We start from the raw sequence: 236,621 nt of genomic DNA, 5'->3' as shown, positions 1-236,621 counted from the left end.
TGCCATCTTGTCTCATTTTCGTCTTTATGATGCTTTTTATTTCTGTTCAACTTACTTTTACAATCGTTACAACTAAAATGTGTACAGCAGCCTCCTTTGCAACTTTACCTGCTGTTTCATGTCCTCTTGAATACCAACATGAACTGGTATCCATTTAAAATAAGACAGTTAATCTCATATGTTTGATTCGAAACGCCGTTCATTATATTTCTATCAAAATGTCTGGTCTGCTTTCTGAATAACTATTTCTAATACTAATAATGATTAGCTGGAATCTGAATACACTATTCATCTTAATGGCTAATTATTTGCAGTCCACTGAATATATAATAGTATTGCTATTATTTCTCCTTAATATGCTGAAAGTGTTAATTATCCTCCTCCATACTTTCACACCAAATTCAGGAATAATGTACGCTGTACGACTCTGATCCAAATATTTTCTTTGATACATCTGTATATATTTTAATATATCCATAGTTTTTCTTTGATCTTCTTCCTATTTTTAATGGTGGTTGGCAAACAACATCTGTGTTTGTATCATTATTCTATAAACTCTAAACAAAAGATTTTAAAAAACCACACACACACACACACACACACACACAGTCACAAATCAATCTTTATTAAAAGTCTACGGTTAATATAAAACCCCTTGTTGCTTAAACTGCTGTGCAAGTTTGACAAATGTCAGTTTTGCTGAACTCATTTATAGCTTTCAAATCTAAAGGTACTCATGTAAAAGTGATCACTTAAATGAGTTTTCTTTTGAATTAAAACATTCTCACCTTTTCTGTTTCAACATCAGCAGGCAATTACTGAACGGCTTGTTATAGTAGACAACACTGCCTACTTGTTTTCTGAGAAATTAGTCAAATCACAATACTGGAAATGGAATATGTTTATGCTGAGAGTAACTGGCTGATAGAAAACTGTGCAAAATGCACAGTTTATTTTTCCATTAGTTAATTACTCTGACTAGAAAATGTCACATGGTCTGTCTTACGTTTGCACTTGTTTCGCATGGAAAGATCAGTGGTGCCGAGCTCATCTATAGTTTTGAAATGAAACTCTTGAGATGGTAGAAATCCCATTTGGTCTTGTCCCTTGCAAACTAACCATTAGCTTCTCAGTCCACCTTATTTGGATTCATAGTAAATGAAAAACCACGCTAGCTATTTACTGCAGGTCAGATATTGACCTACAATGTCAGACCTCACTTTGATAAAATTCAAACTATGTCAAATTGATGGTTTGAAATTTTAGGCCAGAAAGACCAATCTAAGTCCTCTTACGCAGTACATATTTCTTTTAACTCTAATTGCCTTCGCTGATATCTTTCATGAAACAAAGATCGCAGATTTTACAAACAAATTTAGGCGGCGACTGGAGACAAAAATCGATTTGATGACTAATTTTGTACAGCGGCGTGGACACAGGAAAGAAGCGATACTCACTCTTGTGAGAGGAAAGAGGCAGTGTTTATGTGTCCCGTCGCCAACAAGAGAAAGGGAAAATATTACATCACAGCACATTTCAAAGCAATCAGAGGCGCTCTGATGAAGCCAGCATGCTAAATTATTGTCTGTCTTTCTTTAAACAGATCTCTGCTGCAAAGATAACACGGCGGGACCAGCGGAGAGCCGAATGCGAAAAAGAGAAGCATGGAGATCTGAAAACACATCTGTCGTGTGCTTGTGACTTGTACGCCATTTGACAGTGCATGGAGATCAGACGCAGCTTCAAAAACGATATATTACTATTCAATTCTGCAAACCAGTAATCTCATGAGGTTACTTTCCACCTGATCTAGCAAATGATCTGGGTACAAAGACGGATTTCTAATGATTTTACCTCTAAACGACAACGCACGGCCTTTTGCAAGAGATAAATATGAGACAGGTTGTAAATAATAAAAAATAAATAAATAAAACAAAGGTTAAAAAAACGGTTAAAATCTTAATTTGTTTGCCCCACATCGGGAGAAGTTTCGATAAGGCTTTCATTTCTCTGCCGTAATTAAATTTGGCAATTTAAGAAATGAATTGGTAGCAAGCATCCAAAAGGCCTGCTGGTATCAGCGTGGCACACAGACAAATGGTGCGCTTCCTTTAAAAAAAAAGCCCAGCAGATCTAAAATGGTTTGACTAACAGGCAACATACAAACAACTCCCATTAGAGTGATGTAGAGACAAGGCTTTCTGAGCAAGATGAAGGCAGGATTCAGAGGTGAAGGTGTATAAATTCAGGCATCAGAAAGAATAAGAGTCAGAAAAAGACGGGGTGATAAAATGAGTCACTACAGAAAAGGCCCTCGCGCTTGCCTTGAGATTATCCTTGGTTCTTTTTGTGCTTGTTTCCTGATACGATCTGCTCTACAACTCCCTCTTGGGCAGCTTTTAGGTTCAGCAATAGCTTTAAAATGTTCATAAAGCAGTAGTGTTAGGAACTTGTGGGAAAGCAGACTTAAGCGTCTTCCCTATGCAATATAAATCAGTGCTGGTCTGTGTGAGCAAGTGCGGCTATATTTAGGGGGAAGAGTCTTCTCCCTCGATTAGAAAAAATGAGCACAGCAATTAACATTTTAAAGGTATGCCTGCAAAGAAAACTGGCTTGCTGTCCCCCTGCACAGCACAAATGGCACAGCATCCCACCCTGCAGTTGGATGCCAGCTTTGTTTACTGCATATCTGAGGAGTTTGACACAGTTTGGGTGGAACACATTCTTAAGGTTCAAGCGTAATTCCTCAGGGAGGAGGGGGGAAGGAGAAAAAGTAGTAAGATTATGAGAAAATGATGAAAAACTGAGCAACATGCTGCAGGAAGGCAGTATTTCGCCAGTGTTTCAGTGCAAGTAAGCAACAACAACAAAAAAGTTGCACATTTCTATCAAGAGTTGTCAAGAGTGTGGGTCCAGGAATGACAGAAACATGAAGGTTGAGGAAGTGATTTGATTCAGATTGTGTGCAATTGCACATAAACAGCTGAAGATATAGAAAGAAGTCCGAGAAGCTACAAGAAACCTGTCACAACTTTCTCCACGTTCTTGCAAACATCGGTATATTATAATGAGATCTATCACAGAGGAAGCCTAAACGTATATATGTTGTGCCGAATTAACATTTTAGACGGTTTTCAGTACCAATTAATGAAATCCAGCGTAAACAATTGTATTCAAAAATCAAATAATTTGTTTATAATAAAAAAGACAATGTGTAATATTTGGATTGGGCAGAATTACAATCAAAAACACTCTAGGAAGAGGCAAATTGCAACACATGTGGCCTTTTATAGAAGAATAACAAGAAGAAAAACACAACAGGTCACAATAAGATTATAATATATACAACTCGCCACAATATATAGGAGATACAGAGGGTAGTGAAGAAAGATGCACAATTACACTACAGTGACACTTTCCAAAACCTTGGACATATCTATTGTGATGCTGCTGGAATTGCTCTTTACCACCAGTGACACTGTTTGTGGTTACAGCTGATAGGTGGAGCAACATACAGAGTCATTCTGAAAGAAAAATGACTACAAGATCCAAAGCAATGAGACTGGGATATAAGTTCACATTCTGTCAAGACAAAAAAAAAACCTAAACATGCACCCAGTGCTTCAATGGAATGGTTGAGATTGAAGCACATTTATGTCTTAAAATGGCCTAGTCAGAGTCCAGATATAAATCCAAATGGAAACTTGTAGAAGGCATTGAAAACTTCTGTTTCAACTCTCTCCATTTTATGAAATTTGAGCAACCATGATAAGGAGATTTGGCAAACACTTCAGTCTTTGCACGTTTTAGGCTGGCAGAGACAAAACAGTATAAAGGTATCTGCAACCAAAATGGGTTTAAAGAGCAAGATACCAAAGTGCTCAAGGGTGGAGGACAGTTTTTGAAAAGTTCAATAAGGTATATTCTGCAGCATGCTATCACAGCACGACAGTCTCATAGAAACAGAGGCACACTGAAGAGGGAAGCCAAATGTACCATCACGCTCGTAAAAGTGAGACCAAAGGCAGGATCCATCTTTTGTTCTCTTACAGGCGGAAAGCCAGCATGCTCACATCCAGAGTCAGTTCTCATTTCTCAATTCTCATTTCTGCAGCCATCTCCAACTCCTCAGATGGTTGCAGTGAGTGCTTGTTCCTCCGGGACGTTGCTTACACTCACCTCCAAATTTGTTAAATGATAACACACAGAACTCTAAACATGTTCGAAGGTCAAAGCAAATCGAAGCTAAATAGGCTCTTCACTGAGCTTCTCTCTTTTTTTTTATGAAGATTTGTCGCTTCAACTTCAATTGACGCGTACAGAGCTTCAAGAGACATGAAATACCACACATGCCTCATGGGCGCTGTAAAGTAACACAAATGGCAGCGTGTGTTCACTCATGCTGCCATTTGTCAGAAACGCCTAGCAGAAAAATAACACTGTACAAAACACACGGCTGGGCTCGCAGTCAATCGTGCTCATGGCCTCGCTGGATGGCGTTCCGTGACAATGCCTTTCACACGGCCCAAGACGGCGGACAGAAGGCTTTCTTTTGTGGCCCTGCCAAAGGATGTCATTGTACCATCGGTATCAAATTAAAGCGCTCATGGTCTCTCCCCTTGTGGCTTATTGTTGCAGACACCGATACTTGAGCGCTTTTCCGTCGTCGTTTGCTGCCTAAAACAGTAAGACCAGAGTGACAGATGAAAGCCCACCAGCCACTGTGTTCCCTTTGTAAACTAAGTGCGCAACCAATGGCTAAAGTCTCACTTGTAGTCATCGTCTCTGTCAGATTAGTGGCAGAGATTTAAAGTGTGCTGTTTTTGTTCAGTTTTGACATAAACAGTAAATTCTTGTGCCGCACAAATTAAGAAAGTCGGAGTAGAGTGACATTTTGGGGTAGCGGATAATAATGGGTCAAACTGTGTCCTGCGCCTGAACATCGGATCTTCGCCAAGTTAGTTGCAGTCCCACGTGGGGAAACTGATTTCCAAACAAGGTGTTCCCCTTTCACTCACCGTAGACGTAACTGAAGGCCAGGGCGGAGTTGTTGATGGAGGTTCATCAGATTAGCTTGATACAAAGTAGCATTTCCTTAAAAATCAATCCAGTTACTGTGACTGATTCCAGGAGGTGTGCTATCTCTGCAACCAACGCCACACATGCACATTAAATGTTTAGTCTGAAAGATATGACTAAAACTTAAATGTAATCAAATCAAATAAAAATAAAAATAAAAATAAAAATAAACTGCCTTTGCCTTATTTCACCTGTCATTACAGAAAATTGTTCAAACTACATTTTAAGTCAGTGCAGACATATTTTCCTAGTTTGGGAGTAACAGGTCCAGGAGTTTAATCAAAGTAGCTGTGATTTTCACCTTTTGTCCAACATTTTTTTCATTTTCTGAATGATCTATTTTTTATGGCTACATTTAAAAAGAGTTGGGAAGTAGACAAACCAGTAAATTGTGTGTGCATATTTTACACATAATATATGCCTAGTGACTATTTTGGATATTGAGTACAAGGCTGACAAGAGACTTCAAACTTCAGGGTGTATTCTTGTATTTCCAACTAAATTTGAAATTCTGACCTCCTAGAACAAAAAGAACAGCCTTATATACCAGTTGAATAATGCTACTGCCTTCCAATATTTGACAGGTTTTTGAAAACTTAATCTCATTCAAAAGAAATGAATGATTGTGAAGAAGGTTATGTAAGAACTAGTTCTTGCGAATTGAGTATCTGTAGAATAAAACCAAGTGGGTGGCGATGATGGTGAAAACCCAGAAATCTTCACTATTCTGAGAAAAAAAAAGCTATCTTACAACTTAAAAGGCACGTTCCAATGTTTCAATGAAGCCTGAAGAGTATTAGTCTTTTCTAATTATTAATCCACACATGATGTTTTGATAGCATGACAAAGTGATCAAAACAAAACCCACATGTAGCGCAGTCTGCGGAGTAAAAATATATTTTTTAAAAAGAATAATGAGCAAACAAAATGAAACCCCAAGACAAAACAAAAATTCAGCCATTAGGGGCGGAAAGATCCTCGAGTCTTCCTGGGAAGCTCGCTGTACTGTAAATATGTCCCTCTTGGTGGGAATCAGTGTAAAAGGCAGCTAGCAGCTGGTGCTTAGCGGGGTCCTGCTGGCCCAAGCACACAACCGCCTCAGCTCACTGATGAAGACAGATGGATCGGGCCACAGCCCCGACGCAGGAAACACACCCCCGAGTCTGCAGATTAGAGCCGAGCATCAGATGGAGCGCCGATAGCCCGCTGAAGTAGAGACAGCAGCAGAGCGAGCAGAGAATCATGTTCCGTACCTCCTCACGTGAACTTTTGAACCAAGGAATGATATGGAATAAGGTCAGCTGAATGGTAATGTTCCAGAAGAGTGGTGCACTGAGGAAAGGCAAATGTTTTTGTGTGGTTCTTTTTTTTTTCGAAAAGAAATCTTAAAGATCACACAGGTTTTCATAGTTTAACTTGCCTCCGTTTTGTTTTTAATTTTGCTTTTGATTGCCCCTCTTATTCACACATTACAAAGCGTCTCTTCAAATAGTTTTGGATCCACGCTAACTGCTGCTGAGAATGGTTGGCTCTAAAAGCGGGATGGGCCGGGTTTGGCCTCAGGGGCAGGTTTTCTTCCCGGTATGCCTTGGAAACAAATGCTCCTGCTTTCCATTTTACAATATTGCACATTTGTTGGTCATCCCAATAAAATAGATTTTTAAAAATGTGGAAGAAGTCCAGTGTCAGTCAAATTTGCACGGCTCTGCGGCTGTTAGACAACAGGTAGTTGCTTTTGTATTTTCAGGCACAGAAAAAAAGAGCAGATGGAGGATTTCACTGTTTTCCCATCCCAATAGATTATTGGAACCTTGCTTACATATACAAAAGAGCAAATTACTACAAAATAAATCCCAAAATCCACAATCTTTGTGGAAAAAATACAACAACGTTCAAAGATTAGTCCTTGACTGCCTCACAACATTGATTGTAGTTTTAAGAAAAGTGATTCAGACCGCCATCATATTAACAATGGATGCCTTCGCTTGTGCTCCACTGCTTCATCAAGTTTCAGAAAATCTAATCAAAAAGTTACCATGACAGGCAGGTAAAAGAAGCTATACACACACACACACACACACACACACACACACACGCACACACACACCTCCACTATTATTTTTTTAACAGTGTACGCCTTAAAAGAAAAGTCTGCCGCAATCGTTTTCTTCTACAGCAAAGAATGGAAATCATTAAGTAAGGCACATATATAAGGAATTATAAATGAGCCAATTAGTGACAGGATGCTGCATGAAACATTGTTCCCTCTGGATTACTGCTTGGCTGAGGCTGGCTCAGGGATGGTGGAATCACTTCTGTCTGCAGGCCAGATCTCGGCTTTGACCTAGACTTTAACCTCTGAAATTGATTTGTGATAAAGGTTGTACTGCAGTAACTGACAGCACACAGAATCCATCGCCTTCATGTACAGTGTGGACACTTTTCATTACAGCTGGCTGGGCTGCTCCTGTTCCCTTTTGTTACCAGCTCTGCACAGTCAGGTCATGATGTTAGCAAGATATATATATATGCTTTTATATAACATATATATATGTGTTTTTATTTTTTTGGCAAATTAAAAGCCAGGGTGAAATAGGGATCACCAATTTTTCATGTCGAATTTGTTAAGATGGTCGGCTTAGAGGAAAAGATAAACAGAGAAAGAGACTGACAGATGGATGATTGGAAGATAATCTGAAAAGATAGAAACTGACAGATTCACAGATGAAAATAAAGATGGAATTAGTTGTAGGTGACAGATAAATTTGACAATAAGAAAAACAAAAAACAACATGTCTCCATCTTTAATCTGTACCATACTTAGCAGGGCCAGGAAAAATGGAAACTTCCTTCTTAAAGCTCACTTTAAGAAATCCTCAGAGGATGCTTTAACTTCTTTTAAAAATAATGGGACCTTAACACAAAAGTCTTGACAAACTGTGCAGGTTCAGCAGACTCCTTAAGGCGCTAATAGATAATTACGGTTCATTGATGCGTTGGGTCTTTATAAACCTTTGTTTACTGGATTGCTTACCGTTAAAAAAAGTACAATTTGACAGCCCAACTCAGAGAGAAAAAAGGTACTTTTTAAAAAAATTTTATACATAACCCTTTCTTGTAAAGCACCTCAAGCAAAACTAAGAAAATATTTCTAACCAGCATGTTGTTAAGAGTCTGAGCTAATGAGAGCAACAGTGGTCCAGGGAGGATAGTTTATCGATTGGTAAATCCTCCGCTGGATGTTTTACAGTTGGCTCATGCACTCTGAGTATCAATGTGCTGAGAGGATCATCCAGCCAGTGGATCAGTAACAAATAATTCAAAGAGAATTAAAGAGAAATTTGACGTGTAACAATGTGCATACATATTCAGTCAATCAGAATCAGCACGGTCTTTTTACACTGTCAATACAGCTGTGACTGATCTGATCCGATATCGGTACTGAATATAGAGCTGAGGACATGTGGTCCTGTGTTGCTGCAGGTAAAATATTAGCCATCTTTACCCTGGAAGCTTATCTGACAAGTCATGTTTAGACAGCAGTTTCATATGGCTGTAGATATATGTATCAGAATTGTATTGTATTTTGCAGATTTATAGCAGTGAGAGCTATGTTGAACAGAAGAGACAAAGATCTACAGTATTAATATGAAGGCTAGAATGGTTTCAGAGATTACAGAACGTATCCTTTTGGATTTCAGCCTCCATCTCCTGTAATATTCACCATCTAGAAAATTCACAAAATTTTCTGCTGCAATAGTTAGCCATGTGCTGCTAATCACCAACCGAGGTTGTTAAAAACATTTTTGAACTGTGACTTTCATGCACCAACATCAGTTATTTTGTATTTTTTCCACATTTTAAACATAGATATAAAGATGGCCTCAACCAATGAATAGTTATTCTCCTGCTGGATTTTGCAAATATGGCACTTGCAAAAGAAACCAACAGATGTAAGCTCAGCAAGTAAAAGATGTAAAAAGTAGTTATGCTATGTTGTAAAAGTCAATTGTGCAAACACTTCTTCACAGTAAAACAATCTGTAATTCAAATCGAGCAGCTTCAAAGCTTAATATCAACACTGGCATGATTGGATCCTTCATTATCAATTTTAAAAATCGAATATACAAATGAAGAGGTGGCCAAAAGCCATTGCTGAGAATGCATGTGTTTTTTTATTCAAAATGTTTAAAACCCACACGAAATATTAGGTAAAATCCAACTGGATTGAAAAATGTCAGTATCAACAGATTTTGATACTGGAAAAAAAAAATGCTTTGACACAAAAATATCTGCAATCCAAAGAAGAACTAGAACTAAAATAGGAGGCTTATCCAACTTCACAAAGGGCAAAATTATAAGAATTCATATGCAAAGACATTAAAGGCAAGATAAATCCCCAAAATAATCAAAATGCAAAAAAAAAACAAGTTTGAAATATTGTTGTTGTTCCAACGGGAAAATTTTTCTCAGTAAGAAAAAGTGAAAACTACTTCCAGTAGTTTTCACTGGTTTTCACTCCAGTAGGCTAACCTAATGAAACACAGTTCAGGTGGGTGAGTCAGAGGTCAAACCAGTGAAGCGGAGAGTTCAAGCTGGCATTACTGAGGTTGACCTGGCCAGGCAAAACATTTCTGCTGAGGGACCTGGAGGTCACCAGGTCCAACACATAACCCAAAGAGGAATTTGCTGTTAACTTGTATGGAAAGATCTAGAAACTAAAAACACAAAAACCTACGGATCGTAACAGAAGCACCATTTTGTTCAGTCCAAATGTAGGTGCAGTAAGTAGTAGTAGTCTGCAAAGTGATCTAATGCAGTGTTTCCCAACCCTGGTCCTCAAGGCACACTGCCCTGCATGTTTTAGGTATTTCCTTGCTTCAGTGCAGCTGATTTCAATTGATGACTGATTAACAGGTTGAATCAGGCACATTAAAGCAGGGAAACCTCTAAAACATGTAGGACAGTGTGCCTCTAGGACCAGGGTTGGGAAACACTGATCTAATGGACCAGTATTGATGAAAGAATCAAAGGAGGCTCAATCACTGTATTACAAATGATACAAAGGACTGATTTTCAGCTGATGCAAATAAGAATAATAATAAAATTAGGTTCTTAGCTCTGCTTCAATTAGTGAACTTCTGTATAGTATTTGTTAGTTATCAATCAATTCCTATAGAGCGCGAATAAAAACGCTTTGCTCCATCCTTTTTTTATTTTCGAACAGATCAATTGCCCAACAGTTTAGGATTCACGCAATAAGGAGACAGCTGAGATGTTTGATATTCCTCTCTTATGCACCTAGAATTACCAGCACCTAACAATGGGCACTAGTCATTTCATGCAGACGCCATTTCACACCTTTCAGCTATGAAACGGGGGCATCTACTGCTCGTTTCGTATTGATCGTGAAATAAATCACGCCTGCTTTAACAGTCGGTGATTCGAAGTAATTTTCAAGTGTGTACATGTAGCAATCTGTAAGAAAATGTGGTGTATGTCTCCAATGTATGAGCAGGAGGTATCTCAGCGTCATCAGTTTGATCAAGGAACCTTGATCTGTCAAATAGTATTAGATTCAAAGAGGCCCAAACCAAAACTAATTGGAATAGATTGAAATCCAAAGTTTCCAGATTGAATACAATCAAATTAAACTGTAGGTGAGATTTTAGCAACTTTATCCCTTTAAGAGTACGCGACAACAAAAAATAAACCGGTACACCATGGTTCAAGACCATGGCTACGAAATAAATGGCAAGGCATAAGAAAATGTGAATCAGTGAATTTTACAGTGGCTTACGTAATTACTCTTACTGATTGAACATAGCCCTATTTTTTCTATATTACAACCACTAGCAATAAATTTCAGCCTGATTAACTCGGTCATAAACTCCATAAGTCATAATAAATTTACAATATGAAATAGCTGTGAGTGGAAAGTCAGTACAACGTTTGCTTCCAAAGGATTTAAGAGAAAAAAATCAGCCAAGTGCAACTCATCAACATTTCTCTCTTAATCGATCATCCAATCATCTGTTCCTGTAATTCACTATAGTCAGATAAACTCTTGCAAAGGCCTAATCAAAGTACATATCCTAGCTTGAGTGAAATGCTGTGACGGGATTCTAACTTAGCTGAGCAAAAATATGGATTTGCGCAAACCTACATGGATGGAGACAACTGGGAGGAAGCGTGGAGCAAAATTCCTTCACACAGACTTGAGCAGCTGAAAAAGTGAAGACTGAAAATGTCTTTGGAATTATAAATAGCTCGTTGTACTTTATGGCGCTGCAGCCTTTTTGTGCAGAGAGCTAAGGGCAGAATTAAATATGAAAAAATATTGTAGTTTAGGACATGCTTTGTTGCCAGGATTCCACATTACAACCTGTTAGGAAAACAAGCACACGTTTTGACCTGCAGACCTCAATCATGGTGCCTCCCTCAGCATCGGTTGGCAGCCTCCAGCTTCTCTGCCTATTTTTACATGAACTAAAGGACACAACGGTACAATCGCATTCATAAAGATACGACTGTATCTTTACTGGTTAACTGGATATAAGTCAAGCAACACACTGATGTTGAATCAAAACAGCAGGGAGTTGAGATAGAAGTCACAGCTGATAGAAGTAAGAAAGCAACTTTACCCAAAAGCAGTGGAAATAAGCAGAACTTCACTCAAATAGAGATGCAATCAATATAAACTGACAATAAAATTCTCATGTTGTTATTTATTTTGGTACCTGATTTGTTTGTAAAAGTCTGTGACATGTTGTGAGCTGCACATTTGTAATTTTTAAACGTACAGCTCATTTTGGCCTCAACTAAAACATGTCGTCGTTTTAAAAGCTTTTATTTATGCTTTTATTACTTTTGGTAATCCAACACTACAGTACCATTACCAAAGCATATAGATTGTATTAAATGTGCTTTTTTTAGTGACGTCTGGGATATTTCCCCCCATTTGCAAAGGACTAAATAAGTACACTAAGATATATATAAAAAAATGCAGATTTCATACTGCAATAAAAAGCTCTGGAGTTTCCCATGGAGAAGAAAAATTCAAATTAAGCTAAACACGGCACCCACATTATCTCTACGAAGAGCCAATGTTAGTTTCTCCCCAAAATGTCAAATTCAAGATTTTACTCTGATTTCCAACCGTCATGCTTGTTTTGCAGACGCGCATCCTGGGTATCACGCAGTTAGTCAGTCAACAACAACAATTATTCAGGAACCCAAAACCATTAGAGCATTGTGAAGCTATTTCACAAAAAAAACCTACAGCAACACATTTGGTAAACATCAAAACAGGCAGACAGTCGTGTTTTGACATGAAACGTATCGACTAATATCTAAAAACAGCAGCTCTGCTGACGACAGAATGCATTAAGCAAAGGGTTCAGTGTTTAGGTCATAATCATTAAATTTCTTTAGCTCCCTAAAGTAGTTTGCATGGGTTAAAAAAAAATGGTTTGCTTTTATAGTTTAGTAAGATTAATTAACTTTGGCAAGCAGGAGCACTCTATTGTCTACTCCCAAATAATTAATAGCACCTATGGGGTGTCACCTTCTGAACTGATCTACAAGTACAGGTGCAGTTTACGTTGATCGTGACCAAACAGTCTTCCAAGAGCATCGCAAATTAGTGCGGAGAAGCAAACATGCTGACCTGTTAATAATGAGGTGCCTGTAATCTATCAATGACACCCACACCTTCGTTCTTGCTGATGCAACACAAGTCGCAGAAGCTTGAAGCTATTAAGATGGGCTCTTGGGCTCAGATGAATAAAAAACAAAACAAAAAAAACAAAAAAAATCAGATCAACTCTGATAAATATAGATACAATTTTCGAGGGGATTTCTTGAGAGTTGGTTTGGGTCAAATCCAGTATTAGCTTGTGTTGATCTAAGATTAGGAGGAGAATCATGAACTAAAAAGGAACAAAAACATGGTTTATGGTTTTACACAAAACGTTAAAACAAAAAACATGATCAAAGAACTTTTATTGTACTTTACTTCTGAGGAAAGAAGTAAATATTTCTGCTGTTACTTTATGATAGAATTTTTAAGGGGTTTTTGAAACTTCTAAGAATTTATAAAAAATAACAACAGTGTCCTTGTTTAAAAAAAAAAGTAAAACCAGGTTAAATTCATTGAGTGAAAATCTTGAATCCGACTTATCTCCATCTTTTAAAATAACAGTTTTCAAAAGAAACGAAACAGCATCAAATCAAATTAAATCAAAAATACATGCATAGTTCATAGTGGAATATTTTAAATACCACCTTACCATGACTTCAACCGAAGGGCCCAAGAGACATTCCTACTTAGGAGAGATGAGATTCAGATCAAGGCTTACTCCAAAATAAGACTTTCACAACATTACTGCAAACGCCCTTATGAATACTTACCTTTTTGCACAGGGAAATATCGTTTTGCATCAGCCTTGTGTCAGAAACCTCCTATGTTGCCGAACTCTTACAATAAAGTGCCAACATCAAATGCATTGTGTCTTTTGTTGGAAACAATTGGAACAAAAGAAGATACGGATTAGAAACCTAACCCTCCAAGTGACTAACACCAAAGTTCCCCGTATCGTGCTTACTTCAATTTTAAGCCCCCTCCCCACCGTCTACCTTTGTTTAGCTTCCCCCTGTCCATGTTGGATAAAAAGTTAAACAGGAGAGGAACCTTAGGGGAGCAGATGAGAAAACAGTAGTCACAATTCAAGCCACATACAATTTGATGACATGAGCAGAGAAATCAATAGGAATTCATTGTGAGAAACCCCCTCTGAGCTTCTCTGGCAGAACAAAAGAACAATTGCTTGCTGGCTTGCTGGCGAGCTGAAGCGGTAATAGCCTGGTGAAGTCATCCTCCTGGAGGAATTAAGCCGTGCGTGCTCGAGCGATGCAAAATCCTTCCCATGGCTTGCCTTGTTAACACCCCATCATCACCTAGACAGGCACAGAATTCTGGCTCTCTTGTATTTTAATGCAATATTAACAATGTGTGGGCAGCTGCCAACAGGACGGAAAAATAATTTAAAGATGTTTGCAGTAATTGAACTCTCTTCACAACTTTGTCCCCCATCTATCTGTTGGGTTCCTTTGACTTTGCGGTGATGTTTGTTGTCCAAGGTTCCCTCAAGAACCTCTGAGGCCTTTTCAGCAGGTATAATGTTTTTCAGGAAAACAACCAAGATGTTCCTGATCGCGCTACAAGAGCTGTAGAAAGCCACAACTCAAGAGGGAAAATCTCTTGACAGGATAACCATCATGCCTGTTTTCAGCGGCCATCGGACAAGACACCAAGTACACCAGTCTGTCACAGGACCGGCTTTATTATCAAGAGGTGATTTCCCATCACACCTTGAAATGGACCAAAGCAGTTTGGTGCAAAGACAATTGTTTCCAAGCAGCTTTTCTGCTATAATTCAAAACTTCAAGCTGGTTCTCAACTCAAACAGAGCCCCTCCACGGGGGACGGCGCTTCGAAATCTCGCCTGACCTCATGTTTATTCATGTGTGTAGGAGAAGCCGGAGAGAGGGTTCTTCTCGGCCGAATCAGCCAGGCAGAACTAAGGTGATCACCCGAGACGGGAGACGGCGAGAGCCTAACATTTAATTTAATACACACCCTTTCGGAGAAGGAGAACTAGTGACGGCAAGAGGCTGGATAAGGCCAGAAGAGTAGCTTTTAATATGGCTGGCCTGATCCATCTGCCCTCAGGTCCTGCTGGGTAGAGTGCTGAATCACAGAAGCTGAGGAGGAGAGGCGGATGGAAGACCTTTGGCAGGAACAAAACTCTGTAAACAGGACTGCCTTTCGCTGACCTTTGGAGGATGAATCAGTGGTGAAGACGAGAGATGAGAACATGTGTGGGCTATTTTCAAAATAGTATCTCTACTCTCGTTAGTTATATGACCACTTTAATGATAGTTTTATCACTTAGTACTATGCAAAAGTAGTTGTGCCCTTACAGATTTCTGCAATTTTTGCTCATCATCAAAGACATGCGCAGATCAAAGATACCTTGACTGATTTTCTGTTTGAGAGTAGAATTCGTGATTCCATCAAATCATCCAGGTCCAAAGCAGCAAAGCAGTCCCGGACCATCATACCGCTACCACCATGTTTGACTGTTGGTATATTTCCTTTCCTGAAAACGTTACACAGTTCAGTTCACAAATATTGTTCCAAACAATTGAGAATTATCAAGACACTTTTTTTGGGTGGGGGTGGTTATGATGTGCTTTGGCCATTTTTGAGGAGTTTTCTGGTCAGCAGTGGATGCCATGTGTTGCATTTGAGCTATAGTTCCTTTCCTTGTTATAAAAACCCGAACTCTGATTTTAACTGACTTACATGAAGCCAGCGGTGCTCTAGACATTCTGCGATCTTTCGTGACCTCTTGGACGAGTTATCAATGCACGTCTGGAGTAATTTCATAGGCCAGCCACTCCTGGTAAGGTTCATGGCTGTCCCATTTTTTATTGTTGTCCATTTGCAGAAAACGTCTCTCGCTGTGGCTTTCTGAAATCCAAAAGCCCTTGTAAACCTTCACTGATGGGTAGACATAAATTACTCTTTTTTTTTTATTAGATATTGACTTTTTCACAAGTTTTAGCCTTCATGTAAGTAAGTCCTTTATTTTATGGTGTGTCACATGAACACAAACCCATCTGGTTAATCACAGGTGGTCACAATTTACATTTTCACATTGGACCAGGTTGATTTCTGCCTTATGTAACTGCATTTTGTATTTCTCGTATGATAGCATTAATTTGATGAGTGGAGACATATTTAAGCGTTTAAATGTAATAAATGAGTGAAACAGGTAAAATCTGTAAGGAGTCAATAACAAAATGTTTGATGTTTTTCACATAAAGAGTCAATCACTCCACTTTAAATAAATTAAATAAGAGCTAACAACGTGGAAAAGAATGACAGCAGGGTTTGTCCGTTCTCAGGTTTACCTTATGCCAAATACCAAATGTAGGTCTTTAAATAAGAAGTTAATAACAGAATTGTGAACAATAAGAAGTTAGATGTTCTTTGCTGCATTTACACCTGGGATGTTGCTTTTGCATCTTTTTGCTGCATGATCATTTCAATCCAAACAAATGATTAAAATCCTCGAATCTTCCAACGTTCATGCCCATAATGACTGCATTTCAGTTTCATTGAAACTGTACACTACCGTCCCTTGGCGTCGAAACTTGTGTTTGTTTTTTGTTTCTACAATGAAAAATGTGTTACTACGCAGCTCAATGTGGAAATAAAATGGATGGAAAAAAAAAAAAAATCAAAACTAAATATTTTCATGGATATTTTTCAGGTTTAGTTTTTTTTTTTCCAGAAATTTGCTTTGAAACAAGTTCGGCACACCAGAAGTCGACTTCACTCTAGTTTTTCCAGTTTCTCCAAAATGCACTGCACAGTCTACTACGGATAAGATCCTGACTACTGACTACTCATGACCTGCTCCATCTTTTATAACAACTGAAAAAACCACAGAGCAAACTGTTTTTGTTGACTTATCTCAGCCACAAAATGTGCAACTGTAAATGTTTCATACAGTCATCTGCAGAAGAGGCTTCTCAGAGGGTGAACTTGGCATCGCACAGTTTTTATAGAGAGAAAAAATAAAAACCTTTGCATAAATATGCAAGAGTATTTACAGTATTCTTTCCCACTCTCTCATCTCTCTTTGTCTAGCACACTTTAGTATTCAAAGCGTTCGAAACCAGTGGTGAACTTCCCATTCAGCTGAGGCAACAGTCTCTCTATGAGGAAGGTGCGAATCAAAAAAAAAAAAAAAAAAGTTAAACTTCACTCATCTTTTACCATTAAAAACATTCTGAAATACTTGAAGCTTCCAGGTGAAAATCGTCCCCGCTCCCCTTCCCTACAACCTGGCAAACACAACAAAGCCGATATAGGAGTGGAGCGCAGAGATAAAACACGCCATCTATTCTTGTGAGCTTCTCTTTGAAACTCCCCTTCAGTGTTGCCTCGGAGATGGAGGCTCTTTGCTCCCTGCAGAGCAACTCCGGCTTCGCCTCTCCCTGGAGAGATTTGCAGAGCGAGACAAACACCTTGAGTTTCTCCGCGGCTGTGTGTTCTCCTAAATATGCTGCAGGCAACTTTAAATTGATACCGTGCACTACCTTTCCCTTGATAATTATACATCATCACCCATGAACGCTTTAAGCGGAAAACGGTTAATACTCGTAATAATAAACAGCTGCAAAGTACCACATGCTGGCTAACGAAGGTTGCATCCATTTAGGAGAAAAAGAAAAGAACTATGCCGAGTAGCTTCACGATTGCAGGGGGAGCTCATGTTTTTTTTACAAAGTATTCACAATACAGTACCACAAACGGGTTCACACATTGTCAGGTTACAATGAATTCAAAGTGTTTTAATGGTCATTTATGTGGCCGACCAACACGAAGTAGAGCATAATTTGAGATTGGAAGGAAATTGACAAGTGCGACATGAATTAAACAGTCAGTGACACTGAGAAAATACATCGTAGGTCAGCTTTTCACTGTAGTTATAGCTGGAGGTCTTTGTCTACAGGAGCTTTTTACGCAAAGATGTAATTTCTAGTCCATTGATCTTTGGAAAGCAGCTCCCAATCACATACATTCAAATACGAATGTCTGCAAACATCTAAACTACAACTAATTCTGAATTAGACGTAGTTATGGACTTTATACGCAAGTATGGTTTGGTCCCAACCATTCCATTAGAGACCTGGAAGTTGAAGTGCTTCACCAGTCTCTCTACAGATTTTCTTAATCAGAATTTATCTCCACTGAGCAGCTTTCCTCTTCCCGCTGAAGAAAAGTATACCCACACCATGAATCTGCCACTGCCACGTTTCACCATGGAGACGGGGTCTTGTGCCATTTCTCCACAATTTGCATTTTGCACGCGAGTCAAAAAAGTTTCCCCCTGTTTTCTGTGTCCCCTACATGGCCTTGTGACAAACTGAAAGTTTTGATTTCGTATGGTTCCGTTCGACAAAGATACTCTTACTGCAAAGACTTTCATAAAACCCAGATTTACTGCTTGCAATCGGTGTCCTGTCAGCAGATTCTCACACCTAAGCTGTGGATTCACAGAGGCCCCTGCACAGTTACCCTGGGTCTCGGCAGCAGAGCTACGAGAAACGTTCAAACCTTGAGAACGTTTCTCTGCCTAGAAAATTGCATGTCCACACAGGATGACAGCAAAACATGGGGTTCAGGTTGATGTACACTGTTAGGGTTTTTTTTTTTCTTTGCACTTGCATTTTAGATGTAAAATATTTCCTTTCGTTTCCTTTGACAGGTTTTTTTTTTTCTCTTACATGTTTGCTGTTTATCAGGAGACCCCAAACAAAAGACTGAGGGGCAATTTCCAAGAATGATTTGGCACAAGGCCACTGAGAAAAAAAAAAAAGAATCTTTGCAATTTCTGTGATTCTCCCAATCACACCATGAGATCAATTTTAGTCAGAAAAAAACCCCAAACTACTTAAGTTTGTTTTCTTGATAACTGGGGGGGAGCAGCAGAATGAAAGGGCCGGAGCAGTTATAAAATCCTCTTAAAAAACCTGTTTTTTTTTTCTAAAGCAATTATTTTCTTCTTGGCACTCAACCATAAAAAAAAAATAGACTTGTGGAGTTCAAAACTAACAGTCGTCACGTTAAAAAGATTTTGACTCCAGTTGCAGTTTAACCTGTTTTCTGTTTCTCTGGTTGAAGCTCTGGTTAGTTTAAGAGAAGCAGGAAAGATTTTTCAGTAATGGTGTTTTGAATCCGGGTGTTGTACTTGTAAAAAAAAAATAACAAAATAATAATTACACACCAGTCGACTATGCACTAATTAGGTGATTTAAGTTTCTTTTTCTTCTATTTTTTTGTACTGAAAACGACTAAAACTTTTCCACTTCACTATTTTGCTCTATTTTGTGTTGGCCCATCACATAAAATCCCCAAACAACACAGAGTTTGTTGTCGTAACAAGGTTTCCCCCAGAAAATGTGCTAAGCCCAGTGGTTGGGTGCCAGGGCAGTCATTCATTCAGCAGCCCGTAGTGTTTTTGTGTCGCCAAATGTTTCAAGTTGACAAGAAATTTGAGGATATCATTTGATAATTGTGTGTAGTTGGAGGATTAATGCGTGAATACTGACTATACAGTCTTAAAAAAAAATGCATACATTTGAAAAAAACTAAAATAAATAAGCAATGCTTAGCCTGGTGGTGGCCCAAGTAAAGCCCAGTGGCTCGCCAGGCTTATGATACACCGGGGGAAACCCTCCGTAACACAACTAAATGTATAGTAGCGCAAATGTTTTTGAAAACATTTGCAAGACACTGTCCAGTTTTTCATGTGAGGAAGCAGAAAGTCGACGTCCGCAATCAGCAGGTTCCCGTTGAACTTCCTTCTCCCCTGAAAAGCCCGTTTGCTTGCTGCCTCTTTCCTTGACGGCGGCAAAACCAGCCATTCTCTCCGGTCCGGCTCGATAGCCGGAGCATCGAGACTCCGTGCCCCCCGGACTCCGAGGAACTCGCCCCGCGCTGCTGGGAGACCCGGCGATTAGCAGGGAATTCATTCCTAACATAATAATTGCTGTCAAATTAGAGCCGACCGCCGGCAATTAAGATGAGTGCTGACAGGTGAAGTGTGCTCCATCTTTGCCGAACACACACCTACAACTGGTGTTTACAGTCAGGAGAGAAATGTGCAATTGCTCGAGGTCCCCCGGTCAAGCAGCACAGCTCCATCAAGACGCAATTGTGGCGCTGATTATACAGCAGGAGCCGGTGCAGCAGCTCTACGGGTGCTGGGATAATTAGATGCTTTGTGATAAACACGGAACTTGCTCCCTTGTGTAAACGTGTCTTCTGTTAGCACACACCACTAACTCCTTTACGGCCTTCTAAACCGCGCGAGGCGAAAGGAGATTTTTAACTGCTAGACTTAACAACGCAAGTTCTGTGCTATTGATTCGTGTTTATCGAACAGAACCAATTACACATCTGAATCTTAGAGGATTCTTTTTTCTTCTTTTTTTTTCTTTCTGAACACCGTGGTTCTTTGTAATGTTAAAAATGGCTCAGAGATCCATTCAGATGTGCAGGTGTTGTACTGTGTACTAAGACACCCTGTTTAACCTATACAAACAGCTTTTCTCATAAACAAAGGGCTTTGAGGCTTTCTTCATGTTTGTTTGTGAAATTGGTTTTCAGAGTCAGAGCCTGAAGCACAGGTTCCCAACCGGAGTCTGTGCCCTGAAAAGATCCTGGCGGGTGTGTGAGGTGGCACGGAAGTTTGTCTTGGTTAACATGTACTTGTCTGTAGAATTAGCCATATTTTCACAAAGTGCCTATTTTAAGAGGCTGCTCAAAAAGATGGATGTACGGTTTACATTCATTTATAACTAATAGGACCATCAGGGAATGTTTGTGGGGTCCTAAGAGGAAAGCAGGAGAATTTGTGGGATGGCACCGTATGGCAAGCGCATATATACTTCTATAATTATGGCCTATAACTAGTTTATTTTAGCTTGGACAGGCCTCAGGGTAAGACCCATCTGTTTAACAGAGTATGGTTGTATAGATGACATGTTTTGCCACTTACTGCCATTTTGACACCTGAAGGTTCCTTGTGCATCAGTGCTGTGTCATCTTAGCCAAAAACAAATCTTGAACAAACAAACTGGTGAATGATTTAGGAACCAAAAACTATTAACTTAAAGTCCGCAAATGTATATTTTTTTTACTTAACAGAAAAAAAGAGAGAGATTTACGTTCCTTTCCACCTTGCACTCCCTTCCTCTATTGTTGACTTAAATAACATTCAGGTTTTTAGCTTTGTCATCAATTTTGGGTTATTTAGCGTAATGCATTTGGTTGGGTCAACGAACCCGTTTAATCTCTAAATCAGTGAATTCCTTTTGAAAATTAAAAAAAAAAACCCAAAAAAACAGAAACAAAAGCCAGGAAAACATCCATTTGACACGGTTCTCACCCTGAAAAACTTGAGTTCCATTAAAATAAAAATTTTACCGCAATTAATCAAAAGCAAGTTTCAGTTCAAGCTAGCTAAGCAGAGTCTGTTTTGTAAAGGTGTGCGGCAGTCATTTACATACCATGTGGCCCAGCTCAGCTGCAGGTATGCTGTGACGGCTCCAACTCTCATTTCCCTTTCACTGCCTGGCATCTGCATGTTGTCTGATCCCTTTTGCATCCTTCATCTCATCCTCTCCCTCACAGCCCTGATCACCTCAAACCTCCATGCTGTCATTAAGACATTCCTGTTGCTCCTCTTCGTCTTCTCCCACCTCTTCATGTCTATGGGCTTCTGTGTTTTCTGCCTTGTTAGACCTCAGCAACTGAGCTCGTCTCTCACTCCAGACTTCAGTGAGAAAAAAAAAAAAGAAGAATAAATATGTCACCCCTCCTCTGTGTTTCTGTAAGCTTCGCAGCAACTTGACCATGTATTTTTAATGACGGCCATGGTCTGTACTCCTAATGATGTTCAACTTCACTCTGAATGCTGTTTGCATAACTGCACGGCTTCCTGCCCGCACAGCAGCAAATTTGCATTTAGCTTTTTCTAACGCATCCCGGATTTGTTTGCTTTATTGGTGAAATTATCATGAATGAACTCCCATAAACATAATTACTCTACAAAGGTAATAATCGTGGGATATAAGACATCTCCCAGTGACTCCATCTTTATTCCACAGGGCAGTTTATTGAACTTGTAAATGAGTTGGAGTCACTGTGCATGAGCTCCGCTTCTCTACACTCACAAAAAAACAATAAAAGTTGGAACATTTATAATAATTTGCTGCTTCAACATTACATTCAAAGCTGTAAATTGTTATAGCTACATCTTGTTAAAAACACAGTATTTACATTAATTGTAATACACAAATTTCATATTTGGCATACTTACATTGATCTCCTCATAATTTACATGTTCTCAAGTACTGATTAATGTGAATATTTAATCTCAAAAATTCACAACATATAATTAAAAAATAAAAAATAAAATTAAAATACAAACAATGCTAAAGCTACCCAGTCCCCACCCACATCCCAAAGTTACTTTGCTGAATATTTATGCCGAAGTTCCGTCTAATTCACTAAACAGTGTGAAACGTTCCCGTCACAGGACATCTATTCATCGCAGTCACAGCTGAACAGAGCAACTACTCGTCGTGCAGTCTACTCACGTCTGTGTTTTTAATTAAACAGAAAGCAAATCTCAACTGTACAAATATTTGACTTTGATTTGTTTGAAGATATTCCTCCCGCCCATCAATCCTCTTATTTATTTTTTAAGGTCACCGTTGATTGCAAAACTCCCAACTCCAACGTGCTCGAATACAGTTCATAAAAAAAAATTTAAAAAATTAAAAAAGGGAAAAAAAAAAAAAGTCTTTCTTGTGCTTGTCTAGATTCAAAACTCACCGGGGGGGGGGGGGAGTAGAGATTCATTTGGACTTTCAAAGGAAAGTTGTGTTAAACAATGCAATTTTCAAGCATGTCTGAGCGGTTTCACTTTGAGATTTGAGGTAAAAAATAAAATTATAGGACTCCCCCCCCCCAATTTCCTTTGGCACAACAACTACTTAACCGCTCCACACTCAAAGAGGTGTTACCATGTACAAGTCATGCAGAGAGAACAGGGTGTGTTCACATAGACGGAATTAAACCTGTGTCAGCAAACAGTTTGAGAGCATGCATTTGGTCCAGACGTAATGACTTCACTTCACTGAGTTTAAAGAAAGGACAGTGTGTTGGTTTGCAAAAAGGGCCTCAAAACCTGCTGTTACTGTGCCAAAGACGATTCCTGCCAACAAAAATGACCAAATATGGTCACAACTAGCCATGGGCCGACTATCATTATGAAGGTATTTGGAGTCCACTGCTATTGCTTTGCAATATTGTCCTTGCAGCTGATTGAACCAGGCTACAAGTTTTGTTTCTGTTCCGTCAGTTTTCGCTTTGTAAATGTGGCCAGGGCCTGAAATTGTATTTTCACTCACCGGCCCACGTCTCTCACCGGCCCACGTCTAGTCACGACTGTTGTACGAATTTTAACGCGAGGCACAAATGCACCCTCTAAATTGAAGTTGATTGAAGTTGTAAGCTCTTTATAAAACAATATTCCACACCCGCCCTTGAGAAGTTATAACAATGGGAACACACCCTTGTCTTCCACACTTCACCGAAATGCATACTCGAGGCCCTTAGCACCAGTTTTTTTTTTTTTTGCCAAACAGTATAGAAATATACTGAGTTGTGTAAAAAACAAAAACAAAACAAAAACAACAAATAATTAAAAAACGTGCAAGACTCACAGATAAAAGACTCCGTTTCCAATATTTAAGGCAAAAAAACTAATGTATACTAATATACATACATCTGAAGTTGTTTCTATCAAAATTTTGTTGTCTTTCTTTCTTAATTCTAGAACGTTTGGGTAAACATACGTTACGACTGGCCACGGTTTGTGGAGAAACCAGTGGGGAATGACCACGACAGAGTCAATGCCTCTGGTAAATGTGGAAGGGAACCGTTTCTGATCCGGTAGTTTTACCTGTTTTTGCTAGCTTCCGACCGCCTGTTAAACCACTGAGCCCGCCCCTTTTATTGGGAGCGTCGGGAACGCCGAGCTGAGAATCACATGAAACGTGAGTGCCGAGTAGAAAAGTGCAAAATACGCCAGTGTGTGTTTGTGTGTGTGTGTGTTTTTTTTAATTATTATTATTATTATTATTTCACCTAAACATACACCTATAGCTGGGACACCTTCCTGGGCAGGGGTCTCGGTCGTGGCACCCGAGGGTCGGCGTTCCCGTCCAGCTTCATGCTGCCCGTGCGGATCTGGTGAGGTTTGGGCGGCAGGGCCGGCGGATCCGTTTGCGGCGGGATGGAGAGGCTGTGCGGCAGCGGCACGGGCCGGCGCGGGTTGTTCCTCTCGTACACGCTGTAAGGAGGCGGGGTCTTGTTCTCCCGGCGGATGGGCTCGTCGGAGCTGCTGGAGATGGAGTTCGGCAGCGGGGCGGGCGGCGGCAGAGCGTGGGGCAGGTGGTCGCCGGCGGGCAGCTCGGTGCCCGAAGCTTCGGACACGCTGCAGCGGCTCAGAGACGAGATGCCGCTGCTGTAGCTGCCGGACAGGACGGGCGAGTTGGAGACCAGGCTGGTAGACTGGCACTCGGTGGGGGACGGGGTGAAAGGTGGCATGGCGGTCTGCGGAAGGACAAGGATGCACGGGATAGTAACTGTTGTGTGATGCATCAAATCTTACGCTGCACTGGTTCACAAACAATTTTCAGACATTAGAAACCAAAATGTGCCACACACACACACACACATCAAAATAGATCAATTTTTCATTTGGTTCTATTGCTTCTACTTTCTGCCAAAAGAGAAACGCGTGCATTTTCACTGGAAAACTGTATTACAGATTATAGTCATCTTTTGAACTCTGAGAAAAAAGAAAGGAATGTTTTCTTCTTTTCCACAAAAAACTTGCAGCTTTTATTTATCAGTATCAGAATTTGCTGCATCGACTGAAACTCGTATCCCATTGAAGGTTGCCCGTTTTGTTCACCAGGTATGGCAGATGGGCAGAGTAAGAGCTTTGTTAAAGTGGGTGACCTTCCATTGTAAGGTGAACCTTCCTGTTTATTTATTCATGAGTGTGCTCATTTGTTTCTTTCCTCTTTCAGCTGAGTTTTTCCTTTTCGAAATCTCATTTGTGAATCCTGATGCTCTGAACATTCCTGTTACTGATTCTATGATGGCTTCAAACTGTTCTTTTACTTTCTTTGAAGATTAGTTTTACTGAAATTCAACGCACTTTACAAACAGAGACAGTTTATGTACGGTATCTATAAGTCAATTCAATCCTGTCATATAGATACAATTCCGTTTGTTCCTAGTTATAGAACGATGCGAACGAAACCAGATTCCATCTCTGGAGTTAAATTTTAACAGTTAAATCTTGGCATCACCTGATCAGAGTACTTTTTCCAAACTGCAAACAGAAATTATTCTGATGTTGTCTCAACAATAATTTTTAAAAAATTTTTTTCCTGCAGTCTTCTGCAAAGTCAAAATTTCTAATCTGTGACTGACTTGACTGATGGCTGTTGCAGGTAATACGTCACCTGCTGATACCTACTCCACACAATCCCAACTTTAAAGAAATACTTTCGTTCTCATGTTCTAAGCATATTTATTTAAAATTCAATGAAACGTGCCTTGGGTTAATAGTGCATAAATCTAAAGGTTAAACAATATCACAGCCTCAACGCATAATTGTATGAACTTAGAATTTGTTAATGCTCCGTAAGTAATTAATTACTGCAGTTGCAGAACTGTTATACTGTTTGTAAGGTAGCAATAATAAATTGCCCAAACAGAATCCAGAAAAAAAAAAATAAATAAAAGAGCACCAAGCTTTTATTCTCCTTTAATGGATCTGGTGCACAGTGATAAAAAAAATAATAATACAATATGCTGGCCAATCCTAAAAAAACCCATAACAAAACAGAGAAGAAGAAAAGAAAAACCTTTAAAATGTTTTTATTTTTTTTCTACACAGTTATGCCATGCTGCTGCTGGTGTTGCTGCTGAAACCTAATTGGATCCAGTGGACTATGGAGTTTATCAGTACACTTCACACTACAAGGGGCATGCACAAAGAAAGGTAACCATTTGACATGCACAAGTGGAGAAACCCTATTTCATCTGGGTCAAGCTTGATAAAAATCTATAGACTTAATAAAGCGCTCATAAGTAATTTAAACTTGTTGCTTTTTTCATTTCTTTTTGCCCTGAAGAGAATCCTCTGACCAAAAATTGTTACTGCTCCTTTACGGGGGAATGAGTGCAGCGCTGTGGTAATGGGGCCCCGGCTGCAGCCTCATGATGCGTGTGCGCTCATGCGCCGGATAATGCGTCTCTGCTTGGGGTCTGGCTGAGGATTGGTCGCGGCGCCACGCGGCTCGGCGCTTCACTCCGGGCGTCTCCGTTTTGCCTCGGCAACGGGCGGCCGCAAACAAACTCGGCGGGCGTGGATGTGCTGCCGTCGCACACGAATCTGACTCAAAGGCGCCGAGCAGTCAGTCACAAAGTAATTGTGACGAGAGAGAAGACGGAGAGGTTAGCACTGTTTGTGTAAAAAAAAAATATAATAAATAAAAAATAAAAAAAAATCCCAGCTGAGACGAGTCGAGCCAGATGGAGCACAGTGTCGGTGCTGCTGCTTTTTACCCTCATTAGGAGGGTGCTTCCTTAACCTTTCCCAAACTTCTGTAGCTTCGACTGGCTGATATGAACTAATAAGAAGCTCATTAGTGAGAAATCTGAGCCTGGAGTCAAAGCAAGACTAATCAGTTTGTTCGCAGACAAATGTTGGTAAAAAACAAAAAATAAAACAGAGGTCGAAGATACTAAATTGTTGTTTCAACACCTCGGCTGATTGATGCTAAAGGGAGCATTTAGTGCGCCTAGCTAACAGGTTTTCTTGCTGCATTAAAAGCAAAGACTTTTTCATTTTATAAGCTTTAAGTGTTTATATTAGCCTATTATCAAAATGAGGAAGTATATACATAATTAGCATTCATAATTACATTTCATTTTCCCTGCAGTGACGCACCATGTGACTCTATTGTACAATGGTGCTGTAAGATTTCTGTGCAAATGCCAAGCATGTCAGTGCAACGGTAAAACATAGCAGCATCCTCAGACCTGAGCAACAAAACACAATAATATCGCCAAGTGTCATTCTAAATATATACTGAGAAAAATCATTAATCAATTTATAAAAACAACCACTTTGTTACTAAATATATGTGCCTATGGCAGGATTGTGTTCTTACGTGTTTAATGTGACTTCTGTTTACGGACATCACTGGACAGCTTCTCAACATCGGCCATGTAAGGTGCAACTTTAATCTTGACGTGGCAGCTAATGTGGAAACGTCTTTCCACATAACTGGATTTTTCAGACTATGAGTCGCTACTTTGTCCCCACGCTTCGAAGCAGGCGGCTTATGTATGTACGTTTCCAGTTATTTAAAAAAACAATTACAGGTGCGGCTAATAGTAAGGTGCGCTCTATAGTTCGAAAAGCACGCTACTCTTTTTGTTATTTGACAAACAACCAGGTAATCCTTCCACATTGGCAATGAATGCAAAGGATTCGGTCCAAGAATTGTAGAATCTCTCCTCGACCATTTTCCTCTTTTCCCCTTTGCTCTCCACAGCCCACCACCACACACCCGTCGGTTTGTTTAAAACAGCCACCTGCCTCGCGCCCCACCCAGCTGAAAGAAACGAGTCACAGGCTTTGACGCAAATCTTCATCGACAGAAATGTTGAAATTTAATATTCCGTCTACACATTTTTATACCATTGGAACACGTTAAGAATGACTGTGTCATGTTTGTCCTCCTACAGAAACCATATTAAAACAAAAAAATATATTTTTCCCCACATATATTTTTCACATTTCAAACATGTTTTTATAAAAAGCTCCAGAGAGCCTCTAGGGCGGCTTGCCGACCCCCTGGCCTAGTCAAAACATAAAGCAGCAACAGGTTGTGAAAATGCATGAAATTCTCTTTATCGAATCTGACAGAAAGACAGTCCAAAAAAATCCCTCTCACTAAAAATCCCATTGGAAAAAGTTGCATGAATGCTGCTTTTTTTTTGAAGGTGTTGAAAATTACACCAGCAGAGAAGTCTAATAATAAAACCATGTACGTTTTCAGATTTTTTCATTAAACAGGTGACATCCCTGCGAAACCTTGAGCGTATTTATCTAATACTCTCCAGCCAATCCCGTTTCAGGACCTCTTTGGGTCGGCTGACACATTAAGTCCTAAATCAGCAGCAGTGGAGCTGGTCACAGCTCCAGTGAGCAGTTAATACAACCCGACTCAGCCTCACGTTCGACACAGAGCGGGATAATGACCGTTTCCAGAAGAGTGAACAGAAGCGGGACCGACCTTCTGCGGTGATCTGGACATGGGACCCGGCGACTGCGACCTGGCGTTTTTAGCGGAGGAAGCTGCAGACATAAAAAAAAAAAAAAAAAAAAAAAAAAAAAACGGAGAGAGAGAGAGGAATAGAATTAGGGGAGAAGCGTTTTCTTTCACACAGTGGGATGACACAGCATGAAGTCATGCAAACAAGGACACACGAAGCAAAGAGAGCCTAGAGCTGAAAGAATTAGCGAAATCAAATAAACACTGTTGTTCTGCAGGTCCTCCAGACCGCCTTAAGCTCCCTCTACACCCAACAGCTGCTCTCGCACTCTGGAGAAGGAGGAAGCGAGTCCATCTGCCGATGACGCTGCTGGGTTAACTGTGCTACATCCTAAAACACTCGAGCCAAATCTCTTTCATCTGTAAATAATAAAAATAAAAAATAGATCTAAAATGACAGAAGAAGAAGAATTAAACTGCACTGAAACGCAAATTTAAAACAAGTATGATTAGAATCTGATGCTGCCATATAGCAGAAGGAGGAGAAGGAGGAGGAGTCAGATGGGAAATTGGAAAAAGAAGAGCCGTTCGAGAGCAGCAGGAGTCAAAAGCCAGATTGGAAAAATGTAGCGTCATTCTTCAGCAGAGGGTCGGCCATTTTACCTGGGTGCTGTGGCCTGGGAGGGATGGGAGGGCATATGGGTTTGGAGACATTGTCAGAGAAGGCCGGCGCCCGCTCTTTGACACTGTCTAGGCTCCAGCTACTGGGAGTGGGTCTCACTTTACAGCACACAGACACACCACACAAAATAAAGCAAATTTTAAAAAAAATCACATGATGGAATTTGCATGCAAAAACACAACATACAATAGAAACACTGAGATTTTCTATGAATAACATGCTGATGAATGAGGCTAGAGTTGTTGTAAATGCATCAGTCTTCACACTTTAAGGAAATGTATGAATTTTGATTCGACTGGAGATGTAAATTTGAAAATATTTTCTTCAATATACATTTCCTTGGCATGCTCTCTGATCTTTCTCAAGTTGGGAAAATGGACCTCTAAATGTCACATAACTGTATAGTTTCACCTCACCAAGAAGTCATGGAGTCATCCATATTAAAAATTTTATAATACTTCTGATTGACCTAAAAAAAATGCATTTCTTAGGTCTTTATGACCTAAGAATGTGCCTAGCTAGAAGACTTGTTTTACTATTGTATTCCAATGGAAAAGGAGATTTAATAATTTCCCCAACTCACAAATATTTAAACCTGCAATGGGTCTGTCCAATAATTAAACATATAAGAAAAAATAAAGGATTTTTTCATTTTGTTTAAGGAAATGATGCTCTAGAGCAGCGGTGTCAAACTCCAGCCCTGCAACTTTTAGTTGTGCCTCTGTTGCACCACCTAACTAGAATAATTATGTCATTAGCAAGGCTCTGGAGAACTGGTCTACACAAGGAGGAGGTAATCAAGTCATTTCATTCCAGTGTTTTGTAGCTGTGGCACATCTAAAAACTGCAGGATATCGACCCTCGAGGACTGGAGTTTGAGACCCCTGTTCTAGAGGAAAACGTTTTTACTTTAAGGCCTTTCCAAGGGGTGCCAATAGTTATGGAGGTCACGTATGTCAGCTACGTGTGTGGCAAACTGCTCAACCTCGATGTGACAGATTCAACATGAACCGTTTCAACAACTTGGCTTATTGTACACGACATTTTTCTGTCTTTTCTTTGAAGTAACAGAAGGTGAGTAGAAATGATGCAACGTCACCTTCCGCAAAACAAAAAAAACCAAACCAACACACACGCAGGCACACAAAGAACATTGGGTTGTTTGCTCACCGTCAATCAAAGTGGATCAAAACTATATTTTTTTTCCCCCAAGATATTTGTGCAGTTGATTATTTGGTTCCCTTTTTACAATTTAATAGATTTATCTCCGATTCCCACAGCCCTTCCTTCATGCGCACATTTGGGTATTTTCTGCCGAGAACTGAATAAAATGAGGATTATCTTTTTGAAATTTAAAGTTCATTACATTAGCTGCCATTCGGTCACAACTTTAGATGCAGATATATAATCAGGAAATCGGTGAAGTTGTTCCTTGTATGCCATGTTTTAGAGTGGGCGTTAAACTCTAACAATGCGATCCAAAGATATAATTAGAAGGTAAAAAAAAAAAATTACACTTCCTCAGTAACAGGTTCTGTGTAAATTCTTCCACCTTTTTTATTTATTTATTAATTTTTTTTTATCATTGTCATCAGTGCAGACGGCCTGCATCACCATATTGTGATACAAGCGCCCTTCTCCTGCTGTGTTAGTTACAGATCACACTCCACTCACGTGGAAGAGTTTAGTGTTTTCGTGCGAGTCACAAGGAAGCCATCACATCCACGCGCCTCGCTGTTTACTAAAACGTGCGTCTTCTGACACCATCTGTAATTATTCCTACGCCCAGGAAAGAAGTGTGGAGTGTTATTGGTTGTTCCGTTGCATCTTAAATCCAAGTCCAAAAGAAAATATGGAGGCGGGGAAAGTTTTTGAAGAAAATTGGAAGAATTTTGGCCGAGGTGTGAATCATTGTCTTTAAAACCATAAAACTGGCTCAGAGCTGGTGGAGGATGATCTCATAGCACCCTAAGCCTTCCAGAAGCTCTGAGAAAACAAGTTTAAACAGTAAAGGCTAAAAAAAAAAAAAAAATAAAAAACTGTTCTTTTAATGCTTTAAAGAATAATACTTTAGGGTCTGATGGGAAAAAAAAAATGCATAAAAGCATCAAATGGAACCAGTCGTTCTTTTTATGCTCAGCATTTGTTTGGAGCCCACTTCAAAAATACTAATGTCTGCTTCGTCTCTGTCTTCAAAGTGAAAGGCAGACATGTTGCATCAAGTTGAAGAGGGTTAAGAATAAAAAATAAAAAGAGACTCTTTAAATGTATGTGACAGGATTGCATGGTGTTTGTCTTATATCACAGTATTTTATTTTACAGAAGGTAATTGCAAAACACATAATATAGGTTTACTGCATATTTTAAACTGTGATACCATCTCCTATCTGAGCTATATATGCTGGGTTTGCACCGACTGCAGGGAGTGTTTTGAGAGTGGAACCGGACAATTTTTGGTTTCATATTGCCAAATCTGTTAATTGTTATTTTCAGAATCAAAGAATTATCCAGATAGTAGAAACAGCCAAATGAACCAGGCTGCATTATGCTACTAATAATGTTATTAAAATCATTTTCTGACTAGAAAGATAAACACACATCGGTCTCAGTTGAGTGGCACTTTATCTTGTCATTTTAATTCTGAAACTTTTTTAAAACTGATATTTAAATAGAAGAGTGTGAACGTAGATTGATGACATTTTGACTCTGGGTGCTTTCAGATTCTTTTCCCAAGTGTAACCGACAATTTAAGATGTAGTATGAAACCTCTGGACAGGGTTAAGGACTTTTAAAGGTCTAAAATTCAGATTAGACTTATTCAAACTATTATAAACATAACTCATATAAACACCTGATGCCAATTTAAGAGTTGGTGAAACACATTTGTATCATTAGGTAAAGACAAATTAACAAATTTATAGACATGACAAAAATCACCAAACTACTGTAAAACAACAGATTTTGAAGATTTATCTCCAGTTGTATTTCGATGTCGGGGTTAATTAGAAAAAGTACAACAAAAAACATTGTCAACAACGGCTCTTTGAGAAAAACTGAATTCAGTAAGAGTGGAAAATGTATGGTCAAGGCTTTGCAAAAATTGGTTCTTTGAAAAGGTCATAAAAAAAAACAATCAGAGCATTTTTGTTATATTTGTGTTTTCAAAAGAAGCTTCTACGGAGATATTCGCTGCAGCTGCCAGAAGAATGCTCGGTTACAGGGTGCAGCAAATACACACTGCATGTATGAGGAAGATGGCTGACACTCTGGACAGTACAGCACGCACAGACAAAAACCCAAGAAGCTGTTTGGTCTGCAGCTTCGCATCACAAAGCAGATGGCAGCCATTTCTCTTTGGGGATTAGGATAGATGGACACAAACAAGGAATTAGTGATAAAAACACTTTTTCTATAGACATAAAATAATAGATATTCCCTAGAAGAAGTTTTTTTTTTTTTTTTAGTGCTTCTGATTGCTGAGTGGACAGTTCCCAGTACAACTCAGGAATATAAATAGATGTGCAACGATAGCGAATGTGTACCTTTATCTGGTGCCGAGAGGTTGGGGTCACTCCTGGGTAGAGTGGTGTCGCCTATCTGGTGAGCAGGAGCTCTCTGCAGAATAAGGAAATCACACAAATTAATCTTAAAAACACACAACGAGTAAAGATATTTCAGCTGCGCTACATGACATAGATACTGTTTTTACAAAAATTGGACTAAAGCTCTCGTAAAAGGAGAGAATGTCGATGACACAAACAGCAGAGTGTTCGTAATTTTGCTATAATTTTTTAATTTAAGTTGGTTGTAATGACTGCCAAACAAGTCCAGGAGAAAAACATTTGATCTACAGAACTGACTAAGCAGAATTTGACTTGAGAAGTCCAGTTCCGAGTCATGTTGTTATTATGGTTACTCATTCATTTAGTCTGACGGCCTTCTCTGCAGTCCAGCATTTTCATGTGGACTCAGGAAATTGATTCGCTTGCGGTTGCACTGTGCAATGTGACTCCAGCACACACACAATAAACTGGCTTGATTAAATTAGCAGACTTTCTGCAATGATGTGTTTTCTCCTACCAAGAAAGGAGCGCTGACAATAAAAACAGAATACAAATAAGGGAAATGATTTTAAAAAAAGAAAAAGAACAGTAATTTGTCTGTACTTGTGTTTGTGATGTCACAACAGGAACAAGAAGAAAGTTAATGAGTTTGTATTGATTAGTTAGCATTGAGCTTTTATTGCTAAAAAAAAAAAAAAAAAAAAAAAAAAAGGTGAAATACACTAAAAATGTAAATAGACATACCTAAAATAGTGGATTGGTTTCCTGAACCCTTTTGTGATGTCACAATAGGGATGTGCACTTGGAAACTTTTATTTTGGCCAAGTATATTTTATCATGAAGAATTAACATTATATATCATTTTAGACCTAATTATCTGACAGGTCATTAATTTAAAACTGCAAAGAAATGTCAAGACATGTTGGTTTTGTCTCCGCCTGAGAAACATGACTTTGTGTTCGCCCTAAATTTGCAAAACTAAGAATGCAGCTAAGCAACTCGTCTTTCTAATAACCGACATTAATCACCCAATAAAAGCGTTTTGTAGTATATAGGTCATCGGCAATAATCTCCGCTGTAGAATTAAACATAAACGGGGTGAAAAAGAGGTGAACTCCACATTAAGCCGCGACCGCGAGCGATGACCGGCCAAGAAAAGCAAATAGATTAGGGTTGCTTTGTTTTTTTTGTTTTTTTTCTATTATCAGAGCTTTGTCGGTGGATTGATTGTGTGGTTCTGTTACATACTGTCCTTCAACCGGGAAAGCAATTACAATATCATGTTGCTCTCGTAACCTCTTGTTTTTATGTTATCAGTTTGGTGTACAAAACGGTTCTTTTGCCCCCCCCCTCCACATACACACACATAATGGAACAAAGCTGGGGTAATCTTTAGCAAAAACAGAAGTAACTACTGCTTGTGAAAAATCGCACCTCTCCGCGACAAAATGGCCTTAACACCATGAGCCCTCGCCAAGGAGACATTTTTGTCTCTTAGACAGAAGTCACCCATTGAGATGTATTGTACATTAAAAAGGTGACCTTGTTTTCTGCCACAGTGTGCACCTCATTGGGTGCTGCAGTTGTTACAAACTTCGAGTTTCCCCTCTAGGCAGAATGTAACACTGCGCTGGACAACTATAGATCTGCTTCCTAATTTGTCTCTGTCCCAATCACACAACCGAACTTTGACCAAAAACAAAACTCAACTGAGGCGCCAGTGAACCTCTTAGGCGAGCAGAAAGTAGATGAAGTGTCTGGATCTTTGAGGTTATTTTTTCCACTTGTGGCATTCAAATGCATTCTATATATCTAAATATTGCCCTGAATGAGTTGCTGTATGTTCCTTGACCTGGTTTTGATGTAATGTGATAGAGTCATAACAGGATTAACACTTTAAAGATCTTGATGATTGCAACAAAGGTAAAGACTGACTTAAAATAATGTATTCCTTACATTTTACCAGTGGTTGAATTGCCATGTATGCATGTTTTATGTTGGTTTAAAAGTGAGGAAGATTTTTTTGATCATCACTTTTGACGCACTCCCAGTGTGAAGAGTTTATGTATACTGGAGATCAGCAGGCTGGGATTCATTGTGTCCTGCTGCGTCATGACCAGGTCAGTTACTTTTGTGTGGCATCAAGATCTTGTTCTATTCTAATTTCCAAACTCCAAAACGTTCAGTGGTTTAAAAGGCTTTTAACGCCACTGAAAGGTGCCTGAGTCACCAGGATTGTTCTGTGGTTGTGCAAACACCGTTTCGTATGTAGCATAAGTACTAGGCACTGCATAGCCTGTTTCTGTGCACTGCTCATCAGCTGGTTGAAAGAAGGATCATGCAATTTAACCATCTTTTCAAATTTGGTGTCAAACACAATGGTGTGCAAAGAGAAGTAGTGTCACCTTATTATTATTACTACCCTAATTAAAACTGTATTTGGAAATTTAGTGTCACATTAGCATCAAGCTATTACTGAATACTGGCTAAAGACTATGGAATCTGAATGAATTTATATAACCGATGAAACCATGAACTTTGCAAGATAATAAACATTCCCATGGCAATGTATCAACTACTAATATAAATTAGAAAATTTATGAAGAGGAAAGATGCCAAAGCATATAAATGAATACGTTTATATTTGCCAACCTGTGCAGGATCAAGGGTATTGGAGAAGATGGCACTGACCGGTCTCTCCCGTGGAGACAGACAGGCATTTTCTCTGGAATGCTTGTGTTTTTCTGCCATTTGAGGCGAACCTGAAATGAACAGTGTTATATGTTAGAGCTGTGTCTCACACACACGCATGCAAGCATGCCCATTCGCAAACATGTTCAGGACCAAACAGGGAGCAAGGTGTTAGGCTATTACCCGCAAATACTGGCAATCAGGAAAGGCCAATCTCTCTTTCTCCCTCCAAGCCTCTCTCTCTTTGCCGTCCTTTCAGCCTCAATAGCTCCACAACATGATAAATGGCTTGCCCCCTCCTTCACACACACACGCCCATATCCTCCTCACTCCCTCTAACCTAACTCCCTTGCCTCCTCCGTTACACTGGACAATCACAACGGGGACGTGAGCCACAGCTCAACACGGTGTAGCTCGTGTCAATAGATAGGGGCAAAATCCAAGCGCGCAAATTCATCATTATTGCCGCCCTTCCCCTCAGCAGCTGCCGCATGAATCTTGAACCATTAGCCAACTTGACAGCACTTGGAAGACTATCATATGAATATAAGATAGCAATCGCTGGCTCTCCTTCAGGTAGCACCACAGAGGCAATAATTCTCCGCACGCTTTATGGGTAGACAGAGGGCACTTTTATAAGGGCGCCGCCCGCTGTCAGCGGCTTGCCAAAGGGGAGTGCATACGCTTCCATAAACGTCTTCATATATTCTCGCTTTTTTATGATCGGGATCAGGCAAAAACACACTTACACATTTGAACACATCGGGACGAGAGGGGCAGCAGGATGAGGCATTAACTATTCACTCTACCCAGCCGTGGACGCTCGGATAACCGAGTCTGGCCTGGACAGTGCTTGTTATTAGGGAATAGTCAGCTCACTTGTAGAAATTTCTTATTCTCTCTTACCACGTTGCGCGCTTTCGCCGCCGCAATGTTCCCTTCAACACCACTTCTTCTAACTCATTTATTTATCCGTCTTCATTTTGCATTCTCTCTGTTTCTCCTTTCCTCGGTTTGTTTTCCTTCAAGCTCACTTTTTCTACATTCTCTTTGAGGAACTTCCGCCGGGCTCCAACCTCGTCAGACGGGATTGCGGTTCCGTTTTGGGAGACGGCGTCGCCGAAAGGTTAAAAGTACAACGTTGCACGTACAGAACACTCGATTCAGACCGCTTGGGAATGAAATATCAGCTGGATGCTAGCACAGAGGGCTTATGTTTTTGATAGAAGCCACCTTACCTCTGGCACTGGAGGGGGCTGAGCTGGTGACGTTGGGCGAGGCAGAATGGTTGGAGCTGAGGCTCGAGGTAGATGGACTGGGCTGGAGGCGGGAAAGACGAAATTGTGAACATCTGTCTTAAATCACCAGAACATGAATATTAATGAACTTCAAGCCGAGATTTATTTATTTATATAGCCCATTTACAACAGCCTCAGCTGACCAAAGTGACCAAGTCCAACTTGGTTGGTTCAAACACACAGTGTGGCATCACCTCTGATTCTAGATAATACTGACAAAGGCTCATCTTTAGTCACAACTTACAGTAAATCAAACCTTTTTTTCTCCGATATATTAAGTTAGGCGCAGGTCTTTATTCTAAAGACAATATTCTATGATGGCAACACCTCAAGTGATTTGCACAATCAGTGCATTTACATCTGCTATTTCAGATGGATTTAGTTTAAAAATAATAGCTTGCAAAGCTAATATATATAGCAGCATTTCTAGCATAGTTAGCTATGTAAAAGTTAGCTAACTGTGATATAGCACTGGTTAGGAGAAAATACATACATTTGTTTATGACAAACAGTTAAATATGAACATGAACTAAAACCTTCTGTATAAATAATCCCAGCACTTTCAGAAGTAAATTTTAACTTTGAATATTGTCAATTTCCTCCATTGGAGTGGTTAGTAATGCTAACCACTCCAATGGAGGAAGTAAAACCATTTGTGTTTCAATCTCAACTCTGTAGTGCATAAACAAATATTTCCAGAGTACCTGTCATAATTCATTTAATAGGAATATAATCAGTGTCTGTAATACTGAGCAACATCTGTTGGTGGTTTACAAACCAAACAACACTCTTAATGTTACTCACTGGAATGTTGGAATCTTTGGAGAAATGGTAATGTTTTATTTAAAGCATTTTTAAGCAGTAAAAAAAAAAGGTTTCTCCGTTTTTCTAAGCTAATGACGGGGGGATGGAGTCTTGGAAAACAAAAAATAAGAGATTGAAAATTGAAGCTGCAAAACTCTAAATAATGCATCTCTAGGAAAAAATAAAAATAAAAACAGCACACTGTTTGCTCCTGGGGTTCACAAACACCAGCAGTGTGTTTATAGTTATTGTCGTGTCATTTGCACACTTAGGAATATTTTCTGTGGCCCTCAACAGCAATTTATGAAATTTGATCCACCAACCTGCAGCTAGTGGAGATCTAGCTACATTATAATCAGGTTGTTTTCCCCTTTCATTTTAATTTCCATCCAATTGAATGAAATTGGATGGTTGACTTTTATTTAGCAGCGGAGTTGGTTACACCCGTTCATTTAACTTGGCACGGTACACCGAGCATTTTCAAAGGCCTTATCTCGTTGCTGACAATAATAACATTTTGCTCTTTTATTGTTTGTATGAATGCCTCAGCTAGAGTTTTAACTAGAATCTGACAAGGAATCTGTGGAGGGAGCAAAATTATTCCAAAGACTTGAAGCCCACTGTCAAAATACTGGTAGAGCAGAAATATGTAAAAGCCAAATTGATTTTTAAAAAATATTATATTAAATGTTCAGTCGTCACTTGAGGGATGTCTGCCTCATTTCCAATGAAAAAAAAAAAAAAGCTTCTTCGCTTGATAGAAACAGTTTTCAATCCAAGTCTGCTATCAGTATGAATACTTTTGAACTTTCATTCTACTAATACCAATCAAATAACTGCAAGTAACACCTAAAAAAGGAAATCCAAATCTTCAATTGGATGTCACATTGTATCATTTTTCTCCCAGGTAAAGAAAAGCTTTAATATTCCAGTCTATTATCCTAATTGACTCAGTCAGATTCCTGACAGCAGCCTTTTTTCCCTCCCATGTTTCCCCTCTCTTATTATTACTCCGGTCCTGCCAGGTGCCGCGGACGGCTTGCCAGGAGTTGTCGGCAGCTCTTTGAATTGGCCAAATCCAGTTTAGATTAGACTTAGGCAGGCTCCCCGGACGGCCCGCACAAAGCACCGTGTCCTGAATTGATATAATCATGACAATTTGCTTGGCCGGACAGAGCCCTGGAAGAGAAAAGTCGAGATGATAGAGAGGAGAAAAGGGTCAGAGGAGAGAGAGAGAGAGAGAGAGAGAGAGAAAAGGGGGAAAGGGAAGGGAGTGCAGGCGGTATAAGGCGAGGGCGGATTCAGAAAAGGTTAAAAAAAAAAAAAAAGACGAAGTGATGCGAGTTGAGCTTGTGGGGAGCAGGAGGCCAAATGTTGGGATGTGGATTCAATCTACTACTTTAACAGCCTTTTCCGTGCAAGCAGCCTCTCGTAGTGCAAGAGGGGCTGCTTGCACGTGTGTTCTACCGGTGACGGATTACCTGCATGTTGAAGACTTCATCTGAGCTCTCCGACTGCCCGGTGATATTGCTGACTTCGTTGGAGGCTTGAGATGAAAGAGAGGACGAGGAGTACCGGTTCACTGCAGGGTAGCTGCAGGGGCTGACGAGACAGAAGGAGAGAGCTTGTTACGGTGGATCTTTGTAAAAGGAAATGAAGTTATTTTCTTATCAGTCCTGAACTCAAAAAAGTTGAATTTCCCACTGAACGTTTTTGTACTCTCTCACGTTATGAGCCATAAACTTCAGCGGAGTATTTAGGGGGGGATTTTTATCAAAGTAGCACATAACTGAAGTGCATTTCGTTTTTCAAACAATCTTATAAGTGTTGAGTACATTTGGACTATATATACTTAAGGTTTTATGGAAAGTGACACGCTGGCTAAAAGCAAACATGATATAAATCGTGAAACACGACGGAGGCGGCATCATGCAGCAAGAATGATTTTTCTAATTTGGAACAGTTAAGCTCGTTTCTTAGCAACCCAGAGTTTATTCCTCCTACAAAATAAACTTTATCCTGAGTAGCGAAACCAACACAACCCTTTGAGAACACACTACAGGCACTATAAGATTGTGCTTTTTTAAGTCAAAATTTATCTTTTAAGTGTTTTAAACTAAAAACATCAAACCTTTATTGATACAAAATTTTTAGGGTGTTTAAACAATTATTTAAAATAAATTGTTTTAAAAGACGAGCACAGCAATAATTGTTAATGACCAAACATTTTGAGCAAATAAATGAATTATAATAGTTTTTTTGTGATGTAACTGTCACTCTTTTTTGAAAATTCTTTGCAGACACTGAAGGAAATCATTCATTATCTTTCCTTAACAAAACATGCCAAACATTATTATTGTCCACAGTTATAAATAGCCTCTCTGGAGGGCCTTTATAGCCACATTTGGCTCCAGATCTGCAGGTTGCAGACATCTGGTCTGCCACATAAAACCACAGTAATTTTATTTTTTTTAATCCCTCCTCCCCCTAAAAGTTACTTTGGCAGGTAACTGTGTTTCACTTACCATAAATTCACCATGGAGTCCAACACAAAGTGCACACGGGGCAGAAAATAAAAAAAGAAGAGGGGTGTCAGTTTGGATGATAAACAACTGAACAACAACTTCAGCATTTCATTAAAACAAGATTAAAATCTGAAGAAAAGAAAAATTATATCCAACAGTTTTTGCATTCTTTTCCCCCCCTCTCCACAGAAATCAAAACTTTGCTCATGGGGTGAAGAAAAAAAAAAGGGTAAATGTCACAGTGAGATTGAAGTGACGCGTGCGTCCCCAAAGTTTCTGTGCCCTGTGGGATCAGACTGTGGAAGGAGAATGTCGCAGGTAGACAGGGTGGAAGGGTCACTGAACACATCAAAACACCTACACACACACACACACGCAGCCATCCACAGTCAGCCGAATAGACAGATCCCTGTAGGTTACCCTCCCCCACCAGTTTTTCCCTTATTATAAACCAAAACCTTAAACAGATGGAAGATGTGGACAGACGGCTTTTATGGCCATTTTGAAATCTTTAACAAAATAAAAAACAGTCCTCTTTGACATTTTTATTAAAGCCCGATCCAGAAATTGCACCTATATATATATATATATATATATATATATATATATAGAGGTGTGCAATTTACAAGTAAATGCATAAAAAGAAAACGGTCATCACCTCCGCCTTGCAACCCCCCTGCCTGCGTCGGGGCTGATGATGCTGGGCACAGAGTTCCTGTAGGTCCGCGGGCTTCCGTTGGTGAAGGGAACGGGGCTCGCGCGCACATAAGCCGGGAACTCCTGCGGTTTTACATGGAGGAAAGTGGGATGATTAAAACGCTACTTGGCGCCAGCGTGTGGTACGTAAACAAAATCTGTGGTATGTAGATAAGGGGAAGTTTGTTTAATGAGGGGTGGCTACCGCCTTCCCGCCCCTCCACCTCTGCCTTCGGTGGACAGCAGGGGTCATTTCGCTTGGAAGTTTGAGCACAGCAGATGCTTTCTACTGTCGAATTTGCTTCACGCTCCCGCAAAGACGTTCGTTAATAATTCAAAGGAAATGACAGAAGACGTGCAATGTTCGGAAAGTTCTGTGTGGTATGTTTGAAGTTGTGCCTGATTTACAACCTGGTGGCCTACCTGTATGCCCAGACTGGATTTCATCAGATGAAACTGGTCCACTAGCTTCTTATGGAGAGGTCTCATGTCTTGAGGAACGTACTTCTCGTGCACAGCGAGGCCGTATTCTAAGATGTGCGCCTGGAACGCAGAGACAGAAATAACAAATACTCCTCCAAGCGCCTCGTATTTGCCCGGAATGACGAGACGTATATTTCATTTGGAAGAGCGCACCAACTGTGAAGCATGGTGGTGGCAACATTACGCTGTATGGTTTATTGTCAGAACTAAATGTGGATTGCACAAAGTGGATGGAATAATGAAGGTGTACAGCTCCCTCCAAATCTTTGAACTTCACTTTATATATTCTGTTGGAGCAACAGCAGCCTATATTCAAGTTCTGGGACAAACGAAACCTTACTCTTACTAAAAATGTATGGACCATGTCTAGAAGGCATTAAAATAAAGTCTTCCTTTCCTGATAATCCAGCCAGAATTATGACAAAAGGTTGTCAACAGTGATAAAAAGTGTAAGAGTTCTCTGGAAATTGCTAAAGGATAATGGAATCAATGCTGCGTACAGAATATGTGTGGTGGGGAATGTATTAGTTTGGGTTTTTGTGTATAATGTTCACTAATTAAACATAATTTGTTGGGTTATCCCTCCAAAACAAAGCATGGTTCAAATGCAAACACTAAACTAACATTATGTTCATAGTGGTGATGAATGTAATACTTCAGGCAGATACTGTAGTTGCTATTATCTTTATGTGTAAAACATCAAACCCTGATAGAATCCATTACAATTAATAGTATAATAACCATAGAATTTTGTGAGCACATTCTTATAATCCAAAATTTACAGCATATCTCGGTTTGTTGCTTTTTTTTTTGTTAAAGATAATTATTTCTTTCATTTCAGACCTGTTCAAACATGAGCTCCCTCAGTCGGCCAATCTTGTCTCCGTCTTCAGGATGATTCATAATATAGTCCTTCACGAAAAAGGCCTGCAAGTAAACAAAATGCAGAACATCTGAAGGCGGCTCTGCTTTCTGTGAGACGATGTTACCTGAATCCCAGCAGGGCATCACTCAGTGAATGCGAATGCGTTTTATTTCTTTGTGTTTGTGCAGTCCTTCAATGCATTTAGGAAGGTTTGAGCAAACACACAAGGAAAGTGAAACAAACACAACATTACATCCATTGGATTTTAGAGGACTAGAAAGGAAGGATTTAAAGATCAAGGCTTGTAGAAGATTTCTCGTCAATACGATTTTTCAAGTTGCACAACCAAAGAAGCAGCAAAAAGTCCTCCTGCTGCTAAGCTAATTCTAAAATTCTAATTCAATTCATAATCTTACTTTTGTCATGTATATACTCTTACTTTTAGTTTAAGACATTGATTTAGTAATAAAAATATAATAGGCACTAGTGTAATTTAGCCATAGGTTGTGCCTACTACAAAACAAATACGCTAATATTAGCTAATTAATTAACCTGGCTGCCTGTAGCTGGTTAGAATAACTCTTTTTGATATTCATCTTCTCATTGGTAGCTACGTTTTGTGATGACCATATAGCAGAATGACTGTCTACTAGCTGACCACCAATGATATCTGGTGGTTAGTATCTACTCATGTTAGCATCTACTTTGGGGCTTCTTGGCGAAGCTAAACAAAAGGATCAACTTCCCTGGTTTCGATCAAAATCTTAAATAATCGGACAAGTTAAACCTGAACTTTGTGCCTATTCGCTGAACGGGAATTCTTTCAAAAACACTTTCAGATTAAGACTAGCATAAATAGGAAAATATAAGGACTAATCCAATGTTACCAAAGTCCAATCTTTCAGGCCTGCCAGTCTGCATCTCTTAGATGCAGTCATATGTTTCAGGCGTGTTGGTGGAGGAACTCAGTGGAAAGTAACAACAATAGCTCTAATCTGGACTGAATAATTCTAAATTGACTACAAATTTACTTAACTCCATGTATGACTTATGAAATATTAACCCTTTTTGTAGTTAAAAAATAAATAAATATATATATATAGTCATTTATATACGCTTGTTTTTATTTTAATACATTGATTTAATAATGAAAATATAATAGGCACTAGTGTAATTTAGCCACATATATATATATATATATATATATATATATATATATATATATATATATATATATATATATATATATATATATATATATATATATATATAGCAAAAATCTCCAATCGTCCCGATCTCGTAAACAGTGTCAGTCTTTAAATGCTGTTTGGGCAGCTATCCAGGGCGGCATTAGAAATGAGGGCAAAAGAGAACTTATCGTTTTCCCTTTCCTCTAGATGTGTCATCAATGAGGAATTGGCGCCCCCTGCTTGTTTACTTGCGAAACCATCCTACATGTTTTGTATGAGACTGCACCGTATCGCACCCCGCCCCACTATTCAGACGACTTCCTGCATTTGTGTTGTTCGGAGGACAGCAAAAAGGATCGGCCCGTCATGCAACAACCACAGCTGCCCTTGAACCAGACGTTGTGTAGTCTCGCCTTACGAGCTGGAAGCTCTGTTCCCCCTCATATTCCCTATACATAAACTGTCAAGTCCTTGCTGTTTACAGTGGCATCAACACTTGTCATACGTCCACAGATTACTGCAAATCTTTCCCAGTCTGTGTTAGACTCGGCTGAAAGCGGGGAGAGAGGATGAGACGATGAAAAGCCCAGCTCACAACCCGCTCTCAAATCTGCCCCAAAAGAAAATTCAGAAGAGGAAGAAAAAAAACAAAAAAAAAACTAGGAGAGGCACTAAAAGGTAAAAGGGGGGGGGAGTTGCAAAAAGCGCAGTACAGTTCCTCTCAAGGACACAGCTGTCTGTTTTGAAAGAGACAGACTGAGAGAAAAGATGCTCGAGGCTGCTTTAAACAGTCACAAACAAACACAGATCCCTATCAAACGGCTTTCACAGGCTGAATACTCAAGGTGTTTTAATATTCCAAACATCACCAGATGGCAATCTTTATCAAATTAGTATGCACCGCACAGGATACCATATCTTATTAAGCTCTGCAAAATGGTTAGATAACAAATTTTAAAACATTTGAGAGCATAAATATTGTCTGGGTTTTTTGTTTTTTTTCCTTTGGTTGCATTTCAGCTACAACCACAAATCATAAGCCTGGGGGGGGGGAAGAAAAAAAAGGCTGCAAAGCTGATCGATAATCTGCAGCGTGATGGAAATTTCTCGTCGGACTGCGACGAGTGGGACCCGGCTACCGAGAGACTTCAGTTAATCATTAGCAAAGTCCAATTAGAGAGGGAGCGCTGATGGGAGGGGAAAATAAATCACAACGCGTTTCTTCCCTCCCTCCTTCCCTTCAGAAAGGGGCTTCAACTCGGACTGGAGCGATAAATCTGAATATTAATAATGACAATTTCTCCCTCATTTGTAGCAGGGCCTCCACGGCTGCCAATCGGCATTAAGGAGGGAGAAGAAATTAATAGATTTCTTGGTGCGGTCCGTGAACGCTCGCGACAACGTGCGTGGCTCGAGGAAAATCGGGGGGGGGGGTCAGTGGCAGTGTGTTTGTGGCACGATATAAAGGAGCCATATTCGTCCAGTTTGAGAAAATATTCCAAATTTGTTTTTTTTTGTTTTATTAAAAGAAATTAAACGCAGCAGAGAAATATGGATAAAGCTTTCTGGACTGGGCCTGCAAACAGGCGTGCACAACGAGGAAATGCACCCCCCCCACCCAGCTTTCCAGCCTCCAGATCAACGCTCACAGCAGTTGCTAAGCGACAAGCAAAAGAGTCCACTCAGTTTGCTGAGGCCAAAAACTATTTTCTTGAGTAGATTTTAAGTTGTTTTGTCTTTTCTTTTTTTTGTTTGTTGAGGCTGTTGTGCTTTTCCTGGAAAATTGGAGCACGCCGCACGCTTATCCTCCAATCTCCCGCGCGCTGCTCTCGAGAAGCTGCAAGCAGATGCAAATGTTTGTCGGCGAGACGGAAGACGTCTCTCCTTTTTGTTTCTGCCTTTTACTATTCTATCCTGTAATGCGGCAGCTGCATAAATCCTCCTACCTCATTCAATAAGCTAATATTAGTCATCCATCTCTTTACACTCCTTCCCCCCAACCCAGCTATTTCTCTTTATGCGATTTTTTATGTGACGCCGCTTTCTCCCCTCATCTATCCTTCCATCCAGCCATCTATTCGCTGACTGAGAGCTCCATTCCATCCCCTCATTCCAGCATCAACCATCTATCTCATTTTTCTGCTTCCAGCCCTCCTCTTGCTCTCCACTCATCTATAAATTCGATCAAAGCCTCGCCGGGCCGCTCGTGCATCCATCCATCCATCCATCCAGCTGTTCATCTGCTGCTGCTTTTTTTCCCCACTCTCACCATACGGCCCCCTCCTCTTCATGCGTCCCACCTTCATACATCATTAGGCAATCTATATGTCAGTGCTTCCCGACGCTCGGTCTCTGAAGAACCGTCCGCCGGTTCGTACCTCTTGGTAGCGGGCCAGGCCTCCGTTGACGGCGGCGTCGATGACCCCGTTCAGGCACATGGTGAGGGGGTTGATGTTCTGCATCTGCCGGCTCTGGCACTGGGTGATCAGCGTGCGCAGCTGCAGGTTCTTGTTCTCGATCACCTCGATGGCGTTCTCCAGCGGGCTCACCTCCACCTGCGCGGTTAGGGAAACGTTCCGTTCAACGTTACAGCGACTCCACAGGTGCCTTTTGATTCATTTGAATTTAACTGAGTTGTTGGCTCCTTTCGATTTAATCCAAGGCGACAAAAGTCACATTGACTCACCACACTAATAGATTTCAAGCTGTTAAGTTTGAGAATTATGTCTCACGGCTAATAAAATCAATCAAAAACGCGGTTCTCATAAAAGTACCGTCTTGTGTCAGAAATGAAACTATTTTAAAATGGAGAAACATTTTTTTTAATCACAATATTATCAGAATATTACTAAAGAAGCTACAGCACAGGTAGATTAATGATAAAATAGAAAATAAAACAAAGCTTTGTAAAATTTGTGGAAAGTTAAGTGGGGGGGAAAAAAAATTTAAAAAAATCTAAACAATGTCAGTAAAAAAATTAATGTAAGGCTATAAGGCTCAACTTTGAAAAACTGAAATGAAGGTTGTTCCTAACATTCTGCCTTCTAAGTTTCAGTTCTGAAATATTCACACCATACTTCCACTTTTAATTCTCCTGGATTTCATGCTTTTAATGACCACTATTAGGCAGCTCCGTTTTATCTTTTGTTTATCCTGAAATAGTGGATAGTTTCTACATTTCTTTACTCAACTCTAATTGACAATTTTCATAGACCTTTTCTATATTTAATTGGTCAAATTAAGACAGTTCTGCTTAAGGGAAAATAAACACATTTTGTACATTTTTGTACTTGGGAAATAATACTTGGAATTTTCAGAGCCATTTTCTCCGGTAGTGAACAAAAACTAATAAATGTATCTCGCAAAAAGCAAAAAACAAACAATTAAAATGCTCTCCACATTTCAGAAGTGGGTGTTAAATATCTTAGCATCTCTTTTGCAATTGGAAGCAAGCAGCAATTACTCGGCTCCCGGTCACTTTTAAGCGCGCTTTTCTTTTCATCCTCCATTTTCGACTTTCATATTTTAGTCACTCATAAAGCCTAATCCTTTAGCCAATTTCATATTTCATATGCAGTTGTTCTGCTAAACCATCACAGGGTAATTCAGAATTTACATTCGGGCAATTTTGCAGCACATTCACCGGCTGGAACTAAAGAATATGAGCTTAGACCTCAAAAGAGAGAAGCTGCCTCGTGTTTCACATATTCAATGAACGCCATTTCAGTGTCAACCCACTTCTTTGGGCTCTGAATGATACAATTTTAGAGGGTTTTTGCAAACCTACATGCACAAAACTTGTGGAGATTTAAACATTTCCCAAAATCTGAGCCATTTCTTTGGGGAATTTAATGTCAATATGTCCGTCGCTGTCTAAATCTCCCTTATGTGTGACGGCCGTGTGTGATTTTATGTCTTCAAGGTAATTTTTTATTTATTTTTTTCATCAATAGTGTTCACACTCACCAGCTCTCTCTTCTCGACTTCAAACCAGCGGGAAATGCCTGGGAGACTCTGAACCAAAGTCAGGGTAGTCCTCTCCACCCACAGGCTCTGCAGAAGAAATAAATAAAGGAAGACCTTATTTTTACGAGATTCTGCTGATCACTAGAAAAAAAAACATATAAAAAAAACCATCCCTACTTATGCCTAATGCACAAATGCTCTCCGTTTGAAACACTTACGGCTACACATCCTGCAAAAAGGTTCACTTTTGGATGCAGGTCAGGTGTCACGTCTGATCTGTTATGTCATCATTCGCGTTCCGGCGCTTACACGGCGGGGCCGGCGCGCTCGTCAATACGCCCGCGTCTCGCAAGGTCACTCTGGCAGGATGTAAACTGTGGCAACTCGAATATTTACAGGAGGCTCTTAATACAACACATTCATCCTACAGCGCTGCACATGTGACAGCATGTGTGCCACACCGTAACCATGTCGACAAACCCGAGGAGTGGAAAGTTGTTCAGTATTTATTGTGCAGGTTTAACAGATGGCGGCTCCGACGTCTCCAGTGTTTCTGCCTACTGCGTTCTCAAAACCTCACGTTCTTTTGATTGGACTATACACTGCCTTGTGAAAGCATTAACGCCTCTGACTTTTTGCACATCTTGCTGATTTGCAACCACAAATTTGATTGTTTTTACAGAATTCAACCAGCTTGTTAAAACTGGTGCAGTTTCATGTAAGAATAAATGCAGCTGTAGCTGCAGGAGAAACATTACTTTCCAGGCTTCTGGAGGAGCAGCACAGATCCACAGCTCAGGTAGGGGGGAGATTTGTCAGCTGTGCACTTTAGTAATCTGGTCAGAGAGGCGGAAAAACTAATCCATTGCTGAAGGAAAGTCGTGAGAAAGTCTCAATTGCTTTTTGCTATAACATATGAGAAAAACTGATTGAGTGTTGGTGATAAGGATACACGAATGGGTGAACAAAAACCCATCTATACATTCCTTTCACACAGAAAAGCCAATTAAACATATTTATTCTAATTTTTTAAAGAAATTATATTTCTTTTTGCTGGGAAGACTTCAGACAGAAATATGGATAGATACAAAATGAGATCATTTCTTTGATTTAACTCCAGTTTTGGACGTAACGTTTTGCTCCAGGACCCTCCAAAAGAGCAGCTGAGAGCTGATGCGCAGCATCGATCCAGTGTCCTCGCGCTGAAGGAGGGTCTTCCGACTCACTACACAGCCCTGCCGCCCTCTATTGATTTTATGCTTTTAAAGGCCAAGAAACCCACCTGAACACAACTCGTGGGAGGCAAAAAAAGAAAAAAAAAAAGAAGTGCCTCCGAACAGGAAGTTGAGAGAAAAGTAAAAAACGTAGATACAAGGCTCTCTGCCTTTCAACTGAAATAATAAAAACTAATTTATTTTTTTTGTCGGTGTTCGATTGATGGCTTTTTTATTAACGGGGGATCATACAATAATCATACATTACCAGACCCGCTGCGCACTCTAGTAGCAACATTAATGTTTATTGCGCGCTATTCCTTCCTCAAGGCCGGAGACATCCAGCCTAAATGAAAATGCGATACCGTGATTAAATTTAGCCAAGTAACCTTGATGGAAGTGATGAGAAAACGGTATGAAGCCTGCGTGCAATAAAAGCTGAATATTTATGAGTGTAATATTGGGTTCTGTGTTGCTGGGCGTCTTAAAGTGTGTGCAGCTGCAGGACCCGCATCAGCCTGAAAAGACTTCATTTGCGCTCCATCCTCACACGGCTCCGACTACTGCCTGGGTTTTTGTGTATAATTACCGATGCTGCTTCCCTAATGAATAAAACATGCGCGCCGTACACAGACTAATACCTGAGCGCAAGTTATCACTACATACGCAACACATGATAGATGAGCGAGGCCAGGAAGGATGTCAATGAGCCCGTTTCAAGGGGTTCAGGTGAGAAGGCGCTAATTATTGGAGTCTTAAAATTTTCCCTACATGTGCTTCTTTCTCTACCTTAAACTCGTTCTCCTTGTCTTTGGTGCCCTTGTGGAAGGGTCGGTCGTATCGGAATTTCCAGATGTGATTGAACTTGTAGAAGCTTTTGATGTTGTCCGGCACGCCGTCTCGCTGCAGCACGTCCTGGCTCTCCGGGATGGGAGTTACGGCGTAGATCTGCAGGTCTGGAATCCCCCCCCAACAAGTCAAGGAAAGCGTGAGAGTGCAAGTATGGTTGACTCTTAAAGTATGGTTGACTGCCTTTTTTACATCCCCATGGAGGGAAGAGAATGTCGACAGGACATGGGGTGTGTTGGGCTCGTCAGAGCAAGCAGTGGATGGAGACAAAAGAAGCCATCTGGTTTATTTTTGCTTAGCTCAGCCTCACCTTTATTAGCCGAGTCTCTCGCACTGATGAGCAGATTTATGATAGGATGAACGGCTGATTAAAATGAATCATGAGTGTTGGTGATAAGGATACACGAATGGGTGAACAATATGACAGAGGTGCTATTGCTTGGTATAATACTAAAATAACACACCAGGTGTGGATGTAGACAATCGATATTGATGTGAAACTTACATGGGTATGTCCAAAAGATTCACATGTGGACGTGTAAAATGTAAATGTGCACAAACACTGCATGTCATTTTACCCGTATACACATATAAACTGCATGCATGTAGCAATTAATAAGTGTCTGTATACAGTTCACTTGTGCATACATATATTACAGGTGGATACACACAATTCACATATCCACTCAAACATTTCAGGTGCACATGTACAAATTTCATACAAACACAAAGCTACATGGATAAATTTCACATGTACACATGTAGATTTCATACATGCAAACAAATAATTTCCATTCAAATGTTCACATACACGCATACCCAGTTCCCATGGACCGTTTGTGTGCATCTATGTCTCTTTCAAATCATTTCACACGGATGCATCCCATCAACACGAGTCACATTCACCGAGACATAATACACACATTTATCCACATGCAACACATGACACGCAATCCACATCTACAAATGACACAAGTGCACACATCCCATTCGCACAACCTTTAAATGTACACATACGATTCACATGTTTGCACAAACAACATCCTTAGAATTAACCCGTATGCCGACGCTGCAAACATGCATGGCAACAACTCGCATGCACGTGTTCAGATTTCACTAAAAACATTTCGTTCTAATGTTCATATATGCAATTCAAATTTACATGTGAAGATTTACATGAGCACGCATCCCTACGCACATGCGCAGGTGTAAAATAATCCTGTCCACGTATATAGTGCGCTCATGTTTGATATAAACATGATCAGACTGACGTATACACACACACACATCCATTTCATACATACACACTCAGAAATCACATGACACACAAGTCACAAGAGGATTTATATGTAATCCAGAAGTAGATGTAGAACATTGAGACGCAGATAAAGTGTTTTTTTTTCCAGTCGTTGTGTCTGTGTGTTGCGTTTCGGTACTTCTATGTAGGCCAACACTTGTCCCATACGTTCGTGTGAATAATTAACAAGGCCAACATGTTGTATTTATTCATTCAAGCAATGCATGGAAGTGAAATGAGCTTTCCTTTTGCTATTCAGAGGACGTGCTACACGTACAGTGAGAGTGGTTTCAGAAAACAGAATAATGCCAAGTACAATAATTGTTCTGTGCAGCCCTGTGGAAGCTCAGGGAGCCAGAGATGCAATTCTTACAGCTGAACCAGTCAATATACGTTGGCCTATTTCTCAGTCTGATCCCCCGCCCCCGAGATCAAATTGAAATAATCCATTTTGTAATGTTTATGTTGACTGATTGGCAGATTTTAGTTTTCTATGAATCTTCAAAACCAAACAGTCTTATTCCCATTTGCTAGCAAAAAAAAAAAAAAAAGATGAGCCTCTTTGGGAAACCAGATCCTGGGTTTATTCCCCACCACAGTGCACCTGACTGCAGTTTGTTTGTTGTATGCACTATTCAGTACAGTCTACTTTTGTAAGTGGATGACCAAACGGCAAGGAATGACATGTTATAACAGTTATGGATACAGAGTAGTCATGTTTTCTGCTGTCAGTAGACAGTTGCACAAAAAAAGAAAAAGAAAAGATTCTGTCTTGTCAAGGATACACTGTGCATCGGCCTGGTATATGGTCTGGTCCGGCTGGTTGACGTGCTGCATAGCGATGGCGTGAGGAAACTCGTTGAGCATCCGCTGCTGGAAAGCCTCCAGCCTCTCGTAGTCATGGCCGCGGCACACAAACTCTTTATTCTGCAGCATAGAGCGAGGGGATTTTAAAGGCGAAGCAGCACGGGGTTAGCTTGACATCTAGTGGCTGGAGCACGCAACTGCAAACTCCAATAAGGACAGGGTCTGTTACATCATTAAATGGCGCAGAATAAAAGTTGCTGAATGTCACCTTACACTGGAGGAGTCTTGCATAAGAGAATGTTAATTCTCTCTGCAGCTTTTTCCCAACTTTGCAGGCAGGAAAATTATTACACAATCCAATATAGAAAATATGAAAATTGTGGGGGGGTTTTACCCGTAAGAAGAAAGGGAACTTCTTTCCATAGAAGCCAACTCTGAAGAATTCGGGCTCTAATCTTTGCTGGTCCATGATTTTGTCATACAGGGACGCTTCCATCATCTGACAAAGAAAATCAGTCGCTGTGTTTATATTTCCCTCTTTTCCCAAGCTAAACGGATTAATAGCAATCCTGTTTTCAAATCTTGACTGCAGCTCCTCTCACAGCTTACCCTCATTTTGCTCAAGTTCCTGTAGTCGTAGTAAGACTCGTATTGGTCGGCGAGCTCTCTGCAAAGGATGATGCCGTTCTCCCAACACTGAGGTTCAAAAAGGACAGAAAGAGAGAAAAAAAACGTCAGAACAAACCCTGAAGGAAAAATCAGATTTAACATGCAGGATCTTTATCAAGCCACTTGATGGCACTATTGAGCCAAAAAATAAATAAATAAATAAATCAAGAATCAATTGGACACTCTCCTTGCACAGGTATTGGTACAGAATCCAGCAGACTTGCTAATTAAACAGGAAGCTTTTCCTGCTGCCTCCTCGCCCCTACGAGGTCGCACCGGCAGATGGTGAAACCAGTGAACGTGAGGGAAAAGTGGAATATTTGTATCAAGAGGAGCAGGTTTAATGATTCCCTAAATTCATCTGGGATTGGGGAGCTTTTTGATCATTTGTCTCTGCAAGAAGTGCATCTCTGAAGAGCAGTAAACGTTTGACTAAACTATGAAAATGTTGGCGTACTCGACTAAAAAAAAAAAAAAAGAAGAAAATCGGAGGACACAGCATGCTTAAAATTGTAAGTATTATACTGAAATGCAGGATAAGAAAGCTCACGCTGTGTGCTGGCTCACCTTTCCCCTATCAAAGTTCTGGATGATGGTGAGATGCAAATACTCCTTCCTCTGCCACTCGCTCTGCATGGGGTAGTTAAGAAACTCTCTAAGCGGTCGATCTGACCATTCCAGTAGCTCGTCATACAGCAGCAGGGTGTATGAAGCTTCTGCAATAATCACAAAGAAAGAAGTTCAGATCAGACGAGGGGCGTTAAAATAACGACTGGAGAATAACAATACCATACAGGCGTTCAGAAGTACTCGTGAGTTTTGAATTTTTCCACTTTTTCTTAAGCTACCACCATATTTTTTTGTGTAATTTATGGGCTATATTGTCTTTTTGGAAGGTGAACTTCACCTTAGTCTCAAGTCTTAATTGCCTGTTCTCTGATTCATGTATTCCTTTTGCAACTGCTCTAGCAACTGCTGAAAAAAGCGACTACAGGCAAATTCCTCAACTTTCTCTGGTGTTGGTGACTTTTGGAGACCCCAATGACCATATAGCAGTTTTTCTTTTGAGTTTGTCCATCACACACGATCTCAATACAATAAGTTAGTGGCTAAAAGTGGAAAGGTTCAAGGAGTACGAGTACCAAGATGGTGAGAACAGCAAAAATATGAATGCGTATTAAAAAACAAACAAAAAAAACCCTATCCCCACAGACAGTACCTGTGTAGTTCTGCGCTTTGAGATGGAGATCGTACAGTTTGTGGATGTAGCGGATGTACATTTCCTCCTTGTTCAGCTCTGTTTTATAGAAATTCTGAAAGGAAAAAAACGGATCATTCAGTTGAAAGACAGAAAAAAAAGGGCAAACAGAAGGTAAGGAGGTGGCAACAATGTGAGAGTTTAAAGATGTAAACAGGTAAAATAAATAGATAGATAAATATTGATGCTTGGCAAAGGTGCAATAACATATCATCTGCAATGTAACAGAAACCTCTCATTTATTCGCCCACACACCCGGGCGAATGAATTAGTTACATAAGCAAAAACCCTGCAGGGCACGCTTACATTTTTCCCATCCATTAGATTTCGAGAATCAGTATTTCTTCGGAAAAAGTAGCAGCCGCATAAAATGAGCAGAACATATAAAACTCTTATGAATTTAATAAGCATTCAAATTTATCTGCATTTAACATCAAATCTAATTGGATTTTTTTTTTAAAAAAGGTATGCAAGAAAATTCTAAAAGTGATAGACCATGTCAGAGGTTCCTGTAGTTTTATCTAGCTATGAAAAGAACATCAATAACACATTAAAATGTTGGAAAAATTACTTGTTTTACCTGAGATACCAGTAAATCTAACGCAATGATGCTCATTTTGAACAATAGACTGTATTGTCTGCAGTACCATATTGTGTAAAATATCAAGTTTATGAAGCAGGACAGCTTTTTCTCTAAGTTTCATGAACTGTAGATAAAGTGGGATTGACTTAAGATGTATTACATGCTGAATTATCAACTAGTCACATTTAAACAGAGCAAATATGCTAAAGCTAATGGGAGTTTACTGAGAACTTTAGCTATATTTGTGAAGTTATCCGTTTTCTACAAGAAATGTTGGTGTTTTGTAGCACATTGCAGCAGCTTTCCTAACTGAGTCAACCCAGACAGGAGCTACACATCTAAGCTGTCCTGCACAAAATCAGACTGGGATAAAATACCAGTCACATTCAAGAGAAAGGCAGCTTTCTGACTGTCATACTAGAGTGAGCTACGTGGAACAATCAGTCTACTGACGTACTGCAATGCTGATGAAATGTACTGTTATGTCCCAGAATCTGTAACCTTACTGGGTTTTCAACCTTATATATGTTGATTGTGCTGAATTGCTTAATTAATCCGACTGAAACTAATTTTGATCAGTAAGGATTGAGGATGAATCGATGGTAATTTCAATTTTTTTGTTTTTGAGGTTTTACTTTATAAAAAAAAAACAAAAGAAGAAAAAAAAAATCAACCAATGCACTCTTTGGTTTACTCTGAATATGGATTAATGTCGACAGCTTCTATTAATTTTAACTTCAAAAATCGCATTAAATAATAATAAAAAACAAAAAAGATTTTATTTTTGCACCATATCCCCCAGCCCTGTGGGTGGCGCCGTCTTAATGAGGCCACATCCATATTTCATCAATTCTTAGTTTTTGATTGGATAGAGTCATGTCAATACATTTCAACAGATTTTGAGCCAATCAGTGTTAGCCTATTTTTTATTTGATAAATCAAATTATGCAAGTACGTTTTAATTTGATACAGATTGTCAATTAATTACTTTCTAATTTTCGCAACTGCCAATCGACTGGGATGGAAAAATTGCTGCACTGCACCTGTCACTAACTTTTCAGCAGGTTTTTGTGAATTAAATTTGAGACATTTTGTGCACAAAATGCTCTCACATTAACCCAATCCTTACATCAGATGAAGGAAATAAATAATCATTTTTAAGGGAAGAGCGAAAACTCACCAATAAGCTGACGGTGCATCCAATCTTTTTACCATCCACTTCCCCCAACTTCATACAATCCCTGTGGAATAAACGTGAGCATGTAACACCAGAGGATACAAGAGCCGAATCGGACAATCTAATGCATCACGGAGGACGTGTGTGTGTGTGTGTGTGTAAATGTGAGTGTGCTTGCTCTCCAACCTGTAGTCCAGCAGCCTTTCCATCAGACGAGTGACGGTCGCGATCAGAGAGATCCCGCTCTCCCTCCATGTCTCCCTCTCAATCTTCTTCAGCAAGCTGCGGGACAAATGAAGAGAGACGAGGACAAGACGGAGAGAACGTCAAGACTCGAAAGGGGGCCGAGTGAGATGGAGAGAGTAGGGGAACGGGAATAGCGATGGAAGAAATTACTGAAGAAAGAAAAGGGCTCAAAGCAAAGAGGAAATAAATCTCGGTCATGCAAAGTGTCACCTATGCTTGTTGGCTCGCCTGCTGGAGTTAAAGCATTAAGCTAAATTATATAGATTATATAGATTATAATAACTGCTTGGTTTGATGGAAAGTTAGGAGAACACACACACAATAGTTTTCATTTATTTGTATTTTTTTTTTGGGACCAATTGTTCCCCCAGTTTTCCCCTCACACAGACGACACAGAGACCAAAGACGGGAGCGTCTTACCTAGGATACGGACCAAACAGAGGAATTCTACTCCAGGCGGGAAGCATAGGCGGAATAAATTAATATTAACATGATTAAAAATTGGCACAAACTCACACGGCTCAGCTGAAGGGGTGGGAAAGGTAAGCAGGTTGTTGAAAAGCAAAAACAGAACTGAAATATGCTGAAATCATAGAAAATGTATTGCAATTTAATCAGAAAAAGCAAGAAGTTACACACTAGAATAAGCAAAAAATAATAATGATAAAAGAATCAGATTATGGAGGGAAAAAATACTTCTTTTTCATTATCACAATGCACTTTACAGATTACATATAAATAAACATTAGTTATTTAGTGATCTGCTATTTCTAATATGTAAAAAATGACGAGAAGGTGAATGATTTATGACAAACGGATCACGGTTTAAATCACACCTACAGCGTCTTGCAGAAGTTTTCACATCATTTGAACTGTTGCACATTTTGTCAGGTTAGAACCACAAACTATTATTGGGATTTTGTGTTTGGACGCCACCAGCTTCCCTGATCCTACCTCAGAAAATTATCCCCATAGCATAATGCTGTTGTCTTTTGTCCTTCTTGACTTTAAAAAAGGACAAAGAAAATGATAAAATGTTCTAAGTTTTTTCCAAGTAAAAATCCAAAAAGTATATTCTAATAATTACATTTAGTACACCAACTTGCTTTTTAGACTATTTCATAATTAGGAGACATCGTCAAATCATTCTGTGCGCATTTAATAGTAAAAATGCAGATTTCTATTATTTCTGAGTAGATGCTCCACATTCAGGTTCAGTGAACTTAAGTTTCTAGAATTTAAGTAAAAAAACTGTCCTCCTCTGCTGCAGTTGCGCATTACTTGTAGGTTGTAGGCCCCTCGCAATAATCAAATAAATTAATTGCGCGATAAATTAAAAGAAAATCTGTCATTTTCATTTGCTTGATTTATCGTTTTTCTCTTTTCTCCCTCTGTTTTTTGTTTTTTTTTTAACCAAAAACTGGATGATAAAAATCTTCAGTTTGGCGCTTTGGTCTCAACTGTTCCTTTTTTAAAAGACAATTTTATTCACAGAGACGTCATAATTCATTTTATTTGCTGTTTCTGTTTGATTTATTTCAAATTTTGTATTTAAAATGTCTTCCAGTTTCAGTGTTTAAATATCCATTAGAATTTAAGGTTCATTTGATCATTGAGAATGTGTTCTTGCAATATTACGCCATTATTACTATTATATTACTTGAAAATGGTCCCAAAACAACAATATTATCATTTATCGCAGAAGGTTCTGGGACAATTTATTGTCCGGCAACATTTGTTATTGTGACAGGCCTAACTATTCGTGTCTGTCACATAAAACCCCAAAGAAGTGCATCAAAGTCGCATCTGTAATGTGACAAAATGGGAATGAGTTCAAGCATTGCAAACACTTTCGTAAGCCCCTGTATGTGATGGCGAGGAGATGTTGCTTATGCAAATGAACTTGAATTACTACTCAACAGGAATGAGTTAACAGTAACGTCCACAATCAAGGACAAAATATGCGAAAACAATAAAAACAAATGATGAAAATATCACACACAAAGTCGGACGCATGCATGCAAACAAACGCCGAGCAGATGCAACAGAAATCTGGAAACAGACGGACAGAATGGAAAAAGCCCATCGACAGATGTGGTGAGAGTGAAGATCAAAGTGAAAGTGTTTACTACTAACCTCTTCATGTAACTACTCTACTTGATTTAAACTGCTCTGATGTAAAACTCCTCATTGCAGATTTCTTAATGCTAATGTTCAAAACCAACTAGAAATCAAAGACAAAACTTCACATTTTTTGTTGCGTCTCGCCAAAATGTTCTGTATTATTCTACATAATTTGTGTTTCCTTCACTTTTTTTTAAGCAACTCACATGCTGTTGAAGAGTTCCCTGTAGGTTTCGTCTCCTTTACCCTCAGACATCAGACTGTCCAGTTTATCAATCAGCTTGGCCTCAACCTGTGAGGAGGAAAAAAAACAAACAGAGAAAGAAGATATACAGCCAAGTCAGCAACACAGATAAAATGACTGGACAGAATCCAAACAAAGGTCTCACAAGTGATGTGGGTCACGTAAAAAACAACAACAGCAAAGAAACAGCTCTTTTCTTTGGCTTACTCAAATGAGTAATAAAAAAAAAGCCTAATAGCTTTTATTCAGATGTTTAAAGTGATGTTCAATTGAATTGTTAAAGAGAAAAAGCTAAAAAGGTAACAGAACATTCGTCTATTACAGGTTTTGAAGCTTTGTACCGCATCATGTAGCATGTTTAAAATGTTGGGGACATTTTCAGCTGAGGGAAGCATATCTTTTAAATAGAAAACACACACAGGCTGCAGATGCAGTTAGGAATGCTAATGACGCTAGCACCAATAAATTCTAATGAAACTTAGGATTGTCGGATTCTATACTCCGATAAAATCCGCCTCTGTTTTTATTAAAGAGCCATTCATCCTCCACGTTTTAAATCTGCCTTTGTACGGCTACGTCTGATCTCCTCGACGTATACAAATGAAGATTTTAGGCGGGCGATGAAAGTGTCCCACCTGCTTGAAATTGCCACTGCGCCTCTGCTCCCAGTCCATCATGTCATGGAAGATTGGGATCATGACATTCCTCAGGTCGGGTTGGGGCACCAGGGTCACCTCCAGGAACGGTCCAATCATGGCCGGGATGAAGTTCAACTTGTGTTCCCCTACGTTCAAGACAAAGTTCGAGATAAAATCTTCTTTTGATTGACTCGTGAACTTTTGGACCTGACATGACGCTGAGGGAAATTTCATTTTGCGAAGGTTTTTTTTTTTTTTATTCGAACTTATATGGCATATTTATGAACTAATATGAATGTATTTTAAAGACTTAACTTTAGCTATCTACTTCTGTTTACGTATCATCATAATCAGTAAAACTAAACATTTATTTCTGTATTTTTCGATGAGCACGGCTGAAAGCTAATGAAGCTTAAAAATAAGAAACGATTTTGTTTTTATTAACACTTTTTTCTTCCACCAGACTTTCCATGAATCTGCTTGGACACATTACTTTGAATATCAATGAAGATAAACCCTTTAATGTCTTTATCTTCACTGAGTGATCAGTGAAGCATGAGCAGCACTTGAGATGTATTTTAAGTTCTTCTCCAATTGTGAAAATATACAATTAAAAAGAAAAACGTTTAACTTTAAAAATGTAAATATATGACATATATGGGTTATTAGAGTAACGTGAAGACCAGTTAAACAAATAAAAAAATAAAGCCACATGTATGAAGTCCGTCCTTGGTGCATCCATCTCACACATATGTAATAATCTTCACCATTTGCATTCAGTTTACCTAAATTCTGCCACATGCTGAAGATCTCACAGCCCATCATCACTCTCATGTCTCCGTACCTGCATGAGAAAGAAAATAAATTGTTGACAGGAATGCATGCTGATGACATGCAAAGATTAAAAGGACTTGTACGGTTCATGCCGTTAAACCTAAATGCTGCTGAATGAACATGATTTTCAATAGTCTGCGTCCATTTGCAGCAGCTGACACTCACTTCTCCAGAATCTTCTTCCTCTTAGAGGGCGAGAAGGACTCCAGCTGAAGACAAGGCTGGTTGATGAATATTACAGACAGGTAGAAATACGAGTCCCAAACCTGGAAAATCGCACAGACCAAGCTTTCTTTTAAAAAGTTACATTTTATTTCATTTTGATTCTTCTTGTCTGATCTGCTTTAGTTTTTAACCCATCGTGTTTCTCGTGATTATCAAACAACTAGAGGCATAGGTCCCTCAACATCCTGGAGATGAGTTCAAAGATGGGATTCAAAGAAGCTATACCTTGTAATCAAACTTGTCGTTGAGAAAATTCTTCCTCAGGGCGTCAGAAAGGTAGAGGACGGTTGTGATGATAACGCTGAGAGAAAAGGGCAGACATTTTATTGACTATTGATATCTGGAAGGCACTTGTTGAAAACGGTAAAACAGAACCTCAAAATGTTAACAAAAGAGAACAGCAACAATAGACGATGAGAACTCTTGCAATCATCTCTTTATAATCTCGCGTTCTATTTTTCTGTGGTTGTGGTCTTACTTGTTCGTGACGAGTCGCATCACGGTCCAGTCTTTGGGAAACATTTCCGGTCTGATTAGGATTCTGAAGACTGTGAAGACGTGAAGCAGGAAGTCCTGCAAAAAGAACCCACAGATGTAGTCAGACGACACTGAGAGGCAGTTTGCGTATTCTTGTGTACAAGTTTTATAAAGTATTAACTTTCATCTGCTGCAGTCTTATAATAAAGGTGTTTCATTTATGCTTCCTGTTTAAAAAAAGCCCTTAAATTCAATAATTGCTTTTGCACAAGTCAGAAATACATCAGCAGTTTTGTATAAACAGGAAATGATAAAATATGGATCTGAGGGTGATTACGAATCACCTGCAGGCATTGCCTTTGTACACAATCAAATGATGCTATGCTCAATTTAGTTTGTTTTTCTAGTGAGATGAGTTGAAAATACTGAATATGAAAATTGATGCCAAGTGCTGAATGACTATTGATTTAGTCGGAAAGTATTTTCATATATTTATTATCTTGATTTTGCTATTTACCTTCATGAAAGATTTCTAACTAGATTAAACAAAATAAAAACCGCTTTGTCTTTGATTTGCTTTTTTGAACGTAGATTTAAAAAGGATAAGATAAAAAAAAAAACCCAAACAAAACAAGTGAAGAAAAAGTACAATATAACCCCCTCAAAACAAAAAAATTAATAAAAGAATTAAAACAAATTCGGATATGCATTTGCAGATCTTTTTTGCTAAAAGGTGATTTTGAGCAAAAACAAAAAATGACTTGACTTGGGCCATTGTTTTAGGAAGGTGACAATATTTGGTTTACTTTCAGAAAACCACGTGTACATATATATATATATTTTGTGTGTACATATATATGTACACACAAAAAAAAAACACACACACACACACACACACACACACACACACATATGGCCTTACCCTCAGGTCGTCTTTGCTACTGAATGCCTGCAGCAGCTTCTGGTAGTGTTTGTCACTCATGTGTCTCAAAAGTGTCAATAAACAAGCCACAAACTCACCCTGACAGAATAAATGCAGAAAATAAATACATTTTAGTTTAGGGAACACTGGTGGTGGATAAATTGCAGAGTCTAACTGTCCTGTTTCTTGTTTTTGTTGCCTTGTCTTCCTGTATTTGACATTTTCAGGACATGTTAGACGTCCAGGGAACAGCCTGCAAGAGCTAATCCAACATGATCACTGTCTCAATGGGAAAGTCCTCCCTCTATATTTAAGTTTCCATTATCACTTAGTAGAAATCATTACTATTAATTACCGCCTGTAATATTAATAATGTTGGTGGAGTGATAGTCGCAACTCAATTTAACATCCCTTAATTACACTTGGATATTTTGCACGTAGCCAAAGCTATTTAGCATGAGCACACACACCCAACACACACACATACAGTGACATCCTGAAACTGCAGTCTCATGGCAGGCCCAGCAGGTTGGGGCCGGTTGCTGATTTCCAGGATGGTCCTCAGCAGCACTTCCAGCAGGCTTTCCACTATTAGCTCCACTTCCTCTGACACAGCAGGCTCCTAAACAGCAGAGAGATCAAACATTTTTAACAGGAGACACTTACCAGCATCCACATTCAGCTAGCAAAATAGAAAGAACTTTTTGTTTACCATTAATTGAGTGAAGAAAAGGGGAAAAAAATGAGACTTAGTGACTCCATTGTGGCATTTTTTTGCTTTAAGAAGCTTTGGAGAGCATTTTTTTAACCTACCCATCCTTCGTACTGTACTTAGTGCCAAGATAAACTTAGCTCCTTGTCTAGTCTAGATTGTCACAGTGGCAGTTGTTTAAAAAAAATATGCTGAGACAGTAGATCTGATCAAGTTCAGCAGAGGTTCTGTTTCCTATTCTGAACTTTTACAAACTATAACGACAAAAGTTACTGGAACATGTACATTTGGTCTTCTTAGTAAACAGATGCAGCTGTTAGGGTCATATTAGTTCATTCAAATCACTTTTTCCAGAGCGTGTTCCTTGGGGCAGCGCTGGGCAGTTCACCTTCAGGACCAGGAACACTTTCAAAGATAAAAATGTGCACATTTTGGACGGGAGAGGACGGTCCAGGAAGAGTGGAAAAACCATCAAATCTAAGCATGAAAAACCAATCTAAACCATAAAAAGGTTCAATTGTTCTATGACATGAAGTCCAGACTTGATGTATTTTTTTTATCTCAATTTTAAATAAAACAAATAAATCCAGCCAATGTTCAGAACTAAGGAAGTCTTTTGTTTATGATACAAAATGTCATCAAGAAACAGGATAAGTAGTCCAGTTCCATTCTATTTTAGCTGTTAGGACTGATTATTTAATTAAAAAAAAATAGTTCTATGCATTAGATACCCTTTTAACAAGTGCATTAATGTACCCAGTTTAAAAATTTTAACATTGACTTTTTTGTACATGATATTAAGCTAATAAATTATTTAGATGCATCTTTATACACAGTTCTGGAGGCTTATATGTAAATGTACTTTATCTCAATTTTAAATACAAAAGAAAGGCTCACAAAAGTTATAAAAATTGAATATAACTACACAAAACAAAGCAGTTTACCTCCCTTCTTGTCTTCTCTCTCCACCTGACAAAACTTACAGGTTTTGGACTGATAATGAGAAGGAGCCTCACAGGCGCATTAGCTACCAACTCTGTCGCCTCCCTTTAGATATGGTGCCAATCTGAGCAGCGTGTCCTTCTAGGAGCTTTTGCCATTAACTGCCCTTCTGGCAAAAATCTGTGCAATCCAGACCCTTAACACACACATACACACCCCTACACACACGCTAATCGGACAGATGGAAAAGCTCAAAGTCACTTCAACAGCCCCACTGCTAAATTGACCAGCCTCATTAGTGAGCTGCACACCTGCCAATGTCCATGTTGCCTCCGCTAATTGACAGCGCGCAAACAAATAAAGCAGTCTGGTTTGTGGAACGTTTTGCCAGGGAGGCAGCTTCACGAATCAATCTGACAGCTGCACAACCGCCTACACTTGGCTTCAATTACTTCCGGAGACGGCGCTAACTTTGACCGACGCAACCAGCCGCAGCTCAAGACAGCCCAACGTGTCATTTAGGTCGCACGTTAACTATATGTACTCACCACGGTGCCGTTGTCCTGCTTCTTAATGAGGGACAGCATGCTGGTGAAGATGCGCGCACACATGACCAGATCTCTCTGCTCCTGCAGGCAGGTGTGCAGCACGCGCAGCACGACGGGCAGCAGGATGCATCGGGACTCTGGAAAACAGAACGGATGCCACGCATCAAAAAGTGCAAATAGTTACACTCATTTATTCTTGTTTAGTTATCTTTACATTTTCTGTTGAAAAGGTTATGAAATGAAAGCTAAGTGAGGCAAATTTGGAGTTAAATTTGCATCTTATTACCTTTTTCTAAGCAAAACTTTTAAGTATTTGACATAAGACTCTTTTTTTTCAGTGAAGCTTAAAAAAAAGTTACATTTGATATTGCATGTTATCATTTGTTACCGATTAATGTCTTGTGATAGCATTCTATTAGGTAAACTACAACAATATGTAACATCATTTTATGTTTTGAAATCTCTCTCTTACACAAAGTCCCCCAATTTTAATATAGTTATTTAATGCATAAAATATAGGCCAGGTTTTTCTTACACAAATAAATAAGCCATTGAGTGATAGGAATAGTAAATATTCAAAAATAAAATAAAAAATGTTCTCCCTACATTTGCTGGCATTTAGCAAATAGAAATAACCTAAAACAAACAAACAACTCATTAGTCTGATTAAACTTCAGAGTGAAAAGTCTTTGTTTTTTTTGTGTGTGAAAATACTTGGCTTTCACTTTCCAAAATAAGACTTTTAGTCAAACATTAGATTGCACTTCATTATAAAACTGTGCAGCTTGAATATCAAGCTAATTCAAGGAGTTTATTCAAAAATCAAGCACTGCACAAACCTTAAAATTGAAATTCAAGCATTTTTAAGGGTTTTAAGCACCTGTACACACTCTTAAAAATGTTTTTCATCCTACTACATATTCCATTTAAGTGTCATAAATATCCAGAACAGTGGATTTCTATCATTCTGGTTAATCTAGTCCATCCAGATTGGACAATACATGAGTAATGTTAAGGAAAACATTCCCACAGCACTTGATAGTTACAATAATATCACTCGTTGGTTTGCAATCTTACCCTTAACTACTCCAAACAAACCTCTTGTAGGTTGCATTTATACACCCTTCTTCCCACAACTGAACAAAACTGAGGAGCTTCACCTGGGTTAATGTAAAGCTGGCTTTCCACCGTCTTGGAGATGCACTGCAGCTTGACCGCCTCCAGGGGGCTGTCGGCCTGGACCACGGTGGGCAGGCTCGCCAGCGTCTCCCTGACGAACCCGGCCACGTCCCGCACGGTGAAGAACTTCAGCAGCTCGCCGTAGATCGCCGGGAACGTCCGCAGGAACACCGCCTGGGCAGAGGGAGACGAGGAACGCTCGGTTATAAACGAGCGACATCCATTACGACCATAATCACTCGGCCAAAAGACTTATGTGCCAACAATAGATTGAAAAGGGGCTTTGGCCGAAGCGCGCACACGGATTTTTCAAATAAGAAGTAATATTTTCGCCGTGCATTCAATGAATCTTTGCCTAAATCAGAGCTGCGCACTGCAAAACTAATTTGCAGGGAAAGCAAATGGGGGCACATTCAGGGGATTCATTACACCATGTTTTCAGCAAGAAAACACACCCAACCTTCACATTCACTACAGTGTGATACCAAAGCTTTTTTGTAATCGAAATCAAATTAAATATGCACTTGCGGGACAAAAACGACCACCAGGAGTGGATTTGGTTGCAACTCCAGCATGTTGGAACTAAGATCAACAGGAATTGCAGTCCACTAGTTTTTGGAAAATACTTAATTACTAATTCTTACTGAAAATTTGACTTTTAATCTAAAATATTCAAGAAAAATCTTTTTTTCTTTTTTTTTGTTGTTGCAAAAACTCAGGCCAGGTTGCCTTTGTGCTATTATTTGTTGGCCTGAGTGTGCAGCACATGTAACAGATTAGGTGGGATTAACATCAGCCTGACCCGCATCCTCCCAAAGCTATTGTTGTGTTGAAAATAAAGATTAAAGCGGATCAGAGGAAACAAATTGCATCTACAGAGAGATCTAATGCTGCACTCACAAAGTGCCTTGAAAAAACATCTGACTTTTCACATTTTGTTACATTACAATGGCAAACTTCAATGTGTTTTAAAGAGTTGCTGTGTTCAAGTCGCTGTTCAGTGTTAGTTTTTACTAAGTGCTCTCACCAGAGCCGCCTCTCGCAGGTGTTTGGTGCCTCAGCTGAACGGAGGTGTTCAGCGTTTTGATGGATTGATTTTGAAATTTAACTGACTTGTAAAGTCTTGCTTCAATGGATTTTATTTAGCAAGTATCAGATAAACACACAGATGTCACATCTTGCAGATTTTTAGATTTTTTTTTTTTTTATGGAAGGTGTCTGGATGCTTTTCCAAATTACCGTAACGGTGATTCCTGCAGCTGTAAAGCAGGAAGAAGCTGAAGAATTTTTTTTTTTTTTTTTCTGTCCACACACCTCTGACAGGATATGAAGTGCAGTAAACTGTTCTAATTGTTTAAACAGAATTAAAGAGCAGACAAAAGATCAAAACAGGGAACGCAACACAAACACCCAGAAATAATTTCCCCGACAACAGCGCTCAGCATTTGCTCCCACTGTGCAATTAGGATTATCTTCGGCATCTATAGCTTGCTTGTTTTGGTCTTGGTTGAAATGCGAGCAAGCAGCCGCCTCGCAGCGCGGACCTCCCACCGGAAAAAGAAAATTGTCACAGAAATTCCTAACTCTCGACTCCGGGCCCCTCTGGCAGCGTGTAATTAAATTACAGACAAATTCTCAACCCGTCATAACAGCATTAGCATCCTCTACGAAGAAAACGCGATTTGGTGCAGCAGGCGGAGAGAGGTACATCTCTGATGAGTTGTTTTTTTTTTTTTTAAACTTGCTGCATGTTTTAGCACACAAACACACCTGGGTCTGGGTGACTGGGCTGATGCCTTTGCTCTCCTGGGAGAGGAAGAAGCGGATGGACATGAAGAGCTCCAGGATGCAGGCTCTGAACTCCTCCTCGTTCTGGCCTCCGGTGGCCAAAGAGAAGAGCCGGCGAGACTGGATGATGTACTTGAAGATGTAGTCGCTGGCCTGGAGGACAGAGACACGCGAATCAGTTCCTGTTTGTTGGTTAAATAGAAGAGACTGAACAGGTTTTGCATGTAAAGCTTTCAAAGTAAATTCAAAAAGGAACTCTTTAGCAGAGATGTACTAATAGTCACGCGCACACACAAAAGTGCACTTTTGTTTAACTTTGTGTTTTGGTACACTTGATGTTAGATTTAGACTTTTAGGAACCTGCTAAAAGCAGAAAGTCATCATCTACTGAAATAACCCTCATTTCACAATGACTATTAGCGCCATCACAAAGTACAGCACCAGCTGATTACTCATGCGGTGTGGTGCTGCAGACTTGTCTGCGGTGTATATGCCCCATTTACTATTCATCGACAGAGACAGGTCTGCAGTACATTTCTGCACGCATCATTAAAATAAAATGATGAGGATCCCCAGCACCAGAGACTCTGGGTTTCTGCTGATTAAACCTTCTTGCAGCATGACTGACAGAGGGATAGAAGGGGATGCGGCGGGTGTGAAAGCGAAAGCTTGAGAGGGAAATCCGTTTTTGTCTTACAAACATTCTTAAAAAAAATAAAAAAACATGGAAAAGGGTCCAGGTTACCTTCATGTATGCCTCACCTTCAGGACCTGCTGTATGTGATCCTGGTGCTCTGCCTCGACAATGCGATCCACGTACCACTTCAGCACTTTGATCAGGTCCCTGGAGAAGATGGAGAAGCACACACACACACACACGCACGCATACACACGCACACACACACACACACAACAGTTTGATCCCCATTTACCTCTCTCTGCATCTCAGCCCAGCTGGCAACCCCCACCCCCCAAAAAAAACCCACAGTCGATGAGGCAATGCGGTGGTTTAACGTGTAACCCCGTTGCACCTGTTTCGTGAAGGTGGATGAAGCTGATGCTGCAGCCAAGAGTAATGATGGAAAAATAAATGAGGAATGCCATAAAATAAATATTGCGGCTTGGTACGGTAAAAAAATATCTACTCCAGGTAGTGGTTTGTTTTTAATGAGGGTATAGCTGCCACAACCTAAGTGGGCTTCTGTATTTTACTGCTCTTTTATGTGATAGGACAACACAATGGAGCAGATAAGTTAAAGAAAACTGACATGTTTTGTTTACTTTGATAGCCATAAGTGTCGAACTTAAGAAACTTGGCCATCCGCCTGAATTGACGCTCCAGTCAAGGGGAATATTAATCAGAGAAGTGGCAAATAGGTTCACGGTAACTGGTGGAACTGCAGAGGTCCAATTATTTCTCAAAAACTTTAAATATCTGGGCTTTATGGAAGAATGGTTTAATGCTGAGAAATCCTGGGAAATAAAAACCTGATAGAGGCTGCAGAGGGCGCAAAGTTTTACTTTAAAGCGGGACAACGACCCTTAACATCCAGCCAGCGATACAATGAAATGGTTTAGATCAAACCACATTCATGTGTTCTGAATAAAGTACATGAAAATTTGTGGTGGTAAATTTTAAGAAATAGAAAAATCCAATGAGAAAGTTTTTTTTGTCTGCAGAAGCAGCAGGTGCAAATGAAACAAAAACTGTGGGAGTTTATAGGCGGGTGCAGGATATGCACATGTGAATAAAAAAAATGTAAAAAGACATGGAACGCGTAAAGTAAAAGAGCAGATTGTGAGTTTATTTGTGCTCGGATGAGACGTCAGAGCCACAATTTGATAATTCTCTTTCCACCAGCCAGGTGGCACCATGAGCATTGCGTTCCTTCCTCAGCCCCGACTCAAAGCACCACGTTGTATAGAGCCGCTTCTTACCAGAGGCGTAGGCCGGCTGCTGTGATGTATTCGAATACAATAAGTGGGAAAGGCTGCAGTGCTCACACACTCGCTTACACGTGAACGAATCACAGAGGGAGGCTTTACTGACCTGTAGGACAACGCTCCGGCAAAGTGACTCTCAATGTAGGTGTCCATGACTGGCTTGAAGTGCTGGAATTTACTGTCCTGAAGGAGGTTGATGATATGAACCTGGAGTTTAGGAGAAAATGAACATTAAAAAGGAGGATCTCAGTCTGAAGTGCCTTGCAAGAGGTATTTAACGATCCCAAATGTTCAAATTTCTCAGACGATTTTATGTGAGAGCGCATAGTTGTAAAGAAAAAAAAAAAAGAGTTTTATAATTTCTTGACAAATAAGATATTGAGCCCCCTTTAACTGAATGCAACTCATTGCCGACAACAGTTTAAGAATTAAATAGTCCACTTTTATATAAATTTATCTTAACAGAAGATAAAAAAAGTTTTTTTTAACATTTTTTTCAGCAACAAAAAAATAAAAATCCAAAAAGTTTGTTGAACCACATTTTTTACTGTTACAGCTGCAAGTCACTGATACACAAGCTAAAAACTAGCCATTCTGTTTAGGGGTAGTGCGGTGATTTAACTTAAATAGAAATGGACACAAAGGTCCGATTTTTATTTGTAATGCATTTTTGAAAATTATTTAATCTCCACTTCACAATTATGCACAACCTTAACTTGGTCTGTCGCATCAAAGCTCAAGAAAATATAAGTATGCAAATAAGTGTTGCAGTTGTAAAGGGCAAGAATGAAAAACAGAACTTTATCCTGAAGCATTGTGTCTGAAAAAACAAAAGTAATCTGTCATATGAGGCATTTACTGGCCAAACCTGTCAATATTCTCAGAGATGATCTCAAAAGCACAGAAAAAAACAACAACTTGAGAATGACTTTTTCATCATTAGACAAGGTGCAGAGAGAGAGAAGCAGAGACCCAGAGATCGATCTCCCGCCTCTGTTCGGTAAAAGCACGAGCACGCTGGGATTGGTTTAGCGAACCGTGAAGCGTTACATCACTATATTTTTTCTTTTCTCCCCGCAGGTTTCTGTACTTGTCGTTATTGTAGATTGAGAAAGACCAAAAAAAAAAAAAAGAATGTACTCACGAGTGAATCAAACACCTTGAGGCTGTATCTCTGGGAGCTCTCGTCCAGAATGCCAAAGAGAGTGTCCAGGGTGTCCTGGAGAAACTGACAGAAGAAGAGGCGCAAAAGTCGTTCACACATCCAGCGTCCAGGCCGAACTCGACAGATTGATATCAAACGAGAAGCAGAGAAGACGGACATACTTTGACGATCTCCGAGCCGTCTATCTCTTTCAGTTTCGAGAGGCTGTCGAGAATTCTTTCGGGGTGGGCTCGCCACTTCAACAGGTCCAGCATGTCGCCTGTAAGAAAAGAAAAAAAATCCAGAGTCACAAGAAATAAAATCACAGCAAACATCTTGTTTATGAGTGAAGAAAAGCACCAAGCGGAGGCAAAACTCAACTCTGCTCTCATAGCCTCGTTCAATTACAGCCCCTAAACACCAGCGAATCCAAACAAACGGCAACACGCTCTGGTGCGGCGGGATGAAGGAGATAAAGAGTCATTTTCCCCCGAGTGAGGGTCCCCAGACGCTTGAATGAATAATACATAAGCGTTAAAAAGAAAGCCTTTCAATTGTCTCTTCGGTTTTCTAAGGCGTATCTTTTTGCCACTGTGTGGAAAATCACTACAAACGCTGCCACTTCTTGTCTAAAAACGTCCCCGATATTGTTTGTGTATTTCTTGTTTAGCCCGTCAGCAATATTTCTACAACCAGTCAGCTGGAAACAGCAATTTATTTCTGCAGCCACTCAAACATCGTCACGACTTTGTTTCGTAACGTAAAAAAGGGAATTCCACTGTGCTCGACAGGGGGAAACGTTTAGATTTGTGGGTTCATTGTACATAAAAGTTGCATGTAGGCCGCTTTCCCTGCAGCAGGCAGGATGCACATTATTGTGCAGGTTTATGTAGCTTAAGGGAAAGGCATCCATCTATTGTAAACACTGTGGTGGGTTTAATGTCGACTGTATCCGTTCACACCGAGCACAAAAGCCAGATGTTAGCCATTATTCTCTCACCTAATTACAGACGCAAGCACCCAGTTTCCTTCCTTAATATTTACACATGCATTTGTTGCATTTGAATGATCTTGATGGTGCCGTTTCCTTTCTTCCAAACCACTTATTTCAGAAAGTGAAACTCATTAAATAAATTACAAGTAGGATAAAATATATAAAGCCTTTCTTTTTTGGTCATTTTGATGGTTATGTCTTACAAGTGATAAAACCCCCCACAAATTCGGTCTCTCTGGAAATTAGAATATTGTGAAAATGTTAAATAATGAAAACTCGTGGTGTCACGCCCCAATCAGCCAATTAACTCAAAACACCTGCAAAGGTTTCCTGAGCCTGATTAGTCGGTTTGGCTCAGTCTGGGTAAGCAGACGGCCCAATGTTCAGTGCTGACTGAACAAACAGAGCCTCAACATGGAGTGCAAGAAGCTGGTTGTTCACAAAGTGCTGAATCCAAACATGTTTAAAGAAAGTTAGGAGTTTCCCAGCAACAAGCTTTCAACTAAAATCCATTCAAGAATAGGAGAGAGTTTCACCAGGAAGGAACCGAGGCAGCAGCAGGTGATTCAACCGCCACCAATCACAAGACGTGGACTGTCGCTCAAAGGTCCAAAGTTTTATTTTCAGATAAAAGAGTTTGATCAAAATTTGTGTTTTTAAAGTGATGATGCTTTCAGGCAGCTTATCTGAAAACATTTACAAGTGAGTAAAATTGGCACCAATGTTGCACAAAAAACAATATTAGCAAACATTTTGTATAAAAGTTACAACTCTAACTTTTAGAGCGATGGCTCATGGAAGCTTAAATTGCTGTTTTTCTCACGGCCTGTATCAGCTTGATGCGCTGCAGTCCTAGCGCCATCTTGCACGTAAAGCAGGAACAACAACTGAAGCAACCAACTTCCTGGCGGCAATATATGTGCTACTTTTCAGGTGGAAGCCTGGGAAATCGGGGCCAAAAATGTAAAAAAAAAAATAAAATACTACGTCAACAACCCGGACTCATTTACCGTTTTGCGTGAGCTTGGTGGAACAGAGGAAGCTGGTGATCCAGAACGACTCCTTGTTTCCTTTCAGCGTCAGACTGTTGGTCGGAAGGTTGGCTTTGGAGTACGGCAGCTTCAGGTAGCGCGAACAGTCCGCCAGGCTGGTGTTCTCCTCACACTGGAGACGCAGAATAGTAAAACCGATGAGTTACATGTAGCTGTGTGGCTAAACGTTAAGCTACGCAACCGTCCAAACAATGTTTCCGGACTTTACTTTCACTTTAGAAAAGCAATTCATGTTCAGTCCCCTGCAAGAGAAGTTAAGATGAATTGAAAATCATATCTGATAATCTAGGGATGAATATTCCACTTTTTTCAGCCTTGATGAGCTGTACAGCTGAGGCTGTTTGAGCTCCAAAGCTTCCACTCAGTGTTGGACTGATTCTTCAGAGTCTATTTCAGGTCTAAGGAGAAACTAGGCCATGCCAGTTTTATTGGGCTTCTCTGCAACCGTCCATCTGGCATTACAATGGGCCCTCACCCCCTTAACGGTGTGAACAAGCAGAATTAAGGAAGTTGGCCTCAGAAATCGGCAGGGCACCGAGTCATGAGTGTATAACACTGAATCTTAACACTAAAGATCAAGACAGTACAATAAACTCTGACTTTGCTTCTTGTAAGTCTGCTGAAATTCCATCCTGGCAGAAACACAGAAAGACACAGTTTCTCTGTTTTCTTCAGGACTGGAGGTTGCCGTACACACCCTTTGCCTGCGGCTGAGGAAACCCAAGAAGTCTGCAAATATTTGGAGTCACAACTCGACGCAGCGCGGCGATGGCTTTTTAAGAGAAGATACTTATATAATTTGCATTTACCCTTTGACATGTCAACTCCAAAACGCACGAAATGAAGAGTTGATGTGCAAAATAAACGGGCAGAAGGATCTTTTCCACATGTGTGAGCAAGCAGATGAACACTGGCTCTGACTCGAGGTTAAATTTGACCTTAAAGAGGGCATTACTCATCGGCCTGTTGGAGGCAACATGAGCCGCGTCTCCACCAGTGACACAAACAGAATGATAAAATAGAGAAGTGCATCGTGCCATCCAGAGGCGATGATTCATATAATATTAAACAGGGCGAGTAACCCCCTTTGAAGTACTCTTAGCAACGATGATGCCAAACAGCTTGAGATTTTATTTAGGAGACCTTAAGCTGCATTTTTACTAATCAGCAAAATACGACTAGAGGATAAAAAAAATCACTCCTAAATAAAACACTTAGCCAAGAACACAGATTGTTTGCTTCTACGCTGCTCAGGCAACGCTTTGGTACAGAGGGGAAGCAGTTCTTACCTTATGGATAATGAGCTCATGGGTGCCATCTGGCAGAGTCCTGCCATCTTCCTGCATCAGAGGAACAAAGGAGTAGCCAAACAGTTTCTTCTCTCCTTTGTCTTTAGCTGTCAAACAACAACAACACAGAGGCATGATTACGAGCCCAAAATAGACAACAGAGGCCTGCAAAGTCAAGAAACAGAAGGGGGGCTGGGGTGGGAGAGGGGGGGGGGGGAAGAATCAGCACAAACTTCCCATTGTTTCTGAAACAATCTGACAGACCAGCTTTGCGAAAACTTGGTGAGGTCAGATAAGTTAGTGATGCGCCACAAACGCCAGTCATTTCAGCACGCCACTACGGTAGCTTCATGGTGAAAATGCGACATGAGGAAATGCAACAATAATATATACGGTATTTATGTGCCACATGGCTCATAAAAGCAGTTTTTCAACTTTTCAAAATGCTAATGTTCTAACTTTCTGTGTCACCTAGCTGTGCTGCAGCCCTAATATCAGCTTGCATACAAACAGGAAGTAGTGTAGAATAGCACTGTTGCAATGATTGGAGTCCCAACTGTTGCTAATTTGGTTTCAGCTGACCTGTCCTCACTCACAACATGACCCCCTTAAAGAATGTCGCTTTGTTTTATTCACCACAAACTGTACATTTATTCAGTGGAAAGAAAATCCTACGCTTAAAAGTATTGTAACAAAATACCTAGTGACATACTTATTAGCACCCTAATGAATATGGCATGGCATTCTCCAAATGTTACTCTTCAAAATGGCAAAGACTAGGCAGCATGTCATTTATTTAATACAAAAGTGTAACTTTAAAACAAGTAGCTACATGCTAACACTTGTACATATTTGAAAGGGCTAAAAAGTTTCCCAAATTGCTCGCCAGTTTTAGGAAGCATGATGAAGGAACTGACATGAAAAAATAATAATAATAATAACAAATCAACAATTAAGAACCAACTACACAGAAACCCGTTGTTTTGGACGTGAACCAAACATGAACATGATTCAGAATTATCTTTACAAATGTAAACACCAGGAATTTGCTAAAGGCCACTTGAATGTTAATCGTGTGCTTTGGTCAGATAAGCACTACACTCAGGTCTGGTGAAAAAACAGAGGATGAAGATTTAGAAAAGTACCTCACTGCCTGGAGTAAAATATGGTGGAGCTGCTGAAATGCAGTGGGCTTGTTTTGTTTGTTAAAAAGGATAAAGAGAGAGAAGACGACATAAATGGTTGTAAGGGACTTTTTGTCAGTTGGTCAAATGTACTAAAATTATGTGTTGATCTTTCTTTATGCTTCATGTTATAGCATTAAAATGCCCATTTTATTTATGTCTATATTGCGCATCTTTGCCAAGCCTGCCCATATGTGTGGATGGTGCTGCATGCATCACCATTAAGCAGGCGTGAAGCCAGGAAGCAGCTGTAGATATTGTGAGCCAGCCTTGTTTGCTACAAAATGCTTTTAGGGTAACAAATCATTTTTAGCTGTTCACACAAACTCATTCGGCAGCCCTGGAATTTTATAATGTTTTACAGACTTCCTCCTGATCCATAAAGGAACATAGAACTGATTGAGCTGGTTATAATTTAAATCTAGAGACTTTGGGGGGGGGGTTTACAGTGAATTTAGAAAAAGTAGAACATCAAAGTTTTTCAAAGATTCATTCAGTAAGTGAAACTCGTATTACTAAAAAACTGCTCAAAAACCTGTTACTCAGAAAGATTGAATAACCTACTAGAAAGCTATTAATTCAGCACTCTTCCTCAAAAATGTCCATTTTTTAATTGAGTTAGTTAATAAAAATGTTGCAGTTTACTTAGATGTACCCGCATAGGTCAGACATCAGAAGATGTCTGCTAATCGCAGTCATTCGTCCAATTTTGCCCCAAGGTGGTTACTATTATTTGGCCTTCAAACTTTGGCGTCACCACAGATTTAAATTAGGATCCTTATAGGCAGCCTTCAGGCCCTGCCAGAATTAATAAAGCTATTATACATACTTTATGCGGCCACATGGCTGCCTGGCTTCAAAACAATAATATTGGCTTGCTATGAGAAAAAGAGACATTTCTATGTTATCCAAAGTGAGACGGAATAAATGGACTGTACATTTTTATCTCATTTGAAAGCCAGAAGTTGGGCACCCTAGCATCATAGTAAGTAGATATGAAAGTAAATGAGGAAGGAAATATTTCCTCACAATGAGCTAATGAGTGAAATGTGGAAGCACAAATACTGGAATCCTGGGGGGGGGAGCTGAAATCAAATTCCAGACTTATCCAGACTGTAGGAGAACAGCATGAAGAAATTTGTGTGGCCTTTGTAATGCTGCATGCAAGAAGAAAACTGTTTCCCCTGCAATACCTCCAGACAGGAAAGGAGCAAAACCGGCAAAGGAGCTGACATTCATTGCAACTGAAAACTCGGGGAGACGTGCTTGTTTGACAGTGTCACAGCTCGCTTACTGGAGCAATGGCGAAACTCGAAACGGACGTGAGACCCTCGAAACATGTCGACGGGGATGGGCAGCTTGATCTGCTCCGCCCAGCGGGGGCTGTTGTTGTGGTACAGCACCAGAGAGTGGTACTCATCCGCGCCCAGCTCACCGGAGCCAGCAGCCACATAACCCTGAAAGACAAACGACAAAGAGAGTTTAGGGGGCGAACGGGGCGGCGTTGTAAAGAAATGGAGTTACGTGGACAAGCTTTATGTGCACATTTATGTGCTTTCAAGGGTTGAGTGTAATGTGGTTGCAGTGGCAGGGTTTATATTTGACTCCGTTTTCTCTCCAAGGCCGCGGCAGTGGAGGAAACCGCAGGAGCAGAATGTCACACTGCAGAAGCGGGGCAGCATGTCTGACACACACACACACACACTCGGCTCCCATCTGGATGAGTCGTTTTTAATCCGACGGCTGAGAAACCATGTGCTGAAAACAACACAAAACAAAAGTAAAGGTGTTTTTTCACCTTTAGGATTTGTCCATCTGCATCCAGCACGTAAACCGTGATCTCCACGTTCCTGGCGACGCTCTTGCCGCCCTTCTCAAACTCCCCCTTCTCGAGCGTCATGTAAAGGTCGTTCCTCATCTCGCCTGCAGGAACAGGAGGGCACGAGAGGCCTCGACACGTTAAACAGGCACATAGTCTATACTAGCATTGTCAGTGAGCACTCAGATCTTTGTGTGATATCTGCATGCAGACTCTCACAAGCAGCAGGAGTGGAGAACATTTATGCTAGCTGTATTTAATGATGTACTGCATGCTGGCCATGGTGATGACATTTAGATCTATTAAATATTAGCTTCAGGTGGATTTAAAGAAAAAGAAGAAGCGTTTGCTTTAGAAAATGTTAAATAAAATTACTTCCAGAAGAGAGACTTTTTGTTTGGCTCAAGATTCCAAGATAGAAATATTTATTTTTAATGTTTTTTGTTGTTTTTTTGTTGTTTTTTTTTTTGCTTTATTGAAAATGTTGCTGTTTATTTAATCTTGTAATGGCTTGTTATCATTCCAATCTTTTTAGAAGGGTTTGTAACTACAGCTTCTAACTACAACATTTTTTATAGAAACACATACACAGAAGGTGCAACATTCCACACCAGGGCAATGCAAAATTTAGGTCAATGACTTTGTTGATTATTTAAGAAGTTCTTCAAAAACTATTGAAAAGAAAACAAAAATTGGAAAAAGCCTGTTTTGCCAATAAAGTACGGTGGAGAATCTGTGTTACTGTTTTGCCTCAAAAGGGCAAGAAAACTTGTCAAAGTAAATGTCACTCTTTCAAAATTAAAATCTTGTCTCATCTGACAAAAACATTAAAACGTTGTTCTTTCAAGAGGATAAAGATTTAACTCAACACAGAAATGGTTTGCCAGACACAAAATTAGGCTTCTTCTCCGAGCCACTGCTGCTCTTGTATCCTCAAATCTGCACAGCCTGCAGGTTAAGTGCCAGGAAATGCTTCCTTCCTCATCTGCAAAGTTTAGAGGCCGTCTATGAAACTTCTGACATATAAAACCTTATTAAATGTCCAAGTGCAATCGCCAGATCTGTACCACAGATGTCAACATTGATTTTCTGTCCCTAACAACAGAAACCATAGCAACATGAGGTAGTCTATATAAACCCATACTGTATCCTTACACATAGAGAGAAATGCACTTGGAGCAGGAAGGCTTTGAGACACGGTGAGATATGTTTTTATGTTCGCAACAATAGAAAAGCTGGAAGAAAGAAGGGAAATGGTGGAGGAGGCTGCCAAAGCAACAAGGCACTGTGGCTTGTGCAAAAGAATGAGGAGGAATATGCAGTCAGTCAGATACAAATCTAGACCAGCAGCACTAGAAAAAGGAGGAGACTGTTTCCTTTGCCCAAGGGCTGACTTAAACATATGAAACAAGTGAGAGCACTCAGCGTTAAGGGTCTGCAGCCAGACAAAGACAATGAAGGAGACAGTGAGGATAAATTTGTACTAGTGAGGCCCTGGGGTAACACAGTCTGTGGTTTGTTGACCTCTTATGAAAGAAAATCTTCATAAATGAAACTTCCCCTCTTGTTCTTTTAAAGCTCAAACTGACTAACAGCTACAATTGCGCAGAAAGATAATCTTTTGGGGTGCAGGTATGAGGCATAGTTCTGTCTGTCTCTTTATGCTAACAGGTTCGATGTTACAAATGATACATCTGAGAAACTGGCTCTGAGATCCACAAAGCACCAGATTTCCTGTTAAGCTAACAGCACAACAAAGTTGCTGGCCCTCCATCACAAGTTTTTTGGCGTCTCGTGGCAGCTGTACAGGAGGTTGTATTGTAGCGTTTCTAAATAACCATATACACTACTGACTGTAGATAGTTCTTGTGTTTTTAATGTCATATTTCTCCATCATGCTAGCAACCCTACATTGATCCGTTTATTTTTCCATCCCCATTTAAGGCTTCACTGTACGCCCAGTACAGACTGGTCCTACTTCTTCTAATGAAGTCGAGATTCTGACAATGATTTGTATTACGTGTTTTCTCTATGAATATCTCTTGACCTGGAACAGGCAGCACACAAACTTCATTGTCAATATGTCCGAGGTTAAGAGTCCTGAAACCCAACATGATCGGTGGTTTAGTGAATGAACGGACTGCAGCTGGTTTGAATTAGAAACTATACCATCAATGCTGATTACAAAACAGAGAAAAAAAACAGTTTAAAGCAAATGTAAGCGTAGAGATCTGTAGGCGTAAACCAGCAAATGTATATTTCTGTGATAAGTAAAAGACCATATCACGTTAATGGTGAAATGGTTAGCGGATTAATTGGCTGTTAAATTATCCGTGTCACAACATGAGCGTTGTGTTAAATGTACTATGAAATTATGTCTTTCTTTATGTGCGACTTTCTGTTGGACCAGGATCTTGAGGCATGATATAAATTGGTACGGAGTGGCATCTTAATTTTAGAATGTTTATACTTGATGAAATTGTCTCATTTATATTCAAATCAAACTTTATTTGTATAGCACATTTCAGCAGCAAGGCATTTCAAAGTGCTTTACATCAAATCAAACACAAAAACACAATGCAACATAGAATCAACAATCAAAACAACATCAAGTCAGATTCCGTCAATAAATTTGCAATTGATTATGTTTCAAATACAACCCTAAACAAGTGGGTTTTTGTTGAGATTTAAAGGAAGTCAGTGTTTCAGCTGTTTTACAGTTTTCTGGAAGTTTGTTCCAGATTTTTGGTGCATAGATGCTAAATGCCGCTTCTCCTCGTTTGGTTCTGGTTCTGGGGATGCAGAACAGACCAGAACCAGAAGACCTAAGAGGTCTGGAAGGTTGATACAACAGCAGCAAATCTTTAATGTATTGTGGTGCCAAACCATTCAGTGATTTATAAACTAGCAACAGTATTTTAAAGTCTATTCTTTGAGCGACAGGGAGCCAGTGGAGGGACTTTAAAACTGGTGTTATGTGCTCTATCTTCCTGGTTTTAGTGAGAACACGAGCAGCAGCATTCTGGATCAGCTGCCGCTGTTTGATTGATTTGTTGGGCAGACCTGTGAAGACGCCGTAACAATAATCAACAGTGCGTTAAATGTAGACGTTTTCACATTTAGCAGTTTCAGTTTTCCACTGTCAAAAAGACAAAAACTCTATATTACAAGAGTTCAGTCATTCAAGTCAGTTACTGTATTTAAGCGGTCCCCGACCTTTTGGAAACTGAGAGCTAATTCATAGGTATTGAGTATATGTAGGGCTACCAGTCTGATACACACCATAACTTAATGATTTATGTATTTTGGTTGACGACTTTATATTTAGCTTTTGAAATATAAAGGCTAAGTGAACCGAAAGGATATACTTCAAGGATATTGTTGTGCAAAGCAAACAAAAGCATCCTTGAAAAGAAGGCTAAAAAGGCTAGGAGGTTCTGGAAAGTCCTACCTGGCATGATGATGTCAGAGAAGCCCAGCTTCTTGGTGACGCAAACCCCGGGGGTGAAGAGGCCCATGTACTCCCGCTTTAGTTGGTCTATGTCTCCATGGAGAAGCTGGAGAGCCACCGCCAAACCTTAAAATATGAGATAATGACAACATTCTTACAAAGCCACTGCATTGCCTTGGTTAGAGCCTTTCTATCGCTTTACCAGAGGCACTCGATTTACTCAAAATAAAACACCGCCTTACCGTCAAGATAATAAAAGGTCACATATTGGCAGAAAAGTGAAATACAAAAAGGACGCATAAGTTTTATTAGATACATGACTGAATATATATGTGTCAGCTGCTGCGTTAACTGTATAGCGGGCAAGCAGACACCCACGTGTGGACATAAACAGAAACGTACAAGCAGCCAGTGAGTCATCTGCACCCTTTCATTAGGAGGAAATCTTGCATGAAGGTAGCAGCCTCAAATCAATATCCCTTAGAACAACTCTAACTGTTGGCAAAGGTATAATAAAACCCTAGCTCACATTCGCAAAGCTTAAAACTTCATCTTTCTGGTGTCCCTGTCAGTACGCTTTTCGGTCATCGCGGATCTGGTGAAGAGCAGGGGAGTCGTCTCAGAGAGAAGACGAGATAATGACGGGAGTAATCTCTGTTGAGGATGCAATTTGGAGGAAATTGTGAGGCAGTAGAAATCATTAAGCAGGAGTCAAAGAGAGAAAATGTTTGGGATAAGATTTCTAAGTTTTCCAACTGGCCCGTCAACTAAACGTTACACAGAAAGACTTTTTAAGTGTTCGTACTGTGCCTGTGAAGTATGCCGTAACGCTGCATCTTTAATGAATTTTAGCTCGACTTTTCTTCACTTTATTTACGCCGTTATAAAACGAAGGACAAATCTAGAGAAAGGAACATGAAATGTCAAACACTGCAGTTTTCAGAGGCCACTTGAGGCTTTCTCAATTCTACCATCCTCCCAGTATACCACATAAAAATATTTAAGAGGCCAGTGCGTACAAACAATGACAGAATATAAATTATTTTCAAAAGCCTAAGGAAGAAGATTTAGGTTCAAACCTCTTAAAGCTGAATTATTTTCATCATTTTTGGATGGTGTTGATTTAATACGTAAATAGCTCTTTGGAAATTAGAAATATGCTTATATATCAAATAAATACCTTTTTTTGTATATTTTACTTAAGTAATTAAATTAGGGAATTAAAATAAAATGTAAATTATATATATATATATATATATATATATATATATATATATATATATATATATATATATATATATATAATCTATTATTTTTACAATTTTTATTTTTATTTCTATATTATTAACTAATTTAAAATGCTACTGTATCTCAATTAATATAGCCCAGCATCTGATTGGCTAACCTGCACAACAACTCAGATGCAGACCAAACACCTTTCTGGGGGCCATGAAAAATATGTAATTCACATAAAATATTCATTTATTTATTTAAGATAAGAATGGATTTATTTATTTGACGCAAAAAGCTCCAGCTATATAATAAATCTCACATTTTAAAATAGCAATTTGGAGCCTTTGTGAAGTATTGAATTGTGGCACTTCTAGATTTCCACACAGTTTGGTGGCTTAATTATTGAAAGTCTATGATACTGTTTGTGTTTAGATTTGAGCTCCAAAGGTCATGAGATGAACTTTCCTTGAAGTGAGATCATTCTTTATAAAAAACTATTCCTGATTTAATATTGTTCCCATGTCTTGGGCCGCTATGTCAAATTATATCTTTGCAGATGAGGCTCGACAGCCACAAAAAACAGCTCACCTCCAGTCACAAAACCTCTGTGCACGGTGACATTTGACTTTTTCTGTTGCATAATCTGTTCTAGTCAGAACTTCCACTAGCAAAGACACACAAGGTGTCTGTGACAGAAATGGCTGAGTCCATTAGTGGCATTAGAGCAGAGGTCACGGAGTATGAGTGATGCCCAGCTGCAGGTGAAAGTGGATTGGAGAGTGAACCGAGGCAGTTTCCTCAGTCAACGTGACGGAGTGACTGCCTGAACCCAGAGCAGAGAGGAACAGATTGAGGCCAAGTATTTACCTCTCTCCACTGTAGCGGGCCGAGAGTTTTATGCGTTACTAGAATGCACTAATTAGAAATTGTGTAGGGGTGGTGCATGGGGAGTGTTCTTGACTAGTGCAACAAGAGCACGTAGGGAAAAAAGTTCACAAGTTTTGGTTTTACTTAAAAAGTTCTGGGCTTCACTTACATGCTGAGCCCGGGCCAAATGTTCTGTTTACATGTTTACTGGATGTTCCACATATAGCTTGACAAAAAGTGATCATAAAGGAGGTTTGCCTGAAAGTTGTCTCCATTATTTAAATTAGAATCTTTTTTACCAAAAGCCTTAATTTGCTTCATTGGCAACACCAGGAGCACTTTTAAATTCCTGGGTAGGGTGCCAGTCTGCCAATTCTCCAGCCTACTGTACTGGCTAACTAGAAAAAAAAAAAAATCAATTTGCATATTATCCATGTTGGCTCAGAACATCATCTAAGGAACTTCAGGAATCACTTCTCTCATTTGAGATCAGTGTTTGTTACACAACAACAGCAAAGGGAATAAAAATGGCCTCCATGGGAGAGTTCCAAGGTGAAATCCACAGACCGTGAAGAAAGTAAACCCACAAAAAGAAGCTTTTAGAAAGGTGTGCACCCGTTTCGTTTGGTGCAAAACTGTAAGCACAAACTATGATAACAGTTCTGATATAGTGGAATGATCTGGGCCCGCAGTGCTGGACAAATCTCTGTAATTAAGGGAGCCATAAATTCTCCTGTCCACCACAAAAAACTGAAGGAGAATCTCTGGTCATCAGGTTGTGACCTTAAGTTCAAGAGCTCTTGCATTATGCACAAAGATAAAGACCCAGATGGACACAAGTCCTGCTCTGAATGGCTAGAATAAATAAAAAATAGAGTTGCCTTAAACAGGTCATGTCACTGCAGAAATACATTTTCTGCAGAAATTAATTTAAAAACCTTGTTTTCCATTTCATACTGTGTCGATTAAAAAAAAGCAAAACTTTAAATGTTGCAAATAAGGGACAACGATATGTTAATATTACTTACAGTCTGTTTCTATTCACAAACTCTTAAAGCTATTGCAGGGAACTAGGATTGCTATTGAGCTCGGTAGCTGTAGCCGAGGCTGATAAAAACACCTTCAACCTTCGCTGTTCTCAGCCCACCCAAACTGCCTCTTCTCAGCTTTGAAAAAGAGAGAGAGAGAGAGACAGAAAAAAGAAGAAGAAAAGCAACACAAAACAAAACAAAAACAGAGTGAGTTGTCGCAGCCTCTTCTGTCGCTGCCTACACACGCGCATGCGGACGTGGGAGCTGAATTATCAGCCTGACTCACACGGAGCCAAATTCTTATGAAATCCCATTTATGGACCACAAAGTCCAAGTAAACAAAACCATCATCTCCACCGTATCGGCCCTTCTCTATAGTCCGTTGAGTTCAATTACCTGAAAAGGGAACACGCGGCCGTGAAATGCGCAGGTACAGAAACAGAAATCCTCATTAGGGCTCGTCATCCTAAGGAAAAAAGGAGCTTTTTTGTTTTTTACATAACTCCTTGAGCATTTTGCATTTTAGAGTAAAATTGTTTTCTCTTCCATGCTAATTGGTTGCTGATGTGAGAGTTTGGGTAAACAGCCAGTCCAGGTCAAAAAAGGGGAGAAACACAAACAAATATGTGCAAACATGCACAAATCTGCGACTGGGATTATCTCACGCTGCTGCACACTCACTTCCCTCCTAGCCGACATGAAGAGTGATAAATGGTGCTCCCTATAGCATGCACAGTGCACTCTTACCCCAGCATCTGTATCCTTGCAGGAAAAAAATGCAAATGAGGCATTCCTAAACAATGAAGATAAACGGCTATATTTCAGCTTTTATATGTCCACACTGACATGTTACTCTTTCTTTAGTTTTCGAGCGGTTGACACCTTCAGGTCAAATCTGTTATTGTTGTATAACTAGAACTCAGCTGCAATTATGTAATGCCCTCCAGAATTAGCACACCTCAAAAAGACATGTAAAATGGTTTAAAGCTAATCTTTTATCCCAGTTGTACAATCTCACACCTAAATTTTTAGAAATTAGGAAAATTTAAATTCATTATCCTGCTGAGAGTCTGAATGACGACCCTATAATGTATGACCTGGGTTATGCAGACATTGTGACTATCTATTTGATATATATATAGATAGTCTATTGACAAATAAAAGTTGTAGACACTATGATTAGAGTAAAATAAGTTATGTACTAATCATCCTTTAAATAAAAAAAAGACTGCATGACATGTACTGGTAATCGTCAGTAAAGATAAAAATGGTTAAACCAGGGGTGTCAAACTCATTTTTGTTTTTTGCCAAATCGGGGAAAAAAATGCCTTTAAAGGGCGGGTTGTTCCAGAATGTATTCATAAAACCTGATCACAAACTATTTAAATACTAAGGAATTCTTAAAATTAAATATTACTGAACATTTATTCAGTGCCTCCAGGATTTTGTGATTCTTTTTGTGATTTTCTGCAATAAAAATCAGTGTTTCAGATGCTAATTGGGAAACATTTGCGATATTTATTTATGACGGTAAATACGATTTTTTTATTACTCGCTGTATAGATCATGGATTATAATCTGACATCAATTAAGGCTGAGGCAGCTGTTTAGTACAAGTTAGAAAGTCTTTGACAATTTTGGAGAAAAATCGACAATAAACTCCCAACTGTTAGCAGTATTTGTTGCATTTCAATTTCCACAATAATTGTCAAGAAACCGGAGGGTCTCACTGATATTCGGCAGTAAGCAGACAAAAAATGCATTGATTTGATTGATAGCATAATATTGAACAATAATTAATGTTTAGTCTAGAATCTAGGCGGGCTACATAAAAAGGTATGGCGGGCCAGATTTGGCCCACGGGCCTTGAGTTTGACACATGCGGGCTAAACAATTCAATATTCTGTTGTCTTTGGTTGATGTTGACAGTTATTTTACATAAAGTATGAACATTTTCCACTTTTATCTGCAGGCATCAAGCAGAGTAAAGAAGAGAAGCGCACACACAATCATGGATTTAACAGTACGGACAGCGAACTGCGCAAGTTATCTCCTGATCATTTGATCCCATGGGAGAGGCTGTGATGTTAATAGGGCCAAGTCATGCATAAGTTACAGTGATGAGCAAATAAAGCCGAATTCTCAGAAGAAACTTGATTAAGATTTTGTTGGAAGTCGAGTAGGAGATAAGAAACCAGCAGGAGGAGGAAGCTGTGACGAATTAAGTAAACGGGTGCTTAGCTTTCCAATTATCAGATAGGGCTTCGGTTTTTGTTGTGCCTATAACTAAGAAATACAATAGGCTTGGCAGATTTTTTTTTTCTCTCCACAATATGAACACATTTGAATTATTTTAGGCTATTCATGTCTCACTTCGAAAGCACTGCTCAGACTCTGCACAACATGCTTAATGGCTCTTACTTATGAACATGCACACGCTTGAAGTGATAACAGTTTAACATCTCAGACTTGCAATAAGTTCCCTCAAGAAGTTATTGGTCTTCTGGGGGATTCTTGATATTCTGCTAACCACTTTTCCGCAATTCCCCTGCTTACTGCCAACACTCCTCAGTTACCACGCTGTTTTATTAGGTGAACAATGGTGTTTTCAGTCTCCATGCCAGCCATTAGATGCAGTATGCACACCAACCGGCTGTTTGGGAAACATGCAAAATCTATAAATCCGAAATGTAATTTCTCAGGTTAAGGTCATTGTTTGGAAATTTATTAGTAAGTGTATGTTTGCGTACCAAATTTTTAACTTTCATTGCCCTTTCTAATCTCATTTCGGTATTTTCAGTGCATTCTTCCTTTAGCTTTAAAGTTATTCTTCATCCTTTGCAAGTTTAAGTTACTCTAGCTGGTAGCTTCATTTTAGACAATGACAAATAGCGAACTAGTCAAAAATTGAATGAAAAACAATATACAAGGAGGATCTCCTCACTTCTTTTATGTCATTTTTATGACACCTTTTCACACCAACAGTTTTTCTTTGACATCCGAGGCACTGACTGTTCTCACTCCCCGCCAGCCTGTTGCTATGGGAAACTGCTGATGCTGATGTTCAGCGCGATGCAGACGCAGCTATCTATTTATATAAACCACCTGAATGCATGCGATATTGCAGGTTTTCTGCACACACAAGCCATCCTAACAGAGATTTTTAACATCACAGAAAAGCTGAGTCTGGCATTAGAGGTACAGCTAATACAGCATTAGCTGGGTCTGGCATTACTTTGCTCATTTTTACCAAAAATTATACAAGTTTTAAAATTTCTTTGCATTGAAAGAATGATAAAGCTTTTCCCCCCAGATGAAAAGAGATTCTTACCGGTGTTGGATCCAGACAAGTTGTACCTGGAATTGGCCTTTTTTATGATGTTCTCGTGAATTTGGTACCACTCAATCTCTGTGTTGCATCTTAATTGGAAACAAAAATAAAACCAATATATAAGTATTTTTTACAGAAGTGAATACTATATGTGGCTGTGCTTTTACTGACTTGTATAAATCACTCCATCTCAAATACATACATACACCCCCACTAACTTTAGTAAAACATTCCTTAGCAAGTCACTATGATAGACAGACTATAAAGTAACTATTAGCATAATTTTAAGAAGATTTTTCGACAGCTCTTCTTTGCGCTAGCTCATGTAAACTGGCTGTTTGCGACTTTTTATCAAACCCCACAAATCTTTAATGAGGTTGAGGTCAAGCCACTTTGTGTTGGGAGTGTTTTCCTGTTGAGACATACCAGAGCAAAACAGTTTTATGCTCCATGGCCTTATAAGTGTTATGTTTTTATTTGTTTCTTTTATGTGTTAATCATTTGTGTTTTCAATGGGTGTTTGCTTGTAAAACACTTTGTGGTTTTCTGACCTGTGGGAGGTGCAACCTAAATAAAACTTAATTACTTACTTACTAGAGAACTTTCATACCAAGTGTAAATCCAGAATTATTCTACTTAGACCCTCCCTAAGTTCTTTAGACTTTCTGATTGTTTTATTGATCAATACAATGATTTGTCAAACAAGTTGTATGCTGGTAAAAAAAAAAAAGTGTCTACTACCAATGATTCAACCTAATTGTTAACAAGAAGTCAACATATGTTTTTAAGTCCTTTATAAGTGCATGTACGCATGGTTTTGCCCATGACTGAATTGGAGAAGATACACAAAGCATTCAAACGTCTAAGTTGTATTGTTGTAGGAATACATCTACGTGAAGACAGCTGTAATTAAAACTGTTTTTTTTTTTTTCCAATTGGAATTTAATCACCTAACGTACGACAGAAACAAAATATTCTGCAGACCCAAAGTCCAAAAGCATTCAGCTGAAACTCTACAAAGACCCAACTAACAGACCCTGTTTACTATTGTCGCGCATTTAAAACAGGAGGCAGCATTTTTGAGCTAAATTTACATGTTCCATTTATAATTTAGGTCAAATTTCTGTGTCACCCGTAACTTATAACCTCAAGGGCGTCACAGGAGCAAACAATATTGGACCGGCGAATGCTTCTGCAAACAAAGCCCATCAGAAAACGAGTAGTTCTTTTGCTAAAAGTTACATTGTAATGGACAAAAAAATAAATAAAAAAATTGTTGGTTAGGAAGCGTTCAACTGATAAAAAAAAACAAACATAAAAAAACAGGAAGATTTTCTCCTCCGACTTACGCATAAACCTTCAGTAAGTGGTCATCCTTGGAGTCAGCAGTGAGGAGATCCGCAATGCTGACAACAGCGCAGCCGAACGGCCGCCTGTACTGCACACTGCACGTGTTCTTCTTCTCTCCTGCTCCCATCCTCCCTACACACACACATGCGTGCACACAATACAGAACCAAAGAGAATTATTAAAATGCACCATATCTGAGAGAACACAAATAAATCAAAGTAACACCAGAAAAGCTCATCGACTTCAGCAACTCGGATGTAAAAGTGAAATCCAAATATAAATGCATCCTAAATTCCACTTCTCAGAAAACTGAAATATACTACAAGACCAAATATTTTTTTACAAAGCATAACTTGATTGGTCTGAATAAGAAATGAACACTTCAATAAACAATGTGATAAAAATGTCACTTTTGCCTGGTCAATGATCAATTCTCCCCAAATTGTTGAATTTCTCCCCCCCCCTCCCCCCAGGGGGTCCTTTTTGTGGGCTCTAGTATCCCCTCCACCACAGTAGGCTGACAGGAAAGGGGGAAGCAGAGGGGGGAAGACATGCGGCAAATGTCGTCGGGTCCGGGAATCGAACCCGCGACGGCCGCGTCGAGGACCGACGGCCTCCAAACGTGGGGCGCGCTACCCTCTACGCCACCGGAGTACGCCCCGAATGGGCTTTTTTTTTAACAGTCATCTCATGGCTACACCTGTTGCTTGTGCACCATTTCCTACCACACTTTTTCCTTCCATTCAACTTTCTATTGATATACTTAACCAAGTAATGAGATTCACCCATCAGATGAACATAAAAAAATGAAGATTTAAGTTCCTCTTACCAATTCGTGTGATGTGTACGACAATGTAGACGTCTTTCCGTAGATCGCTGCTTCCCAAATCCTGAAAGAAGACAGGACTCACACATTCTGCTGCTTTTTACTTTACTGTATGAAACATTTGCACACAATCGCTCCCAGACGATGCTCACCACAAACAGCGTGCGTTGTCTTTCCGTCTTCTCAGGCCACTTGGGCAAGCCATTTTTATTCAGCCTGACAAAGAAGCGTTCGCTGTAGGAGAGGAGACAGACGGAGGGAGTGAACACACACACACACACACACACAGATTAAAGAGGTCAGGAGAATATGCTAACTGTCTTGCAGGAAATAAATAAATAAATAAATAAATAACCCCCCGAAAAACAACGAATGTGTCCAAGTTACTCTGCGAGCAGGAACAGAATAAAGATTAGAAACCGTGTCAGAAATGTCAAGTGCTGAGCAGCAGGCATCGGAGGAATCACTTCAAAGATCAAACTGCATGCCGTAGCGCTCTGAAATGGAATATGAGGCGGCAGAAAGACAAGCCAAGAGGAAAGATGGAGAGTGTGATCATCCAATTCCCAACACAGATTATCTGGAAAATGCCTGACGGGTGACAGAGTTTTCTTTGGGTTGGTAAAAGTCTGATTTGTAAATACTGACGCCTTTGGTAGTTTATATGCCGGCCGTTACAATAACAGAAGTAGAAAACAGGATGTAGGTGATCAGACAATCAAGATGAAAATGTTAAATTAATATTACCACAGCTGTTTTATCAATGGCACCTTTTTTTAGCCGTGTGGATTTAACCGAAAGTTAAAATGACCTGAATCTTTTGTCTACATGGACCATCGTCCAGTGTTTTAGCCAACTGCTGCAAACAGAAATATATAAGTTTAGTTAAGATTGATTAATAAAAAATAAAAAAAACATTTTCTTTTAAATCCCACATCCTAATGCTGCCATCATGGATGGGTTGGCCTTGTGCATGTTTTTCTTTTACTTACAAATGCTTGAATAAATTGCAATTCCATTCTTCCTTCTTGAAGCGTTTCATTTTTCATCTTAAAGGTTTCTGCTACAGAGACAAAACCAGCACAATTCGAAACGTCTCCAAAATTCCAGTCTGCACAACATCCCTGATGTGAACATCTGCACCGAATGGATAAAACAAGAAATATGTGAAAACGAAACAACTTTGACCTCAAATGCACCAGGCCGCCTTTGAAATTGAATGTCATGCACCCCCCAAAAAAGCATGAATCTTGGCAGTCTATTTTTTTCTCTCTGTACTTCATTCTCCCGGCTTTTATATTGTGCATTTTAAGCGAGGCAGCAGCCATGTCCTGCTGGGCGCCTCTCATCCTGGCTGACGAACTGAGGGCTAATCCAGTTAGGTGACTTTCACAGTCTACAGATAAGCAGAGAGAAAACCTTGTAATTCACCAGCGCTTTGACAATGGGTAAGGCCGCTAGCCCCGCTAGCTTCCACCAGCCACAGTAGGCGCATCTGAACAGATCCTATAGGTTTATCCAGCACAGATTAAGATGCAAAAATCAATTTTCCAAATTCTTATATTTATTTTTCCACTTTCTTTTGTTTTGGAATTAAACAAGTGCTCAGTTATTTTTAAGCTATTTTACACAATAAAGCAAAAATAAAATAATAATAAAATAAAAAATATGAAAGAAGGTAAAAGGGAAGAAAGGTAAACCTTTACACAATGGGGAAACATCTAGAAAAAAAAAAAGTTGCCGCTGATATAAATATGGGGTGAAGCTCAATGCGTTGTGTATGTAGGGCAGTGGGAGCTCATGCCTGAATTAATTATGCTCCTGATAATTAATTATACAAGCTCTTATGATTTTTCATACATGTATTCCTTCTGTAAAGTTTCCCTTTTTAAAAAATCAACAGTATTGGAGCGAGCTGGTCTGCCGGCAGTTTGATTTCGAGGCTGTTGTTCCTCATTAGCCGCTCTCTCTCTCCGCGGCTTTCCACGCCATTTCTCCCAAACATATGGAGACGGATGCCTTCACATCAGACGTGAGATTTCTGCGTGCGCTCCCTGAACCCTAATTAGCGGTCTCATTGTCAAAAAACCCCAACCACCAATTAACGACCGCTCCAGAGAACACAGAGGCACTGGCCGATCCTGCCGTGACGCGAGGCAAACCCTCCCTCGCTGGCAAATCTTCTGTCTCGCAGCTGCAGCGTGTTGATCGCTGGAACAGAGGGGAGCGACGTTCCGCCCCCGGTGGGACCTTATCTGCTGCTATCACCCCTCACATTAGCATAGCCTGAGTGGCCGTTTTCCCTCCCCTCTGGGGTTCTGAAGGCGCTTGCTGCGCCCCTCTGCTGATTGCATTAGGAGCAGGGAGCTCACCCGATAAGGGTCGGTGGTAGTGAGCAACTGACGTGAAAAAAGGGGGCTAAATTCACTCCCTCTGTGCCTTCCAATCAGAAAAGGAGATTTTAAATGCAACACTTGAGGCTAAATGGAAAACTGACAAGAGGATACCTAAAAAAGAAGAAGAAAAAGGAGAAAACACTTATAACTCAAATTTGAAGAAAAAGACAATACAAGACTAGATGGTGTAAAAAAAAAAAACTCCTCCACGTATCAATGGAGAAAGGATTTGACCTATTATGCTTCCCTGAACAGGTGAAAACATGTTTATTAGATTTTTTTTTTTTGCACAAAATCAATCTTAGATCATGAGATTTTAGTCAGATCAGTTCTGCTTATCTTTCAGAACAAGCTGTTTTAGGGCGTCTTGTCACTTTAAATCCAAATAAGCTCCTGCTGGTGGTCACGCTGCTCTGAACTCCACGTCTACACTTGCATGTGAAAATGGCTGCAAGCAGATGCGCAACTATATAACCATACATCTTTGACAAGCAGAAGTACAACTTCTGCACAACCAACAGGAATGCAGCATATGGTTGATTACTGGATAGTCAGAACACTTGTCTTTTCCAGCAGCCATTGTGCACCATAACTTGCTGGAGCTCCTTTGGGTTTGCTAGGATAATTTAGCAGGTTTTTGAGACGGCTCGTTTTTCAGACATCAAAAAACATTACCTGTTTTCCAAAAAAAAAAAAGGAAAAAGAAAAAAACAACTGGGTGCTTTTGTTTTTTTTTTTTCTTTTAAGATCCTGGGCTGTTTTTATAAGCATTTAAACCCAAACAGAAGTATATAAACATGCAGCATGGCAATTTTGAGTAATAGCTTCCCCTTAAGCTGGCTTTTGATTGTCACAAAAAACTTACACAGCAAAAATAAGAAACAGAAAACAAACAAAAAACAAGGACCGGCAGGAACGCAGCACAGCATGACAAGTGCAAGTGTGCACACACCCTGCCGAAGGGCTTGACAAGGAGTCCCTATTGGACCCAAAGAAGCTGCGATGGCTGCTTGAGTTGGCGCAGCATTGTGGCGACGGGTCAGAACCCCATCTGCTCGCACACATGATCGTCTGACAAACGCCAGTGACAACACAGTAGGAGCAGCAACAGTGTGGCGCTCTGCCAGCTGGATTACTTTAATGTGTGTGCGTGTGTGTGTGTGCATGCGTATTCACAGTCAACACTGATGAGTTACCACTGCGACTTTCTTCCAAAAAGGACAACTGTACTCAGATCTCAGGAAATGGGACTCTTAGGGGAATTTTTCTAAACTCCAAGTCTCTTTACTCCACAACTGCTGCTATTTTTAGCTTTGCTATGCAAATTAAAAGTAATAGAAAATGGTTGGAAAGAGTATTTGCCCCCTAGAGATATCTTGAACTTTTACTTTACTTATATTGCTACTTATAAATGCTTCAACCTAATTTTAATACCAGACAGAGAAACTTAAGTAAATACATTAGGCAGTTTTCTCCAATATATCCCCAATTAGGTGAAAAACCAATTCAGTAAAGCTATATATGGAAACATTAACTACTCCTTTGTTAAATCATGAATTAACTGTAATTAAACATAGTTTCTGTTACAGAGAATTACTCTGACTGGACAAAAACAAAACAAAGAATCACTGAAATAGAACCCATCTGACAACACGAAGTAGGTGAAAAGATTCAAAAAGCTTCAACCCCCCCCCACTGCGGAGAAAACATAAAACCGTCTCAAATTGACTAAAATTGACTAAATTAGGTATTGATGATCCCCAGCGCACTTGTAGGATAATCTGAAGGACACCAACAAACAACTTTTCTGGGGAGCCATAGTGAAAGTCTTTATATAAATCCAATTTAGATGCATTGCATGGCCTTACCAGGAGGATGGCACAGTGAGTTATTGGGTTTAGGCGTCATCATCTGAGCACTGCATTACATAATTACGCCAGTTATCACTGCCTAATCTTAATTACTGTTTAATCATCTGAAACAGCAAAAACAGAGGAAATCTGAAAGGAAGTGCATTCGTTTCTTTCGTCCTTTGCGCGAGTCTCGCAATAAAGTTGGACAAATGGTGTTTGTGGCGCGTCGCATAACGACACGATCAGCATGATTGCTGCGTTTGTTCTAAATCAAATGCGTCACAAAGCGGACGGCGTGCGATTACTTAAGCCTGGTTAATGTACTCAATAGCAGCTAGCAGCAGATAAAAAGAGGAAATAAAGGAGAGCTGCAGAGAGAAGGGAAATCAGAAAGAGAAGTGATCCAAGCAGTGGACAGTAATTATGCACTTGTAAAATAAGGAGCGAGGGGGGGAAAAAAAAACCCATTTTGAACGTGAGAGCTAAAATTTGATCAATGATTATGATTTAATGGTTTTTAATTGAAACTCTTTCAAATGTTCAAATCTTTCATAACCGTGGCTTTGGTTTGCACTCGCAGAGCTACACTGATCAATCTTGCTATCTCATGACCGTGTTGACAAAATCATTTCTGGTTTTAGAGAGCGTTGAAAGCCACTAAAATATTTTAGATACGCTGTTCTTGTGACTTAAACCACTGTTAATAAGACACCAGAGAGCATAGGGTTAGACTCTGCTTCTGCTCACTCTAGGTAAGATGAAAATGGAGTTGTCTGAAAACTTGAAAAGAAAAAAAAAAGGGGGGGGGGGGAGAAAAATTGTATAAAGTTGGATGAAAAGCTTGTGAAAAAAAATGGCACGGCCCACTTTCAGCTTTCTCTAAAATTTTACAAAGTTTATATTTTTAAACTGTAGCTGTTTTTCCTACAATTAAAAATTCATTTTAGAAGTCTCGAAAGCATCAGGACCTAATTAAGGTTTCAGAGTATGCACTGGTTAAAGAGCTGCAGTTCTCAAAAGCAACAATTTAAAAAAATTTAATTATAAGCCACAGACTGTAATAATTCCTCCGATACCACCAATAAGTATATGCAATGCTATTTTGGCTAAAGCAGTGATGGTACTGGCATTACCGTTTGCAATACAAGCCAAATGGTTTTTTTCTGCGTTTTTGCTCAGTTATCAAACGAGCCCATTCCTGTGAACGGTCAATTATTCACACAAGTGGTGAGAAAAAAATTCTTCTAACTTGAATTATGGTGAAAACAACTTTTTTTTTGCAGTAGAGTCCTAGATAAAGTAATAAAACATTAGGTCCCATCAGTATCACCCTCATGTTTCTGCTGTCATACTGTGAGGCAAAGCACGACTTTTCAAACGAGCTGACACCAAGCTCGTTTCTCAACCCACTCACTGTTCAGTATCCTCGTTTCTCTGCCCTTAAAAAGCCTCTTGTTTTTGGACATAAAATGGATTCTCCTCCCTTTGAACTATGAAACTAGGGAGCTTAATCGCCGTCCCCTCCCTCTCTTTTATTTGGTGGGGGGGATGAGGGGGCGACACTTCATCAGGAGGATGTGGCATGTGTGGACGTGTGCGAGTATGCATTCATGCTGCATGAACGGATTCCATGGGTGAAGAGGTTCTTTCATGTGGCAGCTAAGACGTCATCATTTAACAGTAACAGCACGGCCTTGCCCACTTTTATGTGTCCAAGTGGACTTTAATGAGAGGCTCCATGCGAAAAACCTTTGTGACTGTAATTTGACCAAACAGAAAACTTCAGTAAATTTAAAGAAATTCCGAACCAAAAACTATTTTTGATTATCTTGTTGCTTTGCTATAAGAAAATCCAAAACTATGACGGCTGGAGAGATGAATGGATGGATGGATATATATATATATATATACTCAAAATCAATTCCATAATTAATCAAAGCTGGAACAGATTAACATTTCCAAACAGAGATTTGTGTTACTCGGATCTTGCAGGGTTTTCACCTGAGCGGCCGATTCTCCCGTCCGTCATAAATGTGAAAAAAGACTTCCAGCTCCTCCCCCAGGTTGGCGCTCATCAGGCTCTTCACGTGGACAAACAGGTGGTGGGTGCTCGCGGGTGTAGCAGTCTCCTTCTTACGATGCCGATGTTCCATCTGCAGCAAACAGGAGAAAATCAACGTTAAAAAAACAAGCAGACAAACAAAAAAAAGGTTTTCCTATCTCCTTCCACAGCTGGAGAATCTCTGACAAGTTTAAAAAAAAAAAAAACAGAAAGAAAAGTTGGAAAGTTTGTGCGTTTTAAATCTTGAAGGAATGAAAACAAACAAACACGTACAACTAAAGGGGGGCGGAAAGAAAAGAAAAAAAAAACATTTGCTTCGGTTCTTTAAATATAAACCAATCGCATTTTAGCTTCTGTATTTAATATTGAATTTCCAAGTCAGAGATAAGCAACATCCCCCCCGGACATCCCACAGCGGGGGGGCCCATTTTTGTAGGCAGATTTGCATTTATATCCAAAACTCCGAAGAGGCTCAGATATAGATTAAGTGAAAACAGATCGGGGTAATTACGCATGTAATATTCCAGACTGCCTACAGTACCAGAAGGTAATATGGTGAGAGCTTCAGCTGGATTGTTTAGCGTTTGTTGTTTCAGGCTCATTACGAAGAAAACACTGAGCACACTGGTTGCGGAATGAGGCGTTTTTCAAAAGAGTGCATTTACTTTACAGCATGTCGTAAACTTCGGTGTGTTTCACTGAGATTAGTTAGATAAGTGTGAAAAGTGTGGTGGTGCATTTGTGTTCACCCAGTTTCCTCCGATGCCTAAAAGAAGAAGAACAAGATAATCCAGCCAATGCGCAAGAGACATTTATGGTGAGGAACTAACACTAAATATCACCAAAAACCATTGCAAAGTGATGGGTGTTCAGATGGCTAAATAAAATCAGGACATATCAACTGCCCCACCTGTTTTTAATTTAATTTCAGTATAAATGCAGCTCTTCTGTAAAGGTCTGAGTGGTTTGTTAGAGAACAATGCCAAACATGAAGATCAAGGAAGGCCCAAGGCAGGCCTGGATTAGGCTACAAAACATTTTTGACAGCATGCAAACCACTATTGTGTATTGTGTGGCAGAAATCTGCCGGAAAACTTACATATATCTGTTTATATGTCTTCTCTGTACAATCTGGACAAGATTAAACTATTTTGCAAAGAAGAATGGGCAACACTTTCATTTCGAGGCGCGCAAAGCTGTTGTGAAGCTGTAACTAAACCAAAATGGGATTCACAAAAGGTTTCAACTCAGGGGTTACTGAATTAAAATGTATGCCAAACTTTTTGGGTTTTCATCTGCAATAAAACATAATAATATCTGCATCATCCGTTTCACAGTTGTGCACTGCTTTTGTTGGTCTACCACACAAAATCTTAATCCAAAAGATGATAAATGTTTGAATACTGGACTACGCAAAATAAAACTAATGTTTTCAAAAAACTTGTTTACACCAAAGAATGTAAAAAAAGGGGCATTTTATGTCACCTAAACAGCTAAAAGTAATAATCTCCCTACTGATGAGGGTCCATTTATATTCTGTGCAAAAATGACCTAATGGTCTTTTAATGCAGCAAAACTAAGAGCATGATTAACAGAAAGTAAATGTCGCATCTCAGTGTGGTCTGCAGGTGGTCATTACATGCTGCATTAGGTCAGGCTATATAGAATAACAGCAGTAAGGACTTGCCCAGGATTGCATCATAGAACGGCAACTACCATCTAGATCAACATGCGCATTACTGCTCACTTAACAGCATGAGAGGTTTATCCCGGTCTGCTGTCGATGTCCAAAAATACTGCACACAAACAGCACCAGATGGTCAAAGGAGGTACTGCCAAATCATGTCTTACATTCACTGCTGCAGTAAAACACACAACAGGAGGTTTGGGGGGATGGGAGGCAGGGGGAGGTCATAAAACTAAAAATTTGAAAATGAGAAGAAAAAAAAATAAAATAAATAAATAAATATATATATATATATGAAAAGAAGAACTGCAAATACACAACGGGGGCAAGTCAAGGACAGAGAGGAACAAGCTGCTATCAAATTGACAACTTGCATCAGCAAAAAGTTGCATATTGTGTTTTCAAAAACAAACACCAACAAACAATCAACCGTAGAGTTGACGGTGCTGAAACTGTGTCCCTGAGACATAACCTTCAAACTTGTTAAATTAATATTTTTCAGCATTTTTAAAAAAATAAATTCAGCTGTTCTAATATTAATGGGAAGCTAACAGATCCGACATGAAGGGATAGTTTGGCACTTTTGAAGTGAGGAGCTGTTGAAAGGCTATATGCAGTTTGTATCTCACCTGCAACAAGTAGCACCTGGTGTTTATTTTAAATCAAGATTAGTCAGTTCTGGAGGTCAAAGTTGACAGCTAGTCCAAAACAACAACAACAACAACAACAACAACAAAAAAGAACACACAGTTTAACCTAATCCTGTTTTATGAACTTTAACCCAAGATTGTTTTATGATCATATGTAGAAAACCCAATGATTATTTAAAAGGGAAAAGAGAATCTGTGAGGCAGAAATGATCTACCCCTCTACAAAGTCGGCCTTCTATCACCTGAAGAACATTACCAGGATTAAAGGACTAATGTCTCAGCCAGATCTAGAGAAACTCATCCATGCGTTTATCTTCTGTCGTATTGATTATTGTAACAGCGTCTTCACAGGCCTGTCCAACAAATCAATCAAACAGCTGCAGTTGATCCAGAATGCTGCTGCTCGCGTTCTAACTAAAACCAGGAAGATAGATCACATAACACCAGTTTTAAAGTCCCTCCACTGGCTCCCTGTCGCTCAAAGAATAGACTTTAAAATACTGTTGTTAGTTTATAAATCACTGAATGGTTTAGCACCACAATACATTAAAGATCTGCTGCTGTTGTATCAACCTTCCAGAACTCTCAGGTCTTCTGGTTCTGGTCTGCTCTGCATCCCCAGAACCAGAACCAAACGAGGAGAAGCGGCATTTAGCATCTATGCACCAAAAATCTGGAACAAACTTCCAGAAAACTGTAAAACAGCTGAAACACTGACTTCCTTTAAATCTCAACTAAAAACCCACTTGTTTAGAGTTGTATTTGAAACGTAATCAATTGCAAATTTATTGACGGAATCTGACTATGTTGTGTTTTTATTGTTGATTCTGTGTTGCATTGTATTTTTGTGTTTGATTTGATGTAAAGCACTTTGAAATGCCTTGCTGGTGAAATGTGCTATACAAATAAAGTTTGATTTGATTTTTTTTTATTTTACCCAGCACGCATCAAAAACGTGCTGGGTTTCACTTTAGCAGCTGGCTAAAGTGAAACTGTGATACAAAAGACAAGCAAGTACAGACTTAAATGAAATAGTTTTAACACTGCAGTATTTTTATATCAGGTAGTTTCACTTAAAGTAAAGGTTTCTCACAGGAAGAGCATTAGAGGTACACTACCATGACAACAATTGAATGGAGATTGAGGGGGGAAAATAAACAGCCACTGTTAAACTAAACCTTTAGAAATGCCAGAACAATCACTGGCATTTGCTGTGTACAGTCAGTATTGCTTTGATGAAAAAATTCAGCCAGCATATCAAAACATTAAGAGGAGATTCCATACTTAGACATGATGCACACACGCAAGTCAAATGTGATAAACAGACACAACGAGAAAACAATGTCCTGTAGAAAACAGCTTTGTTATAAACACATCGTTGAATAAACCACTTATTCACATGAGACTCCGGCAAAGATGAGCTCATAAATCATTTCAAAAACAACAACGCCTCTTGAAGTGACAAATATGTTTTGTCTAGTCCCGTCTCCCCTGCATGACTGAGGCCCCAGAAATAGCCACCTGTTGGAACGATCTAAAAACAAGGCGCCCGCCGCCGCCGACTTCTTTAAGGGATCAGTGCCTCAGCGACGACACAGGCTGGGGCTGGGCTGCAGAGTTTGACGTAAAATGACTAGTTCCGGAGGAATGCCTAATTTATGCTTTGGGTTTTTATTATGAGGTTATTTTCGGCGCGTCGTTTAGAGCTGCCTGTTGGGAACAATCTATGGTTATGCGTCAGCTTCTGGATGACTTGACACAAAGGACGGGCACGGCAGACTGACATTCCAATGGCAAGGCAGGGAGAAGAAGGCAGGAGACAGCTGGACATGACAATGTTATTTTGTCTATTTATTTATTATTTAGGAATTTTTGAGAACAATACAAAGTGAACCAAACAAGAAGCTGGAAAAACTACAAGGGGGAAGACAGCCAATACAAGAGGAAAGAAAATGTCTAACTACCTATTTAAATGCATTTTTTCCCTCTTTTTGTTTCGTTTGTACCTGCTTTTTATTTTTTACAAAAATGGCTTTTTGGCCAGACAAAGCATTACTTCTAATATTTTCAGAATCATGTCTTTTAATTGTATGCATAGCTACTGCTAATTGAGATTTAGGACAAGTTGAACTCCAAGAGCGCATTTACCCATTTTCCTGAAAGTCGTAAAAATTGTCCAGAGCATTGCACTGCTTCATACACCTCAATTAAAGTCAGTGTTTGTGATTCGACAAGAATGCGAGACTGAAGGGGGAAAAGGAGAGAAACAGGGTGTGAAAAATACACATCTCTTAAAAAAATCCAGTGTTAGAAAATAATTGCTCTTAAAAAAAATCATATACATATATATATATACATACATACACACACATGTACATACACATATATACATATATAGTTACGGCCCCTGGCCTCTTGGGGCTGTGCAGGCTCCTTTTTGTTATGCAGGTTCTGCTGTAAGAGCACACCTTCCTGATTGGCTGCCTGGAGGCTGCAGGAGACCTGTTACTCCATTGGATCAGCAAAGCCAATCAGACGCTGACGAGGCCCACCTGCACCATATAAAAGGCTCCTAAAATATTCCTCCAGGGGGGGCAGCTAGCAGAAAGAGGTTTTGTTCAGCTGTTCCCCACCTCTTGTATTTTGTAACTGCTTTGGGCAGTTTTGAACTTTTGTTGTTTGGTCTGCTAGAGCAGTGTGCCTTTGTTTGCTTTTTCAAGCTAGAAGCTGGTGCTAGGGAGGTTTGGTGCTCCCTTTAGTCTTTTGTTTGGGGTTGTTTTGAGTTACTTTAGACTGACTTGTTTGGACACTCTGTAATTTCATTTACACTTAAAATTCTTTAGTTTGTTAGTTCTTGTTTTTTTTTTATTCTCTCCTATATTATTTGGGTTGATTATTACTGTGTCTTAGTTCTGTGAAACTGAACCCCTAGACCTTGGGGTCAAGGGGTGTGTGTGTGTGTGTGTGTGTGTGTATGTGTGTATGTGTGTATGTGTGTATGTGTGTATGTGTGTGTGTGTGTGTGTGTGTGTATGTGTGTATGTGTGTATGTGTGTATGTGTGTGTGTGTGTGTGTGTGTGTATGTATATGTATGTATATGTATGTATATGTATGTATATATGTATATATATATATATATATATATATATATATATATATAGGCCCCAGAGAGGGCCTGGAAGGTGAAGACCACAGTGGTGCCTGTGGTCATCGGGACCCTCGGGGCAGTCACCCCCAAACTGGAACAGTGGCTACAACAGATCCCAGGAACAACATCAGACATCTCAGTCCAGAAATGTGCAGTCCTAGGCACAGCCAAGATACTGCGCAGAACCCTCAAGCTCCCAGGCCTCTGGTAGAGGACCCGAGCTAAGAGGAAGAAGAATCACCACCCGCGGTGGGTGAGAAGGGAATTTTTTTTTTTTTTTTTTATATATATATATATATCTGTAGCAAACACTGTGGTCTACTTTTTTAACTGCAGAGTTGAACTTTTCAAGACTGTTCCCCTGACACGTAAACTTGACAAACAAAGGCCCGTTTCATGTAGAAATTCTCCAAAATGAGAACGGGTAATTTAAGAAAAGCCATTGTCCACTGGCTTTTTTGTGGAAAAAGTAAACTACTGAGAAAATATGAAGCCTATGATATAAATTTTTTTTCTTTTCTGATTTTTTTTTTTACATGTCTTTTACTAAGGGTGCCAAAAATCTTGGGAGAGCGCAGGCCTTCTCGCACAACAAGCAATGCCAAAGAGGAGGCTTTGCCAGCAGGTCCTGTGCCAGGCCTGAGTGATCCTTCACAGTTGTATGATTCACCACAATTAATGAACTAATCTCAATCTCCAAGGACTAAGTGGGAAGTATGAGGTTCGATTGCATTTGGGCAGTAGGAGACGATCCCAAGTGAGCTGACTCAGGCTCAGAATAAGGAGCCAATTAGTGTTTTTTTGCTTTTATTTCAAAAAAAGTCAGTGTCTCTTTCTACATAAGTTTTTTTTTTTAAATAAATATATGATAAAAAAAAACCCCTTATTTGTACAAGTCAAATTCAAAACAAGTTTATACATTTTCGCTTGCAACCAGGATAAAGGCAATATAATACGCAGAGCCGCAAATTAAACCGAAGCTTTTCTGATAGTAAAGTAATCCTCTTATCCTTTCCCTAAAGCCAAAATCTCAAACTGTGTTAATTTACTTTCGGAATAAGTACAGAAAAACTGAGAAACGTCTTTTTACAGACCAATCAGAAGAGCTTATGACTCAATGTTGCACGATGTTACCAACGTCTTAAGATAAATCCAACATTCAAACCTCTAGATGTCAAATATTTAGCAGCACTCAGCTGTACTGGTGCTTGCCTGCTTCACTAAAGGTTTCTTTCCTGCCTCTGCGCAAATGTAACATGATTTGTTGACCTTGAAGTTAACCTTTCCTGAAGAGAGCCACTTGTACAAATAGTATGCCATTACATGTGTATCATTTTAATATCCTCTTTTCCACAGAAAGCTCTCCTGGTCCAGTGCTTCTGTGTATGTATGTGTTTTTCCAAGATACAGGACGTCATCAAGGTAACATTTGAGTACCGCCTTTGTTTTTATTTCCTGCATAAAGTCGGCCTGCCCAAACACTTTGGTGCTCGTACGTTTATCCAAATCCATTTCCTGGATTGGGAAATTGATGGAGGTATTGCTGTTATTAACTTAGGAAGCTCTAATTTTCTTTCTTTCCTATATAAAGTTGATCCTTCCTGCTGTATCTTGGTTTAGCCGTGTCTCTTTTCTCTCACTACCTTTAAATCAGTGTAATTTTTCCATTGAATGTAGACTTGACTTTTGTTTTTCAGGAGGAAGTTATTAAAGTCACTACTTTTGCTGTTAACTTTGCTGTCATCCACTTTACATAGTCTCCTTGTTTTCGTTTCTGATACAAAAAAAATATACTCTCATGTAAGCCACAACAAAATAACAAATCATGAAATACATAAGCTGCAGGTTTTTTTTTTACAACTTAAGATCTCACTGAGAAACACTGATGTAATTACACAGCATTTACATGGTTTATTGTGCCTTTGTGTAATCTCATTTCTGGGTCTTTGTCATTTATACATGCGGCGAGTGCCTTTCTTTTTGGGTTTTTTTTTATATCGCCCTCAGTGTAGCTGGGAATTGCAGTCATTTGCTTATTTTGTAACAGAGGTGTGTTGTTTTGCTTTCATCTCTCTGTGGCTGCCTTTGTTTCGGCTAACAACCGAAATGAAACAGACGGATTAAAGGCCTCAATTACCCCTCTCTGAAGCAAAAGCCGACACAGCGCGAGAGTACGTGTGATATAATTCTCCCCCCTTGCACCGTGATGGGGCAGAAGAGTGGTTGCCACGGTAACAGTGGATGGGGTTCAAGAGAAGGCGGGTGGGAAAAATTTTGGAGGAAAAGGCAGAGGGAGGGTGGGAGGGGGGAATATGGAAGCAGACGGGAGGACGGTCAATTCTGTTCAACAGCAATGCTGCTCTTGGAGGAAAACATTGACATTGGTGCCACACGCAGTTATCAAAAACGTTCGTTTGCTTCCAAGATGCATCAAAAACATAAATCAGATTTTTTTAGGCTGAATGTAATCAGGTGAAGAATATATCGTCTATGCAAACAGGAAACTGGAATAACCGCAACAATCAGAACTCTGACATGCATAGTACAAAGATTCTCCAAACCCCAATATGGCCGCCACATAAATAAAATAACAACGGTAGCGCAGTTATTTTAGAATAACTGAACTACCATTATTATAGCGCCGTAAAACGGCTGATTTGATTTGCCATCAAATCAGCCTTAAAGATGACACTCTGCAACCAATATTAGTGTCTGAAGGCAACAAAATCGTACAATTGAAGATGTCTGGCCACAACTTAGCAAAAAAACAGAGATCAGAAATCGAAGCACAAAATTCTGATCTGTGCATCTTCAGAGAGTTATGTGAACTGTATCTTTCTTTTTAAACAATGATGTCTTTAATTATCTCGCGTTCGCTTCATACTCTTGTTTTTTTTGTACCGTTCTCTTCAAGTTCGACAGCGCCACCGATTGGCCCGGCATACCCACTACACTTTTTTCTGTGCTGCCTTCTGTCACGCGGACGTGTATTTTTTTTCTACATGGCTCACAAAAATATACACTACTCCTCTCTCTGTGTACAGGGCCCAAATTAACTGAGTTTCTTTAGATATTTACAAACTGTAACCTACTGATATTGTGTTTTAAACGTTTTTACTCTGTGATATGTTGGATTGATTTGGATAGTACATAATAGGCTCTGATGGTGACCATACAACTGGATAGCATTATGACTGAGTTGAATTGATTTTTGCTCAAACTATATAATTTAATAGGAATTGGTCCTGCTCGTCTTGTAAAGTGCATTAAGGGAAGCCCAGAAAGTCAGCCCAGACCTTCAAATTAAAAAAAAAGTAAAATAATTTTTTTTAAAAATCAACAGTGTCAGTAAAACACTGATGAAACATAAGGCGAAAGATTGCAGCCCAACACTTACATAGGTAGAAAACCATCAAAGGGAAAGTCCCTCAACTATCTGAACAACAAATTAGGTTTTGACAAACATTAGGAGTCCTCACCAGTCTGTACAGTTCTGTTACGCTGATTTCGTCTGGGTCCACCATGCTGAACTCCCGCCTGGGCACCAGGTCCAAGCAGAGTTGTCTAAAACAAACACAGATAAGACAAATCACACACAGAGAGCTTTGAACTGTGATGCACAGCTGCAAAAATCAACACGACTGCCACCTCAGCCGGAGTTTTAAATCCATCTGACAAATGATCCGACTTCTTCTTCAGCTCCTTTCCATTTGCTCTGTCCTCCTGCAACTCTCAGCAGTTGCTCATATCCACTTATGCGCCTCTCCTGCCTCGATTCTCCACTATCCACTATCCCGATGTGGGAGTTAAAACCGTTCTTTCATCATCCCTTCTCCTGCAGTTCAGACCAACACCATTCAGCTCTAGGTGTCTCCTTTGCAGCAATAAAAGAGAAGAAGGCCCAGAGAGAGGGACTCTCTAAGCATGTCACACTCTCACTAATCATGGATGTTTGAGAATGACCAATGGCAGGAGAATGAAAAAAAAAAAAAAAAAGGTAAAAAGCACACAGAATGAGGATATGACACAAGTTGAGGGTTTTTTCTTTCCCTTCTTTTAACCCATCAGCATTGAGCGGTACGAGATTGGAGAGAGGCAAACAGCAGGAGGGATGGAGAAAGTGTCGGCTGTGTGAGACCGACTTGATTGAGTGAGGAGCGTGCTTACAGGGAAGAGAGGTGACAACAAAAGACAGACGTGTGACAAGTGAGGAAAGCTGGAGAGGAAGAACAGAGCTGCAAAAATGTGTAAGACATAAGCCGAGGTAAAAAGCGAGGAGAGATTTTTTTTTTCTTCCCCCCTGAGAGGAGTTTAGTCGAGCCAAATCGGTAAGATGAACGCCACCACCCTGAAGAGACCTAGAGGTAGATTTACTCCCTTATTTTGTTGGCATGCTCCACTAATCTCCCAGAAAACTGCAAAACAGGCGAAACACTGAGTTTCTTTAACTCGAGGCATCAATATTTTTGATGATTTTGATGCTATTTGGCAAAAATGATATGCTTATTGGTGCTTCATAACACCAATAAACTAGCGCATTTTGTTTTCAAGGTATAAAGAACTTTGAAAAGTTGGAGGTCACACAAACAGACTCTTGTGCTAGATGAAACTCTTTAATACAAATTAATCATATCTTTAGGATAATATCTCCCTGGTGCATGTAGAAAACAAGTCAAGTTTTCATGTTCAACTCAAATTTAACACTTTATAGAACCTGTGGGATCATATCAGAGGAACCTTTGTAAATAATTGGATTCACAACATTTCACAATAAACAACCCCCTCTAGAGATCGTGAACAATTTCTGCCTACGAAGCAGGAGAGTCCTGCAGCTTTGACGAGATAAAGAGGGAGCCGAAAACAGAAGCGTCTGAAGGTCAAGATGAACTGGGCAAGACCAAGAAAACCTGACGAGACACCGCTCGTGGGATTTCTGGAAAAAACAAATCATAGATTTAGCTGAACTCGGCAGGAGTCTGACCTTCATGGAAAAGTCATCAGAAGAAAATCTCTTCTTTATTCTCGCAACAACAACCTCGGAAGAATGGCAGAAAAATAAGCCCTGCGGAGTCCAGAGGAGGAGGGAGCAGAACGTACTCGCTCAAGGATCTTACAGTTTTGGTTCAATTGTTTCTTTTGCTGCCTCGAACGGGAAGAGGCTGGGTGGACGACAGATTAGTCAGCTCACTGTAAAATCTACAAGAGGACAAACTTTTCAGGCAAAGCCAAAGACATTTTCTTGTGATACCTCCCAAACATCATAAGTTTATATCACCAACCACAGTTGCAACTGAAAACAGCGCTGGTTTTGCCAAAATTCAAACAAATACATGTCTTGCCTTAGACGGCATACTTGATTTCCAACCCGTATTGCTTCTATGAGAGACGTACTTAAACATTGGCGGCCTGATACTCACTCGTTGCCCCAGTCCAGTCTCGCCGTGATGTGCTGCTTGACGTCCTTCATTCGGTCGTGAGTGAGGTGGCCGACCAGCACCTGCCTCCTCAGGTCCAAGATTTCATTCATCACGTGCCAGAGCCGATGGAACAAATCGCCCTCGTTCTTCTGCGGGAGGTCCAAAGTGATGGAGAGGAAGGAGAACGAGGGGAAAGAAAGCTTTGAGAAGAGACACGGCCGAACGAGACGGAATATATAATCACACATTTAGAGAGGAGCAGGTGGAATTAGGTCCGTCTGATACCAGCCGTCAAAATCCTCCATTGGGAATGGAAAGTGAAGGAATATTTTTTAAATTTAATCGTGTAGGACAATTATTAAATCACATCTTCATGATCATGCCTTTTCCAAAATAAATATTTTACAAGGTTAGACCATAAAGTCTCTCTAAATCATGCTGAGATGAACAGAGAGCCACGACTAATTCTGGTGAATCTTCTATTTGTCGATTTGTTTGACAAATCAATAGAAAGGCCAGTGACGACCTATTTTCAGTTTATGGGAGGGTCCAACCGATGTTTATTTAAGTTTTTACACACTGGCAGTGTTCTCAGAGAAACATTTCCCCAGCGTGACAGATCTTCCATCGTACTTTCACATTTTTTACTTACAAAAAGCTGAGTCATTCTCTCCTTTTCTAATGAAGAGAACAAAAAAGTCTTTGTTTTTTGCTTCCTAACCAAGCTCTCTCTAAAAATGATCATGGAGGTTTAATGACCCAAAATTAAAATCATTTTTCTCCAGTCACTTTGGGTGGTGGGGAACTTCCAACTTCTTCTCGTACATATGCACAAGTTATGATGATAGCTAACAGACCAACAAATAATAGGCACTACATATTCTGATCAACCTCAAAAAGCCAAATATTTTTCTTTGCAAAAAGTAAAAAAAAAAAAAAAAAAAAGATTTAGAAACAATCTATTAAAAAGGAAATGTTTGAGATGCAACAGATTGTCCATCAATAGAAGATTTGTGTTTTTAAAGCTTTTTTAAAGAGTCTCTAGGGTGCCTATGAAGGGAAGGACACTTCCTGAGTAGAAATATACAACTATGCAAGAATTGCCACCTTGAAAATTTACCAAGTGACAAGCCTCTCTTTAAAGTGTCACAATAATGAGGGGGAAAAGAGGCTAAAAATGGATTTTAGCTAATAAGCTTCAGTGCCCTGCTGCGTTTTGTAGCTTTTTTTGCTCTTCGATCTCAAAGTATTCATCAGTTCAGTTCAATCAGCCCCCGAGATGGCTTAATGGGCCACAAACACAATCAATCCAGCAAATGAAAGGGCATGGAAACGGCTTTAACTGTTTTCAAATCACCAACTCTCGTATAAACTCACACTGAGATTGAGTCTAAATGCATGGAATGATCCCTACCACGTAGAGCTGCTTCCACATGGCGCCCCACTCTCTCAGGGTCGACGTCATCTCCGTGATGACAGAATCTTCGACAGGGATCACGGTCTCAAATTGCCTGCCAACGTAGACATTTGCATGAGAAAGAGTCGTCACTTTCACGAATGGAAACGGCAAACCAGATCAACACGACTCACCCTTTGTTCTTCACTACGGCGTTCTTCAGGTGGATGTAACTGCAAGGGAAGATTCCCTTTGGATAGAAGAAAGGCAGGTTAATTCAAACGCTCTCGTCGTCGTTTGCCTCTAGCACCATTAGCATGAGACTGTCCATGTGATAAACAACTTAGAGCCAAGTATATGTGTGGATAAAATGAAGTTTGAGGTTTTCTACTTAGAGGACGAAGATAAAAACGGCTCGACAGAAGAAAGCTGCTGACTTGCTGAAGATTAAAGTAGAAATCACGTTGATGAATGTAAGGGTAAATTCAGAAAACAAACAAACCCGTAAGCTTTCATTACCACTCATCAGTGGTGCTGAGTGGAAATGCAGGTATTAGCAGCATTGTTACAGTATTAAAATGTACATTTTTCTTAAATGCTTACTAGAAAAGCGTGTACAGAATTGTATATTACCCAACTCATTCCACATTGTCTAAATGGTACATTTTTCAGTCTATCCAACCATTTTTTGTTCAAAATTCATAATAATCATTTATTTAAAAATTTCTTTTTAGAGTTCATCCATTATCTAAAAATTCTTCCCATCTATTCACACAAAAATCTACATCTTTGCCGCTTTTCAACATAAGATACAAGTCTTAAAACAAATTTAAGGATGTGTAAATGTGACCAGATTCATAATCAGACCCAAAAGATTGCAATTTGGAAAAAAAATATGTCAACACACGCTTAAATAAAGATATGTCATTTGACAAATATCAAATAGAATACAATTCTATGGTGTCTTTTAAAAGACATGTCCCTACTATAAATATCTAAATGAGTAATATTAACCTCATTATATATTCAAAAACAGAGATTTCAGATTGCAGTTTTCTAAACATGAAACAGTCAAAAGCAAAACTTCCTGAGCCTTACAAGATACGCACTTTAAAACTGCAGCATATTTAACTTGTTCTTCTGTATAGTATTTACGTTCCTCTGCCATCTTGCTTTCATCTTTGGTTGCAGACCATTTCTGATGGGGAGGCTTGATTCTGCTTACTTTTTCCATCAAGCTCATATTTGCGCCACTGCTTTTCAGAACAGAACTGTAGCGTGACTCTTCAAATCTTCCTATGCGTCTCTTTGAGTCTGATTGGAGTTCAGGAGAGACCATACTAACACTAACAGGGTGTGAAAGCAGGTGCAGCTGTTGGGTTTTGAATTCTCGTCTGAGGCAGACTTTATAGAGTTTCATACAAGCAAGGAGATAAACACATTTCTTTAAAGAAAAAGTTTGTTTACCTTGACATTAGGATTCTTTAGAATGAATCCTCTGTACCATCCTGTGGAGACAAAAGACAGTTGGAATTTGCTAAATGGCACTAGAGATTATATATACGTACAATCTCAGATAAAAGGGTTTTGTTCATCCCACAGAAAGTACTAGTTGTACTGTTATTGTGTATAGTTTTTTTTTCCGGAAACAGGTGTTTGTGAGATCTACATCATGTTCCAAATTATTTTGCAAATTGGATTTAAGTGTCATAAAGATTAAATGTTTTGTTGCGCTATTAAATGTATAGATGGTATTGTGTGTCAGAGAGCTGGTTGATTAGTTTGTCTGGTGAACTCAAAGGAAATCTACTTAAGAAGGATGTTCCACATTATTAAGCAGGCCACAGGTTTCAAGCAATATGGGAAAGAGAAAGGATCTCTGCTGATGAAAATCATCAGATAGTGTAGTGACGAGGTATGAAAAGATTAGATATTTAATGAAAACTGAAGCGTTGTTGTAGTGTGGAGAGATTTGTGGCTGATTCAGAACAAAGATGGGTTTCTGCAGATAAAGGCTGAATGAGGAAGGTTTCTGTTAGACAAATTCATTGGATTAAGAGATCAGCTGTTAAAATGCCCTTACAAAGCAGCAAACAGTTATTTGAAGCTGCTGGTGCCTCTGGAACCTCAAGATGGAGGATCCTCCAGAGGATTGTGGTGCATGAACTTACTATTGGGCCCCTAACCAGAGCTCACAAGCAGAAACGGAATATGAAGATTAATTTTTAAACAGACTTGATCACTGATGACTACTGGACAGGCCTGGATGCACAGTAGTGCAGTAGCAAAATCATCTTCATGCATGGCAATGACTGCTGCAAGGAATACCACTGTGTCATTGGCTGCTATGGGCATGAAAGGGGAGAAACTCATGGTGTGGTCACCATCCTCCTCTGACCTCTGACCTCAACCCTATTGAGAACCTTTGGAGTTTCCTCAAGCAGAAGATCTGAGGGTGGGATGCAGTTCATATCAAAATAGCAGCTCTGGGAAGGTATTCTGACATCCTGCAAAGAAATATAAGCAGAGACTTTCCACAAACTCACAAGTTCAATGGATGCAAGAATTGTGCAGGTGACACCAAATAAGGGGTTCTATGTTAACATGTTTTTGATTGAAACAGTTTTTGATTTTAGTACATGTGACCACTTAACGCTGCACATTCAATGCATGACCGTTTGCAGTTCTTTATAATCCATAAAATGTTTAAAAATCTGCTGTGCATAGTAATTTGGAACAGTGCATTTTGAGTTTTTCATTTTTGAAAAAGATACTATTCTCTTGTGGAGCTTTGTTCAATAAAATTTGATTTATATTGTAATAGTTCATTACTTGAAAATTATACTGACCATCATTTGCATTGATCATTTAAGAAAATCTGAGAAAATATCACTTCCATAATAATTTGGAACATGGTGTAATATTTCATTTACTACGTGTTTAGCCTTTATTTTTAATTTCCAGTGCAAAGGACTCTTGGGTTAGTGTTTGTGTGCTGCACTTCTCTAGTTGGATAACTTTTGACCTATTTGCATTAACTGACCGTTGGAATGGGATTTAATTGTACAACAACTTTTATTGAATTTATATGTGATTGTGTTGATTGCATGAGTGAACTGGATCAAGTTTGACTGAACTGGACCCAAGTGGATGCAATGTAATCGGACATTGATTAGACTTATCTTGTAAAATGCCCAGCTATGACATTGAAACTATATTAAAAAAAGTTCTAAAAAATCACATAAGTATATAAACTACATATGAATTCAGAGCAGCACAGGTAAAAAAAATTTTTTTTAAATCTCAAGCCAAACAGAAACCTTGCAAATACCTATGACTCAAATAGGCAGATGCATTAAAAAGAAGAAGCAACAGGAAATTCAAAAAAAACAAAACTGTCTTCACACCGTTACACGCTCCAAAATGGACCTGCACTAAATTAGCTAACATGCAGCGCTCTTTGCAAATCCCATCCCAGACAGAAACAATCTAATGAATTTACATTTGTGTGCGTCTGAGCTGATGCGCTTCACCCAAAGCAGCCCATTTAAGCTCATTCCACAGCCACCACAGCCATTGTAAGTCGCTCCAGATAAGAGCATTAGCTGAACAGCTCAGATGGACTGTAAATGTATTAGATCATTCTAATCACTATTAGATTTCGCCAAAGAGCATCGGTGACTCAGGCACCTCTCATCTTTTTCAGGCAAATTCGGTTATGGTAGCGCTGAATAATTTGTCTTGGTCTGCGCTGTGGAAACTTTGCTCAGTTTTTCCAGAGATGAGTCAGTGCAGAACGTGATTAGCAGTTGTGGCTCGATGCAAAGCTCTGTGGCAGTAAGGTGGAAAGTAGACGGCATGGTGTGAAATATTTAAATGCAAGAAGAAGCAAACGTGAAAAGCTTTTACTGATTCGGCTGTGTGAAATACGACTTTGTTCAAATCAGGTAGCAAGATTTAAAAAAAAAATAATAATTAATGTCTTAAAGGGACAGTTCAGGGATAACCTCCAGGAGAGTGACACCAATAAGTAGTTTAGTTTAAGAGGTGCAAACACAGAATCAAATTTTGATTTTCCAGAAAAAGACAATTTCAAAAACAATATTAGAAGCAAGTTGTTGCAACACACTTGCTAAAAACTGCAACAACAGATTGTGATTAACCCAGATTTTCCAAACTCCTTTCTTTCTCCACATCATTATCCGAGCTACTCCCTGGTAGTCCTGGCATCTCAAGGACTAAAAAATACACATCAGGTGTGAGCATCCATATACATACACACCCTACAAGAGACACTGACTTGAGTGTTTATTTGTTTTTTTAAGGTAACTAACTAGGAATTCTCAGAATTTTCTATTGAATTCTTTACACAGGAAGATCATTGCTGATGTCTTCTACTGCCAGTTTTTTTTAAGTACCGTATATTATAATTAGCTTCTTCATAAGTAGTTAGCCAGAACAAACACAAGAACAGAGAAAAGGTTAATAAAAGAAACTGTTCAAATAAAACTTAAGATGTTTTCAAATTAATAAAGTTCGCTTTGGTCTCTGACAAGCCTGCAGGATCAACTGATACTATAATGGGCTTTGCTTTCAAATGTCTGAATTATTCCTTTAATGGTGGCCCAGCAGGTTTTATTGACATGTCAGATAGACACAAAACTGGTTTGTTTTTTTTCTTACTTTTTACAGAGGTTTACGAATTCACTGACCATAAGAAGCTACTAAAGAAAGCAGAACTGAAGAGGCAAATCAAAAATCAATAGCTGAGGTGGTACATTATCAAACTGAAGCCAGCAGCCAGTGAAGACACTCTGGTAGTGTGTGTGTTTACAAGTGTCAATAGTATCAACATGAGGCAGAGCCATTAGTCTGTCTCCTCTGCTATCACCAGTCTCCTCCTGTCTCTTTGCTGCTGGCAGGATTTTGATTTAGTTCCTCCCTTCTGGGCCGAGCATTCAGCTGGCTCTGCTATTGTCTACTTCCTCTGGGTCCCTTTACCACAATATCACATCCCTCTGACTGGCAAGATGCATGACTGCCCGTCTGTCTGGCTGTGCGCATGTTTTTTTTTTTTTTTTTCTTTTCTTCGATCTCCATAAAGGAAGTGAAAGATGAGCTCCGGAAGAGACCGAAGTGACTGAAGGTTTGTGCATGGCTGGTTATTTGTGGCAAAAGCGTGCGTGAAGATCGCTCGCCCTGCAGCAAAACGATTTCGGATTGTTCGGAAACTCGCAAAAGTCACAGGGGTTGGGCAGAAAGTAAAGCTCGCATAAGAGGAGACCCGTCGACAACAGGACGGTTTAGAAGAGAAGCGGCAAGAGGAGAAAAACAGATGCAGGGGGAAAAAAGAAGAAGAAGAAGAAAAGACTGTGCTGGAGGAAATGAAGCCAGCCTAAATCTCTGCAGGCGTCCGTCGTGCAGGAGACGCTGCTCACGTTTTCTTCTTCTTCTTCTTCTTCTTCGCAGATATTGTATCTTATTATTTCTCTGCAAAAGAATCTAGAACTTTTTCCATCATTTTGTCATCAGCTTTTAACAGTTTCCTGTTTGACCTGAACAAAAAATAAATACATAAAAAAAGCAAGCATGATGCTGCCACCACCATAAACTTTAATTACTATTTAGTTGGCATCTGAAAGCGATAAAGTTGATCTGAATTTAATTAGACGTAATCAATAAATGAACACCTCAATTTTCAAGTTTCATTAATGAAAACTTTTAAACAAACTGTCATTTTCCTTCTGCTTTACAACTATGTGCTACTTCTCCTAAAAGCCCACTGGTTGCCCACCAGGCTTAAAATACACTGGGGGAAACACTGACAGTGTCAAAAATAGGTCAATTTGTAGATCTCTACTTTATAAATCCTAACCTGAAATGTGTGCACTCTTCCTATATATTTAGTCGCATTATTTGTGGGAGATTTAGCAGGGAAATCACCTAAAGTGGGGCCATCACATCCTTAACATATTTTGCCAAGGAGAAGCAGAAGTGATCTGCGTGTTTTTACTGCTCCGCTCAAGCGGAAGCAAATGGTTTCATTACATCTAGTGTTGTGTTTCACTTCATTTCTTCTTTCCCTTCTTTCATTCCGAGAAAACAAGGTCTTTGCGTGTCGCCGTGTGCAGCGTACCTTCACATTTCTCCAGGATCTGCACCGTGTCTCCGATTTCCAGCGGGAGGCCGTGCTGGACGGTCCCTCGGAAGCTGGCCAGCACTGGAAAACAAGGATTCAAAACACAGACGTGAGCCGATTTTCATTTCAGGGTTGGAAAAGCAAAGCTGGGGAAAAAACCCCCCCACAACAACCAAGAAAGGCAAAATGAGGACTAAATGTGTAAACCAGGAGGCGTAAGGAGTAAGACGCAATCAAAATCCTAAATTTCTGCTCAAACTCGAAACAATAATACAAAATGATTATAGGAGGAGAAGTTGGGAATTAGGAGTCTTATCCAAGAATAAATTGATCACATTTGACAATTAGTGCTACTATGTACTGATAGTTATAGTACTAAACGACTCAGTCATTCATAATCATGTGGGAAATATAAATCCTTTTGTGTCATGAAAGTTTGTGAAAAAGCCTGTTTTTGACGCAGACACAAAATAATAATTCAATCTGCTGCCAAGTATTAAAATAAAAACAACTCCTTAGCAAAGGATTTTTCCAAGACTACAAATGTAACCTGAAAAGACAAACTGGCTGCTTTTCAGGTATCAAGGTCTAAAAAGGATTTACAAACCTGTGGTCTCAAAACTGAGAAAAAGTTCCATCATTCTGGTTACTTGCACTAAAGTCCTTTCAACGAAAAACCAGAGGAAACGTGAACAGACCAGTTTTCTCATTCTATTAAAGAGGTTGCTCTTTAAAAGGCAGAGAAAGAGGCGTAATTATGCAGTAATGTTTTATTTAAAAGTCCAAATGACAGATGTTTTAGGAAGACCATTCAATAATAGCCTTCTTAAATAAAAAAAAGAGTTTTGGAACAATACTTAAAAGCATTCATTTCTACAGAGAGACATTGAACTCCAAAGACTTTTCTTCAACTCTAGTGGCCTTTATTTGAGAGTGACAGGAAGATGCGCGGCAAAGGTGGTTGGGTCAGGACTCGAACCTGTGACGGCCTCGTCGAGGACTAAAGCTTTACCACTGCGCCACCGCAGCAATCCCAAATTTCTGCACCAACGTCAGGTGGAAAATGCATCTACAAAAATATGCAGCGGTGGACGATGAGTGGATCGAGATGCAAAATCTTAAGAGTCACTGAAAGATCGTGCCAATCGTTAGCGCTTTGCTCAAAGCTGCGTTAGTCAGCAGTATTTACCCCTATATCACAGGACCTCGGCGCTCATACAAACCCATCAGCACATTAACTTGACTCTATGCAAGCAGCAAATTCACACAAGTGCCCCATTCAAAGGGCAACGTACGCTGGCACACATGGATACACAGGAAGCCATTCACACCTGGACACACACGTGCAGCAGAAGTGCGATCCGAGTTAGAAATGCACAAGAGTTCCCACTATGCGGCAGGGCGATCCTGCCTCAGCTCAAAAGATAAAGAGAATTTCACGTCGTCTTCATGCAGCGCTCAAACGTCGTGCTGGAACGCCGCACGATGGGAGAGTCAATGAATCCTTCATTAAATGGAAGTGTTTAAAAATATATATCATATTTGCTGTAGGAATTTTTCAGTGGGTTAGTTCAATATTCAAGTATTCATTGAGTGATTATGAATTACAGCTTATGAAAACCTAAAATTTATTTTCTGAAACTTTTTGAAGCTTTGAATATTACACAAGGACAAAAACAAAACATTTTTACTGGAGTGTTGACAAGTTCAAAAATCTGTCTGTGGGTGAACTGCATGAACTCATGGGAAGCTGTTTAACACTCTTCAAGTTGTGGTCATCTCTGTTACTTGTGCACCTTTTTCTTTCTTCCTCTCAACCTTCTATTAAAGTGTTTGCATACAGCGCTCTGGGAACAGCAAACATGTCCAGCAATGACTATTTGTAGCTAAGGAGGGTGTCACCGACTGACTGCTGCACCAAAATATCCATCTTCTCCGCGACCGTGTGGTGGTAAACGTAACATTTTTGCATTAAAATTTGATTTTCCACTGCTATTATAGTTTAAGAAACTGAATTTAGAGATTTCTTTGGCTGTAACCCACAAGCATAAAAAAAGAACAGAAATATAGTCTTGAAATAATTCCCCCCATTTGTAGCAAATGTACATATAACACTAGGTGACAAAAAAACAAAAAAAAACAACATCTTTTGGACGTTGAATCCAAAAATGACATCCGTTTCTCTCAACCAGGCCAGGTTTTTATTCTAATTTGATGTAGAGAAATCTGATCTTCTGACTAAATTGATGACATTTTTGTGACATCATCAGTCCGTTTCTGTTAATATTTCTCATCCAAAAACGGACAAAAGAAAATTTCTAACAGAGTGTATTAAACAGGTGTTACAAACTTGGATTTCTGTAAATTGAATAGTAAAGGGTAAGTACATGTAAATTGGACATTACGTCTTCATTGGGTAAAATTCTCCGTCTCTTTTCTGTCCTGATGGAATCTCTCCTCCTGCTCATCACTCATTGATCCCAGATTCTCAGGAAACGTGGGGGGGGGGGTTGCTATAATTTATTCAAAGCCCCGTCACTCACACATTTACATGAGGGCAAGTCAAGGCAAAACACATTTGAGTCTGCCCGACGCAAGAGTCCTCCGAGTTGCTCCCTCAGCCTCACCAGGCTCAATTATTCAGTTTTGACACTAATTCGTTTTTTTTTTCTTGCTGTGAAATGAAAGCTTAGCTCTTCTCAATCTGCGAGCCAGCTGCTATCTGTCTGTTATTCCCCAGCTGCCTGTCATAAGTCCAACTGTGTTTTAGTTAACTAGGCTGACTGACCACCAAATTGTGGATCCAGAACAGCGAGAAGGTGTTTGATCGCAAGGGAGTTTTTTTTTCTCTTCTTCTTCCCTTTTTTTTTTTTTTGCTCAGTTTATGCAGAATGATGCCAGGGCACAAACACAAACAATGAGACGGAGACATGTCTGTCCTCAGAGTTGGGGGGAAAAAAAGCAGTGCAATGGAAGACTACGCAAACAGAAGTGTATGTGATCACAGCAATATCACATCACAGCGGTGGGGATCACTAAGGCATGAGTGCAGCAAAGCAAACCAAAACAGACCTGCTAATGGTAAAAAAAATGCAACACGGACGTGTAAAAATCGCATCCGTTGAACTGGCTGGACTGCTGTCGCTTTCCAGATGGCTCACAATAACCGGCGCTGTGGCAAGGATGACCGTTATCTGCCCTGACACACAACAACATGCGCTCTGATGCTATCCGACGCTGGTCCAGTGGGCAGTGGTGACGGCAGGGCTATTCTTGACCAGACCGTCCAAAAGCTAAACATTGCGGGAAGTCATCTGCAGAGCCATGTGCTCATGAATAAGCAAAACAATTGCAGAGCGTGAGCCTGTCAAGTTTGGCTACAAAGGGAAAAGGTCAGGAATGAGAAGCAAGGGAATAGGAATACTGAATATAGGATCTGCGATAGAGTCTCTGGTGAGGAGCTCGGTGGCTTGATGCTAATGTGGCGTGTCAATGAGTCCTTTAATGTACATGGGAGGAAGCACTTATCACCTTCAAACAACTGAGGTCAGTGCACTGAATATCTGAGCTCCGAGAAAAATGATAATCCAGAAATTACTCTGAAATTGAAGACAGCATCTATAAACACCAGCAAGAAAAAAATAAAAAGGCAATATTTAGACATGACTGAATTAACGTATGGCACTCAAGCCATTTTGATTGGTTGCTGGTCTCCATGAAGCCGCCTCCAGTTCCTAAGGAAAGCGGTTCTTTGCTCCACTCATAAAACTTGGTGACAGAGAACACAAAACTTTGTTCTCAGTCGTCCAGAGTCAGTTTGGCAAATTATGCCATGTTATGTAAAGTCTTTTAAGTGAAAACTTAATCCACTGATGTTCAGAATCAATTTCAATCTGCATATATTGGACTGATGTAGTAGGCGTATGGCTAACCATGGCTCCAAATTTATTCAGAAGATGCGAGAAGAAGTTTAGAGACTAAGGCTAAAAATGCTAGTACTTCATTTCTCTCACGCTAATGTTTTTTTACATTGAGAGAAGCAACATTCAGCTTCTAAACATCTCAAATATGGAACAAATTTACAGAAAACTGCAAAACAGCTGAAACACAGAGTTCCTTTAAATAAAAAACTAAAACCCAAACTGCTTAGAGTTGCTTTTGAACCACAATAAATGGAACATTGACCAACATATTTGATGCGTATTGATGATTTTAAGGATGGCACTTAAATGCAATGTCTGCCACTGACTTTGTCAAGTGTTGACTCTATGATGCATTTGTGATGTTTTTACATTTTCACGATGTAAAGCACTTTGAGCTGCCTTTTTCTTGAAATGTGCCATACAAATAAACTTGATAGATTGACATGCTGACTTTTTAATCCTCTGTGATCAACGTCTTAGTGCATTTTCAAACATATTATTACAAAACACTGCCAGCAGACATTTGTTGCAAAATCTTACTACAGATCATGCATAAAACTTAGACTTGGAGAGTGATGGGGCCATGCTAACAAATAAATGTGCTTTGAAGCAAACCACTGCTTGTTTTCTAATATTACTCGGAAGCTTTTTCCACTAGTACTTTGAGATTCAGCAAAAATACTGATGCAAAGAAAGAAAAGGCTAGGAAGTAACAGCTGAGCGGCGTGTAATTATTTCATAATCTACTAGCAAAAATCACTCAGACTAATCCAGGAAGAGAAATCATTATCTACAGCCTTGATACACACATCAGAAGAGCACAGCTGCATTGATTTGAAGCAATCTTTCCTTTAACTCCCTGACTGTGGCACGTGTGACTGTGAGGTCAGAGGCTACATTTCGACCACTTTAAAGCTTGTAGTAATCTGGCAGGATTATACATGGAGATCTGTTTGCCATTTCCCATTTGTGTTCTGATGACTAAGTCGAGATCCCTTCAGAAGGCCCCACTGCTCCGGATTAGGTCTGCGTGTGTTTTAGGCTGCCACTCGCAGCTGTGGCCCGTCAAACCGCGTTACGTCCGGTTTGCCCGTCACCTCATCTAAGCTGCTTAAAAGACGCAGCGCCACAAGCTCCGGGCGGGAAGGAACGCCAGAGCTTTCCTTGAACATTTGAAGACAGACCAAACTTCGCATGAGTCAGCCGATCAAAGCGTTGCGTTCTTGTGCTTTACCACTGGAGCGAAGGGAGAGGAAAAAAAAAACAAAAAAAAAACGTATAAATTTGCTGATTTGAGAGTCTGCAGCTTTTACTCGCGTTACATAATAAATCACATGGAAAATTTTACACTACACATGCCTCAGTTTTCCTTTTCACCTCATAAGCCTAACCCTTTACTGTCTATAACTGATCCCACAATGATCCACATGCATAATCCACTCCCACGTGTTAATTATACACCATTTATGCCATTAATATGCTAATTTGACAACAACGAAACCCGTGCGACTCCAGTGGCCTTTGTTGGTGCCAAATGCAGAGACCATGAATATTTAATAGGTGTGTGAGAATGTCTGTGTGAATTACACACGAGAGGACCTCAGAAGACACAAAAACGGGTTAATAAATTGATTAAAAAGTGGAGAAAAGGCCTGATCTAAACAAGGAATGGTCTAACCTTGTCAAGTTTCTTGTTAAATTACAAGATGAATATGTCAACAGTTACCCAGTTTGGAGAAATGACAGTAAATATCGAGCTAAATAATGAAGAATTTTAGAAATGTTAAAAAATAATCCACAGTAACATGAGGTAAATCTTGAAGTTTACTGTCCATGTGGCGAACTTTGAGTGTGAAGTGGCCTCGGTCATAGTGAGCTGCTATAGAAAGGTTTGGAGAATCTTAGCCCACCAAGTCAGAAGGAAGACTAGTCACTGTTTTGAGAAATGACTGCATTAAATATTTTATTGTTTGCCTCATACACTATGTCATAATTGCCTATTTTTTTATGTAATGCTGTCCATGTTTCCTATTATGATCTGGAAAAAAGTCTCAGCTTTACTCTTTAGGATAGTTGTCCGAAAATGTAACCGTATCTCGAGTCGAGAGAAACAGAGACGGAGTACCGTCTTTGTCGAGACACAACTCCACGTCAGAATAACAATGGCATTCTCTCCTGATCTAAATGGTGCATTTTCTTCTGAATTTTTTGTTGGATTTTTAGAAAGTCAAATTAGGCCATAAACACAATTCCCTTTGGCATCAGAAACCTTAAAGTCTTTGATGGATTTTAGGTTTTAAATGCTCTCCTTTAATGATTAGTAATAGTAAGCGCTTTACAAGTGTAGAACTTTTGCTGGTGGTCCTTTTTGTGAATATATATTAGATCATGATAAATACATTTCATTCAGCCGACTACACATTTAACTGATTTTTTTCCTGCAGTCTTTAATTGAAGTGTCTATTTTATAGTTGGATTGGAGTAACTTTTAAATCCTGACAAATTTATAGACATCTTCATTCTTTGTTCAGCAATCAATGTTTGATTGTGTTTGAGGACAAACTGAAGCAGCGTTGTACCTCTTTGCTCCCTCATATTCTGCTCAATCCCCCATCTGGTACACTGATTAAAAACATAAAAATCGGCAGCAACCTCCTATGCCAAAACCAAAAGGGCTTTTTTTTAATTATTATTATTCCAGAAATGCGACTGAAACATTCCTACTCAGACCAAAGCTAGCTCAGTTATGCTTTGTTGACGCCAAGTTCGCGCAGAGCGAGCTCCAGCTCAGAGGCTTCAGCCATCCCCCGTTTCTATGCGGTAGAAGGAAAAGCGGTTGCTTAATGTCCTGCATGTGTTCACAGCCAGAGATTTCTGAATACGGAAAAAAAATCCAAAACACAGAGAGGCTCCTTCAACGAGGGCCTGACAGCTGAAGAGGGATACTTGACAGCTTTGGTGTGAGCGAGGGAAAGATCAGGCAAATGTGTGTGTTTACGCGCGTCAGCAAAAACACATGATTCCTCCGGTCGAGCCTTGGAGTGACGGGTAGTGAAATCACACATTTCAAGAGGGGAACGACCTGCCGAGGTCAGCAGGATCTAAAAAAAAAAAGTGTGCGCGCCGCCGCTTAAAAGCAGCAAAGGCCTCCCGACTCAAACCGGTGCTCGAGTTGGCACACGGTCACGCACAAACTGACAAAAAAAGAAAAGAAAAAACCCACACACGCACATACACAGACAGACGCAGAGGTCTGATAGGCAGCTCGGACAAAAACCAGGGCAGGCGGAACCACCGAGGAGGAACGGCTTTCATTTAGCCCTCTCCATTGCCGGCCGCCAGCTTCCTCTTTCTGCCATTGTGTGCCAGCAGATAGCAACCCAGCCACTGTCACAAAAACTGCTCCCCAACAACAATGACCCTTTCGCTTAAATCACGCCGCAGGAGCGGGCGGCTTTCATAGCCGGGCCGTGTGGGGAATGTTATTACTCCTTTTGGAATGACTGCATGACTGAGAGTGCAGCTCAGGGCTTGGCGACATGACAGCACAGCCTCGGTAACAAACAGAAAATCTGTTGCATTAAATGACACTAGAAGCATTTTGCACCAGCATGTAGAAACAAAGTAGTCAATCTTTTATATTTCTATATATATATATATATATATATATATTTATTTTTTTTTGTCACAATACAACTGTATACGTCAATGTATTTCATATTTAAAAAAATCTGAAAATTTCAGCATGTATCTATATGTAAATCAGTAGAATCCCTCTGAAAGTTACGTCTTAAAGCCTTCAACAAGTTTCTGCCAGGATGTCCCGTTGTTTGGCTCCGCCCATCTTCGTCAACTCCAACCAGCTCCCAGAAACCTGCAGAAAAGAAGCTTCTTGACAGCACGATGCTGCCACTGCGTTTCACAGTAGTACCGCTGTGGTTAACTTTCCCAACAAGTTCCATTTCTTTTTATCCGACCATAGCACCCTCTTCCCGTGTGCGCCGTTTGGCTTGTAGCAAACAGAAATTACGATTCCTTGTAGCTTTTCGTCTTGAAATATTTCTATATTTGCTCCCTCAAGAGTTGTCATGTCAAACAGATTCTCCCATCTCTGGTGTCGCTCACCAACTTCCTCTGGAGTTAACACAACCCTGCTGTCATTCTCTCAAAGCAGTACTCTTGTTAACTTGCTACTCATTTTACTGGACAGACACTTTTTCCCATTGAAACGTGATGATTTTCAAAGCTTGCAGTTTTGTTTTCTGACAAATGATACAAAGGTGTTTCTGAAAGTAATTGTGCGCAAATGCTCTATTCAGGAGCATCGTAGTAATCTCTAAAACATAAAATGTGAAAAAGTCAAAGGTTTATGGACTCTAGCTGCTCTCTTGCCTTAAAAATCCTGCAAAAGTGTTTGGTCAGATTTTATACAAACTAAAATAAAAGCAACCCCACCCCAAAAAAAAAACAAAAAACAACAACATTAGTTGGCGTCATCGCCTACTAACAGAGTGACAGGTTTGAGCAAATCGTCAGGTACACAGAGATAAAGGACTACTGCAGGCTGTCCTACTGGCCAGCTTAGGCACAAAATATCATAAATGACACAGATTGGGCGTGAATATAGGTCAGAGCACTAAAACCTCACCTCATTCCCTGGTATTAATCTGTTTGAGGTTGTTGTGTGCAGATGTGTGCGGGCGCACACGTGTGCGATGCTTCTAAGCTAGGTGAGAGCACACATTAGATAACTCACAGATGCCAAAGGTGAGATGAGATAATTATGATAATCTTCTCAGGAGGGCTTACCTCCCCTGAACAAATGGGCAATCCTATCCTTTTTACAAGTTGTCGTTGGGTAGTAATAATTAGTTTTAATTAGTATGCTGCAAAAATAAATAGTGAGATAAATTCTTCCAATTTTCTAAAATAAAATAATAAAAAAGGAAAACTATGAAACCTCACAAATAGCTAGCAAGTCCATCAGAAGTCCCTGCTGTGTCGAGTTGGACGGGAGTCAAACCAGGTCAGATTTCACCTGAACTCAACCTGAAGCAGGAAGCAAAAAAGATTTCCTCCTCTCTATGAGGAAATTGCAGCAAAAATGTTTGTTGCTGGACTCCCGCTCTGTGTATTACCTCAATAAACATTCTCTTTCTGGAGATTATTGCAACACTTTATCATTTCCAACCCACTCGGACACACGCTACGTTGCAAGCTGTTGCACAACTTATAGTAGAATAGATAAATTGACAAAAAAAAAAAAATTCTGTTGGGCTATTTTTGTTATAGTTTGTACGTCACAATTGCTTTGGAAAATCCAAATTGACAACATCAGAAATGCTTAACTTTATGCTTGAGAACGACGATGAGCGAATTGTGGCAACTTTAACCAGAATTAACCTGAAAAGTCCTAAATGAGTATAAAGATGTTAAAAAGTATCTACAACAGGAACGCTTTGTAGAGACGTTGTTATGCTGATGGGACCATGTATTGTGTGTATTGGCACATTAGTGTTTTTTTTTTTTTACAGACAGGGTAAAGAGGTATATTTACAATGTTAGAAATATGCCCCAAATCAGCCACAGAAATCACATTGGTGCACTGCTAATAAGACGAGAACAATGTGAGGAAGTCTAACCGGTATTAATGATTTATATCACCCAAGCTCACTGAACACAACAGGCAATTTTTGTATCCTCTCCTCCTTCACGCTGCTGATTTTCAGCAGATAAGCTCAAGCAACCTTATGGAGAAAAAGCAAAGAAATGCAAATATATGCAGGGAGGAGCAAGTCATTTAAGCTGGCTAGTGCGGCTGATGGGAAAACGGCTCAAACCAAGAGATTTAGGAAACAAAGATGCTGCCGACAACGGTTGACGGGGTCATGAGTGGGCCACAGATTGCTAATAGAGAGCCTGCCAGCAGATGTGAGCGTGAGGCGGGCTGAGAAACATCTGCCTCTCCTCCCTCAGGTGCAACCGTTAAAACTGGGAGTGTCACACGAAACTGCATCAGTCTGTAACTTTCTGAATGTGCTACACCCTCCACTTCCTTCCTTTGCTATCATCTACCTCCGAAGCATTCCCTCCCCACTCTCTTTCGAGGGAGGAGGCGGTGTGGCTGACCTCCATCTGCATTTCAGGCACTCCTGAATCCAATTACGACAAATTATGTAGTTTTGTTGCGACAGAAACAGAACGTGCACACAGAAACTTGAAACCAGCCAGAAAAAAAAAAAGAAGAAAAAAAGCATGCAGCCTTTAACAATACACATCACAGTCTGCAGCTTTTGTGAACGTCTTTAAACTTTCAGGCGCATTCTTAGTCAAAGCTGATGAATATGGCCCATTTGATTGCGTGCTTTGTTTCGGCTGCAGAATAAAACAGGCCTTGAAGTCACATTATGCTGACGTGCTGGTACAAGCAAACGACCATCAAGGACGAGGAGGCAGGAAAAAACACAATAACGCACTTGATTTTTTTTTATTTCATTGTGTTCCAGCAGTCCAAATTGTAGCTGAAATCCATGTTCATCAGGATGATAAGAAAGTGATGAAACAAACTTCTTTTCTTGTTTTATTTACCGTTTTTGTTCCACCAGAAAATATGGAGCAATAGCATTAATTATTAAGCACTCTCTGAAGAGGGTAAATCAAATATACTTGATTTAGAGCGAGACAATGTATGGTGAAGCCACATGTAAGAAGATTTTGCGAGCTGGAGTCTAACAATATTAAAGTTGCACAGTATCCTGCACCTGTCAAGAGGCACAGAATAAAAGATGGCCTATGTCCACAGTTACTAGTGAGATGTGTGCCGAGATACGAAGGTGGGTCTTTAGGTTTGACAACCTGCAACGATACTGGAGACTCTTACTTTGACATAAGACAGAAAGCAGCTCCTGAGGTTGGGTTTTGAGAATGAAATAGTGCTTTATCAATATTTTAAGCAGGAAATAAAAAATAAAAAAAAATCAAATTGCCACATCCAGATCAGGTGTGATTTGTCAGGGTATTTTATTTTTCACTTTATTAAGTTTTATTTGTAATGCACTTTATACTTCAATGTCAAAGTGCTACAAGACAAATAAATTTTGAGATTCTGAAAATCCGTTAAGACTGAAAAAGAAAAAAACTGGAAACAACTATATTTAGAGCAGACGGTAAGCTAGCATTAGCTTTGCTAGCATTAGCTTTGCTAGCAAGCTAACTAAGCAATTTGTGGTTTTCTCTGTTTGCTGCTTTTATTCTACTGAGTACCAACAATACAACCAGGTGAATGGTTTAAAACATTTGGAACAGTTCTTGTACTCTTCCTTCCTGCCCAACCTAATGCAATCTCTTTTTGTAGTTGGACTTTATCACACACAGCAGAGCAGCACAAGAACTACTCCATTTCTTCAAAACATTCAGGTAATCAAACCTAATGTACACGGGTTCTGATCTGGGAAAGCTAAATATACCATAGTAGCTCTTGATTGAAGAAGTCAAGAGACACTTCAATAGAAATAAAAGATGGAGCCGTTTTAGATGTAGTGTCTTACAGAGCTAAAATACACCCTTGTTTTATTAAAGTTATGCTCCAGCAACCCAAATAAATATTTTGTGTCCAAACCTACAACAATCTACAATTAGTTTCTGAATACACTAAGACAATGTGTGTTACTAAAAAAAAAAAAAAAAAGTAAAAAAAATAACTAATTTGCCTTTGGTTTTCATTGAGTATTTCTAAAATGAAGAAAAGAATGGAAGAAAAGTCGGGTAGACCTTGAGAATGATAAAGTGATAAAACAAAACTCACTCACAAACAGCATTCCTTGCATTATTAAGTTCCCCTAAAAGGAATTATGTAGATGTATCATTTATAAAAAGAAAAGAAGGCACGGCCTCAAGATTAAAGACAATCAATCTGGGTTTATGAGGGAATCTGGTGCAAACAATGTTGACTGGAGGCTCTTAAACTTTGATAAAATTGAGTAAGAAATTGAATTTTTTTGTTGATCTGAAGGTCTTAAAATAATTCAAAGTAGTCTTACCTTAAACTTTGGTTACACAATGCAAATATCTGTAATTTTAATCAAAAGTTTTAAGTTTCAGTTATTTTATGGACTAAGTCTGTAGTTCAGTTTGTTGCTCTCTAAACCAAAGACAATATATGACAACTATAATATATTTTGAGAAAATATAACCAAAAGACGTTTTGCTTTTTGAGCCCTTCTACCTCTTTCTCCTCTTGCTCTTTAAAAAAAATAAAAAATAAAGCAATAGCAACATTGTCGACCGAAGTCAAGCTGTCGACGCGTTCTCAATACAATGACAGTATGCTGATTCGGATTTTATCCTGTGCCTGTCATGAAGGGGACATCGCCTATGTCCACAATCACTTCTGAGATTTTTGCTGAGCAGGGAGGCGGAAAGAGAGAGCGAGAAGGAAAGGGTGTATTAAGGCCGCAAAAAGGCACGGGTGGCAAATAAAGCGAGAGAATGGGAGGAAGAGAGAGGTTGAAAGCCAGTAGCTACAAAACAGAAGCACAGCAGATCAAAGCAAAGGGAGGAAGGCAGAAGAAATAAGCAGCTGTCAGGTTTTTGTGTCTCTCTCGCTGCACTTTGTGTGCCTCCTGTGCAGTGTGTCAGCCTGAGAGGAGAGGAGATAGTGCCTGCCACTTGTACAGAATGTTCATGCTGACCGTGGGGCCAGCGAGGAAGAGATGAGGGATAAAACCCATCCAAGTCAATCATGGAGAAGCAGCAGAAGGAGACGGGGTCAGAAGGATGGAGATATATAAAAGGATTAGGGTTCATTTTTGAAAAGAAAATCTGATTTGAACCTTTCTAAAGTGGATAATCACTAGAGGAGAAATAGAAAAGATACAACAATTTGACTTTTGAACTTGAAGCTAATATAACACCAATAATACTTTAAACTTTACACAAGCTCAGAGATAAGCTGAGAAAACTTGAAGCCCAACAGCAAAAAGGCATCATACAAGATCATGCAAAACACCTTGACAAGTATGGTGCCTGTTATTGTGCCTCATACCTCTTGTTTCCCACATTTTGACACATGACTACCACATATCAGGATTTCATTTGCGAGATCAGCACTAGGTGTTGTATAACTATGAAGTGGATGGAAAAGGAAACATGGCTTTCAAAGATAACAAATGAACACCTGAAAACTGTGGCATGTTGGCGCTTAGCCTCACCGAGTCAATACTTTGTAGGGACATCACCCCAGGAAAACATTTATTTCTAGAACTCATGCTGAACATTTCAATGATTATATCAACAGCCAATAACTCCAACTTCTTTTTTTTCTTCGTTTTACTTAAAACTACATATGCTATGCCAAAACACCTTAGCTAACAAAACATGAACACAAAAGCCTTTTTTCTTGAACTAACTGCTTGTAAAACTCTTTTGCAATATATTTCAATCTGGACCCACTTTCAATATTCTAAAAGGTTAGTTTGAAACACCTGTGTACAATCTCACACTTATTTTCTGTGTACATATCCTCTGGACTAGTGCTGCAAAACCTGTACCTGTACTCTCTAAATTAGTAATGTAAACCATGAATCATTCTTAAATGTTTATTAGTTTTTTTAACCCTGGAGAAGGTTTTGCTCTGGGCCTCTCAGCTCTCATTTACACACAGCAGGAAATTGAGCATTAATGCCCTGCCATCATGAGTTGGTAGTCTCAACTATTGAGACAGATGGTGTTTCTTCTCATTAGAAACCATAACTCCCTAAAAGCAAATGCATATAGTGAACATATATTGTTTAAGTTCAACGGCATGCATGAGAATAGTGTAGTGCTACTTATGCAACAGTTCCGGGAGAAGTTATACAGGACATTACACCTAACTTGATATTCTAAATATGAGATATCTCAGGTACTGCAATGCCACAACACAACCGACAGCTTTTAATAGGGCAGAAGCCAAAACACAAGCTCTTAGAAAAGCCAGATGAAAAGCCTTTGCTTGCTCAGTGTTGCAAGTTGAAATGAAAGGTAATTTTATCTTTACTGTTAAAAAGGTCAGTAATGCATTTAATAAAACTTCCTTGTTTCGGTAAAGTTGCACAGAATAATTTTTAGAACCTTTCACATACCAAGTTACTGCTTCGCCAACTGCAATCCGCATGTGATATGTCAGAGTGTCAAAGTGCGCTTAATGCCCGAGGCATCAAAAGGGTCAATCATCAACGGTCTAGGCTATAGATTGTGTTGACATATTTCCTGTGGGGGTACACAGTGCTTCTGCAAGGCCAAACTCAAGGGTTGCAAACGTAGGCAGGCAAACACACGCATGTGACGTAAAGGGGTAGTTGCTGCACAAACAAAGGAAGGGTTGGCAGTGGATCATATGGTTGATACAGCGACTTTATGTCTTTATGTCATGACTGTATCAGTTCCAAACAGAACGCTGTCTAGTGAGATAACTTTGTCCTTTTAAAAATCAGAGAAAATGTAATGGCTGTCATTCTGCAAGCTGACTAAAAGAATAAACTTTTAAAAACCTGGTACGGCTTACAAACCGATTTAATTTTTCCAACTCCTCTGAGTCTTATTAGGCCCCAAAGTAAAGCTGAAGTGGACATAAACAGGCTGGCTTCCACTGGTCTTCTGACCCAAATGCATCGGCGAGACCATGCTATACATCCAAATAAAACGCTGCCCCAGAAGCCTTTTATTCAATTCCCCCCTGAGAAAATAAAACAAGGGGAGCCTGTGACAAGTGGAGACAGAAAGACTGTATAACAGACGAAACAAGAGTGAGTGGTACTAGTCAGCAGGGAGTGCATGAAAAGCATGAGAGTGAATGAAAAGACCACAGTGTCCTTCATCTGTGCTTAGCTGCAGGGGCTGTCTGGCGCAGGTTTCGAACTTGGACGTTCGGATTTGGCTTTTGAGGTCAAGACATGGGAAGAACCACAGAGGGGAAAGGGAGGCATGCGCTAGACGAACAGTGTGTTTCCGAAAAAAGAGACTGGGCACCGGGAGACGGTCAAAGCTGAGGCAATTGAAGCTACGTCCCAAGATTCGACACACACACACACACACTTAGTGGACTCTCTCAAGGACACGCAGAAGGCAGGTGCTACACAAATACAAGCCACTGAAGCGTACCTTATTACCAGCTAAGGCTGCCAGTCACTGATTCATAATAAGACCTGTTCTGCGGCTCAGAGAGGAAAAGGTCAGCTTAATTTGAAGCCTAAAGTGAATCCTCTGAGCAGTTCTAATGTAGATGAAAAATAAAGAAAAGAAAGAACTAGCTGGACAGAGACTCCATAAACATCTTTACACTTTCTTAATTAGAAACGTCAAAAGCTGAAGCTGAGGAAAGTCTGGTTTTAACTTATGAAGTTTACTAGCAGTTTCTTTTCCCCCACGACAACAACTTAAAATTGTCGCACTTACAGTTAATAATCCTAAAAGCCTACCAAACAAAAAGGCATTCAACAGTGTGCACCACTGAGCTTCAGGGCTAAAAAATCTGAAAGCTCAGCCACAGACCCACTAAGCTCAGTGGGGTAGGAAGAGCAGAGGCGACCATGTGAGAGACTGACGACAAAAGAGCCGAGCTGACGGCGACACGACAGCAACAGCGGTGAGGCATGACCGAGCCGAAAACACGACGAGAGCGGAATCTGCCATCTAACCCGAGCCTCGGAATAAAAATAAAGCGCGTCTCCCATGTGATACGCATCCTGCCTTCCATGAGCCACAAGATGTGGAAGAAGGATGAGTTAGAAGTGGGAGTGTCTGTTACTATGAGGGGAACTGCTTCACATTCTTTCCTATCATGGAGAAGGTCATGCTGAAAACTTAAAAAAAAAAAAACCCGGGGTGAAATCAAACATTTTCTAGTGACGCAGCATATGTGGGAGGTAAGGATGTGCAAACATGAGACATCCTGCGTAGTAGGTGTTTCAAAAATGTACCAAACACTAATTTTACACTTACTCTGTAAAAAGAAAAACAACAAAAAAAGATCTATTCCACAACCAAGTTGCTCATAGTTTCCAACTTAAAAATAGAGCACAAACAGACCATTAAGCACAACTCTCTCGTATCCAAAATGTCAAATTAGTGATAATGGAAAATATTTGTCCTCTAAAGTTCTTTAGTCATCTCTCCTCAAACTATAGGGATTATATAAATAATAATAATAAAAAAAGAAGTGGGCAGACTCTTTGTATCTGCCGATGTAAACAAGAGTAATTTAGCCAACATGGGCGGGTGGATGCTTGCAGCTGATTCATACAGTGGCGACCTTTAAAATGAAATGCCCACTAAACCACACACTGTGAGAGACTGCATGGCCTGTGTGAGTGTATGTTTGCGCGCGCACATGGTTAAACATTCCTGTGAGGCTGAGGCGCTCAGCTGTCATCAAGACCATTTTTCCTGACTGCCTGAATGCCACCGGTGGATCAAGAGGGGATTATTCCTGAAAGAGCCTGTGGAATTTTGAATTTGGATAAATGGGAATTGGGGACCAACCAAAAAAAAAAAAAAAGACAGAAAGATTTGACTTTGGGACTGAAAGCCAGGCGAAAAAAAGCCAGCAGAGGGCTAGCTGTGGTTGTCAAAGCAAACCACGTAGGATGCAACAAAGCTAAGAGCAACGGTGATTGAGAACCACACAGGGGAGGAGCTCCCCTTGTACAGTCCCTCAACATAAAAAACAATTAAGCAATATCCGACTGCGCACACACAAATCTCTCTGTTTGCTTTGAATTTTTCTTTTACTCAATGGAGCTGCTCCACACTTTCCCTTGATCTCATCCATTAACGCTAATATACAAGTGTGGATCATGAGGCTGCTCTCCAATTTGCTCCATAAAGGCTCTCGTCCCTGTCAAGGATCTCAAATGAAGGAGAATCCCAATTCCCCCTCACATCCTTTAGAATAAATTGGGCAGCAGAAGTAGCTGTGGCCAAAGGTACAGATACAACGCAAAAAGGGACAGAGGCAAGCCTGACGGTGGCGCCCGGAGGGTCAGGGTGTCAAACCGATGGCCCTGCTTAGCTAATTTGCTCACGCGCGGGTCCACACAGATGGAATCAATATAGTAGAGTAAGAAAGTAAGGGGGGGGGAGGCGATGAGGAGAAAATGCCCCAGTTTTCTGATTTAGGTCAGCATCAGTCATGTGCATCCTCTAAAGCTGTCTGTAATTAAACAAAACTAGTTAAAAAGTCGGCAGGGGCCCCCTGAACTTGAAGGGAAACTAGAGATGAGAGAACGGGGAGGGTGATTAATTTCCATCTTTGTATTTCTCCTCCCACAGTTACAGATGAACACGGATATACAAACTAGATAGGTAGCCTCATTTGTGTGCTGGTTCAATCCCCAACACTCCCTGAGGGAGAGTTGAGATTTCTAAAGATGCTAATGAGCTTCAGGGAGAGTTACTTAAGCACAGCGAGGGGCCAAGAGAGACCCACCGGCATGGTGCTAGGCCAGCATCGGCATCTCTGAGGAGAAAGTCCACGCAGACTGACAGCTGACAGCCTATCAACCCTCACATTCTCTCTGCCTCGCTGGCTCCAGATTACCCGTATCACTTCACATCTTGTCGCAGTTTATCTCTGCCCTAGCATTCTTTGTTTTCCTTGTCAAGCCACTTCTAAAAGAGGAAATCCATAGCTTGGGGATGTAAATAATTTGTAAGACTCTATATTAAAAGTTGCCACTGGTAGATTTCATTTTTAATTGCTCCCTAAGAAATATAATTCACCAAAGGTACCAAAGGTTCTCAAAGTGCAGTAAGATGATGAATGACCTATCTGAGCTCTGCATAAAGGGCATCCATTCAAGATGGCCATACATTATTTAACACAGTCGCTTTATGAACTCAGAATATTTAGCCAATCAGAATCAAGGTCTCTTTTGAGAGATTCTCATAATAAATTTGCCTGATATTAAATCACTACTGTCTACTGAAGGATTAACCAGTGCTCAAATAAAAAGCTGTTTCCTGGTTAGACAAGTTCGTCAGTAATACTGCACAATAATCATTTGCAAAAATAATAATAATAATAATTAAAAAAAAAGATTAAGATGATCTTTTTGGTATGTAACAGAAAATGACTCCGACTGCTGCCCTGTAGGTCTTACCAACATTCAAATAAACACCTGAAACATTCCAATGTGTGAATTTTCAGCACTACATTCAATTTTCAGCCATATTATCTGTGGAACATCATAGAAATGCTGAGAAGCAGTAGTTCTGGTTGTTTGAAACTGGAACCAAGCCAGGGATGAGTTTCGTGAGTTTTCAATGTTAGAGACCAAAAAAACTTTATCTCAGTGAAAGAAGTGAAAAATGGACAATATGTGAATTTTCAGCACTACACCGGAATTGAGAAACACTGAAATAAGCTTACGCTTAATCCAATTCTTCCATGTTAACAACTTGACCGTCAGTTCCCGGTGATACATGGAGAATGGACAGGCCCACTCTGGATACTTCTTTCTATGACAACTAGTTAAATAAAAAATTTACTTTAAATTGTTGGACTTTATAATAGGAAATTTTGCAGTTTAAGATTTTAAAGCCTTGATAAACTTCAATGCAGATAACCACACTATTCATCAAATTTACTTGACTGAGCACAGACAGCAAATCTTTGGTTGAATAAAAAGGTGCAGGTTGGTGATTCAAATTCAAGAAGATAAAATTTTTCTGCAGGACGATTTTCAGACACAAGAAGGATCCATTTATTATCAATTATTCCATCTATAAATGGCATTATATGTGTAATTTTGCTTACTATAGATGTAAGACAAAAAAAAAAAGAAGACTACTGCCAAATCTGTATTCCTAGGTGGTGATGGTGAGGTTACATGTGCATTGGGGCAGCCAGTGCTAAGAAGATTATGGCTCCTGTCCAGCTGAAGGACTGGGATGAGTTCATGGGCGACACATCAGCACTGATGGCTTCTGGAAAAATTACCCTACAAAAATCAATGGCACGGTACATACCCGCTCAATCACCTCCATTACCACACTAACCTTTGAACTCGGTCCAAGCCGGAGAACAGGGAGCTGATGAGTGACCCACATCCCTCCCTCTACCCGTAGACCTTTGAGTTACAACTTGATCGTCTCATTTCAGCTACACACCCAAATGTTCAATTGCTGCTTGAAGATACGACGGCACCATCAGCACCTACAGCATATGTCACAGATATGAGCAGTGACACATGCTCCATTTGTGCATTGGTATTTTTAGCACTCCCGTAGTCATTATGTCAGCACAGTGCAGCAAAGCAGACTGGCCAGACTGAAGTGAGAGAAAGACAGGAAGGAAGACAATGCTCTGTTCCCCTTGAACACGGGCATCCGCTTAAGCATGCATCTTGGCTGCAGAGAATGTACTTCTCTCTACTAAACAGTTAATGTCATTTTTAAGGATGATGGATCTACAAGCACACCCGACTTCACTAGCATAAAACTGCACCAGTAAGTGCTTTGGACACTATATAAAGAAGTAAGGATTCAATTTACGAAAGCAAAAGACACTCGTCAGCCAGTCTTTTACGTTGCAATAAGAGAACAAATGCATCTGTCTTCACAAAGACAGAGTATGCTGGAAGTCCTGGAGGGCTGGAATATAATACTAGACTCTGTGATGAGCATTAAAGATGCAATGAGACCACTGATGGGTCATTAGGTTGCTAATAAATAGCCAGGATGGCACATGAGCTAGAAAGAGATTTCCACTATTGATCCATTTACTCAAGAGATTACTGCATGGGGAACGATATAATCTATTTTAAAATTGAAACGTCTTTGGGAGTGAAACGGACACAACCAGCAACAATAATGGGAGTTATCTGGATTCTAGTTGAAGCTCATGTTGTGCACGAAAAATAACTTTTGCCTCCATCAGCTCCTCTGAAGTACTGAACCAGCTGCTTGGATTGTCCATCCTCCATCATCACCCAAGTCCAAGTGCTGCCATTCCAGGCACAAAGACTCCCACAGTGGGGGGTTTCCTCCACATTTCCTCCTTTTGCACCCGCACAAAGGGGATCCATTTCAGTTGCTTTGCTACTTTCCGCTTATAGTTTCTTCACACCTCTTCCCCTGAGGATGCAACTGCTGTGGGGAGACATGGGGGGCACCAGGTGGATGTTTAGAGGGAGTTTAAGCTTCTGGCCAACAGGGGGGCAAGATCAACCAATCAAAACATGTTTTTTTGGCAAGCCTGTCAGGAAGCAAAGGAACTGATACCAGTGCCTGTAACAACATTAAAGCCAGCTTTAAGGTTGCAAGGAGATTAAAACTACAGAAATATTTTCACAGAAGACTGACTTGTACAGCAATACGTAGCAGGATTTGCTGTTTTTGGAATCCCCCTGATTTCTTAATCAGGGGGATTCCATCCCTTTTTCTCCCTTTCTTAGAACATAAGAAAAATCTTGACCTGGTACTAATCACCAATCCTTTACATTTTTATAGTTAAATACAAGCTATAAACAAGAACAGGTTCTTCTTGTTGGACACAACAAGGACAGGAAAGCATCCTTGTTTCAATTAAAATTACCCAATCTACTTTAATAACTTTATTTCCACCTATTTCAGAGAAAAGTCAAGTGTTTGCTCAAACATTCTCTGCAAAATTCAATACGATTGTCATAAAATCTCAAATTGTTATGTTAAATGATAAAACAAATGGCATTTGTAGTATTTAGCAAATCTCTCTACCCACTTAGCCCCTCGCACAAGGTGGCCAAGATGGATGGAAAAAAATATATAAGCCAAGAATGTGTGTTCAGAATCAAAATCAAAATGTTCCAGACAGGATTTCTCAATTCTTTAGCCGACTTATTGGCTAAACAAGTGTTGGCAAAGGGTTAATAAAAGAAAAATGCACTCTTTGGTGGCTAAAGTTCAAAATGAGAGGGCAAATAGGACTTTAACAGATCAATGAGTTGGACAAAAATCTAAATCAGAGTCTTGGATAATTTCACAAGCAACATGTTGACAATCAATGTTAATCTGGTCTCAAATCAGTAACTCTGCATGACAGGTTGAACACTGCAGAAAGTGACTTTTTTTTATTTTTTAGAAAGATTAAAAAATGAAGTTAGTGTTGTGTTAGAGGATACTTAGCCAGCTGGAAGCAGGAAGATCCAGAATGCCTTTCCAAGTATTATTCTGCCAAATGAGTAAAACCGGAAGAGTTCAATATCAAAACAGAAGGGCTTCTAAATGCAACATTTACCAAGCATTTTTTGGACAAACATACATTTTTTGTTTCGACATATGGCTGCATTTTGTTGTGTTAGGATAAAAAGAAGCATTGCACTCATGTGTATTACTGTAAGATAACTACATATTGTATGTGATTTAGTCATTCTGTATGTAAGTGTGAAGCTCGGAAGCATCTTTGCCATTATCTGACCTTCAATAACATTAGTATGAATAAAATAAAATTTTCTTCACTCCATCATATAAAATACATAAAAAGTGGAGTCTTGTTTGGGAGCACAGTCTGCGTTGATCCAATTACAACCTGAGGCAAAAGTTTCACTATTCTTGGAAAAATTTTACTGGATTTTGTTTGTGAGCAAAACACAAAGCTAAAAATAATCAAACTACAAACTTGGAGTTTGGTCTTTTAGAGACATTATGGTGTTAATAATTACTTGGTATATTAACTAAGGGAATGTTATATAACCAGATAATGAACGTGTGGTTCTGGCGAGTCAGTGGTCAGGTTTTCCAAAAGGTATTGATAACGTCTTAACCTTCTAATTAAAAAAGAAAAGAAAAACTGATATCTATAGATAATTATATCTATGATTATCTGTAGATAATTATATCATAGATATCATTATCATAGATATCATAGATATAATGATATCTATGATATCATTATCTATAGATAATTATCTATAGATAATGATATCATAGATATCTATAGATAATGATATCATAGATATCATAATCATATGGTTTATCAACCATTGTTGCTTAACCTTGTTGAAGTAACACACATTCATCTACAGATGAAAATATTAACATACCCCAGGTCAGTGTGCCTCTTTGACCGCAAGAAGCCAGTAATTACCATTTAGTTATGGAGTTATGGGGATAGATAATGCCAAAAATATGTAAATGACACTTGATTCATCCCTCTCTTTCACTGGGTGAAAAGCTGTTGACCGTTGAGCTATCCAAGATGTACCAAATATACTTTATATGCCTCGTATTTTTGAAAATGTTTACATTTTCTCCAGTAGCAGAAAAAAAAAAAAAAAATAAAAATGTAATTTGAATCCCAAAACTACATTTCCTGGAACAAGACAACCAATAAAATAAATGGAGAAACTTTAAGCCATTCATCATCAAAATGGGTAAAAAAAAAAAAAAAAAAGACAGAGACCCTAAGGTGGATACAAAATGTCTCCAATGTGGGTATGAATGGATAAATGATTCAGTCCAGTTCTTCTCTTGTCCCAAGGGGAAATTTTGTTTTTCAAGCATTTCAAACATCCAGAACAACATAAAATTCACAAACTTATGGACCTGATTACTGCAAGTCCAAAGGAGTTTTTCCATTGGTCTAAAATATCTAGGATCCAAAAAAAATAATAATCTGGTTCACAACTGCAAAATGTAAAAGAGGCAAAAAGTCAAGGACCCATTCCAAGACTGTTTAAGCAGCTATTAATCTACAAGTGATATAAGGGGGGTTAACTTTCATTATAGGCTCAGAAGAATGATCAACATATACATTTGACAGTGTCTGTTCATAGAAGGGTTTCAGTCTAAACAAGTCAATCTAAAAGTTCTTTAATTCACTTTGTATTAAAATAAAATAAAAAAAGCTGCTATATCAAAACAGTTAAAATTTTGTTACACCTTTAATTTTTGCTGTTTTTTTGAAAGCAAAGCACTGGATTCTTGAACAAGGTTTGCACAAATAGAGTTTTCTTTGTTGTGAATTGGCAGCTCAGAACCCAAATTAAAAGAATTGGTACGAGATTTTTGGATTGCTACGGTTCTAACAAGACCAGCTGGAATAACATCCGAACCACTGACAAATTTGTTCCTCACTAAGAAAAACTAAAGATGTTTTTCCAGGAGAAAGGTTCAAAAATAGTCTAAAGCTAGAAGGGTTAAATGCCAGAACACCAGACCTTCTGAACCAACAAAAGAAACCTCCTTGTGCAACTTCCAAAATAGGAACACAAACAAAGCCACCCTGTCCCCCCCACACACCTCAATGCCAACATTTGCTGTTGTTGGGAGAATACTGAGCAGGCCTCCGTTTAATTGACAATGATAGACAGGAAATGACTCATGGTTTTCCCCTACAGACAAACCAGTAGCTCAAATTTTGTCTGCATTTCTTCATTATTACAATCAATCGTTATTAATTTAAACCCTTTAACTAAAAACTCACTTTCTGTCTGTGTGGTTGGAGAGCTTTTCCTCTGATGTGGATAAATGTTCCAAATAGTAAGAGTCCCTGATGAAGGCTGATGGGAAGAGATGTAAAAAGTGAACTGGGTCACAGTTGGGGGTTTAGTAAACCTGATGAATTAAACAGACTCTCTGAGGCAATAATGCTTTACACCCACACAATTTATTTAGGAATATATGGGAATTGTTCAAATGAGAGGAGGCAGTCAGTCATAGAGCCACTGGCTGACTTTTAGTGGAGGAAATCTCGTTTCACAGTATTGAATCCCAATGTTGCATCTAAATGAAGAACAAAAAGAAAAGCAGTCACTTGTCCAATAACCTCCTTAGTGTAAGTCAGTTTCAATGTGTGAATCAATCTTGCTGACAATATAGCAGATAGGTTTCTTATACTAGGTGAAAAAGGGCATCTACAACAAAGTGAAGCACTAAAAAAAAAGAAAAAAGAACCCTTTAGAAAGACAGCCTGATATCAAAGTGGCAATTCTGCCATGGCAGTGAAAGGAAATGAGAGGGAGGCAACAAGAGTATTGGGGACAGGCAGCACGCCAGCCCATCACTTGCAGCAGGTTGACTTGTTGACAGGCCAGACCACCGTCTCATGAAAAGAGCAGGAAACGAACAGCTCGCATGTACAGACCTACATGGGGGACAAAGTGCAAATGTGGTGGCAATTGAACAAAATCAGAGGTACCCGAAGAAGTATTGCAGAAAAACACACAGAGCGGGTAATAACGCTGCCCACAGAAGCAAGCCCAGGTCTGAGAGTTATCGGTAAAGCTGCAGTTGATCCTTGATCCTCCCCACTGTGATCTTTACAGAGAAGCGGGGGAGCAGTGGAGTGAAAGCAGTTCAATCTCAGGGAGGACAGAGAAGGGTCTACAATCGATCAATGTCACAGCCACGGCCCCATAGCCAATACTCACTAATATTACATACCTGCAGTCTGGCAGAGATTTTCATGGTCACTCCTACGACTAAGTATGCAATATTATAGACACAGGACACAAGAGATGCTAATACAAAGAACCTCAATAGGTAGCTGGGAAGGCTAGTGCAACAATATTTACACACTATTGTGTTTGAATGACAGGTGTAATAAACTACTACACATAAATGTTATGAGATCAGTAATTTTTTAAACCAAATTCAAAAAAGGGGGCGCCAATGAAGGGACGGACTTGATTAGATTGAAACCAATATGCCACAGTCCTATCTGCAACACACACACACAAGCGCACACGCACACACAGATATTAACCAATCTATCAAGCATTGTACAGGTGAAACTAGATTTCTTGTGAAAGCGAAGTCAAAGCTAATATTGTTGGAGACTCTGCTCTTCAGTCCATCCAAATGAGTTACAACACAAAAATATATGAATATACACTTAAAACATCAAATGTCCTAAATTTACATTGTGGTTATTTTCAAAACTCGACTGAGAATCTATTTCAATAAATAGCAAAACGTTGTGCAGGAAGTGATAACAAGGTGTGTAAAAATCGGATGTGGAAGATCTTCTGTATCTACAGCTCTACTCCAAAGCCAAAGGGGAGTATCTATGGCGTTTTATCATCTTCAGACATGTAGTCTGCCGAGGCCAACATGAACACACGCGTGCAAAATAGAGTGCGCAAATTCACATACGAAGCGAGCGCACGCGCACACACACAGTGTATCAGGGGATTTCTAGGACAGGTGAGTATGGATTGAGAGCAGAGAGGGGGTGAGAAAAAGGATGTATGTGCAAGAGAGATAAAGGCGGGAGAAAAAAAGTCAGCGGCATGGACCCTGGGAAGGAGGCTACGAAGAAAAAGGAAAGAAAAATCCAGACAGAACAGGAATGAGTGAGCAGTAGCTAAGGAAATAGAGGCGGGGAAAAAAAAAGATGGGGTCATCACAGTGCGACCTGCTGTCTCTGTAAAGAGCTCACCCTACGAGAACGAGCCAGAGAGAGGAAGAAAACATGAGGGACAAGCAAACTGATGAAAGGAGAAATACAATGCAATTCCTATTTAATTGAAGCACTAAAAAACATCGGAACAGACTTCGGAGGGAAATTCAGACGCCACTGCTCTGTGAACTCCCAGTCAAGGTCGTAATCGGGTTTCACCTCCCTTTCTTCCTCCATCTCCCACATCTACACCAATCTTGGTGTTAACCCCGATCACAGCTCATAAATTCTCAAGGGGTCTGATCTATAACGCACTTGAGAAGCAATATGACATCCAGATTTTGGTGGGGTCCACTCTGTACATTGGAAGCTCTTCAAAAAAGATTTTGATACCATTTCAGCGACTCAATTGAGAAACTGAACTTACTTGAGCTAATTTGATGAAGTGACAGTTCTAATAAAGAAATGTTATAATATGGCAATGTAAGGTTTTATACAGCCCCCAGGTGTATTGCTTATTTGAAGGTTGTCCTGGAAAGAGTCATTAAGTCCCTACAACAAGATTAAGTCATAAAAGGTAATTGCTAAAGAACTTGTTTATATTCTCAGTGCACATAAATGGAAAGAAAAAATATGGTTGACAAAAAGTACAAATAAGAAAAAGCCTTGAGAAGACTGTAAAGATAAATCTATTCAAAAGTTAGTTCATTCACAAGGCCTGAGTCTGTTTTCCAAAAGCCCTGAGATTGAACTCCTTTTACTAGCATGTTAACAATGAAGCAAGCACATTCGTTTTAGTAAAAAAAAAAAGACTGGAGGTACGTGTAACTATCATCAAATGAGGTTTAAAATGGTGCTTTGAGGTCACATTAGTGCTTTGGGTAACTCCAAATCAATGACCACTTCCTCTATGATCAATGCACAGATGCCTGAAAAACCAAACGCATTCGAGCCAAAAACTGATGCCAGTCCAGGAAACGAGTCTTGTGCCCTAAATGAGAAAATTAAAAACAAGTGTTTCTGCATGCATAAACAGCTCCTCTCAAACTGTCACTCACATTGATTGCCACTGGCAGCCGCTCTTCATTTATGAAGGGAGGCATGCCTGTCATTCTTCCCTCTGCCCACACAAACAGCAAATACACAAACATGTAGCACATGCCTCCATTGCCTCTGCTGCAGGGATGCTACTGATCAGTTAAATGGTTGAATTCCTAATGGGACACATCCCATTAACATCTCTGACACAGAAATCACAGACTGATATTGAGGAAGGAGAACTTCCACCAGTTCACCATTCAAGCTGCTTGGAAAAACAAAACGATAACAAAAGCAGCATGTCTAACCAGTTGATGTTTGTTCCCTTACAATTGATAACTTCCACCTGCTTCAGCGTACTGATTTTCCAACCCACGTGACAGATTTTTCCGCTTTAAAAAATGTAATGACACTCCAATGAGATGACTTGAACTGTGCAAGTGGCTACACTTTCACTGGGATGTTTAAAGTCAGCCATAATCCAGCTGTTCATGAAGTGATGCATCTCGCATCAATACGCATCGCAGTTTGCAATTGAAAATAAAGTGGTGTAAAATCACTTCATATTAAACAATGATTTTGTGTGGCCTGTGTTTTCCATACACAATCATAAACCATCTGACAAATTAGCATTTGAGATCTAATCTACATCACTGCTGCATAGCAGTGTGGAACTAGTTGTCAAATAAATGGAAATGCTACTAACGACTATGAGCAAATAGCAGGATACGTTCTTCGCAACAAAAAAACAAAAGTAGGCATCAGCCAACTCACTGCAAAAAAAAAAAAAAAAACAAGATTAAACAAAACAATTGTTGCCTCATTTTTAGAAAAAAATTCTAGTTTTTACTTCGAAAGTTACATATTTTCTCATTTTCTATTGTAACTAGTTATGTAATAGTGATAATGCTCACTCAGTGTAGGACAATAAATCATTAATATATTCCAACAGACACACGAGCAATATCTATAGAACCACACAGTCTTCTGGGAGATGTAGGCAGAGGAAAGGGATTTAACTGCTCAACCTGTCACGGCCACGCTAAGCGAAATTGGCTGCATCAACTAACTCACTGTCGCCTAGCAACAGCTTGTACAACAACTGTTTCAGGTTTTACCACGCAGTTCCTCACAACTGCTTAAAAATAAAAAAATGGCGTTGATTGAAGACAAAACAAAACAGGAAAGGTCATGCCACCATATTTACATATTCACAACAAAATTATTTAGAAAATTATTTACAACAATTATTGACACAATTATCAGTATTGACTGATATGAAATGCTTACATCCTGCGAAGTTTTTCAGCCATATCATCTCACCCTAACTTATAATAAAATGCTGATTTTTTTTCCCCCTCCATCTTCTTCTATACAACATAAATGTGCTAACATTTTCCTTTAAAAAACACACTCTTGATTATTTAATTATTACAACTCAATTTTCTGTTATTTCGCTATAAATGTCAGTCGTCACCCCAATCGGCCCTCAATTTCTTTTTAAAAATTGAGGGCATCACTGACAGCATTTTTTTCAATTCTTGTTTGATTGCTGGCTTGCAATATTATAATGGAGTTTCATAATGGGGTGAGTTCTCGGTCTGTAATAAGTGCTTTATTAGCAAAGCATTTCATTTTTGCACAGAACAATTTCTACACAATTGTCTGTTAATCCAGCCTTTCCATTTCACATTATGCTAACTTTAACACGTGCATAATGTGGATTATTTTGAAATTGCTATAGTAACTTTTGATGATATATTATCTGCATGAACATCCACATATATGCATGAATTAAAAAAACATTTGATGTGTATGCAAACTCACGCATTTGCTGGTTTTCTGATTTTCTTATTTTGCTGATAAAACAAATAATCTACAGGTTGGATGAACATGACCTATTAAACAAGCCAACAGAGTTGCAAATGAGAAATAATTTATGTCAAATCAAATTGAAATAATGGTCATTAACATTACTTATATGCATTCTGGTTAACTGGTACTCACTCAATCATGCATCTATGAGATGATGCACCATCTTTCTATTGTGAGCAGGCTACACTGCCACTGCAAAGGAAATGCAGCTAAGACCCCCCACAACCCACAGGCTTCCTCAAAAACCATCTGGTTTTTGTATGAGTCACATAAACCAGTGGACCTATGAAAAATCAAACAATGTATTTTAATAAAACAAACAATGGGTGTAGTAGTGCTGATTGAGTGTGCCAGAAAAGAAACATTTTCTTGTTGAAGTATTTGCTTCGTTGAACCAAGTAAATTACTGATGAACAAGCACATCAAGTCACATGTCCATGTAGATTTCTGTGCACTATGAAACAGCTTAAATAAAACTAGATTGCTGAAATTGAAAAGGTAACAGAGTATTGTCCAATCTGTTTTATTCACAAGGGAGCCTAAAATGTGCTTGATGGTTCTCTAGTGACAAGAAGCTAGTTTGTATATCTGTTGGAGAGTCACACAGCAGAGAAAGGCTTCCATCTCTACAAAAGGAGATGAAGCAATTACATGCTGGTAGGTCTCACCTCGCCACACCCCTGTTACCCACCATCCCCCCATGCGTTGCCCTGGGGTTTGCTGCATTAAGAAATCATGGGTATAATGGTGGAATGAGCCTCAGGGCCCCCAACCAAAACAACCTGCTAATCCCCTGCGGCGTGGGGGGATAACGAAGGGGTTGAATTTGAGGGCAAGGCAGTCGACCCGACAATGAGTCCACCCCTGACACGCGCCAGCACCCTAACCCCCCCCACCACCACCACCCCATCAACTAGCGACAAGCTCCCAAGGGAGGAAGACGTAATGTCAGCAGGAAAGCCTGAGGCCTAATCTTCGCCCTCTATCTCAGCCAAGCATGAGCAGTCTATCATGCTGCAACCTTCTCACTTTTTTTTTTTTTTTTGATGCTCCTAGCTTGTTTTGCCACAGCACTCGCAGAAAAAGAAAACGGATGAATAGAAAACTATTCTTCTCACAACCACTGGAGAAGAATTCCGCTTGGGCGAGAACGGATCCAGGACGGGCTCGTTAAAAATGTTTTAATTACTTGTCGGAATTCTGATGAGCAATGACACGGTTGATTGGCTGAATCAAAAGGCCTTAATGAGGAGAAAAAGGCTTCGCCCTGTCGAACGTCTAATCTCTCCAAAACGTAACAGTGCAGCCTCAAGTGGTTTGTGTAGCCCGTGGACGAGTCAAAGGGTATGTGACATCTGTGACGGACTGCTCTCTAAGTTCTTATAGACATTCTAAGATATGTGAGACATTACAAATCAATATCACGACAATGTCTTTTGTTATTCCTATGTAATCTCAACCTATATGGAGTTGAAAGAAAAGATACAAAGCACTGTTAAGTCTAAACTCTCATCCCCTCAATTATAGAATCAGATAGGCCATCTCTCTTTAATCTTATAACCTTCTTGTAATATTTTATTAACCAATAATTACCCCACTAATGACCTAATGGGCATCCGGATGTCTACCTGCTAAGACTCCATCCATATTTCATGAATGGCATTGGCTCCCATCATCCAGGGGGCCACAATTTTTGCTCATAAGTCAAATTGACATCAAACACCACAAATTCCCAATTAGACAGAGAGGCGTTCTGAGCTCATCCTGATTTGCCCCCCGAGATAAAATGCTCCTGTGAGGATCTAAGGAAACTCAACCATCAAAAAAAAGAAAAGAGAATAAAAAATAAGGTTCCCTGTGAAATAGGGATGTGAATGTTTGTTGAAAGAACCTGGAGATCACAGTCACGTTTAAAATGGCTAACATAAGGAGTTACACAGCATCTCCAGAACAACGATATTACTGACTGTTGTAACATAAAAAAGGATGTTGCATGTTGTATAAACTCCTGGGAGATACTGTAATAAACTGGCTGTTCTTTCCAGAGATTTCTGGTGGAGCTCAATGGTCAGAACTGATATGACGGTTTGTCCTCTCAAATAAGCAGTCTGGATTCCAGTAATCTGATTTTTTGTCTTGTAATAGCATGGGTTACTGGAGACACCTCAAGTTATGATCTAAGGTTGTAGTGAAATCTTTGCTATATTGGAAAAGGGCAGCCTAGCCCATAATTCCACAGCATGGATGGACAATCACACCATTAAACATTAACAAAATTGGGATTTCTACAGCACGTTTTATATCAACTTTGGTTCACTTATTCTTGGTAAAACCCAAGTAGGGCTGTTGAACATCAGTGATTTTGTTGTACAATAAGATGAATAACATCTGATCCATTTAACCATTTTCTTTAACTTTTACCCTAGCAGGGTCATGACTGGAGCAAAAAACACAAACGTCCAGTGGCAAATTGATTTCCAGTCCATTAGGGAGCAGCATAGAGACTATTATACATGAACACATTTACACCCAAGCCATATAAACCTAACATGTGTGTTCTTAGACTGTAGAAGTATCCAAAGAGCAGGCATGTGCAGGGTTACAACATGCAAATGTCAAACAAACCAAGGACCTTCTCCTTGAAGGCAACATTACCAATAATTGTACAATAATACACCCAAAGTCTGTTAAAAGAAATGGCAGAATGTATTCCCAAACATTCCCAGGTCAATCTAGTCTATAGAGACAGTACACTAGGTTCAGGTGTTCCCAGTCAGCTCTTGACTTCAAAAAATCCCCCACTTTATCTGAAATACAAAAAATTGCAGGTACAAATAAGAATCACTTCTTCTTCCTCCCCCTTCACAAAAGAAAAGTGCTCAGTTTTTCTCAATCTGACTTTTTCACTCAGCATACTAATGTGTCATTTAGTAACATCATCATTTGTCTATTTCATGTTACACAAAACAATATGTCATTATTATGGCACAAATGTTGATGCTTTTGACTTTTGATCATCAAATAAGCGTGTCCCTTTAAATTTCAACCTTCACCTTTGTGATGCTCCTTAAGCACAGAAAAGCTTTTCTTCAATCCATATTGATTCAGCTGATCTAACAGAATGAGTTAAATCCTCTCCAGACACCAACCAGACAAATTGACCCTCTGATTTCATCCAGTTCACATGCTGTAGCTTAAGTTGCACTGACCAATCTGTGCTATAAAACAGCTTCTACTCATGTTTGATGGTGTTCGTGTGCATGCGTGTGTGCGTGGCCATGTGTGTCTGTGTGCTTGTGGATAATGCTAGCTGAATTTCACAACAGGAAAACACTGCTGTTCCTTCCTCAACAGAGAAACAGCTCAAAAGGAAGTCTGTGGCTGCCAACACGTCTTAAGGAATAAATCACAGCCAATTAAGAGTCTTACTGCTGGTATTGTTCAAAACCGGGGAAAAAATTGAGAAAAATTAATCCAATTAACTGGGCACCCTTAAGAAGTCTTGGGACAATGGTAACTATTTAGCCTCCAAACTAAATGACCTCCTTTAATTCAGCAGAGTGAACTTTGACAGCCGGGTGTGGGTTTAAGTAGCTAAATGGGCTTAAATCCATTTGTCTCTGCAAATATAGGGGTTGTGGGCTCTAGAGGAGTGTGTAGCACAGGATCAAATAAGCCATAACTGTGCAGCGACTTAAGTCGGGTAGGGAAGGGAAACAAACAATCACCAGGGGAAATATTTTGCAAAGCGGTCAGGTGACAATGACAATTGGAGACCAAATGCTGGGTTCAACGTTCTTCACAAACTGCAGGTGATAGTGTTAAAGTGCTGGGTTTTGTGGGACACTTTTCAACGCAAAACCATATGTCCCCCAACCACAATCTTCCTCCAGTAACAAATTGCAGTTTAAATCGGTTTTAATAGGGTGGCAAATACTCCCACTCATTGATTGAGTCCCTTTGAATGAAACTGTTGAGGCATGCATTGACCGAAAGCATCTCCACGGAGCAGATCTCTCCAGGGAATGTCCATATGACAGACTCATATCCCTCCTGATTGATCCCCCCCGCCCCCCCTCCCACCATCCCCAGTTCAAGAAGCAGCACCAGGTTTTGCAGACAAATACGGAAATCCGCGCAAACACATCAACAGGACAAAGTCTACCGGCGGGATTGTTGCAACAACAATTGGCATATCTCGCGTTGTTGTCGCTTGTTTGAGTGCGTGATCCCCAGACTGTCTGGAACAATGCAATGTGGAGGAGACACACACACATGTACACACTGCTACAATGATCTCCACGCGTCCATGTCTATTTCACCCCGAGATCGCGCCGGTTTACCGAGGACCTCCTAAGTACTTTTTTTCTCCATCTATAACGGGGTTTCTCTCGGATAATTTGTACAGATATACTTCGACATTCAGCGACTGCCCGAAACTTAGCTGGGGTTCCCATTCAAACAGACAGAAGAACAGAAACAGTGATTTTTAAAATTTATTTATTTATTTTTAGAAACGCCGTCCGGTTAATGTCACAGCAAAATACAGCGAAAATAAAAATAATAATAATAAAAAAACCCAACAACATAAGCATTAAACTATAGGGTTCTCTAGTAGAAAATCATAGATATGCTTCGCGATGTGGGACTCAATTAAAACTGAAATAGCCCAGGAAAATTATGCTTTATAAATAAAACTAATAATAAAAATAATAATAGCAAACAATGCCCAAGTCATAGATCTAGTTCACAATCCACACATTTATTTACACACAAATGCACTTGTGTGCGCTAGAAGAATATGGCAACCGTTTTTCGTTTAACTGAGAATATCAATAATAAAACGTGCAATAATAAAACTCACCGACGCCGTATTTCTCATGTTCTGTAGGTATCCACATGTTTACGCTCGGGACATTTAAGCGAGCGGACGGAATAGCAGCGAAACGTCGGGTTCTAGGTGTGTGAGAAGCATTCTATTAGTGGGCTCTCCTCCGCTCGGTAGCAGGAGTCATTGTTTAGGTTACAGAAAGGAGAAAGCGTCGCCTCCACCACATACACAGCCGCTGCCGTTGCTGCTGCTGCTGCTCGTAGTGGTACGGAGTCGTGCCACCTTCAGGGTCTGTGGGAAACATGACAACCACGAGTTTAGTCCGCATTTAGGGGCTGGCTCCGGAAATGTTTTGCTTTCCGAAGTACATTGGTCTGTGATGGGCTGGTGGAAGCGGGGGTGGGGGGGACATTGCTGTATGTTTAACCACGTAAGTCAACGTGTTTAGAGTTTAAGCAACAGGCTCACATAGACCACACCACATAGCACATAATACTGAAGCAAAACGTAAATGAATGGTTTTCAATATTTAAACATGGAAAAAAAAATCCTAAAATGTATTTCTTTCGTTTAGCCCGATTTACTTGGATAAACCTAAATAAAATACAAGTAAACTATTCTACCTATTTAAGTCATTTGTTTAATAAACAAGAGCCCCTAAGAATCTATAGTTGCTTTCACACAGCAACTATAGATGCTGTGTGAAAGTACCTAAGATTCGCAAGAAAACACTTGTGAACAAACAGCATTATGAAGACAAAACACCAAAAAGATCAGGGAAAGTCATGAGAAGTCGAATACAAAGTTAAGTTCAATCCACATATCAAAGTATGATGTTGCAACAAGCCTGACACAAATCAGAATTTATTTTCTCAATAAGATTTAACTTGCATGATTAAAGCGACCAAGGACATCTTTCAAAATGTTAAGGGTATAGCAAAACTGCAAGATCAGCATTAATCAGAGAAGCAGAAGTCAACGGAAGAGCTGCAGAGATGCAAAGCTCAAGTGGTAGAATTTGTTGAGAGAACAAGTGCATAACTGTTAGTTGCTCACTAAAAGAAGAAGAGTGACTCAAACTGAGACCCAGCCAACTTGAAAGATGTTATCCTGGTTGGATGAGACCAAAACTTATGTTTCTGGCCCTTAGAGAGCATTTGACCACAAACAGAATGCTGGCAAAACAGTGGAGACTGAGATTGAAAGTTCCCCATTCAAGCATTAATATAAAGTGCTTTGCCAAAAACATTTTTACTCCAAGATGTCTGAATGGGCCCTCCATAATGTAGGCATAGTAAGAAAACAAGGACACTGTATAACAAAGCCGAAATTGGTACCCAATAAAATATTCTCAGACGGTTCAAACTTGAGTTCCTGCTGAGGAAATTGGCTTATTCAAAACAGATTGATAATTTATTAAAACTTCAGTCTGCGTGTGAAGACAGAAAATGACCTTTTGCTGTTTTAGTATCACAATGACTGTGGCAACGGAATAGAAATGCATTTAAAAGACAATTTAGTTAAAGTCCACTGCCTACGTACTAATTTGCATGCTTAACAATTTTACTTAAAGTTAGTTTTTAAAAGTACAACTCTCCTTTTCTTCAAATGATCGTAGACTCAAGTTGAAGCTGTGATTTTAGTAGGGGAATTTCCGAGCAGCACTTTAACGCAACTTCATTGGGAGCTCGGCCAGAGGGGGAAAAAAATAGCAAAGCATTCTGGGAGTTGTAGTATCACATTGACGTCAGCGTTTCATTTTAGCACTTACAACTCCACATATCAGCTGACCATTAGGTTTGTTTTTAGATCGTCTTGGTGAACGTACTCGTTTAAGTTTTTAGCTGCTCTTTTCAAATTATAAAATTATTTTTGCTCTGTAGGGCCATAAATAAAACATACAGCGATTTACATTTTGACAGAAAAATGCATGTTCTTTGCGTAGGGGATCATGGTGCTGATTTAAATCATGACCTTGGAGTAATGTAGAAGCCTCTTGGACAGATTCAGTTGGCCGGGTAAAAAACTGTGCATGAAAAATTCATGGGAATCTCAAATGAGGGAGCAGACAAATGAACTAAAATATCAAAGAAAACATTAAATGAAAATCATCTGACACAAATTCACACAACTCTGTTTTTTTTTTTCTTTTTTCTTCTACTGCTGCTCCCCCTCGCATCACCTGGGTGTAGCTGCTGTTGCCTCCAAGTACAAAGGATCCTGACAAACACCCTCTCTGCATTCCTCATGCGGCGGATAGAGCGTTTAAAATTCTTTGAAGTGTCAAAAGTGACTCGCTTCTTTGAGCCTCATCACCAGCTCGCATGTCCACTTTACCCACCCCACCTTTGTAGTTCGTACGGCGGGTTGTGAGCAGAAAAAGCAAGCAACCTGAGGCTCTTCCTCATTCATGTGTTAAGGTAACTGTCACGGTATGCTTTCTTACAGAGTGGGATTATTATTTTTTATTATTTTAATTTTTTTTTACAGTGTTGAACCACCACATCCCGTAGCTTTGATATTTGTGATTGGTGCAGGCTGGAAGTGTTGGAATGCTCTATTTAACATATAAATAAACCATGAGCAAAGGAATAAAGTAAGCCAAGAAACCCCATGGAATCACCCCGGAGAGGATAGGAGATTAAAGCCAGAGTGCATTTTTTTGTATATGAAGAGGAAACAAGAGGTAGTTCTATATCGCCAAATGAATGATTAAGCTTCCCATTTAATGTGGTGATAAAGAAGGGAAGAAGTGATTACACAGAAAGGATTAGCCTGAGCTGGAACGCCAAGACAAAAGCAGCCCGTCGTGGTAAGAAAGTTGGATTCCGCAGTGAGAATCTTAAGAATTAAAAGTACAAATCAACAAGGATGCCCCCTGATGTGAGAATTCCTAAAAAGAATAAAGGGTCCATCTTGGCGGTCGTTGCGCCAATCATCACCATCATTCCAACTGTGCTTAGATTTCTAAGATGAATTCAAACAGTGAGATCCCATTCCAAGACCCAAGTTTCCACTCTTTAGCTAAGCAGGATTCACCAAGAAAATCTTTTCTGCACCTTCCACTTTCAAAAGTTGTTAAATTTTGGAATAACTTTTCCAAAACTTTGGAATAAAACAACCTTTCAAAGAAAGTTGTTAAAATTGGATATTACAGCACTCTAAAGGCCCAACCTAATGCGGCGCCTTCATGAATTAAGGTTTTGTATTTTCTTAAAACTAAAAGAACAAGCAAACAAACAAAACTTAATTTCTTGCAGTTTTGTTAATTGTTATGATTGAGCTTCAGAAACACATTCGCAGGTGCGCAGCAATGAGGATGAAAGAAAATGAAGAACTTATAGAAGAGGAATAAAAGGAACAGAACATGGCACTGAACTGTAAAAACCATGGAGCTTGAATGCAAAGGTGTGATTAGTGACATGGAAACCAGATGAGCGCAGTCAGGTTAACGCAGAGCAGCTGATGGAGGGAGTTTGCAGAAGAAACGCAAGAAAAATTTAGTATTAAAAAAACCCCAAGGAACTTAACACAATGGAATAAATTGGTATGGGAAGATATTGTAGCAACAATAAGAAATCATACCTGATCAAAATATTAACAAGTGAAAACCAAAAAACAAACAACAACAAAAAAAAAACATCTCTGGATCTCAGCAAGATGTTTCTCACTAAACCTGCTAAAATAAAATGTTGAGTATAAAAGTTATAGTAGTTTTCGTTTACTTTTCTGCTCTCCTGCTGAATTAAATTTTGTTTTGTTTTTTTAATCCTGATTTATTGCACCTCATTAAATCATTGACATAAACAATACCATTTAATCTACTCAATAATTGTTCACACTTGGCTCTGGAAGATGGAGAAACAATATTTGGCAGTTGCACAGCTGTATAGTGCTAGATTTCAGAATAATGACAAACGAATTGATAAAATAAGCAATGCATTCAGTCTGTTTGTGTTGTCTTGTGGGGTTTCTACACAGATAATGAACCAAATCACAGACAAATGGCCAAACTTGAGCTTTTCAGTTTGAGCTGTCTTTTTAGTCTAAAAAAAACACAGTTCAGTTTAACAATCTGGTAGGAGAGTTAAAATCAAAAATAAACCCAATAAAATTGAGTGTTTTAAAGGTTCTGGGAGAACTTGGAAGTGAAGGTGAGTTTGCTTGCAAAGACCCAAAAATAACTCAGAAGGCTAACAATTGACAGATGAAGTAACAACTGCTGGACAGAAAAAACGGGGTGAGAGATCAAAGGTGGCATGTCTGCTCACTGAACAGACCATCAGAGGATTACGGTGTCAGATTTAGGGCACATCAAGCATCCAGCAGTGTTTTCAGGTGCTATTCCTGTCATTTCATCTTCCTCCCCGTCATCTCGTCTTCGCCCTATCACTCTGTCCCTACTCAACATCCCTCCATCTCTCCACGTTCATCCTGAGCTTTGTCAGAAGAAGTCGTGTGTCTCACGTGGAGTCGGATGTTTGTCTGTGGCGTCATCGGCCGATGAAGATAGGTCGTCTTTTCCGCTGCTTGACCACCATCCTCTTTTCATCTCTGCCCATGCAACATCTGTGGCACATAAATCAAGCCGGGTTGGGGTGGAACGGCAAAAGGGAGAGGAATTTCTGTTGCTCTCTCGAATGAGTTGGACGTACTGGTTTTTGAAGCACAAACAAGTTAAAGTAAACAAAGGTGGCCGAAGCGCTCCAGTTTCATTTTGGTGCAGCTTTGGTTTCTTTTTTTGTGTGTGTGTCTCCTCTCATTTTATGGGCTTCAAACCACCACAAGCTACTGGTTTAGAAGGCCATAAAGTGAGAGCGCACACAAGCGAGCCTGACTCTAACCCCGGCGGACGAATCAGACGCGACACTGGCTTATCTCCAGAGACCATTCCATTTCATAGCTTCTTAGCACTTTTCAGCTCTGATTTAATTCACACCAGGAAACGGGGGTCAGATGGGGAGGAGGAAACAAAAAAAGAAAAAAAAAACCATATGCCTCCCTTACCTCACACACAACAGGATATATCCTCACCTCCAGCAGAAGCAGACCTCTAAATATAGCCATGAAAATAGGCTGTGCTTTGGTAGGGAAAAGAAAAAAATACTCTTCCATGCACATTGCACTTTTTAAAAGACATGAGGAATCTTCAAGAGGAATCGGAGTTATTTACTTTGCTTTTTGCAGGATTAGTCCTGCTTATTGCATTTTAGTCAAAGTCTATGTTCAGTCAGTCCATGGATCACAAAAACACATGAATCATGTACTCATGCCATACTAACGGCTGTGGTTCAGTATAAAGATATTTTGCAGACAATATGACTTTCTGTAAAAATAATAAATAAATAAAAAAGGCGAATCAAAATAAAAGTGCCCCTAAACACTCTCAATTTCTACTCCTGTAGCAATTTACGCAACATAGGAGTCATGATAGTTGTTAAACCAAGCCTGAGCTTATTAAGAATCAATTCAACAATCACTCCATTCATATATACAGGGACTATTTTTTGTCACCTTTTAACATCTTTGAACCAACAGCTTGGAGCAACAAAATTTCTATGAATCTTCTCTTTCTTCCAAATAGGTTTATGTCGACCAACCTGCTAGCAGTTGGTATAAATAAATCAGTCATTAAGTAGTACATGGTTACTTTTTTCACACTGATCTTCACAGGTTGGAAGAAAACAACAAAAATGATAAAGCTGCGTCTACATATTCTCTCAAAAAGACTGTAGCATCACAGTTTTTCTCCCCTCTGAAGGATTTTCACTTTGTTCTCCATGCTTGGTGTAAAAATAGTCTCTCATTCTCTCTCCATGCAGTGGCGGTGAAAAGCAGCACCGTAAATGATTTCTCAGAGTTTTGAGGCTCCAAATCACACTCGGTCGCAGGTGAGGATTCGCAACTCGAACACGACGGGATTGTGTTATTTGCAAGTGTTTCCTGTGCTGTGATCAAATGTCTGGGAGACGCTGCCGTGCCTTTCATCTCGTCGCTCTCTTCTCAAGTTTAAGTGCTTCTCTGATACACAGAGCTTTACCACCAAAAACCTCACGGAGCGCAAGTGAGATCTGACATCAAGATGTTTTTCTTCTTTGCCATTGAAAACAAGTTGCTGCGACTGTGCGGTGTCTTGGAGATGAGGCAGCATTTTATCATTTACCGGCCGCCATTTCTAATTGGACATCTCCAGCCTGGTGCTTGGACTAGGTCAATGTTTGAACTTACCAATAATACTTTTACATACACGAGCAAGGGCTTCTATTTTAGAAACTTAAACTGTTATAATGTACCACTTAAACCATTTTTTTCCCAACTTAACTGTTTTAGGCAAGATGGATAGATGTTGAGTTTTTCAAATTAAAAGCTTCTAACCACTTTAATAGCCATAGCCAAAATAAAGGGTCAAATCCTTACCGTGCTAGTAATAACAGCAGTGTTTACCTTTGTGTATGCCACTGACAGTTCTTACTGTTTTTACACATGCTAATGTGTGAAATATTCAATGCATAGCATTTGTATGCCTATATTTGTTGTTTGTGTTTCTGGTAGTCTATCCCAGTGGTCCTCAAGTTAATATGTGCTTTTACCATACTTACCTTTTTGTGTTTGGCATTATAAATACCCTATTGCCAATTTGCAGCATGTAAAACTAATAGCTGTCCCTTCAACAGATTTTCCCCCATCTGAGCTATGAGCTGTGTTCCCCATTGCCATGCCTCTTACATGGGATTACAATTTTGCCATTTTCCTTTCCCTAAAAACTTAATGCGTCATAAGATCCAAATAACAGTCATCGCAAATTTGGGTTTTAAGGTGACAAAATGCAGAAAAGTTCAAGATTACTACCTTTGGAGAGCACTTTATGTACTTGCCCCTGGAAGAGTTCACAGATCTCGAGACTGTACAAACAATAAAACCCATAACCCTAAAAACCCAGAGCACAACTTCTACTCGGGTTACAGTTTTCGGGGTTGCGGTAACAGCAGGCCGCCAACGGCTGTGATTTTATGACTAACAAGCTCTGCTGGGCTCCCACATCTCCCGTGTTGTTGCTCACTGAGGGTGCAATATTACAGTAAGCAGCCACCTGGAGCCCAGCACCCGTCAGTGAAAACACGACTGTGTCTGTGGAACACATACATGCACATACACACGCATACTAGACAGATGGACAGCTCATAAACTGAGCTATCTGTCACAGGTTGAAAGCCCTCCTTGGCAATGCGTCCCGTTCACACAGCCACCAACCAACAAGTACTACAGATCACATGTCACGTCAGATCACGCCCTCATCTTTTTTCCAGATTATTAGAATTTTTTCCTTATTACAAATGTCATTGATCTATGATTGTTGGGTAGGAGTTGTGGAACAGCAAGAAAGGAAATGTTTCACAGGTGTAGGAACAAAGGGCATATGGGGAAAAATGACTACATGTGTGTTTAATTTATGTAAGCATTAATATTTGTTATTTCAGCAAAAAAGGGGACGTTTCCATTCTAAAAGGGGAAATAATGGATCACAAACAGCTAAATATAGTGTTCATTACACACAAAACAATTGTGCCAAACATTAGATATGTATATCAGGTTGTGGTGAGTTTGCATCTCATTGGACTAATCATGTCCATGAGCCTAGGCATCTAATCCTAATCCCTAATTGAGGGTTGGGATTACAAACTAAGAAAGTCCATTCTCTGTCAATTATTCATTTTTACACATCTAAACAACCACTAAATAAATAAATAAATAAATGTGTTTGTATTTTAAGTTAAGTGTTCATGGATTTTTCTGTGGAACACAACCTCTAATTATTCAAAGAAAATTCACTCATCGACTAATTTATGTTTTTTCGTAGTGCATATCTAAAATATTGTAAAGAAGAGCAAACTTGAAAAGATTAAATACATACATGCAAGGCTACTTGACATGCAAATTTGGTGGCTTTTTCTAAGCAGCCAATCAAGGAACGCCATTTACAGCCCTTGCCGATAATTGGCTGAATCCCAAAGAGTGGAAATAACAACAATTGTCGATATTAACGTTTGTAGTAGTGCTACAATGTTTTCCACAGTGCATATTAATCTATATAAGGTATATTTGGTGTTTGAACTGTTAAATTATGCCACTATAAACACTTTTAGAAAGGGTTTTCATTATTTGCAGATTTCAAGCTTTTATGGGCATCTGTGGTCCCAACTGCCCCAAAAACTGGGGTCCACCATCCACAAAAATGAAAAACTAAAAGTGACTGTCTTTATCCTCACACAGAATTTGAGAAGGAAATCCTGCCTGATCCATACATTAGGATGGTGCATTCATGTAAAGTGGCAGTTTCCCTCCAAACAGCATTTTGGATGTCCGCCAAAACGTTCAACTGTGATCTCTGCCGAGCAAAAAGAGTTCCCTTCATAGTTTTTGAAAAACTCCTCATGAAATCCTTTCAACAATGACATCGTTCTTGAGGTTTGTGGGTTTTAACATGTGCAAATGTCCAAAGGTTCAATGGATTTCAACGCTTTTACAATCTAAAAACCGAACGCCGACAGAGGCTTGAGAAGCTTCCGTCTAAGAGCCGTTTGCTCTGTTTCTGGCTCAAGTTAAGCTGCTGGAACAGTCGCTCGGCCTGTGGGAGTCGGAGCGAGGAGCAGTCTGTGCTGTACCGAGCATAACTGCAACACCTACATCCCGCTCTAATCCTTCTAAAGAGGTGGTGCATGTGAGGTGAGCTGATAATTTCTGCTTTTCTGATTCACCTGATCCGCAGAGCGTGAAAAATGCCACGAGAGGAACGATCAACCCGGCAGCCTTTGTTTACATGGTCCAAAAAAAGCACGTGTTTTCAACTGGAGACTCTGTTAAACGCAACGACATTCAGCACTTCTGGCATGAGAAAACGCAGTAACAGAATCAACATCAGGGGTAAAGAAAAAAATTTAAGAAAATTAAAAAGTAATTTTTATAATTACTCTGCTTAAATAAACAATATATTCACATAATTCCTGCTACTAATACAACTGCCTAATACTAAGGGTTGAAAAATGAATTAAAAACTACCAACATAGGAGAGTGGAGTAAGTAACTTATTGGACTACCTTGAAATTCTTAATCACATCAAATTGGCAGCAAGTCAGTTCAAATGTGGACACAGCTGGACTTTCATTCCAATCTCACCACCAGAGGTGTTTTTTGAAGCTTTTGGAAAACCCCGACCTTCACTCGATTTAAAATGGATGCCCCCTGCATTACATACGGCATCAACAACAACAACAAAAAAAAAAAAAAACGCTGGAGACTAACCATTTTAAATGAACCCAACAATTCAGCAAAGAAAAGCAATCAACTTCTAAATGGGTCCTTTCACAAATTACTGTTGGGAAAGTTTGTTTGCAATCTTTTTCAAAATCTAATCACTCAATTCACGCTTTTTAAAAGAAATCATTCAAATTAGGTGTTTGATGATCAGTACTCCTTAAAAAAAAAAAAAAGGTCAACATAAGACTGTGTCTGCGTGTCTTTGACTTTAAAGAGCGATTTCAATCAGACAGGTCTCTGTCATCTTGTTAGATTGTCTTTTACATTTTCGTTAACATAATAGACTTTGCAGTCTTACACTGATGATCTTTGATTTTATTAATCTGACATTTAGTGGAAAAGTAAGCTGAGGTCAATGGAGCGGCTAATTGCATTGATGTGGCAATTAAGTTCTTTCATTTCCGTCATTATCTTAATATCATTATTATGGGGAGCTCCTACACCAGCTGCTTGATGGATCAAGAAAAAAGGAAACATTAGAAACCAGATATAAAAAAGTCCGACAATATAGACTGAGAGCTGCCACTGACACAGTGAGATGAAACTATTATTATAACTATTACACGACCAATATAAGAGAGGAAGCAAAAACATTTTTTAAATAACATCTTAAGAATATTCTGACTGATGTTATCGTGTGGTTGAGCGTATGGCTCTGGCTCGTCAAGCAAACCAGAGGCAGGAAGGCTGATGTGGAAAGATAAGGCAACAGGATTACACATCACAGCAGGATATAAAACAGCAGAGATTTACGGCACTGCAAAGCACAGTCAGGAACACTATCTCACCAGCTCCTGTGCATGTATCATTAGCAACTGCTGGGTCGTCAGAAGTAAAAGATCTTCGCAAATAAAAATGATCCACTTATTTAAAAAAACAAAACAAAACAATAAAAACAAAACAATTTGTTGTTTGTTCAGTGGGAAATAAAATGTTTCCTTTCCTTCAGACGAATGAGATCAAATCCCACCTACAACATCTATGGGCATAGCAAGAGGAGTTTATTAAAGAGCAACGACAGTATGGTAGTCTATGGTGAATCTCCACGGTACTGCCATCACTATTTCAGGCTTTGAGTCGTCGGATGATCGGCACAGAACTGATATTCCACAGGATTCCCAAGCTGCATTTTCTTTCTGTCTGGAAGACAACCAATAACCTGGAGTTCCTTTAGAATCCATAGGAGCAAAAAGTTGAATTCAAATAGCCAAAACTGGAAAGGTACAAGATAAAACAACTGGCATCTTTGCAGGATTTAGAGACGCTCCAATGGAACAGTCAAAAACAAAATCACAGCAGTCTCTTATATGCTGGCGTACATGCTAATAATATACGTACAGCAGTAAATAACCAAACCCGCTGTTGGGTCAGGTATCCCAGCCAGGCAAATTGCATCATTCATATGTCACAAAATTCCCTTTTGAAAGCTAGTGCACAACATGAATAAATAAAGTTTTTTCCCAGGAGAAAGAGAACACAAGCAGCAATTTTCAGACACATTATACCTCCTTTATTCTCCATTTAACACTAATATTTAACATCTGTAAAATCTTAAGTTACAAACATTTCAACCAGGATGACTGGTCACCATAATCCTATAATTGTAAAGATTAATCATTTCAAAAACTGCTCCTCTTTTTCTGTGCAGCAGTGTGTAATTTCTATGCTCCCCAAAAGCAGGGTTTAGTGCAGAGAACACTGATGAAAACCTTAATAAGAGGGCTTTGTGTGTGTGTTTGAGTCGAGTTGCATTCAGGCACAGATGAAAGGCGCTGGAGGGCAGGTCCGGGCCTCCTGCCTCAGTGGGAGATGCAGCGGGCTTTACTCTGATAACGATCCGATGGGGAGGCTGAGGAGGCTCTGAACTGCTGCTCCACTCACAGTGGAGGCCGGGCGGTTCAGAGACGCTGACGCAAATGCAACTGGAGCTCACATGGCGACAGAGTTTCATGCAGCATAATGTAACGAGTAGTGTCTTGCAGATTTTGAACTGATTCCACAAGGTGCTACTTTCCATTCGTAGTATAAATAATTTGCAAATCTTTTTATGTTTTGACATAATTTAAACATAGACCTCAAACTACTTTGAGATTTTGTGGGTGACCAACCACAATTGTACAAGCATAAGGAAAATAACTGAAGATTAACAATTTTAACTCGAATCTGAAAAGCGTGGAGTAAAAGGGTTTACTTCCCTCTACTCCAATTCCTATAAAGAAAATCCAGTGCAACTAGTTACCTTCATAAATTGCCTATTTGTGCAATGCTGCAATTGAAACATTGCCCTCTAATTGGCAGGTTGCCTGTGTAGAGAAAAAAAAAAGCATTCCCAGCATTCCCATAGCATGATGCTTCCACCACTCCTTATGGTTGCAGCGTAACTAAATGTGGAACAGCTCGAAGGTTTGCACGACAAAAGCAATGATCCTGGCCTGACCTGTGCGCGTCTGATGTGTTTGGACGTAACTCTCAGGGGTCTGAGGCGACCATGAAATGGTCGGGTTGCGTTTTCAATCTGGCTGCAACAGCTCGACAGTGACATCAGCAAAGCTCGCTGGGAACGCCTGAACAACCGAGAAGAGGGTGAAGGACCGAGAAGCAGCAGCTGCGCGTCCATGATTTATCACATTCTGTAATTTATGTTGAATCAAAACAAACCAATCAGGCAACACCCCACTCCTCCACACATCCCGTGGCTAAAGAAATAAAGACAGTGTTTCTAAATAAGTAGAGCATTAATTAACTCTGCACTAAGAAGCAGCTTTTCTATGAAAGGCCTTGAATGCGTTATCGTCTATTACTAACCTTTACAGCGTTTGTTAGACTCTCTTTTTATCACACAGACCTCATTCTCTGCCTCCCTCCTTCATATTGAGCCTGACAGACATGCTGGAGTCCCGGTGGATTTTGCTTTTTGTTCAAACTGTCACAAACGACGCTGCAACCTTTAAAAGCCCTTCGGCTTGGTTTCTCACATAGATGTAACAGTCCAACTTCCTGATTTGCAGTCTGAGAGCCAACATGAAAAGTAGCATTTAAAAATCAACATCTACTCAAAAATTAAAAAAAAAAAAAAATATATATATATCTAATGCAGCCGAGTGTTATATATTTGATTTACGATTTGGTTGCACAAAAATCCACTTTTGAGAAAAAGTCACTGGACAGATGGGACCTTTTTACCATTAAAGAAAGCCACTTAAGTCACCAATGCTCTACAGTGCCTGTTATTGCTTCATTCATTTTTAAATCTATATTTATGTCTGAGGACTGGCTGCAGACTGCCGTCTTAAATGCACCGACGACGCTTTGAGGCATCCCAGCATGTGGTTCACCTTCACGGTGAGCAGATGAAGGCAGCTCATTCCGTAGAAGTTTCTGACATCCAGACCCGGATTTCGCGCCCTTTACCCCCAAGGCGTCTTCACGGTGCTTTTGGATCTGCTCGGTTGTTGGCAGCTCCCGTACAAGTGCAAATGCAAACACCGAAATACGATCTGTGAATCTTTGATCTCTGTGGCGGGCGCATGCATCACCGCGGTGGAATTGTGGTAAAAGAGGCACCTTGGAGGTGGAGAAAGCTGGGGGGAAAGGGGTGAAACAAGAAAAAAAAAAAAAAAAAGAATTTTTTTGGAATTCTTCAGAGAAAAGCAGAAAACCTTATTCATATACATGAGGCAGAAGGGGGGTGGGCTAGATTTCTGGTTTTAATTTTTCTGCCAAGAAAAAAAAAAAAAATGTTGAAACCAAAAATAAAATAATTACAAAAACATAAATCCACTGAAATCCTGCTATATTTTTCACTGAATGTCCACAAGTGTCAGAATACATAGATTTGACAGTTGATGTTTTAATCTAAAATGTTCCAGCGTTACGCGGAGGCACCTCTTGTCTCTTTCTGTTGACTAGCAGAAACATGTGGGGGTGGGGATTCATTCACACACTGACAAACACAAATGGGGTAAACCACATGCAAGGGAAAACAGACACCAAGCTGCCCCAGCGTGAAGTAACACTCACTTTCACAGTTGCCATTGAAAGCAGAATCAATACAGTCCGTGGAGGAAAAAAGAGAGAAAAAAAAAATCACAAGGAGACAAGGACACAGGATAGCAAGGCAGAGAGGCAACATGTACAGATTTAGGCCTGCAGATAAAATGAGAAATAGATTGCGCATGCCAGCACAGATGCAGACAAGGAGAGTGGGGAAAAAAAGATAACACATAATTAAGCCTTTTCAATAATACGAGTCAGTGCCAGGACTGTTTAATGGAGTTTATTTAGCTGATAGCTGTGAGGCAGCCAAGAATGTGTCCAGGTGGGAATGAGTACAGCTTCTGCATCCAGCTGTTTGCACCCCATTAAAATCAAAGGCTTCCATTATGTTTTCTGAGCACACCGTGATTAAAGTCCTTTGCAACATGCAAAACAATAATATGGGATGTTGGCTCAGCTTATGGTGCAGTTTTCAGTTTCTTTTCTATCATCAAGCCACAGTTGTTTTCTGTAGGGGAATCTAACGAAGGATGATGATATAGAACAAGGAACTGCAACCTTAAGAATCCAAATAGTTGTTTTTTTTGCCCTTAGTTGAGATAAATAAAACAGATTTAGACCTGCAAACATTACATGACCTTTTGAAAATAAACAACTTATAATTTTTGATAGAAACTACTACAGGAAATATTTGTAATTTAGAACAACCACTATCATTTTTTTTGAATGATGGCTACATTTTCTGATGTGGAATGCTGATATTTGCACAATGTTCACAGCCTGACAGTAAGGAAAATAGAGCTAAATAAAAATTACTGGTATTTTTAGTGTCATTCTGTTGTGAAAATTAAATGTAATCATTTTATGAACCCTCAAGAGAGTTCTGGAACTTTAGACCGAAGCAGACTCACGTAGGCCCCCCGTCAGAGAACTTGAGAGCAGAAAATTCAGACTGCGGCAAGAGTTTTGAAACTCCTTGAGGTTTCAGTACTTGCCACAGTAGCTACTGGGGAAGAAAGTCAAATGCATTCTAGGTACAGAAAGGCAGTTTGGGTTGTTTTTACAGCGTCTCCACCTAGCTTTTTTTTTTATTTTATTTTTATAAAGTCCCATTGGCTGGGGATAATTATTTGGCATCTCCCTTACATTTTAAGAGGGGCATTATTCTGTTGTTGGGCTTGTATTTTGGCTGCTCTCCTTTTGTTAGAACACCCTACAAACATCCTCAGATGGTGAATACCCAAGTCAGTGTTTGTGCTTGTCCCTGTGTGTTGAGTTTTAATGCTTTGTGCAGTGATAATGGTTGGATGATTTGGGGACTCTGGGACGTGTCAGGTTTCTGCTAAGGGCTTTTAAGATTTGCTCTGCAAGAGGAAACTCAGTCCCAAGCACACACTCACATCAATAAGAGGGAAACCTGTATTTTGAGGGTTAGAAAATCTCAATGGAACAGACAGGGGAATAGAAATATGTTAGTAAAGAGTCAGGGAAGATTTTATATATTTATTTTTCTAAACACCTGCTTGTTAAAATGGTTGATTCATCGCCAATTTTCACATTTCTATGTTGCGCCATTTTCCAGGCTGCTCAAGTTATAATTCCTTGAAACTAATCATGACTGGAAGTGACAGGAGACCATTGACCAAGTGCCCAGTACAAATTGAAAAAAAGCGGTGTAAATTTAATAGAACGTGTTGAACTCCTGATTCCTAGTGTTTTCTAATACTCTGCCGCCTTCTCTTTGCTTCTGTCTCTCTGAATTACGGAGAAAGCCATGGGCCTAGCAGCTTCAGCAAGCACACTTTGGTAATAATTTACAGCCAGTCTGTGCACCGGACCGCTACGCACATCTGAATACTGCCTGAAGCCATTAACTGTATTTCTCAGTCTCCATCATTATACGCATCTCTCCCATCTTTGACTCATTTGACCTCCAAATGTATTCCCACCATGACAGTTTCTATTTTTTTTTTTATGTTCTCTGTCTGATTTGCGTGTTCATCACATACCCTTCAATGGCGAATAAGAAGCCGGTGTAACTTTTTCTTTTTTCGGGTTCTCTTTTCAGTGCTCACGGTAGAAGTTCACCCAAGCCTTGAAGCCCCTGGGTCGGAATGAGGGAAGCTGGGATTTACTTATCTTTATTTGTAGCCCCTGGCAGTGATGTGAGGGTTCAGATAGAGCACAGCAATGTTTGTGTTAGTGCAAATCAGAATCTATCCTGTCAAGGGTGCAAGAATGTACCGCCTGAATACTGATTTAACAAAAACAAGTGGAATAAATGTGAAATTCAGTACATTTTGTGAATATCCATTTAGGGCCCGACTTGCTTCATGCCGCTTATTGGAAATTGTATGTGCAGATCTCATCTATCACTGTCTACATATAATTCATGCTTAATAATTCGAACATGACAACTTATATGTTGCAGAACCTGCCAGTGTCATTTAAATACAATGGCTGGTGTGAGACAGTAAAGTGTTTATATTTATAGTGGGAATTGCAGTGGTATTCTTGTACACCAGTTCATTTATGAGTATAATATCAGAACTACGAAAGTTATTGAACCAGCAATTAGGATTTGCATTGTTTATTCAGCTTCAGAGTAGTTCACTGTTTTTTTTTTGTTTTTGTTTTTTTGCGTGAGTAATCAACTTCTCCCTTTGCCAGCTTGCGCCTCCATCTTGTTCTCATCTGTTGCCATTTAGTCGATTTCTGCCAATAGAGAACAGATTACAGTACACCAGCCATAAACAATTCAACCTCTATGATCCACTAAGTTCCAACGCATTTGAAATAGCTTTGTAGCCTTTTCAGAAAATGTCGTAAATCTCAATTTCTTATACGTTTATAAGTTTAATCAGCTATGGTTCCTAAGGCATACAATTGCAGTCAAAACAATGGGAGAGATAAAAAAAGAAAAAAGTTAAGATAAACTTACAGGTACAAGAAACCATAGCTAGGAACAGGGGTGATCACAAAGGAAGAAACCACCTAGAAATAATTATATTAAGGGAATGTTGAACAACTGTGGGAGAGATTTGTGCAGAGAAACTAAAAACTTTTATTTGGATACGAAGAATCCACATCCCAAAGCACAAACACCCATGGATCAATACACCTTTGACTATTTATGTTGTCAGACAAATTTTGTTTAAATAAGTTTTTTTGATTCTGCATGTCAGGCAGTAATCTAGGTAGGGTAAACTTGAACTCAATAACAAATCAATTCAATCACACGTGTGCAACTTACCAACGGAGAAATCCATTTCTGAAGTCGGCACAGGCTGCTTTGGATGGGTTACTCCATTAAAAATGAAATCGAGATTTGCACGTTTAGCTTTGTCAGAAATCAAATTTCAAAGTATTTTCTCACGGTACTGCATATCGCTCGGTTCAACAGAATGAACAACTTGAGGTCCAGTTCACCGCAGGTTTCCTTTCTACAGAGATTTATAACTGACTGAACAGGAAAGCCAATGAGCGGATTCTTCCTGAGAGCCATGATCCTCCACCAGCTCTCAGATATATATTCCATGGACTCAGGAGGAAACGATGATCACCATACCAAGAGGCAGTGTTTAAATAAGAATTTAGCTCCATAGAGTACAAAAAAGAAAAAAATCCGCCAGCGGCAGATTCAGAGTTTCTCATGGATTCTAGTCATCAAGTGAAATGTAGACTGTAAAACCTATGAATGTTGTGTTTTTAGCTCCTTTTTATACTACGCCTGTTGTACATTTCACCACAGAACACTTCATCACTTCTTACCACTCGATCTTTTAGCTTTGTTTTTCAAGATATTCCATGAATAGAATGAGCCATTGTCTTTTCTTCTAAAACTAATCAAAGCACTTATGTAAAAAACAAAACAAAAAATTTACTAGCACTACACTTCCCCCACTTTTGTAGCTATACGGTTGCCAAGCAACACATGAACATCTGCCCCCCTGCATCGTCGCAATCTTTTTGTGACTGAAATTTAAACCCTTCGGCCCTTTTTTTTTTTAAACCACCTACTTTCTCCTGTGTCTGCACCTTCAGGTTTCCTGATTTTACTCAACTCGGCTATTACAGACTTGTACCAAACAATAAAAACAATACCAAACAGAGAAGTCTAAAAGGGGAACTGAGTCTTTTATGGACACCAGATGACAGTGTGGAGTTTCCCCAGCTGACTTCCTGGACGCAGTGTCTTGACAGGAACTTGAGGCTGCATCCCTATTTGGGTTCTCTTTGAAGTCCTGCTCTTTATAGCCACATTTTCATGTCTCTGCCAAGATTTGTCTGAACTGTACTGGGCAGGAGCTACACGTGTTGGTATTTCAGCTGCTGGAAACCAGGTGACTAAAAGGAAAACGGAAAAATACCAACAAGCAAAACATTTTAAACATAGAATTTGTTGGAAGGTTTAATTTTCCACAGAGTATCTTTCCACTGTTAAATGGGCTTACAAAAGACATTCCGAATTACAGACATTTAAAACTAATCAATAATTATTGATATCGACTGATATGAAATAGTTCCACTTTATAGTTTTAGGGTTTAATATAAAGAAAAACTACATTTTTATTTCCAATTTCCAGCCTAATATGAAAAATAGATGTAAATAAAAATGACTAATGTGGAAATTGAATGCAATTGTTCCATGGAAAAAAAGAAGCTAAATTCCGCATTTTTTTTTATATCTAATTTGAAAACTTCAGTTATGATTTTTAGTTTTTAAACACTCCTCTTTGCTGATATCCATAAACTTTACTTTGAAAGTCTCAAATCCTTAATTTGATTGATTAATTGATTAATTTGAACGTTCATTATTACAGCAGGAGCAGCGTGTTTAATTGACATTAGGTAACTGTGTTCCAATTTAGCAGCAGAAAAGCGACGCGACTGGACAGATTTCACTCGCTGCTCAGTGAGCAGAGCCAATCAGAACGTCATCCAGCCCTGATGCACAACTTGGATTTAGTTCCTGAACTGCCTGGAAAGACAGCAAACGGTCAATTGACCTTTTCAAACACAATCAGATTTAACAAAGCTTCTATTAGGCCGCTATTATTGAGCATCTGAAGGAAAACGCGCTGCTGTTTGAGAGAATCTGAGCACATAAACTGGTTTTACTGTCATTTTTATACTAAAATTGAAACTACTTTATGTTTTAAGTCGTTAATCTGTGTTAAATCTTCTAGAGTACAGGTGTTTTTAACTTTCACAACACAAACATTATTTCTATGATTATCAAAGTTTAAAAAAAAATAAAAAAATAAAAAAAAGAAGAAGTCTGTGCCTTGATACACTAATAATTGGACTTTCTTGTGAAGATCAGATGATGATAGAACTGTGGTTGCATAAAAGAGAGCAATAACTTATTCTTAATTGCCTCCTGGTTGAGTACAATCACTTGACATTAATTAACCTTTAAATCAACTGTAAGTCTACAAGTCCACATACTACAGTGTTATAATTGGGTAATTATTTTTTTCCTGCATGAAAGTGGAATCTCCATTAAGATATGTTTCTTATGACCATTTTACCTATAACACTAAATTTCACACCATATTTTAACACCTTTTGCAAATGTCAAATACTTGTACGAACTAAAATGTTTGAAAAAAAACATAGAAATATGTCTAAAATGTATTTTGCACTGAGAGTCTTTTCTTAAAAATTAACTGGGACAAATTGAATTTTTATATTCTCCAACTCAAGGTGGATACGCTACCATTTGGGTTGATAGATGGCATATGTTTTTGTGTGTGTATGCACTGGAGGCTTGAAGAGAATGGATGCACATGGTAGACTGGTAGAGGGGGAGAAAACAACAATGAAGCATAGTCATCCAGTGCGTCAAGCCAGAGAGATTCCCCAACTGATCTGCCTGCTTTATTAGCCTGTGGGCATAATGTCTCCTCTTGAAGAAACCCCATTGTCTGGATGGCTGCTGCCAGCTCTCAAACAAACACACGCGCACACACACACTAATCAGTAGTCTTCATCACTGCCTGCAGAATGTGCTTCGGAAATGTTTTATGTCATTTTAATATTTTTTGGGGTTTTTTTATCTCTTGCGCTAGTGAATTACTGACAGCCACAATTTAGTTGATACCCGTATGTAGATGGGAGTTTTCATTTAAATTTTTTGCTGACCACCAACCAGTTGCATCAACTTTAACAGGTATAGGTCCAGAAATCTTCATACCTGGCTACAAGAAATCTTTTCAAGTTACAGCTAGCCAACACTTTCTGTACTGGTTTGCATACTGGAAGCAGAAGGGAAGAGTGGAACAAAAAGACGAATCTCCATAATGGAAGAAGGGCTTTTATGAGAAACGGAATTGAAAAATGCTGTTGACAAATTGAATGCATCTCACGCCGGGAGCTGTTTGAATATCTGCAACAAGGGATATTAAAGTGGCAATTCCTTCTCCTTTTCCTTTATTTTGGCAACTGTAACAATAAAGCCAACAATCTGAGAAGGCAAAACTGTGAAACATCAGGTAAAAATACAAGCTACAAAAGAAAATGTAGCTTTGTGTTTTTACTTGACGAACACAGTGTGGCCAAAAATACAAGACACAAACTGCATTGTAAAATTTGTGATTAAAGATCCACATCCTGAAAACACTATCTCCATTGTAAGATATGGTGGTGGCACTGTCATACTATGGGATGACAGTGATTGGAATCACTGTCAATGGTGATTGGAATATTTATGGATCTAAGTAATAGAGAGTCCTGAGAAACACGAGGAAATCCGGAAAAAACAAACACTTTCCAGCACTAAACATACAATGGAATTGTTAAACTATTTAGGTCTATGTTAAAATGGACCTGAATACATTTGAGATGCTAAGGTCTTGAAAAATTATGTTCACAGTTGGTTTGACTTCAGATTTGGGCTATTTTGCAAATAAATAAAACGGTAAAAAGGACTCAGTCTCTACATCTGCAAATCACATGGCTATTGCAAGGAAAAGTTGGTTCTAAGTATTAACTTTCTTGTTTTGCAGTTTTAGAATTTCCTGCAACGTCGTTAATTTGATAATGTTCTCCCCAGTGCAACAAAGTTTGTTCGTAATGTAGCAAAATGTAAAAAGATTAGGGTATTGTGCGTTTCTTTGCACTCCCTGTAAATGGACAATTTGAGTTTTTAACATAAATGTGAATTACATTAAGATGGTTCTTAAAGGCTTAATAACAGTGCAAACAATTACACGTAGAAAGTGGCTGCAACACTTTAAGAGGGATATCCAAGATTGTTAGGATACCCAAAGAGCCATTACCATCCAGACACTTAGTGTTTTTAATCTGCTTAATCAGATGCCTAGGTGATAATGCCATTACCCTGTTTTTGTGTTTGTGTGTGTTTGAGAGAGAGAGAGAGAAAAAAAAAGAGAGAGAGAAAGCTTTTGGGCCTAAATGGATTTTTTTTTCTCTCTAAATAATCTGATAAGTCTTATCTGGGATGCAAAATTCTTTCATGCAAATTACTATCCGGGATCCACGGGAGTCATGTAGGGGGGAAAAGTTATGACAATTCTCAGGACTTGTACCTGTACCTCTTACAACATTAAAAACAGGTGAGTCAGTCAGCAGCAGCTCTGACCCACATCCCTCCTGACCTGCCCTCTCCTCAGTGAGAATAAAGAATTTTTTTTTTTTACATATTTGTTAAAACTGTCATTATGTTGTGACAGTATGATATAGAAATATCTGTGAAAAATTGATTTCATCTGACTTCTCCAAGTACTATCTGGAAACAACTAATCAGAGACAGGAGAGTTTTGGTGCCGTCAATCCCAATATCACGTGGCTGCTCATCCTCCCTCCACTTGCTCTGTGCTATGCTGTAGCTAACAATAACGATAAGTTATTTTTCCACCATTAGCACATTTAGGAGTGAGTGAATGAAATTGATTGACAGCACTAAGATCCTCCTCCTGGTTGTGATTGGTTGTTTTGGTCAGAACATTGCATTAATTTAGCTAGCAATAGTAGTTCAGGGAGGAGGTGAAGGAGGTTGATATTTTCATATATTATCTGTCTCGTAACAAACTGTCACGACACAGTGCCAGATTTAACAAACATGGAAAAAACATGTTTTTTATTAAAGTCATATACTGCAGCTTGAATAAAATGCAACTACCGTACATAGCATTTTTTGAGAAGTCTGGATTGCTTCATCCATATTTTGCATGTTGCCTATGACTGTTGTTCGTGGGGCGAGACATTTCAGTAATCCAAAACTAATAGAATAAATTTAAACAACCTTCTTGCACACTGTATGCAGACTGTTTCATGTAAAATTCACGAGCAGTAAATATTGTGCTAGTATCAGTATTGAACCAAAGAAAGCAAGGCCGTTACAAGCCTATAAAATTGTGACGCTTTTGATAGGTCAGATAGACTCAAGAAATCATAACAGCAGCTGCACGGGGGGGTGGGGCAGTGAGGGGGTGTGTGTGTTAATTTCATTTTTTGTCATGGGGCCCCAAGATTCCTGGCGGCACCCCTGCCTGGATCCTTCAGCAAATTTAGAGTATGGATTTTTGTCCATGAAAGAGTCTCTCTCTAAAACAATAACAGAAAGCTAACAGCAAAGCGCCCATTCAACTATGGCCAGGTTTAAGAAGTAAGTCACCTTGTCATTCGATGTATAGTTTGTAAACAAATCTGCAAACCGCTGCTCCGAAACTGACAGTGTCTCAGTTGAGGTTTAAAATTGTAATAAAGTGCTACTGCAGGTATTTCTCTGTTTTTCTTACTTTCTTGTCCTGAACATGCAGTCAAGTTAATTTTCTATTCTGTTTTACTGTCTTTGATCAAGCAAAATCCATCCTATCGATTGCTCTGAGGGTGCGGTGCGCACCTCGGCGAAGCCCAGAACAAAGGCCCTTTTACCCCTCCATTCCTCTGGAGTCCTGTTAAAAGGTTAATGGAGTGAGATTGAAGATGCAAAACACGAGGCAGCGAGAAAGAAAACGCACTCACAAAAAAAAAGAAAAAGTGAAGACGAGAAAGTAATTACAGTGACGGGAGCATAGCCTCGCTGTCTGATGAAGTGCTAAATCCTGTCAAAACAAAAAGTGAAATGAGGGGAAATAATAAGAGCTTCAGTGACTAGCAGTCTCCATTTATGAGCGGGATGGACAAATTAGATCTTTATTAACCAGCACTTTGCTGTTATTGCTATCGCATTGAGGTGGACGTTTGATAAACACAAATATAAATGTGAAATGATAGAGAGATTTCTGGAACTAATTTTATTGGAAAATTATCCTCACAAAAACACATAGGTGTCTGTAATATTGGTTGTGGATAAACACCACCATAACTAAGAGGGTTGTTGCTATGATAGTGGGTTGGAGAACTGCTTAAAGTTTAGTTGGTCAAGGTTTGCAGATTGTCATAATATCCCCAGAGCATTTTTATCAGTTGGGGTCTGTACTTTGGGTTAGTTTTATACCTCTATTTCTTTCTTTTTGTGTCATTTCATTGTAGATCTGCTGTCTGGTTTTTTTGTATCGTTGCCTTGCTGATCAGGTGAGGTCAAACAACCCTTCAGCTATCAGAATACTTTGATCAACTCAGTGACTGCAGGGTACTCGGGTTCTAAGGCAGTGAAACAAGCCCCTGCAATCAAGGGTTAAAAAGATGGTCTGTGTAGTTTGTGCTGATTTTTTTTTGTGCTTTGCTTTTGTCAAACCTTCCCTTAAGCATTATATAGAGTTCAGACAGTTTCATCTGTCCAAAATTTATTTATTTTGATTATACTTTCTCATGCCACCAAATTATTATTTTTTTAGACAGAGAAGGAGTCATCCATCCATGCATTTTAATACTAGCTAAAACCTTTATTATATAGCCTGTGCTAATTGTGCTGCTCTTTTGACAATCTACGTATTTTGAAAAAGTCAAAAATGCACAATTTACTTTCCGTTTACCTGCTTTAGCCGTGTTAAACAGTTTGTGTTTGAAAACGTCTATAAACATAATGCGGATATAACTAAAAATGCCCACTTCCACAGAGATTTTTACTTTCATACAGATTTTCAGTTCCTAAGTAACATCATTCGTTCTTAGGAACAAATGTGTCGGTTCTAGTGTAACTTGGCTACTTGACAGAACACTCCTCTTGATGGATACATAATTTTAGAAACTTCATATGGTCCCTTCATAGAGTACTGCAGAACAAACACTGCAAATGCTACTAATTGTAAAAGATGAACTGAAGTAACCAAATGAGGGACTTTGATATCACTTCCCTTCAGGTCATTTGCAATGTTTGAAGTAGATTACAGGGACAGGGCACGTTGACATTTCAGAGGAAACTGCTTGCAGTCTTGAAAAGATCACCTCTGCTCATCTTTGTTTAATGTTGGATTCTCATCAACTTACAGACAGCATTATTATTAATTATTATTATTATTATTTTTTTTTAGCTCCCCTCTTGCTGCAACCGGCTTAACCCAGCCAGTTTCAGCACACATAGCTCCAGGCTTTGTCATTTATGAATTATTTAATAGAGAAGCATCGCAAACGAAATTAATATTCAGACATTTTCTATTATCGCCTGTCAGCTCCGTGTCTCACTCCCCGCTCTCTGCAGGGAGTGATTTGTATTCCTGTGGCATCAGGTTGGCCAGAGCTTGTGCCCACTGATGCAACACGCAGGGCATGCTGAACAAGTCCTGAAACGAGCCGCTCCGTTTCCCCCCCCGTTACTCGTACGTTGGTGATTTCTCCCACTTTCCCCTCCGACAACCCCTTCCTTCGCCTCGCCAGAACCGCATAAACGTGCCTTTAAATATAGCATTTTCTTGTTTATTCCTCAGCCCCAGACTATGTTTGATTCCACTTTTTCTTTTCTTTTTTTTCCCTCTCTTCCCTCCTGTATCATTTCATATTTGCATCACACGCTCCATCCCTATTAAACGTTTAAAGCCAGACAGAGACCAAGCAGCAGCGAGCATCGTTCACTCACTTCATAAATTATGCATCATAAAAACATCTCAGAGAATCCCACTTGCTCCACTGCAGTGATAGCAGAGAGACGGCGGCTCTTTGAATTTCAAACAGGATGGCACCCCCTAGTGTCAAAGTGGGTTAAGGTTAAAGAGTGGGAGTCCCAGAGAACTTCAATATTTTTAAGTAACACTGGATGATTTTAATCAGTGTGATACCGAGCAGCTTTTCTTTTCTTTTGCATTTAAGCATGAGTATTTCACAGAATCCTGTGTTGTATAATTTATTCTAAACCATACATAAAATCTGGGATTTGGAGGTATTGCCGAATGTGTTTCCCCATTCGACTTCGCACTCTCCGCACAGCGTCACTGCACCCACTCAACACACCCCAGCTTCACACATTGGCTAATCAATTATTCAAGCTTGATGCTGCAAACAGAACAGTGCATCTGTCCCTACACACTGTGGCTCAGCGGCAGTAGAGTAGCCGCTGCTGCCGATGAGTGCAGTGATTCAGCGGTGCACCCTGAACAAGAAAAGCGACTTTAACTGCTGAAGAAATGGTGACTCTGTTGTGCACCTCCGGAAACCGTTCTTGAATCTAAGGCAAGATGCATGACTAAAACAGTCAGATTTGGACTCTGCAAGCTACAGCACTTTATGAATTTTTCTCAAGAGCTGGCAGGAATGCTGCTGGCAGTCCAGCCATGGGAACGCAAGGAGCAAGGAGGCTGCATCTCCAGTGAGATTTTCCACCCGTCAACTGGAAAGCTATTTTTGTCCTGTCCTACAACCACCTTGCCCCCAAACACAAAGTCAAATAAATAATAAAGGTGTTGCATGAACAAACCTTTTAACTTCGACTTATCATTGACAAATAGCCTCTGATTTTCTACTCATCACTTCAATTTACTTGGAAAATGTACGGGGTTCCAAATACTCCACTCCATTCCAGCCTCATTTATAAAGCACTTTAAAAACAACACAGTTAACCAAAGTGCTGTTTAACACAACCAGAAATAAAAACAAAGAATACAAATACAATAACTGTAAAAACTAATGCTACAAGCCGAATTAAAAGCCAGTGAGAAAAACAAAACAAAAAAAAACTTTAACAGAAGAATATGGCAGAAATATTTGTGCATGGTCATGCTTGCATGTTTATTTAACCATCTGGAGTTTTTCTGTAGTGACAAACTGTTTATTGATATTATATAAAAATTTCTAACCTGACAAACTATTTCGTGCTGCCAGTTCAATGTTAGTCTTTAGGCTGATGTATTCCTGATCGTTTTTGACTTAATTGTCATGTATCCCTAAAGGAGAGCCATGCTAGGCGGTTTAACTCTTATGCCTTCACGTTGTTTGGCCATAATATTACCACAGCAGGGAGGTTAGTTTTGAAAACTGAACAATTACATTACTTAAAAATAGTTAAATTGGGTAAGAAATTAAAATATACAATTAAAATAATACCTAAGAAAATCTACTTTATTATCTGTTTAAGTGAAAGTTAGCAGTTTGTGGTCACCAGGTCAAAAAGCTTAGTACTGACTGATGATTTGGTTAGATTTGTATTTTACTTATTAAGGGTAAGCAGATATGGCCACCCACTAAATGACTGGATTACACAATAATGAAACTGTTGGCCAATGGTCATTGTTTTTCTTTTGGTATTTGCTTTTTTGATGAGACATAAAAATGAAATAAAGACTACAGAAATATAGAATAATATAACTGATGATGCTAAATACTTGACAAGGATTTTGTACATTAATAGCATTCAAACAGTTGTGCCTCACTTTTGTTAAGACAATTTTACAATTCTTACTAATCATACATAACCTCTCCCTTGTTCTGTTCATTTCTCTTGAAAAAAAGTGTTTTTATTTATATTCTGTATACTTTAGGACATTTTTTATACAAAATTTTCAGGAAGGTAATTATGGTTCTTTGATCTAATTATTTCATAACATATCTGAAAGTAATAGGGGTTCTTTAATCACATAAGCTGAAGCACAGCAGCTGATATTGTTAAGGTTATAAATATATATTTTTATTACAACTACAGCACACATTGCAATGCCGTGCTACTAGTAGCCACCAATGGTAATTGTCTAAGTTACATCTCATTAAAATATATTTTTTTTAAAGATTAATTATGTGTCCTTGTGCGTCTGTTAACAGTTCAGTTCAAACACTAAAGGGAATAAACATTACGCTAAATCAGAAATGTTTTGTTTTTTGACAACCCATTATGGCTTTATCTCCCTCCCTTTATCCCTTTACCAAAACAATAAACGCACTGCGTCACGCGCAAGCACGCTCGATACTTCCCGGCCGTTCTCCTATTGGTCAGTGATGCCGGGAAAGCTCCTCGTGACATGTCTGCCGGTATAAAATCACAAAGCGGCCCTCCGGTCTAGAAGCACTGGTGTATGAGAGGAAAATGTATCGTCTCGGCCAACAGTCTATCTCCAAGATCGCCTTCGATTTCATTTTATCCACTGTGCCACGGGAACGTTTTCACTTTACTAGACAGTACAATAAAAGCTGGTCGTGTATTGGCTGATTTTTGATCAAAACTTTTATACTAAATTGCACGAAAATGCCAAGGAACAAGAAGAAGAAAGGCAAGGGTGAGTAGTAGAACGGCAGATAGGCTATGGCCTTGCATCTTTGAGCAGTTTGTGTGATGGGAATTGTAGTTCTTTTAGTCTTCCTTACGTATTCCATGGAATTGTACGTGTTAACAATTGGAACTACAAACGTTGGAGTCCGGGCCTAGGCGCAAACAAAAGCTAGCTAAAAATTTCGACACAAAGCTTTGCTTTCTTCTAAAACGTTTTTAAATATATGACTTTATGCTAATCTTGGTTATAATGTTTACAAATTGTGTTAGGCAAAATATTTGTTTATACCGTGTTTAACAAGCTAGCATCAACCACTCCCTGTCTCAAACACGTTACTGCCGTCAATAATTTTTAATTATTAAAAGCGATTAGCACTTTTTATAGTCGGTTAATTATTTTTACTGTTTTATCAGTTGCGTTTGTGGCGTTTAGTGTAAACAAAAACAAGACAAGTCCAGCTATGTGAGCTAAAAGCTAATCATTTCTATCTTATTCGATTGTTAGCCAGATTTGTTTAAGCGGTTCTTCATCATGAATATTTACTAACGTTACACACGTTTTTTTTTTTTTTTGTTTTTTTATAAAATACTGTCTGTATTTTCTCCAATATTGTTATCAGTTCTGGTGGCGTAGTAGCAGGAGGAGGACATTTTGTCCTCCGTATAGCGGGTCAGCGAAGAGGCGCCGCCCGGTTCCCAGAAATCAGCTGTGGTGTGGGAAAAGCCCACGTTAACACACTGTAAACATATATTAACGTGTGACGTGATTAGACGGATAAATTCTTAGAAAAACTCCAAGCTAAAGTGCATTGTCTCGGCTTTGAATGTTTTCCTGGTAAATTTGAAAAGCTTGCATTAATAAGCCAAACAAACATGTCCTCCTGAGGTAACTTCAGGCCACAGAGGAGCCTGTTTAGTCTGGTCTGGTCGGATTTTATTTTGGCTCCTACTTGCTGTCATTATGCTTCCCGAAATCCCTCACCTGTACGAATGAGAGCCTTTCTCTACAGGGAAAAAAAAAAAAAAGATTCTTAAGGTTTAAAGCATAACCCTTGGAAACAATTCCACTCCTTGGTGAAATTGTTTATAATGACATTCTATTCTGATTTTGGCTTTATAATAAATATAAATGTTAAAGAGTCAAGTATAAATAAGTGTGAGCTTGTTGTGCAGGAGCTGCCTGCACGTTGTCATGCACTTTTCCCTGGATAGTCTTATAATGCACACACCTTGTCTGGCTTGTACACACAACAGTTTTGAGGTATTTACTAAAGAGTACAGTGGAAAAAGACAATCTATTGCATGATTCAATTACTTTTTATAGAAGACACAAATGCTATATTTATTTTTAACTGGAAAGCCCAAAAGACCTGGACATGTCAAAAGCTAAAGTCTCTCACTTTATTCTGTAAATCTCAATAGCACATGTTTTGTTTAATGGATGTTAGAATAGAAAAAAATAAATAAATGTAGCCTTATTAAATTTACAATAATGTTGGTTATTTTTGTTTACTTAAAAGATATGTTATAAAATTTGGCTAAAATTTAGGCATTTCGAAGTGTTTTTATTTCAGATAATGTTATACACTTTGCACTGAAAATGTGATCTGCTCGCAGCTTGCAAATTTAAGTTTTAAAGCAGCTTTAACTCGAAAGTCTCAGGTGGTGTGAATTGGCTTTCCACTTCCATGTTTAGTGCAACCAAAATGCTTCCAAAAAGAGAAATGTCACTTTTTGTAAGCTTGTTGCATCGTTCCAGTCTGCTGACTAGACGTGTGCAGAAACAGGCCTGGACATCACTTTGTTATGCTGTTCTCCACTGGGCCAACATTTAAAGTACATAGAAATAGTATGACTAAGTATTTCTGTTGGTCAGTTTGTGCCAATAACTGTACCAGATGACTTTAAGTGGTTGTCTCCACATGTGGTCAAATGTGAACGCTTGCTTCTTTTCTCAGCTGAAGTTAGACTTTATTTATTTATAGTTGAGCTGTGTCGTCCATTTAGTGGTCAGTTGAGCTATTTTAACCTGTGTCTTTCCAATCGGCACACAGCTGTGTTTGAACTGCAGTCCGTTCACCCCGACTACCTTCGCCTACATGGCACCTGCAGGATAAGCCGTCCAAAGAACACAGCTGATTAGATAACAGTGGTGTTTGCTGCAGTACCTGTGTGATGCCTGACTTACATAAGGGATTTTGTCTGACACAGAACAAAGCTCCTGTCTTTTTTTTTTCTTTTTTTTTATGAAATAAATGTTTTGTTTTCAGGGGGCCAGCATGGAGCTGTGCTGCCTTTCAGTGATGAGGACGCCTCCATCGAGACACTCAGTCATTGCAGCAGCTTCAGTGACGTCACAAGTGTAGCAGATGAAGGTAGGCTTGTCTGTGGACAGCCGTCTATTCTTCAGAATGATTGGCAGTCCTGATAAAGATGTGTAAAAAAAAACAAAAAAAAAAAACCTCAAAATTGAACTTTCCAATAGTTGTTTGGTTTTACCTGTGAGATTTTGTTCCTCTCTATTTCTCCCTTGTCTTCCTCCTCTGTGTGTGCATTCCACCTTTTAATCATCAATCTGATTATAAATAAAATGAATTTAAATTCTTGCAGCCATTTCCTATCTTATCACAAATCTGCTTTACTGGAATGCTGTTTTCTCTCATCTTTCCCAGTTTGAACAACATCTAGAAGAAAATTCCCTCTCTGCCATCATTTATATACTCCAGATATTCAGGAAGTTGTGGGTTATCATTTAAAGCATAATAAGCTGTCAAATTATAGCTTGGGTTTCTGAAAAATTGTAATTATGAGCTCATGCTCTTTATTTTAAGGGATTGCATGCGTCCTTTCAAGGGTGCCAATAAGTGCGGAGGCTTCTGTAAATGTTAACTATAAATAATGTTACTATTTGTTTTACTATTTTTAGGTGGAGAGGCAAGTGAGGACACTGCCCAGGAGGATTTTCAGTACAAGCTGAAGGGATTTATAGACAGCACAGTGGACAAGAGGTTAAAGTCCTACTTTTTTTTTTTTTTTTCATTTGAGTGAGAACAGGTGATCCAGGAATCCTTCATGGACCACAAAACAATCTGGACCTATTTTATTTTACTAAATGATTACCTATGATTGTTGAATCATATCTTTTTTTTTTTCTACATTTCCCTTCCTGTTTAGTGCCAAGACTAGACAGGGGGCTCTGGACGGTCTCAAGACGGCAATGGCCACTCGGATCCTGTACGAGTTCATCTCAGAGCGAAGGATGACCATCACAGACAGCATTGAGCGTTGCCTCAAGAAAGGTATCGGCACGTTTCTACATCAGAGTCTCTTTGTTATCAGCAGATGCACAGGAAGTTGACGGCTTCTCCTCCTGTTGCCAGGCAAAGGCGAAGAGCAGAGGGCGGCGGCGTCTTTGGCGTGCTTGCTGTGCATTCAGTTGGGATCGGGAATCGAGAGCGAGGAGGTGTTCAAGTCTCTAAAGCCCATCTTCAAAAACATCCTGGCAGATGGGTCAGCTAACATCCAAGCGAGACAAGCGGTAAATCTGCATCTTCCTTCCTGTCTAAACATCTGAAATCTCAGAAATTCAACTAAAATCGGCACGTTTGTTTTTTAACAGGTGGCGACAAGTTTGGGGCTCTGTACGCTTGTTGCAGAGGACGACATCTTGGTGAGCAGGCCAGTCACTTCTGATTTATTTTCAAAGTAAAATACACTCCCAAGTTCTAAATGTTTTTTGCCCCCTCTTCTGCTTCAGGACGTGCAGGCGACCATGGAGTGCTTCGAGAGCCTGTTCACCCGGTCCTACGCCCGGGCGGACGGAACCTGTCCTTCCATCAGTCCGCAGATGAGCCAGCTGCACGTCAACGCCCTGCTGTCCTGGGCCCTGCTGCTCACCATCTGCTCGGCCAGTCAGCTCAAAGGCGTCCTGAAAACGTAAGAATCTGACCGGTGGTGTTGGCGTTGGCAGCTCTGGTGCTGAAATGCTCGCTGGTTTGTTGCGCAGACACCTGCCCAGGCTGCAGCGGCTGCTAGAGAGCGACGATGTCAACATGAGGATCGCTGCTGGGGAGACGATCGCTTTGCTCTTCGAGCTAGCCAGGGACATCGATTCTGTAAGTTCAAATCTGGGTTTGTTTGCCACCATGTTTTGGACACTCAAAAGTTTCTGATTTCCCAAGTACTATCCTTTTTTAAATATGCAGGAATTTGAGTTTGACGAGTGGGAGGAACTGTGCAATAAGCTGAACGCTCTAGCTACCGACTGCAACAAGCACCGAGCCAAGACGGACAAGAGGAAGCAGAGGTCTGTGTTCAGGGACGTACTAAAAGCTGTTGAGGTGAGTGAAGAAAGATTCATCAACACTCAAAAGGATGTCAGGCTGGCATGTGTGGCTGAAATATTCGAATTCCTTTCTAGGAGGGGGACTTCCAGTCGGAGACGATTCGCTTCGGAACCGAGCGCATGACCATCGACAGCTGGGTCAGAAAGAGGACCTATGATGCTTTCAGAGAGTTTGTGGGATCTGGGATGAACTACCACCTTCAGGTATTCAGGTCTTTGTGTATTAAATAGAATCCATTTATTTTGCACTGCTTCCCACAAAGTCCAGGACACCACATTGCTTTCGAGAGTTTTTGTTAGAGGAGGATGAGGCTAAAATTAAACTTTCTGGCTTAGAGGGGGGGAAAAAAAACTCATGGTACCATCATGATAAAGAGAATGATGAATATGGCAGATTGAGCTAAAGGAAACCTATTTAAAGTTTCAAAACTTTAAAGGCAGAAGTTCATCTTCCAGCAGAACCACACTCCTAAAAATTCGACCAAAACTGGAGCAGTGCACCACAACTCAAAAGAATTGCATTGAAAAGTGTTTCTACAGATTAAGCCGTGCCACACCTCACATATAAATTATATTGAAACTTTCAGTTGTAATGTAATGCACGATACTCCATTCCTTCAGGCAAACGAGTTCATCCGGGATGTGTTTGAACTGGGACCGCCCGTTTTGGTCGATTCAGCCACAATGAAGGCCATGAAAATCCCTCGCTTTGAAAGGGTAAATACAAGACGAGGTCTAGCTTGTCTATAAGGTTCAAGCAAGACTCTAATTCCAAATCTTTCCATTTCAGCATCTCCACAACTCTGCTAACTTCAAGGCTCGGACCAAGGCCAGAAGCAAGTTCAGAGACAAGAGGGTGGATGTGGGAGAATTCTAAATTTGTTTTTTGTTTGTTTGTTTGTTTTCACCATTTGTTGAATTTGTTTACTCCATTAGGCCACTTTCAGAAGGAATTCTAACAAATGTTGTGTTCTTTAGTGACCATCTGTTCTGAAGTTTGCATCACATTCCGTCCTACACATTTAGAGTGTTTTCTGCTAGCTGACGTGCTTTAATTTATCAGTGAAACATCCTGTTCATCATTAACTAAGCGGTCGAGGATATTTAATATTTAAAAATGGATTTTGGACAGGCAGGTGGTGTACAGTTGAGTGTTTTTCTCTTATTGCTGTGTATTCAGTTCATCTTTTCCAGAATATTTTTGGTAACTTGAGGAAAATTTGACTTTAGTCTTGTACTGTAAAATTGGTATCTACATTAAAATACACACCTACCCTCTGAATTTATGTTACTCTGCTAAATAAGTTGCCATTATTTATGTTAAGTGAATGGTGTCTTTGGTAGTGGTTATATATTAAAGGGTGATGAAATAAACAAAAAAAAGAAAAAGTGCTTTTGTTCTTCCTGGCGTTTTGTCGTGAAAAACATGATGATCTAATCCTCTTGGACATGACCACTGTGTACACACATTTCAGTTAGCTTGAGCTGGACCTTTGACAGAGCAGATATTAGAGAAAAAGCAGGAAAAGAAAAATATGTGGAAAATATACTGCAGCTTTGTCACATGAAGGTAAATGTCACAGCTTTCAATAGACTATGTGGGTTAATACGATGATTTAAACTGCTTTAACTCATAAGTGGAAATTGGGAACACTCAAATTGTTTTGTTGTTGCTTTCCTGCAAAGGTTTAACTGTTTAGAGAAATCGTGTCAAATCCTGAGCGTCAGGAAATGACTACAGGTGCTGGGATTTTGTGCATTAATTCACACATATTTGAACTCTAAAGGCAAAACACTTCAGATTTTTTTTTTCTTTTTTTTTTTTTTATACACTGGATTTTAAAAATGGTTCATAATACAAAGTTAAAAGGCTTCATCTAAAAAGGAGTAATTGCTAAATCTTCAAAGACATGGTATGGAGTTCCAAATTTATAGACTTTTACTTCAACAATATGAGAAAACATTAAAAGGTGGTTTTACACTGGAAAAAACATACAAATGGAAATAAAGCAGCACAAGATGATGTGTAATACAATAAAGATAGACATGTTAAGGAATGGCGAGAAGGCAAGAACCAGTTACTTAAATCTGTTCTCGTCTTGTCAGGAGTTAAAAACAAATGAAACCGTATGATACTAATGAAAATTAAATTGTGTAAACTCGCCAGTGATTTTATGTCCTAGATTCATAAACAAATGTTAACTTGCAAAATTTTACTGTGATTGAAAGTGAAACTGTGTGCTTTGAGAGAGTTTTTTTGGCAACAATAACTCCAGATGGATGTTGAATGAAAAACTAAATTGTCTGGAAAAAGCACATCATCTCGAGGATTTTTGATGTCGGACCGTTTTTATTCCAAAAAGGCTCTGAAGTTATGATTGTCCCATCTGCTCATTTTTTCCCCCCTCTCTCTGCACACCCATATTCTTAGCGTTTATTTTAAACGACTCCTTTTGGTCCAAAATGATTTGTATAATTTTTTTCCACTTGGGCAAAGGCACAAAAAAACTAACTTTCATACATAAAATCCAATTTAAAGAAGCCAAACCCTTTGGCCAACAAGGATGAAACATGACCTCTTAAGTTTGTTAGTCATCAAACGTGTCTGTTCTTTTCTTTATACTGTTCAAACTAATGTGTACAGCTCCTAAATATGATATTCTCTGGACATTATAATAGTTTACCTTATTAAACTTGATTAATACATGTTTACCACTTACTGACAGGACCATATCAGTTAGAACCTTGACTTAATACAAATCCTCCCTAATCTGTACAGCCTCAGTAGATAAAAATTATCATTTGATTAGATCGTCCCTCTCCAACATCCAGGCAGATAGAGAAGACGTGATAGATCTCAATAGACCATTGTTGTTATTCCGAGTTTGTCAGAGTCCCATTGTGAATAGGTGGAAAATAATGTTCAATCACGAGTGATAAATGAGGATCAAGGGAGAAGAGAGCTGATAAGATTCCTTCAGTTAATTGATGATTAGCCTCATTTCCATTATTCACTCACCTGAATTTGGAAGAGCTTTATCTGAGATGTGTTGCTGTGTTGCACAAAGAAAAACCATGAAAGTGATAGTGGCACGTATTGCAAAAAGAAAGATGTCCCTTTTTTCTGTTTTAAGTGAGAAAAATAATTGGAAACAACCCATAGAGTCATAATTAAGATGTCTAACTTCAAATCCAATATGGCCGTATCGAGCTTAAAACAAATAGAAAAATCTATTAATTGTTTAGACAGTTCTGACAACAGATCATCAAAATGAGGACACGCAACATAGACTCACAGTGACCAACAAAGATAGTACAATCTAAGTAAGCAGACTAACTAGTGTTGGCTACACTTTTACTAACCTTGGTTGTAGAGTGTGCACAACTGATTTATCGAGACATTGGAGGTGTAACAGTAAAATGAGCACAGCTATTGTTTATGCTACTGTGAGCCACACTGGATTTGAAGCCGTGTTATTGAGAAGCTGACCTAAAATCTAAAATGGCTCCTTCAAGTGAAAAACATTACAGTTTCAGAGCTCCACTGTCTAGTGGCCGAGCTGATGTTATTTTTTAAACTCTTAAGACAGCCATGCACAAAACGTGTTTGCAAATGTGACACTAGGGTGTTTAAATGCTAAAATGTGGGGAATTGGTCAGATTTTACTGAAAGGTATTGAAGCTATTAAAACCAAAAATAGCACCTTCTCCAAAGCACTGATAGACAACAACACATGGCATGAGCTTACAAAAAAACAATCACGATCTTGTTAGTGGGAAATCTCCATTACATTCAGATCTCTGAAATAGCAACAAAAAAAATCAGTGTGTCCCCAGCCCCAAAATACAACAAGAACATTAATTTAGTGGAAGCAAAAGAAAAAAAAAAAAAAGGAACAAGGGACCCATTACTGCTATTGTCTTTTGCATGACCCAGCTGATGGCTGCTGATGACTATTAGATGTGATTGTTATGGAAATGTTAATTGTGTTTCAGCTAATTGGCCTTCCAGGCAGCTGATTTAATTGCAAAGTCTGTTTTAATATCATAATCACATGAGTAAATGCGATCTAATGTGGCAGCGTGCCTGATCAACAGCAACGCTGCGACCCAGTCTTTGCCATGGCTAGTTAGGCAATCCAATATTCACAGTCACTGTCAGCAAGAAGAGTCCGTTTGCACGCACAGCCCCTCCTGATGGATGCTTTTGAATAAAGGCATTTATTCCACTTGTGCACTTGTGTAAGATCTCCATTTCCTGTCATCTAGCGTGCTCACCCTCTTTCTTTGCTCAAGTCTGACATTGACAGCAGTGTTCTTTATACTTGCACTCCTCAGAAATTTTGAACTTGGATGTGCCATCACTATATACACACACATATATATATATATATATATATATATATATATATATATATACATATATATATATATATATACATATATATATATATGAATAAATAAATAAACTGATAAATAGTCAGTACTTTGTCACTGAATGGATGCTGTGTGTTCTCTCCATCCCCAAGATGCCAAAGGGCTTGTTGCAGTGACTGATAAAAATGGCTGCTGCCTCCAGAGGCTGCATAAAAATGCAGCACATCAAGAAGATTATCCGTCCGGCTCTCTGTCACTTTCCGTTAGAGCCACACAGTGACTGCAGCAGCCAGGCTTGAGATTCCTCAACATGTTCTGTGCACTGGCTTTAGATAGCGGAAGTCAAGGAGATGACTTTAGTGATGAAGGAAGGAAAAACACCCCCCAAAAATGGGGTGCTTTGTTCTTCTCTGTTGGGTCTCTGGAGGAAGAGGGGGAGTCCTATATATCAGATCAGCTGTGGCATAATTAGATGGCTGCAGAGGCAGCGGAGATACTTTGATGAGAATCAGTGCAGGAGCAGGAACACGATAACCCCAGAGACAAGTGGTGTAGGGGGTTCTGTTGGAGGTCTAGATGTGTTTACCATGCTGACAGCTTGTGCTTTACTCAAAATAACTGCTATCTCAATGACAAATGTTTTTACGGGTTTAAATATGCACACAAGTTTGTAACGAGACAAGCCAACATCTGATTCTGGTGCTTAAAGTGTAATACAGCATTCAGTAATCATGTATTACTGAATAACTACTCTATAAAATCATCATTGCGACTTGAACTGCCCTTTAAATGTTTATGTCATTCTAATGAATGACATTTTCAAATTAGAAGGGAACATAGCAGCACAATAGATTTCTATGGCAATAAAATGGAAAAGAATTCAGAGGCAAGTTTTGTTTTTAAATATTGGATGATTATGATGATAATTCTAGATGGGTGTTTGAGGTTAAGTTTCAGAATAGGCATGAAAAATGGCCATAGAGCTAAAACTGTTGAGGAAAAAAAAAAACTATTTAAATCCTGATGTGTTACTTTTATGCACAGCTGCGCTTCTACCTGCAAGAACTTGAGATATAGTGGAGACATGTCATCCTGTAAAAGTTTTCAAACTAAATTCAGTGCATTTTATTGTGATAGACCAACAGGAAAGTAGTACATAAGTGGGAAATGGAAGAACAAAAATACATTTAAAGTTTTTGATTAAAAGTCAGCACGATGCTGCTGACTCCATGATTCTTAATGTGAATGACGTTTCCCTGGTAACCTGCATTAGTTCCACTTTTTCCTCTTTCCTCAACTTCAATTTTGGTCCCATTTGATCAAATAAACTCATTCCCGATTTTTTATTTGTGGGCAAACCGTACCATTGTGGCTACCTCTTAGATATTATGTGCTCCTTTCTTTCTGTCTTTCATGAAATCAAAAATAAAACAATAATTTTTGGAAAAATTTTAATAAAACTTGTTTAAGCTCAGTGTCCAGGATAATTAAATTTGGGTTTTCTTTTGCTATAAACATGAAAGAAATATCCCTGCCTATTGAAGCATACGGGTGTAATTTTAAACCTCACCAGCTGGTGGCAGTTGTTTACCATTTAGACATCAGGTGTAGCAACACTCAAAACCACAGTAAACAATTCTGTGTTTGCTGTAGAGCATAGCTAATGATACATAGAGACTCATTCTGACAGAAAATATGAAGTATGTCGCTGAATCGCGCAGGAATATAACAAAATAACCTCACATTCTCAACCACTATTCTCAATAATAGCTAATACAGCTTAGATGGAAGTTTTAACTTCACCTCAACCCGTCTTTAATCCTGCCTGCCTTACATGACTTGAACGAGTTCAGAAAACATTTGCATTTATGCTCTGAAATAGATGGATGGCCTGCACTCATTCAGCAAACAGCCTGTATTTCTCATTCATCTTGCAGCACAACAAAACGAAGCCCTATATCCTGCTGTGCGAAGCCGACACCATATGGAATGTGGTTGTAGACTTGAAATAAAGTCAAGCGAAACACATTTTGTCGTGCTGGGCGCAGATGCATCGTAGCCCCCACACACTGCGTGACTCACAGCTACTGTACGCTCACACATAGACGTGCGATACGTACAAGTGCGCACGCTCAAACACAGCTCTATGATTCCCTCCTCCAGCACCTCAAAAAGCTTTCCTCCCTCTCTGCCTCACACCCTGTCTTCTTTTTGTGTCTCTCGCACACACTCAGACTCCCTTTTCCTCTGTGAGGCAGTGACAAGCGGGGACCCCTGTCAGGGATGACAACTGTTTGCCGGATGATGCCACAGAGAGGAGGCAAGAGGCCATAGTTAGGGTGGACGACACTGTCTCCATGTGTGGCAGAATTAGTCCCACACATGACAGATTAAGTGCAGGAAACCCGCTATTAGCATTTCTAGCTCTTAGAAACCCCATGTTTACAAAAATCAAACAAACAAACAAAACAAAACCTGGTCTATAAATCTGGGTTAACACACACGTGACATTTGAGGCTGAGAAAAGCACATGCCGTTGCCCTTCTTCCAAAGCTCTGACTCACAGCCTGAGTCATAGGCGGCAACCCAAAGTTGGAGGGTTTCCGTCCCCCTGCTCAACTGTTATTAACCCCTTCTAATGCTTGCATGTGTACATTTATCTGAAGTATTAATTTAAAAATCTGTCTTACTGACAAACTAAAATTAGTCAATGAACCATCAGTCATTTTTTCAAAGTCGAGTCTCAAATCTTCGAGGGGTTAGTTCAAGTCAACTTCAGTGTTGCACCTCGAGTTAAAGTCTCTATCATTTCTCAAACATATGCCAGTAAGTCTGCCAACAACACTACATTGGTGTTGGTTGCCAATTTGATCCTTGTACCATTTGTCCTGAAACCCAATTTAAAATATAAAGGATAACCAACAGTTTTTTTGAAACTTGACAATATTTAACCCACTAGAAATATAAATGTACATTTCTTTTGTTCAAAGGCAAAAATTAAAATCATTTACATTGTTGAAATGTGAAAAGAATCAAAGTGATTTTCTTGTTAACATGTCTTAATCCCATACTTATGCTGAACATTTTATAAAATGTAGTATATTGGAGGGTTTTCTTCTAATCAGCCTAAGCTGGAGGAGTTAATCAACATGTTCTGAATCTATAAAGATGTTGAAACGTATGCTAGACATAACAGAGAATGGGACACAGTAACAGGAAGTATGTTTAAGTTGATGAGCAGGAAGTGTCTCCATGAGCTGTATTTACCTTCAACAATGCTTGGTCTATATCTTCAACAAAACATGTCCACCAATACCATGTTTATAAGGACTGCAAGCATTATGTTGTAATCTTTCAAAACCCAAGGTCCAGATAGTTCTCCTGGTCTATCCCTCATTCAAAAGCATCAGCCCTGACTGGGTGATAATACAGAGGATATTGAGGGACAGGGACGATTTGCCACAGTAGAGGATACAATAGCTGCATGACTCCATTCTGCACTCTCATTGTCACTTGTATCCCAATGGGGTGCCCAATCCCACTGATACTAGACTGGCAGTGTGCTTGTACTGTCAAATCCATTAGCCATCAGATCTGATATTTTAATCACTGCAGCCATAAAAACATATGCAGATTGAGCCACTCTGCACCACTTTTACATAAGCATATGTGATGAAATCGGCTGCTGACCTTAAAATATGTGGCTAATTGCAAAATAACATGATTATCTCATAAGAAAAGTTACGTCAGTAATTTATTTTGTCTGTCATAAAAATCTGCTCTCACATTAACTTTTGATTAGTTCGCTGTTGGTCACTTAGTACATAAATGTAGGTTTAAATATAGATTTACTATGATCTTCTTTTTAAATGGTCACCAACTCCCTGAACTGAACGCTGAAGTCACAGCTTCGAACTGGCAGTTTACAAACTGACAAAATACTATCACAAAACATTCAAGAGTTCAAAAAGCAAAAGAGAAATGTACTTTTGAAACAAAGAGGATAATAAACAAAGGTCTAAAACATTTGCTTCATGTTTTCACATTTCAGTCATTCACTAGCAGTTCTCCGATTTCCTCTGCCATCCCTCTTAAAAAAAAAAAAAAATGTGATCCCTCAGTGCTGATGGAGCGTCTGCATAGCATGAGATTTTGTAATGCTATGACGTATGAGTAGCACTTACAGTGATTATTTAGCATTGGTGTATATTGCTCTTCTTAGAGCTCTACGTTTTAATTTTTTACATGCCCAGAAGAATTTGTGGCAGCCTGGCAAATTCTCCTATAATCAAATAAATACAAACTCACTGGGGTGAAAGTTGCGTCTGTTTTTTGTAATTGAATCAGCAGCACACGTCGCAATGCACCATCTCTAATTGAGGAAGAATTCCTTTTGCATGTCAATACATACTATTGAAATGGTAAATATTGTCATGTATTGCTAAGCGTAGTTACCATCACAACAATCAGCTAATTCAACTGATTTTCTGACTTGCAAATACAAAGGGCTGGCTCGTCTTAGGTCATCATTCATACATCAGTGTTGTCAGATCAGAGTTCGGACTTCCGAGAGAAATTGAAGGTAAAAATAAAAATACCCAAGACATTGCAAAGCAGAGCCATAAAATTATTACATAATAACTGTGTAGATATAGAAAAAAGGATTTAAGCTTTTCAACAATATGCTTTAATGCTTTTTCAAGCTTATCAAGTGCTGGCAAAGATATGAAACATATATATATCTTCAGCAGCAGTCACTGCCTTATTTTCCTCAAAGCCTCTTGCATGTTTGAATTTGAAGCACTACCTGCTTGAAAGCTTATCTATCTGCTTTGAACATGAGCACTGTGCTTACACTGTATTTTTCAACTTATTGACTCTACACAGCAGCTTTTCCCTGTTGCTGGGGCCAAATGGAAACTGGAGTTAAAGATCAACAAACAGACAGGACATAAAAAGAATATTGATTTTAGTCTACCAAAAGAAAACAACCAAACACTCATTTGGTTTCAATTTAGCCATATGGTTAGCGTTATCTCTAACATCGGCTGCACTATAATTCAATTTCTGTCTGATCCAAGTTGGAAGACTTTTTCAAGATCGTTGTATTTATGCAGCCACACACCGCTGTGTGTGTTAGCTTTGAGTCTCACGTGTTTTAGGGGACCGCAATAAGGAATTCATGAAGTCATCAATTAATCTGTCACTCATGGGGATGAAAGCAGCTCAGCAGCCCTGGTCTTCAGTGTACACAGCAGATAGGAGCAGACGTGGCAGTCTGTGTGACATGCCAGGTCTCGCTTAACACCTGAATACAGAGGAGGCTGATTTTTAAAAGGAATTTTCAGGAAGTGCACGTTTGCGGCATAAATACACACTTTATACTCCCACAGATGTTAGGACATCTACACAAACACACACACACGCACATCCCACTATCGCTTGGCTGTGCTGGGGAAGCTGTTGCCAAGGCTCAGAACGAGTGAGTTGATTGGCCACTTCTGCTCATCACTACTGGAACTCACCAGCTGGATTGGCTGGTTTCATAAAGGAAGCTTTTCTAGATGTTTTCTCACCTCCTTCTTTACCAACCACTGAATCTCTCATTATGCTCATTATTGCAACACACTGCGCACCGCTCTTTAATTTGCTCAGCTTCACTGTGGTGTCCCCCCCCCCACGCCCCCCCTTTTTAATTGCTTTTCTTTTTGTACCAGACAAGATAGTGTAAGGCTAATGAGGGGCATGGGCAGAGGATGAGGTGAGTGCATCTTATCCTTGTACGGATCTATCGGCATCGTCATATAACTCCTGAGTCTGGGCTGAAATAATCAAAGCCCATTTTTGATTCATATTCCTCTTACTTGCTTGGTTATTGAGTTAAAGCAGATGTATGATTGAATAAAAGTTGTATTGACTTGATTAAAAATCCTCAGTATCCCCCCTTCCAACCTCCCTCTAGTTGTCTGTGGTTTATATCTGTTGATAAGCAGCAATGACAAAATATGTCCTTGTCCCCAGGGTGAGCATGCTTGTGTATTCACATGACCGCAAGCACGTATGTGCATGAGTGTATTTGTGTGCCTGATGCCTGTGGCAGTGTGTGGCTGTGTGTGTGACGGTGCCTGGATATATGTGCTGAATTAAACAAGGTCACTCAGAGCAAGGATGACTGCTCCAGCAGTCCTCTGATGCACATGCACGCACCCGCATACACACAATCTTCATGTACATGGATGGTATAGCCGTTTCAATCCTGCCTCACAAATGGATGAAAGGACATACCCTGAAAAAGATGAGTGGTTATGTAACTCTGTACATGGGTCATAATTAAAAAGTCGATGTGCTTCAAAAATCAGGTTAGCTTTGCGAAGAAGAATGGGTAAAAAACTATTAGAATGTGGTAAATGAAATGTGCTTATTCCTACCCACAAGAGAAGACTCAAAAAAAAAAGTACATATATATATATATATATAGTGTACATTCCCAACTTAAGATGACACAATATTGACTGGCGTTTGCAAACCAGCCAATCCAAAAGCACCATTTATTTTAAGTGGGACTAATTGGCTGAAAAAAAGACTAAAAGATTCAAAGGAAATAAACCTAAATGGACAAAGAATAGAACACAAGAATAAACTTAGAACTAAACCCAAAGGAATGAAGCAACATGGCAACACCTTTCCAACAATAATTAAAGAAAAATTAAATATGGCAAGACCCGTCAGACAAATGAACAAGGAAATTATCAAAACACAAATGAAAACCAAAACCCAAATACCCAAGGATAACATCCCCAGAGGTGGAGCTGAAACAGTTCAAACATCCAGCTCTCCTGTTATTTTTCTTCAACAAATAAATGTCATTCATGGGGAATCACATTTAACCCCTTCCCTCAATGCCGACTTACAGCTTGTGTCAGGCAGAAAGCATTTCCTGAAACCCATAAAGTAATTCCTAAGTTAAAGATATTGTCACAACCACAAATGTCTAGTTTGATGTACTACTGTGTTGTACGTTTAGGTAGTGCGGTCAATTTCTTGATAGATATGTTTCTAATTGATAGGAGTCTGGCAAAAATGTGATGCCTGTTGGTAAACATTAGTACCAACAGTTATCACGTTTACTTCTTACGACTTAAAATTAACAGTCAAAAGGGCCTTGGGCGGTACAGTGAAAGTTAACATTGAAAATTCAATCAAGGCTTGGATAAGTTAGCCAAGTTAGCATGCAATATCCAAGAAAAATGCTAATATGGCCACATGTTATCGAATGGATATCAGAGAAACGTTCTGTTCTATCACTATTAAAGTGGAATGAATATTTTTGATCCACATCACAGCACCCATAATTATCCTCAATCCCTCTCCAAGAAGTAGTCTTATGTTTTGAAAGGAGAGCAGCGCAGCACAGGCTAACGGGAGGCCAATTATTGTTAACTACATGGCATATTTCTGTCTCTGCTTTTACATGGCATTCAGGGTTAAATGTATTCCATCATCCTTTACAAGTGCAGGTAAATGCGTTGGTGTTATTTATAGGATGCTGTGTTCCCTTCCATCAGTGCTGTCGCCCCTCGTATTTTTACTGCACCTCCTTGTTCACCTCTCCGACGTCAGGAAGCAAGGTTTAATGATAGGAAAGATTTCACTACTCACTTTAAGTATTTTTCATTGTCTGTCTGCATGTTTGCTGGGATGCGCACATAGAAATTGCAATAAAGCTCCTTAATGATTTGATTGTATGTTTTAAAATGTCACCCAAGTAGGTAAAATAACTGATGCTGGATTTATAGTACAATGTGCCAATAAATCCTGCACATAGAGAGGCAAATGAAATGTTGCTCTCATTGTTATGTAACAGTACTAACTTTGGGAATTGGCTATTTGTGATTTTGAGTAAAAACGAAATATGAAAAAAGCACAATATATAAACATGTGCACATAATGTCAATAAAATGTGACACCTTAAAATTCAAAGCACTTTTGAAAAGATATAATATCTCAATTACACACTACTGCCTGATTTGTTTTAATATACTGTGCCATATGAAAATAATTTTGTCACTTCACATTTGACAAAATAGTATACACAGTTTAGGAGTCCCTCACCTCAGCATGCTGGAGACTTGAAACTTTACAGGTGAGAGATCAGAAATGTCACTTCTGGATGATTAATAAACTTAATACTACTACCAATAATAATAATGCAGAAAAGCACTATATAGCACACCTTCATCCCAAACCATCTGCGCTATTTAGAACAGATGAAAAAAAAACAAAAAAACAACAGACATCTGCTTCAAATTACCTCAAAGATGTGACTGAACTGGATATTCCACAAAAATCTTGCTATATTTTTAAGAAAATACAGGATTAGAATAAAAATATATAGCACACTGTTTATTACACTACCAGTAATGACCTAATGAATGTCACAATGTCCACAATTGAAAAAATATGACCATGTTCTTTCTATTAAATACTCATGAAATCAAACCTTGACTTTTTCCACTCAAGAACAGTTTACTAGCATTGTAAAGAAAGCATGTGCTTCCTGGAAGTGAAGTTGTGCCATCCAATCCTTGTCTCAATCTCAAGTAGGACTGGTGGTTTGCCCAATGTCACAGACTCAAAAGACTCACTCCTAACTAGGCCAGAAGCCCCCGGCATCACCTGTCACTGCACAGCAAAGCTTAGGAGACCTAATGATAAGCTATACGTCACTACGGAAACACCCCTTAAAATTAGGGCTGACTTTGGTAGACCCAGCTGACCGCGCAGGATTTCCTTTTTTTACGTGTGAGTTTGTGGTGCTGTTAAATTATCTTCAAGTCTCACAGTTTCTCTGACTCAAAAGTGAAGCATTACATTCTTTCTTTGAGATGGTTTCCGAGTTGCTTACAGTCTGACCAAACGTCCTTGTTTACTGGGTTTCTGAATTGATTTGCAGTTTTTCTATTCTGGAGAGGCTACATTAAGTGCACCAGTGGCTTCCTGAAAACAGCTTTGTTGTTATCAATAATAGAAAAAACATACTACAAACAATCTCCTTTGCTGCAACTACTCAAAACAGAAATTTCCCCTGCCATTTCCAACAGCGGCTACAATTTTCTTTAAGCACATTCTCCACGTTCAATTTTCATTTCGACACCGTGAGAAGGACATAGCAAAGGCATTCTACCAGGAGAAGTTTACAATGGTTTTCTTTAAGCCACCGCTGCTGAACACTGATACTAATCAACAGCTTCAATCAGAGGTTCAGGAAAGTAACGTCAGGTTAGAAATGTGCTTTCACTGCCTTGAAGACGATTCTGTTCTTATAGGGTTTTATAGAACAATGCAAGTTATGCTAGAACCCTTAAGAAGGGACGGTGAAGCAGGCCAGAGTTGATGGGATAAATGCAGAACAGAAAGATTTACGATAAAACGGTTAGGATCAAACTGTATTGATAAGTTAGAACGGGCTAGTAAAAGTCTAGATTTAAATCCAGTGGAGACTTCGTTTCAGGAATTCAAAATGGATTTTCAGAAACAAATTTCAAGAAAATAAATAAAAAAAACAACATAAAAGTGTCTTTAGTTTGTATTTATCCAATTTTCTCTGAAGTAAGAAGTTGACAAACCTTATTTTATATTTTAGTCACAATACACAACAAAGGGGAAAATTGGCCTTTTCTTGTCTGTTTTTGCTTTGTCATTATTTCCCAATGTCATTTCATGAGGAAATTGATAATATAGTGTGATGAGACACTAACTTGTGATTGTTTAGAGCCTTTTGGCTTATTGCATTCAGGACATGATGTGTGAGAACCTAAAAAATGTAAATAAAGTTTAACTTCCCTCCAAACCAAGCGACCTCAAGCTTCTGCCCTCTCAAATATAAGAGCCTCAACCAATGCTCCAACATCATCACTCCTTGTAAAAGAAGTTTTAACGGCACCTACAGTAGATGTTTGCCCAACATTGGTACTTTTTTTTTGAAGATGTGCATCATTGCGCTGATTTTCCAATATACAACCAGGATTGCCATGGTGAGGACAACGACCTTTGCAGATGTGTGATGCAGAAACTTAGAAAAAGTAACCAAGTATACATTTAATTTTGAAAAAAATAAAAAAAAAAAAAAAAAAATTAGTAACAAAAACAAAACAAAAATACAATAAGCGAACACGAGGAAAAGATTTAGAACTACTACTGATAGTTTGACAAATTCAAGCAGCCATTTGAACTTGGCAGTTCTACATTAAGATGGCAGAACCTGGTTTAATTTTTGAAAATGCTTCTTAATAAAACATTGATAAGACAAGGGAAACACCAAGATGTTTGGCCACAATGACATTAGAAACTGTAACAAAATCAATTTAAAGATTTTAAATTTAAGAAACTGCCATCAACTACGCCGGTGGCTGTATCATGCCGACTCGTTTCACAGCCAGTTGCAATCATGCATTGTGCAAAGTGGATGAATAACTAAGAATGGCCATTTGCAAATTCTTAACTTCTCCTCAAATAAAGAGGCAGGATGTTGAAACTTAGTTGAGTGTTCCCTCATAATAGTCAAACACACATCAGTCATGTTTTTGGAATGGACACAGCAGGTTGCAATTTGAAGATAAAAACACCTTGTATTTCAACCTTAACTAAGTTTGTGAAAAATGCAAAATGTGAAGAATTCGGATTGGGAAATGATGTATAAATATTTTGAATTTTGTGGGTCTGGAAATTAATTTATATAGTTTATGTGAAAAGGTATTAATAGGGGGACAAAACCTTATTTAATTGCTCACCTCAACAGTTCCATGTGTACATGTATGGTTTGATTACTCAACCAGCGAAACCTTCAGAGCAGAAAAAATATGTTTTCCCTCATATTCTTTCCGCTCCTCCAAACACAAAACTCCACTGTCTCCATGCAACCCATCATTGAATTCACAGCAATAATTTCTGAGCAAAAAAAAAAAACCTAATACAGTTGAATTGCTCTGTTTTTGTGTGGGTGTATAATACATTCTTATCAATATCTCTTCACTTAATAAATGCACTGTCTTGCATTTCATTCAGTCGGTAGCGGGGCTGAGCTGAAACTCATCGATCGCTACACTCACGCTTGCCTGCAGCCTTCAGGTTTGAGATGAGATGTGTTCGGTGCAAATGACTTCAGTGACGGTAACAATGCCGCAACTCTGCAGAGTTCTGTTGCCGCCTCACCTTGGAGCAACGCTCAACCTTGCTTTGATAATGTCCTTGGAAGGGGGTAAGGGTAGTGGGAGGTAGCAAAGGAGGAAAGGTTGGGAGGGTGCGCACTGAGAGAGCTGCCGACACTCTGGGATGAATGTAGTAAGGGTGTGTTGTGTTGAAGAGAGGGAGTGGGGAGGGAGGTGTGGAGTAAAGAGGAAAAGAAAGGGAGCCAGAAAGGTCACTAGGCAAAAATGATGAAGTCATCTGTATTAGATTTTCTGCAGCTGCAGCCTGGATGAAAGCTGGCTGCTTGCCAGAGAAGGTACATTGCCTTTATGTGCAGCCAGAGATACTCAGTCCTTAGAGGCTCATAATTTCTTTTAGATTTATACTGAATTTTAATCAATATTTTAGTATTTTTTGTTCTTTTTGTCCACATCACGCTACATCTGGGGCAAAAATTCTCAGATGCAACAGAAATAAATATCCTTTTGCTGCTTGTTTTCATCCCATCTGCCAATAAACAATATTTCCTTTCATGTTTGTCTTCCAGTTTGTAATCCGGTGTCTAGGGGCACACTGTGAAAATTCAATAATTGTTCCCAAAAAGTTTGGACACACTCCTCCGGGGTGTTGCATCGTCTCCCTTGCCCTCCTCTGTGCCTGCTAACCCAGTGATGCAACAAATTGGCAATTCACTCCATTGCCCAAGACAGCTTTAAGTCTGTCACTGACACAGACAAAGACCTGTTAATGGGATCTTTCTCAGCATCATCGTAGGGTAATTACAGATTAATTTGAACCTATATGTGTTTAACTAAAAAAAAACAAAAAACAAATACATTTTTAGTCAGCTTACACCGAAATATGTAGTCAGTTGTGAGCCCCCCCACCCCCAACCAAAAAAACCTTGTTTATTCTGCTGATGTTGCTTTTCTTACTAATGAACATCAGGTTTAATTTTGGTGCTAAAACAGCAAAGCCATTTTCTCAGATTGTCAGCAGTTACCCAACATGGTAATGAAGTGGTGAACATGTTTTTTGGATAATTACATTTACACCACATTGTCAAAACACTCATCATCTCACTAGATCATCAACTGCAGATTTTCTAGTCAGATGGTGATTTTTCTCAATTTTCTATAATACTATAAATGCTGGCAATTTCAAAGACAAATAATTTTAAACAGATGCATAATAAAACAATACTACTTATGTATAAAAAAAACTTTGCAAATAATAATGCTTATTCTTTTTCTTCAACAATGTGTGCCCCTATGTGTATTTTATGCATCTAACAGCAATGTCTGCAGGTGTACTGATATTAAAAACAACTGTTAAATTATAGCAGCTCAGAGTAGTAGGTGCTAAAGGACCTCACTGTTTGTGAGCTGAGCCAAATGATCCGCATATAAACAAAATTTAGTAGCAATCCCCCAGTAAGTTAAAGAATATTGGCAGCAGTATTGCTGTCATCTCATGACAAAAAGGCATTAAAACAAAATTGGATTTTAGGCAGCACATAGTTTTGGGTCCTTGTCTCATTTAACCCCCAATAAACCAAGGCTTAAACCATTAAAGCTAACCTTAGCCTCACTCAGCCTTGACCCCCTCCAAAGCTGAGAGCTGAATCAATCCACAAACAGCCGGGGCAATTTTTATGGCTGTCCCCATTTTTGCTGTGTAGAGCTGGATGCACTCGAATACGTCAACTAGTTCTGTTCGATAGAGTTTTCCTGGAAATTATTACATGGCTCCACAGAATGTGTGTAGTCTGATCAATGATTTTTTGCAAGAAGAGGTTTGTTGTAGATATCCCAGTTCCTGTATGTTCTATTCTCCATACGGATCAGTTTGTTACAAGAGTAACAAACCATAAAGGAAAGCAGGATTGCAAAAGGTCAAAGAAAGGTTTTCTATGGATAAAAGGCAAGGAACATATTTGGTAACTTTTGGGTGCTTGAGAAAAGTGTTCAAGATAAACATTTTACTCAAAGACTTAAAATACATTTGTTTGAGTTCTACTAATCACATTAAAAAAAAACATAGTTCACCTACTCAAATGTTCCAGCATGTCTCTGAATGTTATGTAATCTCATTATTATGTAGATCTACTATATGCAACATTGAAGGTTCACTCACCTCAGCATGCTAAATGCTATTTATGTCCATTTAGCTCTAAAATCTACAATGCTAAGTATTGTCCTCAAAAAGACACTGCCACCGACCCCAATATACCCCTGACAATACTCCAACTTCATAGCAACCTAAATCTACGTTCCCTGAAATGAACAACTTTACTGTTTTGGTTGATTTTACTCAGATCAGGAGTCAGCATAAAATCCTTGACAATACTTGAATTTCCATACCACATAAATGTTGACATTCAGCTCATTTTCATCCTTGTACATTTTATGGTCACACCTGCCTGATACACCTAGTAGCTGTGCCAGTCTGATTATTGTAATTCTCTTTTTGGTGTACCCAACAACTATCTATTCATGAATTGTTGGGCACAACAATTCATCCATCCATCCATTTTCTATACACCCTTCGTCCTTAATGGGGTCAGGAGGGTTGCTGGTGCCTATCCCCAGCTAACGTTCTGGGCGAGAGGTGGGGTTCACCCTGGACAGGTCGCCAGTCTGTCGTAGGGCAACACAGAAAACAGACAGGACAAACAACCATGCACACAGACACTCACACCTAGGGAGAATTTAGAGAGACCAATTAACCTGACAGTCATGTTTTTGGACTGTGGGAGGAAGCCGGAGAACCCGGAGAGAACCCACCATGCACAGGGAGAACATGCAAACTCCATGCAGAAAGACCCCGGGCCGGGAATCGAACCCAGGACCTTCTTGCTGCAAGGCAACAGCTCTACCAACTGCGCCACTGTGCAGCACAACAATTCATAAATAAGCAAATTATAAAACCTACTTATAAGTGCATTTTAAAAGTTTTATTACTTATAAAAAATAAAACTTAATTTTTATTAATTGTTTTTTAAAGACTAATAACTTTTCCACCCCTATCTAGATAACTGTCTGCTTATAAGTACTCTATAGAACCCTGCAAGTAAAAATGAAAACTAGCCTGTAATACTACAGGGTTCTCCGAGATTTCGGATGCGACGTTGACAATCATAACTTCTGACAAATGGTGGCATAAATAAATAAAGTTTTCAGGACAAGCAACTTTCCTATTAAAAAGCTTTGGGCCAGGCATTTCTATCCTGCACTAGCTTTTGCCAGTTTCATTCTAAGGAAGGTGAGTAAAGTGCAGAGCAAGAGCACTTTTGTTGTAGTGATGAAATAGATGTTGATGACATTGCTTTTATAGAGGCTGACACAGCATATCGTTTCTCAATATATATCTCAGAAGGGAGGACAGTCGGTTTGTGCTTAATCACCCGTTTTAATGCTCGCCCTTATAGCTGCCTTCAAAAAGCACTATAAGAGTGTGAGCAGTAACTGCAAGAGAGTACCTTCCATCAGTTAGCTCTTTGAGTAAAATCAATGCAGTCGTGCCTCAAGTGTCGACATGGAAGATTATTTCAAAGCTGTAATGACTGGGGTTCTGCCTCTCCTACAGTTTGAACCCTTTTACTTTCTCAAGAGCTCTTTGCATAACTCGGCATGATTGGCTGAAATTTCTCAAATGGAGCCCCGAGCAGCTTGATGGGCTGCTGCCACATCGCTGCAAATGTTAAATGAAGCCACCAATTGCCTAGCAACATGTCATATAGACCTCTATGTCGAATGCTATGGGTACATTTTGGAGATTTAAAATTAAAAAAGAAAGTAGGAGTTTGTCACATTGGTAGTGCTTTACAACAGTGTTTCCACTAATTCAACTTTATCAATTTGTCAGTTTACAGACATCCATTAATTTTATGTAACAGACCAACAGAATATAATCAAATATTGTGAAAATGAAAGATCAAACATACAGCTTGAGAAAGGTTAGTATTTTTATACCATTAAAACATGGTGGTGGCACCATCATACATCACTTTTGTTTAGCAGGGAAGCTGCTGAGAGTTGGTGGAAGGATGAAACCGTATACCAAGTCAATTTGAAAACTAAGTCACAATTTTTGTTCCATTCGTCAATTTATCACTGATTTGTGTTGATCATATAACATACACTGAAGTTTGAAGTTGACGGAGACAAATAAATAAATAAATCATCCAATAATTTATATGAATATTTTTGAAGCCGTGTATACCCAAATGGTGGCTCCACAGACTGAAACAAAAATGTTCCAGAGAAGATAAGCACCCGGTAAAACAACATGACAGCGTGCATTATTCATCACATCAGCACTGACGAATTGAGTGCCCTGAGCATAGCAGAAGATAAGACTAGGAGGAATGTAGAAATACAGCATGCCTGGAGGCCGCTCTATCACACCGCCGTAAACCTACATCACGAGGACTGCCTGGTCTTTCAACACAAATAAATCATTACACTAATATGATTGTTTCATGGTGGCTGACCACAGGCTTCTAACAACCACATTCACACGCTGAAAGAAAAAAAAAGAAAAAAAAAAAAAAGCTGAAAACACTGACACTGAAACCGCCCCTGCCCCCAACGCAGCGGTCCAGTTCTACCGACTCCGACAAGCCAGAAAGCAATTTCAGCCGCGAGTTACAAGCGTTATTACAGGTCCTGATGGGAATGAATGGGGGGACCCGGGAGCTGGACAGGGTTATGCCTTACATTCTTTGTACCGCTTTCTGGGTCAGGTGTTTTCTTTAGACTCCCCAGGCCAAGTGGCTCTGTGGCGTGCAGGCACACAGAAACGTGCATACTCAATCACAGGCGCACGAACTTGAGGTAAGCACTGGCAACGGCAATTTCGAAAGTTTGTGTTCAGGAAGAGAGGTTAGTTTTCTGCATTGCATGGGTCATCTGAATTTATTAACTGATAAAGCTACCAGCAAGGACATCCTGTTAGCAGCATCTTGCCTTGTGCATAACTCCTAAATTAATTAACTACCACTCTGAGGCAATAGTAGATTAAAATAATAATAATAATACACAGCTTTACAAAACACCAGACCAACACAAAATGCTGCATAGCTGAAGCAGAGGGAAAAAGTATTTCTAATTTGCAAAATGTCCAATATTCAGCAGCATCCATCTTCTCAGCTTTCCTGTCCCTATTACACAAAATCATCCCCACAGCATGATGCTGCCAATTTCACAGTGGAGATAAGTGGTTCAAAGTACATGGGGTGGTCAAAAAAGTTCAGCTTTGGCCTCATGTGATTTACAAAGTGCATTCTAGGTTTGCTGTAGGCTGATGATGCCACCACCATGTCTTATATGGTGGATTATTCTGGGTGATGTGCCACACCTACATTTTTTAATAAAGGCTGAAAAGTTTGATTTTGGTGCCATCTCGTAAGACCACCTTTTCACATGTTCATTGTGTCCCTCAGCATGATGCTACCGCCACCATATTTCACAGTGGGGACAGGGTGTCCAGGTTCATGTGGAGTCCTGGTGTTCAGATGGACTCAGTTTACTTTTTAAAGACACCCCAGTGCAACCAAACTGCTTTCACTTAGAGGGATCAGATTAAAGAAGGGGAAAAGCAAAGCCATGCCACACTTTTCAAATTTTTATTTGAAAAAGATTTATCTGTGCTATATTTTGAGGTTTGCGGTTGTTTCATGGCCAAACAAAAAAAGGAGTTCAAGGGCCATAAATACGTTTGCAGTGTGACTTGCAGGCAAAGACGCAGCCGGAACCCGTTAGGCAATATTTGATGTGTTCTACCTTTGATATCTGTTTAGTCCTTAGTGAACACAGTCATCTACAAAAATAAAAATATATGAAAAAAACAGAAACAAACACTTCCCCTGCAGCTGTAACAACCAGGAGGAAATGAATTTATGTTCTGCTTGACAATAATTAGCCACATTTAATAACAATTCTTCTAACTGCACAGGATTGTTTTGAAATTGGGAGTACTCAGAAACATTCTTGTTTCCAAAAAGAATTCATTCAAAAATTAATTAGTCTCGCCATGGCGGCAGCATCACTGCGAGGGCACGCTGCTTTAATTAACATGGTCAGAGCTTAAGTTATTCAGACTGTTAATTCTCTGTGATGCTGCACAAGGCAATAAATGTACACACACACACACACATCATTCACCCGAGTAAACACTTGTATGCAAGGCCAGGATTTATTCATGTATGTAAATAAACAGCAATGTGTGTATAATTATATGGACTGTATACAGAGGTACAAAATGTGGATAGAAAAATAAAAATGGTGTAAATATTTTATACAGTAAAATATCTTCCAGCGTTATTAGGAATTATCTTGAGGCACTCGGAGACAGTGAACCTAGCCTGTGCATGTTTTCAAATCCCCTCTCCTCTGTCAGGGAGGAAAAAAAAAAAAATAAATAAAAAAATCAATAAAAAGCCTTTTTTTCGCAGTGGACAGCCAGGAACACAAAAGGACCCCCGGGTAATAAAAGTCTTTCCCTGATGTTGCAGCTTCAATCTTTCCGCCACTGGGATGCCTCGTTGATGAGTAAATAAAGTAAGCATGCAGTGGCTTGGCAGCTGCTTCTATCTTCAGGTCAGGGTCAGACTCAAATTTATCTTTCTCTGATTATAAAAAGAAACTTGCGCCATTTCTTAGGGTGAGTCATGCATAGAAAATACAGCGAGGCCAAAAAAATAAAAAATAGAAGGCTCTTCCACCCCCACTCCATTTACAGGTTTCTTCTTGTTTTTTTGTTTTACTTCTTGGGGGATGGGGGGGGCTTTGTTACTGGTGTTTTAAAATAGCCATTTCATTTAGCCAGTATACGAATGACACAAATCAATCTGCTGAAATGTGAAAATGTCTTTGCCTTTCTTGCTACATCATAAATTTGTTGTGATTAACCAAGATTTTTTTTTTACTCAGTTACATTGGCCTCTCAATGCAAGACCTTAAGAATAAAAAACAATAACATGTAAGTAGACCCTTACTGAGCAGCGAGAAGACTTGAAGATCTTAAAAGGCAATACATTATGCTTCAATTTAAGTTCAGATGAATAACATAATTGCTATCCATCAGTTAGAAAAGGTTAATTAGGCGTTTCTAAGGCTTTGAGACACCAGTTTACCATGAAGTAGTGGTGAACTGACCAAAGTATTGACTAGCAGACATAGGCTACTCCTGAGCGCACAATAATTATGAGTCAGGGAGGCCACAAATGGACCAAAAACAACATTTGTAGTTTTAAATAGTGTTTAAAACTACTCCAGTATTTCGATTATGTTCAGTTTTTTTCCTCAAACCTCTAGACCGCAACAGCAGATTGCTGTTCACACCGAGCCAGGTTCAGCTGGTGGTTTCTTCCTGTTAAAAAGGAAGTTGTCCTGATCACCATCACCAGATGCATGCTCAGTATAAGTGGATGCATGCAAAGAGTCTCAATGCAGTCAGATGGAAAACCTTAATAACTGGCCTAAAACTGTAGAAGGCTACATGGTTTTGTAAAGTACCTTGAGATGAAAATTCTTTCAATTTGAATTACTGAACTGAATTAGTGCTTTGGTTCAAATATTGAAGTACACATACCAATTCTAAGAAAGCAGTAATAAACGTCTTGTTTATCTTACACACAGAACGGAAATGAAATCCTGGTCAGAACATCGTTCCCAATTGCTGGTTCAGTCAGTTTGTTGAATATGCGTCAGGCCCCCGTGGTCCACTCAGAGTAATTAAACAAAATATGATCAACAACGGGGTGTTAAAACATCTCAACCTGAGGCCGCAGCTTAGCAGCTCCAGAAAATCCTGCAGGTCTGCGAGGGAGGAGTGGAAAAGACCAGCAGCAGATCAAAGGTCAAGGAATGTTATTAAAGAGACCCATCAAGTACATTTAAAAAAAAAAAAGAAAAGTTTTTTAAACAACAGTTTGAATTTGAGAATGCCCTTGAAGGCCTCATTAAATCGCTGCCTCAAGACGCGCTTCATAAAGGTTGTGATTATGTTCTGTGATTTTAGTTTGAAGTGATTCAGAAATTTTGGACGAAACTGGAGTTACATAGCACATTTCCTGTATTAAAATACGATGCACGCTTCAGGTGATAACACAGGTTGCCTGGTCTCATGCCTGATCCATGATAATCAGAAGAGAAATAAATACAAAAGCTGCTTTGTTAATTTCCCTCCTGACATGCCTATTGTTTCTAATAACCGTTTCTTAAAAACACTGATCCCCTACCAATTTGCTCAGTGGGAAGTGCAATCTTTAATAATGGATACTTCCTCCTTCTTTAGATTTTCTTCAAGTGGTGTTCTTCAAACACAAAGAATGTTGTATAAAGAAAGATTAGTCAGTTCAGAATAACATTTTACCCTCCCCCCCATCAAGTTGCAGTTCAAACATTGTATTCCTTCAAAAAAACAGTAACGCGTATCAAAAACGTACTTAATAGATCAGAAACAAAATCAGCTCTATTGGCCAAGAGTGTGTCCAGAATCAAGGAATCTGACTTTCCTTTTCAAAAGCATACCCATAAAGTGTAAATATATAAACTTTAGAGAAAATAAAATAAGGATGAAGGAGCCATATGTACAGGAATTTATAGTCAATGTTATATGAAACAAAGCAAGATTATTGTGACAGTGAAGAAAAGAGAAGCTTATTTTGAGTCACAGTAGAGTAGCTGACTACTCCAGCTGTAACGTGTTCATTATGTTCAGAGAAACAGCCTGGGGAAAGAGACAGTCTCTGTGGCAGCTGGTTTTTAGCTTTCTGTCCTGCCCAGCTGATAGTAAAAGTTAACAGTTTGGGTCCAGGGTGTGTGGGGTCTGCAAAGACGTCAGCTGCCCTTTTCCTGACCCTAGTCTTGTACTAGTTCTGGATGGAGAATATGTTTTTCCTTTTTATCCGTTATATAAAGGATGCTAACATTGTTTCCAAGCTTCAACATATTGTAAAGAGAGAGCAGGAGGAACAAATAAAAAAAAAAAAATCACAGCTGAAACAAAACTTCCACTCATTTTCCTGTTTATATTGAAACTAGTGTGAAATGCAGTGCAGCTAGCAACTACACAAATTTAGAAAAGCAGTAGTTTAAAACACTCACTAGTTATTTCACCAAAACAGGTGGAATTTATATTCATATAAACTCTTGTTAGCTGTAGTAATAGCATGGAGGCAGTTGAAAAAAGAAACCACTGAAACAAATATCCGTAAGGGCCAGCATTAGCACTCCATCGAAGCTCATGACTACAGAGTTGGAAAAGTATCAGTTTCATTTATTTAATGCATGTCTTGATTCTTGTTTTTTTTAATACTTCAGAGCACAATATTAATAGAAATTGATGGCAAACCATTAGGCTCCAAGGAAAGAAGGATAACATTTCTGTGAAAACTGCAATCTGCTTGTTGTATTGATGCAGCTTATCTATGTCTTATACAAAAATTTGTTTGGTGATTTGAAACATTCAAGTGCACAACAACAACAACAACAAAAAGAAACTGAAGGAGTCTGTAAAGTGGGTGATTATATTTTTCAGCACACAATGAAGATCAATGGAAGAGCAACAGAGCAGGTCTAAATTCTGCTCTGTGGTTATGTCGCCATGATTACACGTAGTTATACATCTTTTATCTCTTTCTAAGCTACTTTCAGCTCAAATATTAAATCTACAATTCAATTGTCCTGCCTACTAAAATGATTGCAATCTTCTGTGGAATTTTTTATTTTTTTCCCCTGTTACCCACATGGGCTCTTTTTTTTCATAGCCATAAAAAAAAAAGGAGAAGAAGAACAAGAAAAAAAAGATTTTCAGGGTCACACCTTTGCTGAGCCTTTGTCTATTTTTCCTCTCTGTTCAGGGACACTCTGTCATCTGCCTCTAAATTAGGCTATTCCATGTCGCTGCCCAATTGCCCAACAGCATGAAACTCTGATCACCGCAGTTTAACTGTGCGAGGGCTTCAGCATGCTTTTAATTCCCACAGTAATCCATCTGTGTGAATGAGGAATACGTTTGTTTTGGATTTTGAGCTTGTCAGTGTCTTATCCTCGCATCTGCAGACAAATATATGGCTTATTCATCCCTCTTGGATGTTTTATTCCTTCCCGTTGCTTTCTCTCTCAGCTGGAGCTAAGGAGGCAGCTGTCTTTTCCACTATTTATAGATCACAGTTTGTCCTTATTTTTCGATTTTTCATTCTTTTTATCTCTTTCATTTCTCCTCACCCGGAACTCGGCTGGCTAACCGCATGAGCCGACTGCAAGGCTGCAATCAAACGAGCTCTTGCTAAACCTCCTGGGGTTCTTCTGACATTACACACACACACACACACACACACACCCACACACACAGAAACATTAAAAAAAGTGTTAATTTTCTTGGTATTGCGTGCATATCTGTAGATACACACTATGTTACTAGAAGCAGGTCAGAATCAAGCATCCACTCACTAATGATGTCAAAATTATATGTTGCGCCTGTTTTTAAATGGCTCTTTTCAACAAATTATTCTAAGTCCCACGTCTTCTTTGGGATTTCTGTTGAGCCGGGGAAAGGTTGTGGTATAAAGTCAGAATGTGTCCAATGCCGAATGGATTTAACTAAATTCGTCACTCATGCTAACTGGTGTGCTGCACAGGGGGAAGCAGTTTCTTATGGGCTCAAGCGAAAACCCAACTATTTAAAAGGGATAAAGAGAGCCATCCAACATTATCCACAGCCAAATGGGTGCGTGTTACGGGTAGTAAACAGGTATGTTCCCGGTCAGTGTGCGAGTACGTCAAGTCGTGATGGGAAAGGGAACCCGAGTGCATCTCCAAGCCAGACTTACTGGCAATAAAAGAGTCTGAGGATTGCAGAAGTGGGTTTAGGCGAGTCATTCATCAGAGCCGCATTAGCTGGAAAGACAATTTCAAATCACGGTGGGAGTTTGAGGAGACGTGTCACAAGGAGATGGGTTTGCATTAATTCTGTCTGATTTCAGATTCTTCTCAATAAAAAGGATTTCATGAATATATTCAAGGATTTGAAAAGAGGTGTCCACAACAGACTACAGAAATATGTTTTTTTCCGCCCCCAGCAGAGTGCGTCAACTTTGACAGTTTATAGTTGTATAACCTTCAGAGAGGTGGGAAGAGTAGCCAAAAACTGAAAAGATGCCACCTGTCAATCGTTCTAAGAAATTTTTTGGCAACTGACCAATCAGTGGTCAAAATTTGTCCTGAAGTACACGCCCCTTATCTGGAGGAAACAAATCTTCGTCAGTATTGCCGGGGTTCATCATCCTAACGCACGGTGGTCATAGAGATTTTGAGGAAAATAATAGGAAATCATGGACAAATCATGTCAGTGGGGAACATACAATCCCGACAGCCGTTACCCAGAGGATGTAGAGGACAGAAGAAAAATTTATTAGATTTCCAAAAGCCAAATGGTGTCTGGAATAATGCAAGAAATGGGTCAATGCCTGCAGCCTACCTCAAGTCCAGTAGAATAAAACTGATCAAAGGCAAGCACCACATGTTCATTTGCACAGAGGTAGCTGTTAGTTTTGTCATAATGACACTGTATGATAGTCAAATTAAAGGTCAAAGTAGCTATGCTTGATTCAAAGGTACCTCTATGTCAGTATGTGCTGCAGTAAATGTGGTATTTACAATTAGGCATCTTTCCTGTTTATTTTTAAGCATTTTCCTGAAGGCAGATTTTCATAAACTCGTATTATTTAAGTGATTACTCACCCACTTTGTACATGCAAAATGCGTCCGACACAGCTTTCACACTCGCATCCAACGAGACTTTTTGTTTTCACTCTTCGTCTGGCTGCGCAGGACTTGGGCTATAATGCTGATTTCTCCATCGTTTCCTGCAAATAACCGTACAGACCTGATGTGGGACTGAGAATTTTCTTGCCTGTCATCTTTGCCTCAGTGTTGGCTAATAAGACAAAAAGGACTCAAAACACATCTTGGTTAACACATTGAGTTCCACTACCTTTGCTATTATAACACTGTCAGAGGTTTGTGTGCAGCAGGCCCGGGGTCACATCAATTGTACTCAAGTAAGAGCTGCACTATTTCAACATTACTTGTACTTTTTACTCAAGTCAATGTAAAAAAAAAAAAAAGCAGCTGTCCAAAAAAGGCAACTCAAGTACTGAATAAAGAATCAAAATTTTATATTTAAAAATTACCTAATCAGCCACACCAAAATATAGTTATATGGAAATTTTGGTATTATATAAGTAAGATATTTACAAAATAACACAAACAGGCCAAAGAAACATTTTTTTCCAAATCAATTTCAATAAAAAAACAAAACAACTTTCACCAAAACAGCAGGTGTGCATCTATGTCTGGTGAATTTTGGTTAAAGCTTGTTCTTCATTCACTGAAGTTACTCAAAGTAGGCAGGGGATCCAGAAATTTTACCCAAGAAAGGGTAGCAATACTTCATAATAGAAATTCTCAAGTAAAAGTAAAAATACTCCTAAAAGTAAACTTTTCCCCAAAATATTACTCAAGCAAATGCAACTGAGTAAATGTAACCAGTTACTACTCATCTCTGATAACCTGTGCGCAGACACATAGGAAGCATTAAAGATGCTTACAAAAACTGCCCAAGACTAACAAAACGTGCCATTATAGGTTTTCTAAGGGGATTTTGAGCGATTCGTGGAACAAATGGGATGTTGTCTTGAGAAGACGTAAGTAGAAATATTTTTAGCCAAAACTAAATAACACCAAAAACGTAAACAATGCCATTAACGTCTGTGTGGGAAAATGTCTGGGGTCAATGGCAATAGAGAGTGGGTTAGAGAGACATAGCAGCTGATCGGAATGGTTAGCTTACCTGGACCTTCATTTTATGTTGCCCTCCGGAAAACAGCTTCTCATCTGGTTGCCTCAGGAGCTCAGTCCAGAGTCTCAGTGGACGGCAAGTCCATTTTTAAAGGTGGGTTTTCCTCAGGGTGAAAACTTTTTGTTTGACTACAGGTGGTTACCTTCCAAAACACCTAAACGCATCATCCTCTTAGGCTTCTCAGGCTTCTGTCCTTGTGCTTTTCACCAACAGGTGAACTTCATCAGCCTTTCCATTATGGTGCATTTGCTGCTGTGGGACATTTAAGCGTCAGACAGAGGACAGACACACCGCTAGTTGTTTTTTCAGGCAAAACCAGTCCAAAATAAAGAATATCGTCTTATACTCTTAACAATATCTGTTCACTTGTTCTCTTCTGTTTTACTTTTGTTAAATAAAACTAAGCAAAAGGGTTGTCCGTGATAATTAAAACAGAGCTGATTTTAAGCCAGTCTATTCAAAGAAAATAAATTACTGACAAGGGCAAGTTTTTTACCACAACGCATATACCCACACAAAAGCATCAGGTTTCCAAAGTTGAATTTGAATATTCCATTTTAGTTCTGCTACCACCAGACTCCAACTCAACTCCTTAGCAGCCACTGACATGCAACTTATATCCAACACACCAAAAAAATTTGACTGAACTACTTCATAACCATGTCAAAACATTCTGGTAAAACGTCGTTAACTAGATTTGGGGGTTTTGGAACAAGCACATACCTAAATGTTCCAGAATAAAGACTCCTGGTATAAAGTGAAAACATCAACTCAGAAATGTTTGTACAAAATGTTTCAAATTCTAAAATAGCTATCTATGTTACTTTCAATACCAAACACACTGCAAAGGGTGTGCTGTGTTTGGACGAGTTTACTAGACTATCAGTTTCTCAGAAAATATTTGTCCATAACATTACATTTGATGAACTATCAAGCAGAGTTCATCAAATGACTTGGGCTTTTTCTTTAACCTGGGGGACATGGACATACACTATCTTACTGTAGTTTGTAAATATTAAATTTAAGGTTATGATGAGAGCAGGCGATGGCCAAAGATAAGCACTGAAATGGAAGCCTCATGATGTTCCTGGTTTGCATCTATAGGACGATGGCAATTTGGGCATTTATGGGAAAGAACTTCTCTGTATCTACATATCCTCCATATAAAAAGTGAGATTAGTAACTTTTCCGACATCTGAAGCTCACAAAGCATCAGCTGATTATCATTCTGCGAGGAAAAATAAAGTTTGTCTCTGCAACTTTTAACACACTTTTCCCAGAGGAAATCCAGTTTCCACCAGTTAATCTTAAAAGCACGCTTCATTGGACTCACTTAGCAGATGTGTTTTATTCAGAGCTACCAAGGTGCACCAAAAACCCTCGGCTGAGTCTCGCAGATGACATCTAAATGAGCATTTGTCGGGAGTGAAACTACGGGGTTAAAGCCTGGCCGACTTAGGAAGACATCTGGGCTTCCAGATGTGTGATGAGAATGGAAAATCTCATCTTTTTCACTAAGCCTGCTCAGCCTCGCCCCATCCCGCCTCAACCCGACTGTGACAGCGCGGCTAATTACCGAACCTCCGATCCCACACAGACGGCTGACAGTCCTTTTAGGCTCCGATTTACGCTTTTTAATTAAATCTGGCATATCAGCGTCATCTGGCTCATACTAAGCGTATCTGGCTGCCTGTGAGAAGCAACAGCTTAGCTTGATTTAAGATGAACTCCAACAACAATTTTCAGAGCCCAACTGATTTCTATCTCTCTGAGCGTGTCGTGACTACACAGAAATCTGTGTATACCAAGCGGAGAAATGGCTGCCCACATAAAGGACAGCTCACGTTCGCCTAAATTCACTGTATTGACCTTGAATTCACAAAGAGAAATTATGGAATAACTGAGGCTGAAAGGTCTGCTTCATCCGACCCCAATTCTGCTGAAGCTCATAACTCGTGCCCATGCTAACTATAGTTGAAGTGTCATGTATCCTCTTATTATCTCAGTAGCCAGTAGAGACCCATGAAAAGGCCTCGCCGTTTACCCCCAATGCTTCTGAATTTTTCCCAAAGCGTTTAATTAGAAGACAGATTTACAGACGTTTCAATATGTAAGAACATATTACCGTAATTATTGTTGGGTATTTATTTTAAATGTCAAGTCTTTTTTTATTTATGACGTATAATTAATTAATCTTGAGTCTGTGTATTGGATTACAGCACATTAGGTCAGCTACAAGTTATCTTGCTGTGAAATATTGTGTTTTCTACAAACTGTGAAATAGTAAAAAAAAAATAAAATAAAAATCCAGCAACAACAACAAAAAACCAACTCAAAGTTCACTTTGAATGTTATTTGAAGGAAGTGACCAGATGGGGGAAATTGATCATCTTTGAACGAGACAGCAAAACGTGAAAGTCATGTGAGAATTTCTGGAGATCCATCGGAATAAATGGGGAAATTAAAACAACATCGCATCTAATTATTAACTTGTCCTCTTGTCATTAAAATTAACAGGGATAAAAGCTTTTATACCTGAATGAACGTACTGTTTAGATGGGACCATTGCCTCAACCCCCTTTCCCTTTGGTTGCGCCGCTGCTGTGAAAATTGAGCAGTCTGTCCAGCAAGTAGCATTAAATCCAGCATGGTGTAAAAGCCTCTGAACAGACTTGTAATGCGAGACAATAGCTTTGACATTTCAGTCTCGGGCGTACTGCGAGACACAGCGAGCCAGACTTCTGGAAAGAACTGCAAAAATAATAGTAATATAAAATATATATGTATACTTTCTCTTAAAACAAAATACCATCGCAGGTGCAAAATTTATGATGCAACCTTCTAATTTTCAGTGCAGACTTTAAAGTGTTGCGAAAGCATCCAAGATGCTTGAAGATATTTATGTCATCAGGTGCAGGTTTTACATTTTAAGAAATGTGTCCTACGTGAAGCTTTTACATATATATATTTTTTACACAACACATCATCAAAATTCTACATAAATAAACTGAATTTAATTTAATTTGCCCCTTTTCTGGCAACGAAACAAAATGAGCAGCTTAAATACATTCGCCACTAAGTGGAGGAAAAGGGCTCATCTTCGCCAAACAGTTGAGTGTTCAAAACAAAATGTTTGTTCTCTTGTCCTCGGCTCTCCCAGCTACACAAATGCCGCCGCTCTGATCTTTTAAAGGTCTCCCCCAAAACGTTGCCCCGGCAATCGGCCCCTCAGGCTTCCCGAGACGAGGGAGACTCAGAACGAGAGCTCACCGAGCAAACTCTGCTGAGATTATGCTTTATGCATTTTTTGGGGGATTTTTCCTTTCACCCTCGCTCATCTTTTCGCTCAGAGTCCTAATATTTGCATGGAAACGTCGTCAATGTTGCTTACGTTTTGTTCTGAGCACAAAACAAGGGGCGATTGTTAAGCAGGACGCATTTCTTTCAATCTGAAAAGTGAGGCACGCATTTGGAGTTTAGCCCCTCTAACTCTACATAGCTATTTTCAATAACTTTTCCAACAAATCAGAATTCATCATGTTTATTTTGAAATATTTGTTCCAACAGTAGAGATATTGGCATATGAATGATGCTACCTGACCTTCTTTGGAAACACTTGTGAAACACTCTTCCCTTAAAGCAGCATTGCACGGAGGAATCGTCAAGATGGGTTCTGGCGTTCTGTGCGACAAAACGAAGCAACGTGTTCCGTGGTGATTAAATACTTTCTACATCGCAGCAGAAATTTGTACAAAACGCAAGAACTCGTAAGCCTGATTGGAGAAAATGGCTGAAGAGAGGTGCAGGACAGTGTGAAATCACTTTTGTAAAGTATTGATTAATATGAGGAGACGAGATCAGAGGCATCATGAGCCCAAATCCCTCAGCAAAGGCAGAACTTCACAAATAAATGGCACAATTTGAAATAAACAAAAAACTTAAGTTGCAAGACATTTCTCATTTTCTGTCTTTCATTTGGTCTTCGGCGGCAAAAAAGTATATACTGTTACACATAGTATTAAAAATGATAATAATGTAAATAACAAATATAAAAAAGCATTTCTTTCAGATATAAAGAACTTTTGATAGAAAATTAACAGGAAAATATCCAGCCCAACCTCTTCAAATTAAGAACACCCCAAACTTTTTCAACATTTTTTTTTTAATCCATTTGTCTCCTATGAATGCACCAGTTTAATGCCCTGCCCGGTGTCCAGAACGGCTGGAGGGAACCAGGCCATCTTACACCTCCTGAAGCAGCGCAGAAACACGCTGCACAGCCAGAACAGGTTCAGGCCGCAGCACCAGTTGGACAGGTGGATCATGGGATACGTGGCCCTGGGGAAGTGGGTCTTCCAGTGCTTGGCCACGTCGCTTCCGGTGGGTAGGTGAAGCGTGTAGTCGCTCCAGTGCTTGGACACGCCGTACGTAGCCGTCACGGTCCTGCCCTTTTCGGCCCACTGGGTGTCGCCGGTCGGGTCGCAGTTGAACTCCACCCACTCGGAGGTGAAGTCGCCGAGGAGGGGGACGTCTCCGGACTCCGGGTCGAGCCTGGAGGGCGGCAGCTCGGCCCCCTGCACCGCCATGTACACGCCCTCGGCTCTGCGCACTTCCTTGACCCACGGGAGGGAGTTCTCCGTGTCCAGGACGACGATGAGGCGGGAGCCGTGGCCGGCGTTCTTCTCCTTCCAGGTGTCCAGCAGCTGGTTCAGGTGCAGACTCTCGCCTCCTTGGGGAAGGAAAAGGGTGCTGTGATTTAGCAGTTGTAGGATTTCTATTCCGTCTTTCGCAAAAGACCGTGATCCATTTCTCCTGCTACCGTTTGTTTTGGTTGTATTTACCCAGAATGCCCTGCGCTACAGCCTGCTTCCTGCTTCCGGTCAGTTTGCATTCATGTACGCATTCTAACCGCACCGGAGTTCACTTCCACCAAACCGAGACCTTTTATTCATAGAGTTCACATTTTTGGTCAACACTGGACTTTCCAGGCAAAACAAGCCAGCGTTCAATTGAAGCGGACTAAACAGGGAATGCTTCCTTACAATCCCAGTAAAGCATGACAAAAATGGAGAAATTTAAGGAAAATGAGTAGAATATTTATATAGAATATTTTTGGGTATAATGGCAAGAAAATATTTTCCACAAATAATTGTGCTGCAATGTCATTACGCATCTGCTAACAAACAAAGACGGCAATTGGGCACCAACCTGCCAGAGTCCAGGCCCCAGTGCCTTTCTGAGATTGCCCGCTGTAGAAAATCAAATACGTGTCGTGGCGAGGCCCGTCTGCCGTCCGGAGCTCCAGAAAGCTGCGGAGCTTGTTCTGCACGGTCTCCAAGGTAACGCCGCTGGTGGAGTAGTCGCAGCCGAACGACTGGATCATGTGGTGCGCGAAGAGGCGCTGCATGTTGTTGAGCATGGTCGTGGAGCGTTGATTCAACTCCTGCACTTGCTCGGGAGGCAGGAGAGTGGGCTGACCGCTGGCACTGAGGCACAGAGAGAGAGAGAGAGAGAGAAGAGAGAGAGCGGGGAAGTCAGAGAAGTGACACCAGCAGAGAAGAGATGAACGACTTGGTTTGTTCCCTTCACGAGAGAGAGTGGGTGATGGAGTGGCACGCGACTGGGAGCAGGGAACTGTCTTCGCCTCCACTGGGAAACGTTACAAATAGAGGACAGGAAGAGAGAAGGAAAGCAAGACATAGAAAAACAAGGGCAGAAATGGGTCAAGACAACGACAAACAAGGTTGAAAATAGGTGAGCTCAAAGAGTATTTGGATGCATGTGGCACAAGGCTTTCCCAGAGAGTAGCAACAACACGATAAGAGACACACATTACAAGCCAAGGCTTTCAGCGTTTCGGGGCAGCTGTATATTTTCTTCTTCTTCTTTTTTTTTTTTTTTTTTTTATCTTCGGGGCTTTATGTTATTCATGGTCAAGTGTATATCACACTTACAGATCTCTCTGAATAGGAGCCACAACACATAACACACCCCTGAGTCCTCACGATCACCTCCAAGCATACCCGTAAAGTGTTTATCTAAATGTTTGATGTGAAAAGTCTCCTGAAAATCTAAAAATTATTTAAAAAAAAAAACGTAAAATTTTAGTAAACGTTAGAAACTCTGCTTTTTATATTATTTTGGCAAGTTACAACCACAAATGTCACGATTTTTAATCAGCATGACCCTGAACCCATCATACGCGATGTAAGGCGTGGAGGTGGGGAATCCACCAAAATTGCTTTGGTGGTGGCAGCATCATGATGTGGAAGTGCTTGGCATGCATTCCAGTTCCTTCGATTCCGCGCGTTTGAACTACTCACTTTTGCTCTATCACGTGTGATTCTAATAAAATACATTACACTTTGTGGCAGAGAGATAAATGTGGAAAAAGTGAAAAGTCTCTTAATTCACTTCGGATCCCGTTGTGCTTTTGGGAGCGGAAGCTAGCACTTTCTGATTCAGACCACATCTTACCCAGTGACACTTTCTCTTTCATCTTAAAAAAAAAAATAAAAAAAATAAAAAATCTAGTCCTTTTCTCCCAGGCTCTCTCAGAGCTTCACCTTCTGGCCCCTCTTAAATAAAATCTTCCCCTCTGTTGTGTGTCGCTTGCCTCCACCACCTTCCCTCGGTGCTTAAAGCCTTCTGATCTCTCTTCCTTTTGTTTTACCAAACTTGTGTCCCCTTTCCTTACCTCTCTGATCTCCCTGAGAGGGTGCGGCGAATATGAAAACACGGCGTGCAACCATCAAGAGGCTGATTATTCATTGCTGATTTTCTCCCTCACTCTTTCCCTGCAGAATTAGCCTTGCACCCAGAATATCTAAACGTCTAAAAATCAAACTAAAGATATATGTATATTTTTTTTTTTAGAGTAAGCTGTGCGTGTGTGTTTTCCAGACGCTAACAAGCAGCTAAAAGACTTGGCATTCAGACAGTAGCCAGAAATACCACTAGAATCTGTCTGCATCCAGACAGCCAAGGTGTTCTCATGTCTGAAAACACAACCACCTAAGCGGTGTTTAGCTTCTGCTGACTGACTAGGCAACTTCAAAAACACTGCTTTTTTTATTTTGACTCAGAGTCTGCTGCAAGCTGAACAACTTAGCATGCTGCAAAAGAAACCCATGGTGATCCCTGTAGGGCTCAAATATTGACATGTTTATGCAACTTTATCAACTTTTTTTTTTTCCCAGTTAGTCTTGCGTAATAATATTTACCTTCCAAAGGCAGGTTTTGACATATTTTAAATGTAGTCTTGTCAACGTTTTAAGTTATTACCGGTAGTCAACAGTTCGGTCTGTCACGATGACAAACTGTCCCAGAATTATTGCAGTAAAAGAGAATATTCCCATTTTGACACCATTTTGGATGGCGTAGCTCGTTCCCCTTGGGGATCAATAAAGTATATTGTATTCTGTTCTATTTTTATGTAATATAATAATAATAATAATTATCATTATGGCATATTAATGCAAGTACATCCTTTCAAATATAAAATAAAACCTTAATTTCTAAATATCCAACAATGGAACTTGGAGACATTTTGAATATCCAAAATAAATAAACAAAATAACCCAAAAAAGCCGTTTCCCTATGGTATTTCTTTCTATTCTATTTAAAACAGTTTTCAGAGTGCGTCTGCCACTGACTTAATTTAAGGCCTTTCACACGTCTTTGACGGGATGGTGGTACCTGGAGTAGATTGTAGGTATCACCAGTGCGTAGCCAGCACAGGTTCCTCCCAGGCAGCTGCCCAGCTCCTGGAACAGGCCGTGTGTGAGAGACTCCAAGGGCAACACCACCAGCAGGGCGCTCAGGAAGAGACCGTTGGAGGGCTGCGAAAATCCAAACAGGCAGTCGCTTTTGTTTAGCCACAAATGGCTCGCATCGAGACAAACAGGCTCACTTAACTGTCGCTTACACGTATTGAGACAGAAACACAGTGGAGGACCGACAGCGCCATTATCAAAATTCAAAAATAACAGGCCATCTTAATGGAGAAAGCGTCGTGTTACCCCAAAGAGAAATAAATAAACCTGGGGTTGATTTATGATTGTGCTTTGAAGTCGTCTTTCAGTTGCTGTACATTAAAACTTGCAGTTTTCTGACCTGCGTTTTTGGTAAGACACGGTCAGGAGTTTATTTACAACAAGGTGACCTGGTGAGCTGAGTGAATCTCGTGAAAATCGTTTCTGACAAAAGCCAAATCAATGCTATGTTCTGCTGAATAAATTCACTTTCAAATGCATTTACATTTACATCTAGCTTCATTAAGAAATATTACCTTCTCAACCAACACGGTGCTGGAACTGTAATAAGTTATATCTTGATTACGGCTTAAAACCATTTAATCTGATTAATCGTGATCAATTATTGAAAATAATCATCAACTAATTAAATAATCGGCTATTGGTACAAATGACCAAAAATACATGAAAGGAATGATACGTTACTGCATTTTGGGCAACAAAATGTTCATTTTGTTATTTGAAAAAAAGAACTAAATTATTGCTTATTTGCATTTTTATGTATTTTTTTGTGTGAAAATAAGCTTAAGTAATTAAATAAAAAGTCTGCACAATGTATCAATTCTTTTTATCTGATAACTCAATTGATAGAATACTGACTGATGGAAATAGTTAGCTGCAGATGTTAAATGCTATTTTACATCTGCAACAATAACATTTTAGCTACATGGACTTATGCGGTCAACCTTGGAAGACATTTGCTTCAATTCAAGTGCCGTTGCTTTTAAATCTCAGGTAAACTCCAGAAAGCTTTTCAGGCACATTCACAGTTGGTAGCAACCATGATTCACCATTTAGTGAGTCAGGACTCGTGCCCACAAGACTCTTCCAAAGCAAACGCCTAATAGGGCCAGTTAAGATATCGGTGCTAGTCCTGCAAGTAGATGAGGATATTTAAATTTGTTTTCGCATAAGAGCAAAAGAGGCTCCTTTTGGGGAGCGACATGAAATCATGTCAAGACAGTGACGTAGACAAAAACTCTCTACATGATCATCGGGGTGTTCCATAAACATTTCCGCATGCAGATGGTGGCAAAAAGTAATAGCTCTTTAAGCCTATATCTTACCTGCCACGACACAGCTCCCAGTATGACAGTCGACAGCAGACTAAAGAAGACGAGGCGTTCTGAAATCAGGCAGAAGTGTCGGATGCCCCGAGAGGCCATGACCTGGTCCAGACTCCGTCTACTTGAAGGATGGGCCCGCCAGGCTTTCTGGCAGTCGGTCAGCTTGGTGTGGAAGCCCCAAATAGTGATCAGCAAAATGACGTGGCAGATGGCCCAGAAAAGGCCAAACAGGCAGAAGCCGGGGATCACCAGATACCAAAGCTCCAAGTGGCCAAGCTGTCCGACACAAGGTAACAAATATATATTTATTAGATAAATTCATATTATAAGCATTGCCAAAATGTTCACAACCCTTGCAATTCTCCACATAGATAGATAGACCAACACGAAGTAGGTGGGAATTCTGAAGAGGGAGGCCAATGAAAAACGTTTTCTTTATTTATAGATTTATTTTTTTACAAAAAGTAATCTTTCTGCTTTAGTTTGTCACACTTTGCGGTTTAACATAGCAGAAATGCGGAAAAGGGTTAATAAGAAAAAAAACCTTGTACATGACTAGACTAGTCAAGGTGATAAATTTTGCTGGATGACAAATTGTTCCAGAAATTATTATAATTGTGGTTTTGACACCACGACAATGGAAGGACACATTCTCAACAATCAACAGATTTTACATTCTAATCACCATTGAAGGACTGTAACTGCAAGACCATATATAAACAAAATAAATAAAGCTAAATAACAAATAAGATGAATTACGAAGGTCCTATAAGCTAAATTGTCCTCCCAAAAAAAGTTATAGAGTTATAGCTGAGAGCAGTGCAGCAGACTGAAAACTTTCGTCATCCAGTTTTTGGTGGAAAAAAAAAGAGAAAAACAATAAATCATGCAAATGGAAATCATTGAGCTCTTTCCACTTTATCAGACCGACACATGACGATAAAATTGCTTGAAATGAACAATTCCCTGATGGTGATGTTCTTACCTTTAAGGCAGCGAAGACGAAGAAGGCCACCTCCATTAGACACAGAGGAAACAGGGACAGTCTCCTCCACACCTTCCCTAGTGAGAGCACCGGCATCCAGCGCTCACTGGGCCCAAGCCCACTAAAGTACACGTCCAAAACGGGCTCACAGAGCTGCCTGCCCAGGTAGCAACCCAAGGCATAAGGGTTAGCTGGGATGTCTAAGGCCTGAAAGAACACAAGAGAAGTAACCAACGCAAAACAGATCAAGTTGGGCAAAGCCAGAAGGGATTTCATCCTCAAGTCCACAACGAGAGCTCCCAGAGCCACTACCAAGCCAACAATGGCCGCCGACTTGGAAAGGAGCATCATGGTGCTGGCGATTCCAAATCCTAACAGCTCGAGCCACTCAGAAGACGACAGCAGCATGGGTTTGTAGCGGACGGAGTGGCATATGCGCTCAGTTATGGCCCACACCGCCTTCATCACCACGCTGGTCACAAGAAGATAGTTGGCAACAAGCTCTGTAACGTTCGAATCCAAGGCGGAGCTGTTGAGAAAGCACAGGAGTCCCTGCAGGAAGCCACACCACAGGTGGAACAAGCTGAGGCTGGCATTCTCCATGGCAAAGTAGTATTGGAGGATGCTGGCGATTCCCAGGACGAAGAGGCCAAGGATGAAGATGACCAGGATTATGGGTTCGCTCGTCACCTCCCAGCGTACGTACATGCCGACGCACACCGCCACCAGGAGGTTGATGCTGGACAAGTAGCCCAGGCAGCACACGGATGTGAACAAATCCACCTCCTTCGGTGCCGCCTTGACCGTCAGCTCCTCTTCCTCATCCTCCCGATCCATGGTTGGTTTGACCTCGACTTATCCAAATGCGGAACAAAGAGAAAAACACCGGATCAATGTCCTGCTTTTATTCTCTGAGGACTTTTGACCGGAGGACTGTGCCTCATGTTGACCTTCCATAAAATCAACCCCTGTATAAAAAGAAAAAAAAGGAGGAGAAATGATTACTGGAAAATAAGGAGTCATAAATGTAGCTTTCAAAAAAAAATAAAATAAAATTGTTACAGCAAACTATTCCGAGTTTCCAGTTCATAATTCCCTCCATTGGTTTTTATGCTTCTGTCTTTCCTGTCCCTTTAAAAACAGCTTTGATCTTTGTGCTGTAGACTGCAGTTTCTAAAGTTTTTGGTAATATAAATCAAACTAATTGTTTTATTCTTTCATTCTTTTTTATGACGGAAAAGATTTGTGGAATTCTTGATGTCTACCAAACCCAGCTAGTTCCTGTTTTCAACAACACATAAATAAAAGGTATTGTAAGAGCACATAGTCTAGTCTTAACAAAACCCAGCTTTTGCCAAAATGTATGTATGTATGCATGTATGGATGGAGTGCTGAATCGGTTTTTGATTCAATGAAAAATATTCCCCTTCACTGTTTTCACTGACTAAACTATACACCACCACAACAAATGCGAGCTTTGGACTGAACAAAAGCACTATCCTGAATCAAGAACTGGACATTTGTTGACATTTATTTAATGAAAAACAATTCAAATTTCTAAAACAAATCACAAATTACATTTTTTTAGATAGTTTTTCGCAGGCTTTCTACTAGAAAATTTTGATTACTTCGTGCCTTCTGCTGAATGCTGTTTAACAACATAGATATACCTTATTCATGCTAATATTATCTACATGCAGAATAAAATGTGGCTCTGAACCTTTTAATCGGCCAGTTTATGGACAGTTGTGCTCTCATTTTACATAATTTTAGATCTAAATCGCCATGAGAGCTTATAATGTTGACTCCAAACAAGCTATAAAACCACCTAAACGTAACAATCATCGACCAGAAGTATGTGTGTCTTGTTTGGTCAGCAAACTGAGGCCCTGATGTCTGTTTGTGACGATGTGGCACGGAAGCTGAAAAGTTCTCTCACTATGTTAGCTTTCTCTGCTAACACGACGTCTAATTTGTGACGGCTCTTCAACTTACGGCATCAACCAACTGTTTCTTACACACCTGCTAATAATAAAACAGCGGGAAACAAATGTGATATCTGTTTTATGATGATAAGAAAAAAGAAGTGACTTACATGTTGGGTAGTTGGTCATCAACAGCAGTGCTTCCGGATTCTTCACTACGGAATCTCACTAGGGTAAAACGTGTGTCGCTTCGCTTGTTTGTGCAGAAGAAAACAGCTATTTCTTCTGTATTTGTGTTATAATGCCCCACAAATATAACACGGAAAAATCACCTTACATTAATAAAGATAAACCTCACATTTCTTAAAGCATTCAATCAAACATGTAATATTACTACTACTACTACTAATAATAATAATAATACTTGTGCTTTACATGAATTAGAAGAAAATACAAACAAAACAACAAAACCAAAAGAAAGAAAAATAGAAAAATATAAAGCTACATTTTGGTTCCCCATGTTTAATAAGAACAAGAATAAGTTGTCCACAATTTTATTTAAAAGATTTTTGACATCTGGAAAGTTCAAAATTGTTCATAATTTTCCAGGCTATGCAACAGCTTCTTTTGATTATGAGCTAAATGTAATGTTTACGGTTGACAGTAACATGATATGGTGATGTACTGATTCAGCTTCAAATATTGCACATTGAACGTCTTAAAATAAAATAAGTTCTGACTAATCGTAAACATTTAGAAAATAAAAATGAATGAGGACATATTTAGTCAGCATTTTCTATTGATCCCAACTTACCTTTTTCACATACAAAGACATAAAACAATTTATGTTTTTTATTTATTTTTTAATTTTTTATTTATTCTTAGAACGAAAACAAAATGAGAAAGAATTCTCACTTATACTTTACGTATGTGTGGGAGAGATAGAAACAAAGAAGAGCGAGAAAAAGAGCATGCTGTTTAGATCAGAGATTTACAAAAGGCACAAGTGGGAACACACGCTCTTCACACAAGTATGCACACACTCACACACACACACACACACCCACACACACACACACACACACACACACATTGCCCTATTTCTACATCTGAAAATAGGATGTAAACAGTGAGGTGTTCTAGGATCCGCAGCCTTGAAGAATAAATCAACGTTGTGATCAAAGAAACGTCTTAGATAATGACAGCAGGACTTGATGACCAAACACAAATCAAGCAACATATTAAAAACTCACAGTCATTCAAATTGGATAGGATATGATGCATTTAAACATGATAAAGAACACATTTCTTGTAAATTTTCATGATTTATTTTCTAATTAGTTCTTTAGAAAGGTCCAAAAAAAAAAGGTGTTTCATTTTACTTTTTGTAAGCAGGAGATTTATAAACTGGGATGTAGACCATAAGCACCTTTTTTTGTGACTACTAAACAAATTTCAAATTCCCTGGACAATGCTTGAGAAGAAAGGCTTTTCTTCCAACATCTGTTGGCTTTCAGCACAGTAAAGAAACAAAGGAATCTGACTAATTGATACTAATCCAGTTTCCTTGACAGAAATGCAAAACAAGCTGTACCATGTCTTTTGCTGAACTATGAATCTAGGCTGCTTGGTACTCGAGCTGTTAAAAAAAAAAAAAAACAATAAAAAATTCACTGTCCTAAGACAATTAATGAGACAAAAAATTTGTTGATTCTCTTCCTGCGATGAAGCAGCAACAAACAGAAAAGTTTCACTTGATTTTTGCCAAGTCAGTTTTAAGGGCTTCTGGTAATTTCTTCCAAATTCATTTATGTCTGCACAGGGAACTAGATAAATACCAGAACTAAAGGGTGGTCAGGTGTTTAATTAGATGCTTGCACGTACATATAATTGAAGGATTTGATAAAATTATTTCCATGAAACTGTTGCATGATGAGCTTTTTTTCTGATGAAACATCAAAATACAACCATGTTTACCACGGAATTCTACGTTAAAGACAGAATCAATTTAAACAAAAAAGATCTAAAAGGTTACATCTTCAAAAACAACCCTTATTTTAGGTGTACAGTAGCTTGCAAAACCGGCTATTACCCCTGACCCAAATCACTATACACACAGAAACTCCAGTGTATTGGGAGGACAATAGTAGAGTCAGGTCATAAAGTGTGCCTCAAGATTTAGGCATCTCAAGCCTAAATCTGAAACATGGAAAGAGTATGGAACAGCTGCAAACCGACCAAGACATTATTGTCAACCTAAACTGAACACGAATCAAGGACAGCATCAATCTAAGAGGCAGCCCACAGGCTAAGACGGAAACCGTGAGAAATGCTGTTTGCCGTCTACAAAAAGCCAGATTTAGATTCTGATTAAGGCCTGTGACTGGGTTACAAAGTCCAGTTATCCTTGCAGCAGGGCAATTATTCAAAGCACACCATTGCGAAAAGCTTTAAAAGTAAATAAAATTTAGGACTGGGTCAGTCAAAGTCTGAAGATAAATCGAACGGACCCCATGGGTTCAGCGTACTGATGCTTAAAAACCTTCCATGGGTTTAATTTAAACACAATTTCTCCATAAGGACATAAAAGACTCACATACAGTTCAGGTTATCTTAGTCTGATATTAAAACATGCATGATTTTATGAAAAATGTGATGGCAAAGTAAAAATTGAAGAAACGTTTAAAGGGGTCAGGTGATTGAAGCATACACTAAATCTATCCAGAACAAATTGAAATTGCATTTAAATCGGTACGTTAGCAAGTCAGTAACCATAGGGACACATTTCACTTTCTATTATGAAACAAGCATATTCGTATAAAAGATGAGATGTAAATGCCCTAATCTTTCCAACTGTTTTGACGCTACCGTGATGTCTCACCGCATTGGCACCGACAGCATAACTCGTGCCGCAGATTCATTATGCCAGTGCAGAGATTCCAGAACTGATTCGAAAAAACAAACAAACAAACAAACAAACAAAAAAAAAAACCTCAAAAGGAGGGAGGACAATATAAAAGGATCTATTTCATCTAGCTGCCTCACTGGGGGATTTTATCTATCAGCCTCTGTTAAGTGTCACTGCACAAACGTCTAAGATGTTTGGCATTTAATTACGGGCTACCTTCTCTGTAGCTTTCGTCTCAGCAGAGTGTGGCTGAGAGGAGCAGCAGCAGCTAATTTCACATGAAGGACTTATTCTCAGTTTGGCCACACAACGTGCATTCCTTCAGTTTCATCTTCTAGAAGACCGTTTTTTTCTTTTAGTTTTTTTATTACAATGCCGTGAACAGGGCAATGCGTACACGCAAGCACGCCCACACACACACACACGCCAGCTGTCTGAAGAGGCCTGTTCAATCAGAGATTCATCTTCAGAGGAATCGGTGTGATGGAGAGTTGAACCCAATCTGGATGTTAGCAGAGGCGGATTGCACGAGAAGCCTTAATGAAAAAGGTTCTCTGGGTTTAATATATCCATCAGGGATGAAAAATCTAAAACGAGAGGCATGTGACTTCAGCTGGTGTGATTAGACAAGCCGATGACTGGTGGATGAAGAGTACGGAGATATTTAATAATCAGGAAGGCAAGTTTTGGAGGTCAGACTCCAGAGCACACACAACATTGATATCATAGTCTGTTTCCTGTTTTAGGTAATTTTTAACGTGATTGCTTAGCGTATGCTTTGACGAGGCCTCTTATTTGTTGAATTTATATTCCTTGCAAGAAAAAAAATGGTTTATGGCAGTGTGATAGACTTGCTGTTTACAAGAGAGAAAACTGGACTGGGATGAACTAACAGACATCAAAGAAGACAATGAAAGAAAAAGAAGCTAAAGTCTTTGCTCTGGCATTTGCCAACTTGATAATAACTTTCATCTGGATGGTAGAGAGCCGCACATCTTCTCTGCAAACCTAAGCTTTGAATATAACCACCAGTTGAGAGCAATAATACATTACCATTCCAATTTAGTCATTTTCTCCAAGATCACTGAGTGAGGCGGCGATGGCATTTTAATAATACAACCTGTTCAGTCCCACTGGGCCGTGACGATGAAAAGTCTGATTTATTAATTGTGCCAGCAAGGGGGTTGTTGGGAATTATGCTTCAAATAATGAATCTGTTTGCACCATTGTGAGCGATGTCGCCCACTCTCTCGAAGTCGACCGGTCGCCTCGGCAGAATGGATTTTAATTCCGTAATCAACAGAGCTCATGATAACGGCATTGTTCATTAAACACACACCGTTTCCGCAAATGAGGGATTCGACTCCTATCTCCGCAGGTTTGCCTTAAAGTACCCCCGTTTGTAATTGACCTTGATTAGGCTGCTGTTTGTCAGGTCTGGACGGGTTCCGGTTGCATTCGCTCCCCTTTTAGCGGACAAATCGGAGGAAAAATTGTGGTCAATTGATTTTTCTTTTGTGCCCCCCCCCCAAAAAAATACAAGAGGGCTTGTGGAAAACAATGTGACACAAAGAAGGGGAAGTCATGCCGTGCTTTCTCGGGTTGAATAAATCCTCACCGGTTTTCCACACTGCCTGTCAATACTGACTACAGCTTTACTGAGGGAAGAGTCAGTACAAAGGCAGGAGTCAACAATTAGCTGAGGCTAATTGTTAGCCTCAGCTAACAATTAGCCTCAGCTAACAATTAGCGGTTAAGATGTCTGAATAATATTTCCATTAAGCCTAAAAAAAGAATCCAATTCTTGAAAAAATTCTCTTAAGAATACATATATATGAAGCAAGTTGAATTTTTGATTTCATCCTTTATGCTAATCAGAGATTTTGAAATTATTCCACAAGTAGTTATTATTTCCAATTCCTCTGCAGTGTTAATATGACTCAATATACTATAGGCCCATTCCATTAGCCACTCATCAAAATGGGAAAGATAAGAAAACATGCTACTCATGTAATGCATTGGTCTTGTTCCTCAAAAGTCAGGGAATGGATAATTTTCTAACACGAACAGTCAAAGCAATAAATATATTACATATATATAGCAGCTTCGTCTTTCTTGATCCCGAACGTTGACTGTCAAGAAACCATGCCGTCAGTTTTTATTTACCCATCAAATTTTTGCTCAATTGTGTTGTCCATAAACATAGTTATTTTGTTTAGTCGGTTGGTACACAGCCCTGTGGAACCCCTATTTGACTGCGGTAAAGTTTTTCACCCAGAAATTAGAAATACAGACTAGCAGCATTCCTGTTTTTCAACTTTCCCAAGCTCTGATTTGGGTAAAACCTTCTGTTTTCTTCTTTTCAGAGCCGAGATTGCATTGCTGACACAGAGTGTGGATGTTTTCTTGATTTCATAATATTGTCTTCCGTCGACCTGGAAGTGAAAGAAACAAGCATGTGAATGCCGAGGCTGCCATGTATGTTTCCTCCAAATGGATCCCTGAGTGCACTCAAAGCAGCGCTAAGTGGTTCCGTCCTCAGGCCAAATTTTTTTCATTACTCAAGCTTGGCATAATGTTTCTGAAGAGACATCTATATACCGAGATGGGAAGAAGGCATAGATGACTATAGAAAAACTAAAGATTTTAACTTTGATCCAAAGGTGGATTCAGAAAAAAAAAAAACTAAACAGAAAAAGCAGTGGTGTCACAACATAAAGTAAATTATATCTCTTCTGTCCTATATGAGCTCTCAGACCCTATAAAAAACGGTTGTCATGGCAAACAGATACACTCTTCTAACTTTTATTAACAGTGAATAACATCTTGTGTCCAAGTGTAGCCTGTAGAAATTCAAGGCTTTTTATTTTTCTCTATTAAACATCTGTATAAAAATTGAAACATGTGGGACTGACTGTGTTTTAGAAAGAAGGAAACTTGTTGTTTTACTTTTAAACCCAGGGACTTTTTGATGTAAAGCAACAGTGCAGCCCAGATCAGCTCGATTTCTGCGTCTATTACAATGTCATCATCTAGAACACACACACTGCCTGCTGAACAGTCGTTTTCCCCTTCTTGAACATGCATTTTGCAAAACTGCACAATCAATCCTTTAGTATCTGATTGTGTTTTTATTGTCCAGTTTTCTTTAGAGAAAAAAAACAAAAAACCCGAGTGGTAAAAAAAAAACAAAAAAAAACACCACCTGAGTCTACGTTTGTGTAATTTTGTGACGGATTTTGACTTATTGTAGAAAATCCCACCTAGCCGTAGCACAAGACTTTCAGTGTTGTCCCCTCCTCCTCCGCCCATCAAACCGCCTCATTCTTTTAATGTTTGCATGAGTACATGACATGTCCTTGAGAACCACTTGTACTTTAAAACGGATATGCGTGCTGACACGGGTCCATATGGTGCACGACATTACATGTTGAAGCGCGGCGTTGGTGATATACCTTGCCTGATTTGCTGTGCAATATCACACGCTTCGCAAATGTCTAGGGCACAATCACTTTTATGGGCATGTTGAACACCAAAGCAAAATGAACCAACATCTGAATGCATAATAAGGCCATGAAGTTATCGCTTTCTAATCATACACCATCAAAAGTAAACTCTTTTCTACTGTCTTTCTCAACTACACTGTTCTAAAAAGCTTTGCAGCGAAAGCTTTTTGCCTGGTTCTGTGAGGCGCGGTTACAAAGAGGCGAATGACTTGGATTTAGAAACATAGGATTGACAGGTGTCAGCAAGGGAGGCAGGATTTGTCGTGCTTTCCAAGAGGCTGGCGTCACTCGATGGGGCCTGTTGGTGAACACAATCGCTGTGGATCAGATCGACGGCACGCATAATCTCCAAAACAAACTGCTGAAGACTGACTATTTGCTGCTTAAGACGCAGCACATTGTCGGCTCTCGAAATGTGTCGCGGTGATTTTGTCCTCCACAACTTGTAAAAACACGGGGATCAGGACGCCGTCTGCGCTCTCGCGAGTGAGTCACTCAGAGAGGACGCTGGGGTCGCACATCAGCGTCATTTCCAGCGTTTTCCACCTTCGTTGTCACTCACACCACCGTCGCGTAACTCCTCCCCTCCTTCCATTTCTCAGAACCTCGAGCGTGAGCCTCTGACACACGTTTACTCACACAGTGTCAAGGTGAGTGAGTTAAGCACTTTCATGCATCATTAGAACAGTAATAACAGCTCAGAACTAACTGTCTATTGAGATGCCTGATTGGCGTGAAAATGACTTCTAAAATACATTTTACCTTAACAGGTTATTATGGGGTAAATGTCACATAGGTGTGTATGAGTACGCATTATTACCCTGTTTAAAGATGTGCGAAATGAGTCAGTGAAGGTTCATGATTGTGTAATTAGCAAACGCTAAACAAACTCCTCCGTCTTTCTGTCGAAGCCTAGGGGTCCTCTGCAAGGATCATTATGAAATGGAGGGATCAGAAAAGCCAAAGTACACCTTTATTATTTTCCTCAAAGACAAATATTGAAGATAGTTATGCATAGTCACTGCATCGGCTCTATCTGAATAGAAAAAGTATATATTAATACTAGTAAGTTCATTCTTTTGTGTTGTTTGTGAGCTTGTGACATGATGTCTATGCAGGTTAGATTCAAAATTAACCGTAGCTCAGAGTGACAAAAGCTCAATTAAATGTATGGATGTAAAGGCCATCGCTGTCATTTGCACAGATTATTGATTAGGATTCCTTAAACTTTTACTTCTTCACTATTATACAATGTCCGCAAATTTCTCCTGGGTTTTTAGCCTTTAAGCCACAGAAAAACATCAGGTGTGGGAAGTTAGAGTTTATGCAATAGACTAATTGAATTATCAACATGTGGAGCGTGACTGTCTTCTTTCTTTTTTTGGAGAAAGATTATGCAATAACAAGAGTCTTTTGACATTTATCTGTGCGTAGTGCAAAATACAACTCAGATCTGATCTTGCATCAACTCTCAAATTCCTTCACTAACATAAATGTAATTGTCAAAGTTTTAAGTGTTGTCTGAAGGTCTGTTAAGATGTGTGAACGTTTTACATATAAATGATCTTTCCTTAATTCAGAAGGAATCCACAACAAGTCATCTCAAGATGTCAGTTAAACACAGAGTGATAAAAATGCAGGTTGGGATGCTTGGCTCCTATGTCATTAATTTAAAAATACTTTAGAATGTTAAAGCAAACAAGCCTTCTTATCTGAAAAATATGACACACATAAATTGTGAGAAGCAGAAAAATATTTTCAGTTCAGTTTTTAGTGCAGATTTACAACACATAATTGAAGACACTTGAGACCTGCAAGTCCAGTTCCTGTTTAATTGATCCAATTTTGACCGATTTAAATTTACAGCAGTGAAATAGAACCTAACAATGTTATCAGGTTAAGATTACATATCACATCTAAATTCTGTCCAGTAATGATGCATAAGTATTAAATGATCCCGAAATGACCAATGGCGACAAGCTCGCCATGGAGGTAAGGCAAGCTTTAAGGTTTTACATTTTCTGCAGTCCCAGATCTCTAGCAGGCGTCTGTGCAGAGGATGCTCCCTTCTAACAAGACGAAATCTCCTGCAAAACCTGGCTCAGTGTGTGTGGCCCCGCGCCATGGCCGACTGCGGCTTAGAGATTACAGAACTGGAGAACAGGGAAACACAAAGTTGCTGAACCAGGTGTACTTTTTAAGATAAAACAACAACGGCAGCAGCAGCAAAATAAAACAAACTCACCAGCAATGGTGATGGGAGTGGGACACAGGGAGTGGGCACAATGAAAGAATCAATTTTCATTTTACTTAAAGTAGTATGTAGAATTTGAATTAAGACCTGAAGCAACTTTCGAATATGCATTTGTTTAGTTTAAGAAACAAACAAACAAACAAAAAAAAAATCAATGTCACCATGAATATCTCTACCAAAATATGCGTTTTGTGGAAAGTTTAAGCTCTTACTACTTGGGACTCTCAATAAAAAGGTAATTAAACCAAGTCGCATGAGATGCTTCTGAACACATGGCCGAAATTGCCTCAGAATTAAATATGATTTTACACAAATTAGAGTTTTGAAAAGCATGGAATATAGGTACCATAACATCCCTGAGATTATCCTGTCTGGCCGTCCTAGAATAGCAAAAGAAGTCTTTATGTCTAGAAATGAAGAATTCTGGATTTGAATAATTTGTTCCTCTGTCTCGACTTGAAAGTAAAATACGGCAAGTTGTTGAACTTTTTGCATACTTCGCATTTAAGCAGAAGTATGCAACTTTTGGAACAGCCTTTTTTTTTTTTTTTAAGAATTCCCATAAAAGTCCCCACCGCTGAAAGATGAGCTTTAAAGGCCTCTTAAATTCAGACATTTTGATTTGCTCCAGCCTTGCAGCTGACAGGCCGGGGGGCAGTAGATTTCCACAAGATTAGCGCTCGTCGATTCATTTCAAATGAAGTTCGGTCGGCTTTGCCGAGTCCAAATGTTCTATCATGAAACATAATGTGCAATCTTCCACTTTTTGTAAAGCCATAAGAAGTATCAAATCCAATTTTCTGGTGGGCCGCCCTTATTTCCCAAAGATTTAGTGGGGAATGCTAAGGTAATTAGGTTGGGTGAAGGGCTATTGAGCGCAGTGACATCAAAAGAGGGCTCATGCGTTAAAACAGCCAAATTAAAAGAGTAATGAGTCTGTCGCACTGGGCAGCAATCATTTAAAGAAAGGCATAATTATCTTAGTAAACAAGTAAGAGCTATTCTTTACGTCGTCTCTCCAAGTACACTTTTAAGTACACCCAAAAATGGTACCTGGAAATTTCCGGGGGAGGCGGGGTAAAAATAGAGAGATGTGGGTGGAATGAAAACCAAAGTAATGAGAGAAAGTATACAGTAAGCCTTGCAGCAATGAGGATTTATTATGATGTTAGACCCTGGATAGCAAATAAGAAAGCACAGATTAAATAGAATGGTGGCTGTATTACCTCACGTAGTCAAGCTACTTTAAATTTTGCGCATATTGCATAGTCAGACCATAAAAAAAAAAAAAACAGCACAAAGAAAATATGTGTCTTCATAAAAGTGGATCAGTGGGCTTTGTGAAGGAGAGAAAGCATTAACAGCCCATTGTAAAAAAGTATTTTCTGGAAAGGTTAGAGGGTGAAACTGCTAAATCAAGTCTCCCCATTATTCAGCACAGTCTCTCCCCCCTTTTTATTTCTTTTCACTCTGCATCATTATATATGTATTGCTCGTCTGCTGCCAGGTTCTCTGTAATAAAACATCCTCAGGTTTTATTTGGAACAGCCCGCATAATGAGCTAGCCGAGATCCGAGGGGGTTGTGCACCTCAACACTGGAAACAAGACAATTATACTTTGATGAACTTCCGTCAGATTGAGCTGAGGTAAACTGATCGTGTTCTGGCAAGGACGGCATTTTTAATGGAATAAAACAGCGTTGACGTTCAAAACAGTAAAATATACTTGGCCTCATTTGTGTATTATTGCCATACCTTCTCTAAGGTATGTGTGTCCCTTATAAAGTGAAGGGGTAGATATATGTGGTGTATACTGGACTATCACTCTGGTTTGGGGTATGGGCGACCTGCAGGGAATTGTACTGGTACCGTTCCTCTTCAACCTCTACAATGATTTCGTCTCCATCGACTCACCAGGGCGCCATCCTTAGACATCCTCTGATGACTCTACCAAACTCGGCCACATCGCAGGTGAGTACGCAGGCTTAGGTCTTTTCAAATGCAGGGGGCGCTATTGGGGACTCTCTTTCTTCTCTACTGTAGGATATTACAGCCAAAATAACATCAAATTGGATAACGTCAGACTGCTGCATCCTTAGTGCACAAAGGAGCGTTACAGCAGACCCTTCCTCCCAGCAGCTGTGAGGCTCAAACAGGCTGTTTGAGCAGTTTTAGAAATGACTGCAGCTGCAAATTCATTATTTGTTTAGGCCACCAACTGACATAGTAACAAAAGTTATGCACATATAAAATTTTTGGCCCCATGAAAAGTATGGCCGTGTTTGACTGCTTGTGATATATTCTGGGGACGTTTTTGTAGATTTTTCTTCAGTTGAGATGAAATTAACCTCACATGATGTCTGGACTCTAATACATGACTTGTTATGGAGCGAGAGTAAAAGGGCTAACTGCTTAGGGGGCAGATTGCTGACCTTGCTGAGATAGAATGGAGACTGAGAATGGGCAACAGAACCGTTAGCCAGGCATGGCTTAGAGCTAACAGGCAAAAGGCATCAGTTAATATTTGTCCCTTTGATAACTGGATGGATTAACAGTCGCCGTACCAACGAGCAAGAGATTTATGACACTCAATCCACAAATTTGTTTCTCAATCCTAGACGTACTGAGGGATTGGCAGCTAACATCGTTTTCATTCAGGTTAAGAACCAGCTGTTCTACAGCAATATCTGCAAGTCCACATCTGGAGGCGACAGAGTTAAATGATGGGATAATCTGCGCTTCGGTGTCATGAGATCCAACCAGATTTAAACGATTCACTTGCTTTAATTAGAAAATTATCTTAGAACTTAGCTGCTGCTAGAACCGGTTTATGCCCCGCAAACAGTGTAGTCGGGTTCAGTCATGACTTGACTCGAAGAGTATAGTTTCAGGATCTCTTCCATCCATCCATTTTCTGTTCACCCTTGTCCCTAATGGGGTCAGGAGGGTTGCTGGTGCCTATCTCCAGCTACGTTCCAGGCGAGATGTGGGGTCACCCTGGACAGGTCGCCAGTCTGTCACAGGGCAACACGGAGACAGACAGGACACACAACCATTCACACTCACACTCACACCTAGGGAGAATTTAGAGAGACCAATTAACCTGACAGTCATGTTTTTGGGCTGTGGGATGAAGCTGGAGAACCCGGAGAGAACCCACCATGCACAGGGAGAACATGCAAACTCCATGCAGAAAGACGCCGGGCCGGGAATCGAACCCAGGACCTTCTTGCTGCAAGGCAACAGCTCTACCAACAGCCCTTAGTTTCAGGATCTCTTCAAATCAAAATCAAATCAAACTTTATTTGTATAGCACATTTCAGCAGCAAGGCATTTCAAAGTGCTTTACATCAAATCAAACACAAAAACACAATGCAACATAGAATCAACAATAAAAACACAACATCAAGTCAGATTCCGTCAATAAATTTGCAATTGATTACGCTTCAAATACAACTCTAAACAAGTGGGTTTTTAGTTGAGATTTAAAGGAAGTCAGTGTTTCAGCTGTTTTACAGTTTTCTGGAAGTTTGTTCCAGATTTTTGGTGCATAGATGCTAAATGCCGCTTCTCCTCGTTTGGTTCTCTTGTGAAAGATAAATAGTTTCAGGGGTTGATAATTTTTCAAAGAAGACGGGGCAGTTCAGTTTGTGGATGTAATTTATTTAATGGCTTGTCAGCTGTATTATGAAATGCAGATAATTGGTTGATGCAAGTCCAAATTATTGTGTCATTTATTACATTTAAAGGAATTGGGGGCGGGGAAAACAACAACTCAGCATCACCTTCATGTCTGAATGTGGGCCCAACCATCTGCACAGTGACAACTTTATACTTCTCAGCTGAGCAGCATCTTCTCCTCCCTCCCTTCTGTGACTTTTCATCTTTCCCTCGGCCCTCTCCTCCTCCACCATCCTTCATCCTAGTTTGTACTCTCCCACCCTGGCCTCCATCCGTCTGTCCCTCTCTTCTTCTTCTTTTTCTTCGCAGGTAGGAGGCCAGTGTTTGATAATAACGTATCAATCTGTAATGCACTCCGGTCATGACTCACCCACAGATGGCCTGGAGAAACTCCCCCCACCTCCTCTACCCGCTGTGCTTCAGTTATCAATGAAAAAGTGTCTGAAGCAGCAGCTGAACTACATTTTTTTGGGCGGCGAAAGGGAAGTTTGTTTATTTAGATACTGCGAAGCAAGCGGCCGAGAAATTCAAACCTCTGATATGCTTAAAAGTTGCGCCCTGACAAAATGTGCAGAAACGTGGTAACGAAGTTTCCTGATTGAATGCGAATGCAAGTTTCAAAGCGCCTTCATGTTTTTGCCAGATGGGAACATGCAATGTGTAGATAGCACACACACACACACACACACACACACACAAATGGAAATGAATTGGCACAGAAAATAAAAACTGACAAAAAAAAAAGAAAAAGAAAAGCTTATGTTACTGCTGCACACATGCAGATCCAGGGAGAGTTATATTAAAACCCTTCTGCTCAAATTGAAAAATATTGAGAAATATTCAGCATTTAAACAAAGGGCATTTTTCTTTAAAAATATAAATAAATAAATTGCTCTCAGAAGTAATAGTTTCCCCCCAAAATCCACTGGGCCACACAAATATTACTTTGCTTACTCCTACGTTTTCCTCAGAAAAAAAAAAAAAAGAAGCAAAAAACACAAAGCACAGACCAGTTCCTCTCTCTTCTGCTGAGAGATTCTGTGAAGACCTTCTTTCAGGTTTTAGGCCGCCAGATTTTGTTTTTGGCTTCGATTTAAAATGTCATTGTACTTTAAAGATTCCATGATGAGACCCACTCAGATCCTCCACTGTACCTGGCAGTGCACACGAAACAATTTTCACTGTATTTATATGTCGTTTTCTTACCACATGCACTTGAAGTATTCTTGGACGTCCTGAAAATCATTCTGTTTTACCTAATTGACACATTTTCTTGTCTTTCCCCCTTGTGAGGAAGGGATAAAAGAGAGTGGTACGTCACATTTGTCTACGAAAGTAACATTAAACCATCTATTACATATTGAAATGTATCTCAACATTCAGATTCATTTTAAAATGAATCGCATAGACATAAACGGAAATGTAATTTTGTACATTTTCCCTTTGTACCTTCCCAAACAATTTGAGTGTGGGCATAGCCCAGGGCGGCATTGGTAACGGGGTGGTGATAATGGTATGCATCAGATAAAACAAATAACTACTGTAGCTTCTATAAGTTTTTTTTATTACTCTCATACATGTGCAGAAAGATTATTTTGTGTGCATTTAGTGGGAATAAAATCAAAAAGGTTTATGGGCACACAGAAGGAGGGATGCCATTATGCAAGAGCCAACCCTGAGTGCAACTGCTGATTTTGATTTTATCGTTGTTACTTTTTGTTTTGTTTGTTTGTTGCAAAAATATTCTTCTTTTCCTCCGGAGAATCTTGTGGAGAATGCTGTGCCCCAACGCCGAAACCTATGTGGTAGGAAAGTAGAAAATGACGTTTGGAAAATGAATCCCCTCGTCCGTGGGGTTTGAACATTTTTGCTTTTGGAACCAGCAGTTGCTGAATAACAGGGAAAAAGTCAAACTGCCTTTAAGACTCAATTATAAAAGGAGCAGAGAACTGTTTTACAGACAGCTGAAGCACAATTGTTTTCAGCTTGGCAAAAGGACCCTGGTCTCATTAGCAGTTTTTCTCTGAAAACAGCAGCAGTTTGAAACAACAGTCTTGTGCATTCATTCGGCGCTGATGCAACAGCTGGCCACCGTTTCATACTTTGTTATGGTTCTAATGATGCTGCGGTTGCTTCACTGTGTTTCTCTGCATGCGGTTGAGCTCACGTTCACAGTGGAGGTAGCTTGACGTCATATTGCTAGAAATGCATCGATTTTTATATTTTATTTTATTGAACCTACTCAGATAATTACTGCAACAATGTGGTGCAAATTTAGGGAGAATTTGCAAACGTGTACACATTTTCTTTGGCATCTTTTTTTTTTTTAAGTGATTCATTTAAAAGCAACAAACCGTAATCATTGCGCATGTTTACTCCAGGTCTGGCTTACTTGCACTAGCTTTCAATTCAACTTGGAATTGCTAAAACATTGCTTTACTGGTTTTTAAATCATGTTGAATAATGTTACTAAAATTTGTTAGTATTGTGAAACATACAATTAAATATATATACGACCAAAAAACACACATGGTTTCAGTGGCTGTCCTAATTTTATTTTATTTTTTTATATTTATTCATTTGATTGTACATAAACGTTAAAGGTAAAGGCTATACTCTATCTATAATAGCTTTATGGTTCTGGAACCACAACCATAAAAACGCAGCCTGATTTTGATTTGATTTTTTCAATTTATGTTGACAATCCCCACAGTTTAGATGAGAATATCCTTTAGGCTGATGAAACAAACTTGAGTTGAAATAAATTAGCTGGCAACTGCAGACTCACTGCTTTTGGCTTTGGTTTTGTTTGCATGACGATGCATCATTTGCTGAGAATTCTGTGGCAATTTTCATGGAACTATAAAAGTTAGACCTTTGCTGACTTTTTTATTTTTTATTCCCCCCCACCCGTCCCCAATACATCAAGTTGAACTTTTAAAAATTATATGCAGATGTAAGAGGTTACAGGCAGTTGATGGCAACGGGAGTCTGCAGCATGCCTCAGACTGCAGAGCGGTGCATTAACCTGAGCTCGGGGCGAGCACTCTGCAGTGCTATATACTGGAGCAGACAGTTGCAGGCAAGCAGGCAACTTACTTTCTGAATTTGGGAACCAGACTTTTTAGATTGTACAACTTGAATCCCCCTTCCATCGATGTGTTCTGCTTCCGGCTCCACATAGTGTCGGCGTCGATAACCTTTCCTTATCAAGTCTTTTAAAGCCGTATATTTCGTGGCAAACGGGAGAGGTTCGCAGAGGGGAAAGGCTCGACGGCACTAATTGGCGGATATGCGTTTGTTTGTGCTGGAATCGCCCCCGACAGTGGAAGCGTGAACAAAAGGAGGGCAGAATCGGAAAGCGAGGCCAGGAGGGGGCGAATGTGGGCTGAAACAAAAGCAGATGTCAGGTTTCTCTGCTGTGTTGACTGCAATAAGCACGTTTCAGGTGGAGAACCTCGAAGCCGACTAAAAAGAAATAATGAAGGAAGGACGCAGATTTTGTTTTCTCCACATTCGTCTTCATTTAGCCTCGGGTCTTATGAAAAGAGGATAAAAATCGATTTTGCAATCACTTGTTTTGTTCTCAGGTGCGTGGTAAACTCAAAGAAGTCAAAGAAACTAAGTAAGAGTCAAAACTGAAAATAAAATACCTTACATGTCCTTAGAAAAAACCCCACAGAACAGGCTTTGTGGTAACCACGGTGAATTTAATAAATTATTAAATAATACTCATTCTTTAGAACACAATACTTTCTGTTTCTTTCTCTTTGTTTGTTCTGTTATTTCATTTTTTTTTCTTTTCATTAATGTGATGCACGAGACCAATACTGCTACGTGTTCAGGGCCTGAATACGTAGTTTTTTCTGCCAACCCTTAGCCCTGAGAAGAAAAATAATTTGCTTTGCAAAGTGGATCATAGCACCAAAAGAATGTTAGAATGGACGTCTTGCAACTTGTTGATTGAGGTCAGTCCTACATTTCTTAATGGCAAGCAAAAGCAAGAGAAGAAGACCGGCTGCTGGGCTTTTCTTAAAGTAACTATTATTTCAGTCGGAAAAGCTGTTCATTTCCAGCGAATTTTAGTAAGATGTCATTGAACAGCAGCTACTAAAAAGTACTGTAGGCCAGGAGTCAACCAAATTCAATTATCAACTACTTGTACTATATTCTGCAGGGGTAACAGTGATGCAAGGAAATAGTGACTGATGTTCCGTCTGACTTTCGGTAGATCTCACATCTCATATGCATGAACGACATGTGCGCTAATCTCTGCTGTTGCAAAGTGCACCGCATCCGGACCGAGACCATAAGATGAATCTGTTGAACACAAACATTTAATTTGCATGTGTATATTGAATTTCCTAATGTGCCTACGGCAGTAAAAAGAAATATGTTCATTTCTCATTTGGTATCTTTCTTCTCTTCACCTCTTTGGTTTGTTTTCCAAGCACAAGCGATCGTCGCTGATGCCCAAATTAACTCCTCCACTGAAAAGAATCAATCTAATGAGATTTTGGATGCAGGTCTGTGACTTGTATCGCATATAAGTGTGTTTGTGTTGCCTCTTCGTCAAGCCGCTTGAGTTTTATCAGCCTTTTGTTAGCAAGCAGCATCTCTGTTGTGAACGTTTAATCCCTGTGGTGCATCAGAATAGCTGGGGACCGGTGGGTTAAGGTTAGGGTAGGGTTGGGGTTAGGTCGTGGCGCGTTACTCTGAAGAGCCTGTGGATGCTCCATTTCTGAGTGGCTTTAAGTCAGTGCATTGCAATTTTTTGAGAGGAATTCCGTGCTTGAAAAGTATGGATATGTTGCAAAACAATAACCGTCAACTGGTTGGATGAACGTCTGAGTTTCTGGTCCAACCTGTAAGTCTAAACAACCATTAAAACATGTGACACCCTTTAGCCTCAGCTGAGTTTTATGTGATTCTGTATCTTGAAAGATAGACAACTCAAATCTAAGTTTGGATTTTTATTTTTATTTTTCACCTACAAAACAAAATATCCACTCTCCAAACAAGAGCAGCTGAATCTTTTGTCACCGTTTTTGTGTGTCTGCACCCCAAGCAGAGATACCTAATGACTCTCACTGATGACTGTCTTCTTTTCTTTTTATGCCTCGCAAGTTAAGAAAAAACAAGTTGTTTTTTTTGTCCCTCTTAAAGTGAAAATAATGTTAGTCAATGCTGCTTTTGTGTCTCTGCCGGATTGTTGTTCTTCGCATTGCTTCTGCCAAAGAACACCGAGGTTTGTACTCATCACCGCAGTTTGTATGCTCAATTTTTTAAAATTATTATTTCTTTCCACAGACTGAACTGTTAGTATTATTTTTTTTTAGCTGAAAAACTATTCTGAGTCTTCTCACGTCTCGCTTAGTCTTTCAAACAAGCAAGTGTACGAACTGTCATGTTTTCCTTGATTCGCTCCTTTTGATGTCTTTCTCAAAACCTGCATTGGAAAACTGGCTGTTAATAGAGGCAGATTCCCTCTACTTAAAAAAAATCAGAGAAATGGAAAAAAAAAACAAAACAGGCAAATGGATGAAAAGAAATCTGATTACCACTGTTTTATGGTAAAACACTGTCAAAGTAATCATGATATCTTCCCCTGCTTTGCAATTGTAGCACATTTGTAGCACCCAACACACCCAAATGTTGACAAATTGCGAAGAGAAACTAAAACTATATATACTTTCTTTTTTTTTTTTTTTACAAAAAATTGGAAGACTACACAATTCTACTCTGAGACCCCAAAAATTAAAACCAAGTCCAACCACCCTAGAGGTTTTTGTTAGAGAACATACTAGTAAACAGCATCGTGGAGCTCACAAGGGGAAGGTCATTGCTTAGTGTTTGAAAAGGTTTAAAGCAAAATATCCCAAGGTTTCAACATCTCACAGGGCGCTGCTCAATCTGTCGTCCGAAGATGGAAACTACAAAGACAACGCTGCCAAACCTGAGTTAGGAGGTTGACCAGGAAGAGCAAGAGAGATCCACAGCTCAAGAAGAAGAAGCCGCCAACAACTAGATGCACTCGACCAATCTCTCTCTCTCTCTCTCTGGAAGACAGATGAAAATTAAATGTATTGTTTGAAGAAAGTGGGAAAAGGTTCTACAAGAACAGGGGCGGGCAACTCCTGGTCCTCAACTCCTGCAACTTTTAGATGTATCGCTACTTCCACACAATAATGAGGTCATTCTGGAGAACCTGACTGCACTTAGGAGGTGATTCAGCTGTTGGACCAGAAGTGCCCACCCCTGTACCAGAGTCTGCCGCAGGCCATGGTGGGGAAAATAAAAATAGGGAGGAAAGGTCAGATGAAATCAAAATGTAACCTTTTCACTGACACACAAGACGTCACTCCATGGTGGACAATGGTGGAAGTGGCAGACGTGGAAATCGACGTTCATTTAATCTCCAACTAATCTGACTGAGCGTGAGCTGTTTATTAAGTAAATTAACAGTCTCTAAATGTGCAAAACTAGCACACAGTATATCCTGCAAGACTTTCTAAGCTCTTTGTGCTTTTTTTCCTGGAGTTCAATGAGGCAGCGTGTTACGGCCCCTGGCCTCTTGAGGCTGTACATGCTCCTTTTTCTTTTGTTAAGCAGGATCAGCTGTGACAACACTTATTCTGATTGGTTGCCTGGAAGCTGCAGGAGACACACCCTTGGATCAGCAGATCGTGGCCAGCCAATCAGATGCTGATGAGCCTCACCTGTACCTTTAAAAGGCTCTTGGAACAGTCCTTCGTGGGGACAGCTAGTAGGAAGAGGTTCTGTAAAGCTGTTCCCCTACTTTTTGTTTGATGCTGCTTTGTAGAGCACTTGGAACTTTGTTTGCTACTGCTAAAGCAGTTTGATTGTGTGTGCTGCTACTAGCTTGTGCTAGGGAGGTTTGGTGTTCCCTTTGTGTCTTTTGATTTGGATTGTTTGAGTTACCTTTGGACTGATTTGTTTGAACTTTTGTAATTTAATTTGCACTGCTCAGTCTTACATTTGTTAGTCATTTTCCTTTGTTTCAATTGGGTTATGTTGTACTTTGTTTTGGTTCTGTGAAACCCTTTTTTGTAATAAATCACCTCTTTTATTTAATTCTTTTTCTCTGGACATTTTTATGTTACCGCCCCTGGACCCCTAGACCTTGGGGGCGTAACATAAGTGGGGGCTCGTCCGGGATACTCGTTAAGAGGATTTCTTTGTCCAGAAAAAAAAAAAAGAAAAAAAAGAGGAGACATTTTGGGTTGTCTGTATCCAGCAACCATGTCAGTTTCATTTAGTTTGGAGCACTTTTTAGCCAACCCCTCCCTTGAGCTTATTGATAGCTACCACAAGTGTGAATTGCTGCAAATTGTGGAGCATTTTAAGCTGCAGGTCCCAAAACAGGTCCTTAAAGGTGACCTAAAGGCTTTAATAGTGGAGAAGTTGGTGGAGATTGGGGTGATCAAAGAGCCTGATCTGCCTGAGGCTACTTTAGTGCCATGCCAAAAAGCCTTGTTTGTGGAGGACCTCAGAGATAGACCTAAGGTGGAGGAAGCGGTGAGTGACCGGGGGAGGACACCTCGCACACTCCCTCGCTATGACCCACTGTCTTCTGGGAGTTCAGAAGGACGAGATGGAGCTCGTTTGAAGGTGAGGTTGGCACGTCTCCAGATGGAGGCTGAGGAAAAAGCCCAGGACAGAAAAGCTCAA

The 236,621-nt window shown here is 39.5% G+C and overlaps 3 protein-coding genes across 5 annotated transcripts; 1 reads left to right on the top strand and 2 right to left on the bottom strand.

Moving 5' to 3' along the window:
- Positions 1-21,803: 21,803 nt before the first annotated feature.
- dock4b (dedicator of cytokinesis 4b) lies at positions 21,804-204,807 on the bottom strand. Of its 3 annotated transcripts, XM_044108066.1 has the most exons (55): positions 204,562-204,807; positions 203,451-203,575; positions 144,914-145,171; positions 111,853-111,936; positions 107,184-107,224; positions 105,911-105,966; positions 105,735-105,831; positions 104,321-104,469; positions 102,383-102,467; positions 93,357-93,508; positions 87,259-87,340; positions 87,110-87,170; positions 86,280-86,412; positions 84,931-85,019; positions 78,469-78,594; positions 74,997-75,121; positions 74,493-74,655; positions 72,015-72,121; positions 70,684-70,837; positions 68,862-68,959; positions 68,680-68,763; positions 67,642-67,742; positions 66,354-66,435; positions 65,574-65,744; positions 63,785-63,977; positions 62,625-62,761; positions 60,910-61,044; positions 60,423-60,521; positions 59,502-59,596; positions 59,249-59,324; positions 58,964-59,064; positions 58,750-58,808; positions 57,962-58,110; positions 57,289-57,374; positions 55,379-55,405; positions 54,899-54,994; positions 54,716-54,776; positions 52,914-53,007; positions 52,262-52,410; positions 51,635-51,721; positions 51,420-51,524; positions 51,004-51,145; positions 48,862-49,028; positions 46,859-46,945; positions 45,271-45,447; positions 41,681-41,764; positions 40,778-40,897; positions 40,317-40,438; positions 38,615-38,726; positions 36,270-36,351; positions 34,993-35,102; positions 32,320-32,392; positions 28,759-28,875; positions 28,117-28,178; positions 21,804-24,346 (listed from the first exon to the last, which is right to left on the bottom strand). In XM_044108066.1, the coding sequence occupies exons 3-55, from the start codon at positions 144,948-144,950 to the stop codon at positions 23,891-23,893; spliced, it is 5,937 nt and encodes a 1,978-aa protein (XP_043964001.1). In that variant the 5' UTR covers positions 144,951-145,171; positions 203,451-203,575; positions 204,562-204,807; the 3' UTR covers positions 21,804-23,890. The 3 variants fall into 3 exon arrangements, with proteins under 3 accessions (XP_043964001.1, XP_043964003.1, XP_043964002.1); XM_044108068.1 differs by lacking the exon at positions 55,379-55,405; XM_044108067.1 differs by lacking the exon at positions 144,914-145,171.
- Positions 171,574-177,528, top strand: ifrd1 (interferon-related developmental regulator 1). The gene is made up of 12 exons (XM_044108069.1): positions 171,574-171,798; positions 174,062-174,166; positions 174,718-174,799; positions 174,966-175,090; positions 175,172-175,329; positions 175,411-175,461; positions 175,549-175,727; positions 175,798-175,906; positions 175,997-176,131; positions 176,212-176,340; positions 176,758-176,853; positions 176,927-177,528. Exons 1-12 carry the CDS (start codon positions 171,768-171,770, stop codon positions 177,011-177,013), a joined length of 1,287 nt encoding a protein of 428 aa, XP_043964004.1. The 5' UTR covers positions 171,574-171,767; the 3' UTR covers positions 177,014-177,528.
- Positions 204,808-208,095: 3,288 nt separating the features above from the next.
- On the bottom strand, positions 208,096-216,834 carry tmem168a (transmembrane protein 168a). Its single transcript, XM_044108063.1, has 6 exons — positions 216,751-216,834; positions 214,656-215,623; positions 213,671-213,946; positions 212,269-212,411; positions 209,779-210,056; positions 208,096-209,299 (listed from the first exon to the last, which is right to left on the bottom strand). The coding sequence occupies exons 2-6, from the start codon at positions 215,490-215,492 to the stop codon at positions 208,749-208,751; spliced, it is 2,085 nt and encodes a 694-aa protein (XP_043963998.1). The 5' UTR covers positions 215,493-215,623; positions 216,751-216,834; the 3' UTR covers positions 208,096-208,748.
- Positions 216,835-236,621: the final 19,787 nt, after the last annotated feature.

The sequence above is a fragment of the Gambusia affinis genome, linkage group LG23, assembly GCF_019740435.1.
Source record: "Gambusia affinis linkage group LG23, SWU_Gaff_1.0, whole genome shotgun sequence".
NCBI classification, from domain to species: domain Eukaryota; kingdom Metazoa; phylum Chordata; class Actinopteri; order Cyprinodontiformes; family Poeciliidae; genus Gambusia; species Gambusia affinis.
This window is presented reverse-complemented; position numbering and strand designations above follow the sequence as displayed.

What these genes read in the sequence shown, in the direction of transcription:
- dock4b (XM_044108066.1), bottom strand. Translation starts at nt 144,950, where the DNA reads ATGTGGATACCTACAGAACATGAGAAATACGGCGTCG. An exon ending in CTTGTCTGGATCCAACACCG is followed by an intron (nt 78,595 to 84,930) that starts GTAAGAATCTCT and finishes TCATATTTTAAG; the next exon opens with GTTTGGCGGTGGCTCTCCAG. An exon ending in GCAGTGGCAATTTCAAGCAG is followed by an intron (nt 57,375 to 57,961) that starts GTGGGACACTTT and finishes TCCTCCTCACAG; the next exon opens with GTTGAGGCCAAGCTGATTGA.
- ifrd1 (XM_044108069.1), top strand. Translation starts at nt 171,768, where the DNA reads ATGCCAAGGAACAAGAAGAAGAAAGGCAAGG. An exon ending in CACAAGTGTAGCAGATGAAG is followed by an intron (nt 174,167 to 174,717) that starts GTAGGCTTGTCT and finishes TACTATTTTTAG; the next exon opens with GTGGAGAGGCAAGTGAGGAC. An exon ending in TGAGCGTTGCCTCAAGAAAG is followed by an intron (nt 175,091 to 175,171) that starts GTATCGGCACGT and finishes TCCTGTTGCCAG; the next exon opens with GCAAAGGCGAAGAGCAGAGG.
- tmem168a (XM_044108063.1), bottom strand. Translation starts at nt 215,492, where the DNA reads ATGGATCGGGAGGATGAGGAAGAGGAGCTGACGGTCAAGGCGGCACCG. An exon ending in TCGTCTTCGCTGCCTTAAAG is followed by an intron (nt 213,947 to 214,655) that starts GTAAGAACATCA and finishes TGTGTCGGACAG; the next exon opens with CTTGGCCACTTGGAGCTTTG. An exon ending in TGGGGCCTGGACTCTGGCAG is followed by an intron (nt 209,300 to 209,778) that starts GTTGGTGCCCAA and finishes TCCTTCCCCAAG; the next exon opens with GAGGCGAGAGTCTGCACCTG.